General features: G+C 45.0%; 4 protein-coding genes across 8 annotated transcripts; 3 read left to right on the forward strand and 1 right to left on the reverse strand.

Moving 5' to 3' along the window:
• Positions 1-13,276: 13,276 nt before the first annotated feature.
• Positions 13,277-37,388, forward strand: SLC25A30 (solute carrier family 25 member 30). Its single transcript, XM_019971236.2, has 10 exons — positions 13,277-13,347; positions 23,406-23,520; positions 25,386-25,533; positions 27,639-27,733; positions 28,727-28,812; positions 30,608-30,703; positions 31,372-31,496; positions 33,529-33,667; positions 35,287-35,367; positions 36,346-37,388. The coding sequence occupies exons 2-10, from the start codon at positions 23,457-23,459 to the stop codon at positions 36,385-36,387; spliced, it is 876 nt and encodes a 291-aa protein (XP_019826795.1). The 5' UTR covers positions 13,277-13,347; positions 23,406-23,456; the 3' UTR covers positions 36,388-37,388.
• Positions 37,389-53,746: 16,358 nt separating this feature from the next.
• On the forward strand, positions 53,747-115,403 carry COG3 (component of oligomeric golgi complex 3). Its single transcript, XM_070800054.1, has 23 exons — positions 53,747-54,894; positions 64,147-64,293; positions 65,806-65,867; positions 66,835-67,000; positions 67,765-67,839; positions 68,892-68,984; positions 69,679-69,804; positions 72,561-72,641; positions 74,597-74,640; positions 75,108-75,234; positions 75,832-75,923; positions 77,041-77,180; positions 78,344-78,504; positions 82,574-82,685; positions 86,226-86,350; positions 91,049-91,138; positions 94,373-94,493; positions 96,912-97,000; positions 97,110-97,244; positions 103,207-103,282; positions 108,045-108,172; positions 109,119-109,217; positions 113,438-115,403. Exons 1-23 carry the CDS (start codon positions 54,718-54,720, stop codon positions 113,465-113,467), a joined length of 2,496 nt encoding a protein of 831 aa, XP_070656155.1. The 5' UTR covers positions 53,747-54,717; the 3' UTR covers positions 113,468-115,403.
• Positions 115,404-120,164: 4,761 nt separating this feature from the next.
• Positions 120,165-185,712, reverse strand: ERICH6B (glutamate rich 6B). Of its 3 annotated transcripts, XM_070800050.1 has the most exons (15): positions 185,660-185,712; positions 177,690-177,811; positions 173,231-173,608; positions 166,266-166,311; positions 162,363-162,481; positions 156,035-156,109; positions 155,355-155,393; positions 151,736-151,827; positions 144,206-144,342; positions 141,845-141,906; positions 136,822-137,000; positions 129,546-129,631; positions 129,239-129,391; positions 122,624-122,849; positions 120,165-121,880 (listed from the first exon to the last, which is right to left on the reverse strand). In XM_070800050.1, the coding sequence occupies exons 3-15, from the start codon at positions 173,559-173,561 to the stop codon at positions 121,566-121,568; spliced, it is 1,860 nt and encodes a 619-aa protein (XP_070656151.1). In that variant the 5' UTR covers positions 173,562-173,608; positions 177,690-177,811; positions 185,660-185,712; the 3' UTR covers positions 120,165-121,565. The 3 variants fall into 3 exon arrangements, with proteins under 3 accessions (XP_070656151.1, XP_070656150.1, XP_070656152.1); XM_070800049.1 differs by lacking the exons at positions 177,690-177,811; positions 185,660-185,712 and adding an exon at positions 174,399-175,390 and having other exon boundaries at positions 120,240-121,880; XM_070800051.1 differs by lacking the exons at positions 177,690-177,811; positions 185,660-185,712 and adding an exon at positions 174,399-175,389 and having other exon boundaries at positions 120,241-121,880; positions 162,363-162,478.
• A 54,856-nt stretch (positions 185,713-240,568) lies between these two features.
• On the forward strand, positions 240,569-254,372 carry CBY2 (chibby family member 2). Of its 3 annotated transcripts, XM_070800052.1 has the most exons (3): positions 240,569-240,734; positions 241,010-241,090; positions 252,967-254,372. In XM_070800052.1, exons 1-3 carry the CDS (start codon positions 240,660-240,662, stop codon positions 254,176-254,178), a joined length of 1,368 nt encoding a protein of 455 aa, XP_070656153.1. In that variant the 5' UTR covers positions 240,569-240,659; the 3' UTR covers positions 254,179-254,372. The 3 variants fall into 3 exon arrangements, with proteins under 3 accessions (XP_070656153.1, XP_070656154.1, XP_019827282.2); XM_070800053.1 differs by lacking the exon at positions 241,010-241,090; XM_019971723.2 differs by lacking the exons at positions 240,569-240,734; positions 241,010-241,090 and adding an exon at positions 241,562-242,003.
• Positions 254,373-288,358: the final 33,986 nt, after the last annotated feature.

Genomic DNA, 288,358 nt, shown 5'->3' on the forward strand with positions numbered 1-288,358 from the left:
GCAGAAACTGGAGGGGAAAAACCTCAACACATTCCTAAGTGTTTATGGGGAGACTGGGAGAATGAAGGTCATTTCCCAAGGAGCAGACCCCAGAGACCCAGGCATGGACCTGCCTGAGATCCAGACCTGTGAGGGAAGAACAGAGGGCTTACTGGGGAGAGAGATTAGATGCAAATCCAGTTGACAGGGCTGGAAGATAGGGTGGTCAGGGGAGTCAGCGAGCGTGGATGAGTGTCATATTGCTGCTATGACAAGTTACCACAAGCTTGGTACTATAAAACAATAAACAGTTATTATCTTTTGTTCTAGAGGTCAGAAGCCTGGAATGGAACTCAGAAGGCAAAAATCAATTGATTGTCAGGGCTGTATGCCTTCTGATGACTCCAGGGGAAAAATCTGTTTCCTTGACTTTTCCAGCTTCTAGAGGCTGCCCACATTCCTTGGTGTAGGACTCCCTTTCATCTTCAGAGCCAACAATGGCAGGTTGAGTTCTTCTCATCAGATCACTCCAGCCTACATCCACAGTTGTATTATGTCTCTGACTTCTCTGCTTCCCTCCTTCACTTAGAAGGATACATGTGATTATGCTGGACCCATTCATTATCTTGTGTAATCCAAGATAACCTCTCCACCAAAAAGTCAGCTGATTAACAACCTTAATTCTATCTGTAATCTTAATGCTCCTTTGCCCTGTACCTAACATAGTCACAGTTTCCAGGGATTAGGACATGGAGTTCTCTAGGGCTATTATGACTATCACAGTAGCCTCTTACATAAAAGCAACATTTGACCTGAAACTAAAAAAAAAAAATGAGTTAATGTCAGGTTGTGAAAACAGGGAACAGGGCAGGTAGTAGTCCAAGCAGAGGTGACAGTCTGCGCAGATGAAAAAGAACTTGGCGCCTTGGAAGAACCAGCATCATGCTGGCCTCCAAGGCCAGGGTAAAGACTTGGGGGGCTTGTGCTAAGGACGGTGGAGAGCTTTTAAAGGCTTTTGGGCAGCAGGAAGGCTTGATCCAGATCATTGTGCTCTATGGAGATAGATGAAGGAGGCAAGAGAGGACATGAGAGGCTAGTGATTATCAAATACCTTCCTTCCTGGAAGATCATTCTGTTAGGTACGTAGAATAGGGAAAAGGAGTCCAAAATGGCGGTGGCTAAAAGACAAGGAAGGTCAAAGGAAGGTCCGAGGACCAGAGTGAAGACTTCAGGCAGAACAAACAGCACTCCTGGCTAAGCCCAGTTTGCATAGGGCAGGCCCAGGTAGAGGAAAAAACATATAAAAAGAGGAGCCAAAGCGCTTTCTCATGGACTCTCTCTTTCCCTCGTGCGTGCGAGCGCTCTCTCTCTCTTTCCCTCCCTGCATACTCCTCCACTCTCTTCTCTTCGAGTCTTTGGGTTGACATGCCCTCACACTTCGAAGATAGATTCTCCTGCTATCTTCTAAATAAAATAGAGCTGTAACACTGATTTGCTTAAGAGCTATAACACGGTTTGTCCAAGACCCGAGAGCTGTGACGCGCCGAGGGCTTTAATGTCCGTCGCTCCAAATCTTTGTTGTGACGAGACAAAGAACCGAGGAACATACAGTCGTGTGACAATTCCACCAAATTTGGACAGAGATTCACCAGATATTCACCAAAATCCATTTTGCTTTCCTGTGCTAAGTTGCTTTAGTCATGTCGGACTCTATGTGACCCCATGAACTGTAGCTCACCAGGCTCCTCTGGCCATGGGATGCTCCCAGCAAGAATACTGGAGCAGGTTGCCATGTCCTTCTCCAGTTTGTTTTCCTAGAGGTACAGTTAAAGCACACTTCCCAGCATCTGGGTATTATTAGTGAGGCAATTCTTGCCCATAGACCGTGACCAGAGACAGTAAGAGCAGGTGGGCCCCCTCTCTCTTCCTTTTCTACAGAGATCGTGGATGCCATCTATGAAGAGGGTTGCTTTGGGAGAAGGGAGGATCCTGGGTTCCTGAATGACACTGTGGAGCACAGCCCCATTATTATTCTGACTGTTGTATGTGAGAAGAAGCAATACTGTTCACCCTGTTACAGCACTGAGATACGAAATTATCTTTTGCAGTAGTTAGCTAAGCCCAGCTAATAGACAACCCCTGCATGTTCAGTCACTCAGTCATGTCCACCTTTTTGGAACCCCATGGACTATGACCCACCTGCACCTCTGTCCATGGATTTTTCCAGCCAAGAATAATACTGGAGTGGGTTTCCATTTCCTCCTCCAGGGGATCTTCCTCACCCAGGGATCGAACCTGCATCTCCTGGCATTGGTAGGTGGATTCTTTACCACTGAGTAAGTGGTAGACTGCAAGTCCAGTAGACAACCAGACAGACAGACCAATAAATTAAGCAAAATAATTTTGAGTTTTAACAAGAGCTCTGAAGGAAATTAACGTGTGAAGTGATGGCGAATAATTAGGTGTTGCTCCCTCAGAAAGGATGATCATGAGAAGCATTTCTAACGAAGTGGCATTTGATCAGAGGCTTAGAAGATGAGAAACAGTGGCTTGGAGCAGAGGGAGTGGAGATCTTTGTGGACAAAGAAATTGATAAATGTGATGACCCTGAATGAGGAGACACCGGCTGTGTTGCTAGGAGGAAAAAGGTGGCTACTGTGGCTGGAAGTCAAAGCACGGTCAGAAGCTCCCTGGGAAAGGATCCACGAAAAAGCTCCAGCCTTGGTGCCCCTCCCACATGGGTCAGAGTGCTAGAAGCATGTCTCTGCTGGACCGTGTACTCACAGAGATAGTTCTCTCTTCCTAGCTATTGCCACCAGAGAAGGCAATGGCACCCCACTCCAGTATTCTTGCCTGGAGAATCCCAGGGACAGAGGAGCCTAGTGGGCTGCCGTCTATGGGGTCGCACAGAGTCGGACACGACTGAAGCGACTTAGCAGCAGCAGCAGCAGCAGCTATTGCCACTGGCTGGAGCATAAGTAAGTTTGGTCAGAGGGGAAGCAGGGAGACTAGTTAAAGCAGAAGTCTTGATAAGACATTTTGGTGACTTTGACTAGGTTGCTGGCAGTGCCGATGGGGAGAAGTGACTAGATTTGAGATACGTTTTCTCTCTTTTTTTAAGTTTTTTTCCTTGTGATGGAACTTTCTAAAAAATTAATTTCTCTTTGACTGCGCTGGTCCTTCGTTGCTGTGCTTGGGCTTTCTCTAGTTGCAGCGAGCGGGGTTCCTCTCTAGCTGTCGTACGTGGGTTCTCTTTGCAGTGGCTTCTCTTGCAGAGCACGGGCTCTAGAGTGGCAGGCGTCAGTAGTTACGGTTCGAGGGCTCAGTAGTCTCAGCTCTCGGGTTCTAGAGTGTAGGTTCAGTAGTTTTAGTGCATGGGCTTAGCTGCCCTGCGGCATGCGGAATCTTTCCAGACCAGGGATGGAACCCACATCCCCTGCACTGGCAGGCACAGATTCCTAACCACGGGACCACCAGGGAAGTCCGAGATGCATTTTAAAGACAGAGGTGACAGGAATTACAAAGTGGATGCTGCAGGTGAGAGCAAAGGAAAAATCGAGGATGACGTCTGGGTTTTCGGATAGATCTTGAATAGACAATGGTGACGTTTAATAAGAGAAAGACTAAAGAAGGGACAGGCTTCAGGGACAAAATTAAGAGAGCTCTTTGATTTTGTGATGGTTGATCATCTGCGTCAACTTGACTAGTCCTTGGGGTGCCAGATATTTGATTATTTATTGTGCTAGGTGTGTCTATGAGAGTGTTTCTGGATGCAGCTAACATTTGAAGCAGTCGACTGACTGAGTGAAGGGAATTGCCCTCCTCAATGTAGGTGGGTTTCACCTAATCAGCTAAAGATTTGAAAAGAACAAAAAGCCTGAGTGAGAGAGAACTCTTTCTGCTTAACTGCTGTGTTTCCTTTTCCTGTCTTTGAGCTCAGACTGAAACATCGGCCCTTCTTGGATCTGCTGCTGCTGCTAAGTCACTTCAGTAGTGTCCGACTCTGTGCGACCCCATAGACGGCAGCCCACTAGGCTCCTCAAGGCAAGAACACTGGAGTGGGTTGCCATTTCCTTCTCCAATGCAGGAAAGTAAAAAGTGAAAGTGAAGTCGCTCAGTTGTGTCTGACTCTTCACGACCCCATGGACTGCAGCCCACCAGGGTCCTCCGTCCATGGGATTTTCCAGGCAAGAGTACTGGAGTGGGGTGCCATTGCCTTCTCCCTTCTTGGATCTAGAGCTTGTTAACTGCAGATCTTGGGACTTAGTCTTCATTAACTGTGTGAGCCAATTCCTTATAACAGATTTCTTTAGCTATCAATATATCTGTTTTTGTATCTCTACCTCCTGGTGGTTCTTTTCTTTGGCGAACACTAATATAGATTTGATAGGTTTGAGGTGGCTATTTCCATCCGAGAGAAGGTATCCCATCGGTAGTTGGATATACGAGTCTGGAGTAGCAAATAAAGCAGGGCTAGAAATACAAACTTGGGATCATTGGTGGAATTTGGAGCCTCTGCTCAAGATGAGATCATTAGAGAGAGGGTTTGGTACGAGAAGAAAAGAGGCTCAGGATAGAGCCCAGATGCATTCTCATCCTTAGAGAGCTGGTAGAGAGAAGGAGCCAGTGAAGGAGATGGGGAATGGTTGGCCAATGAGGATGGATGAAACTTAGGAGTAGATTTCTTTCTTTTATTCAAAAGATTTTTTAATTTTTAAAATCAAAGTTGTACATTGTCATGGTTTTCAAAGCCAAGTTGTTTTACAAGAGTTGCCATGAAAAATAATAGTGAGCAGCCCCATTACTGACCCCTCTTTCCCAGAAGCAACTACTTTCAACTGTTTCTTCTGGCATTTACTGCCTTCATTTCTCACAAGCTGGTTTATCTGCCATTTCTTAATTTTTCTGCTTGGATATGTATAGACTTCCTTCTTCTAAAGATTTATTCTCTACGCCCACCCACACTCACCCTCACTCCCACTTACACACAGGTACTCACGTAGACACACAGGGTTCTTCACTATCCTCTAATTACAATTATATTGCTTGTTTTGGTTAAACCCATATATAGTGTTTTAATTATTCTGACTTTGTAAATGTTATTCGTAGCTGAGCCATGTAGTGTACTATGATTCAGTTCAGTTCGCTCAGTTGTGTCCAACTCTTTCGACCCCATGGACGGCAGCACGCCAGGCCTCCATGTACATCATCAACTCCTGGAGCTCACTCAAACTCATGTCCATTGAGTCGGTGATGCCATCCAACCATCTCATCCTCTGTCGTCCCTTTCTCCTCCTGCCTTCAATCTATCCCAGCATCAGGGTCTTTTCCAAAGAGTCAGTTCTTCGCATCAGGTGGCCAAAGTGCTGGAATTTCAGCTTCAGCATCAGTCCTTCCAATGAATATTCAGGAATCATTTCCTATGATTATGTTTCCTTTTTTAAATATGACCTCTGGTTTTCCCTGGGATTAGTAATTGTCTACATTTAAGGCCTTCCCTGGCAGTCTTGGGGTTAGGACCCTGCGCTTCCACTGCCGGGGACAAGGGTTCAATCCCTGGAATTAAGATCCCACATACTGCTTGGCACACCTACCCCCCACCCCACTTCCAGAAAAAGAGAAAAGAAATAATTGTCTTCATTTAAAAGGTTTGGGGGGACTTCTGACTATTTCTAATTCATCCCTAGACTCTCTGTTAGAAGTTAAAGCCTCCTATCAGTTTCACAAATGTCCAGTGACTGGCAGCCTCAGTTTTCCTCGGCAGCGTATTTCCAGGGTTTCCATGTATTCCTGCCCTAATCTAGGCTGGTTGCTGTTGTCCTGAGATTGATTTTCATGGTCATCTTAGGAAGCCCTTTCCCCACCTTCCTGTGTTAGAGCCCCTATTTCTTGGCCCCCATGTTTTCCTTTATTAAACGTTTATTCCTTAGTTTTGAGGAAATATATCCTCTCTTAACTTTTCTGAAGACACATACATGAGAGGCCAGTTCTTTGAGACCTTTTGTGTCTGTAGCTTTAAAAGTTTTTTTGTTAGATATGATGTTACAGTTTGGCAATAATTTTCCCTCAAATTTAAGGCCTTGCTCCGTTGTTTTCTAGTTTCCTGTACTGCTGTTGAGAAGTTACGATTATTCTCTTTAAATGTCACTTGCTTCTCTCTTTGTCTGTCTGTTTCTCTCTCTCTCCACCTAATCAGTCCCTAAAAGTTGAAATGGAGCACAAACAAATTGGGTTTGTTGGGGGACAGTGAGGAGGGATGAGGGTAGAGAAACTAAATTCCAAAAGAAAGACTTAGACTTGAAGTCCCTGCTACAAATCAGACACAGCTGCTCCATAAAAAGGGAACACGTAGCTGGAGTGTAGCTCACAGCACTTCAAGATAATATTATCAAGGTCCTGATTCTTTTCATTATGCCATTGCTCAGCTGACGTGAGCTAGTAAACCTGCTATTATTTGGGCACCTTATATGATTACATAACCCCAAGAAGGTTTAGAATTAAATATAGCGATGGTGAACTAAATCAAACCCATAGTACTAATATTTTTAGTACCAGCCTTAAAGTGTAAGACAATCTGCATGTGTCTGTTATTTATGCACCGTGTCCATAATAAAAATAGCAGCTATACTCTAGACAATCTGACAGATTACCTCGTGATTTCAATTTGACATGTGTAATTAATCTTATATTTATGATTTTAAAGTGACGGTGCAAGAGAATTTGCTCAAGTGTGTAAGCTGCATTGATTGTATTAAGAGAACTGTGGCTTAGGCCTGTCCTCTGAGGTGGCAGGGGTCTTTGTGAGGGTCTCATGATCGTTCCTTCTGCTGCCATCAGCTGTTATGGGCTGTGCTCCTGTCCCTTTACCAAATGAACCCCGACAGGCTAAGGGCACAATAGCCAAAGCACAGTGGAGAATTGTGGAGAATGAAATATTTAAACGCAAATGTGCTAAAGGCTGGAGTAGAGATCAATCAGCACACTTCTTCTGTGAAGAACCAGTTTATAAATATTTCACTCTTTGCAGTCCAGGAGGCAAAACTGAGGCTGCTGCTGCTAAGTCGCTTCAGTTGTGTCCAACTCTGTGTGACCCCATAGACAGCAGCCCACCAGGCCCTGCCATCGCTGGGATTCTCCAGGCAAGAACACTGGAGTGGGCTGCCATTTCCTCCTCCAATGCATGAAAGTGAAAAATGAAAGTGAAGTCACTCAGTCGTGTCCGACTCTTCGTGACCCCATGGACTGCAGCCTACCAGGCTCCTCCGTCCATGGGATTTTCCAGGCAAGAGTCCTGGAGTGGGGTGCCATTGCCTTCTCTGATTATTAGCTCTAGGACTGTATAAAAACAGGCAACTTTCTGGATTTGGCCTACAAACCATACTTTGGAAATTTCTGGGCATAAAAATTAAAAGGATAATAAAAAGGAAATAGCAAATAGTTAAATACCTGAGATTCCTGGTATAACTCACTGGAATTCATATGAGATTCCTTGACTGGAAGTATTTTTTCTACTGAATACTGAAACACAACTAGGGAAGCTTTGATCAAAGCCTACAACTGATACCAACTTGAGGAAGATGGGTGGACCATTTGAAAAAGGTTTTTATCTTTCAGCCAGATCCCAAATTATACAGACTCTTCAAATGTATGTATATTCACTACGTACCGTTTCATGTGCTGTGCTGAGTACTAGAAATACAGCAGTGAGCGAGACTGGGTCCCTGCTAGAAGGAGCTCTGCGTTCTGGTTGGGAGAACTGGGACAGGGGCACAAGCTATTGCTGCTGAAGTGCAGTAACTGTTGTGGTAGCAGGAGGCATGTGCATGGCGCATCTACTGTGTCTGGCATTTAGGGATCAGGAGAGACTTCCTGGTGGAGCTGATGCCCAAAACTGAAGCCTGAAGGATGAGAGCATAGGAGCAAGAGAGGGAACTTGGCAGGTGCAGCTTAGCAATGTTCGAGGCTCCAGAGGTGTGGGGAGCAACAGCACACTCAGGGAGCCGCAGCTCATTCATATAAACACACGGAGCCTTACGCAAAAGATGGGCTTTCCAAAGAGAACCTGTGGGACTTCTCCAGTGATCCAGTGGTTAAGACTCTGCACTCCCAACACAGCGGGTGCAGTTCAGCTGCTGGTTGGGGAACTAAGAGCCCACCTGCCACCCTGTATGACCACCCCCCACCAGTCAAAAAAAGAGCGCCTGTGACCAAGAAAAACATATGCCAAAAGCCACATTTCCAGGAACATAATTTCTCAAACCTCAGCACTATTGCCATTTTTGATAATTCTTTGTTGTGGGAGGCCTTTTCTGGGCATTGTATGGTGTTTAGCAGCATGGCTGCCCCCTACCCCATAGATGCCTGTAGTATCACTCAGTTGTGATAATCAAAAAACATCTCCAGACATTGCCTGTCTCCTGGGGGACAGATCTGCTGGTTAATAACCACTGCTGTGAGATATAAGGGTAAAGAATTTTACCAGCTCATTCCAAGCATACCAGTTGGGAACACTGCCCCATCCAGCTGTTGTTGTTAGGAGTAGGTATGACTCATTACTGCTCCACTTTGCCAGGGGGCAAGGTGACCAAATGTCTCTGATGCAACCTCTTCCTCCTCCTCCTCCCACCACCAATCACTGAAGTCCACCCTGAAAGTGGTCTGATTCAGGCCTTTCGTTCTGCGTGGCACCAAGCATCGAAAAAACCCAAAGAGACTCCTTCCTGACAAGATGTAGGGTACATGACAATGTATCAATATCGTTCCTGTAGTTTAAGGTAGTCTCACACACATTTATAAATTCTAGCTGATTCCAAAGCATTTGTTCTTCCTTGTTACTACAGCAGTACAAGTGCGACTGCCAAGGTGATGAAGAAAACCAAGATGTGAGTGAGGAATGGCCCTTGCTGCCCAGCTGTTCGTGGAGTCTGGCATAGCCCAAGTTACAGACCGTGAGGACTGTACTCTTCTCAACAGCGGCTAATAAAGGCCTGAATGGAAGTATGGCAAAGAGTCCAGCTACTTGAGATGGACAGGCTTTAGAATGCAGGGTTGAGAGGCAGGTGAAGAGGGGAGGACAGGGAACAGGATTCCTGTGACTGGAAGCTCTAAGGACGACCAGGGAAAGGGCTACTCTGTTAGGCTAAGAGGCTGTCCTTTATCCTGAAGTCCCAGGGGAGCCAAGGAAGAATCTTAAGCTCACAAGTGACAGAGCCAGATGAATGTATTTATTATTTTTATTTTTAAAGATTTATGTATTTTTGGCTGTGCTGAGTCTTCATTGCTGCAAGAGGACTTTCTCTAGTTGTGGCGAGTGGGGGCCACTCTTCGTTGGTGCGGTTGGGCTTCTCACTGCGGTGGCTTCTCTTGGGTGGAGCACCAGGTAGGCACGTGGGCTTCAGCAGTTGTGGCTCAAGGGCTTAGTTGCTCTGCGGTATGTGGCATCTTCCCAGACCAGGGGTCAAACTCGTGTCCCCTGCGTCGACAGGTGGATTCTCAGTCACTAGACCACTGGGGAGGCCCCGCCAGATGAATTTAGAAGATGTTTCTACATCATTTACATTTTACAGAGTACATTTTTGCATGTCACTTAAGATTCTGTAAGGTAGGTGTTGTTTGTATTTGGCAGCTGAGGACTTAAAGAAGTTGATTAATCAAGGTCAGAGAGCTAAAACAGTTGTGGCCAGGACTGAACAGAATTCAGGTCTCCACTTCCGCATTGCCATCTCGTATTTTGACTGTAGTCAGATAAAACACACACATGAAGGGCCGTTATAGGGCAAATGTGAAAGCAAAGAGTAGGTGAAAAACTAGTTGTGTTTAGCAGGGACTGGCACTGAGTAGTTAGTAGATTTGTTCCTAGATTTACCGTTTCATTTGTTATTCTTGTTTTTTTCTAAACTGGTTATGATGATGTCACCATGTTAGTAGTCTCTAGAGCAATAATTTCCAACACGGGGATCCAGACCCTTGGGGGAACCCAAGGTTATTCAGAGGGTCCTCAATTCAATGTGAATTTTCTTGATAGATGCTGAAAGTACTACCATTCATTTCATAGGGATTCCAGGCTTTTTTTAAAATTTAGTTTACATTACAAAAGGATCTTTATACTTGAGAGGGATCTTCATGCTAAATATAAACGATATTATGTGTGTATTACTAAAGATGATGTGCATATTAGCAGAGGCTGGTGGGGCACAGGGAGAGTGGAGTTTGGCTATCTAAAGAATCTATAGGAAAGGGTGTGTCACACAGTTGTGAGACTGGAAAGGACTTGGTGAGATGACAGTGGAGGTAGAAGTCTCAGGAGAATGTGGTCCAGCTGACACTTCAAGTTTGAACTTCTAGCCTCAGAACTGTGAGAGAGTAAACCCCTGTGTTTTTTTTTAAAACTATATTGTTTGTGGTAATTTATTAAGGCAGCTCCAAGAAACGAATTCACTGGCTCACAACCAGTGGGGACCAGAGATATGCCAACAGCCCTGTGAGGCAGCTTGAAAGAGGATATTCCTACAGCCAGTTGAGTTTGGAGGCAGATCTTCCCTCAGTCCAGTCTTGAGAGGACTGCAGTCCTTCCATAGTAAATACATTCTTGTGAGAAACCTGGAGCCAGACCTACCTACCTAAGCCCTTCTTGGATTTCTGATGCACAGAAACTGTGAAGTAATATATGTTTGTTGTTTAAAGCTGCAAAACGTAACCCTACAGCAATAGATAACAAATGAATGCATATTCTTAATTTTGGGGGGAGTGGGAGAATAAACGGGAAACTAAGGACAGTGGTTAGTGATAGGCGGTAGATGGGAACAGAGTACAGGGACAAGGAAGGGGGTGTTCCTCTTCTGAAAACATTTGAAAGATTTGATTTTGAACCAAGTGAACGCTTTATACATTCAAAAATGAAAGCTAGATAAGAAAGATGAAAAAGGCAAACTAAAATTATGCAAATAAAATAACAAACCTAACACTGTATCACGGAGAAGGCAATGGCACCCCATTCCAGTACTCTTGCCTGGAAAATCCCATGGATGGAGGAGCCTGGTAGCCTGCAGTCCATGGGGTCGCTAAGAGTTGGCACGACTGAGTGACTTCACTTTCACTTTTCACTTTCATGCATTGGAGAAGGAAATGGCAACCCACTCCAGTGTTCTTGCCTGGAGAATCCCAGGGACAGGGGAGCCTGGTGGGCTGCCGTCTATGGGGTCGCACAGAGTCGGACACGACTGAAGCGACTTAGCAGCAGCAGCAGCAACAACACTATGTCACAGTGTATCACACAGATAACACAACTATATTGCAAAGCAGATGAATTCAAGTAACTTTTGATCACCATCCTCTCACGGCACACCTTTGGAAAGAGATGTATTTACAAAGATAGAAAAAGTGCAAAGAAATCTTAAACTTAGGTTTGCTACTGGTGTTAGTATCGAAGTCACAGCTCTTTTGTCTCTATTGTAGGATAGAAGAAACCAGTAAATATATTGATGCTGACAAGAACCAGAGTTTTCCTGCATTTTTACATCTCCCCACCATGTTTACCGTTTTTGACATCATATTTTACATCTTTTTCTTAGTAACCAGGGTTTTTCACTGTGGGAGAAGAAAAATATAAAATGGAAAGAGGAAGGCTAGAATGAACCTCGAGATGCTGACTGTTTAATTGGAGGTATCAATATGAACTCATGATTTTAAAATATATCTGGGTAAAGAGTATACTGTTTAGTGTTTTATAGCTCTGTGAATATATATACACTTGGTCCACTGAAAGGGCCTAAAAGAAATAACATCTTAATAGCAATGAGCACCCTGGACACTAAGATCTAATTTTCCGAGTACCATTTCCTACTAAAAGGAACTAAAATTTCTCTGCATCAGGCAGAGAAAATGCAAGGAGAGCTAGGAGGTCCTATGTCAGAAAGCAAGATAGTGTTCAAAGATAGATCGATTGATAGGATGGGGACTTCACTGGTTTCCAGGGACTAAGACTTGGCTGATCCCAATGCAGGGGTCTGGGTTCTATTCCTGGTCAGGGAACTAGATCCCACAGGCTGCAACTGCAACCCAGCACAGCCAAATAAATAAATATTAAAAAAAAAGATGACAGGATATACATAAGGAGGGGCTTTCACAGGTCACAAAAGGGAAATTCAAACACCACAAATAATATTGGTAGTTGGTTATAATAACTGGATTAAATTGAATTTTAAAGAATGCCAGAGTTCATGCTGTTATTCAAAAGAAGAGGAGACTTGTGAAGGGGAAGAGAAGGGGGAGAAAACAAATTACAGGTATCATCTGTTGCAGAGGGAGAGAGGATCTTTGTGGAGGACTGCCAGACTGCCCTTGACCAAGTGATCAGGCTTGACATGGACACAGAAGGATACTGTGTCTCTGGATGGAAATAAGACAGCATCACCTCTGACTTCTCTTACTAAAAAGTTTGACTTGCATCTAATTATAAACAATTCAATAACCCCATACTCTTAGATTCTAATATTGGCCTGGACTTTTCAAATATGTCAAAGTAATGGAAGATTTTTTTCATAGTACTGGAATTCCCTGGTTGCCTAGTGGTTAGGACTGGGTGTTTTCACTGTCGGCCTGCCAGGTTTGGATCCAGGGTTGGAATAACAAAGAACTGGCAAGCCAGCTTTAAAAAAAAAAAAAGAATACTAGTACTAGGGTAATCCTGGGTACATCTTGAACTGAAAAATAAAAATATGTGTGTGTGTGTGTATGTTTGTGAGCTTTAGGGACAACAAAAGAAATTTAAATATTGACAGTATATTGGGTTTGACTGAAACGGCATTAAATTTCTTGCTTATCCTGATGGTGAAGTATTTAGGGGGTGAAGCAGTGTTGTTTGCAACATTCCAATAATTCAGGGTGAAAAAAAAAACCCTATACAGTGAAAGAGAACGCAAATATTGTGAAATGTTAGCATTAAATGCAGTGCAGAGTCTACTGTACAAGTCTTCGGTTGGTTTATAAATTTTACTTTAAAAAGCCGGGTTTTAAATAAAAAGGGAGCAAGTTTACTTCTCCATGCAGAGGGCTCTTCATGGCTCTTAAGTTTCTGTTTCCCTGCGGCGTCGACCTCGAGGCCGTAGGAGGCGTCACCGCGACCGGGGCAGATACGAGGCCCGGGGTCCAGTCTGTCTACAGCCTGGTGGCCCCCTGCTGCCTGGGACGCTGCCTGGGCGTGGCCTGTGCCGGGAGAGGCCAATAGGAGCCGAGCCGGCGGGCGGGGCCGCGCGCAGGCCTCTGGGCCGCCCCCGCCTCTCTGATGCCTCTTTTCCAGCTCCCGCGCGGCCGCCGGTTCCGTCTGCTGCAGACCCCAGGACGGAGAAGTCTCAGGGCCGCCGCCGCCCGGTAAGTGCCTGGCCTTCCGGCCGCGGCTGCGCCGGTCGCCCCTCCTCCGGCCCGCCCCCACCCACCGGCGCCGGACTCCCGGGCCCCTACGCGACGGCGCTGCCTGGTCGGCCGCGGCCAGGAGGCTGGGGATCGGGGCCGGGTCCTGGAGAACCCCGGCGCGGGTGGGGCCTTCCCGGGGCTGCCTCTGCTCTCCGGCGCGCGTGCTGGGCCCGGCTTAGTGGGGCGCGAGGTTCCGGGGTGCGCCCCCCTCCTGGTGCTGCCGATGCTGCAGGAGGGCCGGTTCCTGGCTCTCATCTCTCGGCGGCATGGGGGGTGATTTCTCTCCCAGTGTCACCGAGATCAAGTGTGACGCCCGTCTTGCATCCCGGCGTGTGCGCCCTTGCAGCCGCGGTGCGTTTCACCTGCCTCTGCATCGCTCACACCTGCGATTCATTCAGGAGCGTGCAACCGGGGCCGGGCGAGCTGCGTAGTCTGGGAAAGGGCCCTCTCCTTTGAGTTGCTCCTGGAACACGCCAAGTTGTTCACGTTTTCGTGGACTGGTGGAAATTAATTTCCTCGTAAAGTTAATGTAGCTAAGGGTTTTAGCATAATTCTAGGCGTGATTAATTTCAGGTACAGCGGTTGCAGTGACATTGTTCCTGCGCAAGAATTGCTAAACGTGTCGTAGCCCTGCGAAAGTCTAGCTTCGTGCTCCTCCTGTTGCGAGAAAAGTTGAAAGGCGTAAAATTTGTTCTTGATTTTGCTGCTGCCACGCTTTGTGACTCAGTTAATTCATATGAGATAAGATAGATTCCTAAGACTCTTAAAATCCCACGTTTCATGCGTCTGATGAGCCTGTTTTTCGTCCTGTACCTTTAAAAAGAATGGGAAATAGGAAAAAACCGTGGAAGACAGCCCTGCGGGGAACAAAGATTTGTGAGCGCACCGAAGTTTAGAGACTGGATTGCGGTTTAAGATTGGGAACTGAAAAGGGAGCACTGTAATACTGAAAAAACTTACCCAGAGTTAATTATATAAGGGAAACTTGGAAAGCTTTCAGAAGTTCCGGCAGCAATTGCTGTATTTAATTACCTCTCTTTGCGGCTGTATAGATGCTGTAAGGGGAAGATAAATGCTAAAGTTATAGAAAATGTAATAGGTTATGTAACCTATCTTAAGTGTAGAGAGAATGCTTTGAATTCTTAATTTATATAGACATTTCCGCTTAGGAAACACTTTTTTGTTTATTAATAGTTAAGAAATGTTTATATACCCTTAGGAAAATCATAAATTTATTTTGAATATGTTGATTTCCTACCCTCCCACCCCCACCCCCACTTTTTATTGTATTCTTATTATTTGCGCCAATGTTTTTTTTTTTAAACAGCCTTTGGAAAATAGTGTTTGGCTTTGTGGTACGTAGAGGAAGATCAGCTTTTCCCTCAGGGAGAGCTCAGTTTGAGTCCTTCATAGCTGTGTGACTTGGCAAAGTCACTTTCCCTCTCTGAGGCTGGCTGTCCTCAGTTGTGAAACGTGATGATGGTACCGATTGCATAAGGTCATGGAGATTAACCAAAACCTTTTATGTGGAAAACAGAGCAGTGCCTGACGTTAATACATGTCATGTATTAATAATGACGGCCATTGTTAGTACTGTGTTCACAGCTCAGAGAAGTGGTCTCTGGCTTTTAGTTTAGCTAGAAGGCGCCGACGGAAGAAGAGAGCAAAGAGATTAAGTGATTAACAGCCACTCCCCTTGCAGGACGCTAGAATTTTTGCAAGTTGTAAGTCCCTCCCTGAATCTCAGGCTGAACTACTGCTCAAACACTAGTGATTGCTAAGGGACACTTCAGTCTCCTTGACTGTGTTGGCCTTCAGTCTTGGCACTTGAGTAGAGTTGGGATTTCGCCAAAAATTGAACTAGCAAGTTAAGGAATGTGTGTGAGGAGAACCCCTCCAAAGAGAGCTCTAAAACAAAGAAATGGTTGAAATGCCAGAGGTTTCCAGCCCCAGATAACTGAAGCCCAGTTACAACTAGCCTTGGCCAGTACGCTTACTGGACCTACGGGCCCCTCTATTCCAACATTAACCAGAATCTCTTCTTGTTTGGATGCTTGCCCAATTACTGATGCTTTTGGTGGTTATTTAAGCCCAGTTATTCTTTCTTTGACTCTGCAAACAATAACCTGGGAAGGCACGGTAGTCTTAACTGCTTAGGCATGTAGTCCTAGCTTTGGGAAAGGAAAAGAGAAGAGCCCCAAAGTTATTTTTACCCTACTTTTAGTTAACTTTTGTGTGTGTGTGTGTGTGTAATAAAGTTTTATTAAAGTATAAAGGAGATAGAGAAAGCTTCTGACATAGGCATCAGAAGGGGGCAGAAAGAGTACCCTTAATTAACTTTTAAACATCTTATTAATAGTTGAATAGAAAGTACTTTCCTACAGTTTAACCAGGAATACCAGAGGGACTCTGGTTTGTGGAAGATAAGGTATTGTGAGGGTACATCTGAATGGGAACTCATGGGTGTGTGATCAAAACTGTGGGAGGCCACTCCACTGCAATGCGGCACCCTAGCTGAGTGTTTGCATATGCGTATAACCCAGAACCTCTGGGTTTTAACATTATAACTAAAAAATCTAATATTAAAGCCAACAGAAAAAAAAAAGAGCCAAATCTCATTAAACTAGCAAAACAAAAGTATTGACAGGAAACCAGAAGATTTAATGGGTGAGATGGCATGAAGTCATATACAATACAGTTTTTTAAAAGCATTTTTAATTAGAGATGAGAAGGTAAAATCCATTTCCCATACATTTTTGCTGACGTTTTAGAGGATATCTTTTGTACTTCTGTGTGTGTGTATATTTTGTATGTATGCATTTCTGCAAACACTGCTAAAAATCACTGCTAAATAAGATGAATCAGAAGAACTGTCTGTAGGGTCATCACTGCCTGATCAACTACATAAGTTATTTAAGTGATAAGTATTCCAAGGCATTATTTGCCATCACTGTTTGACTCACTGATGCATTGGGGATGCTCCTGAGGCCCGCATTCAGTGGGTGAGGCCCTAGTATCTGTACTTGTAAGAAGCTCCTTAGACAGATTCAGTTCAGTTCAGTCACTCAGTCGTGTCCGACTCTTTGCAACCCCATGAACCGCAGCACGACAGGCCTCCCTGTCCATCACCAACTCCCGGAGTCCACCCAAACCCATGTGCATCGAGCCGATGATGCCATCCAACCATCTCATCCTCTGTCGTCCCCTTCTCCTCCTGCCTTCGATCTTTCCCAGCATCAGGGTCTTTTCCAGTGAGTCAGTTCTTTGCATCAGGTGGCCAAACTATTGGAGTTTCAGCTTCAGCATCAGTTTTCCAATGAATATTCAGGACTGATCTCCTTTAAGATGGACTGGTTGGATCTCCTTGCAGTCCAAGGGACTCTCAAGAGTCTTCTCCAACACCACAGTTCAAAAGCATAATTTCTTTGGCGCTCAGCTTTCTTTATAGTCCAACTCTCACATCCATACATGACCACTGGAAAAACCATAACTTGACTAGACGGACCTTTGTTGACAAAGTAATGTCTCTGCTTTTTAATATGCTGTCTAGGTTGGTCAAACTTTGCTTCCAAGGAGTAAGCATCTTTTAATTTCATGACTGCAGTCACCATCTGCAGTGATTTTGGAGCCCAGAAAAATAAAGTCAGCCACTGTTTCCACTGTTTCCCCATCTTTCTGCCCTGCAGTGATGGGACCGGATGCCATGATCTTAGTTTTCTGAATGTTGAGCTTTAAGCCAACCTTTTCACTCTCCTCTCTCACTTTCATCAAGAGGCTCTGTAGTTTTTCACTTTCTGCCATAAGGATAGTGTCATCTGCATATCTGAGGTCATTGATATTTCTCCTGGCAATCTTGATTCCAGCTTGTGCTTTCTCCAGCCCAGCATTTCTCATGATGTACTCTGCATATAAGTTAAATAAGCAGGGTGACAATATAGAGCCTTGCTGTACTCCTTTTCCTATTTGGAACCAGTCTGTTGTTCCATGTCCAGTTCTAAGTGTTGCTTCCTGACCTGCATACAGGTTTCTCAAGAGGTAGGTCAGGTGATCTGGGATTCCTATGTCTTTCAGAATTTTCCACAGTTTGTTGTGATCCACACAATCAAAGGCTTTGGCATAGTCAATAAAGCAGAAATAGATGTTTTTCTGGAACTCTCATGCTTTTTCCATGATCCATCGGATGTTGGCAATTTGATCTCTGGTTCCTCTGCCTTTTCTAAAACCAGCTTGAACATCTGGAAGTTCACGGTGCACGTATTGCTGACCTCAGATAGGTTGCTGCTGCTGCTGCTAAGTCACTCAGTCATGTCCAACTCTGTGCAACCCCATAGACGGCAGCCCACCAGGTTCCCCCGTCCCCGGGATTCTCTAGGCAAGAACACTGGAGTGGGTTGCCATTTCCTTCTCCAGTGCATTAGGAGCTGCTAAAAAGGAGTCCTGTGTTCCACTTAGCACATATAGTGTCTCAGCCAAGAAAATAAGAATCATAGAGGCCATGAGAGGTGGGGAATGGTTAATGATTTCTTTTTGAAGTTGTTAGTTACAGCAGGCAGGTAGTTAGGTGTGAGTAGAGAAATGGAGGCAAGGGCCAGGTGGCAGGAAATCAAGCATCTTGTTAACAGCAAGGGTCCCTAGGCAGATAAAGGAAAACAGGAACCTTAAGACTGACAGGAAACGACACCATTTTGGGTGATAAGGGTCGGAAAAGCAGACAAAGAAAGGTGGGAAAGATGGGAATCACCTGCATCCAAATGTAATCCTTTGCTCTCTGTGCTCTCTTTACAATAGGGCTTCCCTGTGGCTCAGTAGTTAAGAATCCACCTGCCAGTGCAGGAGAGGCAGGTTCAATCCCAGGTGGGGAAGATCCCTTGGAGAAGGAAGTGGCACCCCACTCCAGTATTCCTGCCTGGAGAATTCCATGGACAGAGGAGCCTGGAGGGCTGCAGTCCATGGGGTCCCAAAGAGTCAGACACGACTGAGCAACTCAACAACAGCAAAGTCTTACAGATAAGAAGTACCCATCTTGCACTGATGCCATGACACTTCTGATCTGAGCTAAATCCCTAAGACAAAAATCCTTCTTCTCCTCAGGAAAATGGGGCTGGGATGAAAATCAGGGAATATGACCCCCAGGCTCGTCCTTCTCCAGTAAATATTGCACTCCTTTATTTGTATGCTCCTCGTGACCAGCTTGCCAAAGAAACTGTGGGTGGCAGCTCTTCGCCTGTAAGCCTACTCTCTCTCTTTGCTTAAATAAACTTTCACTTTACTTTCTTAATTTCTCTGCTTCATCTCCGAATTTTTTTGTTATGGAGAAAGAACCTCCAATTCACTGACCATGGGGTGATGGAATATTTTGGAACTAGATAGAGGCGCTGGTGGTGTGACTGTGAAGGTACTGAGTGCCACTGAGTTGTTTGCTCTGATGCTTTGTTTGTAGTAAGTGAATTTTGCCTCAGTAAAAAAAACTCTGGAAAAAATAATACCATTTGTATTGGAAAAATTAATTATCCCTATTCAGATGATCGGGAAATATCAATAACCTCAGATACACAGATGACACCACCCTTATGGCAGAAAGTGAAGAGGAACTGAAGAGCCTCTTGATGAAAGTGAAAGAGGAGAGTGAAAAAGCTTAAAGCTCAACATTCAGAAAACTAAGATCATGGCATCCAGTCCCATCACTTCATGGGAAATAGATGGGGAAACTGTGACAGACTTTATTTTCTTGGGCTCCAAAATCACTGCAGATGTTGACTGCAGCCATGAAATTAAAAGACGCTTGCTCCTTGGAAGAAAAGCTATGACCAACCTAGAGAGCATGTTAAAAAGCAGAGACATTACTTTGCTGACAGGTCTGTCTAGTCAAAGCTATGGTTTTTTCCAGTAGTCATGTATTGATGTGAGAGTTGGACCATAAAGAAAGCTGAGCGCCAAAGAATTGATGCTTTTGAACAGTGGTGTTGGAGAAGACTCTTGAGAGTTCCTTGGACTGCAAGGAAATCAAATCAGTCAATCCTAAAGGAAATCAGTCCTGAATATTCATTGGAAAACTGATGCTGAAGCTGAAACTCCAATACTTGTGTGGTCACCTGATGGAAAAAATTGACTCACTGGAAAAGACCCCGATGCTGGGAAAGATTGGGAGGATAAAGGCACGACAGAGGATGAGATGGTTGGATGGCATCACTGACTCGATGGACATGAGTTTGAGCAAGCTCCAGGAGTTGGTGATGGACAGGGAGGCCTGATGTGCTGCAGTCCATGGGGGTTGCAAAGAGTTGCACACGACTGAGTGACTGAACTGTTTCAAATTGACTACCTTCTGAGTGTTGTTAGGAGCTTCCCTGGTGGCTCAGATGGTAAAAGCGTCTGCTTGCAGTACAGGAGACCCAGGTTCAATCCCTGGGTCGGGAAGATCCTCTGGAGAAGGAAATAGCAACCCACTCCAGTACTCTTGCCTGGAAAATTCCGTGGATGGAGGAGCCTTGTAGGCTACAGTCCATGGGGTCTCAGAGTTCGACAAGTCTGTGCGACTTCACTTTCACTTGAGTATATATATTTCTAAGACTTTTCTCTTAAATTAAGCACATTTTTATTGTTTCTATGGTGTGTCTCATCAGTAGTATTCACAGCTGCTTAGTAGTATTTTCTCCTTAATTAAAACACCATCATTCCTTTTGATCATGTACAGCCTCAGGTAGTAGCAGAAAGAACATGAAACTTGGGATCAAGTTTGGGGGTTATAGGTTCATTTCTGCCCCCTTGGCCATGTGGCTTTGGACAAGGAAAGTTCCTAAAACTGGCTTTCCTGGTCTGTTTTTCTGTCCTATCCCAAACTTCTTGTGGGGGGATCCACTGAAATCATTTATATTGAGCACTTTTGTAATGGCAATCTGCAGTACTTCTGCATGTCACTGTTACATGGTTATTGTTTTGTTTTTTAACTTGAAGTCAGCAAAATTCAAGAATGGGTTGAGGACAGTACATGGATTATTGGATTTATTATTAATGTGTTTTACAGTGTGTAACTTACAGTGTTAATCATTATCTTACTTATGACTTCAGTAAGGTTAAGAATTAGTTAAGTACAAATATTAAACTTTAAGGATGTTAGATGAGTTTTTGGGAGCAGTGCTTGTTCTTTGGTACAAAAATACTTAAAACGTGTGTTGTTTTTTTTTTTAAACGTGATGATTCTTAAGTTCCATGCTTAGGGAGCCTTCTACTTTACTCATCTCTTCAGTTCAGTTCAGTTCAGTTGCTCAGTCGTGTCCGACTCTTTGCAACCCCATGAATCGCAGCACGCCAGGCCTCCCTGTCCATCACCAACTCCCGGAGTTCACTCAGACTCACATCCATCGAGTCAGTGATGCCATCCAGCCATCTCATCCTCTGTCGTCCCCTTCTCCTCCTGCCCCCAATCTCTCCCAGCATCAGAGTCTTTCCAATGAGTCAACTCTTCCCATGAGGTGACCAAAGTACTGGAGTTTCAGCTTTAGCATCATACCTTCCAAAGAAATCCCAGGGCTGATCTCCTTCAGAATGGACTGGTTGGATCTCCTTGCAGTCCAAGGGACTCTCAAGAGTCTTCTCCAACACCACAGTTCAAAAGCATCAATTCTTCGGCGCTCAGCCTTCTTCACAGTCCAACTCTCACATCCATACATGACCACAGGAAGAACCATAGCCTTGACTAGACAAACCTTTGTTGGTAAAGTAACGTCTCTGCTTTTGCATGTGCTATCTAGGTTGGTCATAACTTTCCTTACAAGGAGTAAGCATCTTTTAATTTCATGGCTGCAGTCACCATCTGCAGTGATTTTGGAGCCCCCCAAAATAAAGTCTGACACTGTTTCCACTGTTTCCCCATCTATTTCCCATGAAGTGATGGGACCAGATGCCATGATCTTCGTTTTCTGAATGTTGAGCTTTAAGCCAACTTTTTCACTCTCCTCTTTCACTTTCATCAAGAGGCTCTTTAGTTCCTCTTCACTTTCTGCCATAAGGGTGGTATCATCTGCATATCTGAGGTTATTGATATTTCTCCTGGCAATCTTGATTCCAGCTTGTGCTTCTTCCAGGCCAGCATTTCACATGATGTACTTTGCATATAAGTTAAATAAGCAGGGTGACAATATACAGCCTTGATGTACTCCTTTTCCTATTTGGAACCAGTTTGTTGTTCCATGTCCAGTTCTAAGTGTTGCTTCCTGACCTGCATACAGATTTCTCAAGAGGCAGGTCAGGTGGTCTGGTATTCCCATCTCTTTCAGAATTTTCCACAGTTTATTGTGATCCACACAGTCAAAGGCTTTGGCATAGTCAATAAAGCAGAAATAGATGTTTTTCTGGAACTCTCTTGCTTTTTCCATAATCCATCGGATGTTGGCAATTTGATCTCTGGTTCCTCTGCCTTTTGTAAAACCAGCTTGAATATCAGGAAGTTCACGGTTCACATATTGCTGAAGCCTGGCTTGGAGAATTTTGAGCATTACTTTACTAGCATGTGAGATGAGAGCTAATGTCCATAAATGAGGAATAGATATCAGTTTATCAGTCTGCCAGGGTCCCCTTTGAATTCCTGTGTTTTCTCTTGGTTTAAGCAAGCCGATTGGCCATCTTGTGAACTGACATTAGTAGTACTTGTGTTAGGTCTCCTGGGAAGTACAGACCTGGGGAAACTCCCTGGATCTACAAAGTAAAAACCTTGGGCATATTGCTTACCGATGACTATAGTAAATTACTGGCCAAAAAGGTCATTCCAGTTTTTCCATATCTTATGAGAAACGCCAATGAACTTTTTGGTCAACTGAATGCAATTTTACTTTAAACTGACAAGAATTAAAGTTGATAGCAGATACACAGAAGTGGGGTAGTTTCCTTGTGTCTCTCTTTACTGGGCGCAAGCCCAGATTTGCCAGCTGAAATCCCGTGAAGCTGCAGAACATATAATGAATGTGGGGGCCTGGCTGTGGCAGGTGCGTGCGTGTGTGTCACAGTGAGTGAGGGCACGTAGCCTCAAAGCAGGGTGGAAGGCAGCCTTTGTGAGTGTCTGTTTTGTGTTAGTTTTAAAAAATATACTTAATTTCCACAATAGGCCTAAAAGCTGGGCATTTTATTTTGCTTAGTGAATAAAGGTATGGGCTCTACCCCTGACTGGTTGCCTTGGATGTTTCGACGATGAAGAGGATGGAGAATTGAAAAACCTAGAGGTTAATACCTGGAGCTTTATGAATGAGGAAGGAAGTGATGGGGCTCTCACCCCATAGTTGGCCTCGTTTCTTCATCCCAGGCCTCCTCACAGCTAGTAGCATAGTATGGGTAAGAGAAGAGAGGTAACTTTATAAACTGGAAGTATACTGTGGCCATGCTAGGTCAATAATTATCATTTTAGCTTGTGACACTGGGTTGCAACATCTTGCTACTTCTGTGAATCTGAAGAACTTCATTTCCTCCCAGGAGGGACTCACTAAGACAGTGGAAAGCCAATAGCAAATATTTATTGAGTGTTGAAGAACAGGTTGAAGATAACACGGGCCACCCAGAAAATTGGCTTCATGTACCACACTATACACATACATGCGTTTCAAGGTATTATTTTATTGGATTATTTATGGCCTCGGTGAGAATTAAGGCCACTTATAAAGTGATTTGGGGTTCAGGCGATAGGGTGCTTTGCTTTATAAGGTGAGGATCACCTTGGGAATTGTGGGGGGTTTCCATGGTAGCGTCTGGTGGCACCCTCATCTGATTCTGTGACCCCATGGACTGTAACCCGCCAGTTTCCTCTGCCCATGGGATTCTCCAGGCAGGAATACTGGAGTGTGTTTCTGTGACCTCCTCCAGGGGCCCTTCCCAACCCAGGGGTTGAACCTGGGTCTCCTGCATTTCAGGCAGATTTTTTTTTTACCATCTGAGCTACCAGGAAAGCCCATCTCCAAGTGAAACAGAAGTTTAAAAAAGAAACTGCCTGTGTGAGAAGTTCCATTGAAACGTCTTACTTTTGTGTCCAGGAAAAACCCCGTTGGAGGCTATGGTTCTGTGAACAACAGTCAGTGGTGAGCATGTCGGCCCTTAACTGGAAGCCCTTCGTGTATGGAGGCCTGGCCTCCATCACAGCGGAGTGCGGTAAGTAAGGAGCCCAGGGCGGAGGCTGGCCAGCTGCCTGCTGCATACCACGAGGCTTAGACTTTTGGTCACGATAATTGGATATTGAAAGACTTTCGGTGTGAATGTAGTTCAAACACAGAATCTGAGATTTTGAAACACTTCGTATTAGAATTTAAAATTTCTTTCTCCTCTTGGGAATCTTGTAAGACAAAATAGAGACTTTCTGGGTGGTCCATTGGTTGAGAATCCACCTTCCAATGCAGGGACATCAGTATTAAGATTCTGTACGTATGCCATGGGGCAGCTAAGCTCGCTTGTCACAAGGAAAGATCCTGCATGACGCAACCGTCATAAGACCCGATGTAGCCAAATAAATAAATATTTAAAAAAAAAAAAGGTAAACAATGACTCTGACTGCTTATTAGCAGTTTAGGGTTCAAAGTTCAGTGGGGAGAAGGTTGAACCAGTTGCCCTAATGGAAGCCTCATGAATCACTGTTGACTGACATCTGTCCCCATTCTCCTTGTTGTCCTTCCCACTCTGTCCCTGTGAACACATTTGACTATAAAGAGGTTTAGGGAGCCCCACCATCTTCCCAAGCCAGAGGTGAGCGACCGTCATCGCGTCGTCGTGTTCCCATCATGCTCGTCCACGTCCTGCTGATGACTTCATCAGCTCCATCTCCCAGCACATCCCATTTGTTCCTTTGTTTATTCCTTGAATCATTCATTCAACACATGTTGGTGATTGGTGAGAATTCCCTGGCGGTCCAGTGGTTAGGACTTCCTGCTTTCACTGTCTGCGGGACCCGGGTTGATCCCTGGTCAGGGAACTAAGATTCCACAAGCCTCCTGCTGTGGCCTAAAGGAAAACAAAACAGAATGAAACCCACGTTGGCTGAGATGCTGCTGTGTGCCAGGTGCTAGGTGAGTCACTGCTGACCTGGGGTGACCGCAGGGACTGGAGCCGATGGGTTGGGACGCTGTAACCACTCACCCACCCACCCCTGCCTTCAGTTTCCTCTGTGGACTTATTGACACAGTGACTCACGGTTACTGTGTTCGGGGGTGTATATTTGGATGGACTCTCTCTTAGGTACCACATTAAACATTTTAGCCTATATTAAGAGTCACTTTTGGAGAAGGAAATGGCAACCCACTCCAGTCCTCTTGCCTGAAGAATCCCATGGACGGAGGGGCCTGGCGGGCCGTGGTCTGTGGGGTCACAGAGGGTCGGACACAAATGAAGTGACCAAGCAGCAGCAGCAAGAGTCACTTTTAGGCTGTAACACACAGTAAGAAACTCCTTTAGAAAAGGCATTTATCTCCATTCATATTGAATACAATATTAGCCTTCACATGTGTGAGAAATAGTAACTTTTATTTTATTTTTATCATTTTATTATAATTATTTTTTGGCCATGCTGCACAGCTCGCGGGATCTTAGTTCCCCGACAGGGGTCTGAACCTGGGACATAGCAGTGAAAGCACCGAGTCCTAACCACTGGACTGCCAGGGAATTCCCAGTAACTTAGATTTTAAAATGGATATCTTTTGTATATATGTTTATGTGTATATATGTATATATGTTTCTATAAAACATTCCAAGTACCTACTTTAGATAGCAGTGCAGCCTCTTCACATTCTATGTAGAAAAAGATGGGACATAAATACAAATATATGGAAAAGAAAATAGTTAATGTGTTTTTAAAAAAATCTTTTGATTCTTAATTTTTTTTAAAGTAAGTGGAAGACTGCAAAGTATCAAATTCTTAATTCTGCTTTTTAATCTGAATGTTTCCTCAGTAATAAGTCAGTGTTTATCCTTTATTTAGTGGAATTTCTTTCTCTTAAGTGAAATATTTCCTTCTGAAAAATTTTAAGGTACCTTTCCAATTGATTTAACCAAGACACGGCTCCAGATTCAAGGCCAGAAGAATGATGCAAACTTTAAAGAAATCAGGTATCGAGGAATGTTGCACGCATTAGTGAGGATAGGCAGAGAGGAAGGCCTGAAAGCTCTGTATTCGGGGTAAGTAGACGTTTCAAATGGACAGACTTCACACTGAGACTTCACAGAGAAAAAGTCCAGGTTCGGGGTGTATTTGAAAAGAGCAAGTAGCAATGGTTGATTGTTTTCATTTCAACTTTGCTTTCTACATGTTTTGTATAGTGAATGTTGTGGTAAAACTTTTTACTATAGTCAAATACAGATAATGGTACAAAAATTACATTTGTTTTGAAACGTTCTGTAGTTCATTTTTTTCCTCTTCCCCTTGGCTATTACCGAGCTTTTTACCATAACAAAAATGATGTTGTATTCTCCGTGGACAAGAATTGCAGTGAACAGCTTTGCTGTAGTCCAGCGTTTAGTGAACATTGTGTTGTAGGCGCTGGATAGGAAAGTGATTAAGAAGGGACCCTGCCTCTATCAGAGGCCCTGCAGGAGGTTATTCTTTCGGATGATTTAAACGAAGGGAGATTGGATGAAAGGGGCTTCCCTGGTGGCTCAGTGGTAGAGGATCTGCCTGCAATGAAGGAGATCTGGGTTTGATCCCTGAGTCGGGAAGATCTGGAGAAGGGATTGGTTACCCGGTGCTGTATTCTTGCCTGCAGAATCCCATGGACAGAGGAGCCTGGTGGGCTACAGTTCATGCGGTCACAAAGAGTTGGACACGACTGAGCGACTAACACTTTCACTTTAATAAAAGGGCTGCTTAAGGGTTAAGGGAACAATTGAAGGGTTACCTAGAAACTGGCAAAATGAGAAATTGTTACCGAGGCTGGGACCAAAGGAACAGGGAGAAAAGAACAGTGTTAGCAGAGCCTCCCAGGGCTGAAGCCTTGAAGGAGCCTGTAGGAGCAGTAGAGGGATGCTCTGCTAGTGCCTGGGGAGAGGAGGAAATCCTCTGCTTCTTCCTGTCCCTCCTGCCCTCTCTTCCACCTTCTACCTGCTGACTCCTCCTGGAATCGGCTAGCAAGGGAGAGGGGTGGTAGTCCAGCAGCAGCTCCTGCCCTGAAGGAACTGTGTAGGGCAGAGCATCCACATAGTGTGTGACCTCACCCATGGAGTGATGGGAAAGGAGGAGACGCGCTGATGTCTCTTCCGGTTCTGGCGAGTATGCAAACGGAGGTTCTGTTCCTTGATCTAGGACCCAGGAGAGGAGAGCGGGTCGTTCGGACGTGAGGGTAATTAGCTCAGCGTGAACTCTTGCTCTGGTGGTAGGTGTAGGGCGTGTGAGTTGAGAAATCTGGGAAGCAGGTGGAAATGCATCCTAGAATCAGGGTTGGAAACATGAGTTCAGGAGTCAGCAGTCTTTGGGCAGCTGAAGCCATGCAAGTAGATGAGCTCATCTGGTAAGTGTGTGGAGCCAGGAGAGAAGAGAGGAAGGACAGAATCCCCTGGCCCCTCAGAGGACAGAGGTAGGATGCGCAGAGAAAGGAGAGGAATGGAAGAGGCTTAGGGAGGAGATGATTGTAAGCAGGGCCAAGGGTGGACTGGAGCAGATACCACAAGGCGAAGGGGCTTCATAAGATGCTGATTGAAAACCATCATTTGATTTAGTAATTGAGATGTCCCCTGGGCTCATTTTGGTGGGACGGGGGGAGGGGGGCGGATATTGATGGAGAGGTTGGAGGGAAGCCCAATTGCAGCCTAAGAAGAAGTGGTAAGTGTGGCAGGAGAACCTGGGAGTGTGAATGCCAGGTGATTATGAGATTGGGGAGGGTCCCTGGAAGGAGAGGGAATAACTGGAATAGGGCCCCCAGGGAGGTGGGTGGTGAACTTCAGAGAAGCCCTGGAGGGTGCTGACAGAGGCCAGATTTCATAGGGACTCTGTCCCAAGAAAGGAAAGCCCTCCACGATCAGGGAAATGGAACTCTGTGTTCACGTGTTCGTGAACGTTTTCACTGAGGATAAATACAGTGTGCTGAGCTGTCACTTAGGGAGCTAATAACTTGCACACATTTGACTGAACCCCCCTGTGTTTTTGCTGGATTTCGAACTTTTAAGAGAAATCCATCTTTGTGTAGTTTGCGGAAGGCAGACTGCATGCTTGTGTCCCTTGTGTGCATCCTCTAGAAGATTTTCAGTGACTCTTAAGAATTCCTGTGTCCCTTTGTCCCTTGGTTTGGCAGGATCGCCCCGGCAATGTTACGCCAGGCTTCCTATGGCACCATCAAGATAGGCACCTACCAGAGCTTAAAGCGGTTATTTGTCGAGCGTCCAGAAGGTGAGTGGGGAATCCTTTTTCCACTTATGGACAGGAGGTGGGTTGTTTAGTCTTTTTACTCAAGTGGTTTACGAACAGAGGAGAACTTTGGGCATAAAGTCTAAACAAATTCTGCCTAAAGCATGTCAGCATTAGCTGAATTTAGGAGGGTAACAGTTAAAAAGAGCAATTTACAAGCTTCTTAATGAGTTACTTCCACAACATCCAGACTAGGGAGTATGTCATTATAGTTCTAGCCTACTTAAAATTCTCTAAAATCCTAGGACTTATCACCTATTTTTCAGGAAAGCAGGCTGTATTTCTTAGTGTTAAGAACTCTGATTTGATTTGATTTTATTGCTGGTTGATTCTTTGACTTTGCTTTAATCCATAGAAGTTTCTATCTGTTTCACAAAGGAATGAGCACCCGTCACTCTTGGGTGAGAGCTGTGAGCAGGAGCAAAGCTGCTTTAAAGTGCGTCAGTGTATTCCAAATAAGTATGGTGTGCTTGAAAGTTTTATCTCCACGTTATCTCATAGGGTATCTTCTGTTCTCTTACCATGGTGTACTACCTCATCTTATTTACAATAGTTATATTTACACACACGAGTGAATTGATGGGTGGTTACTTTTCCATGATAATTCACATTCCTTCTTAGGTTTCAAGAAATTTTGCTATGGGACTTCCCCTGGAGGTCCAGTAGTTATGACTTTCACTCATAGAACTTGGGTTCAGGCCCTAGTTGGACAAGTAGGATCCTGTAAGCCAAGTGGTGCAGCCAAAAAAAAAAAAAACAGAATAAAAAGAAGTAACTAAAAAAAAATGAAGTTTTTCCTGAGAAAAATCTCTTCTGCCAACAAAATCCCAAATTCTTTTAAAATCATTTACTTTGTTAAGCATATATTTCTTTATTTTCCTAAGTGAACAAATGGTATGTAAGTGAATCTCATTTGTATATGCATTACATGAAGAGTTCTGTATATGTGAAAAGTCAAATAATGTGTCTTTGCAGATGAAACCCTTTTGATAAATGTAGTCTGTGGGATTCTCTCTGGAGTCATATCCTCAAGCATTGCTAATCCAACGGATGTTTTGAAGGTAGGCAGCCCTATATTTTGGGCTTCCCTCATAGCTCAGTTGGTAAAGAATCTGCCTGTAATGCAGGAGACCTGGGTTCGATTCCTGGCTTGGGAAGATCCCCTGCAGAAGGAAATGGCCACCCACTCCAGTATTCTTGCCTGGAGAATTCCACGGACAGAGGAGCCTGGCAGGCTACAGCCCATAGGGTCCTAAGAGTCCAACACGACTTAGCGACTAAACCACCACCACAGCCCTATAACCTTCAGGCACACTCTGCTTTTTCTTAATGAGATCAACACTCAGATCATGAAAATTTGAGAATATAACACTGTGCATGTGCGAGTCTGTTTACAGTTTTAGTGCTGGGAAGCTTCTAACTTAGAAACCTGCATTAGGGGGTTTCCCACTGGTACAGGTGAGCTCACGAGTAGAGCCCCTTCTTGGAGACTGTGGTGATTTGGGAGGTTTTGGTGACTAACCAGAGAAAAACATTTAGGCTTGGATGCATTTCACTTGTCATTGAAAATCTCCTGTGTTTTATTGGTTCATGAAAATAGGTGGACTGCAAGTTTTACACCAGTCGAGGCTGCACATTGGTGACCCTTTCAGAAGGCATTACGTTATCCATTAATCTGACTCCAGGAAATAATAAAGAAAATATTTACTTAACCACAAGTAGACATACCTTATTAGATGACCTTGCCGACAGTACCAGGATACAGCCTTCTTAAATCCCTTGGGACTAATGAATTAAAATCAGTTAGGTGCACGTCCTTGTTTGAACCGTCTCAAGTTTTCCCTTTCCTTCCCTCCCTCTCCTTCTCCCCCATTATTGCAAGCAGCATTCATGATGCTCCTGCTTTGTGCCAGTTGGTGCCCTGTGTACTTAGAATCCAAGAATGACTAAGGCAAGGACCCCGCCTGCAGTCTTCAGTCTCATAGGAGATTCTGATAACATCAAAGCTGTGCACGGCAGGGACGCTGCAGTTACACAGGTGCAAAGAGAACTAGTAGGCTCTGAGTTTACCCCGTGCTGGGGCTAGATCGCTGGAGAAAAGTTTCCGCACTCATTCACCTCTTACATGTGTGGAGAGGCAGTTTCCTGCATTTTGTCTTATTTTCGCATGTTACCATGGCAGTAGCAATCACCTTTAGAGTTAGAGGTAAATGCGTGTGCTCCCTCAGACAAAATAAGGTACCAGTTTTTAGTGAAAAGTCCCTCTTTATTTTTAAAAACGTGGAGAGCTACATCAAACGTTATTTTTATGTTGGCATCTCGGTCATGTGAATTCCATGGCTGTGGTAAAGTTCACTTGTAAGTTCAGAGTGTGATGGCGTCACATGGCTGTCCTTTGGCCAGCACGTCCGCATACCTTTCGGTTTGGCTGGAGGGAAATAACAGTGGCTTGGAGTAACTAATTTAAGAAGAGTGCTTGCCCATGCTTGATGCTGCCAGGCACACTGGATACTCATTAATTATGTGAAGTCTTAAAAATTAACACTCAGAGTCTTTCTTTCCTGCTTAGTAACCTAGAGGAAAATATGCCATTTTCTTTCCATTTCAAAAGACTATTATTAATAATAATAATTTTGTTTTGACACTTAACTCTGGACTTTCCTCGATGCTTTTTGATGATTCCAAAGTACCTAAGAACCAATCCATATAAACTTAAGCTAGCTTTATAGTAATATATATGGTACAGTTTTTTTCTTTTAATGGTTATTAAACAGCAGGTTGATTTTTTTTTTTTTTTTCCCTGAATTTGGGGAGAAACATGCTAGTTTCTTTCTCACGTTAGTCTTTAATCTCTAGATACGGATGCAAGCTCAAAGCAGCACCCTTCAAGGAGGAATGATAGGCAACTTCATTAACATTTACCAGCAAGAGGGCACAAGAGGACTGTGGAAGGTGAGCTGACTTGGTTCTTTTTCTTTTAAAAAAAAAAAAAGGTTTTTTTTCCCTATTTCCATTATTTTATCTAATCCAAATGGCATAAGGCAGTAACTGAACAATGACGTCTGCCCTTGAAGGGATCTTCTTCCTTAATTTCCTTAATTTGTAAAATGAAAACTTGTCATGATTTTACATCAGGAATGTGCCATGATTTTACAGTAACTTTTGTGCAATTCACATGGAAGAAATGCTATGAAGGCTGAATTTTTGTTTTTTTCTGTTTTAAGTTCTTAGGGAGAAGGGCTTACAGTTATCTTGGGTTTTTTTCAGTGGTATGGTTTCATGGCTTCTCTGAAGACCGTTAATCAGGCGCTGGTATGGAATGCTATTTCCTAGTGTTCTAGGGACTGTCAGTTCATAGAATGGATCCAAAAGGCGATCCAGTCCCATTCTCTCCGTACATCTGAGGAAACCGGAGGCGCTGAGCCGTGACTTGTCTTGGTGAAGGTCGTACAGTTAGTACCAGAATCAGAATTAGACTTTGGAGCTTCTGACTTCTTACCCTCTACTCTGCATTTTTCTACTCTGTCACTCTGCATTTCTACCCACCAGCAGGCAGACATAAAAATTGGCCATCGTTTGGGAGAGATGTTTGAATCTTCATTATTCATGTTTTTACCCAGGGCGTGTCCCTTACTGCTCAGAGGGCTGCTATTGTGGTCGGCGTGGAGCTGCCAGTCTACGACCTCACCAAGAAGCATCTGATTCTCTCAGGCCTGATGGGAGACACCGTGTATACCCATTTCCTGTATGTTTATAGATTTTTTTTTTAATTAATGTTTTAGGTATGCATGACTTTAGAGTGGAAATTTGCTACAAATTTATAGACATTTTAAAGAAAGTTTATTATGAAAGTATCATATTCTCATATTTGAAAATTATGGTACAGAAGTAAAGCAGGAAAAGGTACAATAAGCCTTTATCCTTTTACCTAGGTAGCCATTGTTAACTGTTTGATATGTACCTTCAGGTTTTTCTATGCACGTGTAAGTACGTCTACAAAAATAGATTGCTGTGTTGTGCTCAGGCGTGTCGACTTTTTACGACCATGTAGACTGTAGCCCGCCAGGCTCCTCTATCCATGGGATTCTCCAGGCAAGAATACTGGAGTGGGTTGCCATGCCCTCCTCCAGGGGATCTTCCCAACCCAGGGATCTAACCTGAGTCTCCTGCGTTGGCAGGTGGATTCTTTAGCATTGAGCCACCAGGAAAGCCCCACAAAAGTATTATTATATGTGCTTTATTATGCATCTATGATCGTGTTTAGCATTCTTTTATTTTTATTTTTATATTTAAAAATTTTTTTCAACTTTATTGAGGTGTAACTAGCAAGTAAAATTGTAAGATATTTAAAGTGAACAATGTGATTTGATACATATGTGAATTGTGAAATGATTACCCCCATCCAGTTAATTAACACATCCATCATTTTGTGTGTGAGAACAAAATTATTCTACTCTCGTAGCAAATTTAAATTATATATAATACTGTTATCCACCATAACCACCATATTATATATTAGACCCTCAGACCTTATTCATTTATTATTATTTTTTTAAATTTTATTTTATTTTTAAACTTTACATAATTGTATTAGTTTTGCCAAATATCAAAATGAATCCGCCACAGGTATACATGTGTTCCCCATCCTGAACCCTCCTCCCTCCTCCCTCCCCATACCATCCCTCTGGGTCGTCCCAGTGCACTAGCCCCAAGCATCCAGTATGGTGCATCGAACCTGGACTGGCATCTCGTTTCATACATGATATTTTACATGTTTCAATGCCATTTCATTTATTATTTTTAAAATTAATTATTTTGGAGTATAGTTGCTTTATAGGGCTTCCCAGGTGACTCAATGGTAAAGAATCCACCTGCCAATGCGGGAAACTCAGGTTCGATCCCTGGGTCAGAAAAGTTCCCTAGAGAATGAAATGACAACTCACTCCAGTACTCTTGCCTGGGAAATCCCATGGACAAAGGAGCCTGGGGTAGCCAAAGAGTCAGACCAGAACTGAATGACTAAACAACAGCAAGTTGCTTTATGAGACCCTCTTCATCTTAAAACTGAAAGTCTGTGTGCCTTTCCCAACCTCTTCCCTGTTTCCCCCACCCCTAGCTCTCGCAGTCACTTTTCTGCTCTGTTTCTATGACATCTGGCAACTTTGGAGACTGTTGTGATTCTTAAGCCTCAGCTGGACAGGGAGTGCCAATGACATCTCCTGGGGAGAGGCTGGTGAACCGTGTATGTCTTACACTGCACAGGAAAGACCTTCACAACACAGAATTATCTGTTCAAAGTGTTAGTAGCTGCGAAGCTGTGAAACCGACTCTTGAGTTAGTTGATACCAGGACTGGTCTATGGTCCAGGTATCAGTTTAGTGCTACCATGGGCCCCCAGTGGGCATTATATTACAGTGAGGAAATCTTTTTCTCTGATCTCTTAGAACAGGGTAGTTATGATACAGCTAAAATTACTCTGATGTCTGTTTAGAGGTGAATAGATAGATACAATAGCTCATCCTTGGAAGATGTTCCTTGTATGTTTCTGTATTCCTTCCTGTTTCCATGACAGTCCAGAACCTCAAAGGTATTGTTAGCCGGGACTGGGATTTATAAACCAGGATAAACAGTGCTGGTGTTTGGAAGTCTGTGTAGCGCTTTAGATAGGGTCCTTATTCACGTGTATTCTGTCCAGTGTTACCTGTTACATGTTAACCTAATTGGGGGGAGGCCGTTTCCTGCCTTTGATATGCTTTTCTAATGGTCTCTTCTTACAGCTCAAGCTTCACCTGTGGGCTGGCGGGAGCCCTGGCCTCAAACCCTGTGGATGTGGTGAGAACGCGTATGATGAACCAGAGAGTCCTCCGAGATGGCAAATGCCCTGGCTACAAAGGTACCCTGGATTGCTTGTTACAGGTGAGTGGGGTTGTCCGTCCGTACCCTGTTGCGAGTTCTTTCTGTGGCTTCTTGGCTTCCATGTCATCCTCTGAAGAGTTTCTCTTCATGATTTAAATACACAAGGGTTTGGAGCCCGATGAACCTCTGGTTCTGTCACTGGTAATCCTGTGACTCTGGTCCATACAGACAGTGTGCACCTCAGCCTCCTCACAAGTGGCACAGTGGTACCACCCGTGTCACGGGATTATTATAAAAATCATTGTGCTAATACTGCCGAAATAGTTAGCGTGGTGCCTGGAGTAATGTTAGGTAGAAATATTATATATGTTTATAATAAGTATAAGCATAGTAATAAAGCCTTGTTCATAGAATATGATATATTAATATAAGGGACACTAGTGAAATAAGCACATTTACTTAGTCTTCAACATTCTGTGGATGGCTTCTGTCTGTGAATCTGCCCCCCAAATACGTGTATACATGTATGTATATTATTTTTTTTTAATATATTTTATTTTTTAACTTTAGTTAAAAAATTGGTTTTGCCATATATCAACATGAATCCGCCACAGGTATACACGTGTTCCCCATCCTGAACCCTCCTCCCTCTTCCCTCCCTGTACCATCCCTCTGGGTCGTCCCAGTACACCAGCCCCAAGCATCCAGTGTCGTGCATCGAACCTGGACTGGCGATTCGTTTCATATATGATATTATACATGTTTCAATGCCATTCTATATTATTTTTAAATTTATATTTATTTAATCAAAGAAGTATCTAAGTTTTGAGGGCTTAATATAACTAAGATGAGTGGTGCCCTAAAGCCTAGAGATGGTACAGAGTATTTGCCTAAAACGGGCTTTTATAAATACAAAATCTAAATTAATATTTAGAAATGAAAGTTCATTTTTCTTCTGTCTCTGCTCTGCTGTGAAGGGTGAGAAAATACTCATATTTTCTGTGATGGCAGTAGAACTGTGTCTGCTTCCAGAATATATCACCTTCCTGTTGAGTCAAACTGGAATGAATATCCTTCATTCAGACATCTCTGAAAGGAAACCATGAATCTTAACCTTAATTCTCGGTTTAAATAACTGGGCCTACTGTTGATGAGTAGATGAAAGTTTGCGACTGTCTCTGCTACCGGACTGCCAGCAGCCAAAGATGAGGGACCACTTCTGTGGTTGCTGTTTTCCATCATGATGCTGGCACACCCCTAGACTTCAAAATGAAGCAAAAATACTTAATGTTGCCTATCCAATCACATCAAGTAAAGGTCCCCTGAATTATATCTTTATCACTGTCGCCTCCCTTTCTAATTTATGACCTGTTGTGAGTCCACATGGCAAGGAGGCAGTAGACTCTAGTTTGGAGTTAAATCTCACTTCTTCTTCATCCAGCTCCTGTTTGCTCTGGGTGTGGGATGGTTTGGTACAGAGCCTGAGTCCTCACCTAGGCAGGAAGCTTTAAAGAACAAAGAAAGGCAGTGGGCAATGATTTTGTAGATAGTCCTTCCAACAGAATTTTATTTTTAAGAAAAACAGACCAGTTCAGTTCAGTCTGACTACTAATTAAGGCATATTTGACATAATTGGGAAGTTGGATGCTAACTTCTTTTTCCCCCCTCCCTTCTAACAGACATGGAAGAATGAAGGGTTTTTTGCTCTATATAAAGGGTTTTGGCCAAATTGGTTGAGACTTGGTCCTTGGAATATTATTGTATCCTTTTCTGTTGCAGTAGATCTGAACAAAGATATACCTAAAGAATGTTGTTTGCATAAACTGTCGGGTTATTAATTATAATTAAAAGATTTTTTTCTCTTTTGAATTCTTCTCATTCAAGAAGTTAACTATTCAGTTTCTTTATACACAGGTAGAAAGTCTCTCTGCCAGCCTCTGTGAAACTTGGTTTAATGATGGTGTTCTTGAAAGCCAATGATATCAGTGAAAACCTTTATTTAGACTCTGCTCTAGGAGCTGAGTTTGTTTTTTATTTCAGAGAGAGACAAGGACTTATTTATTTATTCTGTAAATCCCTGGCCACCCTTGGGCAGGATGTGGCTTGGCAGCTATGTTATAGAATGCTCGAGAGTGCCCAATGATGGGAATTAGCTTCTGAATTATTTGCCTGATTAGCAGTTTGTCCTCCATGCCAAAGTGAGAGGCAGGAAAGAAACGGCAGTTTATTAGGAATGAAAGGGCAGAATTATGAAGTAGGAGATGTTGGTTTCTACCAGTTTTGTTCTACTTAAAAAAAATTTGTTTATTTTTAACTGAAGGATAATTGCTTTACCACCCTTGTTCCTCATTATCTGTGCCTCCCTCGCATGGAAGCTTGCCTACCGGCCACCCTGGAGGAGAACTTCCCAGGGTTGCTGCCTTCTCTTACAGACTTCACTACTCTTATAGTCTTCCCCAACATTAGAAAACTAGCAGTGTGGATGTACTCCCAGAGGCTGTTGCAGCTGATGCAAGGGATTTGTGTGCCTCAACTGTGATCTGTCTCTTCCAGGCCGATCTTGGGAAGGCTCCTTGGGAGCTCTTTTGGGGTGGTTGAGGATGGAGCCCTCGTGTTTCATCATGCCCCCAGCACATGGTCTGCCCAGACACGTTTGTTAGGAGGCGTGTGCTATTTGTGGGTCGGTTTTGATACGTTAAGATGGCATAAAATGTCAGCCTTAACTAATACACCTGCAGTTCTTTGTGACCTATGAGCAGCTGAAGAAACTGGATTTGTGACAATCAAGCCTGCATGAGATATCCTCTGAAAACGCTCACTTCTGAAATAGCGAAGCCTCCTGTCTTTCCCACTGCTTCTCACTGCTTGGCCTGCCACAGATTAAGGTGTGAGCGAGCAACAGGTGAGGGCTGGGTTAGCTTGGATCGCTGTGCCCCGGCATCGGATACTCTGCACCAAATGTTAACGGCCTCGACTGTAACATCTAGACACTAGTCCTTACCATTCAAGTGCCCTTCGACGTCAAAGATAACAGGAAGTGCATGTTTCTTGCTAAAGAAAACTTGCATGAAGGTCAGGAACTGTGAACCATTTCCTTCAGGCGAAGAATAACTCCTGGAGCACCTCAGCTCATAGCCAAGACTCCCAGACTGTTCTGAAGAAGCTCTTTGGAACCGTGGGACGGAACGTCTCAGACGGTGTTACTGTTCCTGAGCTTTTGGGGGGCTTTGGCTTCGTGTCTGCTGAAGAAATTCACACATGGAGATGTGATGTACCCCAAGTATAAACAGGGCGGGTTAGAGATCGCTGGAACATTGCACTGCTTTGTAATTTCCTATTTTGGCAGGATCTTTCACTTATAATAAGTGACTTTTAAGCCTTTCACCACCCTTTGTGAGGAATTGTTACAAAGTATTACCATCTGAACTCATGATGGTGTGAGAGGTTGGCTTGGGAGGTAGCAAAGTCTGTGTTGTGGGAGGTGTGTTTAAGCAACTTGGGTTCTGTCCTAGCTAATGGTAGTACTGGGTTGGCCAGAACCTTTGCTCAGGTCGTAAGAGCGTGGGGAAAATCCGAACAAACTTTTTGGCCAAGTCAATAATTTGTGATATTAGCAAAGTTTCTGTGTCCCAGTCTGTACAATGGGGATAATAACATGTATTGATACTGAGTGTCAGGTGAAGAAAACAGTAGCTCCTACTACTGGCCTTGTAGCATAAGTGTCTTTACATCATGATGTCGTATAGCCATAATTCCAAAATAAATAGTTCCTGTGTGTGAAGAGAGTCGTTTTATCGTGAACTTCTCCCAAGGGAGGTCCTGTGATAAAACTCTTGTGAAAGAAAGAGGCTAACGTTCTGTTGTTTCCCTTAGTGAAATGTAGCAAGTTAATCGAAAAGTTGATTTTTTCAGATTTCCCAGGTTTTACTTTAGTTTTGGTCATGTTTGTTAAAATATTTCCTGTCTTGGATTTCCTTATCAGTTTGGATGGAAAATCCTTGCTTGAAATTTGAAAAGCAATATTTTTGTATACCTAGAGTCTGATAAGAGGTATATAATAGCTTCCTTCTTTTCTTCTAAAGACAGGATATCATTCTTCTTTCTCGTCTTTTATCTTACTCTTTTCAAAATAAAAAGTGACTCTGAGAGAGTCCCAGGACCTTTATACTTCTAGAAGACATCCCTAGAAAAGGAAATATATTCAGCATTCACTTGGGTAGCGTTGGTTCTACCCTTAGAGTGTGCTCAGTCATGTCCAACTCTTAACTACCCCATGGACTGTATCCTGCCAGGCTCCTCTGTCCGTGGGATTCTCCAGGCAAGAATACTGGAGTGGGTTGCCATTTCCTCCTCTAGGGGATCCCCCCGACCCAGGGGTCGAACCTGTGTCTCTTGTGTTGGCAGGCAGATTCTTGACTGCTGCGCCACCTGGGAAGCCCTGTGAGAGTACCAGTAAATACGTCCTCCCTGGGGCTCCAGGACAGTCACCTCTGCCATATATGCAGGTTCCCAGTCCGTCCAGCCCCTGGACTGCTTCCTCCTTCAAAGCAGAATAGAAGGCACGCAGATTTTTCTTGGGGATTGGGCAGTTTTTCCTCCCTGTCTCTCTCACCTTGCCTTCTATATTAATGCTGACTTTGAAAATAAGATTTTGTGAAGCAGGATTTCTGTTCCAAAAGGAAGAGCTAAGGCAAGAAAGGAGGCGGTCAGAGGGGCAGGTAGGTGTTGATTGCTTCAAGATTCAGATGGAAGTCTAGTTCTCGCTGACCAGCTCCAGATGTGATACTAGAGAGCTGAGCCCCTTCAGACCTCGTCCCTCGTACTAAACCATATCTTTAGAGAGGAGACTTCTCTTCTTACCAGAACATTCCATTGATGTAAGGGCTTTCTATAGAAAGGCTTTCACTTTTGGGCTCCTTGAGTTTAAAGGATGACTTTTTATGAGCCACTCTTTGTTTTTCTCCCTTAATGTAGAAAACATTGTAAGTATACATATAATTCCTAAAACAGTAGAAGCGAGTTCATTTTGAAGACCATGAACAGATTGAATGTCACGTAATATTTATTATATCAGTTTATTCAAATATGTACATGTTCATACCAGGATGAAAAGAAAACCAAACCCCTCTGTAAAAGGTAAGCACATTTTAAAGACATGTATTTCTTCAGTGCAGACTTATTATAAATACCTTATAGAACAGAGTCTTAACCTGTTTTGATTTTTTTTTTCCCTGTTCCCTGAAAGAGTTATGCAGTTACTGAAGCTTCTAACCAAGGAAGAACTTGAAGGACTGGGAGACTTGGTCCCCTTGTCTATGGGGCTATGAATATAAGTTCCCTCCCTCCACTCCCTTGGATATTGTTAAATGTAGCGAAGGGATTTTTAGCTTTTATAACCCAAATGAAGAAAGTGGATTTTTTTGTTTGTTTGTTTGCTTGTGGATTGGTGTAATCATTGATGGCTAAGTTTGGCTGATTGTGATATAAAGAACGGCTTCTGTTTTCTGTATTTATTCATGCACCAGAAATAGTGTATATTATTATATAAAGACTATAAATGTTTTCATAAGCCTTTATATTTTGAGCTCTTTATTTAAACATTGTTGGAAAATGTGGCATAAACCTTGTGTCATTATTTAATAAACTGTGGTAATATATAATAATAAAAATGATTTGTGGTTATTTCAGATGCATAGAAACATTTGAACAAAAACAAGCTCTGAAACGTCCAGGAAGCTGGAGTAGATCTGGCGTCCATGAAGCGGCTGCAGACATTTCTCTCTGCTTAGAGAAGTTGTCGAGATCATCTTACTAATTGCCTGGAGACATGTGTGGCCTCCCAGTCTGCAGCTCCGCAGAGGCCAGTGAATTTGGCTCATTGGGTTTGCTGGGCAAGGCAGCTTTGAGATAATGGAACACAGGTGGGATGCCATCAGGGCCTTGAAATTTCAGGACCCCTCAGTCCTTCTTCCAGTGCCTGGTGTTGGCAAGATCCTTGGTTAACTGTTGGCTAGGCAGACACCTCTAGTTGGGTATAAAACAACCAGGGGATGAAATGCAAACCTGGTTCATTATTTATTTTTTTTACTTGAAAATATTTTCTAGGTGCCTGTCTTAACATTTGAATTAAACACAGTGGTCTATTGAAAAAACAGAATTGGCAAAAAAAAAAAAAAGAGCCTTGTGGTCTCTGGTCCCCTAACCTAAGAGATCAGATGACCCACCTTTATGTGATCGAGTTCACGTGAAGGTCAGCGGGAAGAGCTGGCTGCTGGTGAACCTTAAATGCTTGGAGAGTTCACATCCCACTGGATCCGGGCACCTGTTAGACACGCTGGGCATGGAATCCAGGCTATCTATTTTTAAAGGCACAGCTGATGCCTTATATAGGAAAAAAGTTAAGGTGTAGACTTCTATAGGTATATCATGAACTCAACACTTAGAGGAAAAAGCATAAACTTACATCAGTAGGGAATGGTTGTAAAGGTTGTGGATTAGGCTTCTCCAGAGAATAGCGGACCAGTGGGATGAGTGTGTGCGCCCACGTGTGATTTATTTTAAGGAGTATGCTTATGTGATTGTGGGAGGCTGGCAAGTCTAAAACCTGTAGGGCAGTTGCGCAGGACAGAAGACTGGAAACTCAGGCAGGGTTTCTATTTGTCTTTTTTTTTCCTTTGGCCGTGCCATGCAGCTTGAGGCAGTGAATACACTGGACTGCCAGGGACCTCCCTCTGTTTTAGTCTTGAGTTTCTCTGGGAAACCAGTTTTTCCCTCCTAAGATCTCTAACTGATTGAATGGGGCCCACCCATATTATGGAGTGTAATTTTTTTTTACATGATTTTAAAAAATTTAATTTTTTGGCTCTGTTCCTGTACACAGGGTGTTTCTAGTCTCAATGAGGGGGAGCTTCTCGATGTGGTGGTTTCTCCTGTTGCGAAGCACAGGCTCCAGGGCTTACGGGCTTCAATATTGTGAGTCCTGGGCTGTGGAGCTTGGGCCCAGTAGATGTAGAATACAGACTGAGCTGCCCCTCGGAGCGTGAGATCTCTGAACAGGGATAGAATCGTGACCCCTGCATTGGCAGGCAGATTCCTAACCAGGGAAGGCCAATATGGAGTGTAATCTTAATGTCAACTGATTGTAGATGTTATCCACAGCTGCACATATCTTCATGGCAACATCTAGACTAGCACTTGCCATACACCTGGGCACTGTAGCAAGGTCAAATTGACACAAAATTTAATCATCACAGGGTAGAAAATTACTGATATTTTCTTTATGCATAATCGTATTGGTTGGTTTGAAAACTGATGTTTTGCCATTTAAAGAAAAATCTTAAAAAAAAGGACTAATTTGGAATACAAATGTTCAAAGTACATATATGTGAAGGGCATTGGGGGAAGTGAGAGTTGCAGTGTGTGTAGCAGACTATTTGCATTTTGACTATGTTTGTAAAGTATACCTAATGTTTGTCAAACATAAAATTGAGCTGAAAGGTTAAATGGGAAACTTGTTTATTTCAGTTTTAACTACTTCTTATTCCTCAGTAAACTTAGTACTTTTGTAATTTAAAAGTTTTTTAACTTTTTTTTTTTTTGGATAGTGGGGGAAACCTCTATAAGAGTGTATCATGTACATACTTAGTCTCTAAACACCAGAGTATGTTAATACAATTTTTAGACTCCCCCTGACATAATGATTTTCATATTATATGCAGTTTCATTGTATTATATGGTAGAGCGACCACTACATTTTCATTTAAGAGGTTTTGCTTCATCAATTATAATCTTGCAAATAGATTTCTAAAACACCCCACAATTCTCTGTGGAAGCAGAAACTGACAAAATGTAAGCTGTTACCTTTCTCCACTGAATGTATGCGTGAGAATCCCAGTGATTCTCGACCTAAAAGTAGTCTCATCTGACAGTTAATGCCAGGGTTATGAACAGCCAAGAACTGCTTCGTTTTGAATTGTGTGACTACTTTACCTCTTTTTTGGTGCAGGGGAGAGAGGGCTGTGTGACACGCAGGATCTTAGTTCCTGGACCAGGGATCAGACCCGTGCCACCTGCAATGGAAGTGTGGCATCCTAACCACTGGGCCACCAGGGAATTCCTGCATCATTATTTTATTTAAATACTTATTTGATTTTTTATTTATATGGCTGCACCGGGCCTTAGTTATGGCATGGAAGATCTTTAGTAGCAGCATGAATGCATGCTTAATCGCTAAGTCTGTCCGACTCTTTGCGACTCTGTGGACCGTAACCCACCAGGCTCCTCTGTCCAAGGGATTCTCCAGGCAAGAATACTGGAGTGGGTTGCTGTGCTCTCCTGCAGAGGATCTTCCCAACCCAGGGATCAATGCCATCTCTTGCGTCTCCTGCACTGTCAGAGGGGTTCTTTACCATGAGTGCCACCTGTCTTAACTGTGGCATGTGGAATCTAGTTCCCTGACCAAGGATGGAATCTGGCCCCCAGCATTGGGAGTGTGGGATCTCAGCCACTGGACGACCAGGGAAGTCCCCCTGCATCACTATTTTAATTTGCTCTACTACTTGGTGCTGTTTTACCACAATAATTTGCAGAGTGTTTGCGTGCCTGTGTGCTTAGTCATGTCCAACTCTGCGACCCCATGGACTGTAGCCCACCAGTCTCCTCTGTCCATGGAATTTTCCAGGCATGAATACTGGAGTGGCTTGCCATTTCCTACTCCAAATTTGCAGAGTAGATCATACCAAAAATACTTGCCATGTTAAATGGAAGCAACCTGCAGAGGTTTGTTCATCACTTCTGGGACCTTTATGTGATAAACATTATCTTAAGGTCGCCAAGGAGTCTGAGAATTGGGGTAAGAGCGTTGTGTGTGCTCTTTCTTACTGAGCTCTTTATTTACCCAGTTTCTCTTATGACACAGATTTGTTAGTGTTCAGTTCAATTGCGGTAAAATATGCATTTAAAAACTTGCCATTTTAATCATTTTTGAGTGTATAGTTCTGTGGCATTAAGTGCACCATCATCCATCCCCATAACTGTCCCATCTGAACTCTGTACCCACTAAATAAGTCCACATTTTCTCCCTTCCTCCCAAACCTGGGAACCCCTGTTCTATTTTCAGTCTCTAGGAGGTCTTCCATGTTTTTCAATTTTTCCTCCTTTTAAAGGCTGAGCAATAGTTTTGTTATGCACATATGCCACGGTTTGCTTATTCATTCATCCATCAATGAGCACTTGGGCTGTTTGCATGTTTGAGCTATTATAAATCATACTGCTATAAATATGAATGTAGTAATGTCTCTCTGAGACTCTGCTTTCAGTCCTTTTGATTATATACCCAGAAGTGGAATTGCTGGATCATATGGTAATTGTATTTTTAATTTTTTTAAGAACTCCATACTGTTTGCTACAAGGGCTGTACTATTTGACATTCTGACCAACAGTGCCAAAGGGTTCCACTTGATCCACATCCTTGCTAACACTTCTTGTTTTCTTTTCTTTTTTTTTAATGGTAACTATCCTAACAGATGTGAGGTGTTATCTCATTGTAGTTTTGATTTGCATTTCCCTAATAATTAGTGGCGGAGAAGGCAATGGCACCCCACTCCAGTACTCTTGCCTGGAAAATTCCATGGACGGAGGAACCTGCCAGTCCATGGGATCACTGAAAGTTGGACACGACTGAGTGACTTCACTTTCACTTTTCACTTTCACTTTCATGCATTGGAGAAGGAAATGGCAACCCACTCCAGTGTTCTTGCCTGGAGAATCCCAGGGACGGGGAAGCCTGGTGGGCTGCCGCCTATGGGGTCGCACAGAGTCGGACACGACTAAAGCGACTTAGCAACAGCAATAATTAGTGGTGTTGAGTATCTTTTTTTTGCTGTTCTTGTTGTCCATTTGTATATCTTTGGAGAAATGTCTATTCAAGTTCTTTACTTGTGTTTGAATTGGGTTGTTCGGTCTTTTTGTTGAGTTTTGGCAGTTCTCTATATGATTCTAGATATTAATCCCTTACGAGATATATGATATGCAAATCTTTTCTCCCATTCTGTGGGTTGCCTTTTTACTCTCTGATAGTGCCTTTTGCTAAACATTATAAAACTTAATGAAGTCCAGCTTGCTTCTAAGGGCTTTATTGCTTTATGGTCTTACATGTAGGTCCTTGGTCTATTTGGAGATAATTTTTGTGTATGGTGTTAGATAAGGGTCCAACCTCCTTTCTGTGTGTGTGGATACTCAGTTTCCCCATTACCATTGAAAAGACTGTCCTTTCTCCATTGAATAGTTTTGTCAAAAATCATTTCAATATATATGTGAGGATATATTTCTGTATCTTCATGGGTCTATCTATGCCAGTTCCACAGTTTTGATTACTGTGGGTTTGTATTCAGATTTGAAATCAGGAAATGTGAATCCTGCAGTTTTATTGTTCTTTTTTGAGATTGTTTTGGCTTATTTGGGTTCTTTGAGGCTCCATATGAATTTTAGGATGGGTTTTTCTGTTTTGCAAAAACCATCATTGGGATTTTGATAAGATTGCATTGAACCTGTAGATTTATTTGGGTAGTATTGATATTTTAATAATATTAAGACTTAAAAGCCATGAACATGGGATGTATTTCCATTTATTTGTGCTTTACTTTCATTTGTCTCTAAGTATTTCTCATTTCCCTTGTGACTTCTTTACTGATACCTTGTTTGAGAGTGTGTTGTTTAATTTCCACAATTTTGTGAGTTTTTCAGTTTTCCTTTAGTTACGAATTTCTCACTTTATCTCATTGTGACCAGAGACCCTTCACAGAGACTCAAGCAAGAAGCAACCTGAAGTTCTTCTCTAAGAGTGATGAAAGAGGACTTCCTTGGTCCAGTGGTTAAGAATCTGCCTGCCAATGCAGGCGGCACGGGTTTGATCCCCGGTCAGGGAAGATTCCACGTGCCACGGGGCAACTGAGCCTGTGTGCCACAACTCCTGTGCCTGAGCTCTAGAGCCCGCAAGCTGCAGCTCCTGAAGCCCTTGTGCCAAGAGCCTGTGCTCTGCAACTAAAGAAGCCGTTGCAGTGAGAAACCTGCCTGCCGCAACTAAAGAAAGCCCAGCTGAAGCAAGAAAGACCCAGCATAGCCAAAAATAATAAATACTTTTTTAAAAAGAGCGATAGAAGAGACTGTGGAGTTTGAATCAGGCCTGGAAAGGGTCCAGCAATTTGGTTATGACTACAAATGGCTGAGTGCTCCTCCGTTCTCAACCAGGGAGGTCTTTTCTGCATCCTGGGTGAGATCCAGCCTACCTTGTACTTCCCCTTGTTGAAGGATGATTTTCAGGAAAATGTAAAAGCATGATTCGTACAAATATAAATTAATGAAACGAAAGGAGTGAAACAGGGAAGAAGTCTCAAAAAATGTCCAAGCAAATTAAAAATATAGCCAGATTTTTAGAAAACTACAATATTTTGGAAATCTTTATGACTGAAGAACATCATTGGACTTAAATAGGTAGGCAGTTTGCCTTTAAATCCTGATGTGACTTCTTTCCCCCAAGGTTCCTAATTAAAGAAAAAAAATTTTAGCTAGTTTAAAAAAATTAATTCAATGAGAGGGAATTTGTTCAATACTGAGAGTTTGAAGCCTATGCTTGTATTGATTCATTTTTAAAGAGCAATAAAGTTTGTGTAAGATAAAAAATAGACAATTCTTTGAAGAGAGCAATAGTAAACTGTAAAATAGATCTTAAGAAATTTCTCTGTATACAGCTTGAGACAAGGAGATGGGAAATATGAAAGGTTAAGAAGATTGGGGGATAGAATGAAAAGGTTGTATTTGGACAAGTTCCCATCAAGAAGCAGACTTTATGTAAAGACTTGAATGAAGTTAAAGAGACTGACCATGGTTGTTAGAAAACCTGGATATGAGCAGTGGTGGGAAATCTTGAAGAAGCAAGGCTGGGAAATCAAGTTATTTTTTAGCACCATAATATAATAATGCTTTTTATTCCATTTCTTTAAATTTTATTGCTAGTAAACATGCAGTTCATAGCTTTTTGAGGTCGAAATCTTGGCAAGTAGTTATGTCTTTATTCAAAATATGCCTTGATTCTAAATTGGAAGCTGGGGGACCGTATGTCTGATCTAAGAAAGCAATTCTGTTGTGAAATAAAGCCTAACTTACTATTTAAGTAAATTGTCCAGATTTAAAGTGATTTATACAGATCACTGATGTGTGAATAAGAAACTGATACAGTGAGTAAGCAAAGAAATAATTTGAAAAGGCAAACAGATCTTCGAATACTTGTTGAAGCTATAAAAACCAACACTAAGAGAAGTGATTCTCATAATAAATTAAGGATCGTGTAGGAAGAAATTCAACAGTTTCAAATTACCATGCTCTGAAAAATGCAAGAGGGAGTTGCAGACAGGCGGGTGCCATAAGAATATTTTCTTTCAAATGATCTCATCTTGTTACTTCATTGTAAGCCATGGAGTGAACGCATAAATCTGAGAAGCCTGATGTTTAATCCATGCTCCTCACCGATGCTCTGATTTAATGTTTTGGCACTTAAAGCTCACCTACTGGGTAAAGTAAGGAGCAGGTGAGAGGAGCTTGATGCTACAGCGTCAGCTGTTTTTGCAATGTTACGTTATTGGCTGGGATCTTTGGCAGTGGTCAGATTTTAGTCACCGAGTGGGGCTGACCGAGGCGAGACCTTGAGGTAGACCAGAAGGAGGATTTGGGATCTGTATCTCCCATCTCCTCTGCGTTCTCCTCCCATCCTTGATCTGGAACACCCGTGACTCTTGTCCCATGGACAGTTTTCCATTTCCGGGGGCCTATTCTAAGACATTAACGGATGAAAAGTCTTAAGAAGCAAAGATGCAGCTTTAGAATGTTTAGTTACAGACATTTATAGTACGTAATAGGGACATTCACCATTATCTGTGCCTTTAGAGCAGCAGGATATAATGTGTGGCATTTTTTTTTTTTCTTCTTTTTTTTGCTACGATGCCTGGCAAGCAGGATTTTAGTTGTGTGATCAGGGATCGGACCCATGCCCCCTGCTATGAAAGTTGGAGTCTAAGACACTGGACCATCAGGGAAGTTGCTTTGTGGTGTTTCTTGAACCAAAGCCTTTGATCAGTGTTTTTAATGTGTTTTCATTTCATATACATATATGTATACTTTTTTTTATGAATCAAGAGCATGATTGTTTTAGGATTGCCACATGATTTCAGCTTCTACCCCACCTCCCTTGCTATTTTAATTAAGCTATAGAAGAACAGGGATTGATTTATATGCAAATGGTATGTACAAGCTAGATTTAGAAAAGGCAGAGGAACCAGAGTGAATTGCTAACATCCGTTGGATCATAGAAAAAGCTAGAGAATTCCAGAAAAACATCTGCTTCATTGACTATGCTAAAGCCTTTGGCTGTGTGGATCACAACAAACTGGAAAATTCTTAAAGAGATGGGAATACTGGACCACCTTACCTGCCTCCTGAGAAATCTGTATTTCTCAGGAGGTCAAGAAGCAACAGAACCGAACATGGAACAACAGGCTGGTTCCAAATTGGGAAAGGAGTACATTAAGGCTGTATATTGTCACTCTGTTTATTTAACTTATGTGCAGAGTACATCATGCGAAATGGCGGACTGGATGAACCACAAGCCAGAGGCTTATGAAACAAACCCTCCAAAGAGACCCCAGGCCAGGATGCTGATGCTCTCCAGTGGCCACCTGGGATCCAGCTTCTGTGGCAAGGACGGGAGTATCTCCAGGCAGCCTGGTACAGATACGTGGGGTCCTAGTCGCTATTCTGGCCAGAAAGGAGTGGGCCCTGCATGGCTGTCTCGGTATTAGGGCGAGCCGGCCACTGGCTCTGGAGCCCCCCGGCACCCGCCCACCTGCTGCGGCCACCCGGAGGTGCACGTGCAGACTTGGAGGAGGGGAAGGAAGGGAAGCCAGACCACAGAAACCACGGGCAGCCCTGGCTGGCCCTGGAGGCTCACCCACAGTTGTTCTTTAGCAAGCTCACAACCCAGTAAGGAAGTTGGGGCTGGGAGAGGTGAAGCAAAAGTGGCAAAAATTTTTTTCTCCTCCTCCTGTTTCAAGTTTACAGTTCAATTCAACAAAATGCCAGTCACATTTGATAAAAATCTGCAGATGAAAAATTTAAAATGCAGGATCTAGGTTATTTCAGGTGGATATCTGCCTGTTATGCCATGACATAATCATGAAGGTTATTTAATTTGAAAAAGAAGAGATGTGTTTTTGCTTTTTGATTGTTTTGTTTTTAATCATCAAAAACAAACAAAACATCCCTCATTTACCAACCAGGCTGTTTATTTTAAAACAGAAGGCTGGAGAGCATATTTCCACCCAGGAGAGTCCTCCAAAGGTGACCAGTACCCCCTCTCCCCCCATCTAGCCGAGAGAAGAAGGAAGGGATCTACTTTGGAGGTGGGGACAACCACTTTAGACCTGTGTCAGGGTTCGGTTATTTTAGATTTACTGCTAGGACATATTTACATGTTTTCCACCATAACCTACTGGTCCCTGGCAGGGAGTCACAAGCTGAATGAGCAACACATGGGGAATTAATACCAGCAGAGGCCAGTGGAGGTGGCTTCCAATTCTTGGTCAATCCCCTGAGGTCCAAGTCCTTTTAGCTTTCCTTTCTTTCCTCTACAGTTGGCCCAGCTGTTGCTCAATTTCCAGGCTGCTGTGGTGTTTATGCTCAGAGAAGGCAATGGCAACCCACTCCAGTGTTCTTGCCTGGAGAATCCCAGGGACGGGGGAGCCTGGTGGGCTATCGTCTATGGGGTCGCACAGAGTCTGACATGACTGAAGCAACTTAGCAGCAATAGCAGCAGTGGTGTTTATACTCATGTTCTTAATTTCAGAAAACAGTCACAAATCCCTTTCAGGAAACTTCCTTTCCTCTACCCTTTTCTGAAAGACTCCTCAAACCATTGCCTTATATATTTTGGCCACACTGTGCCATGTAGGAACCCCAAGGACTGAACTCGTGACCCCTGCAGTGGAAGCATGGAGTCTTAGCCAGTGAACATCAGGGAATTCCCTGCAATATATATATCCCACAACCTAACTCGTCTCTGCTTCTTTATGGCAGGTCCCCAAATAGTTGCACATGTGTGTAGAACTTTATGGGTTCTCAATGGAACACTAATTAGGGACTTCTCTGGTGGTCCAGTGATTAGGACTCCACAATCCTTGGTCAGGGAAGTAAGATCCTGCAGCACAACCAAAGCAAAAAACAAAAAACACTGCCCATTCTTAACTACTCCCATTAAGAAGGGGGTCAGACCCTCCCCTTGAATCTGGCCTGACTAAAGTGACTCGCTTGGCAGAGTGCAGCAGAAATGACCTTCTGTGACTTCTGATGCAAGGTCAGAAGCTGGAACAATCTCTTCAAGCCTTGAGTCACATCCAAATACTCTGAGGTCTTCACATATGAGTGGCCTAATGGAGAGACCCTGTGGCTCCGGACATGGTGAACAGAGAGGAGTCTTTTCTGATATGCCTTCTAGAAATTCCTGACCTGCAAGATTATGAAAGATAATGAAGCAGTGGTTCATGTGGGGCATGATTTTGGGGTTTGTTAGGTAGCAATAGGTAATAGGAACTAAACCATTCCCTCTGTTGAAAAATATTTAAGCTGTGTCCGTTTTTTTCCCACAAAATTATCCTATGTATGTACTTTTTTGTGTTTAATATGTAAAAATTTCTCAGGATAGATTTCTCATAAAATTGCTGGATCAAAGGGCTATCTTCTCTTTCCATTTCTCTGGCCTGTGCTTTGATAGGTGTTGGCAAGTTTCCCTCTAGAAAAGAGTGTATAAAAGTGGCCTTTTCCTTCAACTTCCCAAATATCTTTGAGGTCTCACCTCATCATCCTGTGTTTCATTTATTTACATTTAAATGGGAGAAAAACCTGCCTTACAGGGTTTCGATCAAGAGGTCAAAAGGGAAATTTGAATAACTTTATAAATGAAAATGTCATCTACGACGGTATGGGACCTTGGTCACTTGGGGATGAGACTCCTGTGATCTCATCTTTGTCATTTTCCCAAGATCAGTTCAGTTCAGTCACGACGGTATGGGACCTTGGTCACTTGGGGATGAGACTCCTGTGATCTCATCTTTGTCATTTTCCCAAGATCAGTTCAGTTCAGTCGTTGAGTCATGTCTGACTCTTTGCGACCCCATGGACTGCAGCATGCCAGGCTTCCCTCTCCATCACCAACTCCTGGAACTTGCTCAAACTCACGTCCATTGAGTCAGTTTACCATCCAACCATCTCATCCTCTGTTGTCTCCTTCTCTTCCTGCCTTAAATCTTTCTTAGCATCAGGATCTTTCCTAATGAGCCAGTTCCTTGCATCAGGTGGCCAAAGCATTGGAGCTTCAGCTTCAGCATCGGTCCTTCCAGTGAATATTCAGGACTGATTTCCTTTAGGATGGACTGGTTGGATCTCCTTGCAGTCCAAGGGACTTTCAAGAGTCTTTTCCGACACCAAGGTAGCCTTTGCAGCCCTGTCTTCTCATTTCTCTTTTTCATGCACACACATTGTGTGAATACATCGTGTGTGCATCTGTGTGTGCTCAGTCGCGTCTGACTGTTTACAACCCCATGAACTGTAGCCTGCCAGGGTCCTTTGTCAATGAGATTTCCCAGGCAAGAATGCTAGAGGCTGCCATTTCCTTCTCCATGTGAATACATATGTGTGCGTTATACATACATGCATATATATACATATATGGGATATGAGTGTTTATCAATTTGAGTGATTTTATGGGAACACTTATCAATACTTGAATCAAATAAATATATTGTTAAAAATTACAGTAGAGAGAGTTCCCTGGTGGTCTAGTGGCTAGGATTTGGAGCTTTCACCATTATGACTTGGGTTCAGTCCCTGGTTGGGCAACTGTGATCCTGCAAGCTGTGAGGTGAGGGCGCCACCCCCCCAAAAAAAAAAATTACGGTAGCAAAGCTTGTCATGGCATCTAGTGCATCTGGGAATAGGCTAATCAGCAGTAGGAAATAGGAAGAAATTTGACTTGTGATATAGAGTATAAAAGTGGATCCATTATAGGAAATTTGTACTTTTTCTGGAGGTGGGGGGGCCACTAGATAGTATTTGCTCATACAGAAAAGAACACTACAGTATGAAGCAGAATTCAGCATATTATATTCCACACTCTCCACTGAGTTTTGAGCAACTAGTGCATTGTTCCGGAGAAGGCAATGGCACCCCACTCTAGTACTCTTGCCTGGAAAATCCCATGGACGCAGGAGCCTGGTAGGCTGCAGTCCACGCGGTCGCAAAGAGTTGGACATGACTGAGCGACTTCCCTTTCACTTTTCACTTTCATGCATTGGAGAAGGAAATGGCAACCCACTCCAGTATTCTTGCCTGGAGAATCCCAGGGACGGGGGAGCCTGGTGGACTGCCATCTATGGGGTCGCACAGAGTTGGACATGACTGAAGCGACTTGGCAGCAGCAGCAGCATGATTATGGGGCTTCCCTGGTGGCTCAGCGGTAAAGAATCTACCTGCAGGGGGCTCGGGTTTGATCCTTGGGTTGGGAACGTCCCTTGGAGAAGGAAATTGCAACCCACTCCGGTATTCTTGCCTGGAGAATCCCATGGACAGAGGAGCCTGGTGGGCTACAGTCCACTGGGTCGCAGAGTCGGTCACAACTTAGTGACTAAACAACAACCACAATAACAAAGCATGATTATGGGTTTAGGAAAATCTGCAATATAAACACATTTGTGAGAGAAGATGCCTCTGAAGGAGGATTTGGCCTCTGAAGGATAATACTTGGTGAAGAATTATCATCGCAAAGCTCAACAGGATAAACTTCATTTCTGATATTTTTGTAATCAGTCAGGCCTGAAAAGGAGGAAGTGTGTTTTAGGTATACTAATTAAACAAACAAAAAACCCCTTAACTTAGATGTAAAACTCACTGGAAAAAAAAAAGGAAAAGAAAGTAATTATTAATAATTCTAACCATCTGTGAATATTTGGGGAGTGTTTCCTTTGGTCAACAGTATGATACACTATTTCATCCTCAGTTTTATCATTTCTCCAAAGAGATACACATTTGTTACAGCACAAGAATTTTAACTCTTTAAAATATTTATATATTTATTTGGCTGCAGTGGGTTTTAGCTGTGGCATGTAGGATGTGCTAAGTGTGGAATCTTAACTGCTAGACCACCAGGCAAGTTTTAACTCTTGACGATGATATAATTTTCAATTCAGTTCAGTCGCTCAGTCATGTCCGACTCTTTATGACCCCATGAACCGCAGCACGCCAGGCCTCCCTGTTCACCACCAACTCCCGGAGTCCACCCAAACCCATGTCCATTGTGTCGGTGATGCCATTTTACACTTTAGAAAACTGCAAAAGTGCTACAGAGTTCAGATGTGCCCTTCATCCAGCTTCACCTTGTGTTACCATCTTACATAACCACATTATGTATAACAATCAAAGCTGGGAAATTACTTTGGTACACTACTGTTATCTAAACCATAGGGCTTATTTTTTTCTATAGTTTTCCCCTTTTGTCCCAAGATCCAATACAGGCTCCCACATTGCATCTACTTGTCAAGTCTCTCTCATCCCCTAAATGTAACAATTCCTCAGTCTTCCTTCTCATTTATGACTTTGACTTTTTTTGTTGTGTTTTGATTTTGACACTTTTGAAGACTACTGATGAGCAGTTTTGTAGGATGTCTGTCAATTTGAGTTTGTTTGATGTTTTCTCATAATGAGAATGTGGTTTTGCATTTCCAGCAAGAATATCACAAAAGTGATACTATGTCCTTCTTCATCTATCACATTAGGAGTTTCATGGTGATGACGTTGACCTTGATCACTTGGTTAAGGGGCTGTCTTCCAGGTTTCTCCACTGTAGTTTTTACAGCCAGCCTTACCTCCCCCCATGAATAAATATCTTTGAGACATCCTTTGATACTATGCAAATTTCTATATCTCCTCAAACTTTGACCCACTAATTTTAGCATCCTTAGATTTTTCCCTGCTTTTTAATTATTGCTGTGATATCCTTAATGATTTTTCCCCTCGGTCTTTCTACGTTTATTTGTTGAATTCTTTAGTAAAGTGGAGTCTTTTCTCCCCTATTTATTTATATCAGTGTGAACTCATAGGTATTTATTTTATTCTATAGGTTACGGTCAAATACTATCATTTATTTTGTTGCTGAAAATAAATGGCAGAACAGCTTTCCAATTACACATCTGTGTCGTGAATTATTGATCCAGTTCTTCAATGCTGGACATTTGAGTGGTTATTTGATACTATTTATGATGTCCGATATGGAGATGACACCACCCTTATGGCAGAAAGTGAAGAGGAACTAAAAAGCCTCTTGGTGAGTTAAAAGAGGAGAGTGAAAAAGTTGGCTGAAAGCTCAACATTCAGAAAACGAAGATCATGGCATTTGGTCCCATCACTTCATGGGAAATAGATGGAGAAACAGTGGAAACAGTGTCAGACTTTATTTTTTGGGCTCCAAAATCACAGCAGGTGGTGATTGCAGCCATGAAATTAAAAGACGCTTACTCCTTGGAAGGAAAGTTATGACCAATCTAGATAGCATATTCAAAAGCAGAGACATTACTTTGCCAACAAAGGTTCGTCTAGTCAAGGCTATGGTTTTTCCTGTGGTCATGTATGGATGTGAGAGTTGGACTGTGAAGAGAGCTGAGTGCCAAAGAATTGATGCTTTTGAACTGTGGTGTTGGAGAAGACTCTTGAGAGTCCCTTGCACTGCAAGAAGATCCAACCAGTCCATTCTGAAGGAGATCAGCCCTGGGATTTCTTTGGAAGGAATGATGCTAAAGCTGAAACTCCAATACTTTGGCCACCTCATGAGAAGAGCTGACTCATTGGAAAAGACTCTGATGCTGGGAGGGATTGGGGGCAAGAGGAGAAGGGGACGACAGAGGATGAGATGGCTGGATACCATCACGGACTCGATGGACTTGAGTTTGAGTGAACTCCGGGAGTTGGTGTTGGACAGGGAGGCCTGGTGTGCTGCGATTCATGGGGTCGCAAAGAGTTGGACACGACTGAGCGACTGAACTGAACTGAACTGAACTGAATGATGTCTGATCGGAGAAGGCAATGGCAACCCACTCCAGTACTCTTGCCCGGAAAATCCCATGGACGGAGGAGCCTGGTAGGCTGCAGTCCATGTGGACGCTAAGAGTCGCATATGACTGAGCGACTTCACTTTCACGCATTGGAGAAGGAAATGGCAACCCACTCCAGTATTCTTGGCCTGGAGAATCCCAGGAGCCTGAGAGGCTGCCGTCTATGGGGTCACACAGAGTCAGACACGACTGAAGCGACTTAGCAGCAGCAGTAGCAGCATGATGTCTGATTTTGGAGGAGGACCCGGCAACCCACTCCAGTATTCTTGCCTGAAGAATCCCCATGGACAGAGGAGCCTGGCAGGCTACAGTCCATGGAGTTGCAAAGAGTCGGACACGACTGAAGCGACTTAGCGTGCATGATGTCTGATATACCTAAGCCTTTGAGTTTTTATGTTTTCATAAATTAGGTTTCTAACAGCGGAATTTTTAATGTGGAAAAGTTGTGGTAACTCAACACGCCAACACGGAAATCATAATCCACAGTTTAAGGTGCTGTGAGCTGAGAGAGGTAGCAGATCCTGGAGCTCAGTAAGGCCCCTGCCGGCAGGGTCACGGAACACAGTTGTCAATAACGACACGTAACAATAAAGTTATTGATGTTGAGATAGGGACTTCCTGTAGGGGCAAGTCTATTTCCGTTAGGGCCTACAGCCTTCGTTCTGTCGGTCTACATCCCAACCGGAAATACTTGTACCCCGTCGAAAGCCACGTCGGTCCTGGACTCAGTCCTGCCCACGCAGGGGAAGGAATCGCTTCCGGAGTCAGGGTGGTCTGGCTCGCCCCGCCCCGCCGCCGGTGCCGCGCTGGAAGCCTCAGCGCTCCCGGAAGTGGCCCGGGCCTCCCTGTGTCTCTCTCGGGGTCCCCACCTCCCCGCTGCTGCTGAGGGCCACTGGGGAGGCGGCGATGGCGGAGGCGGCTCTGCTGCTGTCTCTGCCAGAGGCAGCGGCGGAGCGGGACGCTCGGGAGAAGCTGGCTCTGTGGGATGGGAGAGCGGACACGACGGCGCCGCTGACCGACCGGCAGACGGACTCGGTGCTGGCGCTGAAGGCGGCTGCCGAGGCCCTGCCCGTGCCGGCCGAGGTGAGGCGACGGCGGGAGCCGGGCTGGGTCAGCTCCGTGGGCGCGTCCGCCGACGCCCGCCCTGCAGACCCCCGCCCGGGGTCTCTGCCCCCCTTCCCGGGCGCGGGGACGGCTCCAGTGGGCGAGGCCGCTCCCCTTCCAGGGCTGTCAGGCCTCTCGCTGCCCGGGACCGCCGGCGCTGCCCCGCGGCGCGGGCCGGTTGGCCGGGAGCTTTGCCCCGGGTGTCCCTGGGGTCACCGAGCCCGAGTCCTGCCGCCCACCCTCTCCCGGAAGGAGAGCGCGGCGAACCCGAAGTGCTTCGCTTTCAGGACTGCCTCCTGTTGGTGTTTGTTTGCCACCTTAATGAATAACCCGGCTTCCTTTTTCCCTAGGGACGCCTGGGGAAGACCAGAGTTAGTCCGGGGTGACAGTTTTCATTCATCGCACGTTGATCTGTTGAGCTCTCGAATCAAGTGCAGGTCGTGTTTATATTTGACTTACAGCAGAGCAATAAAAATGTTTTTCTTTGGAAGCTAGGTCAGTACATTCTTAGATAATGCTGGTTTTCGGTTTTAGTGTCCACGTTTCTCATTCTAACTACCAGTTTGGGGTCCTATGCATTTTACTTCCTGTGTGATTCAGTTCAATTAATTATAATAGCAAGAAGTACCTTTCATGAGTTGTCAGACGTTTGACAAACTTTTTCTGGCTTTGGGGGCCAGGTTCAGAAGGTCATTTTATTTGCACCCATAGTTACTTTTGATGTTGGAAGCCTTGTTTTCACACGTTGGTGTCCAAAGGCAGGTGGAGTTTAGCGATTTAAGCTTTTAGAGGGTAAGAACTTTGGTTTGAAAATTCTCACTTAAACTGTCTCATGCTTTGCAGTAAAATACAGGTGTTCTTTCTTGGGTTTTTCTGTCCACCTGTATAAGTCTGTGCTGAAAGTGGGTTTGAAATAAATAAAGAAGCAGGTAGAAATTTGCTTTGGCGTTGCCATCAAAGCCTATTATGCTCGGGGAATAGAAGTTTGCTCTGTAAATATTTCAGTCTGTTTATAATTGGATCTGGCCTGTTACCAAAGCAGTATGCTTGGACATCCCAGTACCTTTGGCAAACTGTGTTCCATAAGAAAAGTGACCCAACTTGTTTCTGTTGTCTTGGGTCACAAACTATTATTCCCATTAAGCATGAGGGAGAGGGGTTGGAGAGAAGTAAATGGAATCTCTTCATTTTCATCCTGTTATGTGATATTCTTGCAATATAATGCCTACTGTTAGTAGGCAGTCATTTAACATATATTATGTGCCTAACTGAGGGCCAGGAATTGAGGACTGAAAGATAAGAAAGACAAGATCCCTGCCTCATAGAGCTTACAGAATTATGGTGATTATGAATATGTGAAAAAAGAGCGAAGAAGGTAAGTTCAAGGGGTGGTCCAGGATATAGAGGAAATAAAACAGGATGGTATGACACCAAGGAAAGAGGTATGTATGCCCTTTCAGGTGAGATGCCTTCCATCTTATCTGAAACTAAGTAGAGAACTCATGTTGGAAAACAAGAAGTCAGCGTTGTAAAGACAAGAAAAGTAATCTAGCTGGAGGAAAAGGCAATGTAAAGTCCTGGGTAGGTAGAGTCTGACAAGATCAAAGGTTCAGTGAGGGTCTTCTGCTGTGTGCAGTCTCAGTGTTGGCTTCCTGTGAGAATCAGATACCACCCTGTCATTTACCCATCCTGAAACCTGTGAGGGGGATTTCTCATTGCTCGTCTGCTTTCAGCAGCCCTCTTTTCCCTTCATGTGTCGGACGGGAGACTTAGATGTGCCTGTGTGTGCTCAGTCTCATCTGACTCTTGGGGACCCCGTGACTGTAGCCCGCCAGGCTCCTCTGTCCATGGGATTCTCCAGGCAAGAACACTGGAGTGGGCTGCCATCTCCTCCTCCAGGGGATCTTCCTGACCCAGGGATTGAACCAGGTATATTCTTTACCACTGAACCGCCAGGGACTACTGAAATTGAATTTGTTAACCCTGTTGTCACTCTTTTAACATTGGCAGTGAGAAAGAATGCCTCAGTTTTTATTTTGTCCAACCAGGGTATCTGTAAAGGATTTTCTGTAGCATTTTCCAATTTTCAGAATATAAATTGTTTCCTGAACAGCAGGAACTGAGCAAGTTAGTTGACTAGTAAAAGACCAGCTGCTGCTGCTAAGTCGCTTCAGTCGTGTCCAACTCTTAGCGACCTCATGGACTATAGCCTACCAGGCTCCTCCATCCATAGTATTTTCCAGGCAAGAGTACTGGAGTGGGTTGCCATTGCCTTCTCCGAAGAGACCAGCTAACTTTCAATAAATATCATAAAGCTGTTAATAACTTTCTTTTCTATGAAAGTGAACTAGTCTTTTCTTGGAAAGGAGTTACACTTTTTAAGTTGGTGTTAAATAAGAAAATTTGTGGTAGAGTGTTAGGTAGACTGGTTTCTTGTAGCTAGAGCATATTTTTTAGTCATGAGAGCCTTTTTCTTTCTGCCGAGTTTAGTCATTCTGGATAAAATGCTGAGATGATTTACCCTATAAGTTACTGTAATTGACTGTTAGAGGTGTTTTCTTAAAGGTTTTGTGACCTTAGATTGATACTTCTCTGAAACTGTTTTCTTCTTTATAAAATGGGGATGATATGTGCCTCTCAGGGTATGTGAGAATTAAATCATGTATGTGCATACAGCGAACTACCTGTCAGTATTGTATTATATATGTGCTTTTCTCCCCAAATGATTTGTACCTTAAAAGAACAGGCTAGGATCTTATGATCTTGAGCTGATGTAGGTGTCACTCAGACCAGAGGTTAGAAAAGAAGGAGTTAGGTGCCTTGAGGAAGGTTCTGAGTCTCCATCTGTACCTCTTCAATGATTTGCTCCAAGCAGAGTTGATAATGTCAGGTTTCATTTAGGGAATAAATTCATTACATTGATTACAAAAGTGATTTTCTCTAACCCAAAACTGTGCAAGAAAAGTTTGGAGAGAAAGGCATATTTGCTTATTTTTTCCTGGCCCCGCTCAGCTGGTCAGGCAAGGCTTGATAATTTGTAATTAGTATTTGATATGTCAGTGTCCCCGTTCACATACAGTAGCTCTCCTCGGGGCTCGTTCCTCTCTGGTGGTGGATGTCTTCTCCATCCGGACACTGGGACGGTGCACGCGGACCAGAGGTGTCCAGTCGTCTGCTCTCCAGGAGTGAAAGAGCAGCCAGAACAGGAGAGTGGGTGACGCCAGCACACCCTTCTTGATTTCCCCTTCTGTTCCAGGTGCTTTGAGGAGAAAAGACAGCTGGGCAGATGTATCTAACGAGGACATCTTTTGAGAACTTTTCTAAAAACACATTTGTTCATTGTTTCTTTGGCTGCACCAGGTCTTATCTGTGGCACGTGGGATCTAACTCCTTGACCAGGGGTTGACCCCTGGTTCCCTCTGCTGGGAGTCAGGAGTCTTAGCCAAGGGACCACCAGCAAAGTCCCTCATAACCTCTTGGAAAGCAACTTGTTTTGTGATTCTAAAAACTTCTTAGAAGTGGTTGCAATGCGGCTTCTAGCTTGTTTGGTTTGAGAGAAAATGGTTTTGTATTAGAACGAGGCAACAGGACAGGAAGCCGCCTTCTGCTTCTGATATTTAAAAGTTCTTGTGGTTGGAAAGTAGTCATTTGTGCATGAAGTGATCGAGTAGAATGCTCCTTCATGATTCGGATTATCTCATTTACTCACAACGTCCAGATTACAGATTATATTTGGAGTAACTGTGTAGTACCTTCTCAAGTAGATAGAGTTTTCATATGATTTTATTTTCTAAAGTATATTAGAGGATGCATTCTTGTTCACAGTGGCAGCCAGAGCACACGTGTATGACGCCCCCAGGTCCTTTTGACACGACAGTGTTAGGGCGTGGCACACCCAGAAAAAGTGGTTTCAGTAAATCTGCATCTAAGACTTAATTACCTGACAATACAAATTGTGACAGTCTATAAAAGGGATGGTATATAGGTAACAGAATTTGAGAGTAAGTATAGAAGGAAATATTAAGGGTATTACGTTCACTTTACACCATGGGAGTCAGTAGATAAGACCTTAAATTGATGAATTCAAACACAGTTCTGTTAATCTGTGTTTTCGAGTTATGGAATAACCAACAAAAATACTGAAAACAGTGAACTTTTTAACTCTTCTGGTGATCTGGAATAAAAATATGAATAATTTTTATAAAAGAAAGTTGATACAAATTACAGATAATCTCTTTGGTTCCTTCTGCTTTTAAAAGTTCTCCATTTTACCCTCAAATTCCTTAGAAATATTTCTCAAATTATAAGCGTTATGTACCTCGGAGAAGAATTGAAAGGGCAGAGAAGGGAAGAGGGGGCAACTTGATTTTCAGGTAATCATTCTAAACTGCTGGACTTGTAAAATAATGCCCTTGTTATAATTTAATGAAAAGAGTTGTGAATTTGAAGTAAGAAAATAAATTCCATCTTTTTCTTACACTCTGTTGAAAATGCTGCATATCAAATGAAAAAGGCAAAGATGTATATATTATACTGCTATTTGGGTTTTTAAAAAAAGGTAAAACTTTTTTTAAAAAAAAAGTAAAACTTTTTTAAAAAGAAAGGTTTTAAAACTTCCTTTGTATATGCATAAACTGTCTTAGAAAAGCTTCATGAGAAACTAGTTAACATTAGTAGCTCCTGGGGAGGGAACTGGGTGGCTGGGGAACAGGTCCATGGGAAGAAGATGTTTCCTATCATTTTGAATTTTGTGTTTTCTTAACGTCCCCCCTCAACCCTCAGCTGTTGGTGTGCCTGGAGGTGCCCTTCTTTTTCTAGATTTTTAGCTGCTTGATGGCACTGGGACCTCAGCTCTCTGGTGGAATATAGTTCGTAGATTGTGTTTTTCTTACTATAAGAGTGCAGCTGCACTCTGTCTAGCCTTTTTATTTCAGCCTAGCCTCCATGTGCTTTCTTGCTTTCTGCTTTTTTTTTTTTTTTTTTCCAAATCTGTGCCTGATCCACATCTCCCTCCCTTTACCTTCTTGTGTGTGTGTTTGTTGCTCAGTCGTGTCTGACTCTTTGCAACCCCATGGACTATAGCCGCCAGGCTCCTCTGTCCATGGAATTCTCCAGGCAAGAGTACTGGAGTGGATTGCCATTTCCTTCTCCAGGGGATCTTCCCAACCCAGGGATCAAACCCAGGTCTCCTGCATTGCAGGCAGACACTTTACCAGTCTGAGCTTCTTAGATAACGTATAAACTGCTGAGAAAATTATGTGTTTGAATGTTGTCATGATCTGTTCATAAATAACTGATAAAGGTCATTTACAGACTATTCTGTTTCCAAGAAGCAGTTCAATTCTGATATATAAACGTACTTACTCCGTAAAGGGAACCCTTTTGCACTGTTGACGGGAATGCAAATTGGTGCAACCACTGTGGACGACAGTATGGGGGTTTCTTAAAAGACTAAAAATAGAACTACCATATGATCCAGCAATCCCACTCCTGGGTATACATCAGCAGAAAACTCTTAATTTGAAAAGATACATGCACTCCAGTATTCATAGCACCACTACTTAATAGCCAAGACACAGGAGCAACTTAAATGTCCGTCAGCAGATGAATGAACTAAAGAGATGTGGCATATATACAATGGACTAGTGTGTAGCCACAAAAAAGAATGAACTAATGCCATTTGCAGCGACATGGATGAAGTAGAGATTATCATACTAAGTCAGGTGAGTCAGACAAAAACAGATGTGGCATGTGGAGTCTAAAAAATGATACCGATACTTACTTACAAAACAAATTCACAAACGTAGAAAACAAACTGGTCACCAAAGGCGGAAGTGGGGGGATAACTAAGGAGTTTGGGATTAACAGGTATTTACTAGTGTATATAAAATAGATGAACAACAAGGTTCTCTGTATAGCACAGAGAACTGTATTCAGTACCTTGTAATAGCCTGTAGCAGGAAAGAATCTAAAGAAAAATTTGTGTTTGTATATAGCTGAACCACTTTGCTGTACATCAGAAGCTAACATAGCATTGTAAATCAACTGTACTTCAATACAAATTAATGTTTGTTTACTCTGTTTGTGCTCATCAGTAGCGGTGTTGATAATAATAATGTGATAATAGCAGCAGCTCCGATCGCTTGGTTCGCTGTCTGGCGGGCCTCGTGCCCCGTGCGTGGACTGCCGGCTCACACTCTGTGCAGCCGCTCCAGGGAGGCAGCAGTTGTGGTGACTGGAGCGGCTGCACAGAGCGTGAACAGGCGCTCTTAGCTCCCTCTGTCCTCAGAACCGCTCATGGCAGCAGACAGCTGCTGGCCACACTTTAAACTCAAGGTGGAGTCTCACCAGATTCCAGAAACTTAGTTCTTAGTCCTTTTATATGCAGAGATTGTGTCGCCATTCAGCATGAGTTTATATGAACAGGTGATGCCCTTAATACATATTTACATACATCCAAGACCCTCCTGGCTCTTGAGTCAGACTCATTTGTGGGGAGATTGAGGATCAGTCTCCTTCCTGAACTTTTTTTTTTTTCTCTGTGCAGCTTCCCAGGGATCTAAGAAGTCTGCTTTCTCACACTTGTGTTTTCTTGTTTTTGCAGTGGTCCCATACAGATAATTTAATTTCTATATTGAATGAATGAAAAATGCTCAGTTGTGTCTGACTCTTGGCAAGGACTATAGCCACCAGGAATTTGTCCATGGAATTTGCCAGGCAAGAATGCTGGAGTAGGTTGCCATTTCGTTCTCTAGGGGATCTTTCCGACCCAGGAATCGAATGTGTGTCTCCTGCACCTCCTTCATTCAGTTCAGTTCAGTTTAGTTGCTCAGTCGTGTCCAACTCTTTGCAACCCCATGAACCGCAGCACACCAGGCGTCCCTGTCCATCACCAACTCCCAGAGTACACCTAAACCCATGTCCATTGAGTCGGTGATGCCATCCAACCATCTCATCCTCTGTCATCCCATTCTCCTGTCCTCAGTCTTTCCCAGCATCAGGGTCTTTTCCAATGAGTCAGCTCTTCACATCAGGTGGCCAAAGTATTGGAGTTTCAGCTTCAGCATCAGTCCTTCCAATGAACACCCAGGACTGATCTCCTTTGGGATGGACTGGTTGGCTCTCCTTGCAGTCCAACAGACTCAAGAGTCTTCTCCAACACCACAGTTCAAAAGCATCAATTCTTCGGTGGTCAGCTTTCTTTATAGTCCAACTCTCACATCCGTACATGACCACTGAAAAAACCATAACCTTGACTAGACGGACCTTTGTTGGCAAAGTAATGTCTCTGCTTTTTAATATGCTGTCTAGGTTGGCCATAACTTTCCTTCCAAGGAGTAAGCGTCTTTAATTTCATGGCTATGGTCACCATCTGCAGTGATTTTGGAGTCCAGAAAAATAAAGTCAGCCACTGTTTCCCCATCTATCTGCCATGAAGTGATGGGACTGAATGCCATGATCTTAGTTTTCTGAATGTTGAGCTTTAAGCCAACTTTTTCACTTTCCTCTGACTTTCATCAAGAGGCTCTTTAGTTCTCTTTCTGCCATAAGGGTGGTGTCATCTGCATATCTGAGGTTATTGATAATTCTGGCAATCTTGATTCCAGCTTGTGCTTCCTCCAGCCGTGTTTCTCATGATGTACTCTGCATGTAAGTTAAATAAGCAGGGTGACAATATACAACCGTGACATACTCCTTTTCCTATTTGGAACCAGTCTGTTGTTCCATGTCCAGTTCTGCATTAGCAGGTGGATTTCTTGACCACTGTGCCACCTGGTGGTCTGTGGAAGTCCGTCATTAACTTAGAAATACTTAGATATTAACTAACTTGCCCACTGTAACACATCTCATAAGTGAGCAGGAGCAGGGAATTCCCTGGTGGTCCAGTTATTAGGACTTTGTGCTTTCACAGCTGAGGATGTGTGTTCGATCCCTGGTGGGGGACCTAGGCTCCCAAAAGCTGCATGGCTGGAAAAATAGGGAGCAGGAGCAGGGTTCAAGGCAGGCTGTGCTATAAAGTGCTTTATTTACCATGGCTGAGAGGACAGCTCCACGTGAACCCGGGTACAAAATCCCCTACATTTAAAGGGTCATATTTCTAAATTAATGATGGTGCATTTTGTATCTCCCTTATTTTATTTTAGCTTTGAAAAGAAAATACTGCCTTCAGATGAAATTTCTGTATCTAGAGAAATAGGAAGCAATTTCCTAAAACCTTGGATTAAGGTCTTTTATTGCTAGACTTCAGGTGTCATGCCCTAAGGGCTGAAAACTGGGGTTGAAAAGAAACAGTTGGGGCTTTTTTACCTTCCCCAGCAATCACACTCCGCCCCCTTCTCCCCCCGGCCCTTTTAGGTCTAAAAACAGCCTGCCTTTGTGACTCTAGGTAAATGAACACCCAGACTATCTTTAGTAATGGAGAACTAGACAGTATTCTGGGTCTGATGGCATCAAAGTGAGGCGCTCAGGACTCTGATGGGACACTCTGAAATTCTTTCTCTTCAGTTGTAATTTCAGAATCGGTCAGCCGGAAGATGTGGGTGAAGCCTGTCAGCTGTGTGGAGGTAGTGGCAGGAGGTGCAGCTGTGGCCCTTGATTTCTGGGTGTGCTTTGTCTTCTGCTGGTTGGGTTAAGGAGGTTAGTCTTCCGTGCTGATGCCTGAGAGGGCCTGCTGCTTTCGTTAGCACACAGGCTTTGCCTTTGGTGCTAGTTCACCAGAGGCTCCAGTAGGAGAATGTGTGCAAATTAGTACAGATTCACCACCAGTTTTCAAAAGGTAAGCCTAAAACTTTACTAGTGGGATATTGGTATCCTGTTGACATTTTGAGACTAGCGTTTAATATGTGTGTGTGTGTGCTCAGTTGCTCAGTCGTGTCTGGCTCTTGGCGACCCCAAGGACTGTAGCCTGCCAGGGTCCTCTGTCCATGGAATTTTCCAGGCAAGAATTCTGGAGTGGGTTGCCATTTCCTCCTGCAGAGGATCTTCCCAACCCAGAGACTGAACACACATCTTTTGTGTTTCCTGTGTTGGGAGGCAGATTCTTTATGGCTATGTCACCATAGAGAGACCCTAACTATAAGTGTTAGTATTATATGGCACTTACTAACCTTAGATGATTTAATGGAAAACATTTCTTCTCTTTCAGACATACTGAGATGGACTACCAGTCTTGAGTTAAGTTCAGAGAATTTTCAATTTATTTGAATCTCTTTGTGGCTCTCTTTTTTCAAGCTCCCTATTGAAGATTTATGCAGTTTACCCTCCCAGTCACTGCCCATTGCACAGACTTCAGTGGTGCCCGAATCTACAGAAGACATTCTCTTGAAGGGATTCACGTCCTTAGAAATGGAAGAAGAAAGAATCGAAACTGCACAGCAGGTGAATGGCAGCTTTTTCTTCTAAGAATATTTAGTGTTTTAAATGTTTCAAGAGAGGGCTAATAAAGGCCCTAATTAAAACTTTTGATCTTTTAAAATTGTAGTTAAAATCTTTCTAGAATTTTTGTGTGTGTGTGTGTGTGTGGGAGAAGGATGTATTATATACAGCAAGTAAGGAAAACACCAGGGATCTTTCCCAAAGCAGTATCTCTTTCTAGAACAGTCTTGATTTTGTGATTTTTGTGTTAGTGATGGCTATTTCTTAAGTGTCTTAAGTGAACCTGTTGCCCATTTGTATTTGCAGTACAGATAAAAATACGATATTCCAAGTTGATAGAGTTTTATTATATTTATTAAGGTTTTGATATTTTATGCCTTTTTGACCTCCTCCCAGTGTGTGTCTGTATTAATGTGTGCCCTCCCACCCCAGCATGCGTGTGTGCTCACATGGACATACACAGACCTGCCCCCACTTGTTGCTAGGTAATTTCTTTCTTAAAAACCTCAGTATTCTCTTTAGATGGAAGCTTATGGTTATTTTTCAGTAATTTAACATACGTAATCTGTTGTTTTTTTGCTTATTTTTACTTGTTCCCAACTATAAATTTAAATCAACTATAACTTCAGTTTAAAAAAAAAAACCAAAGCTGAGGCGGTTACCAGGTGAAACGTGGAGCGAACGTGCTGAGGTGCACACACACTTAGTCGGGAAAGGCAGTGCTGCAGAGTGGTGAAAAGCTCTCGCTCTTGAGTTGGGCCAACTTGGATCTGAAAGTCACCTCCATCTCTTATCATCAGGGTTCAGTGAACGAAAGCCAAGGTACTTGGCAAGTGTAATATCTTAGGAGAATAAAGCATACCTTTGACTTCAGATCCCACCTGAGAACTATAGAAGATCATCTTGCACCATGTCTGTGAATTTATTTGGAGTATTTGAGAAAAAAATCTGGATTAAATTTGCACTTGCATATCTCTCTTTAAATTAAAAAACTCTAATATATTGAGTTATAATTTACATATAATGAAAATGTACTCATTTTAAGTATACAACTTGATGGTGGGCCTAGAATTCAAATCCAGGTTTAGTTGATGCAAAAGCTATGTTTTTAAACCACTGCTTTATATTATTTCTGAGCTTATATTCTCACAATTATTATTAGATAACAATATTAATATTTAACCAAAGCCTTATGTTACCTACTCATATTAGGCAAATTAGCAGGTAGGCAATAACCTCTTGGGAAGAAATATTTATTCCTGTTAACACATATTGTCTTGTTAATACTCTTTATTATTTGACTCTGAACGTGGCCAGTGTTTTTAAGATACTTTGCTTTCCCTAGCATATACACACTGACCATGCAATAAATTACCATCACCTGGCTTAAAACTTTTAATGTCTGAGCCCCAAACAATACGACTTAGTGTCTGCCCTTCTGACTTGCTGTTTAGCATGTAGCCACTCTTTATTTTGTTGTAGTTTTATTGACAACATAATACTCTATTTTTCCAGTTTTTCTCATGGTTTGCAAAGCTACAAACTCAGATGGATCAGGACGAAGGAACTAAATATAGGTATGTGGCTCTCATTTGTTGGCTATCCTGATTTTTAGATCATCTGAAGTGTTTCTAATCTGTGTCTTTAGATAAAATTAAGGTACAAAGAAAACTTGAACAGTCACATGTTCTTTAAGGGTAGGTAGAGAAGATGTAGGTCATTACAACTGGTAGCGGGAGTTGCATGATTAAAAGAAAAGTCAGTTAGCAGGTTAGGAGGGAGACACTGATTTTTAGATAACTTGAAATGGAGTGGGAGTTGTCAGGAACCCTGCTGTCTTTTCTTTAGAGGGAGAGACCCAGGAGACTGGGGTGGCCGCTGGGCTGCGCGGGTGCTGTGTTGTTTGTGTGTATTGGCGGCATGGAGGAAGTGACTTATGATCTCTAGCTGATTTGCCAGCTCTGAGTTGAACATTAGCATTCATTTAACATTAAGTGACGACTGTTGCTAGGCACTGTATTAGGCTCTTTTATGTATGATTCCATTTAGTCTTCATAGCAGCATTATCCCCATTTTACAAATAACTGAACTCGGGCCTGGAAATATTGAATCCTTGCATAATGTTATGGAGACTTGGGCAGAGCTGGGACTTGGACTCACGTCTTCCAAGGCCAGAATTCTTCCCGTGGCTTAGTCCCTCAAAGGCAGACTTGACCTGAGGGATGGACCTGCTTGATGACTTTGGTGTCCCAGTCTTTGAGAGCTGAGCCCATGATTTATTGGCCTGCATGTGAAAAGCCAGTTTATGGCTGCAAGGCTGATGCCTTTTGTTGCTCATAGTTTCAGTCATTTTCCTCCTTAAGCATTGAAACAGTTTGTGACATAGTTTTTGCTACATTTCTGAATTAGTAAATGTTTGTGACTAGGTCAGACTTTCCTTCTGAAAGGCAAGCATTTGGGGGAAAAACAAGATTTTGTTGTTTATTGTCTATGCTTATTGGGGGAAAATATTATTGCCAATCCCCTTTTGGTTCTGTTTTCTAGACAGATGAGGGATTACTTGTCTGGGTTTCAGGAGCAGTGTGATGCTATATTGAATGATGTAAACAGTGCTCTTCAGCATCTGGAATCATTGCAGAAACAGTATCTTTTTGTGTCCAATAAGACAGGAACCCTACATGAAGCCTGTGAACAGCTCCTGAAAGAGCAGGTAATTTGGAAGAAGAGAGAATGTCAGTGACTGTATTTAATATTTTTAAATAGATGAATATAATTTAATTCTGATTTCCTTAATTTTGAACACTGCTCTGTAAGAGATTTGCATTTGTAAGCATACAAATGGTTACTTTGACAGCCTGCTTTTAAGCTTGTGGGAGCAGGGGCCCTGGCAAGCTCTCGTATGTTTTGAGCTGTTAGGTCTCAGTACAGTTTCAGAGTAAAGAGGATATATTTGTTTGCTCTCTCTGCTTTTTATTATTGACACTTTATTTTTGGCCACGCTGTGTGGCTTGCAAGATGTTCCCTGACCAGGGATTGAACCCCAGCCTTGGCAGTGAAAGCACTGAGTCCTAACCACTGGACCACCCGGGAATTCCCTGTTGACACTTCAAGCAAGAGTGTAGTAATGGTGGGGTTTATGGAATGATGGACAGATCTAGATCGCACTTAAACTTATGACTTAAAGATAGAATATTTAAGTTCCTATATTTATCTCAGATTTCTCTGTGTGTTTTGTATGATTTTTAAAAGGCAATGCTTTGTTATTTTGTAAAAAGGTCTTATATAATTTACTGTAAGAATCATTGCTTATTTTAGCCCATTATTGCAGAAATCTTTGGGCATTATTGTGAGACTGTATATATCTAATATAAACCTGTATGACTGATATAAACCTCTTCAATGTAATTTTGAAACTGGAGTGTTGATTCTTATATTCTTGTAGTAATTGATTTTTCTCTTTTAAAAAACTGCAAGTCGGAACTTGTTGATCTGGCTGAAAACATTCAACAAAAACTTTCCTATTTTAATGAATTGGAAACTATTAACACAGTAAGCATTGTTTTTTTATCTATTTTCCCCTCCTGAGTATAATCTTTAAACTTATAAATTGGCTTGAGTGATATTTTTAACTTAACCGTTTGCTTGTTGTTAAGGTATTCCTATTTGTGGCTGATAGACATACCATTACCAGTTCAGATTTTTTCCACATATGATTTAAATAATAGTTCTTTTTATATTGTATTATAGTTATTAAAATCTCTTTTTTGGTTAACTCTTAATAGTATCTTATTTGCAAGCTGTGATGTTTATAAGAAGAAATATTCCATTTTAAATGTTTCTGTGGTTGTGTTTCTATAATATTAATTAAAGCATTTCTTAAACTAATCTCATGTTTAGTTTGAGGAAAAGTATAGCCCTCTTAAAGCATTCTTGTATCCCAAAGAGATCGTCACAATAAGGACTGCTGTGTAAATTATATTTTTCTGTGCTCTGGCTCATAAATTAATTATAATAACTGCATATACATCATGTTATTAAAATTATTAAAAGTAATCTTAATTATTAAAGTTCTTTGAGAGAGAAGTAAAAACGGTAGCCAGTTAACAGTGGAATACATTGACAAACTATTTGTATATCAAGATTAGAAATAATTGATTTTATATTTTATATATATTATATAGCTTTATATATTTTAATATATATTGTTTATTACATTATTAAATATCATGTTTATATAATGTTATCTCTATTTATACTCATATTACTTGTATATGTTTACTTACATTTTACTTTCATAGTGTGACTGCTAAACATAATGTTTTAACTTTGAGAAAATCACCACTCTTTGAAATGTGAAAATTTATGTTTTAAAGTACTAGAAAATGAAAAATCTAGGTTCTTGATGTATTACTTTAATGTAACTGTACAATGGAGGATAAAATGTTTGCTAATTCATGAAGAGCTCCATTAAAGCTCATTAGGAATAAACTGAATTCAATCCATATAATTTTTAATTTGTCCTCTATTGTATTGTTACACATGGGCTGCATTTGAGGCTATTTTTTGACTCTTAAAATGTAAAATTTTTTTTTCCCTTAAAGAAATTGAATTCTCCCACGTTGTCTGTGAATAGTGAAGGATTTATACCTATGCTGGCCAAGTTAGATGATTGTATAACGTACATATCATCTCATGTAAGTCATGGTATTTCTGTATGTTTTAAAGAAATCTTGACATCTCTCTTACATCACTTCTTATGCAATAATTATTTCTTCCTAAGGGAAAATACATATCTGTAATATACTTGAAGAAAAATTGTGGTAAATTCTTACTCACTTTCAGTAGTGATGTAAAAAAGTGTTGTACTTTCAGCTGCTCTGGAAGCCCCTGAAGTAGAAAAAGGGTCTGGCTGACACAGCTTTATCCCATCTAAGAGGGCTAGTGATTTGTTTAGATTGTTGACTTCCTATTTTGCTAGGTACTTCAATGAAAACAAAAATTATTACTTGGCAGGGGAAATGAAAGGACAAGCCCTTTGATGTAATCACCATTTCTTTCTGTCCACTGAGGATTTATAACTTTATTTATTTCACCCAACTCCAATCCTTTTCCTAGTTGGGCCTCACATATTAGCCTTGAGGTCTGTGCGGTACTGAAAATATATTTTGCTAAAAATGGCTAATATTTATTGAGCCCTGCTTTATGTCAGGCATAGGGAATTTGGCTATGACCAAGACAGTCATAGTATTTGTCTTCAAGGAGTGTATGACCTACATAAGACCTGCCTTTAAACTTTCTGTATAGCTTTGCATAAAGGTTGGTTTTCATTAAATGTTTGCTTTGTTAATGTTTCTTTCATATTTATAAATCTTTCCATTTCCTTTACAGCCGAATTTTAAAGATTATCCTGTATATTTACTGAAGTTTAAGCAGTGTCTTTCTAAAGCTTTGCACCTCATGAAGACATACACTGTGAACACACTACAGAACCTCACAAATCAGTTATTAAAAAGGGTGAGTTAACTGGTGAGGTTGGGGGGGGGGGGGTTTGATTCGTTTATTTTCCATAACCTTAGTCTGAATACATAGAAGAACTATACAGAAAAGATCTTCATGACCCAGATAATCACAATGGTGATTAACCTGGAGTGCAAAGTCAAGTAGGCCTTAGGAAGCATCGCTATGAATAAAGCTAGTGGAGGTGATGGAATTTCAGGTGAGCTATTTCAAATCCTAAAAGATGATGCTGTGAAAGTGCTGCACTCAATATGCCAGCAAATTTGGAAAACTCAGCAGTGGCCACAGGACTGGAAAAGGTCAGTCTTCATTCCAATCCCAAAGAAAGGCAATGCCAAAGAATGCTCAAACTACTGCACAATTGCACTCATTGTATACGCTAGTAAAGTAATGCTCAAAATTCTTCAAGCCAGGCTTCAACAGTACGTGAACTGTGAACTTCCAGATGTTCAAGCTGGATTTAGGAAAGGCAGAGGAACCAGAGATCAAAGTGCCAACATCTGTTGAATCATTGAAAAAGCAAGAGAGTTCCAGGAAAACATCTACTTCTGCTTTATTGACTATACCAAACCTTTGACTGTGTGGATCACAACAAACTGTGGAAAATTCTGAAAGAGATGGGAATACCAGACCACCTGACCTGCCTCTTGAGACATCTGTATGCAGGTCAAGAAGCAACAGAATTGGACATGGAACAACAGACTGGTTCCAAATCAGGAAAGGAGTATGTCAAGGCTGTATATTGTCACCCTGCTTATTTAACTTATATGCAGAGTACATCATGAGAAATGCTGGGCTGGATAAGCACAAGCTGGGATCAAGATTGCTGGGAGAAATATCAGTAACCTCAGATATGCAAAAGAAACCACTCTTATGGCAGAAAGTGAAGAAGAACTAAAGAGCCTCTTGATGAAAGTGAAAGAGGAGAGTGAAAAAGTTGGCTTAAAGCTCAACATTCAGAAAACTAAGATCATGGCATCCGGTCCCATCACTTCATGGCAAATAGGTGGGGAAGCAGTGGAAATAGTGACAGACTTTATTTTTTGGGGCTCCACAGTCACTGTAGATGGTGACTGCAGCCTTGAAATTAAGACACTTGACCAACCTAGACAGCATATTAAAAAGCAGGGACTTTAGTTTGCCAGCAAAGGTCCGTCTAGTCAAAGCTATGGTCTGTCCAGTAGTCATGTATGGATGTGAGAGTTGGACTGTGAAGAAAGCTGAGCACCGAAGAATTGATGCTTTTGAACTGTGGTGTTGGAGAAGACTCTTGAGAGTCCCTTGGACTACAGGAGATCAGACTGGTCAATCCTAAAGGAAATCAGTCCTGAATATTCATTGGAAGGACTGATGCTGAAGCTGAAACTCCAGTACTTTGGCTACCTGATGGGAAAAACTGACTCATTGCAAAAGACCCTGATGCTGCCTGAAGGCAGGAAGAGAAGGGGACAACGGAGGATGAGATAGTTGGATGGCATCACTGACTTCATGAACATGAGTTTGAGCAGGCTTCAGGAGTTGGTGAAGGACAGGGAGGCCTGGCGTGCTGCAGTCCATGGGGTTGCCAAGAGTCATACATGACTGAGCGACTGAACTGAACTGACTGAGCTCTGTTTTTTAACCTATTGTTAAATAAGAATATACGTTGCAACTTCATTTATAATAAGAAAAATGGCCGTATATATTTGTCTGTCACAGTTTTATTTTCAAAGAATACATAAGAGTGTGAGAAATAATTCAGTACTATATGATAAATAATAAAAAAGATTCAGACTATTTCTCACTTAAACTTTTTCTTTTTAAAGAAAATACTAGGAAATACATCAAAACGATAAAAGTGGTTCTGAGTGGTGGAATTATAAATGATGGGTGATTTAAATATTTTTCTTTATAAATGATGGATTATTTAATTTTCTCTATTTAGGAACTTTATTATTGAATGCCTCCTAAATGCTTGGCATTGGACTGGGAACTGTACAGTAGTGAAAGGAGATAACAAGGTCCCTGCCCTTGTGGAGCTTATATTCAGGATAAATAATCAGTAAAGGAATAAATTAATCAATTAAAGATTGTGGTAGATGCTAGGTGGAAAATTAGCTGAGTGTTAGGTTAGAAAATAAGAGTGGAGCTAGATAGGATGGTCATTGAGCACATTTCTTTCCTAAAAAAAATAAAACCTTAAAGGTAATACATTTTATTTTTTAAGCTTACTTTATAAAAATATGGAATATTTTCTTGAGCTTTCAGTTCAGAGCTACTGATTTTTGTATTGCATTTCATCATTCACATTGCTCTTAGCTTACAGAACAGATTGTATGATTTTTCTATTTTGCAAAATTTTTAATTTTGAAAACTATGGTACTTACTATGTGTTAGTGCTTTATATCTGAGCTCTGTAAAACATTTGTGCATATGTTTTGTCTCCATTTAATGGATGCCCTGTATCTCAGAGAGGTTAAATAATTTGACCAATGTTCTACAGTCCGTAAATGACTGTGAATCTGAATTCAGTCTTTTTTACCGCCAAAATTCTTGACGCATAGGATAAATTTTAATTATGAAAAGGAGAGAGATGCAGCTCCACACAATTATTTTATATGTAGCAATAACAATATTTAGTCTTTCTCTCTGTAAGCTTTTGGTTGGTATATAGGCCAAGCAGGAGTCATATGACATGGTTTGTGTTATATTTTCTGAATAATTTTTTGTTTGCTAATTACCTGCCTTCTCTGTCTTCCGCCTTGTGTCTTTAGGATCCTTCATCTGTACCTAATGCAGACAATGCCTTTACACTATTTTATGTGAAATTTCGAGCTGCTGCCCCCAAAGTCAGAGTAAGTCTATTGACATAAAAAAGATACTGCTATGAAATTTATTTAGCCAGCCCTTTGGAAACGCTAATGTATGTTAGGTCCATTGCTTATACCAGAAAAATGAGCATGAATGAATGGTAGGCTTTGTCCTTCCACATTACAGCAGTATATGTTGAGGGGCTTTAAGCCCACAGAGCAGGAAACACCTAGCTCTTCTGTGATGCTCAAGGAAGGTTTCCAGATGAAGCTGATATTTGAGCTTAAAAAGCTTGAATTTAGAGAAGACTTGGGGGGATTGATAAGGTTGTTTTTTACAGAGAGAGCAACAGGTACAGGGAAGGTACTAGAAGCATAAAAGACATGTCTTTGGGGAGAACCTCATGTAATTTGTTGATGCTAGAACACAGACTTTAGTCGAGTGTGATGATAAGTGAGAATGGTGGCAGAGACCATCTCAGGAAGGGTGTTCCATGTCATGCTAGTTCAGGAAAAGCAGAGAACCAGTACAATATTTTAAACCAGTGTCATCCCAGATACAGCCGACTGGAGCTGGGATGTGTATCTTTTTTTTTATTGTTGTGAAGTTTCTAGAAAGAGTGGTCTGCTTTAGCTGACTTTGACCCCACTCTCTTCCTTGTATCCATCTTGAAAGTAAGTGGAAAGGAGTTTTTGTTTTTCAAAGCAGGAACTTGGTCTTGTTTAGAGAAGATACAGCAGCTAGTTGATAGTTTGAGGTTTAGATTGTGCCAGGTTGGTTGCCGGAGAAGGCAGTGGCACCCCACTCCAGTACTCTTGCCTGGAAAATCCCATGGACGGAGGAGCCTGGTAGGCTGCAGTCCATGAGGTCGCTAAGAATCGGACACAACTGAGCGACTTCACTTTGACTTTTCACTTTCATGCATTGGAGAAGGAAATGGCAACCCACTCCAGTGTTCTTGCCTGGAGAATCCAGGGACGGGGGAGCCTGGTGGGCTGCCATCTATGGGGTCGCACAGAGTCGGACACGACTGAAGCGACTTGGCGGCAGCAGCAGCAGCAGCAGCAGGTTGGTTGCTTGTTAGTCAATTAACAGTGATACAGTTTTGATTAGGAAAAATGGTGTAGGCATGAGGGCTCAGTAGTAAGTGGTATTTTTGGTCTGTTAGAAGTTGACAAAGTAAGGTGCAATAGTCAATGTTTTTCAGAATTTGGTGAGACAGGTGATACTGCTGATGGAATGTATTAATACTTAATTTCTTCCTCAAAAACATTTTAGCAGAATGGAACAAAAGTCTCTAAAAATATTTATCTTTTCTGACCCAGTGCTGGGAGTCCCCAGCTGGGACTTAGGTATTATTATTGTATCAGCTTTCCAAGGTCAGAAATGGAATCTCAGTGTCGTGGGCTTGTTCTCTGGACTCAGACAGCCACTGGGAGTCAGCACTTAAACCCTCTAGTTTCACTTCAAGACCCGGAGCTCTTAACCACTGGGCTGATATTCTTAGAAAACAACCTTGATGAGTAGCAATAGAAGAATGTCTGACTTAGAGTGCATCTACTCAGCAGGATATCAAATAGTCATGTAAAGTAATGTTTTAAATAGTATTTATAATGATGACTCACTGACTGTTTACTAAGTGCCAGGCAGTAGGCTAAGGCTTTTCAAACATTTTCATCTGATAACGGAAGTTATTTAATAAAAGGAAAGTGTTTTAAAATATTAGTTTTTCAAAAGCAGATTGTAAAGCTGAATATATAGTATAATTCCAGTGTTGTTCAAAAAGGAAAATAACTGTGTACATACAAACACTGAAAGAAAATATTCTAAAATACTGTGATTTTTTTTTTTTAATTTTTGCGTTTTAGGTGATTTTTATGTTTCAGCTTTTTTGTATTCCCAGATTTTCTAACATGAGCTTCTTTACTGTTACAATCAGAAAGTAATTAAAAGTATAACTAAGACAGATGAAGTTAGTGAGCTTTTCTTTATTCCACAGACTCTCATTGAACAGATAGAACAACGATCTGAAAAAATACCTGAGTGAGTACCCACAGGTTCTTCAGTTTCCAAATTACCTTCCTTGAAGTGCTGTTTTTCCAAGTTTGCTGTGTCCTTGATGTTTTCTTAGCAATTACCTGTGTGCTATACCAGCCTTTTCTTGTGGCACACAGCTCAATTTGGGGAGCAAGGTCATAGACCTGACTTCATGAGTTTACAAAGCATCTTTTTCCCATATACCTGGATTTTCTTCTCATTGAGGTAGATCTAGGACCACTACTCCTGGAAGATGAATCTTTCTTTAAAAGATAAAGGTTTTATTAGATCATTGTGGTTTGTTTGCTTTTTCTTTATATACATAAACATTTCTAGTTTTTAATGTGGGCAAGTGATCAGTAACCATATATAACCTTGGGGGCTTGGCACCCTATTTTGGGATTTAAGATCAGATTTAACGTATATACCTGGAATCAGAAGTTTATGCTCCAGTCTCATTTGCTTTTCATCAGATACCAACAACTGCTAACTGACATCCACCAGTGTTACCTGGATCAGCGGGAACTCCTTTTGGGCCCCAGTATTACTTGCACTGTAACAGAGTTGACCAGCCAGAATAACAGAGACCACTGCGCCTTGGTGAGTTTCTGCTTGTTGTGGTTTCATGTTAAACCTTCTCTGAAGCTGTTCTGACACCCTAGAGACTGCACGTGGGTAAATAAGTTTTAGTCCCCCCATCAACAAAGTGACAGAATCTTTCAGTTTTGACAAATCTCACTTAGTAATTAGCATTCATTTGGGCAAAATATTCTAATTTTGATCTATTTTTTGAGCATGTGATGATTTACAAATAAGTATTATTTTTTGAAAGATGAAGTTTCAGAGTTGGTGGATTTACGTAGACAGTTTAATCTTAGCTTTTGCTGCAGAAGTGCTTTTTTATTTAGTGTGATTTTAATTCAGACTGTAGGAAAGTACATATAGATTCTTTTTTTACATACCCCCCTTTGAACTGGAAGAGTACTTTTCATTGTCAAAAGTTTAGAAAACGTAAGAAAATAAAAGTCATCCATATCCCCATTATGCCGAAAACCGTTTTCTGTTATTTAGGAAGTTCTTTTATGAATTATATATGCATAGTCTCTTTGTAAATAAAATGTTTGCTTTACTTCATGAGTGCTGGCTGGAGTCGTCATGCGCCTTTAATTAGAGGTGGTGTGTGCTTGTTTCCCACAGATTCGCAGTGGCTGTGCCTTTATGGTTCATGTGTGCCAGGATGAGCACCAGCTTTACAATGAATTTTTCACAAAACCAACGTCAAAATTAGAGTACGTGGTACATGGACTCCAATTCTTGTTTTTAAGATTTAATTTGCTAATGGCTTATCATATTATAGTAGTACTCTAAGGCATGTTTTAATTTTTGTGGATATATGAACAGAGTATTGTTGGGTGAGACAGTGGCTATTTACTTTGAAATAAATTTGCAGCTTAAAGGCCAATATGCTTTCATATTTTTATAATTATGGAAACAGTAAGTTACAAGAGTAAGAATCCTGTATAGGCAGCTATTTTGGTATATGGAGCCGTTTATCTCCACTAAGTATAATAATTCTTTCTAGTTAAAAAAATTGTATGATTCTAACTCATGAGAGATACTTAAAAATGTAGATACTATTTAAAATCCTTTTTCTTATTTTTCTCAAAGTGTCTTTCAAACCCACTGTTAGTCACTTCTGGGTTCTTCATATTGGCAATTTTGACTCATAAGAATCCCAAGATTATGACTCTCATAATGGGGAAGAAACAAACACATCTCATGGTTTTGGTGAAAGACTACATATAGAAGAGTATGGTTGACAATGTAAAGACTATAGACAGCCTCACTTTTTTCTTTTCAAATGTTTAAAATTATCAAAATACTAGGCGCATGTCCAGAATACTTTGAGTTTTGTTTATCTAAATCTGTATGTATTCAAGAGTTTTGAACCAGTCTTTCCTGGGGAAAATGTCACCATTTGATTCATAGTGGTGTAGGTTATTTTATAGTGTAGGAAAATTAAAAAATAATCAAATTATTTTATAGTGTAGATTATTTATGGTGTAGGAAAATTAAGTCTACTGAAATATATTGTTTTTGAAAAGACATGCACAAGATTATTGCTAATGTAAGTAAAAATTATAATAAATTGACTTTCAGCTGGGGCCAGCTAATTTGTTGACTGTGAGAATTGCTTATTCTGAGCTTTTTTATTGATTCTACCAAAAACAGTTGAGAGAATTATTTTCAGCCTTTCACTTCTCATTATTTAATGTTCCCGCATATTATTTTCCAGTACATTTTCATTATTTTTATTGGCTGGAAGTAATTAAGGGTGACTTTTAAACTATTAGAAAATACTGAAAGGATTACTACTGGTAACCATGTTTCATTCTTTCATTTTAGTGAACTTTTGGAGAAACTGTGTGTGTCGTTGTATGATGTCTTCAGGCCATTGATCATTCATGTTATTCACTTAGAAACTCTCTCGGAACTTTGTGGGATTCTTAAAAATGAGGTGCTTGAAGATCATGTACAGAATAATGGTAAATGATAAGTAGAAATCATCATTTCAAAGATTATTTTAAAAAAATACTAATTTGGTTGCACTGGGTCATCTTTGTGGGGTGTGGGATCTAGTTCCCTGACCAGGGATCAAGCTCAGGCCCCCTGCATTGGGAGCACAGAGTCTTGGCCACTGGACCACCAAGGAAGTGTCCCGAAAGGTGGTTTTAAATTGTATCTGTGACTCAGTGAATTTGAAAAAGATTATCCATTCCCCACCCCCCCACATCCCTATACAAATTTAATATATTTAAAACTTAGGTTGATGCCTTGTCTCTTTTTGAACCACTTTATCCTGTGACTAAAATAATAATGGGGAAAGAATTTTAAAGTCTGTATAAAATTAGTAATAAAATAATTGCAGTTACTGTTCTTTCTGGCATCTGAAATCCAGAGAGAACCAACCATTAGTTTTGTTTGGGCATTTCTAGTTCACTGTTGGGGCTTCCCAGGTGGCTCAATGGTAAAGGATCTTCCTGCAGTGCAGCAGACCCTGGATCAGGAAGACCCCCTGGAGAAGGAAATGGCAACCCACTCCAGTATTCCTGCCTGGAAAATCCATGGACAGAGGAGCCTGGCAGGCTACAGTCCGCTCTGGGGTCACAAAGATTAGGACACGACTGAGCACACACGCCTGACTAGGGATTGAACCTGGACCCTTGGTAGGAGAGTGCAGAATCCTAACCACTGAGCCTCTGAGAAATTCCCTCATTTTATTTTTTTATTCATTTTTCCTTGTAAGAATGTTAGCAAGTCATTTAGTATCTGTGGAACTCAATTTATATGTAAAATGGGGATTAACTCAGTTAACAAGTTGCTTTAGCCATCTCTCAGGATTGGTATGAAGCTATATGAGATACCTTTTAAAAGTCACAGAGCACTTTAAAACTAAGATTTTATTATTCATATTAATAATAGAAGTTATTTCAGAGAGTCTCAGGAAGAAGATCTAAGGGCAAATTTATTTCCCAACTTTAAATCTGAGGAAATTGAAAGACAGTTATTTCAAAATAGAATATAACCACTCCCTGAAGCAAGACTGGTTTTTCCTGTTGTAGACAATTTTGTAATGTTTTTGCTTGTTTAAAGAAAGTATTTTCTAAATCTAAAGGAATGGGTGATTGCACTTTTGTTTTTAAATCAGCTGAACAGCTGGGGGCATTTGCAGCTGGCGTAAAGCAGATGCTAGAAGATGTACAGGAGCGGCTTGTCTACCGGACCCACATCTACATTCAGACGGACATCACGGGCTACAAACCAGCTCCTGGAGATCTAGCGTATCCTGATAAGTTAGTTATGATGGAGGTGGGTCTTCTTGTTGGATCTTTTACCCACCCCCACACATTTGGATATTTTATACCAAATGTGGTGAAGATAGGATATTTTTTTTTTTAATTCTCATTCAGGATGCAAAATCAAGGGAAACTTGATGTGAAATCTTAGGAAATAACATTTTAACAAAACTGAACAGAAATGATTTGTTAGAGTGTTCTTTTTTTGGTCCTTCCTTTAAGTTGTATTTAGAAACATTCTGTTCAGTTATCTCTTCTTTTCCATTATGCATTCTGTTTTTAAGTTGAATTTGTGTTTTCTTTTTTGTTTGTAAGTGGCATCAGTTCATTCACTCAGTTGTGTCCAGCTCTTTGCGACTCCATGGACTGCAGCACACCAGGCTTCCCTGTCAGTCACCAACTCCCGGAGCTTACCCAAACTCATGTCCATTGAGTCGGTGATGCCGTCCAACCATCTCATCCTGTCATCCCCTTCTCTTGCCTTCAGTCTTTCCCAGCATCAGGGTCTTTTCCAATGAGTCAGTTCTTCCCATCAGGTGGCCAAAGTATAGAAGCTTCAGCTTCAGCATCAGTCCTTCCAATGAATATTCAGGACTGATTTCCTTTAGGATGGACTGGTTGGAACTCCTTGCAGTCCAAGGGACTCTCAAGAGTCTTCTTCAACACCGCAGTTCAAAAGCATCTTCCTCGGCGCTCAGCTTTCTTTGTAGTCCAACTCTCACATCCATACATGACTACTGGAAAAACCATAACTTTGACTAGATGGACCTTTGTTGGTAATGTCTCTGCTTTTTAATATGCTGTCTAGGTTTGTCATAGCTTTTCTTTCAAGGAGCAAGTGTCTTTTAATTTCATGGCTGAAGTCATCTCTGCAGTGATTTTGGAGCCCCCCAAAATAGTCTGTCACTGTTTCCATTGTTTCCCCCTCTATTTGCCGTGAAGTGATGGGACTGGATGCCATGAACTTGGTTTTCTGCATGTTGAGTTTTAAGCCAACTTTTTTACTTTTCTCTTTCACTTTCATTAAGAGGCTCGTTAGTTCTTCTTCGCTTTCTGCCATAAGGGTCGTGTCATCTGCATATTTGAGGTTATTGATATTTCTCCTGGCAATCTTGATTTCATCCAGGCCAGCATTTCACATGATGTACTCTGCATATAAGTTTAAATAAGCAACATGACAATATACAACTTTGATGTACTCCTTTCCCTATTTGGAACCAGTCTGTTCCATGTCTGATTCTAACTGTTGCTTCTTGACCTGCATACAGATTTCTCAGGAGGCAGGTCAGGTGCTCTGGTGTTCCCTTCTCTTTAAGAAGTTTCCACAGTTGGCTCCTAAGCCCAGCCCGGTTGGTCAGGTCCCTGAACTCTTCCACCAGCTTTGGGCAGCTCGTGCTCCGCAGGGTCTGCACACTGCTCCCAGGTGTCCTGTAGCAGTTTTGTACCGAACTTCCTAGCTTTTCACCCTGGCCCTCCTGTGACAATGAGACTCTCTGCAGCTGCCAGCCAGGCCTGTTTCCAGACCCTCCTCGGGTCAGACCTCTGTGTTGACTGTGGCCTTGAAGGTGATTCCAGGTTAGCTACCCCACTGGATGCAGCGACGGGAGCTTCTGACCCTCCTAGAGGATGAGGAGCCCGTGTCCGGAGTGATGCACAATCAAGCAAAGTAGATAAAAGCAGGAAGGCAAGGAAGCAAGCTTGCTGGCCGAGACCTGCTCAGCCTGACCGTATTTCTCACCTTGTGCCTTTAGATCTGCCTGTTGTTTGTAAGTGACATAGAAGAGGATTAGTAACATATGAGCCACCAGAGTGGATGGTCACATAACCATGTGTCATGGTCTGTTAGTAAAAATGTGTCTACTCAAAACTACACAGTTGCTGCTGCTGCTGCTGCTAAGTCGCTTCAGTGGTGTCCGACTCTGTGCGACCCCATAGACGGCAGCCCAGCAGGCTCCCTCGTTCCTGGGATTCTCCAGGCAAGGACACTGGAGTGGGTTGCCATTTCCTTCTCCAATGCATGAAAGTGAAAAGTCAAAGTGAAGTCACTCAGTTGTGTCCGACTATTAGCAACCCCATGAACTGCAGCCTACCAGGCTCTTCTGTCCATGGGATTTTCCAGGCAAGAGTACTGGAGTGGGGTGCCATTGCCTTCTCCAAACTACACAGTACTCGTCTCCAGTTTGTGGTCTGAAGACTTAGATACATCTCACTAATCTTTCAGTTACAAATGTATTTTCATTTCCTTTGAGTGCTGGACAGAGTTTAAATAATGCCTAGGGTATTAGTGCTAAAACAGAATTAGAACTTGGAGCTTCTTATTTTTATTGATTCATTTTTTGGAATGACAAAGTCAAGTATACTGCTGCAGGTTACAGCAGTGGAGACAGGACATGGGAAGGGGCGGGGTGGGGGAGTTGGTGGTGTCACCAGCTGTTCCGGGAAGTTAGTGACGGCAACCCTGGGCCTTGGCCTGTGCTGAGCTCTCAGCACCCTGGGAAGTCAGCCAGTCAGTGCACCTTGGACCTGCTGGTCACCCCCTCACGGGCCAGGCCCACAGTAAAGCTGGAGGCACAGCCCAAAGCTCTAGGCAGCATGTCCCTCCTGCCCATGGGGTCACCGGCACAGGTCAGAGCACAGAGGAGGGCACCACGGAGATGACCTCTGCTGGGGCTCATAACCTCAGGAAGGTGTCTACCTGGTGAAGGAGCAGCCTGTGCCTTCTTGGTGGGGACCTTCAGCAGTGCCAGCTTCTTGGGCAGACTGGTGTTAGTGGGTCTGCTTCTAAGCCTGATGCAGGGACTTGTGCTCGCTTTCTCCTTCCTCCCTTTCTTCCCTTGTCTCCTTGTGAATATCAGTTTTGGTTTTCTAGATAGAGTACCTGTTTTAATAATTCTGTCTGATAGGATGTCAGGTGATTAAGTTTACTATGTACTCCCCATGTCCCCACCTTGGACTTCCCAGGTGGCACTAGTGGTAAAGAACCCTCCTGCCAATACAGGAGATGTAAGCGATGTGGGTTCGATCCCTGGGTCGGCAAGACCCCCTGGAAGAGCACGTAGCAATCCACTCCAGTATTCTTGCATGGAGAATCCCATGGACAGAGGAGCCTGGTGGGCTACAGTCCATGGGGTCACAAAGAGCTTGACATGACTGAAGCGGCTTAGCACACACGTATACCCCCTCCCAGTTTAATTTAGTGGTAGATTTGATACGTTTATTCCGTCATCACATGGCCAGTGTCTTGAGTCTTTTCTTGTGTAGACCTCTTGGTTTAAACCTCTTGGATACCGCTTTCAGTGAATCTACTTGTTTTCTTTTGGTGAGGGTCGAGGGTATAGCGTGGTCTGGCTGTGACATCTCTGTGCCCTTTGGGGATTAGCTGTATTTTCTGATTTGTGCATGCAGAATGAAAGGACAGGCCTGATTGATTTGGAGCCTGTCTCCTGAATAGTTATCTGGCCATTTCTTTTTTGTCAGTAGCTGAATGTCTTTCAGGCCTTCATTTCTGTGTATTTCTGCCTGTATAACCAGTGTAACTTGGTAGGATTTTCACTGCCCCCTTAGTAGTTAGTGATGTGTATATTTGATGATATTTTTTAAGCAGTGAAGAAGAGCCAGATAGTTTCCAGTCCATAAGATAATTTTTAAAAATCTGTTTAAAAAAAGACCAAACTGTAGCTGTTCTCACATAAAGAGAAAACCATGGTGTGAGTTAGCTAACACTTGATACAAGCATGTCTGACATCCACAATGTATCCAGTCTTAAATCTGAGTATTTTGTTTCTAAATATAAAGTTGAAAATTAAGCTTCTAATCTGAACCTTGTATATTTGACTCTTTAGCACATACCTTGTAATGGTTCTGAAATTAGTGGTTCAGGAAAGTCTGTGTTTGCTTTTATGAAAATAGAGACACTGCCAGTTTAACTCTTCATTTCTATGTGCTGTTTTGGCATGGTTCTCTTAAGTAGTCCATTTATTCATGAATTAGGATATATATTTTTTACTTTATAGAAACATTGTGTTCGTATTGCTAGACACAGCTCAAAACTACTTTTAATGTTCTCTGATTTCTTTATATAGCAAATTGCTCAGAGTTTAAAAGATGAACAGAAGAAGTTATCACCTTCAGAAGCTTCGTTTTCAGATGTTCGGTTAGAAGAAGCAGAGCCTCCTAATAGTCTAACAAAATCTGGTATGTTATGCTGTCTTTAACTTCCATTATTTAATTCATTCATTTAATAAACTTATATTGAGGACTTGCCGTGTCTCAGGCATGAAAAACTGTTTATGGCTTTGAGGAGCCCATACTTTAGTCGGGGGAGATTGGCATGCCACAGGCATTAAGCAAGAAGTTCCGGGGTGACAGGATAAAGATACGCACAGGACTCTGGGACCGTGGAAGGACCATGGAAGAATTGTGAAGGGGAATGAGCTTTGCGTGCAGAAAGGCAGGTTCAGTCAGAGCTGTCGAATCTGAAAGCTGTCGTGTGGATGAGTCTGAGAGCCAGGTGGAATAAGGTTGTTTAAGACAGAGCAGCGTGGAGGCCTGCAGACAGGAGTGGAACACCATAGGTGCTTGGAGAGCTCATGTGGTTTGGTGGGTTCGGCACCAGTTATTTATAGGGAAGGAGCAGCTGAGACGGGCCAGAGTGTGGTAGGTGTCAGGTGATACTCTCACGGACTTGGAAATTCCAGCTACTTGTACCATCAGTTTTGCATTTTGTAAATGTGCCTGGACTGGGGTGAAAAAGTGACAGAAATGTATGGGATAGCTTGAACTAGGGTGCATGTTATGCAAGGAGCAAAATTGTCTAGAGTCACCCTGGATAACTCGTGAGTTATCCGTGCCCCCTATGTTGGCAGGTGGATTCTTAAACACTGGACCACCAAGGAAGTCCAGGGTGGCGTTTTAATGTGTCACGTTTATGATTCACATAATGGTCCTCTTGGACTGCACTGCTCTAGAGCTATAAAGAGGAAGACTGGTTTAGAGATAAAGACTGAGGCGTCATTGACACTTTGGAATTGTATAAGATCACCCAGGACAGAGAGTAGCAGGATAGTGGCGGAAGTCTGGGGAGAGACTCGTAACAGGGGCTGACATTAGGAGCAGATGGAGGGAGTGGACCGGTACCAGGTTGGCAGGGAAAGAACAGCCAGAGGGGTGGGAAGTAGGAAGAGAGGGTGTGATGAAGTCAGAGAGGAGGGCTTGGCAGAGTGGTTTGAGTAAAGAGCTGAGAAATAAGAAATCTGAGGACATTGTGGCCAGAGAGTGGGATACCGAGTTTTAATAATTAAGAGGTAGAATAGTTCGGAGTAGTAAAGTCTGTAGAAATTAATAAGAAAGTAATTCTGAAAGAAAGTTAAACTATCTGGACTAGGGGTGCAGGAATGGAAGCAAAGGTCTTTGGAGTTGCGAAGGTCAGGGACAACCACGTGGGTCATCCATATGGTTACTGATGTTATTCAGAATGGAGGTGGAATTGGGAATGGAAACCGGGACTCTGAGTCTTGGCAAGGGGAGCAAAAGAAAAAGAGTAATCACTTTCCCTGGTCTTCTGGTGTGTCAGAAGTACATATGAGATGCCTCTAAAGTGAGGCCTTTAACTGATGTGATGTTCGTGTAGTAGGAGTAGTGAAGAAGTGAAAGTGTTAGTCGCTCAGTCGTGTCCGACTCTGTGAGCCCACAGACTGTAGCCCGCCAGGCTCCTCTGTCCATGGGATTCTCCGGGCAAGAACACTGGAGTGGCCTGCCTTTCCTTTCTCCAGGGGATCTTCCCCACCCAGGGATCCAACCCGGGTCTCCTGCATTGCGGGCAGATTCTTTACCATCTGAGCCACCAGGGAAGCGCAGTAGGAGTAGATGTCAGGGCAAATTGGCAAATTGGCGGAGGGTCCATCCTGTGAAGAGGCTGATTATCAGTATCTTTAATACGTGTAGCCCTTCATCGCCATGTCGAGCAAGTGAGGGCAACTGAGGCTCACGGAGGAGGAGGCGAGCAGGTGCGGGAGACGCCCTGCAGCCGGTTTGCGCTGCTCCTCAGAAGAGGCAGCCAGTAGGCCCTGGACTTGGCTGTATAAGGAACTTTCCCCATCCGCCGCTTCAACTATTAACTGTTCTCAGGAAAATGAAAAAAGGAACAAATAAATTGACTTCCGGCATTAAGCTACTTAAACACATTTATTTCACTAAACTTTAACTTGGGAGTACTTTTTGGGCTGTTTCATTTTGAAGGAGGAATCCTGCAGATAGCCTCATTCTCAGCAAAACTATGGATACTTAATCTCCTAAATATTCCATATATAATTTGTCTAGTTCATTCTTTCTCCTTAAGAGATTTTATATAAAGTAGATATCCTAGTTTAAAGTAAGGCAGAGCTTTTTAAAATTGTATAAGTATCATGTTTTTGAAAAAAAAAAAAAAAAAGCTTATAGAATGAAAGAGAAAGCACCCATCCTCAACGTTGCCCTCAGCCCTTTCCTGCATAAATCCACTCCACGGCTTCCAGGTCTCCTTTTGAGCATATGCGGATCTGGCTGTTTTAAAATGTTTTTTATTTTTTTGGCTGCACTGCATGGCTTGCGGGATCCTTAGTTCCCCATCCAGGGTTCAAACCCAGGCTCCCTGCAGTGGAAGCACAGAGTCCTAAGCACTGGACCGCCAGGGAATTCCCTATAGCTCTTTTTTTAAAAAATGAATTCTGTTTTGCTTGGCTATACTTTTACCTTTTTATTATTTAAAAAAATTCAAATACACAGAAACATGGACTGATACAATGAACACCTATGCCCGCCACCTGGATTTAAGACTTAACATTTTATCATGTTGTATCTATAGTTTTGCTAATTGTTTTAAAGTGAGTTATTGACATCATTGCAACTTTACCTTTGAGTATTTCAGCATCTCTCCCCCCACCCCCTAAAATGGGACATCTTTCATGTAACCATAAACCATTGTTGCAATGAAAATTTTGGTAATGTTTCCTGATGTGTTCTAATACGCAGCCCGCATTTCAGTCTGCCCTTCTTGTCTCAGAGTGTGGTCTCAGCTCCACTTTGATGGCTCATCCGAATTCTGGTCCCTCCACCCGGGTGACCGTGCTTCTCTCACAGAAGTGTTTCTGTGCAGCTGTGCAGCCACATTCCTCTCATTCCCCTCTTCACACTTGCTGGCAGCTCCCTTTTCTGACTTGGGGAGGCTGGGGTGGGGCGGGGGGCTGGACACACAGCTCTGGTCACTTGGGCACTGGATATACTGTGTGGGCCTGAAAGTGATACAGTTCTGCGCGTGGAAGGCTGTCAGGCAAATGAGCTTTGATTAATCTTCCTGTTTAAAGTGCTTTGTTTTCTTCTCACTCCCCTCCCACCCCGACTTGTGTCCACATGACTATGTTTAGATCGGTCTCCTTTTTATTGGGTGTGTGGTATTCTGTAATGTGTGTATACTGCTCATGTAGTTCCTAAAGATAATTGATTCCAGTGTGGAGAAGGCAACTTGGGCTGCGTGTGGGCGGCTGGAATGTACAAACGTGGGTATTCAAGTGTGTTCTCGGTCAGTGTGTTCAATCTCACTTGTCGCTATGGAGATTCCTTTGACATTCTCCATTAGAGACGAGGCTAGAGAAAATGGATACCTCCAGCCTTTGATAGGTAACAGAAGCTAACCGTGTATAATTGCTGTGCATGTAAGACAGACCTGTGAAATGTCTTCTTTTCCACTTGGGGTTTTAGGTTCATCTGAATCTCTCAATCCTAGACAGCAGACCACGATTTCTCCAGCAGATCTTCATGGAATGTGGTACCCTACAGTTCGACGAACTCTTGTCTGTCTCTCCAAATTGTACAGATGTATAGACGTATGTCTGTCAGTCAATCCTTGTATCTTTACTGTAAATTGCTTGCTCTGTGACTTAAAATATTTTTTAATTTAAATTTTAAGATCTTGATGCAATATATTTTGCTTGGTATTAGATGCAAATAATAAGATTTTTATATACAGAGGTAACTTTAAGATCAATCTAACTTAGAGATTCTTAACCTGAGTGTTTTGTAGGCCCTCAGAATCCTCTCATGGGCTTTGGGTAGTCTCTGAACACCTTGAAGTTGTGGGTAAAATTTCGTCTATATGTTTGTAGTTGTCTTTTTGAGAAAAAGACATATAACTTTTATTGTTTCTGAAAGCCTGTAGCTTTTATTGTTTCTCATGGCTACAAACACATTTAAAACTATTGATTAGTTCATCTGTCTTTAGTCTATAGATGAAGAAAAAGATGCAGGAAGGTTAATATGTCCAGTGTCACATACATATATTTCGTATAATACACATTTAGTACTGAATGCAACTACTTTTATACTCAGTTTATTTTTTTATTTTTTAAATTTTATTTTATTTTTAAACTTTACAATATTGTATTGGTTTTGCCAAATATCGAAATGAATCTGCCACAGGTATACATGTGTGTACTCAGTTTAAATCAACTTCTTGAACAAGGGTTCCTTGTTACACAGATTACATGTGTTACTAACCATGGACTAATTATTTGCTGAAATTAGCAGTACCCTTTTAGTTTTTTTAGCCTCAACTTATACTGCACATTTATTTTAGGTGACATTTATTTTAAGCATTTCAGTTTAACAGTTTATCAATCACTGAATGATCAGTTGTCTACATTTATTTACTGTTAGTGTTAAAACCCCAAAAAATGGTTTATAAAACTCAGTGACTTTAATTCACTTTTCAAAAATTAATTTGATCATTACAACTTAAATAGCATATGAAGAGAGAAGTGATCAAATACAGAAAGAAAAGAAAAGAAAGTGAAGTTGCTCAGTCATGTCTGACTCTTTGTGACCCCATGGACTGTAACCTACCAAGCTCCTCCGTCCATGGGATTTTCTAGGCAAGAGTACTGGAGTGGGGTGCCATTTCCTTCTCCAGGGGATCTTCCCAACCCAGGGATTGAACCCGGGTCTCCTGTGTTGCAGGCAGATGCTTTATCATCTGAGCCATCAGGGAAGATTACAATGATCATGTAATTAATTGCTCAGAAGCCACTGTCTTTTAAGAGTGTGGTTTAGAAGGGAACGTGTGTATCCCCTCCCACTCTGGAGATCCTCTGTGCTCACCGCCCTCTGGCCTGAGCGGGATTGCACAGTGGACTCATGGGTTCACTGGAGAGCTCACTACTTGGTATCTATGTTAAACTGCATCATTCCTGGAGTTTGTGCTCAGAGATTCTGGAATTGAACCAGAAAGCGCCTTTTACTCCATTCTGGGACTTTTAGGGGTGAGGCCAGGTCTCCTGTACAGAGTTGGATTCTCAGCCATTTTGCCCAGCTGCTGAGATCTCTCCCAGAGGGAAACTTGGATATTGGCAGCCCTTCTTCCCCAGGTCCTCCCAGTAGATGTATTGAATGATAGTGTTAGGCTGGGATTCAGAAACTTCCTACGGTGGAGCCAGGATCCCAGGGGAAATACCGGGGGGCCACATTCCACATAGAACCCATTGTCATCACAGACCCTGGGGAAGTCTCTTAGGTGCTTAGCGGGAATTTTAGGCAAACAGTAGGTAGGCCCACAAACGACACTGTGCCTGTTTTTATTTTATGCCCTAGGCCTGCCCATTACATTTTCACCTAGCCTACATTCAAATCTTATCCCTCTCCATCTGACCAATCGAAGGTAAAGACAGACATGAGTAGGAAGAAGAGAGGGTCTCAATCGAAGCTGTCTTCCTAAGGCAGGCAGGGTGAGTGACCTAGCAAATTCAGTTCAGTCACTCAGTCGCGTCTGACTCTTTGCGACCCTGTGGACTGCAGCACGCCAGGCTTCCCTGTCCATCACCAACTCCTGGAGTTTACTCAGACTCATGTCCATTGAGTCAGTGATGCCATCCAGCCATCTCATCCTCTGTCATCCCCTTCTCCTTCCGCCTTCAATCTTTCCCAATATCAGGGTCTTTTCAGATGAGTCAGTTCTTCACATCAGATGGCCAAAGTATTGGAGTTTCAGCTTCAGCATCACTTCTTCCAATGAATATTCAGGACCGATTTCCTTTAGGATGTACTGATTGGATCTCCTTGGAGTCCGAGGGACTCTAAAGAGTCTTCCTCAACACCACAGTTAAAAAGCATGAATTCTTCAGTGCTCAGCCTTCTTTATAGTCCAACTCTCACATCCAGACATGACTACTGGAAAAGCCATAGCTTTGACTAGATGTACCTTTGTTGGCAAAATAATGTCTGCTTTTTAGTATGCTGTCTAGGTTTATCATAACTTTTCTTCCAAGGAGCAAGTGTTTTTTAATTTCATGGCTGCAGTCGCCATCTACAGTGGTTTTGGAGCCCAGGAAAATAAAGTCTGTCACTGTTTCCATTGTTTCCCCATCTGTTTGCCATGAAGTGATGGGACCAGATGCCGTGATCTTAGGTTTTTGAATGTTGTTTTAAGCCAACTTTTTCACTCTCCTCTTTCACTTTCATCAAAAGGCTTTTTAGTTCTTCTTTGCTTCTGCCATAAGGGTGGTGTCATCTGCATATCTGAGGTTATTAATATTTCTCCGGGCAGTCTTGATTCCAGCTTGTGCTTCATCCAGGCCAGCATTTCTCATTATGTACTCTGCATATAAGTTAAATAAACATGGTAACAATATACAGCCTTTAGGTACTCCTTTTCCTATTTGGAACTAGTCTGTTGTTCCATGTCCAGTTCTAACTCTTGCTTCGTGACCTGCATACAGATTTTTCAAGAGGCAGGTCAGGTGGTCTGGTATTCCCATCTCTTTCAGAATTTTCCACAGTTTGTTGTGGTCCACACAGTCAAAGGCTTTGGCATAGTCAATAAAGCAGAAGTAGATGTTTTCCTGAAACTCTCTTGCATTTTCGATGATCCAGGGGATGTTGGCAATTTGATCTCTGATTCCTCTGCCTTTTCTAAATCCAGCTTGAACATCTGGAAGTTCACGGTTCACATACTGTTGAAACCTGGCTTGGAGAATTTTGAGCATTACTTTACTAGTGTGTGAGATGAGTGCAATTGTGTGGTAGTTTGAGCATTCTTTGGTGTTGCCTTTCTTTGGGATTGGAATGAAAACTGATCTTTTCCAGTCCTGTGGCCACTGTTGAGTTTTCCAAATTTGCTGGCATATTGAGTGCAGCACTTTCACAGCATCATCTTTCAGGATTTGAAATAGCTCAATTGGAATTCCATCAGCTCCCTAGCTTATGTTCGTAGCGATGCTTCCTAAGGCCCACTTGACTTTGCATTCCAGGATGTCTGGCTCTAGGTGAGTGATCACACCATCGTGATTATCTGGGTCATGAAGATCTTTTTTGTACAGTTCTTCTGTGTATTCTTGCCACCTCTTCTTAATATCTTCTGCTTCTGTTAGGTCCATACCATTTCTGTCCTCTATTGAGCCCATCTTTGCATGAAATGTTCCCTTGGTATCTCGAATTTTCTTGAAGAGATCTCTAGTCTTTCCCATTCTATTGTTTCCTCTATTTCTTTGCATTGATCACTGAGGAAAGCTTTCTTATCTCACCTTGCTATTCTTTGGAACTCTGCATTCAAATGGGTATATCTTGACCTAGCAAGAGAGAGCCTTAATCTTGTCTCACTGTGCAGTAGCCTCATGAGAAACAGAAGAGAAGGTAGCAGTACAAATAGAGAATAAATCATTACGCACGAGACAAGAGGCCAGGATGGTGGCCTAGTAATAAATATTTTGCTCATACACATCCTTATCAGTTCCGTTTCAGGTGGAGTAGAGGCAGAGAGAAAGCAGGGGGGCTGACAGGAATCTGTGCACACACCACACCTCTGGGAAGATACAGCAGTGGCAGAATTAAATTAATCCTACTTCACCTTCTGTTTTGTAACCTGATTTTGTTTTTAATTAATTATATTCTTGTACAAGAATTTTATCACTTCCTGTTCAGCATCCTTTGATTTCATGTACAATGTTCCATAATTTAGATTTACTAGTATTTTGTCAGCTGCTTATCATTGAACATTTATTTCCAGATTTATTTTTTTCTGCTTTAAATAGTATTATGAAAAGAGCCATAAGTATGAATCTTAGAATACAGTACTGATATTACTTGGGATACGTTTTTAGAAGTGGATTTACTGAGGCTTTGTTTTAAAGTTGGTTTTGTATGTTTAAAAAACAGCCTATATCATGAGATCGCACTGGAGTGAGAGCTTCCCAGGCTCAGGTCACATCTGCCTTGTGCACCTGCCACTGTGCTTCCAGGACCAGCACAGAGCCCGGCACGAAATAGGTGCTCAGGAAATAGTGTTGGATGGTCACGTGAGAGTTTCAAGAGGTGCAGATTAGGAAATTGTGCTGGTCTGGAAAGCTTGTGTGGCAATAGGAAAGTCTGGGAGGAGTATCTGTTCAGTTCAGTTGCTCAGTCGTGTCTGACTCTTTGCAATTGGTAGTAATAAATTAATTCATCAGATGAGGGCAAGCAAGCTGTACTCACAGCCTACAAATTTCTTTTGCTTTGTTTGAAGTGCTACAGGGGATGTTTCTCTTTTGTTTCACCAGAGGGCAGTGTTCCAAGGACTATCACAGGAAGCCTTGTCGGCCTGCATTCAGTCACTGCTTGGAGCATCAGAGTCCATCAGCAAAAACAAGGTTTGATGAAGTGTTAGATGAAATCTGATCATCTATAATACTATTGTGGAATGCAGCATTTATATACAGGCACAGAAATTTAAAGCCATTTTGGCAGTAGCATTTACTTTTTTAATGTGATTTAATTTTGAGGCCCTTTGAGAGGAGGTAGTACTTCATTTTAGTGCTAAAGACTACGCTATGTAAGAGAGTGCCAGCTTTGCTGAAGTACCAAAGGTGATACTTAGGTCATAAATTCTGTGGGATAAAGGTTTCTTGTTCTAGCCTTAGTAGCAGGAAGGTACTGAACTGCTCTTTCCCTGTAATACCGAAACTGTTTTCAAGAAATCGTAGCAATCTGTCATCGTCCCTACAATGACATTCCAAATAGTTGAATGGCCTCACTTGGAGGAATCAGTCAGTCAGTTTGGAAGATAAGAGTTGTGGCCCATGGATTATGTGACTAGAAGGAGTTGACATGACTTTGTAACTTACACTTTTTATTCAAGAAGAAGGGATCTGGTGCTGACGGCTGTTGGCATGTGCTTCTCCCACAACCCCTGAGATTTTTTTTTTTCCAGAAAGTATGGTTCGGGATGCTGCTCTGTTTAACTCTCCACCTAAAATACCTATTGCTTACCAACAGGGAGTAAGCTGTGGGACTGTTTCCAGCAGAAATTTCATAGCTCGTGGGAGTTTTCAGACTTTGTGAACCTTTCTAGACTTCCAGATTTATAAACTTGGTTTCTAACTTCAAGGTTTTAGATAAACTAAAAACAGAAACCTCCTCATGGAAGAATGTGGGATCCTAGACAAGCTGGAAAAAGCTCTGCCTTTGTGACCACTGTATGTTCCCATTCATGGGATTGAGAATTGAAGGGAAATTCTGACAAGGGAACTAGAAGAGAATGGAAAGTTAAGTTATAGACAGGCAGGTTGAAATTTAAAACATATTTCCCAGCCTGAGCTTTCATGTTCTTTTGTTATAGAGGGAATTAGGAAACACGTCTAACACTAGACACGTGTTTAAGTAAATTGTGGTATATTCCATACAGTGGAATACACAGATGTTATATTCCAGAAAAGGGAGTGATAAAATTTAACGTAAATATGTTAAGGTAAAAACAAGGCGCAGGATACGACGCAGATGATAACTATGTGATTAATACATTCACTGAAGAAAGTAGTGATGGAAGGTTGGAGTGACTGCAGATGACTCTTGTTTCTTCTCACACTTGTCTGTATTTTCCACAGTTTATGCAGTGAGCATGTATTTCTTAGATTATCAGAGGGAAAACAATGATGTAATTTAAAAAATTCATGTGCTTATATCCTCTTATATCTCTGTCCTCATTTTAAAGGGAAGAATGAAAACCCTTTTTTTTCATTATTCGGCCTTCTCCCCACACAACCTGTAAGGCCATCCTCACATAAGGCCATTGTCTAATGGCATAAGGCCATTCCTGCATATCGTAAGTGCTTAAATATATATGAGGAGACCTTCAATTTAGTAAGAATTAGCCGATTTATTTTCACAACTAAGTTAGTGTGCTTTTCATCTTTCAACTTTTGGAAAAGTGATCAATGAAAATGGCTTAATGTGTTGAGACTTTCTTAAGGAAAGAAATTTTCTTCCATACTTAAATTGAGCACCTAGTGTATCAGTACACTAACACGATACTATTTGCTGAATCACAGTAGCTTCAGCAAAGTAAATCCAATCTATATGGTACTGTTTTCTCCTTCGGAGCTGTTAGTTCTTTTGAAAACAGAGCAATTATTCAAAGTGGGTAGCATTTCCTACTTACCCAGAGTGCAGAGTGAGTTTCCATCAGGTAAATCATACACACTGATTTGTGTCTGTTCAGAAGGGTGGGAAGGAGAGAGAGAACAGAGAGCAGTCACTTTAATAACCTCCTTAAAGCTTATACAGTGCATCTTGTTTTACTGTGCTTTGCTTTATTTTGCTTCACAGATAACTGTGGGGTTTTGTTTCTGTGTTTTTTTACAAACTGAAGATTTGTGGCAACCCTGCGTCAAACACATCTGTTGGCACCATGTTCCCAACAGCATTTGCTCACTTAGTGTGTTTGTATCACATTTTGGCAGTTCAGTGTTTCAAACTTTTTCATTATTATATTTGTTGTGGTGATGGGTGATCAGGGATCTTTGTTATTACTATTGACTTGCTGTAGGCTCAAATGATGGTTATTTAAAAATACTTGATTGCTAAAGATGGTTAATATTTTTAGCAATAAGTATTTTAAAATTAAGGTATGTACTTTGTTTCTTTAAACATAATCCTGTTGGCCACATAATAGTTTGGTGTAAATGTAACCAAAAAATTTGTGTGACTCGCTTTGTTGCAATAATCACTTTATTGCAGTGGTCTGGAACCAAACCCGGTGTGTCTCCAAGGTATGCCTGTATTAGTTACTGAAAGACATTATTCTTTTCCTAATGCAGAATAAGTTTATTAAAAATATTTTCAAAGTAAGTCTGTCTTGGGTAGCAGCAAGAAGGAGCAAACATATCCTTGCTCTTCTTAATATACAGACTCTTCTGAAATGAGAGCTATGGTGATTCACTATTTTGGGAACTGGGTCAGAGCTTTGAGAACTGAGCTTGAATCACAAAACTCTTGAAGATGTGTCCTGAGAGGGTAAAAGGAAATGCGGGAGTGTCTGCACTTCCTGTGTGGGGTGTAGGTAGTCCGTTCTCCATTGCTGGCAGGGTAATCCAAAATGACCACCCCAAATCTTTTTACATTTGGAGGCTCCTTTGTACTTTTATATAAATACCAATATTTCTGATATTCTGAATATTGAAACTACTTTGACCAAACAGTGAAAGCTATGTTACTGAGAGAAACTAGGAAGCTGTGAGAGATGGAACTCTGCTTCCTGTGCTGTGCTGATCTTGGGCCATATCATCTTTTTTCTTTCTGCACCAGGTTAGAAGAGACTTGACTTTTGTTTCTAACTGTGTTGTTACGACCTTTTGTCTGGTTTACTTTCTTGGGTTTGCTAAGTAGAGTAGATGATAGTAAAAGTTTGAAGTAAGATTTTTCCAGATAGTTTCAACCTGAAAATATGGTTGAGTTCATCGCACAACAGAGGAGTATTGGTACCATGTAGTTATGCTAAAGGCAAGTGACCTAGATCGATTAATGTTGAATTAGTAGCAAACGTGTTATATGTATTTCTGTTTTTACTTAATCTGTGATAATATCCATTTTTCTGTCTTACAATTTAGACTCAGATTGATGGACAGCTTTTCTTAATAAAGCACCTTTTGATTCTTCGTGAACAAATCGCTCCATTTCACACTGAATTCACCATTAAGGAAATTTCCCTGGACCTCAAGAAAACTAGAGGTACTTCATTGCCCTGGCTGGCACAGTTGGGTGTGTTTGACCCATCCAAGTGTGGCAGCACAGGTTTATAGGTTTATTTTATGTTCATCTGCAATTTTTTATTTTGCATGCTGTGCTTGCTGAGCATGTTGCTTGTTCATACTAAGCTAAGCTGACAACATCCTAATTATATCTAATTTGCTGTGTTTTCTTTATGGAGAGAACTATATTTGAGCATTTCAACTTGCAGTGGAGTATAACTTCTCTTAGACTCTGCCACATATTACCATAACCAGTTAAAAAATGAAAGATCATTGTAATAACTACTTAAGAGTGTCAGCTAACTGGAATGATTTTAGACATTGAGTTGGGTTTGTCAATTCATAGAAACTCAGGAAGCCAGCTGGGTAAAATCAGAAGAGTGAGTCAGGTTCTGTTCCTGGTCCATCATTTCCTAGTTCTTGTGATTTTAAACGTGTGTTTTAGCTTCCGTACCTTGCGTAAAATGAGCAGAATTAACCCATCATGATGCTTTCACCAGATTATCAAGATCATTAAGAGTGAAAATGAATGAAAATATATATTAAAGTGTTTTTGTAAGTTTAAGGTGCTTAAATAAACTAAGTTGTATTATTAAATCAGCTGGTTAAGTAATCGCATCAATAGAATCTTGAATTGGTAATAGACATTGAATCATCTTGAGATAGGTGCTGCATCCATACTAATGATTTGTTTCTGACTGAATTAGCAAGTGATGATTTCTAAAAGATTACAGTAGTTATTTTTTAAGATGCTGATCTTGAACAGTTAAAGGATATACCATCAATTTCCATCTCCCTTACTTACAAATCTATCTAAACTTTATCTTTTCTTAACCATTTCCAAGAGAATTAAGCTCTAATGCCTTAAGCCATCCATTTATGAAATGAATGGATTTCTCCCTTGTGCATTGGGAGAATTGAGAAAATTCATAGCCATTCAGATTACTTTTTGTATTCCATGGTTTAGAGAGTCTCCAAATATAGGATTTCCAAGAGGAACAAGTTACTTTCCTAATGACTGCTTATAAAATAGTCGACTTGCTGTAACATCACTTGGAATCAAAGTGAGTCATATTAAAACAGCTTATTCTTTTTCTTTTCCTAATGCACTTTCCTTTTCACCACAGAGAATACCTTTTGGTTCTGGTGGAATCTGGATAGTAAGCCTGTATGTTATTCATCTGCTTTGTAAGGTTTTTTTTTTTTTTATAACAGCAGCCAGATTTCCTGACTTTGGCCTTTATAGAATGCATCATTTTTAAGTTGATTTCCTCCTTTCCTTTCAGTGTGACATGTGAGAATAGCACCCTAACCTTGAGGAATGCCAGGCACTGATTGTCCGTATTTTATTCAAAGGATGAGGTGAAGCAGGACTGATCTATTTTCTTTCATATTTTTTCTAATTCATAACCTGTTGCTGCTTCGTTCTACTATAGATCCACTGAGGTGTGAGAAAATGAAGTATTAATTTTGGCAAATTTTGGTTTAAAATATGTTTTCCCTACAACATAATGAAGGTTCTGTAATCCTGCTGTATGATCACCTACAGTTTTTCAGGTTTCCTGTAGAAAGGACAGAAGAAATGAAGAGTCATTTACTAAAGAATACTGAATTCAGAACACTGAATCTGATAGGGGATTTGTTTTCAGTTAAATCAGTTCACAGTCGAGGCAGGAAGTACAGTGTGGTGTGTGTATGTACTTTTAAATCCAGGCTAGAAGCACTTCGTGCTGTGCTTTCTCCAGCCTGGCAAGGCAAAGCAAAGTAATGGGCTTTTCTGACTATCACTTAATACTTGCTGTCTGTACTTTTAAGCCTGTTAACCTCTCACTACTAATGTTATATCTTATTGCATTTGAACATCGATGAGACCTGTTAGTACTTTGCACAGATTCTAGTTAGTCTGGAGGTTAAGGGGTAAATATGTCCTTTTGGTGTGTTTTTTTTTTTTTTTTTCTTTTTTTCTGGCTGACATATTAATTTATTCTCTCTGCTTTGAATGAATAAATTTCTATGCCAGCCAGATCTTAAACAAAAGAAGCTGGGTAAGTATATGAATTTTTTTTTTTTTTTAAAGAAAATCTTATTTAGCATCATTAAAGTAAAGCTGTGAAATTGTAAGGTGTTAATTACCATTTATCCTTTTTTCTTTGTTCCTAAAAATAAACAATTGTGGTTAATAGCCATTTTGCAATTCTGAGTTCTAGAAAATAATTATGCGTGAGTACTGTAGCCATCACGGGCACTGACCTCACCCGCTCATGGAGGTGACTTGGAAATGAAAGTGCTTTTGCTCTGTGGTAATAGAGAACAAGTGTATGTTTACACGCTAAAATAGTTACGTGACTTCTCTGTTGAAACTGTACATGTTCACTGGATGAGTAATTTTGTTCCACAGATGCAGCATTTAAAATCCTGAATCCTATGACTGTTCCAAGATTTTTTAGGCTGAATAGCAACAATGCCTTGATAGAGTTCTTGTTGGAGGTGAGAAGGAGTCTGTTTCCTTGGTGGTGGGAGAGAAATGACATTCTTTGCATGTCTGGTAATTTCTAGGCACATAAAAACAGGAGGAAATTGTCATCTTCTTTTTAAGGGTACTCCTGAGATAAGAGAACATTACCTCGACTCTAAAAAAGACGTAGACCGCCACCTGAAGTCAGCCTGTGAGCAGTTTATTCAGCAGCAGACCAGGCTGTTCATAGAGCCGCTGGAGGAGTTCCTGACAAAGGTACAGACCTTGCTGCATGCTTGGGAAAGTAACTTTGAATTCTTTCCTAGATTGCAGTTTGAATTGCCTTCTTGTGAAATCCTTGGCAGAAGGAAATAGTAAACTGAGGTCTTAACAATCCTAAGAAATCACCGTGTTTCCTCTTATGGAAGCTTTTTGGTTTGGACTTTTAGGTAGGCATGCAGAATTCTTCAGTGTTAAAAGAAGGTGTGAGTATTGGAAATCTAGTTAGAGCAGGCTCTGGTTAGCTCTGTTCTCCACAGTGTAGATGTCTGCATGTGCTCTGGGACTCTCGCTTAGATTAGGACCTTCATGGCAGTAGTCCCAGACCTATGTATGAGGGTTTCTCATTACCTAAATGAGTTATTTTCCTCTTGTTTTACATGCTGTTCCTACCTTTCATTTTGTATGGGTAATTAAGAATTGAAGATTCTAAATCATTGCATTGTTAATCACCAGATATATAGATTTACAATAATCTGTCTATCTGTCTCCCAGCTAAAATCCATAAACTGGCAAATGCCAGCAAAGAAAAAAACCAGATCATGGCGGTTTTGACTTTCTTTTTTCAATAATTGTTTTTTAAAAATCTAAGTTTTGTTGCTAAGGACTTAGCTTGTAAAGATGTTTAAAAAGTCTTGAAATTAATTTATTAATCTCTACTATCTGTCCAGACTTGAATTTGCGGACATTTAAAAAAAAAAATGACAGCCTTTCCTCTCAAATTTGCTTACCTAAGTCTTAAATGGGGAGACAAGGTATGTCTACGAAATGACAGGAGGCAGCTCAGGAGATTGTTCGTTGGTAACGTGTTGCTGGGTCCCGTGATAAAGACAGAAGATACTAGTTTTTAAAAATAAGAAATGATACCAAAAAAAGCAAATATAGAAATGGTAAACTATTTTTTTATGATTGGGGTATATTACTTGTTTGGTGGATTTTAGCCTGTTCAAGAATTTGGAATGTGTGCTTTTTTTTTCTCACTACATAAATTTAAAAGGAGTGTGGTGTAAATGTTTTCTACCAGCTTTTGATTTTTAAAAAATGGTGCTAGTATTGATATTTTGTAAGTTACAAATAAGTCATCATAGTTTTTACTAAAACTGCCCTCATGGACAACTAGTTTGTAGATTGTAGTATGTGTTTTGGGAGAGCACCCACATTAATACTGGTGGGAAATGCTAGAGATGAATATTTTACAGTAACAGAGCAGCAGAACGAATCTTCTGATGTAAGCAAGTTGGTTATAATGAAATCTTGGCTTAAAGGGTTTTTTCCTAGAAAAACAGAGTTTTCCTAGAAGTCAAAAGAGTGAAAATTTACTGATGGCAGTTGTCCAAGTTGACCTGAGTATAAGTTTGGTATGTTTAATATGTGCTAAGTCGCTTCAATTGTGTCCGACTCTCTGCGACCCTATGGACTGTAGCCCGCCAGGCTCCTCTGTCCATGGGATTCTCCAGGCAAGAATACTGGGGTGGGTTGCCATGCCCTCCTCCAGGGGGTCTTCCTGACCCAGGGATCGAACCCACAGCTGTTACATCTCCTACGTTGACAGGCTGGTTCTTTACCACTAGTGCCACCTGGGAATCTGGTTTAACTGTGCATTTTGGAAGATTCTGGACACTGAACATTCTTTAAAATTGAGACATTTAGGTAGAAAATATGTATCCAAGTCTGAATCATAGCATAGCTCTGCCTGGACATGCCACACACTGCAGCAGGGACCCCGTGCAGCTGGTCATGCAGCTCTGTTCATACTCCTCTCACTATGGGGCGGGGGAGGCAGAGGTCTCCCTCACTCCCGCCACCAGCTCAGTCTGTGTTGCCCTTCCTCGGTTCATTCGCAGTTGTCTCGATTTTCCTTTTACAACCCTGGTCCCTCAGTGCTCCTCACTGTTTAGTGAGGCTCTTTAGTAGATACTTCAACTCAGAGGACCCAGCATCCCTTCTACGTTATCTTATTCCAAATTGGAGAAGACTCTGATGCTGGTAAGATTGAGGACAGGAGGAGAAGGGGTGACAGAGGATGAGATGGTTGGATGGTATCATTGACTCAGTGGACATAAGACTGAGCAAACTCCGGGAGGTGGTGAAGGACTGGGAAGCCTGGCGAGCTGCAGTCTATGGGGTTGCAAAGCGTCTATGGGGTCGCAGAGAGTCAGACGTGTTCACATGTGACTGAACAACTAAAAAACAACAAATTCCAAATCTAGGTTTCTTCCCTTGTCCTCTTGGCATAGAGTGGGTCAAAGGCGAAGATACACACACACAGGCGACTCACATGCACTGTACACACTGGAGTTCATGCAGACGCTTGTGATCATTTAAGACATTGTTTCCTAGAATTTGTGGACCAAACATTTTTCACGTCTCAGCAAGTCAGCATTACTAGTACTCTGAATAGCAGAGACAGAGTAAATGCTTTTAAAACTTATAAGGATTTTCTTTGAAGGTAATTCTGCAGGTGCAGAATCTTACACCCCTTTTATTATAATTGCCATTGTAAAGCAGGCGGTTCTTGTGCCTTGATAAATGACTGCAAGAAAAACAGTAACTCGTCGATGTAGAAAGGAAACAGTATTTTACCTTTCATTTGGATGTATGCTTGTAGGTCTCAGTATTTACTATTTGGATGTAAGCCTCATTAGCAAAATGTCCTCAGCTTGTTTCTGAGTTTGGATTGATTTTAAAAATATATATGGATTTGCCATAAAACAAACTGTGAGAGTCTGTAGAAAACATTTTTAGGTTGTTAGAAGATTTTATTTTTTTGGACCTGAAGACTCCAGGTGTGATTCCGATCCCCTTCACCTGTTGTAAATTGGCTTTATTGTATACGTAGCTCTTTGCTTGAGCTCTCTTTGTTGAGATGCTTTGTTTTCATTAACTCTCCTTACATCCCCTCTACCTAGAGTAGGTAAATCATCTTCATTTCAGACTGAGAAACAACGTTAGCAGTGTGACCCATTACACATGAGATGAACATTTCTATGGTGTTTTTAATCTATCTGTTGTAAACATCCTTCCTGATTTTTGGGGGGTCACAATTAATAAAATTTTATTTTATAAAATAATGAAATTTCTTGAGAATGATAAAGTTCTAGAAGAACTTTGCCTTGTTTTCTGCTCCTTGAAACATAGCCTTTTCTCTCAGCATCATTTGAATGGTCCTGGGGAGTGCAGTGGGCTTCCCTGGAGGTCAGTCAGTAGAGAATCTGCCTGCAATGTAGGAGACTGCCTGCAATTCAGAAGACCTGGGTTTGATCCCTGGGTCGGAAAGATCCCCTGGAGAAGGAAATGGCAACCCACTCCAGTATTCTTGCCTGGGAAATCCCATGGATAGAGGATCCTAGTGGGCTACAGTCCATTGGGTCGCAGAGAGTCAGACATGAGTGAGCAACTGAGCATGCATGCAGGGAGTGTAAAACTGTTTTCCAAGTGTTGAGGGATAGAGGTTCATACAGAAACTTTTGGGTCAGATATTTTCCAAAACTAAAACACTGTCCATACTTTTTCATTGTTCTCAAATTTCATCATATTGAATATTGTTTGAAGCTGACTCCTAAGTAGGGCTTGGGGTAGTCATGAGAGCAGTCGAGAGAGCACAGCATTTCGAGGCGAGGATGCTGAGCTGCCAACCGCATTCTGCACCTCGTGACCGAGATGGGTGCATGTGCTCAGCTTCTCCAAGCCTTGTTTCTGATCCCTACAGAAGAGTGCTGTCGTATCCCTCCTTCTTACTTACAGTTGGTACAAGGACTCTGGTAGCTCAGATGATAAAAAATCTGCCTACAATGCTGGAGACCCGGGTTTGATCCCTGTGTCAGTTTGGGAAGGGAAAGGCTACCCCCTCCAGTATTCTTGCCTGGAGAATCGCATGGACAGAGGAGCCTGGCCAGGCTACAGTCCATGGGGCTGCAGAGTCAGACACGACTGAGCAACTTCCATTGTACTCTCTATACATCACTATATGTATCAGGACCAGAAGATCAAAGAGAGCAAAGTACTTTCTAAGTACTTGCAGAAATGTTAGTTTATGTGACAAATATGAAGTGAAGATTTTGCTTTTGCAAAAAAATCTGAATGAAAGTATTTTATAGGAAGTATAATTTCAAAGTTTATAGCTAAGCTAAAAAGTGTTTCCCATGGTAGGACCAGTTTATGCTAAAAACTCAGACTTATGTTAGCAGATTTCATTTCCTCTCAAGCAATTTGCTAAAGTATTGCAAGTTTACTCGTAATGTTCCCTCTTAAGTATTATTAATTTCCTCAGTAACAGTATAAATTAAATTTTTTTCTGACATAATGTTGTAATAGAATTTGACCTATAAGTTTCATTTCTGTTCTTAAGGTGTTATAACCTAATGGGAAATCAAGATGGATATGATGTAAACATGAAGATGTGTACAGCAGTGTCATTATGAGACAGTGGGCCTGTCTTCATCCTGTGGGGTTTTAAAAAAGATGCGGCTATTGGGGAAACTGAGGAAAATGCTCCTTGAGGTCTAACTTAAAGACAAGTATTGGGTTGGCCAAAAAGTTCATTCAGGTTTTTCCGTAAGATGTTAATGGGAAAACCGAGACGAACTTTATGGCCAACCTAATTAATTATCTAGATAGTAAATAGAGGTGAATATACCAGTCTGTATTTGCTTTTAATATAAAAATAGTTCTGTGTAGTGTATGTCGTTATGAAATTGGTTAAATTCTGGAACAGGCAGTGGACCAACAGGCAGGCGTTACTATTGAAGTGTAACAGTTGGATACAGAAGAATGTTCAGTCAGGACTTAGATTTAAGTGGGAAAAAACAGTTCAGAGCACTGTGTTCCTGCTTTTCTAAGTGTAGACGCATTAGTATGTTTCTGTTTACGTTGGGAAATACTGGGGATAATATACACTAAACATGAGCATGTTTTTCTTTTAGCATTGTCTGATCCCTAGACAGTGACTCACTTTTAAAAGCAGCGTTTCACAGTAAACATAAAGCCATATAGAGGAATTGAGTGACAGTGGAAAGGGGCGATTTTATACACGTGACAGCATGAGCAAGGACCTAGAAGTAGATTCAGGAATGTGAACTTGGTACGCCTTGGTACCAAGAGGGCTCGAGAGGCCTGGGTTAACGTTATATCCTGTCTGTGCTCATTCTCTGCCTGCATATTTATGTGGCCTTCTTTATGAGAAATCGAAAGAGCTGGTGTTGAAGTCTTTCTAATGAGACTGTCTATTGAGGCCAGGGTCATGGCCTGGACCTTTGGCACCTAGCAGTCCATTTCTAAAAAGATGTTTTATGAATTTCTGTCTTTCACACTCCCCAGCTCCACCTTAGCCCCACTGTGGTCTGCCATCTTAAGAACATTCTTGTCCAAAATGCATGGTTTTGCTTCTCTGCACTGGTGCTGAGGAATGAGGAGAGAAGTGACTAGAGGGTGGGCATCCACTTCCATCCCTCTCACACTGGTTGGAAAAGGGTGCTTTTTGATGCTATCTGAAAACTTTTTTTTTTTTTAAATAACATTCTCTCTGCCTGTAATGAAGGAAAGGAGCCTATAGATATATAAAGGGGATTTTGTCCGGCTCCTGTGACATTTTTCTGATAACATAGGAAAATAATTTAAAGTTAACCTAACAGTCCACTTAAAGAGAGATCTGTTTTGTGTTGATGTTTCTCTCAGTCTTCATTCTTGTCTTCCTGAAATGTTTCAGGCAGAATGCCTCAGGACATTGGTGTGGTTTTCTTTTTGCAAAACAGTGGTATGCCTTGAAATCACGAAAGAAGTTTTGCTAAAATATTTTATTGGTTGTAAAGGACTATGGGAAATGATTCATTTTCTCTTAGAGCTGTACATTTGGTTATTGTTATTTTCATAGGTTTGAATGGTGTCACATCTTTTGAGAGCAGTTCTAGTTTAATTTGTCATCAGTGAAATGAAACTTTTTTCCTTTTGTCTCCTCTACTAGGTTTCAGCATTAAAAACAATGGCCAGTCAGGGAGGACCTAAATATACGCTGTCTCAGCAGCCTTGGGCACAACCAGGTATCTCGCATTTTACTATTTGGGATTTCCCTGTTAGGATGTCGGTTAATTTGCATTTATATAGTCATGCTCTGACAGCTTGGAGTTGTTTTCCTACTCCTGCTGTGGTTTAGGTTAATGCAAGATCCAGTTTGGAGTTGACAGGTCTTAATTGAGCCAACACTACTTGTATTTGAACAAGCATTCCAAGTCAAAGGAAGAATTAAAAAAAATACACACACACATATTAAAATAAAAATACACACGCGCACACCCAGTTAAAAATAAAATATGGCTTAGATGAGAATGCTTTGAGTGCACTAGTTTTTGTTTACCTGCTTTTCACTGTCTTAGAACTCGGATGAAAATACAGTGCTTGATAGTATGAAATTAATGGAGAGTATGCTACTGTTTCCAAGTATTATATGAAGAAATATTGGACATTATTACATGTTATACAAGTTACATTCTTTTTAATGTTTTAGAGTGTTTGAAAAAACATTGTAAAAGTTGTTTGGGAGTTGTCAGGCAATGTCATTGATTGGCAGAAATGCTTGAGATGTTTTCCTGTCTTAACTCTTTCCTAAATGTAAATTTTTTTGTGCTAGAAGGTTTTTTTCCTTCTTTGGCATTAGATAGTAGACATTGAAAATCAAGACTAGTTTTTGTGGGTTATTTTTAGTCCATTTTGTGACAGTTTAAGTTGTCATTCAACCAGAATAAATCACTTTGTTAGATTATATATTTCTGGCCGTTCCTTGGCTCATGTTGTGATAGAGATCCTTTGAAAGAGAAGAGCACGATGGCGAAGCAGTGAGTGTTTTAATTATGGGTAAGCTGTGTGCAAGTTGGTAGGAAGCAATTTTCTTATAGTGAGAAAGCCGAAGGATCATTCCATCTTAGCAGTTGTAAAAGATTGACTGTCTATAGACACTTAAACTAGAATTAGGTCTTTAACACGATTGGCTTTCCATAGTGAAAGAATGTATGTCTGTCGGGTACTTATTTCTTTTGGGAAAAAGAATTGAGGCCATTCTGAAATTTTCAGTTATTCTTATTAGTGCCTCAGGTTAGTCTGAAGTTGAAGTAGAACAGAGAAGAGTGAAAGTAGCTCTGTGTCTCTTAGGAAGATTTGTGAAGCATAGAGAATTATCACTTGTATTTGAATGAAAGGCAGGATTTTATGCCAAAAATTTGTCATGGGAACTTTTATAGGTTTGCATTGATTTGTTTTATTTTGCAAATAAACTTTGTGACACACTTTAGTCCTTCATTCACTGCGGTAGAGACAGTGAGTGGTATACTGGATTTATTATTTTAGACCTTGTGTTGTATATGAGATTGAAGTCTTCGCCATCTTACGAAAGGACAGAGAACATCCTTCGTGTAGTAGTACATTCTGTCAAGAGACAGAAAACCAACCTTTTACAGACAATACTGGCAGTTCTAACTATAGTCAGCCTGGTGGCAACCACTTATTCTGACCCCTCAGGGTCAGCAGCAGACTTGTCAATCTGTAACTCAGCACCAGTTCTAGAAGGAATTCTGATTGTCTTTGGATTAACTGGGCTTTTGGCTCAAGGTTTCAGTTACTTGCAGAGCTTATTTAGAAATAGGAGCTGATTTTATTTTGAATGTTAATGTAGATGAAACTCTTGGGTGCAATAAATTTTTCTTAAAATAGGTAGAAACCAACAAATTGGCATAGGCATACTTAGTACAGCTAAGCCTAGGGGCTTGATGTATAATTAATGTATTTTCTTTCTGCTCTGAAAAGATTCTCTTTTGCTCAAAGTAGGGGCTGTCGTTTTTCAAGTGGAATCCTAGGAGAAGTCTCAGTGTTGAGTGTGTGGTGCTCTTCAGTAGCACTACCGTTGTCATTAGTAAAGCAGGAGTAGATGAAAGGAAAAGGAAGCCAACAGGAGGACTAGATGAAATCAGGCTTACTGTTTTTGTCATTTAATCACTTAGTTTCTTTCTGTGTGAGGAGATGCTGGCCAGTGTTAGCAGTGATACTTCAGTTTACCTAGTTGTATCTTCCACCCCCGTTGGCCACAGGGAGCTATGGAGTTGCTGTCTCTTGATCTGTAACAGGAGAAACCCACACTGAAATGTCAAAGATTTTTGAGCCTTTGGGGAGGGAGCACCAAGAACAGTCTAGGAACTTGTCGTGGACCCCTGGAACCCAGGGTTAATGTGGTACATGCAGACTTGATCACATTCTTGGGGTCAATTCATGATAAACTCATGAGATTGAGCTATAATTAGGATGCCAGTTTGTTATTTCACTCTGGGAGATATACCTTCTTAAGAACTAGGGTACTTTATTTACTGAGCTCCACATATAACTAGTTGTCCAGGCCTCCGAAAACTGACCAGTGACCCCTCAAGCGTGTTAGTGATGAGAGGGACAGAGCCTATGGAATTTACTGTCTTAAAGGAGTTTTCATCTGTTCATGAAAAACATGCAGTCCTTGGATTGTTGCTTCTTTCTTCTTGTGGGCACAGGCACTTTCTTGCCCTGCTCATCTATGACCCTCCTCAACTGAAAAAACCTTTAATGTGGTATGAAAGTGGAAATGTGGAGAAGTATAAAATTAGAAGTAGTTCTGTTCTCCACCTCCAAACTAGTTCTCGCGAAGGTAACCGCTGTTCACAGCTGCTTCCCGAACATGTGTGTTTTAGCACGTATGGACTTGAAATATGTTACACAAGTAAGATTATACTACTGTTACTTGAAAAACCTGGGTAACCACTTTTTAGGTAACAAGTTTTAGCTCAACACTCACCAGGTTTCCCTTTTGGTAAGTGTTGAGCTAAAAGACACCAAAAAGGCAAAGATCAGGAGAAGGAAGGAGGTATTACTTGCAGCAAGAAAGAGCACCAGGGATCTTGCCCAGAGCAGCATCTCCCCAGACAGCAAAATTGGGGAAGTTTTAAGCCAAGGGTACACGTATTCATGAAGGGGCTTGAGCAGAGGGGCTTCAGCATTGAACTGGGGTGGTGGTCTACAGAATCTAAGCTTTCATTGATTGAAGTCATGAGGGGCAGCAGCATCATTCCAGCCTCTACCTGGTATGGGTCTTACTTCCTGCAGAACTCAAAGACATGTATCAGATTGTTCTCTGTATCCCTTGAGGACAAAGCTAGTGTTTTGTCACTGAACCGTTGTTTTTTGACTGCTTCTCCTTTGTTCCTGCATCCCCTCACTTCCCCTAAGATCATCCATTACTGAGACCTGTTCAGGGACAAGCATTGTGGCTGGGCTTAGATCACAAAATGACTTAGGACAAAATGGCTTCCCTTATGTCAAGAAAACCATGCTTGGTTCTCTTTTTCCAGCGACCTCCTACCCAATCTGCTTACAAAATATCCCCTCCCTGCCCCTTTTTAAAAAAACAGTTACTCGGTACCTTAGAGCCCCTTCTATATCAGCGTATCCAGCTCTACCCATTTTAAGTAATGGACACGTATATCACCAGAGCACAATTTCTTTAATAATTCTGTTGATATTTAAATTACTTTTAGTTTTTCCTTACACTCTTTAATAAACACACATATCTTGGTGGTATTTTGTGAGCATGTCTATAAGGTAAATTTTCAGCAGTACAAACATTAAATATTAAAGAGTATGTGTATTTTCAGTTTTGCTAGACATTGCCCAGTATCCCATCCAAGAAGTTGAACCAATTCATACTGTACTCCCATCAACAGTGGATGAAGGGGAATTCCCTGGTGGTCCAGTAGTTAAAATGGGCTTTCCAGGTGGCTCAGTGGTAAAGAACCCACCTACCAATGCAAGAGACACAGATTTGATCCTGGGTTGGGAAGATCCACCCACTCCAGTGTTCTTGCCTAGAGAATCCCACGGACAGAGGCACCTGGTGGGCTACGTGGGGTCACAGAGTTGGACATGACTTAGCAACTAAAGCAGCAGCAGACAGCCGGCAGTTAGGTCTCCACGGTCAGTGCCACATGGCGTGGCCAAAAATAATGGTGCACAAAGGGGGCTGTTTCCCCACCTCTGCCAAACGTGCATGTGCACAATCTTAGTGATTGTAACCAGTCTGAAATATTCCAGTTGTTTTAATAGGCATTTCCTTAATTATGAGTGAGGTCAACCATCTTTGTAATGATTAATCAGTCTTTTCCTTTCTAGCTTTCTAGGTAATTTTCTCTTTTAAGTACTTCATACAGATTACTGCTATTCTTTTCCATTTGTACTTCTTTTGAGACACTACATCTGGGCTATTAACTATTTCAGTTACCATTTTCTGGAATTCTATTCCTTTTCTGATAATATAGTATAAGAACATAACAAATGGATTTTTATTTCCCATTAAATACGTGTGGGCATTTTCTGAATAATCTCATAAGACAGAGAGCATCTCTTACTGTGAGTCAGTAAGAGTCACAGTGAATAAGTCCATTCATTACGAAGTAATTCTTTCTAGTCTTTCTCTGCAGATGACTTCCAATTTTACCTTACCTCTGGTCTCCAAATTCCAAAGGCACCATACTACTGTCCCTGTGAATGTCCTGAGCCGTGCTGGGGGAATTCTTTTCTGTTTAGCCTTTGCAGTTAGAATTTTATATATCTAAATACTTAATGAATGTTTATGGGCTTGTGATTAAACTGATAAATAAACAAAAGTGAAAAAAAATTCTTTGAAGAAATAGTCGTCTTTTGCTGTTTTTCTCTCCTTTTATTATCTTCTGAATTAAAATGGAAGTAGTACTTCTGTTTTTATTTGTGATACTAAGGAGGCTAATTTCTTTCCAGCAAAGGTCAGTGACCTTGTGGCAAGTGCCTACAAGACGATAAAAGCAAAGCTGCCCCTGACATTGAGAAGTATGTCCTTGTACCTATCCAACAAGGATACGGAGTTCATCCTGTTTAAACCAGTCAGGGTAAGTTTCATGATGATCTGTTTGAATGTTGGCTGGTCTTTTCAAGTATTCTTGCTTCGTCTAGCATTTTCCTCTTCCTGTAAACATTTGGAAATGTTGATCTACTATTCTAGTGCAGTTGATTAAAAAAAACACTGGGATTCTTGAAAGACTTAACAAAGCTTGCATCTCTCTGATTCTGCCCCTCTTCCCCCCCAGCCCTCATTTTGTCTTAATTTTTTATGGTTACCTATGGCACAAAGGTAATTTCTGCCAAAAAGCAGAAATTAGTAAATGAGTGAATAAGTAATCAGACCTCTGTGTGAGATGTGGCCCAGCACTTGAGAGAATAGCATCTCAGGAACTATGCCCCATTTTACTGGTGAGTGGAGAAGGAAATGGCAACCCACTCCAGTATTCTTGCCTGGAGAATCCCAGGGACAGAGGAGCCTAGTGGGCTGCTGTCTATGGGGTCACACAGAGTCGGACACGACTGAAGCGACTTAGCAGCAGTAGCAGCAGCAGTGGAAATAAATGGCTTGCAGCGACCCCCAAGGGATTAAACGCCAGAGCAAATTTAGGTCACTGCTTCCAGCTCTGTGTTGAGCTCACATCTTTACCCAAGGCATTGGTTGATTTTTAAAGTACAATTTATGTGTCTGGGAACTTCATTATCTTTTGTGGAAGAAATTGCTGCCGAAGACTCTTATTATTCTCTGGAGGGAACAAAGCTGGCAAGAGTTTAGTTTTTTCCAGGAAATACTATCTGATAAGTCTTATTAGTTAGGTTGTGCTGGTATGTGAAATGTTAAGGACCAGTTACATGTCTTTGGTAATCCCCTGGAAGATACGTCTCCTCCACTTGTTTTGGCAAATAGTAGTATTAACTTCCTTGGTTCTTGATGTTTAAGGAGGCTGAATCTGTTTTCAGCGACTCGTAATACAATTGCCTTTTCTTCTTTCTAAGAATAATATTCAGCAAGTCTTCCAGAAGTTCCACGTCTTGTTAAAGGAAGAGTTTAGCCCTGAAGATGTTCAAATCATTGCTTGTCCTTCAATGGAACAGGTAGGTAATCCGTGTTACTTTTATAACCTTTTAGTTATCTTACTTGAGTAGATAGGATCTTTTGAGTTACCATATTTTGTTGTAATTTTTAAAATTACAACACATTTGGCAATGGTGTTCAAAGTTTCAGTTGCTTCTTTTTTGTTTTTTGGCCACACTTTGTGGCACATGGGGTCTTAGTTCCCCAACCAGGGATCAAACCTGGCCCCTTGCCATGGAAGCATGGAGTCTTAACCACTGGACCGCCAGGGAAGTCCCCTCAGTTGCTTTTTAATGCTTTCTGATAATTGAAAGTTGCTCTGTTTAAAATAAACTCTTTGTGGAAAACTCAAATAGTGGTATTTAGGTTGCTGCATAGTTTTGTTTGCAGTATGTATGATAAGAGGCCCATGTTTCAAAGATGTTAGAAAGAGGTCCTCTTTCTCTCTTCTTCCTAAATTAAAAAAACCTGAATAGAGAGCTCAGCCTGTGTTTACTGTCATCATTTATTCAGTTCTGTCGGCAAACTTTTATTGAGTAGAAGTAGACTGGCGCCACAGAGGGTATTTTGTTTATGGTTTTAAGAATCATTGAGGAGTTTAGTGTATGGTAAGGACTAGAGAGGAGAGCAGTAAGGTTGGTGAGCGTCTGATTGGTTTGCGTTGAATCTGCAGGGAGAGAGACTGGAGGCAGTGAGTGTGGTCAGTCTTTGAGGAGTTCTGCTGTGCAGAGAGAGAAGAGATGGGGTGGTAACTGGAGGAGAAGTGGGGTCATTTTTAAATTGAGGTATAATTCATATACCATAAAATTCATCTTTTTAATTCAGAGTTTTTGGTATATCCACTAAGTCCTGGAACCATCACCGCTGTCTAATTTCAGAGCATCTTCATCCCACCCCAGAGAAACCCCTGTCCTTTAGCAGATTCTTCATTCTCCCCTCTGCTGCTGCTGCTGCTGCTAAGTCGCTTCAGTTGTGTCCAACTCTGTGAGACCCCAAAGACGGCAGCCCACCAGGCTCCCCCGTCCCTGGGATTCTCCAGGCAAGAACACTGGAGTGGGTTGCCATTTCCTTCTCCAATGCATGAAAGTGAAAAGTGAAAGTGAAGTCGCTCAGTCATGTCCGACTCTTAGCGACCCCATGGACTGCAGCCTACCAGGCTCCTCCGTCCATGGGATTTTCCAGGCATGAGTACTGGAGTGGGGTGCCATTGCCTTCTCCGCTCCCCTCTTCTACTAATCCACTTTTGTCTCTATGATTCGCCTAGTCTGGGTAGTGCTTTAAATGGAATCATGCAATTCATGGCCTTTGAAGACTGGCTTCTTTCTCTTAGCATCATGTTTTCAAGGCTCATCTATGCTGGAGCTTGCATCAGAACTTCATTCTTAACGGCTGTATGAGTTTCTTATCTTTCAAAGATAAGGTGTCTCTGTAGTTCTAGGGTCGTGTACAATCAGGACACTTTTTTATACGTCATCTGAAGTAATTAGGGAGTGGCTGTAGTGGTGCTGTGGAACATGGCAGACGAGGAGCAGGAGGAGCTGAGGGAAAGAGAGGGAGAAGGTGGGAGGAACCCGGGCTATAGGTCCTGGTCGAGTCAGGATTGTGCAGTGGGCGGACAAGAGGGAAGACGAGCTGGAAGATGGTTGTGGGGTTGCAGTGTGAGCGGTGACAGTGGGGAGCAGCTGCAGTGAGGGGTTACATGGAGCTGGCAGGTGCCCGCGGCCTGAGGAGCTGATGAGGTTGGCAAAAGAGGAGGATGTTGGAGGAAAGGAGCGCAGAACTGAGAGGCCTCCACCCTGGAAGGTTAGCTGTCAGGGTGTTGAAATCACCAAGAATACTCGCAGGAGTAGTTTTAGAAAAAAATGATAGCGTTCTGAGACCTGCAAAAAGTGCCCGGCCAGGTGACAGCCGAGGAGTGGTTGGTGGAGGAGTGAAGCGTGGCCTGGTCTGAAAACCAGAGCTGGGGAGAGTGGCGGGAGAGGGAAGGAGAATGGTCCGGGAATGACATTGAGGGGCAGAGGGGACTCCGGTCCTGCCTCCAGGCCCGGTGATCGCGGGCAAGCGGAAGAGAAGCAGCCATCACCCGAGAAGGCTGCGAAGGAGGCCTGTCCTGGCGAGGGGAGGGCACCAGGCTGCCAGCCAGAGGGCTGGGCTGTGAGGTGGCAAAGAGCCCCCGAGGGGTGACTCGGGCCTCGGCTGCCTGTGGTGGGTAAAGGTGTGAGGGGAGGAGGGTCTGGCGAGAACACGCAGAGCTCCTGGGTTCCCGCCTGACTCCTGCCCGTGAGGTGCGTGCTTTAGTGTGTGTGCGTGTGTCTGTAAATTCCAGGTTTTACCGTGGTCACCCACACTGTGTGCAACTCAGTTGCTTTGCTCTTCTTCTCTCTTCTGTTGGTGAACCACTGAATTATTCTCACAACAATGAACCAATGGGTTGCAACCAGTAGTTTGAAAAACACTAAGAGAACCCATCCTCCTCACTGTTCCTTGATCCTCTTTCAGAACCGTTTCATTTTCTAGATAATAATAACAGCTGCTATTAGTGACTGCTGATGACCCTATGTGCAAGACAGCAAAAGAGACACAGATGTAAAAAGAGCAGACTTTTGGACTCTGGGAGAAGGAGAAGGTGGGAAGATTTGAGAGAACGGCATTGAAACATACATATTATTATATGTAAAATAGATGACCAGTGCAAGTTCGATGCATGAAATAGGGCTCTCAAAGCCGGGGCTCTGGGACCACCCAGAGGGATGGGGGTGTGGGGAGGGAGGTGGGAAGGGGGCTCAGGATGGGGGGACACGTGCACCCATGGGTGATTCATGTCAATGGCAAAAACCACCACAATATTGTAATTAGCCTCCAATTAAAATAAATTAATTTTTTTTAAAAAAAGGAAAGGACAGTTATAGTTGCCAGTAGATCTCATAAATGTGCAATATGCATACTTAATAGTAAATAAAATGCAAAAAAAAACCCAAAAAAACAAACCCCAAAAAACCCTTGCGTGTAGAAGGACGCACTGCCAGGCTCAGTCAGCCGCAGGTCTCTCTAGGGCCAGGGTGGCAGACCTGCAGAGCTCAGGCTGCGTCCCTGCCGGCGACAGTGGCGACTTCTCTGGTTTCCCGGGGCCGGCTCTGTGTCACGCCCTCCTTTACAGAGGGGGCAGGGGGCTCCCGAATCTGCCGGGCCTGTTCTTGTGCAATGAAGAATCACTTAAAGAATTCCTAGCATACAACTCTCTGCACAGCACACTCTGCATAGAGAAAGATGAAGTTGGTTATTTACAGGGGTCCCCAACCTTTGGGATCTAATGCCTGATGATCTGAGGTGGAAGTGATGTAATAATAATACAAATAAAGTGCACAATAAATATAATTCAAGTGAATCATCCCCAAACTGTCCCCACCCCCAGTCCATGGAAAAATTGTCTTCCACGAAATCAGTCCCTGGTGCCAAGAAGTTTGGGAACCTCTGAGAGCTATTTGCCAACAAAGGTCCGTCTAGTCAAGGCTATGGTTTTTCCTGTGGTCATGTATGGATGTGAGAGTTGGACTGTGAAGAAAGCTGAGCGCCGAAGAATTGATGCTTTTGAACTGTGGTGTTGGAGAAGACTCTTTCAAGTCCCTTGGACTGCAAGGAGATCCAACCAGTCCATCATAAAGGAGACCAGTCCTGGGATTTCTTTGAAAGGAATGATGCTAAAGCTGAAACTCCAGTACTTTGGCCACCTCATGCGAAGAGCTGACTCATTGGAAAAGACTCTGATGCTGGGAGGGATTGGGGGCAAGAGGAGAAGGGGACGACAGAGGATGAGATGGCTGGATGGACGTGAGTCTGAGTAAACTCCAGGAGTTGGTGATGGACAGGGAGGCCTGGCGTGCTGTGATTCATGGGATTGCAAAGAGTCGGACACTACTGAGCGACTGAACTGAACTGAGAGCTACTTCTGTTTTTGTCAGCATTGGTGTCTAGTTTTTTTCTGTCTTCCTCATCGGATTCTGAACGAGTTAAGGGTCCAGGTTTGGGCGTACCTCCTCACAGGACCCCACGATGCGCAGTGCCCCAGGGGCTGCTTCGGGAGTCAGACCATCACGGGTCCAGGTTCTACTTTACAGCTGGGTTTATTGGTCTCTTAAAAATTTTAGACTTGCCCTGTTGTTCTGGTTGTGAGAACCTGAACACCTTTTCTTGAGTACGGTATTGCACAGTGGAACTAACACAGCCTTTCTCTGCTTTTCAGCTGAACCTCCTACTGTCCGTTTCTAAATAACTTGGCCCATTGGGCTGTGCGTATGGATGGCCAGCTGGCAGGAACGGGCTGCCAGGTCCAGAGGCTGCAGGACACCGGGGAATTGGACGAGGGACGTCCCCAGAACCACACGGCCGCCGCTCAGGGCTGAGCACAGAACGAAATGGAAGCAAAGTGGCAATGATTTGTGTTTCCCTTTTAAAAACATCAAAATGCCAAAGATAAGCTATATAGTCTATGAGCGCTGATAACTGCCTCACTTAAATGGTCACAAGCAGTGTAAGTTTTTAAGGGGAGAAACTTGTGGCGGGCACACAGGGAAATGGTTCTTAAGAAAGATGCGGTGAAAATAGGTTACAGTAAATACCGCAAAGAGCTTTACGGAAATACAGCTAATTAGGAAACTTCTGAGAGTAAGGTTTGTTAGAGCAAGAAACACTGCAGTCCTTTTAACCACTGAGCATTCCACAGTACTATTTTTTTTTTTTTTTTTACTTCCAGAAATGTTATTTCTACACTCTATTTATAATGTTTCTCCTCTCGCTTTGAAGTTTAGTTTGGAGTAGATTGGCTGCTTCTGAGACGTCCTGCTTTCCAGGGGATTCAGGGTGTTCTCTTTCTGCGTGTTTGATGTGAGGTAGTTTCAAAATGCAAGGGCCTCGTGTAAGGTCCCAGAACCTGTACTGTGAATGGCTTTGGTACAGAGCATTCAGAGCAGGCCGGGGCTGCAGCCTCCTCGTGGTGGATACATGCGTATCTTTAATGAGAATCTTCATGGTACAGTGGGCAGTGTTTGTGAGGGGGAGGTACCAATTAGGGCATCTTTAGGCTGCCACACTGAGGCGGCCAGGAAGCCTGATGAATAGCAGGTTGCATGCACGATGCTTAGGGTTACCAGCTTTCTGCACATTGCCTTCCATTTCCGTAGTTCTTTGAAAAGCGAGCACTTTTTATGTCCCGAACATTCACAGCGGCTGTGCCGCGGGCCAGCCTTGTGGATCTGCAGCCTGCAACAGCAGAATACAGTTTACTTACAAACTGGTGAAGACCGCCCATGCCTTGAAATGGACTGCCTGATATCAGGGATCATCAGATTAATCACGCACATCTCTTGAGTTTGCCTACAAATACCTGTTTCCTGATTGAATTGGTTTTGCCTCTGATGTTACAGTAAATGTCACCTGCTTTTTGGTTCACAGTGAATTTTGAGTTACTCAGACACTAGTTTAGAGATAGAACGCTAACAAGGGCTCTGGAACATAGCCAGCAGACCGCACTCTGTGAGACTGTATTCTTCATCCACTTCAAGTAGACTCCCGCCACATGCGGACAGTTTACACACCCCGATGTCTGTCATTTTAAAGGGTCACTTGCTTTTCACCTCAGTGTAACTTGGTGATGGATGTTGCTTGATAGACCTTAGTACTCTGTATATTTTGGGAAGGTAGAAGGTAAAGAGGGGCCATATTCATTCTTTGATAGGAAATGAATGAATTAGGAAGATTCTACTCACTTCTACTTACTATTTTAAATATGTGTTTAATGAAATAAACTGTAAAATAGCCAGTTTTGTATATTATATGTACATTTGATTTTTAAATAGCCTTTCCAAAGAAATGAGGGCATGATTATTGTACAGTACTATGGCTGATTTCATTTGATGTACAGAGCAGAGGATGTTCTTCAGGATAAAAATATTTGATGGCACTCATTCTTGTGCTTTGAATCTTTTATTTCTGAAACACTCAAACACCTTACTGAGTAGGTAATAGCGATCCAACCTGTTTGCTAAATGACTGTTTGTTTAAATCTGTACAGTTTAAAGTGTTCACTTATACAAAGAGTGTACATACTTTCAAATAATTAATTTAAAATGCTTTATATTATTTGGCTAGAAATTGCTGTTTTTAATAAATGTGAATTTTTTCAGAAATAAAGATTTTTGCTTCCTACTTTGTCCTCATGAGTGTGTGTGTGGATCCTTTTAAAATAATTTTTTTAATTAAGATTTTTATTGTTGATTCACACACGGTTGTGAGAAATCATATAGACCGAGCCTGTGTACCTGGACTGGATTTCTCCCAGTGGTCCATCTTGCGGAACGGTAACACGTATCACAAGCCAATGGTGGTACTCTCCATCAGTGTTACTCCCATTTCCCCCATTTTACTGGTATTGTGTGGGTTCTTTTGGCAAGATGATTATTGTGGAAAGACATTTTTGAAACATTTAATGCCTCATTAATTGAAAGATAATTTTTCTTCATTTGCAAAACCGCCAATTTCCAGAGTACCATCAGCACATATAGTTGTGTTGAACTTTAGCATTATTGAAGTCAGAAGAAAAACAAGCCTTGTATTTTTACAACCCCCTATCTAAATTCTTCTCTGCTGTTAAGAAGGAACAAAGAGTAGTCAGCCTTAGTTTTTAAAAAGAGGCCGTTTGTCAGAGGAGCCTGCGGGTATTGGTGGTGGGAAGGCTGCTTCTCAGAAAGCAGGAGCTTCATTGCTTCCTCTCGGGAGCACTTTCTTCTAGTGGTGGTTCTTCCCCAGCTTGTCTGTCTGCTCCCCCTCAGCCCCCTGGAAAGGAGGCAGCTGCTGGACACGTGGTAAACGGGCATCTGTTACATAGTCATCCAATAAATACATTTGGGATTTTAAAAACCATTCCCAGTTAAAATATGTTCACTATTAGACATTTCTACAGTGTTTGAATTTTAACATAAAATGTGAGTTTGGTAAACGAAACTTGAAAGGTAAACTGCTGTTAAATGTTTGCATATTGCTTCCAGATTTTTTCTATGTATATTCTAAGTAATTTTTCTTACAATATTCGGTTCTTTTACACTTTTAATCAGGTGAGTTTTACTTTTTTATTTTGGTTGTGCTATGTGGCTTGCAGAATCTTAGTTCGCTGAACAAGGATTGAACCTGGGCCCTGGCAGTGAAAGTACCTAACAGCTGAACCACCAGGGAATTCCAGTCGGGTAAGGTTTAATTATCAGTTATTAGTGGTGTTTGTTACTGTTCATTCACTGACTCGGGTCCAACTCTTTGTGACTCCAGGAACTGCAGCACGCCAGGCTTCTCTGTCCACCATCTCCCGGAGCTTGCTCAAACTCACGTCCATTGAGTCAGTGATGCCATCCAACCACCTCATCCTCTGTCGTCCCCTTCGCCTCCTGCCCTCAGTGTTTACAGATAGGCATAGTCTCATCTCAGTTTACAGATAAGATCCCTGGGTTGGGAATATCCCCTGGAGAAGGGAAAGGCTACCCACTCCAGTATTCTGGCCTGGAGAATTCCATGGACTGTATAGTCCATGGGGTCAGGTCGCAAAGAGTCAGACATGATTGGGCGACTTTCACGTTCATTTGCTGAACTATTTGAAAGTAAGTTGCAGGCATCATGACATTTTACCCCTAAATACTTAAGCATCCATCTCCAAACAGTAGGCACAGTCTCCTACATAACCCTAATACCAGTATCACACTTCAAAAAATCAGTAGTATCTCCTATGTAGTCCATATTTCACTTTGCTCAATTGTTACCCAAAATGTTTCATAGCTTTTTCTTACCCAAGTGCTTATGTGTTACTTGGTGGTTACATGTCTTTAGTCTCTTTTAATGTAGAAATTCTTAAGGTTTCTGTTTGCTTGTTTTCATGGCATTGGCATTGACTTTTTTTTTTAATAAATCTATCTCAAGAGTTGGACACGACTTAGTGACTAAACCACCACCAGGTTAGTTATAGAATGGACCAGAGTCGATGTCCCTGCGTCTCCTCATTGCTTAATTCAGAATACTCAACTGTTGCAGAATACATTCTTCTCAAGTATATGGGACATTTGCCAAGACAGACATGTGCTGGGGCATCAAACAACAAAACAGAAAACCCAAACACGATCTACAACAGTAGTTCTCAATAAGATGACCCCTGCCCCTGCCACCAAGAACACATTAGGCAACATCGAAAGACGTTCTTGGTTGTCGTGACTGGTGTGTATGTGTGCACAGGGGTAGAGGTTTCATTGGTTTCTATTAGTAGCTGGAGAAGCAACTAGAATGGCCAAATATTTTATGATGCATAGGCCAGCGTCCTACAACGCACAGTTATCCAATGTGGAGAGTGGTGGAGTTGCAGAACCCTGGGATATACACAGCAACCCCCAATCTCCAGCACTTGCTGTTCCCTCACCTGTTTTCATACCAACAAATGGTGTCTTTTGCTAGTTTATTGTCTGTCTTCCGCACTGCAGGTTGTAAGCTGCTCTGTTGACAGCTTTGTACCTGGTGCCTAGAACAGATCCTGCAGTAGATGCTCAGTAAGTACGGGTTGAAAGAATCCCCGTGGACCCAAGTCACATAGCCTTCCCTTCCCCATCCCATTCCTACCGAGTCCTGCCTGTCCTCTACCCCTCCTTCCCCCCTCCTTTATTCCCTCCCCTCCTCTATTTACAGTGCCATTGCCCTGAGTCAAGACCCTCATTTTCAATATTCCTTGCTGGGAATATTGAGGTATTTTTACTACAAGAACCTAGGCTTACTAACGCTCTCCTTTCCCTTTGCGTACAACTCCTGACAGCACGCAGGCTGTTCAGACCCCTGCGCATCTATGTGTCCAGCCCCATCTCCTTACTGCTCATGCTCTGTATCCATCAGGGTCCTGGAGTGTAAGCATCAGAATGCATCATGTCTGACTGGAGCAGGAAAGGGCTATTGGAAGGAAATGCGGGTATGGGGGACAGACCAGAAGCCGGAGGACCAGAGGAATGAGAAGAGGAAGCTTTAGAGGTGCAGAGGTTTTGTCGTTGTTTCCAAAGCAGGAAGTGTTGGTGCACTGCCTTGGCAGTGTCCTGGCCTTGGCGTGATTGCAGCTGCTTCCGTCTTGGCCAAGCTGACTTTGTGTGTGTGTGTGTGATTCTCCATGCTTCATTAATGCTGGAGCAGGGAGAAGGAAGATCCTCTGTGTCAGTATCCATGGAGTGCCTCTCACCTCCAAATCCACCCCCTTTTGGCCCTGCTTTGAGATTCTGGAGCCGTGCCCAGAGAACATTTCTCCACCGCCAGCTGGTGCAGAGTGAGGCTCTGTAGCGTGCTGATGCTGTGCCGACAGGCACGGGGGAGGGGGTTTCTCCTCCTACACTGCCCCGGGCAGTGGTGTGGGGCGGGAGGTGTGGGGAGGTCAGGGGGCACTTGCTGTCTCGTGAGTTCTCCTGCTACCCAAGCAGCAAGTGTCTGTGAACCAGCTTGTTGTTGCAGATGTAGTTGGCTAAGACACTAAAGAGGCAGGTCCCTCATCCAGCATGACTGGTGGTCCTATAAAAAGGGGAAATTAAACAAACATTTACTTGGCTGTGACGACTCTTAGTTGCAGCTCGCGGGCTATCTAGTTGTAGCTCACAGGCTTACTAGTTGCTCCTTGGCATGTGGGATCTTAGTTCCCAGACCAGGAGTCGAACCCACATCCTGTGCGTTGCAAGGCCGATTCTTAACCAGTGGGCCATCAGGGAAGTCCCTGGAAAGGGGAAATTTGATCCAGAGGTGCGCACACAGGGAGAAGGCCATATGAAGACTGCCAGAGAAAGGAACTCCTAGAAGCTGGGAGGTGGGCCTGGGCTACATTCTTTCCACACCCTTGATCTTGGACTTCCGACTTCCAGACCTGAGACGATCAGTTTCTGTTGTGTAAGCCACCCAGCGTGTGGTCCTTTGCTACAGCAGCTCTAGCAAGCTAACACAGAGGGTGGGGGCTGGGTTTTTCTAGTTCCTGGTCACCTAGCTGCTTTCACTACATTCTTCATCGGTTAGGGGCCTCACTTTTCGTTATGAAGTAGTCCCTGGCTGCTGGGTTATTCTGTCTGGTCCATGATAACACTCACACAGAGCAACAGCTGCAAGAGAAGTTAGAAATGCAAAAAATCTCTGTGAAATATCGCATCTAAGTAAGTGCTGGCAACAAGATATTTTAATGGTTAAAGATTTTTTTTAATATTTATTATTCAATTATTTGGCTGTTCTGGGTCTTAGTTGCAGCATGTTTGACCCAGTTCCCAGACCAGGGACTGAACCCAGGAACCCCAGCGTTGGGAACTCGGAGTCCTAGCCACTGGACCACCCAGGGAAGTCCCTAAAGATTTTGAAGAGATATTTATCTGCTGGGCTGTGCTGGGTCTTAGTTGCGGCACACGGGATCGTTAGTAGCAGCATGTGGGATCTTGTTCTCTGACCAGAGATAGAACCCGGGACCCCTGCATCGGGAGTGCAAAGTCTTAGCCACTGGACCAGCAGGGAAGTCAGAATATTTTAAAACAGGGAGCCGACCAAACCCAAGGCCTCTTTGAGGCCACCTGTTGACAATCTCTGCATTATGGGGTGAGTCACGCTTTTGGGTTTCTTGGAAGGAGCAGGACCAGGGGAGGCACTGGCTGATGATCCTAAGCGCTCACAGCTGGGAAGCCCCACGCCGAGCACTTCCCCAACACCATCTGTTCTCATCCTCTAGCTGCGAGCTGTGTTCTGTGGTTGTCCTCCTGTTACAGAGGAGGGAATGGAGTCCCAGAGGGGCTCCCTGCGTTGGTTGAGGTCGCACAGCTGGCATGTGGCGGTGCCAAGACCCCCACCAGGACCATCGGCTTCCAGGGCACATGTTGGAGAAACGTCGGGGCTTTGAGATGTGGGCAGGCCTGGGGGATTTATTTGCTGCTGAGACTCGACCCCGGAGCTTCTGTCTCCAGCGCCTGGTAAGAGAAGGGGCCCCTGCCCACACCCAGCAAAGGTGTAAACCAATAAGCTCCGTAAATGTGGAGGTTGGCCCGTGATGCTTTGCTCCCCACAGTGGTCACTGGCAGCATTTGTGGCTCACCGCCTGGCAGCAAAGTAACTGTAGTAGTAGCTGGTGATGCTACGTGCCAATAAGATGTGAGAGTCAGAGGGGAAGTGGCCGGTAGGGCCCGCTGCTACCAGCCCGACCACCCCGGACCCACCCCAGGTGCACAGTTGTCTGGGTTTGGAGTGAGGATGGGACTTTGGTGAGGGTTTGGAGGCAGGAGAGCCCAGCTGCAAAAGTAGGGCTTGTGTGTCTGTTCACAGCAGGGATTGGCTAGTTGCTAGGCTGAGCAAGGAAGAAGGGGTTTCCCACACTCTTTTGGTTCAGGCTGCAGTTGGGGTCATTTTGGAAAGTCTGCAGTGTCTCAGGGATGTAGAAAAGGCATGCTGTACAGGACCCTCAGCTCCCAAACCCCCCTTTTCTAGAAACGACTGCCCCTCCCCATGCTTGACATCAACTAGGAGCTATGGTTAGAAGACATAACCCCGCCCTCCCTACCACACTGGATTGAACCAAGAGTGACCTAATCAAGCCAGGCCAATCGGAGACCACTGGAGTCTTTGAGAAAGATCAGGAGACAAAGCCACACAAACTGAGATGCCTAGAAAGCACGTCTTTGGAATAAGACGAGTGTCACTGAGCTGAGAATGATAGTCCTGGCTCTGGAGGCCTCCCACACACCAGTCCTTTCTGGACCGGAGACCCACTGCACCTTCCACCCAGATCACACGTTTCCCATTTTGCTTTACCTACTCGAGTTGGTAACTGTTACCAATGACCAAAAGGGGCCCAGAGATTGAAGAGGCTTTGATTGTGGGTCCTTTTGGGCTTCCCTCCCCCAGTTGAGGGACTGGCTGCAGGCTGGTGCTGCTTTACTGAGTGAGTGTCCCTCTGACTTGGCAGGGGCAGAAGAGGGGGTGTTTGTGAGGCTACTGTTTCTAGACCCATTTTACAGGTGAGGAAACCGAGGGAGGAAACTACATGCCCAAGGTCACACAGTCAACAATGGGTGGAGCTAGGCTTTGAGACAGTCTGTGTCTTGAGTCAACCCAAGGACTAGAAAGAACTTCTGCATTCAAATGACCAGTAGAAGCCAGCGGGACAGGTGTTGATATGTATTCTCTGAAACAATTTGCCTCTGATACCCTCAGGGCACATGCTTAAGTCTTCTGTGCCCAGCCACAGGTGCTGTCAGTCCTGTCTCTGCCCCCCACCCCCCAGAACTCTGCCCCACCAAACCAAGGAGCTGTGGTAGGTACCAAATTACAAACCAGCTCTCATGAGATACAGCTTAGGGCTTTGGGGGTTTCCTTGGGGCTTTTGACAACTCCACCTCCCCCAGACATCCAGCACCTGCCAAAGCCCCTCTGGGACAACTGGGTGATGGCTTGAGCTTGGCGGGAGCGAGCTCCTGCTCGGACCTGTGTCGCCTTGTTGGCAAGATCTTGACGCACCAAATGAAGTTTTCCAAGTCGGGGATGGTCAACAGCCTCAGGATCCTACTCATTTTCCCTAGAAGGATCTGGATCTTCTGAGCCGTGGGACTGACTTCCATCTCCAGAACTGATTTCTTTCTCATTTCGCTCAGCATCTCCAGGGTGATGTACTGGGGGAATTCACAGAAGGCTGGGTGAGGATTAATGTTGCCTGGATACCACGTGCCCCCCACAGCAGGACTGGGACCCTGTGGGCAGAGTCTTCTTGGACCCTTCCAGGACCGAGTCTCTCCAGGGCAAACCTGAGTGCCCAGTCCTGCCACCAGTGACATTTCTTCTGCTTCCCCAAGACACTTGACCTGTGCCTCTGGACACACAGGCTACAGTGATTGGGCTGAGGCCACATGCCAACCTGACCCCAAACCAAAGGCTGTGCCCTCCTGGGGGCATCTGGCTGCTCCCCACGGACTCCCTAGCGCAGCAGGAGACAGCCCTGCCACAGCCAGGGGGCCAATGTCTGCCCGTGAGCCCCACCTCCATCTGGGGCTCCCCTGGGGCCTGTCCAGGATGAGGATGTCAGTTTCCTCAACTCTGAATCTCAGGGTGTTCGGATGTTAGCTGATTGCCTCTTTGTTTACATACGTCGTGTTGGCTTCTGCCATACAACGTGAATTGGCTGTCAGTGTCCCCTCCCTCTTGAACTTCCCTCCCACCCTCCACATCCCACCCCTCTAGGAAATGACGGCCTTTGTACATGGTCACACGTTGGTCCCTGAAGCTGGTCTCATTTCCCTAGGGGCTGGGCTGAGGCAGAACATAGCCCGGAGGCCAGGGCGTGGACCACCCCCAACCCGCAGTGGCCAGGAGCAGGTGGTTCCCGCCTGGCAGGCAAGGTGGGGAGTTGGGGCCGAACCTTGTACTTGGTGCCCAGGTTTAAGCAAATGTGCTTCTTGTGGTGGGTGAAGTGGAAGATGATCTTGTCCTGGCTCCTGATCTGCACCTCGATGTACTGGTTGATTTTCAGGGAGATGGGCTGGATGGGGGGCGCGTGCACGTGGAGGCTGAGATCCCACCAGTTCCAGGCCTTCTGGTACTCATCTTTGGCGAAGTAGTAGCCCAGGTTTTGGCTCAGGCTCAACCTAGACCAAGAAGGCATCAGGCAGCCGCAATGCTGGGCCCGGGGTGGGAGGGGCTGGGGGGCGTGACCTCCCCCTTGCAATGCAGGCCTGCCCTTCCCCGGCTCCCGCCTGGCCCAGCCTCTGCCCCCAGGACCCAGACTAGGTGCAGCCCCTCAGCCAAGGCCTGCCCCTAGCCCCTCACACCCAGTCGCTCCTTTCAGTTCCGGGTCATGTGTGCTTTTGACCTCCTCAAGGCTTTGCCATGCTGTCCCCTCTCCCTGGAGAAAGTGTTCTTCCAGCCTGTGTGGTACAGTGGGTTCTAAGTCTTGGCTTAAATGTCACCTCCTCCGAGAAGCCCTCCTTGACCAGCCCCTCTGGGTCCCAGTATGACAATTCAGCCTTAGTTAGGTTTCTTCGTATAATTTACTAATACACGTTAATTCTCATTATTTGCTATAATTAGATTCCATAAAGTTGCCTCAAACACAGAGTTAGCAAATAGTAAACCATTGCTCCCCAGGGAAAGAGGTGTGTGTATATACATTATGGGGACTTCCCACGTGGCTCAGTGGTAAAGAACCTGCCTGCCAATGCAGGAGACGCAGCAGACGCAGGTTCGATCCCTGGGTCGGGAAGATCCCCTGGAGGAGGAAATGGCAACCCACGCCAGTATTCTTGCCTGGAGAATCCCATGGACAGAGGAGCCTGGCGGGCTAAATTCATGAGGTCGTAAAAGAGTCAGACATGACTGGGCAAGCACCGCAGCAGCACACACATGGATACGCTCACGTCCTAGAAACACCCCATCCTGGCTCCCACCAGCCCCAGGGCTGGACTTCCCAGCACCACCTGCCCTTCCCCTCCCTGCTCCATCCCCTGTTTCCCGTGTTAAGAGCTGCGTCAAGAAAGCAGAGCAGCTGGGAACGTGCGCACCAGGCAACTCAAATTCTGCCCCGTGCACGTTTGTGACTCGATGTAACGTGTATACAGGCATCCTTCCCCCGGAAGCAACGGTTCAGCGTTTGCTAGTTCATGTCCTTGAGACTTGACAGAACTGAACTATCTTGAATAATGAGAATCGGCCATCCTTGCTTATCATCCGTCCTTCCCACTAATATGGAAACATAATTGGAAGTCCAGAGTGCAGGGTCCCCATCCGTGTGGCTCCCGGGCGGATGCTGTCCCCGCACGGCGCCTGGTGCCCGCGTAACCAGCCGTGGGTGAGTGTGGACTGGTGGGTTCCTCCCTCTCCCAGCCCAAGCCCTGCTCTCCTGCGAGCATCCTCTCCTGGCATTTCAAGCCCATCATATATCCGTCTGCCCTGGCTTCTGCTTTTCTCATCCCACCGGTCTGTCCTGAGAACCGGTGCAGAAGGTTTTCTCGGGAACTGAACACAGAAGGGGAGAGAATCTGAGCCCTGGGCTAGTCAGGAGAAGGCGGGCTTTGGGGCAGTCTGGGTCACTCAGATCACCTGCCAGGCCTCATCCAAGCTGTCCAGGGGCCTTTAAGTTCGGCTCAGAGGGAGAGGCCGGCTCAGACCTGCTCAGGGCAGCCTCGGTCACCTTCTGGTCAGTCCCCAACACTAGGTCCTCCTGTTGCTTCCCACTCCTATTGAGCCAAGTGCAAACTATTAAGTCCCTTCACCGTTGAGCCCAGCCTGTCGACCACACCCCTCTTCACCTAGCCGAGAAGCTGTGATGCGTGTAATGAATTAGAAAAAAACCTAGACTTTTGTAAAGCAATTATCCTCCAATTAAAAAAACAAACAACAAAAAAAGACAAAACAACCCGGACTCTGGAGTCAGACTTTCTAGGTTCATAGCCTGACTTGGTCACTTGCAAGCTGTGTGACTCTGGGCCAGTTACTTAAACTCTCTGTACCTCAGCTTCAGTGGTAAAATGCAGATAATAACAGTATGTTGCTCATGGGGTATCTGTGAGGATGAAGCACCTGTACAGAGAAGGCCCCTCTCCAGCCCCGCCCCAGATGGGCAGAATCGGAATCTTGAGGTAGGGGGTAGGGAACAGCCTTTCCCCAGCTCTCAGCACCGCCCTTCCCCCTGGGTTTGGGTGTGCTGCCCTAAGATGTGCTTTCTCTTGCAAACTTTATTTGATCATTGAAAATACTGCTTTAGTTCAAGCCGAGTCAAAAATTCCATAAAACCTCTTTCCTGGGACTTTATGTATGACTCGGGGCAAACGACTCATCATTTTTTCTGCACCCAAGTTAAAAAAATAAAGTCAGCCACTGTTTCCACTGTTTCCCCATCTATTTGCCATGAAGTGATGGGACTGGATGCCATGATCTTAGTTTTCTGAATGTTGAGCTTTAAGCCAACTTTTTCACCCTCCTCTTTCACTTTCATCAAGAGGCTTTTTAGTTCCTCTTCACTTTCTGCATAAGGGTGGTGTCATCTGCATATCTGAGGTTATTGATATTTCTCCCGGCAATCTTGATTCCAGCTTGTGCTTCTTCCAGCCCAGCGTTTCTCATGATGTACTCTGCATAGAAGTTAAATAAGCAGGGTGACAATATACAGCCTTGACGGACTCCTTTTCCTATTTGGAACCAGTCTGTTGTTCCATGTTCAGTTCTAACTGTTGCTTCCTGATCTGCATAAAGGTTTCTCAAGAGGCAGGTCAGGTGGTCTGGTATTCATGGGAAATAGATGGGGAAACAGTGGAAACAGTGTCAGACTTTATTTTTTGGAGCTCCAAAATCACTACAGATGGTGATTGCAGCCATGAAATTAAAAGATGCTTACTCCTTGAAAGGAAAGTTATGACTGACCTAGACAGCACATTAAAAAGCAGAGATATTACTTTGCCAACAAAGGTCTGTCTAGTCAAGGCTATGGTTTTTCCAGTGGTCATGTGTGGATGTGAGAGTTGGACTGTGAAGAAAGCTGAGCGCCAAAGAATTGATGCTTTTGAACTGTGGTGCTGGAGAAGACTCTTGCGAGTCCCTTGGACTGCAAGGAGATCCAACCAGTCCATCCTAAAGGAGACCATCCTGGGTGTTCATTGGAAGGACTGATGCTAAGGCTGAAACTCCAGTACTTTGGCCACCTCAAGCGAAGAGTTGACTCATTGGAAAAGACTCTGATGCTGGGAGGGATTGGGGGCAGGAGGAGAAGGGGACGACAGAGGATGAGATGGCTGGATGGCATCACCAACTCAATGGGCATGAGTTTGGGTGAAATCCAGGAGTTGGTGATGGACAGGGAGGCCTGGTGTGCTGCGATTCATGGGGTTGCAAAGAGTCGGACATGACTGAGCGACTGAACTGAAGTTTCCTTATCAAGAAAATAAAAGCAGATTTTCCTCATGGTCTCTTATTTCCAATATTTAACGATATTTAGGAGAAGAGCCCCTACTGTGTGTAGCAGATACTGTTGGAGATAAAGTTTCTTGGCCCCATTCCTTGGTGCTTCTTGTATGCAGCGCTTTCTTCTCACTTTAAGACAGCAAAGTCTTTCTTTTAAAAACACTTTTCTTGTTGACATACCGTTGATTTAAAATATTTGTGTTACACTGAGGAAACCAGAATTGAAAGAGACACGTGTACCCCAATGTTCATTGCAACACTGTTTATGATAGCCAGGACATGGAAGCAACCTAGATGTCCATCAGCAGACGAATGGATAAGGAAGCTGTGGTACATATACACAATGGAGTATTACTCAGCCATTAAAAAGAATACATTTGAATCAGTTCTAATGAGGTGGATGAAACTGGAGCCTATTATACAGAGTGAAGTAAGTCAGAAAGAAAAACACCAATACAGTATATTAATGCATATATATGGAATTTACAAAGATGGTATTGATGACCCTATGTGTGAGACAGCAAAAGAGACACAGATGTGTAGAACAGTCTTTTGGACTCTGTGGGAGAAGGTGAGGGTGGGATGATTTGAGAGAATAGCATTGGAACATATATATTACCATATGTAAGACAGATCGCCAGTCCAGGTTCGATGCATGAGACGGTGCTTGGGGCTGATGCACTGGGATGACGCTGAGGGAGGGATGGGATGGGGAGGGAGGTGAGGGGGGTTCAGGATGGGGGACACATGGACACCCATGGCGGATTCATGTCAATGTATGGCAAAACCCACTATAATATTGTAAAGTAATTAGCCTCCAATTAAAATAAATTAAAAGAATATTGTGTTAGTTTCAGGTATATATGTAGCAAAGTGACTCAGTTTTATATACAGATTCTTTTCCATCACAGGTTATTACGAGATACTAGTTCCTTGTGCTGTACAGTACATCCTTGTTGTTTATTTTATCTAGAGCAGTGTGTATCTGTTAATACCATATTCTTAGTCTGTCCTCCTTCTACCCTTTCCCCTTTGGCAACCATAAGTTTGTTCTCTCTGTCTGTGAGTATGTTTCTGTTTTGTACATAAATTCACTTGTATTATTTTTTTAGAATTCACATATAAGTGATATATATTTGTCTTTCTCTGACTTAGTATGATAATCTCTAGGTCCATCCATGTTGCTGCAAATGGAATTATTTCATTCTCTTCTATGGTTGAGTAATAGTCCACTGTATATATATACATATATATATACACACATATACACACACACACACACACACTACATCTTTATCCATTCATCTGTTGATGGACTTCTTTTTGGATTAGGTTTTTCACCTTTTCTGGGCATATGACCAGGAGTGGGACTGCTGGATCATACGGTAGCTCTATTTTTCGTTTTTTAGGAACCTCCATACTGTTTTCCATCGTGGCTGCACCAGTTTATATCCCCACCGACAATGTAGGAGGTTCCCTTTTCTCCACACCCTCTCCAGCTTTTATTATTTGTAGACTTTTTAATGATGGCTATTCTGACTGATGTGAGGTGATATCTCACTGTACTTTTGATTTGCATTTCTCTAATAATAAGTGATGTTGAGCATCTTTTCATGTGCCTATTATCCTTCCGTAGATCTTCTTTGAAATGTCTGTTTAAGGCTTCTGCCCATTTTTTTTTTTTTTTTTTGTTAGGTTGGTTTTTTTTTTTTTTTATATTAAATTACATGAGCTGTTTGTATATTTTGGAAACTAAACTCTTGTTGGTTGCATCATTTGTAAATATTTTCTCCCAGTCCATGGATTGTCTTTTCATTTTGTTTATGTTTTCCTTTGCTGTGTAAAAGCTTTCAAGTTTTATTAGGCCCCATTTGTTAATTTTTGCTTTAATTTCTTTTGCCTTGGGAGACTGATCTAAGAAAATATTGTGATGATTTATGTCAGAGAAGATATTGCCTATATTCTCTTCCAGGAATTTTGTGGTGTCATGTCTTATATTTAGGTCTTTAAAACATTTTGAGTTTATCTTTGTATATGATGTGATGGGGTGTTCTAACTTCGTTGATTTATATGAGGCTGTCCAGCTTTTCCAACACCACTCGCTGAATAGACTGTCTTTTCTCCATTGTATAGTCTTGCCTCCCTTGTTGAAGATTAATTGTAGATGTGTGGGTTCATTTCTGGGCTCTCTGTTCAGTCCCAATGATCCATATGTCTGCTTTTGTGCCAGGACCACACCGTTTTAATTACTGTAGCTTTGTAATATTATAGACATCAATTTCTATACAAATGGCCCTCTAGGAAGAGCAGATACACCTGAGAAGAAAGTAGTCAACTAGCAAATGGTGTTGAAAACCTCATAACAGGGAAAATATTCCTAAAAACCAAGGCCTGGAGGGTGAAAATATTTCTTTGGAATTAAAATTTGGCCTTAACTATCAAGAAGTATAAAGTTGGCTCAAGAGACTAGGCATTCTCCACTTTGTGACCACTAGAACAGAAGGCAAGGGAGAAATCCTGAAAAGACAGAGTTCTTACACCAAAGAGATGGAGAGAAGTTCTAAAGTGACTGAATTACCTTGAATGGGTAAGATGAGGTTCCCTACCATTACCAGAAACGGGAACATAACAGCCAAGTTAGTTACAATGAAATTTTTAGAAGTTATGTTTTTAAAATACAATACATGTACCTCCAGTGCACTAACCATACCTTTCTCTCAGCGGCACCTGGAACAGAGGGGGCACTGGATCTTTCTAAGGTCATTCTTGTGAAGTTTGATTCTTAAGTGAGAGGAGACGAAACCCAAAGCTTACTCCAGCTTTTGAGTCTGTGACTGCTATGTCCTGGAGGGGAAGCAATGGTGCAAAAAGGCTGAGGCACCATCTGAGGTCAGGGGCCTGTCTTACAGGCTCATCACAACACCCAGCTCCCCACGTATGGGTTGGACGGATGAATTCTAAGTGAATGAGCGAGAGAAAGGCTTACCCAGAAAGAGGACGGCTGTGCAGACTGGGAATCAAAACCTTACTCACAGTGCTTCTCCGCAGGGAGGGGTGTTTGGGACTCATGCCCCAGGCTTACCAGATGTCTCCATTTTCATCATGGAAGGTGGCATGGCCAGAGTTGTTGATAAAGGCCCGGATGCATGTTTTTGCACTGTCTTCCAGAATGATGTACATGAACTTGCCTTCTTTTATACTGAGGATGAGCATAGCCAGGTGTCCCGATGGATAACTGGGAGATGGTTAAGGCACAAGTAGTCCCTTGGGGTTCCCTGCAGAAGGCAGAGAGCCCTGAAGAGCGATGCAGGCCCCAATAAAACCCATGCCCTGGCCCGGAAACACAAACTTTCCTGGCATCGTATTTGTCCCTGTGTTCCAGTGGATACTATATCTGGCCTGATCCATCAGGAAAGAGAATTTGGAAGATAATCTCATCGGGATAGAGAATTATTTTTCCATCACCTTGAAGTACCTAGGGAGAAAAGAGAAGCCTGTGTTGTCACCAGAAGGCTTGACATGGGTCTATTTACTCTCTGATTCCTGCATGCCACCCACCCATCACTCCCCCACCCATCAGCACCACCAACTTGCTGGGGATTCCAGAAGGGAACCTTCGCAGGGGCCTGGTTTACCTGTCTCGGTGTTTGAAATGGACCACTCTGTGTTTATGTGTGCAGGTTTTAAACTATCATTTCAATCTAATGGTTATCAGTTATATTAATTTCACAGGGCTACCACAGCAAAGTACTGGGCAATTTTAAATTGTAGAAATTTATTCTTTCACAGCCGTGGAGGCCAGAAGTCTAAAATCAAGGGGTCGGAAGGGTCAGTACTTTCTGGAGGCTCAGAGGAAGAATCTATTCCATGCTTTCTCCCAGCCTTGGTGACGACCTGCTGTCCTTACTCTTCTTGGTTTGTGTATGCAGGGTTCCGAAATCCGGCTCCATCTTCCCTGAGTCTCAGCCTTCACTGTCCTTCATAAGGACACCAGTCATACTGGGTTAGGGGCCCACCCCACTCCAGCATGACCTCATCTGAACTAATTACCAATTTTCCAAACAATGTCATAATCTGCGTCAGTGGGGTTTAGGATTTAAACATCTAGGGAGGCACAGTTTCACTGATAACATTAGTATATTCAGGTATTGTATCTCTGTTTGAATCAGTTTTAGTGAATTCTATTTTTCTGGGAAATTGTTTATTTTATGTAAATTTTCAAATTTTTTGTCATAAAATTTTGTGATATAATATTTTCAAAAACCCTCTACTGTCTCTAAGTTGGGCTTCCTAGGTGGCTCAGTGGTAAAGAATCTGTCTGCCAATGCAGGAGATGTAGGAGACGTGGGTTTGATCCCTGGGTAGGGAAGATCCCCCGGAGGAGGAATTGGCAACCCATTCCAGTATTCTCTCCTGGAGAATCTCATGGACAGAGGAGCCTGAAGGGCTACAGTCCAGAGTCAGACATGACTGAGCATGCACACATGCACGTCTCTTAGTCATGCCCTTGTCTTCACTCTTTATAGCATGTATATGTTTTCTTTTTTCTGGATCATTTGCCTGGAGATTTGCTTATTTCACTCATTTTTTTCAAAGGCCTAGCCTTTTGGTTTGCTCATTCTAATATTTTTTTGTTTTCCAGTGTATCAATTTTTGTTTCCAGCATTATTTTCTATATACGGCTGCTTTCTGTGGGTTTTCTATGTTAGACTATGTATTTTTCTTCTAATTCCTCGAATTGAACGTTGAGCTCATTGATTTCCATCTTGCTGCTTCTTCACGACCTTCTTCTCCTCTTCTTTAAGATAGGCATTTAAAGCTATAACATTTCTCTCAAAATTTTAGCTCTTTCCTCCAAGTGTAGATACTCACCTTTCATTTCATTCTGAGTATTTTAAATTGCCAATATGCTTTCCTCTTTGACACACAAGTTATTTACAGGTGTGTTTTTGAGTTTGCAAATGTACGAGTTGCTTTTGGCTACGTTGTTAATATTACCAATTAAAATCCATAGGGTTGGGCCTTCCCAGGTGGTCCAGTGGTTAAGAACCCACCTTCCAATGCAGGGGAGGCAGGTTTGATCCCTGGTCGAGGAACTAGGATTCCACGTGACTCAGGGCAATTAGGCCTGCAAACTGCAACTAAGACCCGACACAGCCAAAAATTTATACAGAAATACTAAAAAAAATCCCCAGGAATAAGAGAGCAGAGTACATATGGTATCAGCTTCCCATCCACACCTCCATCTTTGGCTGTGCTGGGTCTCACTTGTGGCAAGTTGGATCCAGTTCCCTGACCAGGGATTGAACCCTGGTCCCCTGCATTGGCAGTGAGGAGGAGTCTTAGCCACAGCACCACCAGGAAAGTCCTGGTATCAGCTCTTTAGTGTTTGCAAAGTGTTCTGTGGTTAAATGTGTCACCACTTTCTGTAGCTACTTCACTTGTGCCTGAGAAGGATACGTGTCCTCCAGGGACCTTGAGTCCCCGTCAGACATTAAAAGGCAAGCCTTTTCTCCTGCTTCCCACACCTCAGTCACTCTCACTATTCTCGTTTTCCAGTTTCTGTTTCCGGTATTACCTCCCTTACTTTCTCATATACCCTTCTATGTGTGTATGTGTGCTCAGTCGTGTCCGACTCTTTGCTACCCCATGGACTGCAGCCAGCCAGGCTCCTCTGTTTGCGAAATTTTCCAGGCAAGAATACTGGAGTGGATCGCCATTTCCTTCTCCAATACACTCTTATATACTGTAGATTTAAATACTGTACATATATACTTCTGCATTTAAATACTATACATTTAAAAGGACTTTTTTTCTTTTTACATTTTATTTGAATTTCCCAGGTGTTTGTAGCAGGATGCCTTTTCCGGTCATGTTTCATCCTGCATTACTCTAGCTAGGTGTGGCTCAGACAGTAAAAAGCCTGCTTACAATGCAGGAGACCTGGGTTTGATCTGTGGGTTGAGAAGATCCCCTGGAGAAGGAAATGGCAACCCATGCCAGTATTCTTGCCTGGAAAATCCCATGGATGGAGGAGCCTGGTAGGCTACAGTCCATGGGGTCGCAAAGAGTTGGACACGACTGAGCGACTTCAGAGGAGAGGAAGAGGAGGTGTTAGATCAGTGGTTTTCAAGCTCTTATTTTTAATGACTGAAGAATCCTTCACTCAAGAGAGCTCACTGCAAAGTGCCAAAATCTGAGACAATGAAAGAAAAAGGTGCAGCTGGTTGATGAGCTGCTGTGGACTCCGCAGGGCGTGGCCTTCAATGCCCAGGAACCGCTTCACCAGGTGATGATGAAGATCCTGTAACTGACTCTGTCCCCACATCCAGCGTTTGCACTCAGCATGTGACTTCTACAACACAGTGACCCTATAGGAGGCGCTATCATTTCCCCCATTTAAGAGAGGCGCCTCCACTAGATGGCGCTAGTGGTAAAGAATCGGCCAGCCAATGCAGGAGACACAGGAGACGCCGGCCTGATCCCTAGGATGGGGAAGATCCCCTGGAATAAGAAATGGCAACCCGCTCCAGTATTCTTGCCAGGAAAATCCCACGAACAGAGGAGCCTGGCGGGCTACAGTTCATGGGGTTGCAAAGAGTCAGACATGACTGAGTGACCTACACAAGGCTATCCAATGAAAGGGGAGCCAGACTCCCACAGTCTGTCCCTGCGGCCCCCCAGCCCGCAGGCTCATCCTTGGAAACGCACCACCTCCAGCCATTAAGCTCCCAGCCACCTTGCGCATTTACTCTACAAATCACTGCTCTCTCTCTCTTTTTACCCTAAAGAAAGCACTTTATAAGGACATCTATGGTTGGTTTCTTCCTTAGAACTGGTAAGAAGCTTCTAGATTTTGCTCACGGGGGAGGATTTTATATTTTAGGTCTTATTTTCATAAAGCCACCCGAAGCCAGAATTTCTCGATACACTTTCTTCTCTCATCAAATTCACTTGTCATGGAATGACATTTTCCTAAAAACAAGAAGCCACCGGCAAAGAAAAATCCCTGACACAGAGATAGAGTCATTCCATTTTCCCTCACTGGGAAATATACCACACAAAGCCAAATGGAGGAATCTAAGAATTTTGGCCCGAGCAACTGAGAAAAAGCTGTATTATCACTTAGTAAATTGGAGAACACATGAGAAACTAACATTGATGTAACATCATGCAGCTTTTAAAGCACCTCTGCATATAATGTAGACTTAGCCTTTTCCAACAATTTTGTGGGATAAGTATGGTCTTCTTATCTTCACTTTAAAATTCAAGAGAGTGAGACCCAGAAAAACATACATGATGGTCTTAAGCACAGAGGTTGTGTTATTAGTCAGGGCTACTTAAAAAATACGCCCAGTGAGACAGCTTCTCACCACCTCCTTCACCAGCCTAGTAGAGATGCATGTCGTCTCTCACCTGCATTAATACCTGGCTTCCAGCCGAACTTTCTGCCTTTCCTCTTGCCCCCTTAAGCCTGTTCTCCATAGAGCAGCCAGAAAGATTCTTCCAGAGCTTAAGCCAGATGATGTTCCTCCTGCTCTAGCCCCTCCAGTGGCTCCACAGCATCCTTTGGATAAAACCAGGACCCACAAGGCTCTACCTGACCTAAACACTGAGCTCATTTCCCATCCCTTTCTCACTTGCTCACCACCGTCCTTGAGGCTAGGGGACTCAGGGCCTTTGCATGTGTTAGCTCTGCCTAGGACACTCCTCCTCCAAGTCTCTAGTGGCTCACTCCCTCTTTTCGTGCCTGCCTAGGCTCAAATGGCACTTCTGCAATTGCACTAAAAGCATGACAGTTACTCCTTTCTCAGCCCAGCAACTCTAGAGCCTCTCATCCTGCTTGCCTTCCTGCGGCACCTAACAATACCTGCCTTGGCACTGAACAGAATTTTGTGCATTGACTGTTCAGTCACTCAGTTGTGTCTGACTCTCTGTGACCCCATGGACCGCAGCACGCCAGGCCTCCCTGTCCATCACCAATTCCTGGAGTTTACCCAAACTCATGTCCATTGAGTCGGTGATGCCATCCAGCCATCTCATCCTCCATCACGTTGACTGTGTGCTCAACTAAAACGTAAGTTCCCTGGCTCCCAAGGCTTTGTTTGTTCACCCTTGTGGCTCCAGCACCTAGAAGAGGGCCTGGGGCACTGCACGTTCTCAATATATATTTACAGAAAGCGGAGAGTCTATCACATCTTCCTACTTCCCCCTTGAGTGCCTTTTTTTTTTGAACTCCGGACCTTACTAGCTCATGTGACTAACTGAGACTAGTTTTCACTCATGGCTTTATAGTGTCCATCTTTATAAATATACCATGTGATTGGCTTTTACAGATAGGCTTTATTTTTTAGAGCAGGTCACAGCAAAATTGAGTAGAAAATACAGAGATTCCCCATAAATTCTCTGCACCCCCACACACATGCACAGCCTCCCCCCCACTATCAGCATCCCACACCGTGGTGTACATGTATACAAAGAATCTACACTGCATATCACCATTACCCAGAGTCCATAGTTTACACTGGGGTTCACTCCTGGTATTCTACATTCTGTGGGTTTATACAGATATATAATGACATATGGTCTTCCCTGGTGGCTCAGCTGTAAAGAATCCACCTGCAACGCAGGAGACACAGGTTCAATCCCTGGGTCGGGAAGATCCCCTGGAGAGGGAAATGGCAACCCACTCCAGTATTCTTGCCTGGAGAATCCCATGGACGGAGGAGCCTGGTGGGCTACAGTCCATGGGTCTCAAAGGCTCAGACACGGCTTAGTGACTAAAGAGCAGTACTAATGACATATATCTACCGTTACAATACAGAATGTATGCATGGCCCTGAAAGCCCGCTGTGCTCCTCCTGTTCATCCTTCTTCCCAGATACCTGCCAACCACTGGGTCTTTTTACTGCTGCCATGGTTTTGCCTTTCCCATAGTGTCGTTTAATTGGAATCATACAATATGTAGCCTTTTTGGATTGGCTTCCTAGACTTAGTGATACAAATTTAAGTTTCCTCCATGTCTTTTCATGGCTTGATAGTTCATTTCTTTTCAGCACTAATATTCCATTGTATGGATGTACCACAGTTCACATACGCATTCACCATGCAATTGCTTTTTGATATAGATTTTAAATTTGTTAAGGGAGGGACCTACATATTATAGATTTACTTTCCTCTACTCCCAATTCCAACCAGTTGGTTACTGTAGGCCCTGCAAAGAGAAGTGTTTCAATGACAATGATCCCAGTTAAAGTCCTGGCCAATCTGTGATAAACCACACACTCAGCTGTGCCTCGTGTATATGGGACATATTTGTCTCATTTGTGTTCACATTGTGTATTGGTCCTGACAGCTCTCTGAGGGTATGTGTATATGTCCCACCTGAACCACCCCCAGCCCCCCCACCCCCAGTTCAGTTCAGTTGCTCAGTCGTGTCTGACTCTTTGTGACCCCATGGACTGCAGTATGCCAGACTTCCGTGTCTATCACCACCTCCCGGAGCTTGCGCAAACTCATGTCCATTGAATCAGTGATGCCATCCAAACATCTCATTCTCTGTCATCCCCTTCTCTTCCTGCCTTCAATCTTTCCCAGCATCAGGGTCTTTTCCAATGAGTCATTTCTTCCCATTGGGTGGCCAAAGTATTGGAGTTTCAGCTTCAGCATCAGTCCTTCCAATGAATATTCAGGACTGATTTCCTTTAGGATGGACTGGTTGGATCTCCTTGCAGTCCAAGGGACTCTCAAGAGTCTTCTCCAACACCACAGTTCTAAAGCATCAATTCTTTGGCACTCAGCTTTCTTTATAGTCCAACTCTCACATCCATACATGACTACTGGAAAAACCATAGCTTTGACTAGATAGACCTTTCTCAGTAAAGTAATGTCTCTGCTTTTTAATATGCTATCTAGGTTGGTTATAACTTTTCTTCCAAGGAACAAGCATCTTTTAATTTCATGGCTGCAGTCACCATCTGTGCAGATTTTGGAGCCCAAGAAAATAAAGTCTGTCGCTGTTTCCACTGTTTTCCCATCTATTTGCCATGAAGTGATGGGACTGGATGCCATGATCTTAGTTTTCTGAATGTTGAGTTTTAAGCCAACTTTCTCACTCTCCTCTTTCACTTTCATCAAGAGGCTTTTTAGTTCCTCTTCACTTTCTGCCATAAGGGTGGTGTTATCTGCATATCTGAGGTTATTGATGTTTCTCCCAACAATCTTGATTCCAGCTTGTGCTTCCTCCAGCCCGGCATTTCTCATGATGTACTCTGCATATAAGTTAAATAAGCAGGGTGACAATATACATCCTTGACATACTCCTTTCCCAATTTGGAACCAGTCTGTTGTTCTGTGTCTGATTCTAACTGTTGCTTCTTGACCTGCATACAGATTTCTCAGGAGGCAGGTAAGGTGTTCTGGTATTCCCATCTCTTTCAGAATTTTCCACAGTTTATTGTGATCCACACAGTCAAAGCCTGTGGCATAGTCAATAAAGCAGAAGTAGATGTTTTTCTGGAACTCTTTTGCTGTTTTGATGATCCAATGGATGTTGGCAATTTGATCTTTGGTTCCTCTGCCTTTTCTAAATGCAGTAAACCCCCACCCCCAACGCCAAACAAACAAAAAAAAACCCTGGACAAAATGCAAACACCAGGGCATTACCTTAAGCTTGCTGTTGATCCAGTCCGTATCTAGTTCTAACGTCTTTGTACGGTGAACAACACGACGAGCTTTTTTGACTTCTTTCTCTGGCTCCACCTCCTCCTCCTCCTCGTCTTGTGGTGGTATATTACATAAGTGAAACGTGAACGTGCTCTCTGCAGTCCTTTGGCTAAATATGGCTTTGGTAGAAAAGAGAAAGAAAACTTAGATCTATTTCTCTCAAGGAACCCAAAGAGAGTTTGAGGAGTTGGGATATTGACCATATTTCCCCAAGCTCTCTCATTTTTTCCCATTCATTCTTTCATTCCACACACAATTATTAAGGGCCTGTGAGGTGCCAGCTCAGTGTCAGATGCCTGACACCATGGTGAATGCCACACAGTCCAGACCTGGGGATGCGAGGGGTGACACACCAGCCATGTGCCAGGAACAAGTGAGGCTGCTGAGTCTGGTAATTGAGAAAAACAGGCTAAAGTGGGAGTCATTAAAAAAAAAAGGAAACATGCCTTAAGCATGCTGCTACTGCTAAGTCGCTTCAGTCGTGTCTGACTCTGTGCAACCCCATAGACGGCAGCCCACCAGGCTCCCCCATCCCTGGGATTCTCCAGGCAAGAACACTGGAGTGGGTTGCCATTTCCTTCTCCAATGCATGAAAGTGAAAAGTGAAAGTGAAGTCGCTCAGTTGTGTCTGGCTCTTAGCGACCCCATGATCCGCAGCCTACCAGGCTCCTCTATCCATGGGATTTTCCAGGCAAGAGTACTGGAGTGGGGTGCCATTGCCTTAAGCATGCTATTTTAACTTAAAACACAAATGTATACTAACAATATTTTAAAATTTTATTTTGAATTGGAGGACATTGCTTTCCAATGTTTGTTAGTTTCTGCTGTACAACAAAGTGAATCAGCTGTATGTATACATATATTCCCTCCCTGTTGAGCCTCCCTCCCACACCCCCATCCCACCACTCTAGGTCATCACAGACCACTGAGCTGAGCTTGCTGTGCTGTATTAGCAGGCTCCCACTAGCTAGCTATTTTATACGTGGTAGCTAACACACCAATTTTAACTGCAGGACTCTGTGATCACATTTGCTCAAACCCCATTCATAATTTATCATTGGTCACTTTCAACTTTGGCAATTTCTACATAGTTTGAGTGCAGGATTGTAGACTTGAAAAAAAAATCTATATATCCCGCAGCCTTTTGTGTATGTTTGGTGCACGCCTAGTTCTAAGCAGTATTTGTAAAGCTACTTACTTTTTTTTTTCATAGCTACTTTCTTATTGAATCTTCTCAAAAGTATTCCACTTAGTTTTCACAGCAGCAGCAGGGTTTTTTTTAGTCTTCATTTCAGTCCATTTTTATAACTATTGAATTTTGGAGTAAGCTAGCAAGGACTACTTGCCTGGAAAATCCCATGGGTGGAGGAGCCTGGTGGGCTACAGTCCATGGGGTCGCTAAGAGTCAGACACGACTGAGCAACTTCACTTTCACTTTTCACTTTAATGCATTGGAGAAGGAAACGGCAACGCGCTCCAGTGTTCTTGCCTGGAGAATCCCAGGCGGAGCCTGGTGGGCTGCCGTCTGTGGGGTCGCACAGAGTTGGACACAACTGAAGTGACTTAGCAGCAGTTAAGAGAGCTTGGTTGTCCCACCATTGGGTCCAGCCCAGCATTGGAGGAGGTGTTGGAGAGGACGTGACAGCTTGTTGACCCAGGAGCTAGACGGGGCATGGAAGTCTCCCCACCCCCTTCCCGGTCCTTGGAATGTACGTTCTGACCACAGTTCCCACACTGGGAACCCTTTGCAAGGATGCAGCTTCGCGGGCACTGTGTTGTTGAGCCCACCTGGATGGATGCCTCCCTGAAGTCAGGTAAGGCCTCCATTTAAACTGTAAGAGTCTGGCCAGTGGAGGTGGAAATCCACAAGTCTTGTGCCGCCAGAGAAATGCACACGTCGGGTGTAAGTTCTCTTGCTTTTTAAACCTGCCACCTACAATTCGGAGGGGACCGCCTCTCAGGCCTTTCCTTGCCCTCTGCTTCTTGTCGTTCAGTTGCTCAGTCATGTCCAACTCCTTGCGACCTCATGGACTGCAGCACGCCCTGGCCTTCACTGTCTCCGGAGTTTACTCAGACTCGTGTCCCTGAAGTCAGTGATGCTATCTTACAGCGGCTGATTTAGAATTTCACCCCAGGGACTCTGAGGTTGCCAACACAGAGGGCAAGGTGCCATCGGAGCACACAGGGACCCTATCCAGGCCTGGAGGTTGTGCACAGAGTGGAAATTGTCTCTAGTTTGCCAGGTGGAATTCCTAGCATAAGTGCTGCGTGGTTGAAGGCTAGCGTGAGACCAGCTTAGTAATAACGGGTGACTCTGGAGAGAGAGGCAGGGCTAGGTCATTCCTTTATTCACTCACTCAGGAAATATCCATTGTGTTCACGTATGCCCAAAGCTGTCCTAGGTACCGGGGGTGGCACAGAGCCTGCTGCCCGTTCTAGTAGGGGCATTGGATGCTACACAAGTGAACAGGTGAAAACTTCACCTGCTGGTGGCTAGGCGTGCCCCTAAGAAACGGTAAGCAGATGAGAAGAATGGAAAATGATTGTGCGTGTGTGCACACTGGTTTGTAAAGGGTAGCCAAAGAAACAGTTTCTGAGAAGGTGACTTTTAAGCAGAGACCTGAATAAAGTGAGGGAGCAAGTCACAAGAATATTGGCGTGCAGAGTGCTCTAGCCAGAGGACCGCACATTCAAAGGCCCTGTGTCAGGGAGGGCTGCTCATGTGATGAATAACAGAAAAGCCAGTGTGTCTGGAATGGACAAGAGCGAGGGGCCTTTGAAGCCACGTGGGGAAAATGTGGAATTTTCCTGGAGGTAGTGGAGGGCCAGGGAAGTGTTTTGAAAAGATTTTGCTGGAAAGAATGTGAAGAAAGGACTGAGAAAGGAGAGGATGGGAGTCAGGGACACTGGGGCAATGAAGGTGTCTGAGGTGGTGTCGGTGATGTCGGAGAGGTGTGGAGTGGGACTTGGGGAGAGGAGAACACGGCTGTGTGCCCCTGAGGAACGGGAGGAAGCTGCTCCTTAGAGCTCAGAGAGGAGCTTGTCCTCAGGGAGATGAGGAGAGAGGTGGGTGGGGGCAGAGTCGATGAGAGCGCTTTGTGAGAGGTCTGGACGCGGGCCTCAGTCTCGCTCGGAGGAGCCCTTCTCGGTGCTTCCTTCTGGAGTGGAGGCGATTTGTGCAGGGGGAGGCGAATGTGAGCCCGGCTGCTCTTCCTGAGGGTCAGTCAGAAATGAACAGACAGCATTCCTGAAATGGTCACGGTAACAAGGGACACAGATATGCTCATTTTTTTCCCATCAGACGGCTAGAAGCACGGATTTTTTGGTTTGTGCTGTATAACCAGCTCTGTCTTTAATGGGGGAGGTGTTAGGCTGCCTGTCTGAGCCTCAGTTTCCTTAAAGTGGGGTCAGGCTGGCTGCAGAGACCTGTCAGGTTCCTCTGAAGTGATGTTGCTTGGAGGCTGCTGCCCAGAGACGGGCCGCAGGCCTGTGTCCTTCACACGGGGAGCTTTGGGGTCTGGTGGCTCAAGACACGAGCTGTGTAGTATCTCCCACTTCTTTTCACCCACGGGAGAGGCTATATAATTTCAAAATGCAGGTATCCTTGTTTTAAAATTATTCAAGATTTCGGGGACTTCCCTGGTGGTCCAGTGGTTAAGACGCTGCCCTCCCAGTGCAGGGTGCATGGGTTTGATCCCTGGTCAGGGAACTAGAACCCCGCATGTTAGGCAACCAAAATAAATTAATGAAGGATTTCAAGACAGTGGCAGCCGAGCATTAAAAGCAAGCGCAGGGCCCTAAGTGTGGGGGCCTGTGTACCTGCACAGCTCACATGCCTGCGAAGCCATCCTTGGCTTGGAAATAGGAGGGTTCAGAGACAAGGGGCTGCCCACAGCAGTCATTCTATAGGAGTTAGGTCAGGGCATATACTTACTGGTATGGGGATGGGAGCACTTCTTGAGAGGGAACCTGGGGTTTTGTCCTGGCTCAGCAAGAAAGAGCGCCGTGATGGAGGAGGTGTGTCAGCTCTGGCTGTCGTTGCCAATTCTATGTCAGTGGGATCTGGTCATCTGAAAGATGTTCCAGCTGGTGGTTTGGAGTTTCTGAATTAAGTAGCCTGGTAGCTTAGGCTCTTGGCTCAGAGTTTTTGATTAGACCCCCAAAGCTGGCAGAGTCCATGATTGGCAAGTCTTAACAGCTGGACCTCCAATGCCTTTCAGTCCAGTTCAGTTGCTCAGTTGTGTCCGACTCTTTGCGACCCCATGGACTGCAGCATGCCAGGCCTCCCTGTCCATCACCAACTCCCACAGTTTACTCAAACCCATGTCCATTGAGTCAGTGATGCCATCCAACCATCTCATCCTCTGTGGTTGCCTTCTCTTCTCGCCTTCAATCTTTCCCAGCATCCGGGTGTTTTCAGATGAGTCAGTTCTCGTCAGGTGGCCAAAGTATTGGAGTTTCAGCTTCAGCATCAGGTGGCCAAAGTATTGGAGTTTCAGCTTCAGCATCAGTCCTTCTAGTAAATATTCAGGACTGATTTCCTTTAGGATGCCTTTAGTATCTGGTAAGGGGCTATTTCTTTCTTAAACTTTGTGTTAATGACTCTTAGAACCTCCCCCAATAAAGGTTAGATGCCTTCTTGTGTGGTCCTATAGTATCCCCTTCCCACCAAAGCATTAACTATTTTATGTGCAAATTCCCTGCTTTCCTGTTTATCTTCGCCTCCTGCCCTCCCTGCCACCCTCATCACAATCAAAGGATAAGCCCCTTGAAGTCCCAGACTGTGTTTGGCTTGCTCCGTATTTTAGTCCCTGGCAGCTGAGACTTTACTGGCCCAATGGATGCTCAAGTGAGGGAACGAGCATTTCTGCCTCCTTGAGGGACAAGGGGGAAGGTGGGAGACGGCAAGAAGCACCCGGGGGAACCAGGTGATTGGATGGAAAATGGGGAGAGGAGCTCTTACTTTCACGTTTCCTCATAATCCAGAGGATCGTCTCCTTGTATTTTTCAAAATTTTTCTTCAACCTGGAAGGAAGGGGAATCGTCTTTAAAAGCTGAGACCGAATTCGTGTTTACATGTCATGCTACGCGACAGACAGAGCTGGGGCCGGCTCCATCGTTTCCTAGGTGGAGACTTGGCTGGATAGCTCTGCCTTTGCAGCCAGCTTTCTTCCAGTCTCTGCTCAGGAATAAAGGGCCAGCACTTGGTGCTGTGCGTCCCTCCTGGCCTTTAACTGGCCTTCAGCCTCGGCACCTGGGCTGACCCCAGATCCTTCCAAATGAATTCAGTGGGGTTCCTCTTGGGAATGAAGCCAGGGTCGGGAGATCCAAAGCCAGCCAAAGCTGACTCTATGAGTTCAGCTCGTGCAGGCTGTTTTTTTTCTGTGGCTTGAGCACATTTCAGTAAAGCCTTATTCGGAAATAGCTTAGAGAAACAGTATTATTTGTGAACCGGACACAGCCACCTGAAACTCCTTTACACTGAGTAGGAAATTTTCAAATAAACTCACTCAAAAATGACTCACCATGAAGGCCACATTAAGGCACAGCTCTTCAAAATGATCAAGCCTTCAACCCTCCTTTCATGTGAATATACAAAACGAGTCATCCTGGCATTTCAATGGCTGGGACTGTTTTCCTGCCAAATAAGGGTGGTCTCCGGAGACAGCAGCCTTTCCTGGTCCTCAGATCAGAGACCTTTTGAAAGGGAATCTGCCGGAAGGAGGGAGCTTCCAAGGCTTAATTGGATCTGAGCAGAGGGCCTTTGACACGGCAGATTTTAAGTTCTCGCTTCAGAGTCCTCGAAGAGAGTGTAATAATTTAACCCCGAGCAACCTCAGGAAGCAAATATCATCTGCTGAAAAGGGCTGGACTGTTTGCCTGGCGGAAAGGAGGTTTAGTGTCTGTACTTTAGAAGCTATTTGCAAGTTGAGAATGAGCTCCTCGTGGCCCATTTGTGCCAAGAGTTCCTTGTTTTATTTGCAAGCACTGTGAATGGAATTGAAGCAGTTACCTCGCCTACCATCACTTGTAAAAGAACAAGGAGGAAGAGGGTGGGGTGAAGCCTGTCCAGGCTGACAGCAGGATGCCAGGTGCATGCAAGAGTTAGATTCCAGTGGGGGGATCCCTCCAGAGGCACCCAGTGCCCTTTGGGGAAGGTTCTTTCCTTGGTTCTTTGCTCAGCTTGGCAAGCTAATGGAATCCTTACTAGCCTTGCTAGTAAGGGTACGCACTACTGTACAGACCAGCACACAGTAGGTGCGTTCCCTGGGTGCAGTTAGGTTAGAATGAGCCTCGGTTATGGGCTTAACGAGAAAGAAGGGGAGAAAATGTAACCTAGCATGTAGGATAACCTACAACGGTGTTATTTGGGATTTTTTTTTTCTTGTTTTATGAGGATCTGAAAACTTGGGTGTTCTTTGTATTTTGCATTGTGTATTTAGCCTTCCCTTTTCCTAGAGAAGCCTTAGGGGTCTCTGGCCCCAGGACTCTATTGAGCCCAAAGCAGAAGTTGCTGGCAGTCAGTGTCTCCCTGATTTTTTGGGAGTCTTCATTCAGCAAGGAGGTTATGCATGGCACCCCATCCCCCACAGCCTGTTCCTCGGAGCCCCTGCCAGAGAGTGCCTCAGATGCCTGACCATGTACCTTGTTCACCAAGGCTTCTGACAGCTGGATAAGTGAAAATCCAGGCTTCCTTGTACCACAGGCTGAATGTGCAGATGGGGTTCTGGAACATTTTGTGACTGGGGTCATGCCAACTAGAAACATTTGGTGCCAGCAGCCATCTGCAATAACTTTATCCCTCCCCAAGCCCCTGCCATGAATCCCAGGTCATTGATGCTTGGGGCTTATCCCCCTCAAGGAGCATGGAGATGCAATGGCTAGCCTAGGATGAAACTAAGGAATTTCTTGGAAGATGCCCATGATCCCCCCAATGTCCCTTCTCATCAAAGGCTCAGGGGTCTGAGCCTTGCCTCCCAGACTTCGGTATAAGTTCACAGTCCCTTCAAGACTTTTTCTTGCCTGGGATTTCCAGCCTGTGTCCCTGCTCACCTTTGATGCTATCTTGTACATCGCCTGTTCATAGATTTCTTTGCCTTTGAGTTTTGGCAGCCGGATCATCCTGTCCCCTGACCCCTAATCTTACTCTTGTCCTGTGTCTGGCTGTGCCAGCTCTTTGACACAAGGAAGCTTCTAGACCCTGGCCTTCCTTGTGCTCTCGTGGCCCAGTTAATACTTTTCTCTGCCGCTAGCTTTGGTCTACCTCCACCCAGTGACCAGCACCTTCCCAGTGACCACCAGTTCTATCCCTCTTGTCACTTACAGAATTCCCAGTTTCCTTCTGGTTTCACCCTCCAGATGACCAGTCAGGGGAATGGTAATATCCTCCTCCAGTTCGTCACGAACAGCCATTTCTTTGAGCACGGTCCTGAACACTGACTGATAGGAGGTGGTCGAAACCTGCAAAAGAGTTAATCTTTAATGTGTATAAATCTTCTTCATCTACCTCTGTTTAACTTTGCATATCTCTTCTTGCTTTCTTTTCCTCTCAAAATATTTGTTAGTTTTGTTTTCATTGCTTTATTCCCCACTTGGCACCTTGCTTTTGTTTTGTTTTCCAGTTTGTGCTTTAGTTAGTTTTGTTCTTAACTGGTAAATATAATTTTTGATTTCCTTTGTTTGCCGGGTCAATCTACTGTATTTTATTTTTGTTGGACTGCTTTAACTTTGCTCATGGGTGTATATATATGTGTGTATATTCCATTATTTTAATTATTATTTGCCTGATTTTGTGACTGCCATTTGTCTGGGGTTCATCTTTGGTTTCTTGGTTTTGGGTATTTGTTTTAATCTCACTTAATGCCATAAAAAAACATTTGTGGAATCCTCCTTCCTGACCAGAGATCAAGCCCTGGGCCTGAGTGGACTCCAAGACCCTAGACCACCAGAGAACTAACCCTAGAGAGTATCAAATAGCGAGAACTCACGCAAAGGAAACCACTTGAAAACAAGTCCCGACATCACCCAACCACCAGTAGCACCTGTGCACCCTCATCTAAACAACAAACAAAACAAAAATACAAACCCAGTCATCGGCAGACAGGATCACCACCTCACTCAGCCTTGCCCATCAGAGGAAAAACAAACAAAAAACTCAACACAAATTTCACCCTGTACGAAGCTTACACAACCACTGGACCAACCTTACAAAGGCAGAAACCAAAGAAAGAAAGAATTCAATCTTGAAGTCTGGGAAAAGGAGACCTTAAACACAATAAGTTAAAAAAAATAATGAAAAGGGTGAGAAATACTACGCAAATGAAGAAACAAATTAGAAACACAGAGGTCCAAATAAATGAAGAGGAAATAAGCAAACTACCTGAAAAAGAATTCAGAATAATGATAGTAAAGATGATCAAAAACCTTGAAAACAAAATGGAGAAAATGCAAGAATCAATTATCAAAGACCTAGAAGAGTTAAAAAATAAACATACAGAGACAAACCACACAATTACTGAAATTAAAAATACTTTGGAAGGAATCAGTAACAGAATATCTGAAGCAGAAGAACGACTCAGTGAGCTGGAAGATAAAGTGGTGGAAATAACTTCTGAAGAGCAGAATAAAGAAAAAAGAATGAAAAGAACTGAGGATAGTCTCAGAGACCTCTGGGACAATATCAAATGCACCAACATTCAAATTATAGGGGTCCCAGAAGAAGAAGGGAAAAAGAAAGGGTATGAGAAAATTTTTGAAGAGATTATAGTTGAAAATTTCCCCAACAGGAAAAGGAAATAGTCAAGTCCAAGAGGCACAAAGAGTCCCATACAGGATAAACCCAAGGAGAAACATGCCAAGACACATACTAAGTGAACTAACAAAGACTAAACACAAAGAAAGAATATTAAAAGCAGCAAGGGAAAAGCAACAAGTAACATACAAGGGAAACCCCATATGCTATCTTTCAGCAGAAACTGCAGGCCAGAAGGGAAAGGCAGGATATATTTAAAGTACTGAAAGGGAAACATCTACAACCAAGATTATTGTACCCAGCAAGGATCTCATTCAGAATTGATGGAGAAATAAAAAGCATTTCAGACAAGCAAAAGTTAAGAGAATTCAGTATCACTAAACCAGCTTTACAACAATTGTTAAAGGGACTTATATAGTCAAGAAATACAACAGAAGGAAAAAGATCTACAAAATCAGTTTAGTCGCTCAGTCATGTCCGACTCTTTGCGACCCCATGAACTACAGCATGCCAGGCCTCCCTGTCCATCACCAACTCCCAGAGTTTTCCCAAACCCATGTCCATTGAGTCAGTGATGCCATCCAACCATCTCATCCTCTGTCATGCCCTTCACATCCTGCCCTCAATCTTTCCCAGCATCAGAGTCTTTTCAAATGAGTCAGCTCTTCACATCAGGTGGCCAAAGTACTGGAGTTTCAGCTTCAATATCAGTTCTTCCAGTGAACACCCAGGACTGATCTCCTTTAGAATGGACTGGTTGGATCTTCTTGCAGTCCAAGGGACTCTCAAGAGTCTTCTCCAACACCACAGTTCAAAAGCATCAATTCTTCGTCTTTCAGCTTTCTTCACTGTCCAACTCTTACATTCATACATGACTACTGGAAAAACCATAGCCTTGACTAGACGAACCTTTGTTGGCAAAGTAATGTCTCTGTTTTTCAATATGCTGTCTGGGTTGGTCATAACTTTCCTTCCAAGGAGTAAGCGTCTTTTAATTTCATGGTTGCAATCACCATCTGCAGTGATTCTGGAGCCCCCCCAAATTAACCCCAAACAATTAAGAAAATGGCAATAGGAACATATAGATCAATAATTACTTTAAATGTAAATGGATTAAATGCTCCAACCAGAAGACACAGACTGGCTGCTGCTGCTGCTAAGTCACTTCAGTCGTGTCCGACTCTGTGCAACCCCATAGACGGCAGCCCACCAGGCTCCCCCCTCCCTGGGATTCTCCATGCAAGAACACTGGAGTGGGTTGCCATTTCCTTCTCCAATGCATGAAAGTGAAAACTGAAAGTGAAGTCGCTCAGTCGTGTCCGACTCTTTGAAACTCCATGGACTGCACCCTACCAGGCTCCTCTGCCCATGGGATTTTCCAGGTAAGAATACTGGAGTGGGTTGCCATTGCCTTCTCCGATAGACTGGCTGAATGGATACAAAAACAAGACCCATATATATGCTGTCTACAAGAAACCCACTTCAGACCTCAAGACACATATAGACTGAAAGTGAGAGGATGGAAAAATATATTCCATGCAAATGGGAAGCAGAAGAAAACTGGAGTAGCAACCCTTAGATCAAACAAAATATACCTTAAAATAAAGAAGATTACAAGAGATAAGGAAGGGCACTACATAATTATCAGGAGATCAATCCAAGAGGAAACCTGCAAAGGGACCGCAGAATGAAATAGCCCGAAATCTGATTCCCTAATGTGCCAGATGAGATTTCAACATGCTATTGGAAAAAGACAGTGGGAACAGTAGGGTGACTAGCAAGGTTTGTTCTGAAGATTGTCTCCATAATGGTCACACCCTCTTCTCATTCCTTAGTTCCCTTAAGAATATTTTTTTAATAGTAGCATACCAAGAAATCTTTTGAGAGCATAAAATTACCTCCTTCTTCCAAATGTAGAGAAGGCTCTAGAACCTAAAATTGCATCCATGGCTTGAGAGCATAAAGCTTTTTTAGTTCCTGGAACGACCAAGCTCTCAGTGGTTGGTTATTTATCGTATCATAAATAACCATGAAGGATACGAGTCTTCAGGAAACCAGGGTAGCGCATTCTTGTAGTGCATTATTCTGTCTTTAAAGATTCTTCCAAAGTAATGACACTGCAAGCTACCTTTTCATTTTGTAGATTTGTTCATTCTATCTCAAGTCTGTGAGGTTAACCAGGACTGACCCCTAGGTTGGTCTTCACAAGAGTTTCTTTTTTCAGCTCCGTTTTGGTAGAAGGTGAAGTGTGACTTGGTGTCCAGAAGAACTGCAGGTTGTCACATCGGCCTGCTCACTACAGGTTGAGGTTGTTATGGAGGTTGTTCTGCATCTGATAATGTACAGTCTGCCATTCACTTATAAGCCTCCTAAAGTAAGTAGTGGGGGCAGGGGGGCGGCTTCCCTGGTGGCTCAGTGGTAAAGAATCCACCTGCCAATGCAGGAGACGTGGGTTCAACCCCTGGGTTAGGAAGTTCCCCTGGAGAAGGAAGTGGCAACCCACTCCAACATTCTTGCCTGGAAAATTCCATGGACAGAGGACTGTGGTGGTTTACAGTTCATGGGGTTGCAAAAGAGGCAGACATGACTTAGCAACTAAACAACTACACCGAAAGGAAGAGGGCGACCCACATATCCAAAGTCGCAGTGACCTGGGGCAGATACAAGAATGGAGCTTGCGGTTGGCTGGTTTTTCCAGGTTGGGGAAAAACTGGGGTGTCTCATGACTGACTTGCTTGATTCTCAGCTGCATCTCTTCTCATTGCTGGTGTTCAATTAATTAAACACAGAGGCCATCAGACTGAGGATGCTCTGAGGCCATGGTGCCCCAAGTTAGCAAACAAAAACCTAAGCCTGTAAATGCCTCAAGCCTAAAAGATCAAAATCCAAGGACAACCACTCACAAGCAGCTTTAAGCTTTAAGCCAGTCAGTCAATAATTTCCTTGCTCTGCTTCTGCCTTTTCTGTCTCTCCTCAGCTCCTGTTGGCCGAGGGCTCTTAGCCACTTCCGGTCTGGTACTGCCTGATTCTAATCATGAAAGTGAAAGTGAACTCGCTCAGTCATGTCCGACTCTTTGCGACCCCATGGACTGTAGCCTACCAGGCTCCTCTGTCCATGGGATTTTCCAGGCAATAGTACTGGAGGGGATTGCCATTTCCTTCTCCAGGGGATCTTCCCGACCCAGGGACTGAACTTGGGTCTCCTGCATTGTAGACAGACTCTTTACCATCTGAGCCACATACAGGCTCAAATAAACTCTTCAGATTTTTAATAGGCCTCAGTTTATCTTTTCACACTGGAATGTATCAGTGCTTCAGGGCGGATTGAGGTGATGGCTTGTGGTCCCAAAATTTCTGCCTCTAAATTCTTTATTGTGGACCATTCCTCCCTTGAGTTGGAGCAATGACCCAATTGCCCAGGCCGGTCTTTCATGAGTCCTTTTTTCTTTTTTTTTTTTTTAATTTTATTTTTGGCTGTGCTGGGTCTTTGTTGCTGCCTGAGGGCTTTCTCTAGTTTCTGCGAGCAGGGGCTACTCCCTAGTTGCTGCGTGCAGGCTTCTCAGTGTGGTGGCTTTTCTTGTGGAGTGTGGGCTCAGTCATTGCAGCTTGGTAGTTGTGGCACTTGGGCTGGGTTGGCCCGAAGCATGTGAGATCTGTCAGATGCCACTGTCAGAATAACCACGGTCTAGGGTGATGGCGGCCTCCAAGTCAAAGGACCTCAGCGACATCTCTCCCGTGGGAACCTCAGTGGCTTCTGGTGCTCCCCTTCCCAAAGGCCTCGGAAGTCCACACAGACAAGTCTTTCAGCTGCAGGTATCCTGTGGCATTGACTCCATTCCTTCTGTTCTGCTCTGGCCCTGTTTGGGCACATCTGCCGCCCATGGGATGTGGAGAAATGGTGCTTTTCAGGGTATACTGTAGCTGGGCCACAAGTGCTGCCCCGTCATTCACCTAAGTGTCTGATCTTTGGAGGCCAGGTTGTATAGACAGCAGGGGGTCGTACCCCCCTCTCTGTGCCATACTTTGTCACCTGAGGCAAGTCCCTGAGATGGCAAGGCAAGGTGTTTGTGACTGGGGCTCATGTACACAGGCCGCGTGTCACCCAGAAGCCTCCCAGCATCCTCTCTCATCCAGAACCTCACACAGCTCCATGGCGGGTGTCCCCTTGGCTTACAGCTGCAGCCCCACCAGACACACAGAACCTCAGTTGACAGCTGCACTGAAGGTTTTTGAAAATTTTGTTTCTAGTTAAAACAATTCCTTTCGATTTCAATTCTTGCTAAAAAAATCTCTCTAAAATGCCTGAGTTTACTTTCCTGTCTTATTATATTCAGTGCCGTGAATCTAGGTTCACGTAATCCCTTCTCCACTGTCTGACATGGTAGTTCAGTATTTGAAAAACCAGTAGGTTTTTTTCTTATTAAAATGGGATTCTCTGGTGGCTCCGATGGTAAAGGATCTGCTGCAATGTAGGACACCTGGGTTCAGTCCCTGGGTGGGGAAGATCCCCTGGAGGAGGGCACGGCAGCCCACTCCAGTATTCTTGCCTGGAGAATCCCCATGGACAAGGAGCCTGGTGGGCTATAGTCCATGGGGTCGCAAAGAGTCGGGCATGGCTGAGCAAAAATACTTTTGCTTCTTATTAATATAAGTGTATAGAAGCATGTCTGGAAAGTAAGGAATTTAGGGTTAAATAAGAACTGAAATCAGAGAATTTTTTTCAATTTAAAGTAAGAGCAAAAACTAAATGCCTCGGTTATTCCTCGCTGTACCCCCCGCCCCCCGCCCCCGCCTTTTTAAGATCAGGAAAATGTATCTGCTTAATTTTGAGTTTCAGAGACACAAGCTCTCACTTTTGTGATTGTAGTTAGTACCTACAATCCTGAGAAAATTTCTCAGCTATAGTGGAAAGGATATATAACTTGAGTAAACAGGTGTTGGAAGCCTTGGAGGTAAGTTGACACAGGAAATTATAGCCACCAAGCTGCAGTAGCAGGTAAAACATTTGTGCAGTAAAGACAGTACAAAACTTTCTGTAGATGTAAGACTATTCAAGTTTTTGGAACTTCCCATGGTGTCTCTAGTTATTGGATACAGCTGGGAAAGGACCGCCATTAAACTTCCAGGGCTGGTTCTGTGCTGCTTTGAAAAGTGTGGGGGCAGGACTCAGATCTGTGGGCTATGTTCCGTTGCTGTTTGTTGCGGGGTTTGCACTGAGGACGCTGTTGTCTGAAGTTTCCGTCTTCTGGGCTGCTCCATGCCTGGTCCTTCAGTTGGAGATGGTAGGCTTTTTGGGGGGCTTTGGTCTGTGCTTGTTGGGGTTTCTGATTGTGGTCTTTTCAGGAGGATATGAAGCAAACAGAAAACTCAGAAACTCACCTCCATATTGTTCCTTGGATCTCACGGTCCCTTCTTTTCTGTCTTCTTTTCTCTGTCTTTTAAAAGCTGCTTGTGTTTGTTTTATATATAATGTCTAGAATTTTAAGTGGTGTGTATATGTGTGTTAGTCACTCAGTCGTGTCTGACTCTTTGCAATCTCATAGACTGTAGCCCACCAGGCTCCTTTGTCCATGGAATTCTCCAGGCAAGAACACTGGAGCAGGTTGCCATTCTCTTCTCCAGGGGATCTTCCCCACCCAGGGATCAAACCCAGATCTCCTGAATTGTGGGCAGATTCTTTACCGTCTGAGCCACCATTGCTTAGCAGGAAAATTACATCTAGTCCATGTTTCCAGGGTCTAACTTCATTTTTACACAAGGTTTCTACAAAGAGCGGTTTGCCCTGATCTATTAATAAGTATCTGGGTAGCTTGTGTGTTTTGTTTTTAACTTTGCTGCCTTCAAAAGCAATCTTGAGGGGGGTTTTATTCATGTTACTGAATGCAGGGCCTTGTGGTGTCATCCTTGGCTTTCTTTTGACCCTCTTTGGATTAACACATGTCATTTACACTTCAGCCTGTTTTAAGAGAAGCTCTCTTGGGCTGTGATAACAGTGGAGCAACGCTGTGACTCCCGGGGCTCAAGATGCAGTGTCCAGCTGGCCCCCGGGCCACCCTACCCCAACGTTCAGAGCCAGTGTTCCCAGTTTTTAACCCAACTTACTTCATCTTCGAAGACCTCATCACCTTCCAGTGTGCTAATGGGGTCTTTTAATACACGATCCCAAAAGTTCTCTTTGTAATCAAACTCCGTGGCTTTCAATGGTGGAAGGCACGGCCAAAGGAGAGGCATTTGGAAAAGGAGCCAAAATGACAAACAAACAAAAACAAAAAGAGAAACAGATTTACGGCATTTACACTTGACCTTTTAACTACAAATGCATAGGTCATCAATAAGACTTTAAATTCATCAAACCACTTAAAATTTGACTTGGAGACATTAGTAAAACAGGAATGAAAGGGTATCTCAGTGGCAGATTTAGGAAAGTGTGTGTTTCTGGTGGTCAGGGAAGGTGCATCTGACAAGGTGACATTTGAGTGAGTCCTGCACGAAGCAAGGGAGTGAGCAGGCAGATGGCTGGGGAAGACCATCCCTGGGAGGGGGCAGAGGAGGTGCAAAGGCCCTGAGGTGGGAGGGAGTGGGAGCATGTTGAGGCATCTGACAAACTGCAGGAGGCGCAGGATGTGTGGAGGGCAGTGAGAGTGAGGTGAGCTGGGAGGGCCAAGGCCAGCTCACGGAGGACCTAGTAGGCCCTGGCGAGGAATTTAGATCTTATTCCCAGAGAGATTTATTCGGAGTGTGATTTTCTCTTGGAAATCCTGAGAAATATTCCCATCTCCTGTCAGTTTTGTCAATTTTTGTCAATATTCCCATCTCCAGAATTGTAGATGGTTCGTAATTGCTAATTAAAGCATAAAAGAGAATCCCCAAGCCAGTGAGCTAAAAAAAAAAAAATAAAAAAGTGTCTGGGAGATAGCAGATGCCTTTGTTCTCAAGGTCAACCACAGCCTGGTGACGGTGGGCCAGGAGAGGGGCTGGAGACCTCCAGTGTGGACGGGGTGCAAATTGAATGGAGGAACGGATAATTACAACTTGGGCCTGGATTCCCTGCTCCAGGAAAGGTGTGGATCCTGAGGCAGAGCTGGGGGGACAGGGCTCGTACACGATGATTGGATCCCCAGGGAAGTTATGGTGGCCTCTGTCTTGGCTCCAGGATGACACCAGCCCCTGCTTGCTGGGCCATCCAGAAAGCCCTGAACATCTACCGGGAGTGGCACTGGGTTGACTGAGTCTGTCTGATGTATGTCCCTGTTGGGTCTCTGGGGGTGGAGGGGGCATTCTTTGTGATTTCCATACACGATATCTCTGCATTGCCTCTGGACTTTGGTTCAGTAATGGAAACGCTGACTCCTCTGGGCCCCTGGAGGGATGGTGAGCTCCACCCAGCTGGATCTGCCTGTCCTGACATCAGGCCAGGGGCCTCTCTGCCTGCAGACCTCCCACCCCAGCCTTGGCTTGTTCCTGGTGGAAACCTGCCTCATTGCAGGGGCCCCTGTGTGGCCAGAGTACCCCTTCACCCCCACGCTGGTAGTTCTTTCCCGCCAAGTCCTTCCAAGCACACACCCTCTCCACTGAGGGGCTCACAACTGGCAAAGGCAGGGGGGCCTTCCAGCTACATTCCAGAACACTGCGTCCCCAGACTGTCCACCTGGGCTGTGGCCTGGAGAAGTTTCTTCTTGTTGAGAAAACCTGACGAGAACCCACGGGGATTCAGGCAAGCCCTCAGGAGAAGTAGTGGAGGAGCTGATAGAACGCAAGTCTGGGCAGGCCGGGTGCAGAGCCCCCGAGCAAGGTTCTTTGAGGACGTGCCTGCCGGCCGGGGAGGAGAGGAGCCTGCCTCTGACCCTGCTAGCTCAGCAGCTCCCTGTGATTTGTCAGTGCTGTCTTTTAATAGGCTTTATTGAATAATAGACACTTAATTTGAGGGGGGGAGAGAAAGAAGTAAGTGTTTGTCCAGGGAAGAAGGGGACTTGGCAGGCCGGAATTGGGAGCAGCCGTGTTCAGAGCCATTTGTTTCCTCGAAATCATTAACCTTATTAATGCCGTTTATGGGGTCGCACAGAGTCGGACACGACTGAAGTGACTTAGCAGCAGCATCAACCGTCCCCGCCTACATGTCAAGACAAGCCCAGTCAATCCTCAGTAACGCAGCCTTAACTGGGGCAGGAGGAGAAGGAAGAGCTTTAGTCCTAATTAACTTTCCCTTTGGGGATTTCTGTCAACCTCTACCTTTGTTCTAGCGGGATTATCTTCCCTCGAAGTCTCTCCTATGGGAGGACTGGGGAGGCGGGGGAGGTGTCAGGCCAGGTTCCCGAGTGGTGGCCCTGTTACCCAGGGCCTTCCCAGCGGGTCACTCAGCCCTTTGCACCCTGGGCCCCTCGTCCATGTAGCGGACTTCAGGGCGGCTCAGGGGACCAGCACCAACACGACAAAGCCGGGCACACAGCGCTCCCTGGAGTGGGACCTCTCTCCCGGACTGATTACCAACAAGTCTTAACTCCTCTCCTCCCAGTCAATAGCTTGCCTCTAACAGCTGTTTTTTTCCTGACAGAAGGATGCCTCCAGAATTTGGGGTGGATATTGGAGTCCTGTGTGTTTGCTGGGCAGGGCAGATCCCCACATTCTAAACCAGGGCACGGAGGAGAGAAGCAGTAGGCGACTGCCCCCGGGCCGGCTCGGAGAAGTGGGCACAGGGTGAAACTCGGGCCTGTTGTCTGCTCCTCCACCCTGCCTGTAGGAGCTGCTGCCGGGAGCTTGTGAGAAACGCGGACCCTCAGGCCCCTGGACTCAGGGTCTCCGTTTTAACACACGGCCTGGGTGAATGCCTCTGCACATGAAGGTCTGAGCAGCACTAGCCTACCCTGGCTCTCTCCTCTCTGGAAATGGAATAAGATCCAGAAGATTCTAGAGTGAGAAAGAGTTTGTTTGATAAGCCTCCTGTGCAGGTAACCCTGCTCCTCCCTGCCCCCATCCCAGCAATTCACCATCCCTCCGTTGTTTCTATTCAATAAAAGGATGTGTGCATGTTAAGTCACTTCAGTCGTGTCCCACTCTTTGCGATCGCATGGACTGTAGCCCGCCAGGCTCCTCTGTCCATGGGATTCTCCAGGTTGGAATACCGGAGTGGGTTGCCATGCCTGCCTCCAAACCATAGACTAGGTCTGGTTAATTGTAGGACTTTGGTGGAGCGATGTGTACAAGTTAGGATTCTGCCACCAAAACCCAACCTGCTCCCCTGTCCTTCTCCCTTAGAGGATTCAGCTGTCCCCTCCTTTAATAAAAACGGAATTAGGCTCTAAGGGTACCATTTGAGGGCTCTAATTCATTCCCTGCCAAAGTGCCATGGAATGAGTCTGTCTGGAAGGACCCATGCATCCCAGTTAAGCCCTGCTGCCCAGACTTCAGAGAAGCTAGTAATTGACTGGCTGGCCCCTCTTGAAATGTGGGTGTCCCTATAGAGACCTTGGGTAGAGAGAGATGGACTTCTGGGCTGTTCCCAGGCCATTCTTTCTCACCTCCAAGACCCTCTTTCTATCTCCCCTTTTCAGTTAAGGGCAGGGAAGCACATCCAGGTTCGTGGACTGTGTGCCCAGCACTTCCCTCGATTTTCTCTAGGACTCAGCACTGGCCAGACCAGCAAGGCACCCACCCACCCGGGGGGCACCATTCCCAGACACTCTGCAGGGAGCAGGAATCTTTAGTTAGGTTCTGTGGGACTCACCATTTTCTGCCATTTGGGGTTCTTCACTGGGAACAAAGGCTGAAAACAAATAGGAAAAATGATTAATAGGAGGTGGAATGGTGAACTCTTCACCCTTAAATGTCTGGAGAGACCAGGGCGGAAACTGCATATTCTAGGATAAGAGGCTCCCGTGATTTTCAGCAGTTGGAGCGGTAGCTTATGCTCAGCACACGTCGAGTCCCCTCCACTGGTTCATGGTTCGTCTTTTCCACTAGAGTTTACGTTCTGAGAGGGTAGGATAGCTTTGTCCATACGAAGATGGACATACCACTGCCGAGTACACGGTAGGTACACAATAAATATAATTTCATACACAGAAGATGTCATGGAACAAATTGAGTATGGGTAATCCATTATCATCCTTTCTAACTCTAGTGGTAAATAGTATTCCCTCCCCTTTCAAAACTCAATTTTAACTCACGATTAAAAGCATTTTACCCTTTGGTGAACTTTCTTCCCTGAGCCTTGACATCAAGTTCTAGAAATAAGGCTTTGGCCCACTGACCTTAATGAAGGCTGCCCTAGTCTAAAATGATCACACGAGGACTCTCTTTGGCCTGCGGCGTGCTAATTCTGTGCTTCTCACCATCTCATAGATGGACCTGAAGCTTCCACGAGTCATTTAAAATCATCGTAAAATTATAAAGTTAAAATGATACCTTGTGACTCAGACTTGAAGGTGGCCAGCGTCATTGTTGATTCTTCCTCTCTTAGAGATCTTGATTTTGAAAGTACTGTTAAAAGACAGACGATGATGGCCATTGACAGTTTTAACCTTATTCTTTTCAGTGGGTTCATATTGGACAGTTAGGGTCTGAGGTTCTTTCTTGGCACCCAAAGTTGATCCACAGAGGAGAAAACTTGGGTTGGAGGCCCCTGCTGAGGTATACTGCATGCTTCCTCTGCCCAATTCCTCCTTTTAGCTTTGCTGACTTACTCTGGGGCTGCAGTAAACAGTGGCTGGGAAATGCAGGCCCTCTTCTTGTCTGGTCAGTTAGGGTCCCCAGGACAGAGGGGATGGCTGGGGAGACCTGAGGGATATTTCTCCTTCTATAGGAACCACAGAGCCAAGTGGCTTCCAGGCCGTGTAGGCTTATAACGGGGTGCACCTGTCGCTGCAGGAAGTATGTGTCTCTGGTGTTCTGTGGTCAAGAGCTCCCAGAGAGGAGCAGAATGAGGGCCAATGGGGAGGCCCTGGGGCCTGGTTAGTACAGATGAGTTATGTCACGAGAGGCTACTGTAGTTTTTGAGAACTTTCTTAAAGTTCTTGGTTGAAAGTGAAAGTGTTAGTTGCTTGGTCATATCTGACCGCAACCCCATGAACTGTAGCCTGCTAGGCTCCTCTGTCCATGGGATTTCCCAGGCAAGACTACTGGAGCGGATTGCCATTCCCTTCTCCAGGGGATCTTCCTGACTCAGGGATCAAACTCTGGTCTCCCGCATTGCAGGCGGATTCATTACCATTTGAGCCAATGTTTTCTAGAATTTTGTGATCCCTGCTCTCTCTCACACACATACCCACACACCCACACACCACACACACACACACACACACAACACACAAACACCACACACACCATTCCATTCCTAATAGCAGGGAGGAGCAGGCCCATGATACGAAAGCCGAGGCAAGCTGCACCCACCTCTGCTTCCCTGCTCATGGGAGCATTAGGATTTGAGCCCTTTCTGTGGACATGGATCTTGTCTATGGAGGCAAAGCCTCCCTGACGAGGGCAGGATCCATGCTGCCAGCCTGTCAGCTAAGACTGAGCCCTCCATAGACAGAGAGCTCTCTGACTACTGAAAAGTGAAAGTGAAATCGTTCAGTTGTGTCTAACTCTCTGTGACCCCGTGGACTGTAGCCCACCAGGCTCCTCCGTCCAGGGGATTCTCCAAGAGTACTGGAGTGGGTTGCCATTTCCTTTTCCAGAGGATCTTTCCGACCCAGGGATCGAACCCGGGTCTCCCGCATTGTAGGCAGACGCTTTACCGTCTGAGCCGCCAGGGAAGTAGTTCTCTGACTACTAAGAACATGCATTCTACCGCGCATGGCTCCGGCTGTCGGGACCCATTTCGTTTTCTTAACCAGTTTTCCTCAAGCTGCCTTGTTCTAGCCCTTCTGTGCAGGTGGGTAGGCCAGGTCTCGTTTTCTCGTTTTGTGTGGCAGCTCATCAGATATTCGAAGGCACTTATTCTGTCTCAGACTCACGTGTCTTCCAGACTTAACGGCCTCGTTTGCTTCAGCAGTTCTCTGTGGCGATGTTACCCCCAGGCCGGCCTCATACCAGCTTCTCCTCTGAGTCCCAGCCAGTCCACTTCTGGCCCCCATGGAGGGTGGAATGCTTCTAGTGAGCAGCGCCCTGGGCTGCTCTTGTGCAGGCTGGAGCAGGACTCATCTCCCTCTACATACCCTTGTAGTTGTTTCTGCTTATGTCAACCTTCTGGCCGTCACATCAGTCATCCTGCTGACTTCTGGAGCCTGTGGTTGAGTAAATCTAGAGCAGACAGGGCTCCCCCGCCTTGTCCTTCTCCTTCCTGTATTTGTGGGCCTACAAGCAGGGTCTAATCTAAAGGAGCATTCTATTTTATTTAGCCAGTCCTGAGCCAGTGTTTCTGGCTGTCAAGATCTTTCAGAATCTGATCACATGATCATCATGACTCAACCGCTTCCAGTCGTGTACAGATATCAGTATTCCTCCTATATCTGTATCTGAGTCTATGATAAAATATTGTGCTGGACGGAGCCCCGTGGCCCCCAACTGGAAAACGGATGGACTCGATCCTTAAACAGACTCTTTGGATGCTTATTCCACAGCGCTCATGCAGTTGTGATCATGATGCTCCCACCTCGTGTTTGTCTACTTTGCCTATAGGAACATCAGGAAGGCTCTGAAAATGAAACATGTTTTGGAACTCAGGCCTCCTGCTTTACCACAGCTCCTGATTTAATGACCTTGTCAAAAAGTGACGTAAGAGCCAGCATCACTCGATCTGTTCTTTTTTCTTAAAGTATTTGTTTATTTATGGCCGCACGGTGTCTTTGTTGCTACACGGGCTTTGCTCTAGTCTCGGCTGGTGTGGGCCGCACTTCGTGGCCGCATGTGGGCTGCTCATGGCGGTGGCTTCTCTTGTTGCAGAGCACAGGCTCTAGGCGGGCAGGCTTCAGTAGCTGTGGCTCATGGACTTCATTGCCCCTCAGCATGTTGGGTCTTCCCGGACCAGGGATGGAACCTGTGTCCCCTGCATTGGCAGGCAGATTATTAACCACTGGACCACCAGGGAAGTACTTGATTGGTCTTAACGATCCTGTGCTGGCTCCTCCTGGTCATTTTGCTCTCGATATTTGGCCCAGGTTGATCATAGCTGTTTTCCACGTGTACGAACGTCTGCATACAGCTCCTTGCCTACCAAGACCGTCTCTTGAGGGAAGGGTGCACCCTCTCATCATCATGATCGGGAGTCTGGTGAGGACTCAACAGCAGTTTCACAAGCATGTAACAAATATTTATAGGTGCTTATTGTGTGTGTGTGTACGGGGGGCACCAAGTTTTGAGGATTTCTACCAGCGGGGATATAATGCTCTGTGTTAGAATTTCTGGTATACTTTGTTTATGACCCTGCTCTGTGCTTGGTGGTGTAGACACCTGGGGCCATAAATAGTCGTTCTGGTCCTCCTCCAGCCTGCTTCATCACCCAAGCCATATTATTTAGCCAATAAAGCCAAATTTATTTATTTATTTATTTATTTATACCTCCATGTTTGTTTCAAAGTGCTGTTTATAGAGTCCATGTAAAATGCTGTCTCTGGTGTCTGGGGTTGAATTTGTTGTTCAGTCACTAAGTCCTGTCTGACTCTGTGACCCTGGGACTGTAGCATTGCCAGGCTCCTCTGCCCTCCACTATCTCCCAGAGGTTTCTCAGATTCATGTCCACTGAGTCAGTGATGCCATCCAACTGTCTCATCCTCTGCTGCCCCCTTCTCCTTTTTGAGTCTTTCCCAGCATCAAAGTTTTTTCCAATGAGTCAGCTCTTCTCATGAGTTGGCCAAAGGATTGGAGCTTCAGCTTCAGCATCAGTCCTTCCCATAAATATTCAGGGTTGGTTTCCTATAGGATTGACTGGTTTGATCTTCTTGCTGTCCAGGGGACTCTCAAGAGTCTTCTCCAGCACCACAATTTGAAAGTGTCAATTCTTCAGTGCTCAGCCTTCTTTATGGTCCAAATCTCACATCCGTACGTGACTACTGGAAAAACCATAGCTTTGACTATACAGACCTATGTTGGAAAAATGATGTCTCTGCTTTTTAATATGCTGTCTAGGTTTGTCACAGCTTTCCTTCCAAGGAGCAAGTGTCTTTTAATTTCAGGCTGTAGTCACTGTCTGCAGTGATTTTGGAGCCCAAGAAAATAAAGTCTGTCACTATTTCCATTGTCTCACCATCTATTTGCTATGAAGTGATGGGACTGGATGCCATGACCTTAGTTTTTTGAATGGTGAATTTCAACTCCATGGAGAGTATGGGGTGAATAGTCCCGTAATAAAAAGAGGCTTTAAAAGTGGGAATCTATCACCCATGAAATCCATTCTGCCTTAGAGCTTCGCTGGTTCTCCAGCACTCTTGTGCTGAGTATCCTCTGGGGATGTAGTTAAGGATGCAGGCAGGGATTGTTAGGAAAGCCTGGGAATCTGCATCTTTACAGGCAGCGGGTGCTGGGGATGCCCAGTCCTGGACCCTGAGCACCATCACCACCAACACTCACCTCCGCTCATCCCTGGGGATCCTCTGCCCCCGACAAAACCAGCACTTTGAGTTGCTTTAGCCTCAATTGTGTTTCTCCAACTAGTGGATGGGCGGCTTTTGCCCTGGGCCAATCAGTTTTTTTTTTGCATCTGCCATGCTCAGGAACCCTTAGTATCCTGTCCTCCAGCTGCAGGGGGACTGGCTTTTCTTCATGGCGGGGGTACGTCCCCATCACACACGGAGCATCTTCCCTGTGTCACTCTCCTCCACCTTCTCCTAACTAGATTTGACCTCCTGTTTGGAGCTCCATACTTCTGGGGTTCCCCTTGCACCCCACTCCCCATCGCTTCCTTTTCACTCTTCACTCTTTCAGAGAAGTCTCTTAATGAGCCTCTTTGCTCCATTCCCCTGGCCAGACACAATCATGTAGCTATTGCCAGTAAAATCTGTCCAGTTATTATTTTAACACCCTCCAAAAGATTGATTGTAAACCATGGGCAGAAGGGAAAAGAAAAACCTTCATAAATTTTAGGAAATTGCTGACTTTTCTTTGTGTTCCAATCTCGGCTGTAGCCACCACCCTTCATGTCTCTGTAGGAGCCTGGGGTGTGACCTTGACCCTGGCTTAGAGGCTCAACACTCCACACCGTCGGTCCAGGCCACCAGCATCACAGGATCTGATCAGTAGGTATTGCTGTGGGTGGCCAGACTTGTGCTAAACACTAAACACATGTTGGGGACTTCCTTGGTGGTCCAGTGGTTAAGATGCCACACTTCACTGCAGGGGGCACCCCAGTTCCATCCCTGGTTGGGGAAACTAAGATCCCACACGTCATGCGGTGTCATCACAAAGGAACTCAGTAGTGGAAAGAGACTTGGCTGGAAAACATGCCCCTACAGTCCAAATGCACAGAGCACTTAAAACCTAAATTAGATCCAGACATAACTGGCTCTATAATTAAGCCTGGAGACCAAAAGGATCGTGAATGAATATGGCAAATGAAACATTGATTTCCAGAGGGCCTCCCTCTGAAGGAAGGTGCCCCGTGGAGTGAACAGGCTCTGGTGCCCCCCCTCCCCCACCTCAGCCTCCCTCTGTCTCCTTTTCCTATCCCACCTCCTTTCAAGCTTAGCATTGGCACTTTACAGGCGATTACCCAGTAAATGACTTCCAGAATCCTGCTTATGAATATTTAGATAAGTGCTCAGATTTTTTTCCCAGCCATCACGCTTACTGACTCTGAAATGGTTCCAGTTTTCAGGGCTCCATCAGAGCGCAAACCCTGACACAAACCCCACATGCACCGACTTAGCCTGTAAAATCCTCCCCATCGTGTGCTGGCAGCCAGCACCCTGGAACTCCTGGCTCGTGTGGGCTTGCCTCCACTGCCCCTTCTCCCTCATAGGGTTTCTGGCTCCTAATTTCATTTAAGCCACATTTGAACTACAAAATCGAGCAGGCACGGATGGGGGCAGGGAAGTGAGGTGCCGGTCAGGAATCTAATTCACGGCTGCCATGACTACAGATGTGAAACTAATGTGTGAATCTGTGATGGATCAATCTCACTAAGGCTGGGTTTAAATTATTAATCATGGCGAGAGAAGATGCCATTCAGGGGTGCGTTCCCAGGATCCTAGGGCAAAAGGCCTTTGGGCTTAACTGGGCTGAGAATTAAGATCCTCAGTGCAATCTTGCCAAACTGTCTCTTGCTGCTGCTGCTAAGTCGCTTCAGTCGTGCTGTCTCTTGAGTGTCTCCTAATTGTGGCCACACAAATTCCTGCTATGGATAGTCTTGGCTCGTTCTGAACCAGGGCTGGCTTTGACCGCACGCTCGGATGGAGGTTCTGGGGTGGGTCCCAGTCCTCTCACCACGTGATTATTTAGAGATGGGCTCTGTCCCCGGGGAACCGGCCTGTAATCTGGGAAGGAAATGGCCTGTGTCCCCGCGGGAAATAGGGCCTGTGTTCATGTGGAACGAGAACAGGAAAACTAATGAAGAGAGGGAGATGGGAGAAGGTGTTTGTCTTAGCACTCTGCTGATGCTCTTTCTCTGAGGGGGGTCTAGGATGAAGGGAAGCAGGGGGTCACCGGGACAGGATGGCCCAGGAAGCAGTATGCATCATCAATCTGACGGGTGATGCTCCAGCCTCGATGTTCCACCTCCATGGGACACCCACGAGGCCACATCTCCCCAGCACCCCCGGAGCCTGGCCTCGAGGTGGATGTGGGGTGCGGGGTCCCTTACCCATCTTGCTTTCATAAATCCACTCCGTCTGTGTACTCTGGTCCTGGGAGGGCAGAAACTCTCCCTCGTGCTTCACAAATGATGTAGATGGCATCGTGTCCTCGAGAAGAGGCCTGCTGCTGGCAGATTCAGGGGATGGGAGAAGGGACAGTGAAGAAGGTGGTTACCTGAGGGATGCCAGCCACAGGCAGTCCACCTCCAGGCAGGGGCCGGGTTAGAAGCCCCACGGCTGCTGCCTGCGGGGAGGTTGGGGTGGCAATGGCTGCTCCCTGGCCTGTGCAGGGTTCCACCCATTCCAGGACCATCACAGGGGAATGGAAAATAGCCCTGTGGGCCATTCTGGGTGCCAGCTGCTGCTTCACTTAGAGTGAAAGGGTCTGCAGACGCCTTCAAAGGCCAGCAGGCCAGGCTTCTGTAATAGACAGTCCAACCTTCTAGAACATTCTCTGCCCCTGCAGGCTCACCACCCTGCTCATTCCAGTCGCCCTTCCCGCCTCACAGCTGCCTCATGCAGACCAGAGCAGTGCTTCAAGTCAAGCACTGGGGTGTGTGCCTGCCAGTCCACCCACTGCACACACCATTTTCAGGGAAGGTTTTGCAGGGCCCGAGGACAGGCCCTCGGGTGTGAGGCACAGACCCTGCTGCCGGGGAGCTCGGGATCGAAAAGGGGCCCCAGCACCCTGCCCTGCACCATACCCTTCCTCAGGAATCTCTGCTGAGTAGACAAGAAACCACGTCAGAGGGATGAGAGGGGCTTTTGACCCTGAAGTCATGTCATGTCAACTGGCCCCATTGGCAGAGACAGGCGTGAGGGAAATGCCCAGCTGATAAGGGGGGCAGTGACTATGGACGGTAGAAAGAAAGTAGACTTTGGGGTCGGCTGGTCTGAGTTGGCGTCTTGGCTCTTTTGAGTAGAGTGAAGTAACCTTGGGTAAGCCCCTTGACTTTTCCATGCCTTGGTTTCCACACCATTTTTTTTTTTTAATTGGAGGATAATTGCTTTACTATTCTGTGTTGGTTTCTGCCGTCCAACATCGTGACTCAGCCAGAAATATATATATATCGCCTCCCTCTTGAACTCCCCCCCACCCTACCCAACCCCTCCCGCTAGACAGTCACAGAGTGCCAGGCTGGGCTCCTTGTGTTACAGGGCAGCTTCCCACATGGTAACCAAATGGTGAAAGCCATAATTCAAAAAGACGCCCATACCCCAGTGTTCCACACCTTTTAGATAATCATACTTCCTCCCAACACCAGATCTCTATAGGTGAGGACAAAATGAGAGTGGGCAGCGTTGGCTCTTAGAGGCAGTGTTGTTTTTAGAGGCAAAGTAAGAAGTTCAGTGGCCCTTCATGAGATGAGCTGGTTCCCTGTGGGGCTCAGGGTGCCCGATGCAGGGAATTCCCCAAAGAACACCGTTCTCCCTTCAGCGTCTGTGGGCATTACAGGCAGATTTGTGCCACCTCCCTGGGCCCAAAGGGGTTTGTGGAGATTTTGGTCTCTCAGCAGCCTTGGGTGAGGAAAATCCAGGGCCTCTCTGAGCACCCCAGGCTCAGCCTTGGACCCTGGGGAGCCAAACTGAGCTGCCTGGGGGCAGACCCAGGGGAGGCCTGGGGCTCCCTGCTGGGCCTGGGAACAGGAGCACACTCAGCAGCAGTACAGCTGAAAGACTGGACAGGTGCTTGTGCTGGGAACAAAGCTGATCAGGAATCCTGCTCCTTGTTCTATACATGTTAAGTTTTCTACGTGGTGGCTCTTGGGGAGCAGAATGAAGGCTAACAGTGACCCTTACTGCACATACCCTGGGTGGTAACCACGGCTCCACTGCACCCCCATGAGTTCAGTTCAGTTCAGTCGCTCAGTCATGTCCAACTCTTTGTGACCCCATGAACTACAGCACGCCAGGCCTCCCTGTCCATTACCGACTCCTGGAGTCCCCCCAAACCCATGTCCATTGAGTTGTTGATGCCATCCAGCCATCTCATCCTCTGTCGTCCCCTTCTCCTCCTGCCCTCAATCTTTCCCAGCATCAGGGTCTTTTCCAATGAGTCAGCTCTTCGCATCAGGTGGCCAAAGTACTGGAATTTCAGCTTCAGAATCAGTCCTTCCAATGAATATTCAGGACTGATCTCCTTTAGGATGGACTGGTTGGATTTCTTGTCCAACATCACAGTTCAGAAGCATTAATTCTTTGGCAGTCAGCTTTCTTTATAGTCCAACTCTCACATCCATACATGACCACTGGAAAAACCATAGGCTTGACTAGACGGACCTTTGTTGGCAAAGTAATGTCTCTGCTTTTCAATATGCTATCTAGGTTGGTTATAACTTTCCTTCCAAGGAGTAAGCGTCCTTTAATTTCATGGCTGCAATCACCATCTGCAGTGATTTTGAGCCCAGAAGAATAAAGTCATCCACTGTTTCCCCATCTATTTGCCATGAAGTGATGGGACCGGATGTGATGATCTTAGTTTTCTGAATGTTGAAGTACTTGTTTAATCCTCACCACAGCCCCACCCCAGGTTGCACAATGGTAAAGAATCTGCCTGCCAATGCAGGTAGACCTAGGAGACTCAGGTTCCATCTCTGGGTCAGGAAGATCCCCTGGAGGAGGAAATGGCGATCCACTCCAGTATTCTTGCCTAGGAAATCCCTTGGACAGAGGATCCCTGGCATGCTGCATCTGTGAGGTCACAAAGATTCGGACACAACTGAGTGTGTGCGCACACACACAAATACACACAGCCCCGGGGAAGCAGAAACTCTTCCTGTCCCCATTTTACAGATGGGAACACCAAAGCAGAAGATGAAGCGGCTGCCCCGTAGCACACAGCTGGCTGGGTGGAGCAGCTGAGATCCACGCCCAGGCAGCCTGGCTCTGGGTCCCTGTTCTCCATCCCAGCCTGACCAGTCACTTCATCGTCAGGCCCCTTCAGCATCACGTTGCTTGCTTCTGTAAGTGTCAGTAACTGAAGTGGAGGGGATTCCGGAAAGCACTCCCTCTGTGGATTGGCGTAGTGGGGTGGTCCTGGCAGATGCTGAGCCTCTGAAAGCACGAAGCATGATACAGAGGGGCTGGTGGAGGGTGGGAGTGGGGAGCCGACCTCACCAGGTGGAGGGGGTGCCCCTGTACGGAGCCCCGGGTCCTCAAGTTGTAGCCTATGTCTTCCCTGCACAGTAGAGCAGGTTTCATTCCTGCTTCTCAGTGTAACCCAGCCAGCCTCGCGCTTTCTTTGTATCTAGTGTCCACCCACTTCCCCTCTGGAGGTCAGTGACCGCCTTCCCCTAGTCATCCTTTGGGGTGGATGTAGGGGATGAAGACTGTGAACCAGAGCTTGCGTGTCCCCTGCCCCACAGGGGTGTCTACAGAGTGGAGCACACAGAGGCTTCTGTCCACGGCTCTCGCAGTGACCATCTAGCGTGGGTCAAGCCCTGTGGCAGGAGTTCCACGAATACTCACTGCACGATCATTTGGAGCTTGGAATATGCCTGAGCAAGGAGGATAGCAACTTCCTTGTGGCGTTCACACACCTCTTCACTACGAACGATGCCCAGGGCCCTTGGCCGTCTTTCCCCACACTAACCTCCTTTCTAGACTCAGCTGGCCTCTGCTCTTTCCATAGTTCTGGGTGCCCAGGGCTCTGGATCCCGGGGCTCCTCTCTCAGCTTGTGAGTGGCTTGAATGGCAAAGGGGAATAATCTTGGGCGATCCTTTGTGTGTGACTTCTAGGAGACTGCCCCTGAACCCCTCCTTCTCGGAGGTCCTGCTCCCTGCACCCCTACCCACTCTCACCCCTGCTCCCAGTCTTTGGGACTGCAAAGGCTACGAAGCATCAGCCCTCAGCATGAATTTTCACCCTGATTTATCAGGAAAAAACCCCAAAAACACCAAAAAACTTTTACCTTGCTCTAAGACCAGGCAGGGTTTGTGAAGAATGAGCCTTGAAGTCTGTTGGAAAAAATAAAAGAAAGACAATGTTAGGGAAAAAAAGGAAACTTTCTTTCTGTTAAAAAACCTGTCATTAATTATGTGATGCTGGGTTTGAGGTGGAGAAGCCCTGATTTACAGAATTTTTCTATTTTTGCTTTTTTTTTTTAATGGTGTTCTCTTTCTTAATCGTTTCCTTTAGAAATTATGAGGTTAAAAATTTTATAAAATTAGAACTCAAGAAGGTAATTTTCATGAAATTGTGGATTTGGGACATTCAAGTTTGCTTTGTTAATCTTTCGGGTTATCATAGAGTCCCTCCTCTGTCACAGGATGAAGGATATTTTTTTCCATACAGGAAAGAGGGCTGAGGTTCAGAGGACATAAATATTTTAAAAAATGATATTTAATTTTACAAGTTCTATTTGTGTCATTTAATCACCTGACTAGTGGGTTTGAATGATATGACATCAAGAATTTCAGGTACAATTGGGATAAAATAGAGCATCAGTTCTAGCAATAGAGGATGGCCCAGTGGAAGTGTAAAGAAATCAGAATCAGAAAACTTGAATGAGAAACTTAAATGTTCAACACTTATCCATAGTTCACCCATGAGATAGACTATTACTGAGGAATATTACTTGGCTATTAAAATGATGTCTACAGGGACTTCCCTGGTGGGCCAGTGGTTAAGAGCCCCCCTTCTAGTGCAGGGGGTGTGAGTTTGATCCCTGGTCGGGGGGCTAAGATCCCATCCCGCCCGCATAACTAGAGAAGACTGCCTGCCACAGTGGAAGATCCTGCATGACACAATCGAGACCTGACACAGCCAAAATAAATAACAATAATAAATCCATACTAAAAAATAAAATGATGGCTACAAACACTAAGCAATACGGGCAGAGGTGAAGGTCACAGGACTAAGTAACAAAAGTAAAATACAAGCTTGTATATACAGCGTATTTGAAATGGTAAAATCAAGACAAAACAAGGACCACCACCACCAGCAAGCAAAAAATGAGAGCAGGAGGGACAGAATAAAAATTGCTGAAATGTGAATCAGCCTTATTTATATTCGGATGTTGGTAGGTTGGTGTCTTCCTACTTTTCACATTTCCCACGAGAAAAGGAACAGAAGTAGATTTTGCTTCATTTTATGTTACTCCTGTCGAGTTAAAATATGCATATAATTTATTAAAAAGCAGAAGCAAAGGACGAAAGGAGGGAAGGAAGGAGAAAAAGAGAAGCGATTAGAAGAGAAAGAGAAGGCCTGGGAGCGTCTCCTGACTCTTAGTTATTTCCCATGACCTTGAAGAAGTCACATACCCTCTCTCAGACGCCAGGATCCTCATTTGTAAAGGGAGGAGGGTGGTAAAGAGTGACTGAAGACCTGACGGAAACAGAGACTGAAATGAACACTATACACCCTATGTCGCTGGACTCTATTCCTAGCCTTCAGGACAAGACAGCTGTAGAAGATAATGCTGTTTGTATGGGAGCAGCGTGGAGGCTGGGGGAACTGGGGACCCAGCATCTCTCCCCAGTAGTGGCCGACTCAAGGCACCCTGATTGGGAAGCTCTGGCTTATTTGTGAACTTTGCTGCTTGACAAGTTGTCTGTCTCCCCTGTCTCTGCCTTATCAGTGTATCGCAAGCCTTTCTTTTTAAATACACAGAATTGCTAGGTTCCCCATTTAGATATGGTCCCTGGGATGCCAACTCTCACCTGGAAACAGCAACCAAATTATAGCTTTTAAGTCAAAGAGCATTCAGAGCCGCCAAAGAAGAGCTAGCAAGAGGCAAGAAAATCAAATCCTGTGGATTGTGTGTCTCAAAATGTCATTAAATAGAAACATTATGAATCAGTATACTGTGACATCTCTACAGCATCATTTGCCACAGAGCAGAGTTCATCTTTAGGAAGGTCTTCCCAGGTGGCGCTAGTGGTAAACAACCTGCCCGCCGACGCAGGAGATGTGAGAGACTCGGGGTCCATCCCAAGGTCGGGAAGATCCCCTGGAGGAGGGCATGGCAACCCACTCCAGTATTCTTGCCTGGAGAATCCCAGGGACAGAGGAGCATATCATAGGAAGGTCTTAGGTTCTAAATGAACAAAAGGGACCACGTTGTGCGGTGGTTTCCTGTTCTATGACAGCACGTCAGAAATGCAGATTGTATTTCTTCCTTCTAGAACCTTCCTGCACCTTGTGAGATCAGACATGCCTTTTTGCACTGGGCAATTGTGTGGTGTGGGAGTGCTTTCAAAGCATTTTCAGAATGAAAATGAAAGAACATTGCCACAGTCACAGGGTATTTCTTCACACGGCAAAAGTGAAACCTGGAACAGGTAATCCACATGCCCAAGGTCCAAGGCCCACCCTTGTGCTGGATCTTCTAACTCTGACACCCCTGGGTTCACACCCATGCTTCACAACAATGATTTGGAACCTCCCAGTTCAAATCCGGGGAGATCTGTCACACGTGACCATTGATTATTCAGTAACAGTTGATGCTGCATTGATATCATCCAATTTTATTGGATTTTCTCACAAACCATGGAGAAAATCATCCCTTTAAAGAAGAGAGGGGATGGGGGTCATTGGTCTGACACTACACTGATTGGTCCAGGGCAATCAAAGTCTGTGAAATTGACCTGCCTGCAGAGTAGTTGGGTGGGGGCATAGATCCCTCCCACACCCTAGTTCATTGCATCTTCTCTTGTCTTTCTGTTATGTCCATTTTACAAAAGAGAGCAATGTGGCCAGGGGATGTTACCTACCCATCACAAGTCAGTGGTAAAGGGGAATGATAATATATTATAATAATAATACCTAATACTTACATAGGTTATATGCTTAAAATGCTATATGCCTGGCATAGCTCATAATGCTTTACATAATTTAACCCCTTTAATCTTCACATAAGGTAGGTCTAGTGTTATCCCTACGGGCCTTCCTGGTAGCTCAGCTGGTAAAGAATCTTCCTGCAATGCAGGAGACCCTGGTTGAATCCCTGGGTCACGAAGATCCCCTGGAGAAGGGATAGGCTACCCACTGCAGTGTTCTTGGGCTTTCCTGGTAGCTCAGATGGTAAAGAATTCACCTACAGTGTGGTAGACCTGGGTTGGGAATATCCCCTGGAGAAGGGATAGGCTACCTACTCCAGTATTCTTGCCTGGAGAATTCCATGGACAGAGGAGCCTGGCGGGCTATAATCCTTGGGTTCACAAAGAGTTGGACATGACTGAGCAACTTTCAGTGTATACCTAATTTACAGCTAAGAAAACTAAGAGCAGTTAAGTGACTTGCCCCAACCCATGCAAGATAAATGGGAGAGAACTGGTGTTCACACCTATGCAGTCAAGCTCTTGAGAGAGGAAGGAAAAAGTGCTCTTTGTGACAGGTTCACATCTGCCACCAAATCAATACATGGCATCAGGCTCCTTCCTCCTCTCCTGATGCTGCAGCAGACATCACTAGTAGATCACGGCACTCTCTCCTTCTGAAGCTAGATGAGGTATCACAATCCATGTCATGACAGTGCTTCACCACTAACCTCTAATAATCCATCCATTAGCCTGTGATATGGAAGCCTATTTGTCATTGTGGGTTCATTTTATAGACACTGATTAATTCACAATACTGTTTTAAAAATAAATATGAGTGATTGGGATTGATGTATACAAACTACTATATATAAAATAGTTAATTAATAAGGACCTACTGGATAGCACAGTGAACTTAAAACTCTGTAATGGCCTATATGGAAAAGAATCTAAAAAAGAGTAGACATACGTGTATGTATAACTGATTCACTTTGCAGTATACCTGAAATTAACACAACATTGTAAATCAACTATACTCCACCATAAAAATTAAAAATCAAAATGAAAACAAAAAAAAACAAGGAAAAAATGTGTTTGTGTATGTGTGTGTCTATGTACACACCTGGCTTTGTGAAATGAATGAAATTGAACTTGATCCAATTTGCATTTACTGAACATCTGTTATGAGTCAGGAAAGCACTCTTGTTTTTGAACTGAGGTTCAAAAGAAAGGATAAACAGTTACATCTTTAAGGTATTGGGGAGAAATTCTACATAAAGAAATCTTGATGTAAAGTCTTTTGAAAATTAAAGATCCTCTTGTAAACCGTTTTAACTTAATCTGTTTTGTACAGTCTGGCTTGGTACCCTGAGTTTTCATAGACTAAGACATGCTTGCATGTGCCTTTAAAGGCATTTTAGTATTCTCCTACAGTTTTTTTTTTTTTTTTCAGTGCCTCGCCAATATTTGCTAGCAGGGCATTTATATATATATATATATATATATATATATATATATATATATATAAAGCTTTTGCTTTATACACAATTCCATTCATTTGACAGCATTCTATTTGTCCTACTCTGGTGGGTAATATATTTGCGAAGGTCCGACACATAGCAGGGACACGTGAAGAATGCTTGATTCATACTGTGCAAAAGAAATGGCTTGAATGTTTTTCAGTATTAGAATTACCCTTGGTACTTGAAGAACAGGGCTGTCAGGATCCTGAGAGGGAGCTCAGTGGTGCAGATACACAGAAGAGAGAATTTCCCAGCGAGAGGAACAACCTCTCCAAGGTACTAACTAAACTGCTGAGGGCAGTACGATGTACTGATAGGGTGAGACATCTGTCATGATTTGATGAATAGGATGTAAAGGTGAAACACCTGTGTGGCTGCCGAACCCACCCAGCTTTCAGGATGTGGGTTGTGCGCAGTCAGATTGGGATTTAAAGATTCAAGCTGCCTGAGATAGTTGCTTGTTCCAGAAAATAGTTCTATTTCTAGGTCAGCATTAAGGTGATGCAGATGACCTGGATGTTTAACTTTCTGTTTCTGGTTGGATATGGCCATGCAGTCATAACATCAAGGGAAGACACTGTGTGGCCTGTGAATAAATGCATGTTACCCACTTGGAGCAATAGCACAAGGAGACCACTGCCAAATGACAAAACCCAACTTAAGGAAAAGTTGCCAACTGCAGAAGCAGTATGGGAAAAATGTGAGCCTTAGGATAACAGAAATCACTCCAAAGTTAAATACCCACCAGCAGGGTAAGATGATGCCTTCCAGGGTCTGAAAGGGCACCCAGGGAACCATCCTAGTTTTTGTTGACTTGGTAACACATTATGGAAATGTGTTCTAGAAAATAAGTAGAGCTTATTAATAAAATTTAGCTATAAGGATATTTATCAACATGCTATTTTAAAAGGTAACTGAAAACAGAAGCAATAAATGATTAATAATAGGAAACCAATTAAAAATATTATGGTTTGGGGAAGTTCCTGGCAGTCCAGTGGTCAGGATTCGGTGCTTTCACTGCCAGGGGTGTGGGTTCAGCCCCTGGTCAGGGAACTAAGATCCTACAAGTCGTACAGTGGGGCCAAAAAAAATTACGGTTTAAAATATAATACAGTGTGATGTAGCCATTAAAACAATGTGTAGAAAATTGAAAGTGTGAAATGATACTCCTATAAATATGTAATATATATATGTAATTATGATACAGAAGGGGCTTCCCTGGTAGCTCAGCTGGTAAAGAATCCATTTGCAATGCAGGAGACCCCAGTTTGATTCCTAGGTCGGGAATCCCCTGGAGAAGGGATAGGCTACCCACTCCAGTATTCTTGGGCTTCCCTGGTGGCTCAGATGGTAAAGAATCTGCCTGCAATGCAGGAGACCTGGGTTCAATCCTGCAGCTGGGAAGATCCCCTGGAGGAGGGCATGGCAACCCACTCCAGTATTTTTGTCTGGAGAATCCCTGTGGACAGAGGAGCCTGGGGGGCTACATCCATAGGGTCACAAAGCGAACACGACTGAGCGATTAAGCACAGCACAGCACATGATATAGAAATAAATATGCCTTAAAGGCGGGTTACAAGCACTATACAGTGTCTGGGGAGGACATAATCAAGGTGCGAAAGTGATTATCGTCTCTGGATGGGAGTGAATTTTTCAGAAATTAAAAAAAATTTTTTTTTTTGCTACACAGTGTGTGGCCTCTTAGTTCTCCAACCAGGCATTGAACCCATGGCCCCTGCAGTGGAGGTGTGGAATCTTAGCCAGTGGACCACCGGAGAAGACCCTGAATAAGACTGATTTTTGCTTTTGCTTTTTTCTTTTTACTTGTATACAGTTTCTCAAATGTCCACCATGCACATGTATTACTTGTGCAACAAGGAAAGGAGAAGATACAAATTAGGGGGTGTGTTCTGTTTGGTTTTGTTTTTTATGAACAGAGGCTTCCCGTTGGATCATCAGGTCTCCCTGTCTGCTTGGTAGGCTCAGGGCTTGGGGGCACAGCTATTGAAGTCGTGAGTAGGTTGGTCAAAAATAGAAGGAAAAACACCAATACAGTATACTCACGCATATATATGGAATTTAGAAAGATGGTAACAATAACCCTGTGTACGAGACAGCAAAAGAGACACTGATGTATAGAACAGTCTTATGGACTCTGTGGGAGAGGGAGAGCGTGGGAAGATTTGGGAGAATGGCATTGAAACATGTAAAATATCATGTATGAAACGAGTTGCCAGTCCAGGTTCCATGCACGATACTGGATGCTTGGGGCTAGTGCACTGGGACGACCCAGAGGGATGGTATGGGGAGGGAGGAGGGTTCAGGATGGGGAACACATGTATACCTGTGGTGGATTCATTTTGATATTTGGCAAAACTAATACAATTATGTAAAGTTTAAAAATAAAATTAAAAAAAAAATAAAGTAACTATTGATAAGTAAAAAAAAAAAAAAAAAGATTCATGAGGCTGTCGGCATGGTGAGTAGGACTGATCATTTGCTCTTTGGCTGTAACTCAAGCCTGTTCTTTTTTTCCCCAGGCCTTGTGATGAGCTAGAACCACGATCTACGGGATGTCCTCCCCAGATACTCACCTGCTTCCAGAAACTTCTCATACAGAAACATTTTCCCTTCCAGGAGCTCTTTCTTCGGCAGATCCTTATGGCCCCGATAATCCTGTTCATACGGATAATCCTGATACTCATTTCCTTTCAGGTAATTTGTCTCCTCCTCCAGGTACTGTTCTTTCTCTGGAGTCTCATCCTCTTCAGGAAGTAAAAGTCCTTCCGTTAAACTCTGCTCATCTCCCTTAGTACCTTCTTCCTTCGAGGAGAAGGTCTGCGTGTCGTGGTGGAAAGTTGTGGAAGGGTGAGGAAGTGGTGTTCCTGATGGCTCAGGATTTTCGGCAGACATGCTGGGAGTCATTTAGCAGATGAAAGCCTTCTGCAGCAGGCAGTCACTACTGCATCATCCTGGCAACCGAGGAAGGAATAAAAACCCGTTAGTCAGTAATGACCTACTGCAGATCGTGCACTCATTTCATTCAATGGTCTCGGGATGGCCCTTGGAGAGTGTAGATCAGTACCTGGTGGCCCATGAAAAGGCACAGAGAGAGGAGACAGAGGGTTTACCCTCTGGGAGCTGGTTGGAGAGAGCCCACAGCTGAAGGCATCACCTTTGAAATGACATGAAGTCAACCAGGAGGGCTGCAAAGTGAGGGAGTGATTGGTGTTTAGTGGCGCCATCATTAGAAGACTTGCTTATTCATTAAGAAATACCATTGCTACAATAACCAGAACACAGACTTGTCTCCCAGGAGTTTCAAACTGGGGAGAAAAACAGACAGTTGGAAACAGATTTCCATACACAGAGTGACAAGCACAGGGGAAGAGGTGCAGGCAGGGCGGTCTGGATACCGTGAGCGGGGCCTTGGTCCGTGGCTGGACGTCTACCAGGCACGTTCCCCAGGCTGCAGCCTCTGCTGGAAGCACCACCCCCTTGGCAAAGTCAGTTTATTCAGCAAACACTTATTTTTCCTCCCCAGATTTAACATAACTGTGAGCACCTACCCGCCCAGGGGGTCTTCCATGTTCCACCTTAGGCTCCATCTATACCTTCTATAGTTCCATGAAAGTAATGATTTTGCTATATTAAACAGTTTCTACATCTGTCTTTCCACCAGAATGTAAACTTCTTGAGGGTAGGAAGGATTAATTCTCCTTTTTAAAAAGTATTTCTTTAAAAAAATAATTTTATTCTTACCTTTGGCTGTGCCACGTGGCATGTAGGATCTTCGTTTCCCGACCAGGGATCGAACCCCCAGCTTCTGCATTGGAAGCACGGGGTCTGAACCACTGGCCACCAGGGAAGCCCCAGGAAGGACTGATTCTTGTTTGCAAATCTATTTCGGATCCTTCCGCTCTCCTCCGACCCGCCGTGACTGCTCGCAGCTAACCGCGCCGTCTCTAGTCTGGGTTACTGCTGCATGCTCCTAACTGGCTTTCCTGTCACTGGTGCTGATGCCCTACAGTCATTCTCCACCAGGAGTGTTCTTGGGAAAATATAAACCACGTCAGGACATCCACAGCTTCACAGTCCCCCGATTGCTTTCTCTTGCACTGAGAATAAAACGCGAACCCCACTCCAGGGGGGCTTCCCTGGTGGCTCAGAGGGTAGAGCGTCTGCCTGCAATGTGGGAGACCCAGGTTCGATCCCTGAGTCGGGAAGATCCCCTGGAGAAGGCAATGGCAACCCTCTCCAGTATCCTTGCCTGGAGAATCCCATGGACGGAGGTAGACTACAGTCCACGGGGTCGCAAAGAGTCCGGCACGACTGAGCGATTTCACTTTCACTTTCCACTCCAGGGCTCCCAGGGCTGGCCAGTCTCTCTGACCTCTCTTACTGTTCCTTCTTGCCTCTCCCACCCTGTTATTCTCTCGTGGAGCACTTACCCTACTTCTGCTTTTGGTTCTGTTTCCATGTTTACTTGTTCAACCTTTCTTTTCCACTAGGCCCTAAGTGTTTCAATGACAGTGACCTTGTGTGGCCTGTTCCCCACTTTTTCTCCAATAGTTGGCTCAGTGCCTGATGAATAATAAAAGGTCCCCAAAGTAAATGATCAGTAACTGAATGAAGGACCAAGAATAGATGTCTCTAGAACAGGGCATCCCCCAATTTAAAAAATGTTAGTAAATACTCTGCACAATGGGATAAGCTGCAGGTAACAGACCCGAAATCTTCCTGTCTGCTCTAAGCACTTTAGAGAGAAATTTCTTTGCCTGTCTTTCCCAAGATACCTGATTGGGAAGCTCTCTTCTAGGGAACCAGCCAGTCGAGATCATGAGGCTAACTCTCTAGCATACGTGCAACATGATGCCTGAGATGAGGGGTGTGATGTGCAAAGACATTCCTAGTGAGACAGGCTGGACCTGGGGCCTTTTACTGCAGTGCTTGTACTTGGAAAAACATCTCCTCGAACAGCATACAAAGAAACCATAAGAGACTAGAAACCATAAGAGACTAAAAATAACTGTGAGCGTGTGCAGTTGGGGCAAGTGATGAACAGTGAGAGAACAGAAAGCTAAAACCTAACTTCTACTTCTGAGATGCCAGGGTAGGCAGACCAGGGGGGTAGGCAGACCATGCAAGTCACCCCTCCAACTAGTCCCACTGATCGGCTCTCACCCTCACCCCATTTAAGGGACCAACTTGCCCCTGTCTTAGGGGGCTGCAAGGGCACCTGTTACTTGCTTTGGCTCCCTAGTACTAGCCGCAGCACAAGTCCCTAAAGCCTTGCCTGAATTTCTCATCTGGCCTCATCAACTGCTATTGATTAAAGAATCCAGGACTTCCATGGTGGTCCAGTGGTTAAGGAATCGCCTGCCAATGCAGGGGGCATGGGTTCCCTCCCTGGTCTGGAAAGATTCCACATGCCGAGAGACAGCTAAGCCTGTGGGCTACAACTACTGAGCCTGTGCTCTAGAGCCCTGCTCCCCAACAGAAGGAACCACCGCATGGAGCAGCCCTCGCGCCATACCTGGAGAGTAACCCTCACTTGCCAAACCTATAGAAAGCCCACACGCAGCCACGGAGACCCAGGGCAACGAAATATAATAAATAATTTAAAAAATAAAAAATCCAAGAACCCGGGTTGATATCAATAATGGGCCATATCTGTGCACCCCCCAGGGTTGCTAGAGCCCGTGGATTACTAGATTCCCATAGGATTTGCCTGGGGGCGGGGTGAGGAACACATAGAGGTGCGCTGCCCAGACCTCTTTTCCAAGAAGGAATAGCTGCCCAGCTGTGGGGTAGTTGGTCAGCAGCCAGCCCCTCAGCTCCCAGCTCCTTTAAGGTCTGCCTCAGCTGCTGGGGGCCACCTTCCAGAAGCCACTCCCTTCTTGGGGCTGCCTGCATCTGGTGATGAAACAAGGCGGGGGTATAAAAGTCCAGGCGAGCCCAGGACACCACTGAGAGATCATAGGCCCCTCTGCCCCCAACCCCACTTCCTCCAGTTGGGTCAGGGTTGCCAAGCCTGCTCCACGGCACTGTCCCCCTTAGCCTATCCTAAGCTAGGTCCTAGGTCCTAGAAAGGACCTAGCCGGTTGGTCCCAAAGGCACATTTAGCATTTCAGCCCGGTTGCCTCTCAACAGTTTACATCTTACCCTCTATTTCTAGAGAACCCAGCTGTGACAGGCAGCTTCATAAAATGTAAATCTGGAAAAGAACTGACTGTGAGATCCGAGGAGAAGGGGAAAGGCCTGGTGGATCGCTTGATGGTGTAAAGGATGGTCAAGTGGGGAGTAACCGGACCTGCCTTGGCAGGGGTGACAAGGCAGGAAAAGTCAAGACAGCCAGGGTGGTGGACTTTAACACCCATATTGAGCATCTTGTGCTGGGTGGTGACCTGGAAGGCGGTGTGATTCTGGTGACTCTGGCGACTCTGGTGCAGGAGGGTTCTTGCGGCCACTCTCCAGAAAGTTAGAAAATAGAGCCTGGGAGCTCGCCCCGCAGTTGACTTGCTCTCTCTCCATCACTTACAGGCCTGTGTGCACGTTCTTTCACGTAGGCTATCTCAACTGCTTTTTGGAGGCCGCGACCGTGGAGGATGTTGCCTTTGCGGCAAAGGCTGAGCTGTGGGAAAGCTTTGGGGTTTATATCTCTGTCTCTGGGAGCCTCTTCTGTTTTAAAGGAGCCTCTCCAGCCTTATTTTGATGTGCAACCTAAATGCATCACCTGTTATGATGTAGAAGCTGAATTAAGGGTTAGCTGTCCCGGTTGAACTCCTGCTTGCTCCTGAGGCCTGTAAGCCACGGGGACAAGGAAGGGGTGGGAGGGCCGTGAGAGCCCATGGAGAGGGGGTTCTGTCCCAGCCGAGCCCTGGGAGCGGTGAAGCGCACACCCAGGCACCAGCCACTCCATCAAAGTCTTTCTTGCACTTCGGAGACCCTCCTGATGTTCATATTTTTTTAGCTGCTTAAGATAAAAGATCAACATCAGCCAGTCCCCTGGACAGCCCAGAAGGTGTTTATCAACAGCACGCTGTCACTCACGGTTAAGAGTCTTCTCTCTCTGTTTCCTCATCAGGCCTTGTAAAAAATGCTCCAGTCAGCTGCAATCTCATTCCAGAGGTCAGAAAAGAAACTGCATTCTCGACACTGTCCCTTTAATTCTCCTAGAAATTTATAAGAAAAGCTGTCGGGCAGAAATAGATGGCAACCAGACATCCAGTGTCTGAGACAGACATCTCGGTTTTGACTTGGGATTTAGATCTTGACTCATTTTGACCCTGGTTTCTGAGCGATTGCGGGTTAATTTCTGTGGTCACAACACAAAAGATCGGCTTTATAAGGGCTGCTTATAATCAGCCGATTATAGCTTGTTCTTCCTTAGATCAGCTCTACAAAAAGGTTGCCTCAATCAAAGGAGGCTGCCAGACTTATCTTATTCAAGTTAAATAATTTTTTTAAACAATTAGAGCAAATATTTAGAATTGGCAGAATTCACCAAAAGACAAGGGTTCTGGGTTGTCCTGGAAATAGGTGTCTCAGGGACCCTGGGCTGGCTTCCCCTTGCGGAGACAGTGATATGGAGTGGAGGCTGCCCTCTCTGAATGGGATGGGTCTCCCTTTCTGCTTCTGTCCATGTTGCTACCTTGTTTCCCAGGCAGGCTTATCATTGCATGTGTCCTGTTGTTTTCTGGTAAGAAAGCCTAGTTCTCTGTCTCTATCAGAAAATAGAGCCACGTCACCATCAAAAGCAGGAAAACAAAAGCTCCCGAGAGGTCTACTCTTTCTCACACTATCCTCCTTGGCTTGATCTTTCTGGCAGGTGGAGGGTGGGGCCTTCAACTGGAGGCTGTTTGGTGGCAGAGGGTACAGTGTTTGCACAGCTCATGGCTGCACGTCTGCCCCCAGCATGGCGTTTTGGGCACATGGTTGCTACTCAGTGATCCCTGCTGAATGAATGCACGGATGATCAAAGAAAAGCTGTAATAATGTGCTACATGCTTTGCCCAGTATCCTTACTGAGGAATGTGCTTATTTAGTGAAGAGGGGAACACTTGATGCCAGAGGTCAACATGGAACCATAGAAGTCTCGTAGATTTCTATCTGCGTGACCCCTTCCACATCGCGCTGTGAGTCAGAGGCCAACTGAATTCCCTATGGTGAGGTTTTCTTTGGATCTCATCTGTCATTCTGAGGGGCTAAGGCCAGGATTCCTGAAATATTCTTACTTGAAATAAAGAGGGAGACACGAGTAACTAAAACAAAGAGACAAGACAGAGCACTCTGTCTTTACAGGGCTGATTGGATGACTAGACTGAAAAGAGGAAGACGAGAGACCTAGGAAGGGCTCCACGTTCTGGTTGTGGGGTCAGCAAGGTCTCTCCTCTGGTTTCCATGGTTGGAGGAGGCTGCTGCTCCTGAGTTGTTCTTTGTCCCTCCCACTGGGGCTGTGGCCCAGCTGACATGCTGAAAGGCGTCATGCTTTGGAAACCAAGTGTGGCCAGAGGGCCGGCCTTGCAGTAGGGCAGGAAACCAGCTGTGCTGTAAGGACCGGGCTCTGCCCACCTCCTGAGGCCCTCTGTGACGCCCTGGGTGAAGATCAGGAAATCTAAGGTTCGGATTGAGGGCAAGAGGAGAAGCGGTTGACAGAGGATTAGATGGTTGGATGGCATCACTGACCCAATGGACAGTTTGGACAAACTCCGGGCCATGGTAAGGGACAGGGAAAACTGGTGTGCTGCCGTCCATGGGGTCGAAAGGAGTCGGACACAACTGAGCGAAGGAACAGCAGCAACAAGGTCCTGCTCTGACGGCTTGGCCAGCACAGCTGTCCTCCCCTCATGCCTCCTCCTGGCCCCTCCTCTGCCCTCCGGGAAAGCAGCCCAGGGACCTCATTTGACCCCTGGCTTCTCAGCACCAAAGGGCAGTCCTTTGTCACCACCATCGCCTGCTTTCACATCTCAAAGGGAAGGAAGGCTCCCCCTCCTTCCTGACACGCAGGGCACATGATGGCCCTGCCCCAGTGACCCTGAGTGCCCTCTGGCCCCTACTCAGGGTCTCACCAGGTGCCTGGGTTCCCTTGCTTAACCTCCCTCGCCCCACGTTCCATGCCCTCTGGGTCCCATCACCACCCCTCCCCTGGCTCCAGCAGTGGGGTGCAGCTCTGTGCCTTGGCCAAGTCCCTGGTCAATAATTCAACATTGCTTCTGAGGCACCTGCTCTAGACTGTCAGGAGAGGAGAGGTCTGTGTGAGAATGAAAGCGGAAGGCAAGCAAGATTGAAAACTCACCTTGAGAAAGAGAAGATTGGGATTGGGGCTCCGTTTCCTGGGGTTAAATCCCAGCTTGGCCACTTACAAGCTGTATGTTTTTGACTGAGGTTCTTACCTCTCCTGTGACTTAAGTTTCCTCATATTGGGAACAGTAATAGTACCAACTTCCTGTGAGGATTCAGTGAGGCAATATGTACATGTGTAAGTAGCGGCAGGCACAAACATGAGCTGTGTTGTTGCTTGTGCACGCATGCTCAGTCATGTCTGACTCTTTGTGACCCCATGGACTGTAGCCCACCAGGCTCCTCTGGTCATAGGATTCTCCAGGCAAGAATACTGGAGTGGGTTGCCATATCCTTCTCCAGGGGATCTTCCTGACCCAGGGTTTGAACCTTCATCTCTCGAGTCTCCTGAACTGGCAGGCAGATTCTTTACCCCTGCACCACCCAGGAAGCTCATGTTGTTACTATTGCACACTTATTCCTAACCAGCTCTGAGGGTGTGTGTGACTGGACATGTTTGTAAGTGTGTATACGTGTGAGTGTGTCTTGTGTGTCCTGCTAAGACTTTAAATAGTTCAAGGTACAAAGAGAGGAAAAAGACTGCTTCCTGGTACTGATGGAGGCCTAGGTGGTGGTGTTCAATCGCTCAGTCATGTCCGACTCTTTGTGACCCCACGGACTGCAGCAGGCCAGGCTTCCTTGTTCTTCACCATCTCCTGGAGCTTGCTCAAACTCATGTCCTTTGAATCGGTGATGCCATCCAACCATCTCATTCTCTGTTGTCACCTTCTCCTCCTGCCTTCAATGTTTCCCAGCATCAGGGTCTTTTCTAATGAGTCAGCTCTTCGTATCAGGTGGCCAAACTATTGGAGCTTCAATTTCAGCATCAGTCCCTCCAATGAATATTCAGGGTTGATTTCCGGAGGTTTAGATATTCAGGTCTGCCCATCCTTCAGTTCAGCTCCTAGTGGCTGGGCCCCAGGGAAGGTGATGGCCCACGGGGAGTGACCGCGGTGAGTGAGCGCCCTTATCCTTAGGAGATCAGACCCCTCTTTACAAAGCTGCTTGGTCCAAGGGAACTCTGTGGTGCTGTTTTATCTGTCGGTACAGAACCTCTCTCCCCATGGGTCAGTCTGTTTTCCAACTCTCAGCCCTGATTTCAGCCATTATTGTAAAACAGCCTGGATGAGGCCACTCATTCAGTCTCTGATAGCCAGGTTCAGAAGTCCTGGCGTTGAATCAGAGCCTTCTTCACTTTGACTCCCCCCACTCATCGGCTGTTTTCAGTCCTGGGGGAGCCTCAGTGAAGAGCTCTTACTCCTCCACTGCGCAGTTGCTCAAGGGTCTGAGGGAGCGACCAGACCTTCTCCCAGGACTCCAGGCTCAGCCCTCCAGCTGCATTTTCAGCACCTCCACTCGCCACCTAACAGACATCTGAGACTCTCGCGTCCAAACTGGGTTCCTGCTCTTCCTCCCCGGACCTCTTGACTGATGACAAAGGCTTTGGGGTCATGTGACACTTTTCTGTCTTTCCCACCCTACATCAGCCCACCGAAGGACCTCCCCACTTCTCACCCTCTCTGAGTCCTGTCACTTCCCCTCCCGGCCCAAGCCACCATCACATCTTGCTTGGGTTACTGAGGTGGCCTCTAGCATGTCTGTTCTTCACAGGGTAGCCAGTTTGCAAGACACAAATCACATCATCTCACTCCCCCCGATACATCCCTTCGAGAGCTCCCATCTCTTAGATTAAAAGCCAAGATCTGGGATTTCCTTGGCGGTCCAGTGGCTAAGTACAGGGGGCCTGGGTTCATTCCCTGGTCAGGGAACTAGATCCCACATGGCCACAACTAAAGATCCTATGCGCTACAACTAAGACCCCATGCAGCCAAATAAATAAATACATTAGAAAAAAAAAAAAAAAGCCAAGGCCTTTTCAGGGCCTGTGAGGTCCTTCCTGACTGGCCCTCCATGCCTCCCATCTCCTTCCCCCTCCCCTCTTCGCCCCTGCCACCCTGGTCTCAGTGCTGTCCCACCCAAGGCCTTTGCTCTCCTTGTCCCATGGGCCTGCTCCCCAGGTATCTGCCTGGCTCACAACCCCTCACCTCCTTCCCACCGCTGTCTCAGTGAGGCCTGTCCCCACCGTTCTGCTTACTGTCACCCGCCCCATCACGGCATTTCCCATCTCCCTTAAGCTTCTCCACTTTCCCTTTTTTCCAGAGCACGTATTGCTTCCCTAACATTTTGTTGTTCAGTCACTCAGTCGTGTCCGACTCTGCGACCCCATGGACTGCAGCACACCAGGCTTCCCTGTCCTTCACCATCTCCCAGAGTTCGCTCCCTAACATACTACATGCTTTATTCACTTGTTACCGGCGTTGTCTGTCTCCTCTCACTAGGATGTAAGCTCCCGTAGGGCAGGGATCTTTGTTTTCTTCACTGGTCAGCCCGCGCCTAGAACCATTACCATGGTAGGTAATGCTGAGTATTTACTGAATGGAAGAGTTCCTTCCAGAGCTCATAGCCGGTGTGGTTTCTAGGTCCTCCTCCACAGTCTTGGCTGTCCGCTGCCGTGCTGTTAGGGTGTCAAGAGCTCCGGCTTGAGTGTGAGGCCACCTCCCCGCACTGCGTGGGGGTCTGAGACCACTTAACCCTGGGGGCCCTGGAGCGCCATCTCCAAAAACGGGCAGGGCGTTCCTTTGCTTTCTAACTGGGGCCTCACATTTTCTCCAGCTCCTCCCAGTAAGTTTTTATTGGGCTGCCGGCCATTTCCTATTAACTGTGTCCTCTTCAAATCATGGACACAAATATTAAACCAGAGAGCGCTGAGGACGGGGCCCTGAGACCGCCCCCTCTGCTCTGTGACTCTCCCTCTTAGCTCCTTGAGACCCCTCCTTCTTGGCTCTCAGAAACCCTCCCCTTGACTCTTGAGGCCCCACCCCTTGACTCTTGAGGCCCCACCCCCTCAATTTTCTACTATTCCCCTGCTCTTTGGCTCCCTGAGACTTCCGCCCTCCTCAAGGTCTACCCTCTTTAAGGGGTGGGTGGAGCAGTCCTGCCCTCCATGACCTGCTCTTTCAGGAATCCACACAGCCTGTCAGTTCTCCCAGATGCTTCCCAACCATCACAGGACATGTCCTGGAATTCTGGCCAGCACCAGTATCAAAACCACCAGGGCTATAAGTTTTCACCTCTGCCTTCTCTCCTTTTACTTAAATCAGGAAAATGTTCTCCTCTTTTCACATTTGGGGTTCTACTCTGTCTTCTCTAGGCTTCACCGATTTGTAGAATACTTTGAGTTGTATTATATGTATTATGTATACATATATGTGTATTATATAATACATATGTATGTATTATATGTTTGTAACAAATGTGCCATATTGAATGTATTCATCATAGCCGTCTTGTGCAGTAAACGCTATTCTCTGCATTTACAGATGATATCACTGAGGCTCAGAGAAAGCAAAGGTCTTAGTTAAAGTCAGACAATTAATAAGTGGCCAAGCTCAGACTTGAACCCGTATCTCCCGTCCCCAAGTATGGTGTTCTTTTACAATACTGGCTGCTGTGTGGGCAGAAAGTCTCGCGTTGTTTGGAAGACGAGCACTCAGTGCACTAGTCTGTAAAGAATCTGCCTGCAAAGCAGGAGACCCAGGTTGGATCCCTGGGTCAGGAATCCCCTGGAGGAGGAAGTGGCAACCCACTCCAGTGTTCTTGCCTGGAGAATCCCATGGACAGAGAAGCCTGGCGGGCTGTAGTCTATGGGGTGGCGAAGAGTCAGACGCGACTGAGCTACTAACGCTTTCACTTTTCCTTCTCAAAGCCTTTTCCTCAGCTGTAGTTAAATATGCATGTTCTCCATGATCCAAGAAGGAGAGTGAGGAGAGGGAGGGAGGGGAAAGCTGGCTTTCTGTCATTTACTGAGCACTTACTATGTACCCAGAACAAAGTATTTTACTTTCATTTTTAAACTTAAAGATTCACCAAAATCTGTTAAAGTATTATTATCCTATTTTTCAACAAAGAAAACTAGACCTTGTAGAGATTGGTAACTGGCTTAGGCCATGGTTCCTAAGCACCAAATTTGGGATTCAGACTACATCCGCTCAGTTCCAAGTCTAAACCGCCCTGTACCAGAGGGGATTAGCAAGAGATGTCATCTTTCTAGTCTTTACAATTCAAGTTCTTAGCGGTTCCTTCAAATATTCCGAGAACAAAGAAACTATTTAAAAGAACAAAGAAATAATCTTTTAGAGTTTCTAATTGCTAAAAGGAAATTCATTCAGATGAAAAGACATCCTTAATTAAAAGCTTACTGGACTCATTTTCAAGAGTCATATAGAATGGCTTTGAATTAACCTCCCTCAGATTGTCAGTATGGTGTGAAACAAAGCAGGTAACTGTTATAACCGATGCTGTATTCTTTTCAGATGGTTCAACATAGCATCTCAGTAGAAGCATGTATTTTGAGTGTGCCCCAGCAGAGTGCTAAGACACCTGTGTTCTTAACATGTTTGAGCACATGTATTCAATTTCACTTTTCCCTTTCATGCATTGGAGAAGGAAATGGCAACCCACTCCAGCGTTCTTGCCTGGAGAATCCCAGGGACGGGGGAGGCTGGTGGGCTGCTGTCTATGGGGTCGTACAGAGTCAAGACACAACTGAAGCGACTTAGCAGCAGCATAGGCCATCTTTGCAGTGGTAAAGAATCCACCTGCAATGTAGGAGACCTGGGTTCAATCCCTGGGTCCGGAAGATCCCCTGGAGAAGGAAATGGCAATCCACTCCAGTATTCTTGCCTGGAAAACTTCATGGACAGAGGAGCCTGGTGGGCTACAGTCCACGGGGTCACAAAGAGTCGGACACGACTGAGTGACTAACATACACAAACATAGGCTGCTTTCTGGGGCAGCAGGTGGCAGGAGAAATAGTTCTGTCTTGGCTGAGGTCCAAACTGAATATGTGATTTTGAACACATTCCTGGCTCCTCCCACACATTTGTCTAGGCTTCTTTTCTCACTTCCCATGTTAATGGATTGACCTACAAGAGATCTAGGTTCCTTCCTGGCCTCTGTTTCTAAAGACTATCTCTTATTCAAAACCCCTGGGGCCAGTGTGTTGTGGAATTCAGATTTTTTTCTAATTTCAGCTGACCTCAGGGTGAATATATCACAGATGTATAACAACCTACTGTAGTGAATCTTAGTATTTCTGTAGCAAGACACATAATTGTTCACAATAAGTGGGATAAAAACAAACTTTAAGTAGTGCCACATCAGTTCAAGTTGGATTTTGCTTCCAGGATCAGGAAGATTCCCCTGGAGTAGGAAATGGCTTCAGTATTCTTGCCTGGAAAATTCCATGGGCAGAGGAACCTGGCAGGCTACAGTTCCTGGTGTCACAAAGTCAGACATGACTGAGTGGCTTTAGAACCTTCTGGATTATAGGTGTTGTGCATAGGGTTTATAATCCTATGTCTGTGTTTCTTCAGATGCCCCGTGGATGGTCACATCTAGGTTTTATGTAATGTTATGCCCTTGATGGGAAACAATATGTTTAAAATACAGTTCATTTCATGGAGATGCATTTTATCATCACTGTTTCTGGGATAACAGTATGGCCCACAGGGAGGATAGTAAGGATTATTTGCAGTCATGATTATGCAGCCTTCGAGACCTAGAAGATGCAGTTGCAGCAGTTATTAATACATCTAGATATGCTCATGGGCAATACTTACAATGTCAGGGAGTGAACTGAGTCCAAGCCAAGAGATTCTTCAACAGTAACAGCTGGGAAAAAAAAAAAAAAGTTTTCTGGTTAGCGCTTTCTTTAAAGAATATTTATTTATTGGCTGTGTCGGGTCTTAGTTGCTACATTCAAGCTCTTAGTTGCGGCATGTGGGATCTAGTTCCCTAGCCAAGGGTTAAACCTAGGTTCCCTGCCTTACAAGTGTGGCGTCTTAGCCGCTGGACCACCAGGGGAGTCCCTCTGGTTAGCTCTTAGTTATCCAGAAAAGTAGCCAGAGAACACCTTGTTTCTTAAGAATACTGGATAGTAGAGATTTTTCCTAGGCTAAGATGAAATGGAATTTGTTTTTGAAGTACATGTTTTTTGCTTAGTCTTTCTTGGTCAATAGCTCTTCCTGGGTGTTCCCCATGGAAATCCCTGAATTTCCCCCATGGAAATCGAACCGAGCAACCCTCACTTATGTATCTCCCCTGCCATTCCTCACCCATGTCCTGTCACTAAATGGTCTGACCAATCTGAGCATCAAAGCTCCCCAGGTACTGCAGAGAACTCACAGGGATGCTGCAGTGGATTTAAAAGTTTTGAGGAAAACAGCCATAGTCAGCATCTGGTGCATATTGTATGAACTAGTGCTTTAGATTTGGGCTTCCCTGTGGCTCAGATGGTAAAGAATCTGCCTGCAATGCAAGAGACCTTGGTTCGATCTCTGGGTTGGGAATATACCCTAGAGAAGGGAAAGGTTACCCACTCCGGTATTCTGGCCTGGAGAATTCCATGGGCTGTATAGTCCGTGGGGTCACAAGAGTCGGACACGACTGAGCGACTGAACTAAACTGAACTGACGTGCAACCTGACTCCAAGACTGGAGTCACGCAGTGCCTGATAGACACACACATTTCACTAGGAAGGCATCGTGGCTACTTAAGACTGAAGTAAAAGCATTATTTTTTTCTTTCAATTTTTGTGTATTAAGTTTCAACATAAATATATATTTACGTTTCAACATGTCAGAGAAGGCAATGGCACCCCACTCCAGTACTCTTGCCTGGAGAATCCCAGGGACAGGGGAGCCTGGTGGGCTGCCGTCTATGGGGTCGCACAGAGTTGGACACAACTGAAGCGACTTAGCGGCAGCAGCAGCAGCAGCACATTTCAACATAAATATACATTCATATGACAATAAAAATGTAACACAAGTGTTTATTAAATTCCTTGGAGATAAGTAATAAATGAAAACCATTGTAGGTTTCTTTTTGCTTAGGGGGCATTGTGAAAAATTCACTGAAATATTGAGAGTTGTGAACAGAAAGTTTGGGAACCTCTGGTATAATTCATGCAGTTGCTCAGATGTAGAAACATGGAATTACCCTTGATTCTTCCCTCTTTCATCCTCCTAAGACTGCTGATGAACCAGTAAGTCCTCTCCATGCCATCTTCCAAAAAATGTCCTGAATCCATTCTTCCTTCCATCACCATTGTGATCACTCCTGTCTAATACACCATCTTCTACAGTGGCCTCCCTGTTTTGGCTCTTGGTTTCCAAGAATTCATTCTTCAGAGGTGATTGTTTTTAACACATAAATTAGATCATGTCTTTTTTAAATTTTTGGTATTCCAATAAAACTTTATATACAAATGCAGGGCCATAGTTTGCCAATGCCTCAGCTGGGGAATTAGTCAATAAACTTATAGAGCTAATGAATGGTACATTATGTGCTCATTAAGATTTAGTAATGAATATATTGAAAAACATGAGAAAAGTTTTAGTAAAAAAAAAAAGCAAGATACAAAAGCATATAAACAGGTATGATCATGGCTGTAAATAACACATGAAGTATATAATACAAAGATGACAAAATAAATTACTAACTGTGGTTATGGGCTTCCCTGGTAGTTCAGCTGGTAAAGAATTGGCCTGCAATGCAGGAGACCCCAGTTCGATTCCTGGGTTGGGAAGATTCCCCTGGAGAAGAGTCAGGCTACCCACTCCAGTATTCTTGGGCTTCCCTGGTGGCTCAGACTGTAAAGAATCTGCCTCCAATGTGGGAGACCTGGGCTGGGAAGATCCCCTGGAGGAACGCATGGCAACCCACTCCAATATTCTTGCCTTGAAGATTCCCATGGACAGAGGAGCCTGGAGAGCTACAGCCTGTGGGGTCTCAGAGAGTCGGACACGGCTGAGTGACGAAGCACACAGCACACACACACAATTGTGATTATAATAGGATGGCAAGGCAGTAAATGGGTGACTTTGTTGGATCGTATCTTAATGACCTTGCTTGAAACCCACCAGTGGTTTCCACTTCATGTTGAAAGGCCTCCCAGGCCTGCCATATTGGCCCCTGCTTCTTTTCTGACCCTCCTGGAACCCTAGAACTGCTCCCCCCGAGCACCATTCCAAGCTCAGGGGTCTTCCATTAGTCCTTCTCATTGTCTGCGAGAGCTTCCCTCGTGGCTCCGATGGTAAAGAGTCTGCCTGCAATGTGGGAAATCTGGGTTTAGTCCCTGGGTCAGGAAGATCCCCTGGAGAAGGGAATGGCAACCCACTCCAGTATTCTTGCCTGGAAAATCCCATGGACAGAGGAGCCTGGAGGGCTGCAGCCCATGGGGTCACAGAGTTGAACATGACTGAGTGACTAACACATAATTGTCTGCAAAGTTCTTCATCCAGATCTGCAGCTGCCTGGCTCCTCCTCCTCGAGTGTCAGTTCAAATGTAACCTTCCCGTGATACCCTCCCTGAGCAACTGATCTAAAATAGCTCCTCACATCCCAGTCTCTGTGTATTTCATCATGTTGGTTTCTTTTCTGCACAACGTTTGTATCATGTTCATGGATCTGTATATCTGAGAATAGGAACTTGGCTCTCGTTTGCCATTGTATTCCTGCCACCTAGAATAATGCCTGGCACATAGTAGAAGATCAGAAGTATGCACTGAAAGTGATAAATGCATAATTATTTTATATGGTTGCATGTTTGGATCACTCACTGTTGTCTCCTAATAGAGAAGATCCAGAAGTCTGTTGGGAGGGAGGAAGTTGTAATTTCACTTGACTGATACAAATATATGTGTGTTAAGCCTCTTGATGAAAGTGAAAGTGGAGAGTGAAAAGGTTGGCTTAAAGCTCAACATTCAGAAGATGAAGATCATGGCATCTGGTCCCATCACTTCATGGGAAATAGATGGGGAAACAGTGGAAACAGTGTCAGACTTAATTTTTTTGGGCTCCAAAATCACTGCCGATGGGTGACTGCAGCCATGAAATTAAAAGACACTTACTCCTTGGAAGAAAAGTTATGAGCAACCTAGATAGCATATTGAAAAGCAGAGACATTACTTTGCCAACAAAAGTCCATCTAGTCAAGGCTATGGGTTTTCCAGTGGTCATGTATGGATATGAGAGTTGGATTGTGAAGAAGGCTGAGCGCCGAAGAATTGATGCTTTTGAACTGTGGTGTTGGAGAAGACTCTTGAGAGTCCCTTGGACTGCAAGGAGATCCAACCAGTCCATTCTGAAGGATATCAGCCCTGGGATTTCTTTGGAAGGAATGATGCTAAAGCTGAAACTCCAGTACTTTGGCCACTTCATGTGAAGAGTTGACTCATTGGAAAAGACTCTGATGCTGGGAGGGATTGGGGGCAGGAGGAGAAGGGGATGACAGGGGATGAGATGGCTGGATGGCATCACTGACTCGATGGGTGTGAGTCTGAGTGAACTCCGGGAGTTGGTGATAGACAGGGAGGCCTAGCGTGTTTCGGTTCATGGGGTGGCAAAGAGTCGGACACGACTGAGCGACTGAACTGAACTGAACTGAAACACACTGATATAGAAAATACATTGTACAACTAGGTATTGTAATCAGGGGTTTCCTGATTCTAGGTTGTGTATATTCCTATACTGTTCAGCCAGGAATTGTATTGCAGCCCTTGTTACCCAGGATATACAGAGACAACAGATAGTGACCTTATATGAACTCCTTTTTTCTTAGCAATATTAGCAGCACTGGTTTATCACATGTAATTATATTGAGTTGGTCTCAATGAGGCAACTCATTATTCCATTTGTTATTCTTCACAACAGGCAAGTCTTTCAACCCATTCCTTTTCTTTCATTAAGAAATCGACATAAACATATATAAAGGAACATTTCTACAACTACAGCATTAAACCCAAAGTGGGAATGCCATTGTCCAGCCTAGATTCACTGATGTGTTTTCTCAGACAACACTAAATCCGGGAAAGGCCCGTGGTAAAGCAGCAATAGATGTGGAATTATTCAGCATCTCCAGCAAACGGCAGTGGGGATTAAACAGAGCTTTCTTTAATAAGATTAATTCTGAAACACTAAGAGCGGTTTGGCATATCCCCAAAGATACAAGGCATTTGTATCTATATAAGATTAAGGGAGCTTTCACACAAAGCAATTTTATTTTTCAGCATCAAAGAGATGCTTCTGAGGGGTGGCTGGAAGGAGGCACACTGCAGCAAACGCAGGCAGTGCAAAAGCTTCTTTGTATGAAAGACAGTTTGCTCAGCCAGGAATTGTATCTGCAGCTTTGCTACCCAGGATGTACAGAGTATTGTTCTTCGAATCACAGGATTACAGGGAAGGCAGGGCTGCGGGTTAGGAATCTGGTTGACAAACTCCCCAGACAGGTGGCTACGCAGTGGTAACCTTGGATTTCCAGGGAGTGGAGTTCAGTGCTTCTTGAGGCAGACTGTTGGACAGCTCTTATAAATAATAAATCACGACAATGATGCTGGTAATAACAATGATAAGAAAGATCACCACAATAAGTGGTGGAATTATTCAGCCACCATTTCTACGTGCCAAGCACTGCATTTAGCACATAACAAATGACACAGACTTCTGCTGTGAAATCTTTCTCCCTTGGGCTTTCAACCAGCGCCCCTCCCCCGCCCCAGGTCTGTCATCTGATGATCCACAGTGGCTGCATATATTTGAAGATAGCTTTTATGTTCCTTTACCTTTTTTTTTTTTTTTGGTGCTAAACTTAGGTTTATTTTTGGAAGCTGATGCAGGCATTTATATGGATCAGTATTAAATTTCATCTTGCTGACTTTGCCTCCCGCTTCAAGGCTGCTCAAACATTTGTGAATCTGATTCTATCATCCCGTGCATTAACCAGACCTTATAACATTTGCTACTGAGAGGGATAAGCTTCCAAGGCTCCCTCCTATCCTTCTCCCTTTCTTCTTTGCTTCTTTCTTTCTGCAGACACTTACTGAGGACTTTCTATGTGCCAGGCACCGTTGGGCACGGTGGCTGCAGTGTTGCAGAGGGCACACCTTGAGGGAGACCTTGAGAAAGCTTTGTGCTTAAGCCGGGAGACAAAAAAACAAATTATATACAGTGTGATTATATTATGAATGAAAGAGGGGGAGGGGGATTTTAGCAGGAGTCGGAAGAGTAATTATCTGTCAGTGGGGAAACAGGGAGCTAGGAGGGTGCCAGGACCACCTCCGGCTTCTGGAGTGTGGGGTCCATCGGGGCCATGGGCCGTCCTGGTGCATTAATAACTCAACGCTAGCCAGAGCATATTTCAGGGCCGGGGACGGGGGACGGTTTTAGCTAACATAGGGAAGTGGAAAGAGAATTGAAAGAAATGGAAAGAGGATGGAGGCGGGGAGCACCTACTTCTGGAGTGTGTGCATGCTAAGTTGCTTCAGTCGTGGCTGACTCTTTGCGGCCGCACGGACAGTAGCCCACCAGGCTCCTCTGTCCATGGAATTCTCCAGGCAAGAATACTGGAGCAGGTTGCCGTGCCTTTCCCCAGGGGATCTTCTGGACCCAGCGATTGAAACTGCGTCTCCTGTATTGGCAGGCGGGACTTTTACCGCTGAGCCACCCTGGAAGCCTTACAGAGGGGGCTGGGCTCTTATGTCCAGTGTTACAGCCTTTGCTCTTCTCTGCTACTGCCTGCTCAGTGGGCTCCTCCCTCCTCTACTCCAGGCAGGCCTCCCCAAAGGATGAAGTTCAGCTGTCTTGGCTAGAGGGGCTAAGTTTCATATGGTGGACTAGAGAATCAGGGTGCATTTAAGTAATTGCTTTATTGATTTTAAACTTTTTATTTTATATTGGAGTATATAGTTGATTGGGGCTTCCCTGGTGGCTCAGACAGTAAAGAATCTACCTGCAATGCAGGTGACCCGGGTTCTATTCCTGGGTCGGGAAGATCCCCTGGGGAAGGAAATGGCAACCCACTCCAGTATTCTGCCTGGAGAATTCCATGGACTGAGGAGCCTGGTGGGCTACAGTCCGTGGGGTCGCAAAGAGTTGGACATGACTGGGTGACTAACACTTACTTAGTTGATTAACAATGTGTTAGTTTCAGCAAAGTGATTCAGTTCTACATATCCATGTATCTATTCGTTCTCAAATCCTTTTCTCATTTAGTTGTTACATAATATTGAGTGGAGCTCTTGGGGGCATTAATTTATCTGGGTGCTCCAGGTCTTAGTTGTGGCATGTGGGATCCAGTTCCCTGACCTGGAATCGAACCTGGGGCCTCCTGCATTGAGTGTGTGGATTCTTAGCCATAGGACTATCAAGGAAGTCCCCTTGGGGACATTTTAGATTTCAATGAGAAACTGGAGAGGGACAGAATGAGAGAGGAAGGTTGTCACATGTGACCTGAAAATGCCCAGTTAGTCGCTAGGAATGCTGATAAGACCAAGGGCAAAGGGAACCTTTTGTTAATGGCTGCTCGCAGGGTTTTTCCATGAGTAATTCTCTGGTCGTTTAGAGGCTAACCTCGATGTGAAGACTGGAACCTCAGGCGTCCAGGCAGAGGGGCTTGTCTGCGCATGTTGCAGACCCCGGGATGGTGCTGGGCGCCTGCAGGGTGCCGTGTTAGGAATTTTGTAAGACAGAGAGTAGCTGACCTTGGTAGACCCATCATCCCAGGTTGGACATGCGTCCTTGTTCAAAGAGGGATACCTCTGAGGCAGTGAGCTCCTCCAAGGGAAGAAACCTCTGTAGCCAAAAGGCGACAGGGTCCTGAGAACGAGTGGGTTCTGGATCTGTGCCAGCCGCCACCTGGGAGCTAGCTCTGCGCTCCTACCTGGGCCTCCTAGAATCCCCAAAGCCTGTAGAAAGCCTCTTGCACACACTGATTTGATTAGGGCTGCGGGACTCCACCTGTTGCTGAGGGTTCGGAAAATTATGACCTGGGTGAGGACTGTGGATGGTTATTTTCTTACATAGACTGACCATGAATGTGGTTGGAGTAGCCCCAGAGCCCTATGTGTGTGACCATAGCTGGGAACTAATGTAAAGCTGGGTGGCTTTACATTACCCTGGTGGCTCAGACAGTAAAGCATCTGCCTACAATGCAGGAGACCCAGATTCGATCCCTGGGTCAGGAGGATCCCCTGGAGAAGGGAATGGCTACCCACTCCAGTATTCTTGCCTGGAGAATTCCATGGACAGAGGAGCCTGGTGGGCTGAGTCCATGGGGTTGCAAAGAGTCGGACATAACTGAGCGATTAACACTTTCACTTTCAATGTAAAGCTAAAGTTGATCATACCCACTGGTGGAAGCAGGACTGGGGATCTTTGATGATTTGGAGCTGAGAGGCAGGCTCCGGACTTGGGGAGTGCTGCCTAAACACTCCTTTCTTCTGAAAGGCTAAGACATCAATCTAAGACGGCACAGTGGACTTCCCTGGTGGTCCAGTGGTTAAGAATCTGCCTGCCAATTCAGGATATGCGGGTTCAATCCCTGATCCAGGAAGATTCCACATGTCTCGGGACAACTAAACCCATGTGCTGCATCTCCTGAAGTCCGGGCGCCCTAGAGCCTGTGCTCCACAAGAGAAGCCACCGCAATGAGAAGCCTGTGCATTGCAATTAGAGAGTAGCCCCCACTTGCCGCAACTAGAGAAAGCCCACATGCAGCAACAATGATCCAGCAGAGCCAAAAATAAACACATAAATAAATAATTTGAAAAAGTAAATAGAAGAGCTCTGGTGCCTGGCTCCACATTTAGAGTTTTATTTAGAGTTTGGAGGGATTACATATTAAAAATGAATAAGCTCTGTTTTTAAACCAGCACCTGCTACTTTTGATGGGACAGGAAGAGCACAGGCAAACATTTCTAGAGTCAGAGATTGTGAGTCACATAAGGCTGAAGTCAAGAGGCCAGGTAAAGCCCTAAGGCAGGATGGGACCAGCCGGTCCTGGGTGGAAGACTAGTGGCTGAGATCATTGGCGGAGGACTGGAAGGGGTGAAGAACTAGCTGCGGAAGTCCTCCCTAGCAATAAAAATACATCAGCAAAGATGTGACGGCAGGGCTCCACTGTCTCATGGTTCAAGAAAAGCCTGGAGGTTCGATAGGAAATAGATGGTCTCCTTCCCAGAGGAGACTGCAGGGAAGTCTGGTTCTCCAACAGGCCTGTGTATTCATTCAGAACTCTACCTGGAGTGCTCATATCTTTCTTGTCAGTCCTTCAGGTGCCCAGAAGGAGGCCCTGTTAACATTTGCATTGCAGGCAGTCTTTAACCATCTGATCCACCAGGGAAGCCCGTATTATTTATCATTAGGGAGTCAGTTCAGGAAGAGGCCAGGCCATTGGGCTAGCCATGGAGCAGCTGGCCAGATGGGTGCTGCAGGCCTCTCTCAGAGCCCAGGCCACAGGGCCGTGTGCGGGGCAGCCCTCCTGCCTGCTTCCTCCCTGCTTCTGTGTCCCAGTCTTTTCTTGGTCTCCTGCTCACAGTCCTGCTTTATTTTCTGGAGAACACTGTATACACATTCAAGAACTCTTCACAGAGAGGGATTTCTCTGGGGGATTCTAGCCTTGCTTCTGGATTTTCTTATCACTGGAAAGGAAGTCTATTCATCCTTTAAAACTTAACTCAGAGTCGCCTCCTTGGTGAGGACGTGCAGAGTCTTCTGGAAACAAGTCTGTTCTCTTCCCCCCACAGCTCCCTCAGCCCTTCTTTTCTTGCTCTCTGCATGCTTGCTTGCATGTGGGCTTCCCAGGTGGCTCAGGAATAAAGAATCTGCCTGCCAACGCAGGAGACACAGGAGATGTGGGTTCAGTCCCTGGGTGGGGAAGGTCCCCTGGAGGAGGAAATGGCAACCCACTCCAGTATTCTTGCCTGGAAAATCCCATGGACAGAGGGGACAGAGGAGCCTGGCGGGTTACAGTTCATGGGGTCCCAAAGAGTAGGACCTGACTGAGTGACTGAGCAGTAGCTCAGTGCTTGCACGTGGCAGGATTTCAACTGGAGTCTGTGGACTGAATGGATGAGCCATATAAGAAGAAAGGTACACAGGAGACTGCTTATCAAGTTTCAGAATTTGGGGACTTCCCTGGTGGTCCAGTGGTTAAGAATCTGTCTTCCAATGCAGGGGCCTCCAGTTCGATCCCCGGTCATGAAACTAAGAACCCACGTGCCATGCGGCAACTAGACCTGAGGGCTGCAACTAAGATCTGATGAAGCCAAAACTAACTAACTATTTCTAATACAGTTTCTGATTTGGACTTTTCAGGTCCCCATCCACTTCGTTTTATTTCACGTCATGGAGAAAAAACCCAAGATGGGTTGTGGGTGGGCTCAGACTGCAAAGATGCAGCTGATGAAGAGGATGGGACCCTTGGGTGCAGCTTAGGGGTTGCCAACCAAGGCTTGGAAGCCTTTGTTGTTGTCGTTCAGTTGCTCAGTCGTGTCCGACTCTTTGCAACACCGTGGATTGCAGCACGCCAGGCCTCCCTGTCCTTCACCATCTCCCGGCGGTTGCTCAAACTCATGGCCATTGAGTCAGTGATGCCATCCAGCCATCTCATCCTCTGTCATCCCCTTCTCTTCCTGCCTTCAATCATTCCTAGCATCAGGGTCTTTTCTAATGAGTCAGCTCTTGTCATCATGTGGCCAAAGTATTGGAGTTTCAGCATCAGTCTTTCCCAGGAGTATTCAGGATTGATTTCCTTTAGAATTGACTGGTTTTATCTCCTTGCAATCCAAGGGACTCTCAAGAGTCTTTTCCAACACCACAGTTCAAAAGCATCGGTTCTTTGGTGCTCAGCCTTCTTTATGGTCCAACTCTCACATCCATACATGACTACTGAAAAAACCATAGCTTTGACTATATGGAGCTTTGTTGGCAAAGTAATGTCTCTGCTTTTGCTCATCTCTGCTTTTTGGAAGCCTCAGCCGGAGCTAGCTGGAGCACCAGGAGAAGTTTCATTTCTATAAAGAATCCAGGGTATTCTCTGGTGCTGTGCAAATACAAGGCTTTCTTGTTGCTATTGTTACCATCTTCCATAGCTGTTTATAACCTCTCTGACTAACTGGCAGGATTCTTGGCTGATAGTGAATTCCATGTGTCTGGGCTGACCGGGATCCACGTGAAAAAGTGCCAGGGGACAAACACTGAAGTCAAAAAGTGACAGTCACCCCCCCTTAGACTGATCAGTGCCATTTTCAGCAGTATAGACACCCAGTGCACTCATTATAACATAATTTCTTAAGGCCTTTTGTAAAGAAATAGAGTTTCCAGTGCATTCAGGTTTGAACTTTCAGAGAAGGTGACCTTGTGACGACAGGTAGAGGAGAGCCTGTGGAACACTAGCCCCAGCCACTCCGGGCCATCACTCTGGAAGGTTAGGGCTGCTGTTTCTGTCCTATTTTATTTTTTTAATTAATTTACTTTTTTATTGAAGGATAATTGCTTTACAGAATTTTGTTTTCTGTCAAACCTCACCATGAATCAGCCATAGGTGTCCTACTTTAGAGGAGGGGACACAGGGGTGGGGGAAGAAACACAGGGAAACGGAGTCATTTGCTTTGGGTCACAGGAGTTGATGTGTACTCAAGGCTGCAATTTGGGACATGGGGAATTCTTTTCCTGCTTAGTTGACTGGTCCATGAAGGCTGAAAACAGTATAACACACCCAGCACTTTCCCCTGAACTCAGGGCCAGGGCTGTGTGGAGTGGAAGGGACCCAGCCCTCCTTTATTGGCAGAAGTATCTGACCGCATAGAGGATGCGATGGTTGGGTGACGTCACCGATTCAGTGGCCATGAACTTGAACAAAGTCCAGGATAGAGTGAGGGACAAGGAAGCCTGGCCTGCTGCAGTCCAGCGACTTTGGGGGCGCAAGGAGTCGGATACAACTTAGCAAGGGAACAGCGACGACCGCACACCGCGGTTCACAAAGGGGAGAAGCGCAGCATAGCTGGGAGGAGAAAGGCCAAGGGAGGGAGAGCAGAGAAAGGAAAAGGCACAAAGCTGTCAGCGCGCTGTCGCTTCTTCGTCCCCCACCCCTGGACTCTGCTCTCCACTCCCTGGCGGGGCTGCACGGGGAGGAATCGGGTCTGTCTGAGCGCGCGGGACGGCGGATGCTCGCAGCTCTTACCCGAGCTGGGCGGCCGCGCGGCTCCTGCACAGAATCCCGGCGCAGGAGTTTGTTTGGTCCGGTTACCATGGTTACAGTGGCGCCGCCCCCCCCCCCCCCCCCCCCGCCGTCCTCCCGGCGCCCCTGGAAGCGGCGCTGGGGCGCAGGGAGTCCGGAACCTCTGGACGTGCTCTGGGCGTCTCTCTCCCACGCCTCCCCTGGCGAGGGAGATCTTGGGGCTCAACGGCAGGAGGTTTCCTTACTATCCGCGTCACGGTCACCTGCATCGGGTGTCCCCCGAAGTGGGAACTGGGGACGACAGGCTCCAGGACCTGGAGTCGCTGGCGCCTGCCAGGCCAGACTCCCGACCCACCCACCCAGGGCTCCCAGGCAGTGGAGGGGCGGCAAACACTGGGCAGAGTTTTATTTTGTTCTGTTATTTATTTAATGGTAGGTAATTTTTATAACCTCTGTGAAAACCCTGGAGCATCCTTTCCCGGATCCTGGGCCCGATGCTGAGCTTGTGGGTGGGTGGTAGCTAAGATGGAGAGAGGCAGGGTCTGAGGCTCCCGGAGCTGATACCCTTTAGCTGGTCAGGTGTGTGAGGCTGCAGGCTGGGCTGACAGGGTGGTGAGTGCACAAGGCATCCTGAGTGAACCCTCCAGGGCTGGCCCTCAGGACAGACACCCCTAGGCACGCTGGAGGGCCGCTCCTTTGCTCTCTCCGCGGCGGTACTGTTGGAGAGGGAGGGGGCAAAGGAGGAGACGGAGTCCTGGTGCCTGGACTTGGTCTGAGGTCAAGGGCACGAGTGTGACAAGGAAGCTCACCTTCTCTGGCCACTCTGAGTGGACTCTGGATGTGCATAGAGGCCCAAGAGGCCAGGTGGAAAGCCATTTATTTATTAAAATTTTATTCTCATTTAGAAAAAAAAATTACTTATTTAATTTTTTTGGCTGTGGTGGGTCTTTGTTGCTGCTCGCAGGCTTTCTCTAGGTCTGGCAATCCAGGCCTACTCCCCTATGCGGTGTGTGGGCTTCTCCTTGCCATGGCTTTTCTCTTGTTGCAGAGGATGAGCTCTAGAGCGTCAGCTCAGTAGTCGTGGCACACTGGGCTTACTTGCCCCCGTGGCATGTGGGATCTTCCCAGATCAGGGATCGAACTGGTGTCCCTTGTGTTGCAAGGTAGATTCTCAACCACTGGACTGCCTGGGAAGCCCTGAGATCTACTTCTGTGTAGGCATTTCTGGCCAGTTGTCCCAGAGTCAGGAGAAAAGAACCCAGATCTTTGAGGCCCCGGTAATTTTCTGTGAAATCTTTTCCCATTTGGAGTAAATATTCCCTTTGGCTCCTCAATTCATATTCAGAATCTTTCGTGCTTTTTCTCAAAGAGGGACCACCGGATTGTGTAAGCCCCATGTATCCACCAAGCCTGAAGACTCCCCAGTACCCCATGCATCTCAGGAGTGTTTCTTCATGTTGTCTCTTGGGGGCCCGTGCCAGGCTCTTGGGAAGGGGGTGGGAAAGATGGACAAAGGGGCTCCAGGGGAAGAGGCTTGGGACACAAAGAACTTGGTTGGTTCTTGGTGGTTTTTCCTCTGTTCAGTGGTCCCATGGGAAGTAAGCAAGTGGAAGATGACCAGATGGCAGTTTCTGCCTCCCCCCAACCCTGCCCCCAATGTGGATGGAGAAAGTTGAAGACAGGCAGAGAGAGGCCAAGCCCATACTAGTACCAGGGGGCAACAGCAGGATTCTCAGTGAGTTGGGGAGGAGTATAGGAAGGAAATAGAAAGACAGAGGATGCTACCAGCTCTCCAGGAAGCTTTTTGTGTGTGTGTGTGTGGCATATATTTGATTTACAGTATTGTGCCAAAGAACTCTTATATTTGGTTCCCAAGAATCTCTTGAAATACAAAGGAAAAATTTGAGGCTAGGTTATTAAAACAATTTTTGCTATGTGTGTTTGTGGGGAACTGCCAAAGTCTGTTTTTGAGATTTATATCTCTCAGTTATACTCTGGTAGTGTCAAGAGTTGGCTTGGGGGAACTACAGCTCCCCCTTTGTTTAGTCACTCAGTCGTGTCTGACACCTTTTGACCCCATGGACTGCAGCATGCCTCACGTCCCTGTCCTTCACTGTCTCCCAGAGTTTGCCCAAACTCATGTGCATTGATTCAGTGATGCCATCCAACTGTCTCATCCTCTGTTCCCCCTTCTCCTCCTGCCCTCAATCTTTCCCAGCATCAGGGTCTTTTCCAATGAGTTGACTTTGCATCAGGTGGCCATAGTATAGGAGCTTCAGCTTCAGCGTGTCCTTCCAATTAATATTGAGGATTGATTTCCTTTAGGATTAATTGGTTGGATCTCCTTGCAGTCCAGGGGACTCTCAAGAGTCTTCTCCAACACCACATTTCAAAAGCATCAATTCTTCGGTGCTCAGCTTTCTGTATAGTCCAATTCTCACATCCATACATGACTATTGGAAAAACCATAACTTTGACTATACAGACCTTTATTGGCAAAGTGATGTCTCTGCTTTTTAATAAGCTGTCTAGGTTTGTCATAACTTTTATTCCAAGGAACAAGTATCTTTTAATTTCAAGCCTGCAGTCACCATCTGTAGTGATTTTCTAGACCAAGAAAATAACGTCTGTCACTGTTTCCGTTTTTTTCCCCCTCTCCCTCTCTCCCCCCCAGTCCCAATAATCTCCACCAACCTCACCTGAATTTAAGTCAAAAGTGTACGTGGTTTGCAAACACAGCTTCAAAACACAGCTTCTAGCACAGCGTGCCTGACAGTCCATAGCCGCTAAAATCCATGTCGTACAGAAATTTCAGTGTCTGTTCCCCATCTGATGCCAGGAACCTTGGATGCATCCTGGTAAGGCTGTCCACCAGGTGGTGCTGATGGGTTTTGTTTTTACTTTTTTTTTTTTTTTTAATGCTGATTGATTCATTTCTTTGTTAGTATTGATATTTTACTGGATACCTGCTGCTGCTAAGTCGATTTTAGACGGCAGCCCACCAGGCTCCCCCGTCCCTGGGATTCTCCAGGCCAGAACACTGGAGTGGGTTGCCATTTCCTTCTCCAATGCATGAAAGGGAAAAGTGAAAGTGAAATTGCTCAGTCATGTCCGACTCTTCGCAACGCCATGGACTGCAGCCCACCAGGCTCCTCCGTCCATGGGATTTTCCAGACAAGAGTACTGGAGTAGGGTGCCATTGCCTTCTCCAGGATACCTGCTATGAGCTAGTATTGTGTTAGGAGGTACTGGGAATACAGACTGAACGAGACTAAGTCCCTGGTTCCAAGGAATTTTTAAAGGTTATGATTTTTATACTTTCAAAGACAAAACTCAACTGTGATGTAAGTTTCCCTTTTTATGTTGCAGGTATATACTCTTGATAGTTCTGCTACATTTCTGACATTCCCCGCCCTGGAGGAACTATAGACACTGTTATTATTTGGCTGGGGACAGGATTAACTTATATGTGTCTGTGTTTCCTGTCTGAGAGCCATCATTTTTCCAGGAGAACACTACATTTTAACTTGGAGGATTCTAAACACCAGCTTATCATTCCAAGACCTCAGCTTGTGATTCATTGGCCCATTTGAGTAAATTAAGAGCTCCTTTTTGGGAAAAAAAAAAAAATTATTCATTTGTTTGTTTTTGGCTGTGCTGCATCTTTGTTACTGCTTGGACTTTCCTCTAGTTGTGGCGAGGGGGGCTCCTCTCTAGTTTCGGGGTGCAGACTTCTCATTGCGGCGGCGTCTCTTGTTGCAGAGTGCGGGCTCTAAGCATGTGGGCTCCAGCAGCTGCAGCACGTGGCTCAGTCGTTGTGGCTCCTGGGCTCTGGCGCTCAGGCTCAGTGGTTATGGCACACGGGCTTTGTTGCACCTCGGCATGTGGGATCTTCCTGGACCAGGGAGGGAACCTGTGTCTCCTGCATTGGCAGGAGGATTATTCTTTACCACTAAGCCACCAGGGAAGCCCCACAGCTCCTTTCAAAGAAAAATTCTGGTAGGTTGTTCAGATATCCTGGTGGCCTGTCTCCATATAAAGTGAGGTGGGCCTTGATCTGGGTAGACTTGATCAGACACTTTTGCTTTTCACAGCAAAATGTCTGCTACTTGACCATCTGCCCCAGAGAATAAGAACAACCAAAGAGTTCACGCTTGCCAAAGGTACATCTGAAGTCATAGTTGAGAGAGAGACTGGCAGAGGTCCGTGGGAACTGCCCATTCCTTCAGCTTTGTAAGCTCCATCTTTGCTCAAAGTTAGATTCCCAAAGGCAGCATCTTTGAGGACGTTTACTGCACTAACTTGGCTGCTTCCACAAATGCCTTCACTTAGCTGTGATTGAAGATGTTGACTTTTATTGAGGACTGATATAAAAGCGGTCATAAAACAAATGTTTCTGCACTTTGGGCAGAAATAACTGTTACAGACCTCATTCGCTTTACCACACTATGTCCTTTACGTCAGAGCCCATGACAGCCCCAGACTCACCAGACCCTCTGCTTGTGTCGACCTTTCCACTTGTGTGTCCAGCAGGCGTATCCCGTTTCACAAGGTCAAGGCCAAACTCCCGTCCTCCCCCACGGTCTGCTCTTCCCTCAGTCTTTGTCGGCTCTGCAAATAGCAGCTCCACCACTCAGCCAAGCGTCTCAGAACCATCCTGGCCATTTACTTTCTGCCTCACCTCCCATGTAACCTGGTATGAAGTCCTGCCTTTGCCTTCAACACACATCCAGAGTCTGATCGTTTTTCACCACCTTCTGTTGTCTGGAAATTTCACAAAACTTCTCTTTGTAAAAATGAAGCTTGGGTCTTCATTGCTGCTCGTGGACTTTGTCTCGTTGCCTCAAGCCGGGGCTACTCTCTAGTTGCGGTGCGTGGGCTTCTCATTGCGGTGGCTTCTCTTGTGGTGGAGCACGGGCTCTAGGGCTCTCGGGCTTCAGTAGTTTCGGTGTGTGGGCTCAGCAGTTGCAGCTCCCAGGTTCTAGAGCACAGGCTCAATAGTTGTGGTGCACGGGCTTAGTTGCCCTGTGTCATGTGGAATCTTCCTGGACCAGGGATTGAACTCGTGTCCCCTGCATTGGCAGGTGGATTCTTAACCACTGGACCACCAGGGAAGTCCCACACACCTCCTAACTGGTCTGTCTACTTCTGTGTTTTGTTCCCCTCCATCTACACTCGACACAGCATCCAGAATGAGCCTTTAAAATATTAGGTCATGGCTCTTCTCTGCCCAAAATCTTCTCAGGACTTCCTGTCTTGTCAGAAGGGGAAAAAAATCCCCCAAGCTCTCCAATTTTAGTCCCTCCCTTCCCAGCTCTGAGTCGTGTCCTGACTTTCATCACGGGGCTCACCCTGGTTCCATGCGCTCCCATCGCAGGGTCTCTATCTGGAAGACTCTTCCCCAGAGAGCCATGAGACCCCTCCCTCTTCCCTTCCCTGTGTTTCCTCAAATGTCACCTCCTCAGTGAGAGGTTTCCTGACCGCCCTGTTAAAGCTGCGGGTCATTGTCTGAGCTCTCTGTCTCCTCTGTTCCAGTTTCATTTTTCTCCATAGCACTTATCACTGTCTGACACACTCTATATATATTATGTGTGTGTGTTTTAAGTTTTTGGCCATGCCTTGAAGCGTATGGGATTTTAGTTCCCTGACCAGGGATTGAACCCATGCCCTGTGATTGGGAGCTCAGAGTCTTAACCACTGGACTGTCACGGAAGTCCCTCTAATGTGATGTTTATTGTCTGTCTCATTCAGCTGGACGATAAGCTTCCTGAGGGCAGGAATTTATATCTGTTTGCTCTTCTTTGTACACTTCTGTATCCCACTCGGTGAACACTGCCTGGGATGTAGGACATACTCAATAAGTACTTACTGAATGAATGATGAGTTTCTAGTAGAATTAGTGTCAGAGAAAAAGTATCTTTTCCATTTCCTTAAACAATATGATTGCTGCTACTCATTGTACTTTACTTTTTGGTTTTGCTCCCAGATTCAAAGTCGAATGTAAAGGGAGTTACCATGACTGTCTCACCTCTGGTCTCTGACTCAGTCATCTTCCCCCTCTACATGGGGTTTCAACGCCTTCACTTTTAACTTTTATTCAAACAACTTTGTCCGTATCTGTATCTGTGAGTATTCAAGGAACTTTTTGGCTTCCAGTAAATATTTGTCAAGTGAATGCGTGGTGTGCATTAATTCTTTTTGAAAGTAAGTGGGCTATAAGTACTGAATTATTGATGATCTCTGTTATGACTAAAAAGTGATGGGCCAGAGAGAAGCAAGTGGTGGTCACGAGAGGACGGGCTGGTGAAGAAGGCATTGCAGGTGCCCCATGGCTGGGGTGCATGTAGGATTTATCCTTCTGACCAGGACAGTGAGAGGCAGGAGGGGACTCATTTTCCTAGGACAGCCGGCATAAACTGAGACTGTCCTGGCAGACTAGGGCAAATGATCACTTTAGCAATGGTTAATATTTATCGAAGCATAAATATTTAGTACAGGCTCATGTTCAGAGAAGTAAGCGTAAGTGAAATGGGTTCCTTTGGCAGGATCAACAAAAGCCGCCGTGAGGTACTACCAGCACGGAATCAGGCCAAGTTCCTCGGTGTCAGAAAAGAGTGCGATGAACAGGCTGATTTTTGTTGCTATTGTACTTCTCTCCTCAATACTGACTTTGGTGGAGCAGTTTTAAAACCTGGGAAAGAGGATGCATCAAACGCCACAGGATACAGGGAGATGAAACAGAGGGTACCAACCCGAGCCACTCCCTGGGCCCTGGCCAAGCCCAGCTCCACTCAGTCTGCGGCTCATCCACCCCGAAGCAGGACGGAGGTGAGCTGATGGCGAGACCCCTGCCTTCTGTCCCCCTTGGCTCCCCACACCCAGCTCCTGTCCTCTCCAGCCTCCCAGCCCCCAAGTCACTCATTCAGGGAATTCCTGAGGTTCCTGGTGTCAATAAGAGCACCCAGAGCCTAAGTGCAGATTTTGGCGATAACATTTTATTGCTTCCTGGCACCTGCCTGTCCCTCCGCGTGGAACCAAGAGAAATTCGGTTATCAGTTTGTTTTCCACAAAAATCAGACCAGGGACAGGTGATTGCAAGTGGATGCATGGAAAATCCATTTTAACACCTCTGTAGGTGTTACAGGGGGCTTCCCGGGGGCTCAGTGGTAAAGAATCCACCTGCCAATGCAAGAGACGGTTAGATCCCTGGGTTGGGAAGGTCCCCTGGGGAGAAAGAAATGGCAATCCACTCCAGTATTCTTGCCTGGAGAGTCCCATGGACAGAGCAGCTACAGTCCATGGGGTCACAAAAGAGCTGGACACAACTGAGTGACTAAACACCACCACACCACACACCAGGAGTTATGGTTCAAGGGAACACTCTCTAGTTGCCAAGGGCACCTATCCTTTGTCAAGCTAGACATCACCTTCTTCCTGTTTCAGAGAATCCAGGCCCTGGGGGCCTTAACAGTTGAGTAAGACCTCCACGGGTCCCATTTAGCACACCCTGTCTTGTGATAGCTAATAGTTCTTTTCTAATTTTTTTAAATTGAAGTGTTATTAACTTACCATGTTGTGTTAATTTCAAGTATACAGCAAAATGATTAAGTTATATGGATAACTTAATCCATATATAGGGGTTTCCTTGGTAGCTCAGACAATAAAGAATCCACCTGCAACACAGGAGTGAAAGTCACTCAGTCGTGTCCAACTCTTTGCGACCCCATGGACTATACAGTCCATGGAATTCTCCAGGCCAGAATACTGGAGTGGGTAGCTGTTCCCTTCTCCAGGGGATCTTCCCAACCCAGGGATTGAGCCCAGGTCTCCCTCATTGCAGGTGGATTCTTTACCAGCTGAGCCACATCCCTGGGTCAGGAAGATCCCCTGGAGGAGGGCATGACAACACCCACTCCAGCATTCTGGCCTGGAGAATTCCATGGACAGGGGAGCCTGATGGGCTATAGTCTGTGAGGTTGCAATGAGTCGGACACAACTGAGAGACTAACACACACACACACACACACACACGTTTAGATATAGATATTCTTTTCCAGACTCCTTTCCATTATAGTTTATTACAAGTTCTTGATTCTTGTGCTTATTTGGATTTCTACCTTCTACAATGGCAACTCATTTCCGCGCCCCCGTCCCCTGCCCCCCAGAAGACAACAGAGCTAAAAAAAAAGTTTTGAAAATTCTGCCTTTTTATATATGGACAATCAACTTTTCCTCTCCCGGAGCAAGGTTTCCCTTGTTCCTTCTCTAACTAGAGAATTGAAGAGTGTCCCCCACGTCAGACAGCTCTCATGTGCCTTTTGTATGCATTCTAGATATAGAGAGTTGCACCCCAGGGGAGCAGAGGTCAGGGAGAGAGCTCCAGGCTTAGATGTATACGAAGAACAGACACAGCAGCACATTGCTAACTTGACTCTGCCGTACAGAGCCCTTAACTACAGTTGGGGTGTCACAGGAAGGAAGTTACCACCAAAGAATAGCTTGTGTGCATGCTAAGTCGTCCAGTCATGTCTGACTCTGCGATTCCATGGACTGTAGCCCACCAGGTTCCTCTGTCTATGGAACTTTCCAGGTGAGAATACTGGAGTGGGTTGCTATTTCCTCCTCCAGGGGATCTTCCCCATCTAGGAATTGAACCCACATCTCTTGCGCCTCGTTCATTGGCAGGTGCATTCTTTACTACTGCGCCACCTGGGAAGCCAGTATGGGGACAGGGCCTTAGTCAAAGAACACTTTGTGGAGGGAGGGGACATATGTGTATTTATGACTGATTCATGATGTTTTATGGCAGAAACCAACATGACATTGTAAAGCAATTATCCTTCGATTAAAAATAAATTAAAAAAAAAAAAACACATTGCAAGAGTCATTGGCACAAAGTCCCTTGAATGGGATCAACAGATGTCAACTCTAAGAACACTGCTTCTCTGTAGACAGACTCATGGGATTCCTGGTCTGAAGCAAGCTTGGGCACTGTCCCAGCCTCCTGGCCCTCTGCTGCCACCCCAGATGGACCAAGTCCCTTTGAAGGCACGAGTGACACCATGATTGACAAGGAACACAGCCAGGCTGCCACACTGCTGGGTGGCAGCAGGCAGCAAACCTTCCACACGCTTCTTCCTCAGACTTTTGGGAAGATCTCCCTGGAAACTGCTAGAAGAAATCTCTTTTGGCCATACCTGTTTGCTGCAGGGCTCCTGGTTCTTCATAGTGATTTGGGTGGGGGTAGACATCACCAGGTAGCTCAAACAGTAAAGAATCTGCCTGCAGTGCAGGAGACCTGGGTTCAGTTCCTGGGTCGGGAAGATAGATTCCCCTGGAGAAGGAAATGGCAACCCACTCCGGTATTTTTGCCTGGAGAATCCCATGGACAGAGGAGTCTGGTGGGCTCCAGTCCACGGGGTCACAAAGAGTCAAGACACAACTGAGTGATTAACACTTACACTCTCAGATGTCACAGCATCTGTTTTATCAGCACAAATGGTTTAACTGCATCCAGGGATGGAGAGAAATTTGCACAGTTTTCCTCCCCTGGAAAAACTGAGAGAAGCAAATCTTGTCTCTTAGGAATCTAGAAATGTTTGTTCTTCAAAGTAAAGCTTTACTGTAATGAAGGGACAATGTGGGTTTCCTGTAAAAATTCTTACTTTTGATCCACAGTCAAGAGGATTCTTAGCTATAAGGACCATAGCTTTATTATCTTGCACCATCTTCAGACTTTGAAGAAGGACATGGCAATCCACTCCAGTATTCTTACCTGGAAAATTCCTTGGACCAAGGAGCCTGGCGGGCTACAGTCCATGTGATTACAAAGAGTTGGCCACGACTGAGCGACTGAGCACATCCTAAGCCTTAAGTTCTGTTAAATCTCTGTTAAGGGACTTCCATGGTGGTCCTATGGTTAAGAATCTACCTGCCAATGCAGGGGACACAGGTTCAATCCCTGGTCTGGGAACTAAGATTACACGTGCTGTGGGACAGCTAAGCCTATGTGCCACAACCTTGAGCCCACACCCTAGAACCCAGGCTCCACAACAAGACAAGCAACTGCAATGAGAAGCCCGCAAATTATTATTATTTAAAGAAAAGCCCTATTCAATTGAGGACAGTCTATGGCAGGGCTGAGCGTGGATCTGAGGGTGGTCTTCTCAAGGTGGGGGCAAATGGAAGGCCCTTGGAACCTGGTTGTTCTGTCTGTCTACTTGCTTGTTGGTCCACCTGGGTGAATAGTGAACCGCAGTGTAAAATAAAGAGCCTTTGAATTATTATCTCACAATGTGAACAGTTTTTATAGCCCATTCTAGGGGATGATGAACTCATCAAGGGAAGAAAGTTGCCTGGCTGTGAGAGAGCCGGGCTGTGATTGGGTGTCTGTTTCAATGATTTATAGTCCCTTTTAATGCAGTTGGGATTGGGAGCAAAGGTCAGAGTGGGTCTTTCAGGAGACACAGGAGAGTGGATTTTAGATATAAATTATGCAACCCTTAAAGTTCAACACAGATACAAACTGAGCGGCTCTTTCATGGTGTTTGGGGTTATGACTGATTTGTGGTCTGCTTATGAATGGAGATAGGTCACCTTCCAGTTCTGAAACTATTTTTTCACATTAGGACACCCATAATTAATTAGGAGTTCATGCAGTGAGGTCATGAATGGGATTGCTTGGTGCTTTGACCCACTAAATCTGTGTTCCTGCCCACAGGGCCCCAGTGATAGATCTCTTTCAGAGTTCACAGAGGAATTATGAAGGCTTGTCTCTGAGTCCAGCACGAAACACTTTTATGGCACCATTAAAACTGGAGCCTGTTCAAGTTGCAGCCAGGAAGCTTCTTTTGTCTAAGATAAATCATACGGCATATTTTATTTCAATCTGAGATTTAACTTTGAGACTCCTGGGTGAGGCTTTTGTTTTTCAAATATTTTGGATAGAATTGGTTTACTTTTCCATGAGAGGGTAAGAAGGAATTCTAAGCAGCTCAGCTTTCACCCAGTCGAGCTAATCAAATGAAGGAAGACTTAGATTCATTTGCTTCATCGCTGTGTGACAGCTGGAAATAATTCACCTCCTGGTTACTGATTTGCGCCCCTCTCTGATGATAGCATGGATACCGCAGAGCTTTAGCTTGAGATGTGTCTGAAATCTGGAGGAAGCCCCAGGAGCCAGGGTTGTTACTTTTACCTTGGTTTTGATGCTAAACATAAATACTCTGAGGGGCTGGGCTCTGGGAAAGCGGAGATTTTATTTTGAAGCCCCAGAGGCTGGCTTTCTACATCCCATTAGAGGGAAAGTCACCGCAGGGGACTCTGCCAACACTCGTTCCCTGCTCCAGGCCTGTGGGGTCGGTGCTGTCGCCTCGTAGAGAACCCTCGTTTCTAGTCTCTGAGTAGCAGTGCCTACACGTTCCGACCATTTGTTCCTGAAATGTGAGATTTCATACTAAAGTTTTCCAGAGCAGATTGGTGTACCCCAGGGCATAATCATCCTGTAATGCAGTGGACTTCTTGTGATTTTCAGAGTCTACCATTAGGATTTGCAGGTTCAGTGTGATCTAAAGGTTTTAAATCAAAATCCTCTCTTCGTGTGGTTGTCTTCCAGGAAATGCTGCAGGATTTTTTTTTCTCCTCAGCATCAAAGGAATTTCTTTGTCTCTTCTTATAACCCACCCGCACCCACCCCTTTCCTCTTCTTGTCCACTTGCTCCCCTTTCTTGCTTCATGACTCTCGTGAGCACTTTTTTCTCCTTCTTCTGTACAGGAGAAATGGACCAAGTCAGGGAGAGCTGGAGGGAAGGAGGGACGGGGAATAACAGCTCCTGTCTACTGGGTACTTCAAGCTGAGAGGCACTGCGGTGTCCTGTCACTAAAATTTGTTGAGCAGAAGTGACCGCCATCCCTGTGTTCAACAGGGAACTTGGACTCCTTTGAGGGTAAGGAAATGGAGAGTGAACTGGCTCAAGCTTGGCCAAGAGTGACCTTGGGTCAGCCTGGGGCACCCAGCCGTATCGCACCACGGCGCCCCCTAGTGGATGCAAGACTGACCTGAGCGGTAGGAAAGGAATGTCTGTTCCTTGAGAATCACCCTGCGCCTATAGCTTGCGTGCGCTCAGTCACTCAGTCGAGTCCGACTCTTGAACAGTATCCCACCAGGCTCCTTTGTCCATGGCATTCTCCAGACAAGAGTCCTGGAGTGGGTTGCCATTTCCTTCTTGGTGAGATGTTTTCACTTATGTGATCTCAGTCTTCACAGTATGTTCAAAGTGGGTAATATTTCTTCCATTTTACTCATGAGAAATTGGAAACTAAGGTAAAATAAGTTGCCAGTGGCTAAGCTATGGCTACATTTTAAAAAAAAAAAGTAAACTCTATGCTCTTTTTTTTTTTTTTAATTATTTTTACTGCTCCAGATCTTTGTTGCTTTCTCCAGTTGCAGTGAGTGGGGCGCCACTCTTTGTTGCAGAGCATGGACTTCAGTAGCTGTGGTGCACAGGCTGAGTTGCCCTGAGGCACGTGGAATGTTCCTGGACCAGGGATTGAACCTGTGTACCCTGCATTGGCAGGTGGATTCTTAACCACTGGACCCCTGAAAAGTCCCTGTGAACACATTTGAATTGAGGACACTGGTGCCTCTAAACCATGGTGACTGGTCCTCATTCTGGGTGAGTGAATTCTCTGAGAAGTTGGTACTTTTTGCTGGTTTTGGGAATTTCTGCTGTGGCGAGGTAGAGCATGTTTATACCAAAACCATTCCTAGGCATCAGCTCCTGATCCTGTTGTTTCGTATCATCTATTCTTATCCTGAAGTAGGTTCTCATAGACAGAAAATTAAGATACGTAAGTACTTCTTGTGGTTTGGGGTGATGGTTCCAATGGAGGCGTTGTAGTGATGGGCATGGATGGAATGGTATGTGTAACCTTAGCACTTTTTTATATTCCGCTCAGATGTTTGCCATCTTTTATAAAAGTAAAGAATTGGGGACTTTCCAGGAAGGTAGTGACTGCTCTCCATCTTCAGCTTGAGCTCTTCTTCCCTTTGTGATGGGGCAGGTCTTCAGCTCCATATGAGTGAGGCAAGTTGGGGCCCACAGTCTTCACAGCCCACTTATGACCTGGGGGAGCATCTCAGAACAAATCGTTAATGATCAGGAAGGAACATGAGTATTGGGATTCTTGTGAGTAGACGTGTACCATCTTCTGAAAAGATCAAGAAAATGCTGCATGAAAGCTTGTAGAATGGGATTTAGCAGCTTGGATGAAAATCCCAGATAACAATGGCACACTCTTTCAAGAACTTTCTGGATGCTAGAGGAAATAATATCAGGTGGGAAAATCTGGACATTGACAATTTTGAGTTGATAGGTAATTTGCTGCTGCTACTGCTGCTGCTAAGTCGCTTCAGTCGTGTCCAGCTGTGCGACCCCATAGACGGCAGCCTACCAGGCTCCGCCGTCCCTGGGATTCTCCAGGCAAGAACACTGGAGTGGGTTGCCATTTCCTTCTCCAATGCATGAAAGTGAAAAGTGAAAGTGAAGTCACTCAGTCGTATCTGACTCTAGCGACCCCATGGACTGCAGCCCACCAGGCTCCTCCATCCATGGGATTTTCCAGGCAAGAGTACTGGAGTGGGCTGCCATTGTCTTCTCCAAGATAGGTAGTTTAGGGTATATGAACTCTGCATGAGAAGAGAGGTTAGAAGTTTCTGCCCAATTTAACGTGCTTCATTGTACATGCTCACTCATATCTGATGACAGATACAAGTTGTCACAGCTCGTATCTGTTGTGACAACAGGGTCCTACTGTAGAGCACAAGGAACTATATTCAATATCCTGTGATAAACCATAATGGAAAAGAATACTAAAAAAATGTGTATATATATCAGGTCTCCTGCATTGCAGGCAGATTCTTTACCATCTGAGCCAGTGGAACCCAGCAATAAAAAAACAATTATGATCAAGTAGGGTTTAGCTAAAGAGAGCAAAGATAATGAAATATAAAGGAAATGAATCAGTGTAATTCATTACATTAATGAAGGTCATATTAATTAATGTTGAAAAGCCTTTCAATGAAATTCAGCATCCTTTCTAGACAAAAATGATGTGTAATTGGCTTAGAATATTTCACAAATTCTGAGGTTGGCTAGTCCTGACCTATTCCCAGTCTCCATTGTTGGGACTGGTTCCATTATTGAGGCTGGATTCATTAAATAACTATTTTCTTGCAGTTAGAAGTTGCCATATGACTTCATGTTACCTGAAGTCAGATGAAAGTTTTCTGATAAAGCTTTTGCTAATCTGAAATAAAGGGGTTTGTACAGTTGGTATTGTCCCTTCCCTGTTGTTTCAGCCTTGAACATGTCTGTGATGGCTGCAGCTAGGGCAGCCATTCTGCAACCATGAGGCAGCAAGCATGCAGGATAGGCCAGACTAGCTGCAAATATTTCATTCCCAACTTTCCTGAGCTGCTAAATGGACACCCATCATTGTCTGCCTCCACATATCATTATTGTATCTATGTCTACTGACTTGGAGTATGAAATAAATTGGCATAGGAATCATCCCCAGTGAATTAACCCTTCCTGGTTCTCCAACCATGTGTGATCCCTCTCACTTTGACACTGGACCAGTCATGTGACTCCCTTTGACCAATGGGACAAACAATGCAAGCAGTTGCTTACATCTGTGCATTGGGCTTACCCTCTTGGAATGCTGCCACCATGTGAAGAAATCTGCTGGACACAGTTGGTAAGCTGATAACCAGCACTAAATGCCAACAAGTGAGTGAGACCACTTGGCCTGTTCAGCTGCTTAATGACTGAATTCCTATGAGGGACTGTAGGTGAGACCAGCAGAAGAACTGTCCAGCTGAGCCTTGCCCAAGTAGCTGACCTGTGGAATCAGGGGGAAGTAAATGGTTGCTATTTTGAGGCAGAAGTGAGCAAACCTTTTCTTAAAGGGCCAGATGAAACATAGTTTAGGCTTGTGATCTCTGTCATAGCTACTCATTTCTCATGTTGTAAGACATGAGCAACTGTTGGCAGTATAGAAATGAATGGATGTGGCTGTGCTCCAATATGTTTATTTACAAAGGCAGGTGACTGGCTCAGAGCTGGAGTTCGGCAGGCCCATGCTGAGTTATTCAGCTGCAGAGCAATTGCTGTAGTCATGTACAGATGTGAGAGTTGGCCTGTAAAGAAGGCAGAGTGCCAAAGAATTGATGCTTTTGAACTGTGGTGTTGGAGAAGACTCCCTTGGACTAAAAGAAGATCAAACCAGTCAATCCTAAAGGAAATCACCCTGACTATTCATTGGAAAGACTGATGTTGAAGCTGAAACTCCAGGACTTTGGCCACCTGATGCTGACTCATTGGAAAAGACTCTGATGCTGGGAAGGATTGGGGGCAGGAGGAGAAGGGGACGACAGAGGATGAGATGGTTGGATGGCATCATCAACTCAATGGACATGAGTTTGAGCAAGCTCTGGGAGATGCTGAAGGACAGGGAGGCCTGGTGTGCTGCAGTCCATGGGGTCGAAAAGAGTGAGACACGACTGAGTGGCTGAGCAACGACGACAAACAACATAGCAATTGTTAACTGACCCCAAGGGATGTCCATACCACTGTCAAATGAAAGTCAAATTACGGAATGATGTATAGAGTATGAGTCTCTTTGGGCAAAAAAACTCCAAAAAAAAAACCCCAGAAAATTTTATATATATATATATATATAAACCCCCCTTCCAGAAAGGTGGGAAGCACCAGCTTCCGGGCTCTGGATTCCTCAGAGTGGTGATTGTTGGATATCTGCATGGAGAAGGAGGGGTATGCAGAGATGAATAAGTTTTCATACAGTTACGTTTCATGTATTACAATGAGCATGCTTGCATGCCTGCGCACTCAGTCACTTTAGTCGTGACTTTTAGTGGCCCCGCCAAGCTCTTCTGTCCATGGGATTCTCCAGGCGAGAATACTGGCATGGGTTGCCATGCCCTCCTCCGGGGGATCGTCCTGATCCAAGGATTGAACCCACATCTCCTGTACTACAGGTAGATTCTTTACCGCTGAGCCACTGGGAAGCCCACAAGGAGCATATGACTTGTGAATTTGGGGAAAAAATAAGGAAAAAATGCGAAATAATTAAACGTCTCAAAATTCCTCTTTGGTGTGATAGAGGACCACCCAGAGCTGAAGAGGCCATTCAAAGACACCTTTAGCTCTGTCCACAGCCATCACTAGAGGATGCTGGCATTCCCTGGGGCAGGAATGAAGCGGTTGGTGCTAGTAGGAAGCACGTACGTGCTAAAGAAGGTGGGTGAATTTTCTGCTTGAATCACTTTTCTAGACTTGGCTTTTCTGAAGGCAGAACAGAGGCCTAAAAGTCATGGTCAGCGCCTAGTGGCCCAGACACCTGAGAATTTATCAGAACCATCAGCCTGGATTCCTCTGACTGAACCACTTTGTGTCAAGCCTCAGCTCTTGGCCAGCTGTGGTCTTCAGGGCATTGCCTGCTGCTGCTGCTAAGTCACTTCAGTCCGACTCCGTGCGACCCCATAGACGGCAGCCCACCAGGCTCCCCCGTCCCTGGGATTCTCCAGGCAAGAACACTGGAGTGGGTTGCCATTTCCTTCTCCAATGCATGAAAGTGAAAAGTGAAAGTGAAATCGCTCAGTCGTGTCCGACTCTAGCGACCCCATGGACTGTAGCCCAACAGGCTCCTCCGTCCATGGGATTTTCCAGGCAAGAGTACTGGAGTGGGGTGCCATTGCCTTCTCCACAGGGCATTGCCACAACACCCCAAACAGCAAGGCCTTCTGATGAGCTCTTGCAACCTCTATCCGTGAGCTGTGGGATCCTCTGCTACAATTTGTGAAAACCAGTCCTCAGGAGAATGTGAAATTTCTCCTTTTCTCTACAGAAAACCTTTCTTGATCCATCATTCCAGCTGTTGTGAGCAGGAAATCATTTACAAGAAGGAATGCTAAACGGAAAAGCAATTTTAAGAAGAAGTGTTTAATAGCCTTCACCAGCAGTTCCCTGCCTGGCCAGTGAGTGAGGGCAGGGAATATGAGATGAGCCCTGTGGAATGTTCTGGTGAATCCTGTGACCTTGAACACTTAGCCATCCCCTCACATAAAAGCCAGCAGAGCCAATCTGAAAGAAGTTGCTGTCAGCCCCAGATGACTGAGAATTTGAACATATGTGGGAATCATGTACCAATGGGTGGAGGAGTTAAGTTTGACCAATTCTAATAGTATTTCACCTATATTATATATATCTCATAACACGTATGTGCACAGCTTATACTTAAACACAGTGTTTTAGCTTTTCTAAAGCAGTTTAATATCTAATTATATCATTAAAATCAGCACGAAGACTTACTGGTCACTGCTTAACTGAAACTTTGGTTTAGTTTTAGCTTGTAGGTGAAAAGAGTTTCATTGATTAATGACATCGTCATGCTGATGTAATAATGAGTAATAATGAGTTTTGAAGAACGGACAGTGGAGGCATATGTTCCCAGGCTCCAGGCCGTAGAGGTGCACCACGGGCACTGGTTTTGCAAATGCCAGCCTGGCCGCCACAGTGGTGGGGGAGAGGAACCCACGTCTTGCTGCTGCCCTCTGTGAACCAAAAGCAAGGATCAGGAATAAAACGCAGAGCGAGTTAGAACTATCAAACCCCGTCACCTTTAAAGGACATTTTGAGACTTATTTAGTTTTAGTGTTTTGTTTTAGGGGCTTCCCTTGTGGCTCAGCTGGTAGAGAATCCGCCTGCAATGCGGGAGACCCGGGTTTGACCCCTGGGTTGGGAAGATCCCCTGGAGAAGGGAAAGGCTACCCACTCCAGTATTCTGGCCTGGAGAATCCCATGGACTGTATAGTCTGTGGGGGTTGCAAAGAGTTGGACACGATGAAGTTTTGTTTTACTGTTTATTTTTAAAGAAAAAAAATACCACCACAAGTAAGTAGGACTTGATACACCAAAACCAAGTTTCAAGAGTTGGTTTGCAGGGATTTCCCTGGTGATCCAGCAGTTAAGACTTCGTTGTTCCATTGCAGTGCACCTTGGTTTGATTCCTGGTCAGGGAAATAGGATGCCACATGCCACATGGCCAAAATACAAACAACAAAAGCAAAACTAGAAGCACTGAAAATCTTAAGGAAAAAAAAAAGAGTTGACTGGAAACCATTCTCCCCCCACGTGGCAAGGAGTTTGGGAAGAAGTGCTCCTGAAGCCCCTCCCAGCCCTATTTCCATCATTTCTTTGACGGTGAAGACCACCATGTCAGCACACCCCAGGAGTCCCTGTTACCAAGTGGGATGGCCTGTATCACAGCTCAGCTGAGCCGTGTCTTGGCCGTAAGACTGGCTTATGCACTGCCTTGCAAAGCCAGGAGGACTTCAGTTCTGGAATTTTGGACACAGGAGGGACTCTGGAATTCATCTTGTCCCACCTGTGCTAGAGAAGAAAGAATACCACCGCAAGTAAATAGGATTGATACAACAAAGCCAAGTTTCAGGAGTTGGTTTGGAGAGACTTCCCTGGTGATCCACCTGCATTAGGGGGCGACAACCTTCTCCATGTTTTGCTAGGACAGGTGACAAAAACAGTAGCCAAAGTTGGAGAGATGCAGTCCTTGTTGTGGGTGCACGTATATGATCGTGTTGTAGAGGGGAAGGGAGGGAGAAGGGTGTCCCTCTGGGAGAAGATGGGTTTTTGAGGGGACTTGGCACCTGCTTTGGTCTTGACTTGCCTTTGCCAGCAGTGGGTGGGGGAGAGGCAGAGAGAGGGCAGAAGGCAGCTTTGGTAACAAGCCCATCGACCTCCCTAATGCACGCATCTCCTATAGAAAGCACCTCTGTGTGTCTGTCTGCCTTGACTTGCTGGCTTCAGGGAGTCAGTGCTGGGAGGGGAGGCCTCTATTCTCAGGCAGGAAGTGCAGGAAGTTCAGATGGGATCCGGAGGTGGGCTCTTACTGACTCTGGGCAAGGGACTTTCTGTTTTTCTTCTCTCATCCGTTAAAATGACAGTGACATGCTTCTAGGATCAGAGACGATTCAGTTGTATCTTCACATGAACCAGAGTATTACCAGCATCTCACAATCCAAGTATTTAATAAGCCACTTTGTACATTCATTGGTTCTCACCGAGTGTTTCCTGAGCTCTGTCTTGGGCATCGGCTTTCAGATCAGGGCCAGCTGCTACCCTGCAGAGTTTATGACCAGTGGTGTCGGTGTTTCCTCAAAGGAGATGGGAGAACATTCCCCGGAGACGTGCTCCTGGTTTAAGTGGTTGGATGAATTGTACTGAGCCTGATCATGTGGACAGCGAGGTGGCAGCCCCCAGGGACAGGCCAGGGGGCGGGTGTAACTAAGAGCAGCGTGTTGTTACTCACATGCTGTGTCTGGGGACCACCAACCCCTGGGCCAGTTATCCCCGTCAGTGAGGCTGTACTTCCCATGTGAAGCCGCCCTTCCTTCGTTAACGCTTATTCCACCGTCATCCAGTCACAGAGCACCGATGACAGTCATTCATTAGTCCCCTGAGAGGGCTCTTTGTCTCGAGCTGCGTTGCAGAGAACGGGACTCGAGCTGCCGACCGGGGACAGCAGACACATAACCACTCAGCTTGTATTAGCAGAGATCGGGGAATGTGACAAGTCTGCAGTTGCTGCTCTTACAGAGATGATGAGCTGTCTTGAAGCAGCGATTTGGCTACAAGAGAGCCCACAAGACTCCAAGCAAATTTGTCACTTTGTGTTCCCCTCCTTTTTTGCTAAGTGTTAATGCAAGTTTGCAGTTGAATTTCAGATATTCTGAAATGGTGTTTCTTTCTTGGCATTCATTGATGCCACACTGAAAGCAGAGTGCTAAGTAGAGTATGTTTTTCTTTTGCACCCAAAATGAGTCTTGGAACTACATCTTCGCGTTATCTTTCTTCAGTTATTCTCTTGCTTTGGCTTTCCAGTCCCCTGACCCAGACACCATCCCATCTCATTTAGTTCCTGAAGCTTCTGTTTAGCCAGTGCTATTGCTCCAACATGGCTTCCCAGGTGGCACAGTGGTAGAGAATCCACCTGCCAATGCAGGAGATGCAGGAGACGTGGGTTCGATCCCTGGGTCAGGAAGATTCCCTGGAGGAGAAAATGGCCACCCACTCCAGTATTCTTGCCTGGAGAATTCCACGGATAGAGAATCTCATGGACAGAGAGGCCTGGTGGGCAACTGTCCATGGGGTCGAAAAGAGTCAGACGTGACTGAGCACAGTGAAGCAACTGCTCCAACATGACCATGAGAACTGCACTTGGACTTTTAAAATAGGAGGCAGATGTGTTTTTTTTGGAGTCAAGTAAATCATGTCTGATTTTAGGATCTGTCCTGGCATTCCTTAGGGTCAGAAAAGACTTCAAAGAAAATATTCAAAAGAGGGGAACTTGAGAAGAAATCAGAAGATATCTATTAGAAATATGCTCTTAAAATGCCGCCGGCTGGAAAGGGTAGTTTTCAGATCACAGGAGGAATCGGAGCTGTCCGAAGGAAGAATCTGCCTGTGGAATTCTGACCGATCTCAAAATGATGTAGTGACAACCGTCAGATCGGAGAAGGGTGATCAGTCCCCACCAGGAGGCAGGTGACAAAGTTACGGAGCCCGATGTCTCCTTGAGATAGATAATGCGGGGTTCCAGACGATGTGGTCTTAAAAGGGTCATAAAAAGCCCTGAAAGCTTGATGGATGTGGACATCATATATGTATTTTTTCCAAAATAAAGAATGGGATCCTATAAAAGCATTTCCTAAGTAGGAAAAGATGATCTTTGCATGGATGGACTGAAGCCCTCTGGGCCCCGTGTCACTTGCTGCCGGCTGTCCCTACCATATGCGTGTTTTCTGGTTGTGCTCTCGGGTGTTTCTTTTTTTTTTCAGATTTATTTATTTTTTATTGTTTGGCTGTGGTGGGTCTTCACTGCTGCATGTGGGCTTTCTCTAGTTGTGGTGGTCGAGGGCTGCTCTTCATTACAGCGAGCAGGCTTCTCATGGTGGTGGCTCCTCTCGTTTCAGGGCACCGGCTGTAAGCCCAACGACATGGGCTCGGTAGTTGCAGCTCCTGGGCTCTAGAGCGCAAGCTCAGTAGTTGCAGTGCATGGACTTAGTTGCTCCTCGGCACGTGGGGACTTGCAGCACCAGGGATCGAACCCATGTCCTCTGCATCGGCAGGCGGATTCTTAATCACTGGACTACCAGGGAAGCCCCTATTAGATGTTTCAGGCTTCCTTTTAATGGCAATGGCAATGATGTATTGTTTTCAGCCTTTTGGGAATCTTTCTGCATTTTGAGAACTCTTTTTTTGTTTTTTAATCTCAATATTGGAGCTAGTGGTAAACATGTTCCCCCCGCACCACCCGCCCAACACAGAAGCCCAACTCACAAGCCCAGCTGCAGCTCCAGTCAAAGGTCAGGCAGGTGCCCAAGTCTCGAGTATTCCTCAAAAAGCCTCCAGCAGTTCCCCGCTGCTGTCAATAATGGTAATTATAATTATAGAGCCAGTCCCCTGAGGAGCTCAAAGCACTTTCTGGATGCTGCGGCATTGATCCTCATAACACGAGTGGAACAGGGGAAGGAGCAAGCGTTGTCATCACTTTATAGATGGAAAACGTCACCAAGGGAGGCAGAAATGATTGTCTGTTCACATGGAGCAGGTTACGATGTTGAGGTTTTATGGATTCAGTTGTGTGCGCTAATTGCTGGGTTAAAATGCAGCACCGCCCCACCCCCGCCCCAATCAGCCTTTGCCCAGAAGGATGTCAGCACAAGCCCATCACAAGGACTTTGCTCTATAAGTGTTAGTGATAGTAGCTCAGTCGAGTCTGACTCTTTGGGATCCCATGGACTGTAACCCACCAGGCTCTGTCCATGGATTTCTCCAGGCAAGAATACTGGAGTGGGTTGCCATTCCCTTCTCCAGGGGATCTTCCCGACCCAGGGATTGAATCCAGGTCTTCTGCATTGCAGGCAGATTCTTTACCATCTGAGCCACCAGGGAATTTGCTCCGCAATGCAAAGTCATTAAAAGATAAGTTAGTTCTTTTTCTTTTATTTGTATTTTTACCTAACAAGCTATAGGGCAGCTTGTTGTAAAAGTTATATCCAAGTAAAGATAAAAGAACAAAGGCCAAATATTATGTAATGGGCATGGGGGTGGGGGCAGCAATGGGATGGGGGTAAGAGAGTGGTGCTGGAAGGTATGTGTCAAAACCAGTTAGTGCCACTGAACTTAGCATTTAGCTGTGGGATTCCTGGCTGCTGCTGCTGCTGCTAAGTCGATTCAGTTGTGTCCGACTCTGTGTGACCCCATAGATGGCAGCCCACTAGGCTCCCCGGTCCCTGGGATTCTCCAGGCAAGAACACTGGAGTGGGTTGCCATTTCCTTCTCCAATGCATGAAAGTGAAAAGTCAAAGTGAAGTCATGCCCGACTCTTCGAGACCCCAAGGACTGCAGCCTACCAGGCTCCTCCGTCCATGGGATTTTCCAGGCAAGAGTACTGGAGTGGGGTGCCATTGGCTTCTCCTGGCAGCCAAGGCTAAAAAGGGAAGCTAAAGATGTATGAAGGTTGTGTGCGTGCTTGTGCTCAGTTGCCAAGTCGTGTCTCACTCTTTGTGACTTCATGGACTGTAGCCCGCTAGGCTCCTCCATCCATGGGATTTCCCAGGCAAGAACAGTGGAGTGGGTTGTCATTTCTTTCTCCAGGGGATCTTCCCCAACCATGGATCAATTCTTCACTGAAGGCGGATTCTTTACTGCTGAACCACTGGAGAAGCCCATGAAGGTCTCTGTATGTGATGAAATACACTGTGATGCGAGAAGAATTTAGGTGTGTGAGCTCAATCAGATAAGTTAGCCTAGGAACAAAGGTTTCGTTCTGCATCTTATGAGGGAGCACCTTGAGGCTAGATCACAAAGACTGGCTGCTCACACACCATGCACATGCACACACACGCCCACCCTCATGTTTCTGTACTTAAATGTTGAAGGTGAAATGTGGTTGAAATTCGCATCAAGGGCAAACTTGAAAGGGGCAATGGGATTAGAAGGCTGTAAAGTGGCCATTTGGTGGTTGACAGGTGAAGGCAGTGGCGGAAGTATTTTGCCAGCCTCCGTCTTTCTGCAATATTCCATGATGAACCATGGATTCTTCTTAACACTCATTCTTTCAGTTTCCTTCTCCCTGACCTGCATATCACTTGCTTGTATAGAATCTCCGAATGTGAATGACCCTGGGGGCAGTTGTATCAACATACACCCTCAGGGCAAGCTCTGACTTCCAAATAAGTACAAATGCCGAAAGGACTCCTTGCTCATCATTGCTGCAAAGTAACCAAGTCTCCAAACTCTGTGCAAATTGGAGGTTCTTTACACAGTGTTTGTAAAAGAGGCAGCTGGGTATTTCTGTCTTTTTTCCTTGTGTTCGTGTTAAACTGTCTGAGAATAACCGTGAGGGTTTCGCTTTTAGAGGGTTAGCTTTTTCAGTTCTAGAAAATGGATGAGGATGTATTGTCCAAACAAAACATTGGTGTTCCCAAAGTGTTCAGAGATCTCGAACATTCTTTCAAACATCATCTTCATGAGCAATGTCCCCTCCATTAAATCCTGCCCATGGGGGTGTGTATGTGTGTGTGTGAGAGAGAGAGAGAGAGAGGGAGAATGTGACAGCTAGAAACGGAGCAGAAAAGGAAAAGATTGGTTAATGTCACCTTAGATAATAGTGCCTCTGAAGCCACTTGCCGCCTTTTTAACCAGGGGTAAAAAACAACTTGATTTCAGTATTATTGATATTATTTCTGGCTCTTGAAGACCTATGAAATGAAAACTAAGCTTTAAAAGCTTTGCAGTTAATTGCTGCTGAGTTAAGCATTTTTTTTAAACACCTTTGTGCTGACGCATAATTTAGAAAATCGATCAGGAAGATGAGGAATAAAAATATGGGTCTAAAATATTCCTGGCTAATTACACACTGCTGTAATAAACTCTGAATGGCCCAGAGCACCATGGAGAGGGGCCGAGGCGCGTGTGGAGGGCGGCCAGAGAGCTGGCGTCACAAAGCGGGGAAAACACAGCAGAGCAAAGGGCCCCCGTCTGCCCTGATGAAGGGTTTCTTATTTGAAATTAGTCCTGGCATAACGTTTCCTTTAAGCGCTGAGCCTGCCAAAGTGTGGGGAGAGCCAGTGATTTTAGAATTGGAGGTGGTATTTATGCCTCTCATGAGTGAACAGGCACCGGTTGGTGAATAAGGCCAAGTCTCACGCCTGGCCCTGGACAACATTATAAAGGATGGGAATTGGCCCCCTGCTTCCGCCCCACCCCTTCCCTCCAGATTGGCCCCTTTGCATTTGGCTCTCAGTTTTCTCCATGCAACAGGACATGTCTTGATAGCAGACCATCACACCTTTCATGTTGCCGAAAGTGGGGTCCAGCTGCTCACAGCTCAGAAGTCAATAAAGACGCAAACATGGTGGGAAGGAAAGTTTGCTTTATTTCAGAGGCTGGCAACTGGGGCAGGGAAGGGCTGGCTCCTGTCCAAAGGCCGGCTCCTTCCCTGACAACCAGGGGCAAGAGCTTTCATAGACAGAGGGAGGGGGCTCCATGCAGAAACAGCACAGTCAGGTCTGACCGCCGTCTTGAAATTGGTCGTGAGGTGATCTGATCAGTGTCATCTATCTGATGGTTTTAGTTAGTCTTCAGTTCCAGGGTTGGTTTTTCCCCATTTCTTTGAGGCCAGTTCTCAAAACTGGGGCAGCTTATGTCATGGCTATAGTCTGGTCCTCATGTAGTTAACTTCATCCACCTGGTGGGGGTTTTAGTATCTGTAAGACAGCTCACAGGATGTGGCACAGAATATTATCTATAACCCTTGCTGCTGCTGCTGCTGCTGCTAAGTAGCTTCAGTCGTGTCCGACTCTGTGTGACCCCATAGACGGCAGCCCACCAGGCTCCCCTGTCCCTGGGATTCTCCAGGCAAGAACACTGGAGTGGGTTGCCATTTCCTTCTCCAATGCATGAAAGTGAAAAGTGAAAGTGAAGTCGTGTCCGACTCTTAGCAACCTCATGGACTGCAGCCTACCAGGCTCCTCTGTCCACGGGATTTTCCAGGCAAGAGTACTGGAGTGGGGTGCCATTGCTTTCTCTGCTATAACCCTTGAGAAGGAACTAAAGGTCCTTGATTTTGCCTCATTACTAAACTATTATTCTTTGGTCTTGTTTGACTATTTTTTGTTGTTTCTGCATTTTCTCACTTCCCTGATTAAACTTCTTTGCTTGGCTAAAGATTTTTGACAGACGGAAGGCTGGCTGAGGACACGGGGGACAAAGACCATAGCGTCCTGCTCTGTTTCACGTGGTGTAAATTTAAGCCTGTATTTTTCCTCCCAAAGAGGGCGATAACACTCCCAAGAACGCCAGAATTTGTTCTTGGGGGTAGGGGGGCAAAAAAAAAACCCCAAAAAAACCCTTGTACTTTTTATGTATAAAGCTCAGATAGATATACAATGCATGAACAGATTCATTGTATCTGTATATCTGTGGCATTAAAATTCTATAAATGAGGGGCAATTAGGAAAAAAAATGTTTAAGGCTCAGGAATGGGAGGAGGTGAGATCATGAAGATAAGCCGGGAAAACCCTTCCATCCATTGAAGAGCTTTGGCCTAAGTCAAAGGAAGCGGCCGTTTCCCAGATGGCCAGTTCTTTGGCAAGACTCTTTGCCAGTGAGTCCTTCTTTCGGGGGTCAGGAGGCTGAAGAAATTTATTGAGAACCATTGCGTTGTCTCAGACACCCGTGTGTGTGGGGGGGTGGGTAAAAAGTAGACTTCCTCATGCAAGGAGTCATTCCCACCCAGGAAATGAAAAATTTCAGAATCATCTGAGAGGCATTAGGAAGAAAAGCAGCAGGAGGAGAAAGCAGAGGAGGAGGAGACGAGGAGGAAGAAAAAGCCGCTGCAGAAGCGGCCGTGACTTAGAGGAATTTGCTTTCCCTTGAGGATCACGTCCTCTTCTTTCTTGGTTTTCTGTGATTGAACATATTTGGCTGATAAAGAAGACTGCTATCAGAACAGAAAGGTGGGAGGTAAATGCTTGCCACCGGTGGTCTCCCTTGCTGGAGTTTAAGCCCATCCCTTTCGCTGCCTGGCAAAATCCAGTTCTGGGATCCTTCAGAAAACAGCGCAAAGCTTCTTCCCTTCCCTGCCTTTGGCATCTTCTGTCTAGTTGGGTCCTTACTTTGTTCTCAGTCCTTTCTTTTGGCTGAACGAGCTTCTTGGTGCCCGATCTTGTGTCTGCCACCAGCCAGGGACAGTCAGTGAGTTTTGATAAGTCTTGCAGATGAGTAATCAGCTCTCTTATCACCATCAGGGCATCCAAGGAGCACAGCGTTCTTCTAAGGATTAATTTAGCGCCAAACTTTAAGAAGTGAAGGAAGAAATGTATAGGAAATGACTAACCCATAGCTCGAATTCCCTACCTGGTAAATTGCTGAAACAATCAATGGCACAGTATGGAGGCCTCCTTGGGAAGTGAAGGAGATAAATGTGTTGCAGTTCCGTAATGGAGGGGATGGGGTCTGCAGATGGAGGTCCTTCTCAAGGGGGACATGGAGGGGCTGCCATGGTAACCTTGGCAGTGTACTCCTTGGCTCTTGCAAGTAGGTCTGGAATGTATTGGGCTAATTGGTTGGAAAAAGCAAAGGGAAGGGGCCCCTGTGGATTGTCTAGGGGTTTTCTCCCGTGGGTCATATGAATAGAAATCCATACATGTTTGGGCTACATGAATTTTTTATTGATAACACTAGTGAGTTAGAAGAGTCCCTGCTGGCCAATGAGGATCAGACTCGATTCAAACATGAATCAGATGTGTTCAAGGCCTTAGTCATGTCTCCGTTTCGGCCATGAATCCTTTATAGTGTCCTAAGTTTATGTATGATTTTAGTAATACTGGACATTAAAGGCTTTAAGTTTGCATGATTAATTACACTGACCTTGGTTTATACTAACTAATTCATCTATGCCGGCTGGCGTGACACCTGGCAGTGGTCAGTCATACAAAGATAACGGTGGACAGATGGCCAGACACTATGGCCCATGCATCCATGTGGATCAGAGCTTGGAGAGAACTTGTTTTTCTTCTCAGATCTCATGTAGGATGTCTTAACCCAGGGATCGAACCCAGGTCTCCCAGATTGCAGGCAGATGCTTTACTGTCTGAGCCACCAGGTAAGCCGCTTTTAGAGATAGGTGGGTTCAATTAGGCATTCTCAGATCCTATGTTGGATAGGGTCTGGGTCTTTGAGGGTGACAGCTGAATGACAGTTATGGATCCCGACGGGCACACTGTCCCAAAGAGGAAGCTGCCACCATCACCGCCTTCAAAGCCAGAAAAGTGAAAAGTGGAAGTGTTAGTCACTCAGTGTCTGACTCTTTGAGACTCCTTGGACTGTAACCTGCCACACTCCTCTGTCCATAGAACCCAAACCTGGGTCTCCCACACTGCAGACAAACTCTTTACTGTCTGAGCCACCAGGGTAGCCCCAAAGCCAGAAAACCTGGCTTCAAATCTTAGAACTACCGCATTTTCTTTGAATGACCTTGGACAAGATGTTGCTTCTCATATCCTGAGTTTCCCCCTCCATTATTAAATGGAGATAATTCTACCGCTCTTAAGAATGAGATCTTGTATTTGCATGTTATCTCGGCATATCATATCACGTTATTTCTAAAGAGACACGGACTGCATCCTGGTTGAGGAATCAGCAACATTGGTTCTCAGGCAAGTAAGTGATGCTGAAAGTCTCATAGAAGAAGAGGTCTATGTTTCTTTTCTTGCACTGACTTCAGGAATCTCTGTGCTGAATGAGGCATCCTCTGGCATTCCTCATCTTTCTAGTGACCTGGCAGAGATGATCCTGAAGTAGTTTGTGTCATTTCTACCCGCAGAGCTGGACAGAGCTCAGTCACCTGGCCTCACTGTGGCTCAGGGGGCATGGGAAGTGCAGTCCCTGGCTGGGAAGTCACTTTCCAGAGACATCTACACTCCATGGTGGGCGAGAACACAGTTCTTTGGTGATCTGTAAGCTGTCCTTGATACAGGTAGTAAATGCAGAAGATCCTGGTATGTGGAGGAGAAGAGTCACAGGATAATAGGAATTAAGGGGAAAGAGGGAAAAAAGGGTTGGTGACCCTACCAAAAACATCTTGCTACACTAACAGAGCTGTCTGTCTGCAGAAACTGGCCTCTTAGCTACTCTCATAAATAAGGTCTTGCATTTATTTTATTTTTTGGCTGTGCCATGCAACATGTGGGATCTTAGTTCCCAGACCTGGGATCGAACCAACATGCTCCTTGGTGGAAGTGCAGAGTCTTAACCACTGGACTGCCAGGGAAGTCCCAATAACTACTTTTTTTTCTTTTTTTTTTTTTTGTTTATCTTAAAAAAAATTTTTTTAACACCAAAATACTTTGTATTTGGGTATAGCCAATTAACAATGTTATGGTAGTTTCAGGTGAACAGCAAAGGGACTCAGCCGTACATATACATGTATCCATTCTCCCCTGAAGCCCACTCCCATCTAGGCTGGCACATGACACTGAGCAGAGTTCCATGTGCTGTATAATAGGTCTTTGTAACCACTTTTAAAGTCAACTCTCCAGGAATAGTTAAAAACCACTTGGCAACCATTTGATTTCTCATTCATGGCGAGTGTTTCATTGCAGTTTGGGCTGTATCTACTGCGTGCTGCAGTCCATGGGGTTGCAGAGAGTCAGATGCGACTGGGCGACGGAGCGGCTGAACAGACACTAGGGCATATCTGTGAAAGTGTCAGTCACTCAGCCGTGTTCAATCCTGTGCGACCCCGTGACTCGCCCGGCTCCTCTGTCCATGAGATTCTCCAGGCAAGAATACTGGAGTGGGTTGCCATTTTCTTCTCCAGGGGATCTTCCCAACCCAGGGATCGAACCCAGGTCTCCTGCATGGTGGGCAGATTCTTTACTGTCTGAGCCACCAGGGAAGCCCTGAGGATATTCCAGTAGAAAAAGGAATTTTGACTCTGATAGGGTTTGTAAGGTAAGCAGATTTTTCTTCCTATCATCATTCGGGAAATTGGTAGAAGACATTTAAGAGCCTCGGTTCAAGGTTACGTGGCAAACTCACACACTGTCCGGGAGCTTGAGTCTAGCCATGTCAACCACAGCCCTGGGGACCGTTCACTATGTGGATAAACCTGGACTTTACTTTCCAACTCCAACATCTGCAGTCAAAGGAAGTCTTTTTTTAAAAAAATAATTCTTTTTTTAAAACTTATTTATTTGGCTGCATCGGATCTTAATTGCAGCACTCAGGATCTTTCACTGTGGCTCCCGGACTCTGTAGTTTGGCATGCAGGCTTAGTCGCCCCTTGGCATGTGGGAGTTTAGTTCCTTGACCAGGGATCGAACTGTGTCCCCTACATTGCAAGGCAGATTCTTAACCACTGGATCACCAGGGAAGTCCCAAAGGAAGTCCTTTTGTTACTCTGGCTGTGTTAGTAAAGAAATGCCTTCTGCTCCCCCTGCTGCTCTGCCTACACTTCTTTTAATATTGAGTTGTGTTACTTTTGTGGAAAACAATTTGCCATTTATCTGTGCAGTGTGATGGGAAATTCTGAGCTGCTTCGCCCATGTAAGTCCCTAGGAATATGTGGCTGGAGCCAGGACCTGCAGACAAACGTGTGGTCCAGGCTGGGTATACGCCTTCTGTTTTCCCTTCTCCTGGGCCCAGTGTTCATAAATAACATTCTATATTCCTGGACATAATACTTTTCTTCATGCCCTCCTCCCTTTTAAAGAGTTGAGTTAAAATAGAATTTTCCTTAATGATAGTAGGTAAAAGCAGTTTCACAGAATCAATTTCAATTTTAAGAGCACCTTGAGAATTACCAGGAATTGTGAGTTTTATTGTATTGAATTAATAGGCATTTCTGAAGCCAAGAGTCTAGAGTTCAGACTGTCAATTTTTCCCCCTTCTGGCTTCACTTCAAAAATCATAACAGAAAGCCTTATCTTAAAATGAAACTTCTGAACAACGTGCCTTGCCAATGGATGGTCCTTATGGAAATAAATTTAAATAAATAAATTTATCCATGAGAGCCTGCAATCATTTCAAGTTGAGGGTCTAGATTTGTATACAAAGTTTTCAAGGCATCAGGTCTTTTTGAGCTATTGCTTCTATTTTCTACTTAGCGGGTAAAGGGACAATCGAGTTCCAGTGCAAAAAACTTATCCTTAGACTCAGCTGTCCTAAGGATTAGCACTTGAGGATAGAAAGTGACACAGTTCTCTCTCTGACTGATAAGGGCTGCCCCAGACCCGACACTGTAATAGTGTAAAATGCAATCCCTTTACAGAAGATTCTTAGGGTGATTTGGCCTTGTGGGCTCGAATTTATGGTGAGACGGAATTTTGTGACCTACCTTTGCATTTTCAAGGTCATTTGTGTGTCTTATAAAGTCAGAGATTTCAAACTTGGCTGTGCATTGGAATCATATAAGGAATTTTAAAAAGCATCGGTTGTTTAAATTCCACCCCTCTATTTTGTTTAGCTGCTGAGTGGTGTCCGACTCTTTTGCGACCCCAGGGACCATAGCCCGCCAGGCTCCTCCGTCCACGGGATTTCCCAGGCAAGGATACTGAAGCGCGTTGCTGTTTCCTTCTCTACCACCCCTATATGCTAACTCTGAATTTCGGGGAAAGGGGGTTGTCTCTGCAGGATTCCCGTGTTTTATTTATTTATTTTTTATATTTGGCTGTGCTGATGCTTCACTGCTGCACTCGGGCTTTCTCTGTTTTCGGTGAGCAGGGCTGGGGGAGGCTGCTCTTCATCGCAGTGCACAGGCTTCTCGTTGCAGTGGCTTCTCTTGTTGCAGAGCGTGGGCTATAGGGTGTGTGGGTTTCAGTCGTTGCGGCCTGTGGGCTTGGTTGCCCCGAGTCTTGTGGCATCTTCCCAGACCAGGGATCGAACCCACGTCCTCTGCATTGGCAGGCAGTTCTTAACCACTGGACCGCCAGTGCTTAAGTCCTCACATATTTTTAAAATGTGCCTTGAGTAGACTCTGATGTAATTGGTTCCCTCCGTTTGGGAATCACGTGGGTTATCCTGTGTGTTCCTTAGGTCCAGGCGCTGCTCTTCTCTTTGCTCCAGGATGCCGACTCCATGAAGGAGCTCTCTTGCTGTCTGGATTTGATCAGTGGGACAGGAGACGGGAGGCAGGAAGGTGGTGCAGGCGGGCATCCTTTCTCCTGACTCCCCTGTGGCATCTCCTTGGGCTGGCTGTGGCCTGTGTTGAAGGTACTGCTCCTCTCCCAGTGGCAGTCTTCCACACTGTCTTCCATGTTCTCAGAGTCACTCCCTCCTCTCGCCTCCTTGGGCCTTGGGCTGGGAGCCTTGGCCTACGAGCAGCCCAAATGGACTGCGCGGTGTCCTGGGGTGTCCCTACACCCTGCCCACCATCTTGCAAACATTAGGTCATTCTGAAAAAGTGAAAGTTGCTCAGTCACGTCCAACTCTCTGTGACCCCATGGACTGTAGCCTGCCAGGCTCCTCTGTCCATGGAATTCTCCAGAGAAGAATACTGGAGTGGGTTGCCATTCCTATCTCCACGGGATCTTCCCAACCCAGGGATGGAACCCAGGTCTCCCACATCATAGGCAGATTCTTTACCACCTGAGCCACCAGGTAAGCCCTGAAGTCATTCTGAACTTACCTTAAATTTGGGGGGTCACCTGATTTCTGCTGGGACCCTGCGTGGTATAGGAATCACTAGAAAACTTGACTTTCCAAGTCAGCTCTCCTGTTCTGAAAGAGCTACTGCTTCTTTAAAGGTGCCTGAGAGAGCCAAGACTGGGCTGACAGTGGAAGGACCAGAGAGAAATCAAGTTCCCCCAGTCTAGTACAGGAGGCAGTGCTGCAATGACTGGGGAGGCATGAAGCCACCACTGCCTCTTAGGGGCTTGGAGATGGTTCCTTTACCCTTAGGGAGACTCGTCTCAGTGAATGGTATCTTTGCTTCTTGGAAAACATCCAGTGTCACATTCTCATCGGAGAAAGGAAGTGTCCTGAGAGAAAGCTGGACTTTCCCAAGCAGTTATGGGGTGATGGTGGTTGGTGGACGGCGGTTCTCGTGCATCAGGGAGAGTGGGTTTGAGGATGATGTGGTCTAGTCTCACGTAAATCACTCACCCGCAAATGAACACGTGGCTTAAGACGATATCTGCAGTGATCGTGGGTAGAAGGTAAGAATAAGTGCACAAGAAGTGGCAATGACAGTCCCACTTCTAGAACTAGATATCACTTTTAATTTGAATTATTTTCATTTTGGGTAGCAGTTTAAGAGTCAGTTTAACATTCTTTGGAAGGACTGATGCTGAAGCTGAAGCTCTAATACTTTGACCACCTGATGCAAGGAGTTATTTCATTAGAAAAGACCCTGATGCTGGGAAATATTGAGGGCAGGAGGAGAAGGGGGCGACAAAGGATGAGATCATTGGAGGGCATCACTGACTCAATGGACATGAGTTTGAGCAAGCTCTGGGAGATAGTGAAGAACAGGGAAGCCTGGCGTGCTGCAGTTCATGGGGTTGCAAAGAGTCAAACACAACTGAGCGACTGAGCAATGAAGACTCAGAGGAAAATTAGGCGGAAGGGACAAAGATTTCCCCTATGACCTTTGCCCTCACGTATGTCCAGCCCCACCCCTAGCAACGTCCCCCACTGGAGTGGTGTGTTTGTTAGAACTGATGAACCTATGTAGACCCATCATAATTACTCAAAGCCCGTAGTTTAAGGGTCATTCTTGATGTTGTACAATCTATGGGTTTGGACACATGTATAATGATGTATGCTTATCATTATTGTATCATGCAGAGTATTAATATTTTCATTGTTCTAAAAACCCTCTGTGCTCCATCTATTCAACTCCTGTACCTCGTGCCCACTGATAAGTACTGGTGTTTTTTGCTATCTACAAAGTTTTGCTTTTCCAGAATACCATATGCTTGGAATCATATGGTACATAGCCTTTTAAATTGGCGTCTTTCATTTAGTAATACGCATTTAAGCTTCCTCCGTATCTTTTCATGATTTGCTTGCTCATTTCTTTCTGGTGCGTGTACCCTCTGTAGTATCCTTGCATGGGAAATCCCGCGGACAGAGGAGCCTGGTGGGCTACAGTCCATGGGCTCACAGAGAGTCAGACACGACTGAGTGACTAGACAACAATATGCATTCAGCACTAAATAATATATAATACAAAGTATCTGGAAATATCATAGTTTGTTTATCCAACCACCTACTAAACGACACCATGGTGGCCTCAACTCTTTTAGTGAAGTTACTACGTAGTTGCACAAATACAAATTTATACCCACTATTACTAACGATGACCTTCACCTGAACTACGGTGTGTCTTGGAATACTATCTAATAAGGGTATAAAGCCAACAAGATAGGAAAAACAGACAGTAGAGATGTCTACCATCTTTTTTATATTGACTTAAAATAATGTCCTATTCAATGTAACATCTTAAAATTTTTTAATTAGTATAATGGAAAGTGCTTAAAAGCATCTTCTGAGGTTTCTTACTTGGTCGTGAAAAAAATAAAAGAGGCATACTGCTGGAGGAAATACTTGTTCTTCCCACGGCAATAAATACAGCTGAAATAATACATGGGAAAATACAGTGACAAGGCTTTTAATACCATTTACACACTGACAAGTTTCAAATTTATATTTCCATTCCAAATGCCTCTCTTGTAACTCCAGACTCTCCTTATAAGTGGCTGGTTTCTTGACACCTTCCCTTGAATGTAATCTTCCTCAACTTAGCATGTCTAAACTGAATTCTTAATCTCCGTGCCTTGCCCCACCCCCAGTCTTCTTCCCCCTTGTAAATTACCACCACATTTTCTGCAGTGCTTTGATTAAAAGCCCTAGCTCCTTTCTCCCTTGTCCTATATCCAAACCCATCAGCAGGTCTCTTTGATTCTTTATTTGGACTCTTACAATTTTCTTACCCTCTTATCATGACCTTTGAGACCATCTCTTGTTTGGACAATTGAAATTGGTCCCCTGTTCCTGCCTTGCCACATTGCAGTCTATACTCCATGGGCGGCCACAGAAATCTTTTAAAACTTAAGTCAGATCTCACCACACTGCTGAGCACCCTCCAGGGGCTTTCTATCCTGGTTGGGGAAAAAAATCCTCTGACCTCTGGTCCTCTTGTCTTCCTGCACTCACTGGCTTGAGGCACTCCGACCTTATGGTTCAGCCACACCAGTTAGGCTCCTACCCCAGCACCTTTGCCCCTGCTGCCCCTCTGCCAACTGCTCTTCTTCCAGATACTCCATGGATTACCCACAATGCCTTTGCTCAAATGTCACCTTCTTAAGGAAGTCTTCCTCATCACCTGAAAAGGCTCACTCTGCCACTTGCTATCCCAATATCCTGTTCAACTTTTCTTTGGAGTGCTTACCCTGACCTGTACTTGTTTGTTTGTTTGTTTGTTTGTTTTTGCTTACCATCTGTTTTCCTGCATAGACATACAGCTCCGTGAGAACTTAATTTTGTGCCTTACTTTTTCAGCACCTAGGACAGCGACTGACTCAGAGCACTTGCTCAATAAATCCTTTCTGAATGACTGAATGAAATGAATATTCATTCCTTAGCCAGCAAAACTGCTGATAGATGCAGAGAAAACTTTGAAGAAAGTAGTATTGAAACAAATCAAGTAGTGTTTGTTATACAGCTGAGGGAAGTACAGAACAGTTTCTCCTTCAATAATAAAGCATACAAAGAGCTATTCTTTTGTGAACCAATTATAGGATGACAAGTCAGAAAAGATGTCATCTCAGCTGTAAATAACTTTACTAGAAATATTGTTCTGATGGAACAATTGTTTAAAATAACATTTGATGGAGCATCTGCTTTAGAATATGAAGAGGATGAGGGGTGAGTGTACAGGGAGAGCATCACTCAGGCAATTTATTCACCGGGTGGTAATTCACAGTCAAAGTGTCACAGCAAAGCAATCAAACCCAAGACATGCACAATGAACTAGATGATATCATGGATGCAATTGATCTGATTTTTACAAGTGGGAGAGATGTACAAAATGCCAGGATCTTTGCAGTTATTTTGTAGCAAGATGGAGAGTGATGATAAAAATCACTTGTGTCTCAGAGATTTTGCAGTTGTCTCTTTCTACAGAAGAACAGTGTTCTAAATTTGCTAACCTTTTCTTGTGGTGACAAGTGGTTGTTAACTGTGTGATAGGAGCCATTTTTTAAAAGATTAAGAAACAGTTTTTGCCTTCGTGGAAGTGACAGTGTTTTAAGAATAAATAAGAGAGTTTAGAGTGTTTTTTTTTTTTTTTTTTAAGTAAAACCTCATTCAGTGAACATTTGGGATGCAAATTTTAGCAATAAACTTTGCATTATTTGGGGATATGACTGAATACTAAATATTGCTATTTAGAAATTGCTGTCAATTCTGTAAATATTTTTCCATTTGGATCAGCAGACCATTGTGAGGTACCCTTTTCATTGAGGACAGTCATTAAGTCCAAAAACAAAAGTAAACTGAACTTAGAATCTGACTTTTGGCTTACTACATTAAACCAAGATTTTAAGAAGGAATCACATTTAAAAAAATTCACACTGTGCTCAATAAAAGTATTACTCTCTATTTTTTTGTAAAAACAAAAATTATTTTGTGTTTTTAATGAATAAGATAAAATAGCATTCTTATAGAAGTTATTTTCTTTGTTTATCCTGTAAAATTTCAATTTTGAGTGTGTTTTATCACATGCATGCCTTAATAATATGTAAGAAAAAGCATCAAATTTATAAATTAAGAAATACACCTTTAGGGGTTTGCACTGGAAGTATATTTTTGGTAGGATTTACTATGAAAAGATTTTGTAGCCCACTGGCTATAGATTACCAATGTTCATATGTAATTCCCTGGTACAGTGTTCAAAATAGTCTGGGTCAAATTTGTGAGAAGATCTGAAGAATATTTAGTGTCCGGGGTTTGTCTTGGGGCAGTAGGGGCACTCAGGGCATTTAAGCTGATGGAAACGCTGGTTTATAAACAGTGATCATATGACTGAACTTTATTAATAGGCACATACTGCATGCCAGACCCTGCACAGGGCACTCATACCCACCTTATTTCATGATGACAGCAAACCATTCCTTCAGTTCAGTTCAGTCGCTCAGTCGTGTCTGACTGCGACCCCATGGACTGCAGCACATCAGACTTCCCTGTCCATCACCAACTCCTGGAGCTTGCTCAAACTCATGTCCATGAGTATATTAATAATGAGTAATAATTATTAATAATGATTTCATGTGAGATACTCTTCAGCTGATTCCTCTGGGGACAGAGGATGGAAGAGGGATGCTATTCTGATAGGGAAGGGAGAAGGTGAAGGAGGGCAGGGTGTATGTGAAGTTGAATGTTCACATCCTAAATTATCAGCATAAATCTGAAAGTCATTGAATTAGAAATGGACAGAGCAATATAGTCTGCCATTTGCTGAAGTAGAAGGTAAAAATCAAGAAATAAAATGCATTTTTTGTTCCAAAAAATGATTTCAGTTCACCTGAACTTTTTTGTGAATTATTTTATATTTTTTAATTGTGGTGAAATACACGTAACTTCAAATTTAGCATCTTAATAATTTTGAGTGTGCAGTTCATTGGCTTTGAGAGCTTCATACTGTTGTACAACCATCACCGCCATTCATTTTCAGAACGCTCTCCATCCTGCAAAACTGAAACTTTGTATCTGTTAAACCAAAGTTTTTCTTTACTCCCTCAGTATTATAACTTTTAAAAACTTTTATTTTCATTTATTTAATTTATTCTTGAAGTTCAGTTGGTTTACAATATTGTATTAGTTTCAGCCACCCAAACTTGTCAATCAATACAGTTACCTATCACTCTTGTGGGTGAAGCCTACCCACCACTGTTCTGAAGTCTTTCGTCTCCTACATTATCTAGTTTGGCCCTCCCCACAACCCCAAATTTTAAGGACTATCACACCTATTCTATTGCCAAAGAAACTGAGGCTTAGCAAAAGTAAGTGGCAGAGGTCACACCGCCAGCTCGGAGTGGAAAAGGGGTCTTAGGTAGGTGCTGACTTCACTGTTTCAATTCCAGTGAGAAGGCGAGTGTTTCTCTGACATGGTCACCTTTAGAGGTTGGTCTTCTGTATGGTGTTGCCAGCCCGATCTCAGATCCACGTTTCAGACGTCTGAACACGTTAAAACTCACTGAGGAAGCTGAGCAGATGGAGCCCTTGTTACTTCTTGAAGAGACACTATAATCAATTTATTTGGCACAATTTAGAGATCACATGCTATTAAACATTTTGTTATCATCAGGGAACAACTAACGGATACTTAGTTGAAGGGGTTACACATTTAACTAATTTGATGATTTCAAAATTTTGCTTACACTGAATGTACAGAATCACATAAATTACTTTTGAAAGTGAAAATGTTAGTCACTCAGTTGTGTCTGACTCTTTGCGACCCCAGTGACTAGCCTGCCAGGCTCCTCTGTCCATGGGATTCTCCAGGCAAGCATACTGGAGTAGGTAAGTCATTCCCTTCTCCAGGGGATCTCCCCGACCCAGGGACTGAACCCATGTTTCCTTTTTTTTTTAATATATTTATTTTAATTGGAGGCTAATTACTTTACAATGTTGTATTGGTTTTACCATACATTCACATGAATCTGCCATGGGTATACACATGTTCCCCATCCTGAACCCCCCTCACCTCCCTCCCTATCCCATCCCTCTGCGTCATCCCAGTGCACCAGCCCCGAGCACCCTGTCTCGTGCATTGAACCTGGACTGGCGATCTGTTTCACATATGATATTATACATGTTTCAATGCTATTCTCTCAAATCATCCCGCCCTTGCCTTCTCCCACAGAGTCCAAAAGACTCTTCTATATATCTGTGTCTCTTTTGCTGTCTCGCATACAGGGTCATCGTTGCCATCTTTCTAAATTCCATATATATGCATTAGTATACTGTATTGGTGTTTTTCTTTCTGGCTTACTTCACTCTGTATAATAGGCTCCAGTTTCATCCACCTCATTAGAACTGATTCAAATGTATTCTTTTTAATGGCTGAGTAATACTCCATTGTGTATATGTACCACCGCTTTCTTATCCATTCATCTGCTGATGGACATCTAGGTTGCTTCCATGTCCTGGCTATTATAAACAGTGCTGCAATGAACACTGGGGTACATGTGTCTCTTTCAATTCTGGTTTCCTTGGTGTATATGCCCAGCAGTGGGATTTCTGGGTCATAAGGCAGTTCTATTTCCATTTTTTTAAGGAATCTCCACATTGTTCTCCATAGTGGCTGTACTAGTTTGCATTCCCACCAACAGTGTTAAGAGGGTTCCCTTTTCTCCACACCCTCTCCAGCATTTATTGTTTGTAGACTTTTGGATAGCAGCCATTCTGACTGGCGTGAGATGGTACCTCATTGTGGTTTTGATTTGCATTTCTCTGATAATGAGTGATGTTGAGCATCTTTTCATGTGTTTGTTAGCCATCTGTATGTCTTCTTTGGAGAAATGTCTGTTTATGAACCTGTGTCTCCTGCACTGGCAGGCACATTCTTTACTGCTGAGCCACCAGGGAAGCCTACCCTCCTCAGCGAAAGTAACAGACCTTCCTCAGCACATCTTGCAGTTTGGAGAGGACAGGCGTCATGTAATTCACTTCACCCATGCAACGCCGCATCTCTTCCTCGACAAATGAGAAGGAGAGGAAGGTCAGCACACACCCCTGCGCGCTTCCGACTCCTGGGGCCGAGAGCTGCAATTTCTGTGGCTCTCTGGAGGAAGCACGGGGGCCCCATGCTCTCTATGGGCCCTCCTGCTTGTTGAATTTCCCCCTGCGATTCATCAGCAGGCAAGTTGCAGACGTGCGAAGCCCGTGTGCGTGCTTGCCCTTTGCTTTGTGTCTGCTCTACCTGTCTGCTTAGATTAGAAACCCACGAGGCATGTCTACCTCCGCGTTCTGGGCCGCGCCCACCGGTTGTGGATGCTCACGGCACGTGGATGATTGATGATGGTGTTAATCTGAGTAATAACAAGGCACGTGGAGCACAGTCTCAAGGAAGGTTTTCAGTGCTGGGTTATGGATGCGTGTCTCCTGCTGAGGAAGAAGGGACTCGTCACGGGCAACTGCAGATGCCAGTACCAGGATGCCCAGCTCGAAATGCTCTTCCCTTAAAAGCAAAAGGCAAATCAAGCAAGCAAAGAAACAAGCTGCCAGGCAAGCTGTAGTGTCGAGCAGGTTTTAACAGCAGCACCAGTTGAGTGTCAGCTGCTTCGAGATTATAAATCAAAGGGAGCAAGGTAATTTTCTATGAAGGCGCCAAAACAATGATTATTGAGAGCTTACTGTCAGCTTCTTTACATCGGTACTCTCAAATTAATTGTAATTTCCTCATTTTGGAGATGAGGAAACAGGGCTTCTGAGATGTGGGGTCACTTGCCCAGGTCACATAAGCGATACAGACTGAATATTTGCATCCCTCCAAAATTCATATTTTGAAGCCCTCATCCACAGTGTGATGGTTATTTCGAGGTTTGGCCTTTGGAAGGTAATTAGGTTTGGATGAAGTATTAAGGATGGGATTAGTGTGCTTATAAAAGAGAGAGACCAGAACACACATACACACACACACACACACACACACACACACTCTGTCTCTCTCTCTTTTTCTCTCTCTCCTCCATGTGATGACACAGCGAGAAGGTGGCCATCTGCAAACCTGGAAACGGGCCTTATCAGGAACTGAACCTGCCAGCACCTTAATTCTGAACTTCCCAGTCTCAAAAACTATATGAAATAATTGTCAGTCATTAGGTCATCCAGTCTGTGGATGTGATAGCAGACAGAGCTGACTAAGATCCGTAGTAAATAACTATTTCTGGGCCCCCAAATTTGTACCCAGGTCCGCAGTGGCCAGTGGCCAGTGGCCATGACCTTGCTATCTTGCAGCCTTCTTTATTCTTATCAGAACTTTTTGTTTGGGTTCAGTAAAAGAAGTTCTTTTCATGCTAATGTGGCAGGTCAGTCCATGTGCCTATTTGCTTTCCTTCCTTCCCTCAGCACTCCCCCTCCTAGGACTAGGTGGGAAGGGGCTTTGATCAGATAACAGTGGATAACGAGTCTCCCAGAATCTGGAGACAATGCGTGGTTGTTGTCTTAAGCCATTCGGTTCATGGTCCTTTGTTTGGGCGTCCCTAGGAGACGCATCCAGCTGCCTCTCTGTTTAGTCTTCCCAGCTCAGCCTCTAATGTGGATATGAAGGTGCTTCCGTGAGGTGTGTGTATAAGGGAAAACTGACTTGTGTTTTCAGGCGGTATGAAAGTTCATCACTTACAGAAACACTTGGGGCAACAGAAAAGAGCCAGTGTTGATGAGGGTGTGGACAATTGGGGAACCCTTCTGCACTGTAGCTCAGCTGGTAAAGAATCCACCTGCAATGCAGGAGATCTCGGTTCGATTCTTGGGTTGGGAAGATCTGCTGGCTACCCACTCCAGCATTCTTGGGCTTCCCTGGTGGCTCAGCTGATAAAGAATCCTCCTGCAATGAGGGAGACCTGGGTTCGATCCCTGGGTTGGGAAGATCCATGGGGTGGCAAAGAGTCGGACATGACCAAGTGACTTTCACTTCACTGCACTGCTGCGGGGAGTGATGGTATAGCTGCAATGGAAAACAGTATGGAAGTTCCTTAAAAAATTAAAATTAAATTATGTATGATCCAGCAATCCTACTTCTGGGCTTATATCCAGAAGAAATAAAAGCAGACTCTCAAAGAGATATTTACACCCTTGTGTTCACTGCAGCATTATTCACAATAGTCAAGAGGGAGGAAGTCCCAGATGTTCATCAGCTAATGAGCGGATAAAGGAAATGTGGTACGTGAACACAAAGACATATTATGTTGCTTAAAAAAGGGAGATCCTGTCACATGTTCCCAAACAGAGGTGTCTGGAAGGCGTCGTGCTAAATTAAATAAGCCAGTCACAAAAGGACAAATACTGTAAGATTCCAGTTATATAAGGTACCTAAAGTAATTGACGGAGAAGGCAATGGCACCCCACTCCAGTACTCTTGCCTGGAAAATCCCATGGACAGAGGAGCCTGGTAGGCTGCAGTCCATGAGGTTGCTAAGAGTCGGACACGACTGAGTGACTTCACTTTCACTTTTCACTTTCCTGCATTGGAGAAGGAAATGGCAACCCACTCCAGTGTTCTTGCCTGGAGAATCCCAGGGACGGGGGAGCCTGGTGGGCTGCTGTCTATGGGGTCGTACAGGGTCGGACACAACTGAAGCGACTTGGCAGCAAAGTAATTGAAAGCACAGTAATAGGGACTTCCCTAGCAGTTCAGTGTTTAGGACTCTTCACTTCCACTGCAGGGGCACGTGTTTAATCCTGGTTGGGGAACTAAGATCCTACATGTTGTCTGGTGTTCCCACCCGCTGCCTCACCACCCGCCCCCCGCTGACAAAATCATAGAAGTAGAACATAGAGATGGTTTCTAAGGGTTGAGGGGAGGCAGGAGTGGGAGGAAGTGTTTAATGGTCCTAGAAATTCAGTTTTGCAAGATGAAAAGATTCCATCGATCCATTGCACAGCAATGTGGATATTCTTGACACTCCCGGGCTGTACGCTTGAAAATATTTAAGATAGAAAATTTAATGTTATATGTTTGTTATTTGTATGTTTGTTATATATATGTTGTTATATGTGTGTGTTATATGTCTGTAACCACAAATAAAAAAATAAAATACAAGTTAAAAGAAGAAACCCTGGGAGAAATTCTCATTGAAAATAAGACATTCTTTGCTAATGGTAATGGGATTAACTACCCTCTTGGCTTTTGCATATGTATGTCTTTGATTTTCTTATACATTGGATTTTCTTAAAGCGAGGCTTGTGTGTGACTAAGGGGTGGGAGCTTTCGGTGGGTTGTTTTGGTGGCCCTGATCCATCATTCTCTTCACTGTGTGTGGTATAATAACATGGGTTTGGAGCTTTCTGCCTAACAGGAGACTTGAAATACATGAGTGTTCCCACTGACAGCCTCCAGGGACAAATGATTTGACAGAATGGAGGCCAGGAGACTAGACTGCTCGTTTCATGAAGCCCAGGTGTCAACAATTGCTACATGTGATCTAGTAAAAATATGTATTTGGTCTTGGCCCCCAGTTCCTGGCACAGAGTAACTAAAACTTTTGAGATTTCTTGAGTGACAGTATGTTTTATTATTCAATCTTCAAAGGCCAATGAAATAATCAATCATGACCATGTAATGAAACCTCCGTAAAAACCTCTAAATGACAGGGTTTGGAGAGCTTCCGCGTTGGGGAAACGCAGGGAGATGCCGGAAGTGTGGTTTGCCCTGATGAGTATGGAAGCTCCGCCTTCCTCTCCCCTCATATGTTGCCTTAAACATCTCTTGCGTTTGGCTTTTCCTGAGCTGTATCTTTTATTTTATTTTTTAAAAAGCCCTGTAATTGTAAGTAAAGTGTTTTCCTAAGTTCTTTGAGCTTTTCTAGCCAATGATCGAAATTAAGGATTGGGTTGTGGAAACCCCTGAGGTACAGCTGTTAGTTGAAGTACTGGTGGTCCAGTTTCTTGCAGAGAATTCCATGGACAGGTGCCTGGCAGGCTACAGTCCATGGGGTGGCAAAGAGTCGGACACGACTGAGCAACTAAGCATGAGTCTGAGTGAGAGCCCCCAAGGGGCTTCCCAGGTGGCGCTAGTGGTAAAGAACCCACCTGTCAATGCAGGAGACAGAAGAGATGCGGGTTCGATCCCTGAATCGGGAAGATCCCCAGAGGAGGGCATGGCAACCCACTCCAATATTCTTGCCTCAGGCAAGAGCTGGGATTTCCCCCAGGACAGAGGAGCCTGGCAGGCTTAGAGTCCATAGGGTCACACAGAGTCAGACATGACTGAAGTGACTCAGCATGCATGCATTAGTGGCCCAAGACTCCTGACTGGCATCTGAGGTGGGGGCAGTTCTGTGGGGACTGAGCCCTTTAACTTGGGGGATCCGGCATGAATGTCAGGTAGGGTGTGTCAGAATTGAATTGTAGGACCTCCAATGGGTGTCAGAGAATTGAAGAATGGGTTGGTGTCAGAAAACATCTCAGACTCCATTTGTTTTTCTCTTCGTCTGGGAAGAGTTCAATTTGGATTTCTTCCTTCTTGAGTAATCCAAGTAGAAAATGCCGCCTCTGGAGAGAGGAAAGGGGTCTCAGTCCAGCCTGGCAGTGGAGATGCAAATGTCAGCCAGGATGACCAAACAGGGGTCCAGTGTTTGGGCTATTGTGTGTCACACCGACCCTGACCGGCCACGTGGACACAACCAGATGCCTGGCCAGCAGACCCCTCATTCCCACCTGCGATGCTCAGAGAGAGACCATGAGCCTTGAGAAAGACCGTATTGTTTTGTGATGTCACCTCTGGAATGTTCTGAGTGTTTTGGTGACCAGCTTCTGCACAGGACCTATACCTGGCACCTAACATTGGTATGGCTTTTTCCTTGAGCTAGGAATAGTAATGAGAAAAGGCAGTAGCTAAAGACTTTCAGAAGGCTCTGTCATCAACTGTAAGACGTGTCTTAATTTCTGTTCAGAGATTGATGAAGCATCTTATCAGATACCATCTTCACATTCTCCTAACGTACATAATTAACAGGAGGGGAGAAGTGGATAGTAGGAAGTCCTGTGTTTCACAGTTGAGCAGCTGAGGCTCAGACAATGGGCTGGAAAACAGAAATCTGCCTATGTTCTCTTTTCCACAGCACTCGAGGCCAAATTTTACAAGAAAAAGAGATACCAGATCTGAAAGCCTAGAAATTCCCATCAATGTGGTTCTACCTCAGGTAGGGATGAACACAGAAGGCTGTAACCTCTCAGTTTTGGCCGGAATAACCCTCCTCTTTCCAAGCTCTAGTAAGATACTGCAGGACAACGGTAGCCAGGGCCTCAGATTCTAGCTGTAGGTCAGCTGCCAGCCAGCTGTGTGCCGGGGGCAGGCCACTTAGTCACTCGAGGTCTTGGGTTTCCCGTCAAATGAGGAGGTGGGTTCAGTGATCTGATAAGACCGTCCAGCCTGACCGCTAGAAGTTTCTGTGACAGTCTTTTCAAAATTAGATCGTTTGGAGCTTCTTTACCACCAGGGGGCGCTAGTGGTAAAGAATCCGCCTGCCAATGCGAGAGACGTGAGACGTGGATTCGATCCCTGGGTGGGGAAGATCCCCTGGAGGAGGAAATGGCAACCCACTCCAGTATTCTTGCCTGGAGAATCCCATGGACAGAGGAGCCTAACGGGCTACAGTCCAGAGGGTTGCAAAGAGTCGGACACGACTGAAGTGACTTAGCACACACGCACGTTGTGCAACTACTCTGGACTTATGGGGAGAGAATTAGAACTGGGACTTGGGATCAAGGGCATAGGACTGAACCTATGAACCCGGGCATGGACCAAGGGGTATGGGGTCCTGTGGAGGGGCCAGGAAAATTAGGGCCTGCCGTGTACCAGAGACAGAGCGTAAGGGGGATGAGCCTGAGGGGGTCAGAATGGAGGCCAGCGAACAGGTGACAGGCTGGACATTCTCAGTTCTCCTCCTGCTAAGCAGCCGTTTCCCGGGAGGGGTCCTCCTGATTGGATTGTTTCTACTGCTATGTCACAAAGGGGGCAGCCTTGCTTCTCCAGAGTCACCTAAGGCCCTGGTGGAGATCATGGCGGTGCAGCCAGAGGGGCTGAAATGTAGGGTGGAGGAATCCAACGCAGAGGTAACGATCTGAAAGATCTGTCCAGGGATGTGTGGGAAGAGGGTTGACTCCCCAGTGGGGTCTTGGAGGCATGAAATTAGAGGACAGCCTGCTGCCTGTGCCACACACAGGCAGATGAGCCTCAAGGGTACAACCGGAGGGGCACAAGTCCTGAGTCAGGCTCCAGACCCCTGCCAGGATGCGCTGGGCACACTCTGGGGGAAGTGTGCTCAGTCACTCAGTCATGTCCGACTCTTTGCGACCCCATGGACTGTAGCCCCACCAGGCTCCTCTGTCCACGGGATTCTCCAGGCAAGAGTACTGGAGTGGGTTGCCGTTTCCTTCTCTCTGGGGGTAAAGGGGCAACAGTGCATTTAGATGATCTGAGCAGGCTGTGAGAGGGATCAGTGTGCTGACTGGACCTCCCCAAAGGAGAGGCTTACGGCTGGTGGCAGGGGAAGGATTGATCTGAGTAACATGGGGAGGAAAGGAGACTGACTGAGTGCTGGTTTGGTCACGATGGGGCCCTGGGCCGTGCAGAGCGAGGGAGAGATTGTAAAGGACTGGGAACTGGGAACCGCAGCAAGGCCACTAGTAATGGCGGAGCTGGAGTTAGAGGCTTGAAGCCAGGTCAGTGCCCAAGTCCTCTGCCACAAGCTGGGCACATGCCGCCTGCTTCTTCCCTGGCTTTTAGGAGAGGGTGCCTCCCCGCCCCCCATCATAACTGCCAAGCCCCGGAGCTCCCTGCAAGAATCTGCCACATTCTGCTTCGTTCTGGTTCTGAGACTGAGTCCATTTGTTTCAAGAAGGAATTGCAGGAGCAGCTCTGTGTCTCCAGAAAGTGCCTCTGCCCTCCCCACCCCCCACCAGCTCCCAACCCTGCCTGAACGCTTCTCATTTGCATTGCAAATGTCTATGATTCTCTATTTGTTATCACCCTTAGGTCTTTTCGGGTCTTACTGATTTCCAGTTTTCCTTCCTCACAGTACATATTTGTGTTTTCTAATCTGTTTCTCTCCAGCGCATTAACTTGCCAGCCTTCCCAAGTTACTTCCTTCCCAAGTTCTCTGCACGCTGCCCCCCACCTCCCTTGCCCCTCGGTTCCTTTTGTACATAACGGTTCAGTTCTCCCCAGCATTCCCGTTTTCCCTGTGAGCGCTCTCTGTGAATCTCGAAGGCACTGTTTCCTGCGAGATTGTTAGTGAAGGCTCCTCCCCAGGTCAGAATGGGGTCCTATCGCCCCTCCAGGGCCCCGCCTTGTCCCTCCCTGTCGCCGTTTCTCAATCCCCTTTGTTTGGGTTTGTTCTTAAGAAGCTATGGAATCTATGGCTGACAATGCCTGTAGCTCTGCCAGTTTGAAAAAGTGTTAGGAGGAAGATTCAGAAGATTCTGTGTTAAACAATTAGCTAAAACCACCACGTATGACGAGAGAGGACATCTTTAGCCTCTTTGCTGTTAGTGTTAGGATTCTATCAAAATCAATTACACTGACCTGCGAGTTATCCTCTTATCTGTTAGCATTTATTAAAACCAACATTGACTTTCTCATGGCACTCAGGAGTGGAGTTGATTTAAGCATATGATCATGATACTCAGCCTTGTCACCTGATCTGAAAATTAGTGGCAGATTTGGAGAATCCCAGGGACGGGGGAGCCTGGTGGGCTGCCATCTATGGGGTCACACAGAGTCGGACACGACTGAAGCAACTTAGCAGCAGCAGCAGCAGCAGCAGCTGCCTTTCCTTCCAGCATATTCTGGGTCTCAGCTTCCCCAGGCTTGAAACGTAACCCCAGAGGCCTGAATGTTCTCTGACCATAACCCTCAGTAATGCTGGCAAAAGCAGGGCTTTAAAAAAAACCTGGTCAACAGACTTGGAGTCTGCTGAGGGCATTTGGACATCTCTTCTGGTCTGTGGTGACCATACTTCTCTGTAAGTGCAGAGAATCTCAATGCCTGGCAACTAAACTGGCGAGTAGTGTCCAGTTCTGTTCCCCAACTCTTCAGATGGGAGGCCAGCAACCTCGAAAGCTCCATCCCCGAAGGTCCTGTTCCTTAGACACCCCTTAGGTTCAGAAATACGCTTTGGTCTCATCACCTCCCCTCTGCCCTTAGCCCTACCCCCATTTCCAGCCGCCATCCCTCCTATGTGGTCTCCATTTGCCACACACGAGGCTGGTGATCTGACCGGAGCATGTAGTTGGTGATTTCATACATTTTCCTTCCAGGACCACATGTATTTTAAAAAGGGATGCTGGGGAGAAGGATAAAGAGTGAAAAATGAAAGTGTTAGTCGCTCAGTCATGTTTGCTACTCGGCAACCCCATGGACCTTCGGAGAAGGCAATGGCACCCCACTCCAATACTCTTGCCTGGAAAATCCCATGGACAGAGGAGCCTGGTAGGCTGCAGTCCATGGGGTTGCTAAGAGTCGGACACGACTCAGCGACTTCACTTTCACTTTTCACTTTCGTGCATTGGAGAAGGAAATGGCAATCCACTCCAGTGTTCTTGCCTGGAGAATCCCAGGGACAGAGGAGCCTGGTGGGCTGCCCGTCTATGGGGTCGCACAGAGTCAGACACGACTGAAGCGACTTAGTAGCAGCTGCAGCAGCAGCAACCCCATGGACCTTAGCACACCAGGCTCCTCTGTCTATGGGATTGTCCGGGCAAGACTACTGGAGTGGGTTGCCATTCCCTTCTCCAGGGGATCTTCCCGACCCAGGGATGGAACCCGGGTCTCCTGCATTGCGGCAGATTCTTTACCGTCTGAGCCACCAGGGAAGCCCAGGCCTGATGCTAAGGATGGAACTCAACCACAGGCGGGATTCAGGCATCTGAGCGGGAGCTCTCGGTACCCAGGGCCCTTCCTGCATCCTTAGCACTGATGCACCTTCCTTAGGTCACAGCCGGGAGCACTTTGCTCCAGAGGTCAGCGTCTGTGGGTCACCTTCCTAACAAAGGTGACCCGATGGAAGGTGTGATGAGCCCCACGGCCACTCGTCTCCCCTCCTGCTTCCTTCCTGTATCCCGTTCTTCCATGAAGAAGCCCCCCGCTTCTCCTCTCCCACCTATGAGGGCATGTCCTACATGTCAAGGAAGAAACTGTCCTTTCTTTCTTGAAAACTGGGCCAGGCTGTGCTGGGGGTTTGGGTCATGCTGCCGGAGACCCCACCTCCAAGGTTGAGGAGAACTTTGAGGGGTGTTCCAGGGGCTTTTAATTGTCCCAGACCTCTGGTTTAGGGCTCAGTGACCCCAAGGGCAGATTAGTTTGGCCCATGAAACCAAGCCTGTGATACCACTGGTTGAGGAGACCTACTGAGAAGGAGCTGGCTTCAGACGTCAGCTAAGGGGGTCTGGGATTTGGTACCTCAAGTATCTTGAGTGCTTGCTGACGCTCAGTTTTTGTCAAGTTCTTTCATAAAGAAAGATGGTTAGGATTTGCTCTAGTGTTTTAGGCCAGGAATGGTTAAGCTTTACCAGGAGAACTGGCCCTCTGTTTGGTCTTGATGACACCTTAGTAACCACTTTCTTGGCCTCTCACAGTAACCCCTGGCAGTAGACAGAGCAGCTACACTGAGGTGACTTTCAGAGAAGCTAAATGACTTTCACAGGAGCAGCCAAAGTGGGACTTTTAAGCCCAAAGCTATTGGGAATTTGAGGCCTCTACCCTCATTGGATTATAGGTTCAAGATGGTGACATGGACAGCCAGCAAGCTTGTGCGCAGAGGGCAGCTTCTTTTAAGGGCTATGTAGGTGGGCATGGGTGGAAGCCCTGTGATGCAACTGCTCTGCAATTTAAAATGTGAATTGAAATGTGGATATGGCTTTACCAAATAGACTAAAAATATTAAGGCAAACGAGATCACCACTTTGGAGGGCCCAAAATAGTATGATGTAACAGTGCTGTGTGCTGCTGCTAACTCGATTCAGTCGTGTCCGACTCTGTGCGACCCCATGGATGGCAGCCCACCAGGCTTCCCTGTCCCTGGGATTCTCCAGGCAAGAACACTGGAGTGGGTTGCCCTTTCCTTCTCCAATGCATGAAAGTGAAAGTGAAGTTGAGTCCGACTCTTCTCGACCCCATGGACTGCAGCCCACCAGGCTCCTCCATCCATGGGAGTTTCCAGGCGAGAGTACTGGAGTGGGGTGCCACTGCCTTCTCCGACAGTGTTGTGTAGTCAACCTAATATCTCCTCCTCACCCTTCAGTGAGTTTTGGTTGATGAGTGCATTGGCAAGGACTCATTATACCGCCACTGTGTGTGAAACGTGTTGGTCTGATTTCCAGAACTAGGGATGTCAAAAGAGTAAGGGGCAGGTGACTGTGCTAAGAGAATGACAGTTTATTCATCTGGGGATAAGATGGGACAGGACGTATGAAAGCCACTGCAAAGTAATGAAAACATAACACTTGCAGAATAAAATATCGGAGCGTTGTGAAGAGCTAGAGTGAGCATGCAGTTTGGAGTCAGATATCCTGGTTATAAATCTTTGCTGGCTGTGTGAGCTTCAGTAGACCCATGGTAGCTCTTTTCAGTAAGATGTTACGTATAAATATGGAAATCAGTTAGCATATCATCACATGGTAGTCATTCCGTGTTACTCCCTTTACCTTGTTCTATACAATTGAAGGAAATGCTAAGCATCTTCTCTTCTGAATGCACAGTCACCATTCTTGCATGTCTGAAGCTCCCTATAAACAAAGAAGATGTCACATATTCTACTTTTATTTTTGAGCTCAACAAAACCTCTGAAACAAACAGGGCAGATGTTAGTCAAATGGCTGTGGGTGGTTGCACAGGTTCTGCACTGCAACACCAGTTGTGACTGGCATCCTCTAGAGTTGGACATTGTACAGCTTGCACAAACATAGAGGGTGTCTCTGAATCACGCTAGTGCCCACATTTTCTAAATACGGAAACTGAGGCAGAGAAGTCAAGTGCTTTTGTAAAGGCCATGAACTTACAGCACAGAGCCAAGACTCTCTTTAGTTTCATGACGTCGAGTCCTCTGTGACCCGTACTTTACTATCAGAATTAAAGGTTTTACACCAAGAAATAGTTGGTGCTAATGCATTGATTTTCAAATTGACTGGAAGTTCCCTGAGGGCAGGTCTGAGAACAAATGCCCAATTAGTGTTAGTTGATTCAATGACATAAATGTGGAGGAAGATTTGGTGCAAGAATGTTTAAAGTAGGAATTGATTAGGGTGAGGAGTTTGCACCAGGCCAAGAAACAGCTTTCCTTTGCGGCCTAGGTCCAGTTAGGTCTGATTGGAATCAGGGAAATATGGGAATTGTCTTGGTTCAGCATCTTCCCAGAGTTTAAGCATGATTCTTGGTATATCTGAAATGCCTGTATATTTGTTGTTTTTCTTTACATCCTCTCATTTTCAGAAAGAGAAGAGGAGTTGCTCTATTTTGGCTCATCCTAATCCTATCCATAGGATTGTGGGTTTGATAAAAATAGGTATATTTTCCTAATACCCATTAAAATAAATGCATGACTATCACATTTTTAAAATAAGTGTTTTATCTAAGAAACTAGGCCATGAAACGATGCTAGACTTGGCCACCTTCTGGGTCCTGTGTGGGAGAAGAGGAAGAATAGAAAGACTTAGTCATAAGAGGAGGGTTTGTTCTCTTGGTTAAGAAGGTAAAGAAGAACTATTAGTCCATCAGTGTTTTCTGGATTAGGTTACCAGGCATGAAACAGACAGCACAGGGTCTGCTTGGGAAGTGTTGGTCACGTAAGGAAGGGGTCTCGATGTAAGCCAGGTTGATAAAAGAGGACTGCTGGGGTCACGGCAATGCCAGTTTACAAACTTAAATCCCTTGCACCAGAGAAAGTTAGACAAGAGGGTGTTTAGAGATAATGCCACTGACCTTTCCATCACACAGAAGTGAAGACCAAGGTCAGAGCGTGAGAGGATGTGACTGAGGCCATGCAATGGCGTGCATAAGGACAAGGGCCCAAATACCCAGACTGTCCACTACTAGGGATCTGCCACCCCTGTGTTAAGCTTTCTACTTAGTGCCTTTATGTTGAGGGGATAGTTGGAAATCCCTCAGCTATCCAGTTCAGGATGTAGATATAAAATGCAGGCAGCTGACTAAGTGGATAATTTTAAGGCCATAAAGGATACTGTGAATAGGTATAAAGCACCAGTGATTTCTCTTTGGTTGTTCAGTTGGATCAAAAAGAGTGTCTTTCTGATAAAAGTCAATTGTAAAAAAGAAATGAGACAGTTGGGAAAATTTGAATCAGTATTTGTTGACATTAAGGGATCACTGTTAAATTTTAAAGGGAAGATAATGGTATTTGGTTTTGTTTAAAAAATGCACATTGACTTATTTATGGATAAAACAACACCATGTCTATGCTTTGAAATAACCCAGTGGCAGAAGAGTGGTTCTGAAATTGGATGATGTTACAGATGAAACAAGTGTGGCCTTGAGTTGATAACTGCTGAAGCTGGGCGATGGATACATGGAGATGTACTAGATGTACTAGACTATCCTCTCTCTTTTTGTGTACATTTGAAATTTTCCATAATAAAAAGTCCCCAAGTACTGAAAGTCCTTTGCTAAATTCATGGAGATTTCCCATATGTGTGCTTCACATAAATAAGTTCAGGGAGCCAGAACTGGATTTGTGACTGAGTAAGTGGAACTTGTGCTGGTTATTTAACTTCTCTGAGTTTCAGTCTATCCATCTGTAAAACGGGAATAATAGTAACACCTTATTAAATCAGTGTTGTGAGGATTAAAGGAATTCAGTGGATGGATCACTCAGCCCAGGGTCTAGCACAAAACTTCCCTTTCCTTCTCATGATGGAAATATAAATCATTGACTAAAACTACATTTTCCATAATAACATCCTCGAGAGCAGGATGTTACTGCTGAGATGGAGCCCTCTATTGCCTCACCCTTTGAGGATGAAGATGACCTCTGACTCCTTATTCACTCTGGGATCAAGGCACCTTCAATTTACAAGAAATGGTCTGGGCTCTTCACAGTGGGATTCATGCAGATCACAGGTTCAGCCCCAAGAGCCAGGGTGCTTCTCCAGTTGAGAAAGATGAAAACTACTGAAGCTGGATTTATTAAAGTAAATAATGTGCTGATCATAGAATGTCCCTGCACCCTTGCTCTCTGGAAGATTAAGCACATCCTTACAAAGTTAATGACATGTGCTTATTGCAAAGTTAATAGCATAGAACTGTGCCTTCTATTTATCTAGCTCTTTAGGTCTTAAAGAATTTCATACAACTTTATACACTGTACAAATTATATATCTCTCTATATACTTATATATATATATATATATATCAATATATATAATGCAAATAACCTGACTTGTTTTCTATCTTATCTATTTGTAAAATTGTGAAAATAACCTAAGAAATGAGAAATTAATATTTGGAGAGCATTGCGATGTACTTGGATGAAATGCTTTTGGTGTATTTAGAAGCAGCTCCCGTGATCTTATTTTTATTTAAATTCATTGCTGCAATTGTTACCTCTTCTCCAGGAGGCATCCCTGTTCATTGCTTTATGAATCATCTCAGAATTCCCCATTAGTGAAATCTCCTTTTCTCGATAACAATACCTTACATTTCTATGGCACCTGGCAGTTTTAAAAACACTTTTGCATTCATTATCTCTTTTCAGTCCTCGTAACAGTGCTGTGAACTAAGCAGGGCACATGGTATTATTTCCATTTTACAGGTACCATTTGCTGACTTTCAATGTTGGAAGGTGCTTTTAAGATCACAGAGTCTGACTCTCTTTTGTACTAGTGAAAATCTGGGTCTCAGAGAAGGTGAACGAGTTCTCTAGTTTCATGCTATCAGCAAGAGAACTAGGATAAGCATCTGTGTGATCCCTGTCTTGACCTCTGGGCCTAGTTTAGCCCTGGTATAACCCTCAGAGAATTCCATGGACAGAGGAGCCTGGTGGGCTACAGTCTATGGGGTTGCAAAGAGTTGGCCTCAACTGAGTGATGAACACTGCAACCCTCAGAGCAGTTCTGACCACTGGAAGCCAGAATTGCCCAAGGGAGCTGGTTAGAAAACCAGATGGAATCAGTCTTGTAAGCAGAGGCTCCAAAATCTGCATTTAAAACACACTGAGATGACTCTGTATTGAAAGGTGCGACCGCTCCTGGCTTGTCGGAGGTAAGCTCTGTGACTCTGATCCTCTTTTTATGGGGTGGTTTCGAGGTGCACGGCCACCCTCATGAATTCCCCCTTAGGAATCCCTTGGCCTCCTTTGATGTCTTCACTACCACACGTTCAGCTCCCGTGGTTAGTGACACGACTGTGGCGGTGCCTTTCCTTTCCAAAATTATCAGCAGGACTCTGTTTTGAGCCTAGCACTGTGTGTGTCGGTATTTAAGGAGCTGCTATCAGGACAAACTCAGGGGTAGGGAAGAGTGAAGGATGAGCCCGAATAGGGCCAGGGAGAAGGTGGGACTTAGCAACGGCACTGCCGTCTTGGATAACTTGAGTGACTGTTAGGGTGATGCCAGTTGTGGGTCCACCTGGGGTAGCAGGAGGATGATGTTTATTCTTCTGCAGGATGACAGAAGTGTGTGAGAGCCCCAGCTTAGTGCTTTCATACATTATCTCTTAATTCTGAAGTATTTCTTTGCAGCAAGGCAGTAGGTGCAGTTGCTCCAGTTTGAAAGCATGGTAACTCACAGAACTTGTCCATATTCTTGTAACTGATCAGATAACCAGGTCAGGACTCAGAGGTGGTTGACTCCCAACATTAATGCCTTTAAAACCTCCATGCTATATTGTTGATTCTTCTTATTCACAGATTCCATGTTTGTGAATCTGCCTAAATTTTTTTCATTGAAATTAGTTTGCAACCTCCAAATCAACACTGTGGCACTTTTGTGGTTTACTATGGACACTCACAGAAGGGTGAATGATTTGAGTTACCTGATGCACACGTTTCCATTTTAGGCGTCTTCTTGTTTCAGCTCTGACTATAAAACAGTGTCCTTTCCACAGTTTGTTTCGTGTCACTGTTTTCACACTCTTGTACTCTTTGTTGGTGATCTCACTTTCTAAAATGGCCCTCAAGCATACTGCTGAAGTGCTGTCTTCAGTTCAGTTCAGTTCAGTCGCTCAGTCGTGTCTGACTCTTTGCAACCCCATGAATTGCAGCACGCCAGGCCTCCTTGTCCATCACCAACTCCCAGACTTCACCCAGACTCACATCCATCGAGTCAGTGATGCCATCCAGCCATCTCATCCTCTGTCATCCCCTTCTCCCCCTGCCCCCAATCCCTCCCAGCATCAGAGTCTTTTCCAATGAGTCAACTCTTTGCATGAGGTGGCCAAAGTACTGGAGTTCCAGCTTTAGTATCATTCCTTCCAAAGAAATCCCAGGGCTGATCTCCTTCAGAATGGACTGGTTGGATCTCCTTGCAGTCCAAGGGACTCTCAAGAGTCTTCTCCAACACCACAGTTCAAAAGCATCAATTCTTTGGCACTCAGCCTTCTTCACAGTCCAACTCTCACATCCATACATGACCACAGGAAAAACCATAGCTTTGACTAGATGAACCTTTGTTGGCAAAGTAATGTCTCTGCTTTTGAATATGCTATCTAGGTTGGACATAACTTTCCTTCAAGTGTCTTTTAATTTCATGGCTGCAGTCACCATCTGCAGTGATTGTGGAGCCCCCCAAAATAAAATCTGACACTGTTTCCACTGTTTCCCCATCTATTTCCCATGAAGTGGTGGGACCGGATGCCATGACCTTCGTTTTCTGAATGTTGAGCTTTAAGCCAACTTTTTCACTCTCCACTTTCACTTTCATCAAGAGGCTTTTGAGTTCCTCTTCACTTTCTGCCATAAAGGTGGTGTCATCTGCATATCTGAGGTTATTGATATTTCTCCCGGCAATCTTGATTCCAGCTTGTGTTTCTTCCAGTCCAGCGTTTCTCATGATGTACTCTGCATATAAGTTAAATAAGCAGGGTGACAATATACAGCCTTGACGTACTCCTTTTCCTATTTGGAAGCAGTCTGTTGTTCCATGTCCAGTTCTAACTGTTGCTTCCTGACCTGCATACAAATTTCTGAAGAGGCAGGTCAGGTGGTCTGGTATTTCCATCTCTTTCAGAATTTTCCAGTTTATTGTGATCCACACAGTCAAAGGCTTTGGCATAGTCAATAAAGCAGAAATAGATGTTTTTCTGGGACTCTCTTGCTTTTTTGATGATCCAGCGGATGTTGGCAATTTGATCTCTGGTTCCTCTGCCTTTTCTAAAACCAGCTTGAACATTAGGAAGTTCACGGTTCACGTATTGCTGAAACCTGGCTTGGAGAATTTTGAGCATTACTTTACTAGCATGTGAGATGAGTGCAATTGTGCGGTAGTTTAGCACGAGAAGGCAGTGGTATCCCTTATGGAGAAAACACCTGTGTTAGGTAAGCTTCCTTCCCGCATGAGTTACAGTGCTGTTGGCCCCAAGTTCAAGGTTAATGAATCAAAATGCATTTTAAATAAGGTGTCTTTCAACAGAATAAAAAGTTCCCTATTGATCAGTTGAGGAAAATGTGGCCCTCTGGAGGTTGGCAGGACCTAATGCTGTGTGTCTCCCCTGAGTCCTGGTTCAGTATTAGCTAATTCTGTATTTGCTGGGACATTATAGAATAGAAGCTGGAGAAGGGAATGGCAACCCACTCCAGTATTCTTGCCTGGAGAATCCCATGGACAGAGGAGCCTGGCAGGCTGTAGTCCACGGGGTCGCAAGAGTCAGACCCAACTGAGCGACTAAACCACCACCATAGAATAGAGCCTCCGCGAATAACGGGGCCAAGTGCAAAAGCACCCTCGGTGGCTGGTCCAGACTCCCAGACGGGGTTTCTTGTGGGGTCTCGGGCCTCTTACGTGGCCAGCCGGCCTCGGGTGCAGTCAGCCTCTCTTTGCTAACCCTGGGCTTCCCTGTTCTTTCCTGCAGAGGGGCACAGCCGAGCCCTTCCTGAGGCTCCACAACTTGTACCCCACCCCTCGCTGTGCCCGGCAGGCCGCCCTGCCCAGGCTGAGCCGTCGGGTGGTCAGCCAGCACTCCTACCCACTCAACCGCTTCTCGTCGGTGCCCCTGGACCCCATGGAGCGCCCCACGTCGCAGGCGGACCTGGAGCTGGATTACAACCCGCCGCGGGTGCAGCTCAGCGACGAGATGTTTGTCTTCCAGGACGGGCGCTGGGTCAGCGAGAACTGCCGGCTGCAGTCGCCCTACTTCTCCCCGTCCTCTTCCTTCCACCACAAGCTGCACCACAAGAGGCTGGCCAAGGAGTGCCTGCTGCAGGAGAACAAGACTCTGCGCGAGGAGAACAGGGCGCTGCGCGAGGAGAACCGCATGCTCCGCAAGGAGAACAAGATCCTGCAGGTCTTCTGGGAGGAGCACCAGGCCGCGCTGGGCCGCGACGACAGCCGGGCCTCTTCGCCGCTGCTGCACAAAGACAACGCCTCGTCCCTGGAGGCGATGAAGAAGGAGACGGCGCTGCAGGCGCACCGCGGCCGGGAGAACAGCACCCTGCAGCTCCTCCGCGAGGAGAACCGGGCCCTGCAGCAGCTGCTGGAGCAGAGGAAGGCCTACTGGGCCCAGCCCGACGAGAAGGCCGCCTCGACCGAGGAGATCAAGCCCATCTCCTCGCCCCACGAGGAACCCCACGGGCTGCTGCCGGACCCGGGCCCCGGTCTCCCCTCCCCCTTCGAGGAGCCCAAGGGCCTCCCGGCCCCGCCGGACGACTCCAAGACCCTCCGGGCCCTGCGGGAGATGGTGAGCACCCTGTCCGCGCAGCCCGGGGAGGAGGTGGGCAAGGGGGGCCCGGGCCTCCCCGACGGCAGCCAGTCCCTAGAGCTGCTGCGGGAGATGAACCAGGCGCTGCAGGCCCTGCGGGAGGAGAACCAGAGCCTGCAGGTCCTCCGCGATGAGAACCGGCTCCTGCAGGAGGAGAACCGGGCCCTGCATGCGCTGCGCGAGGAACACAGGCTCTTCCAGGAGGAGAACAAGGCGCTGTGGGAGAACAACAAGCTGAAGCTGCAGCAGAAGCTGGTCATCGACACGGTGACCGAGGTCACCGCCCGGATGGAGATGCTCATCGAGGAGCTGTACGCCTTCATGCCGGCCAAAAGCAAGGACCCCAAGAAGCCCAGCAGGGTCTGAGGCTCCCCCCTCCCCAGGCGCACAGAGGCACCGGGCTGGGGCGCCCCCACCACATAACGCCCACCTTCCCCATGGGCGCCTGGCCTGCCCCTACCAGCTGGTGCCCAGTGCAAGAGCAGAATGAGCGGCCTGGTCAATTCAGAGAAGTAATAAAGACCTGAGGAGGCTGGGGCCTAACCACATGGGCTGCTCTACATTCTTTTGTGGTTTTTATGTGTTTTTTTTTTTTTTTTTTTTTTTCCCCTGTTTTGAGCACTTGCAGGTTCCCTGGTAGCTCAGCTGGTAAAGAATCTGCCTGCAGTGCAGGAAACCCTGGTTCGTTCCCTGGGTCAGGAGGATCCCCTGGAGAAGGGAACAGCTACCCACTCTAGTATTCTTGCCTGCAGAATCCCATAGACAGAGGAGCCTGGTGGGCTGTAGTCCATGGGGTCACAAAGAGTTGGACCTGAGTGAGTGAGCACAGAACAGGGTCACAGCAAAATGAAGCACAAAGTACAGAGAATTCCCATACATCCCCTCCTGCACACCCGCCACAGCCTCCCAGACTATCACCCTCCCCTCCCCTCCCCCAGAGGGTACTCTGGTTACAATTGATAAAGCTCCATTGACCCATGCCTATCACCCAGAGCCATGGCTTACATTGGGGTTCACGCTGGGTGTCGTACATTCTATGGTTTGGGTAAAGCGTGTAATGACATGCATCCACCATGAATACACAGCATATTCACGGCCTTACAACTCCTTTGTGCTCTGCTCATTCATCTTTCCCTACCTCTCACCCCTGGCAACCACTGATCTTTTTACTGCTCCCCACGGTTTTGCTTTTCCAGAATGTCATATAGTTGGAATCGTACAGTAGGCAGGCTCTTCAGCAACAGGCGTTTAAGGCTCCTCCGTGTCTTTTCATGGCTTGATCGCTCATTTCTTTTTAATGCTGAATGCTGTTCTGTTGTCTGAATGTACCGCAGTATGTTCATCCATTCACCCACTGAAAGACTTCTTGGCTACCTCCAAGTTTTGGCAATTATGAATCTAGATGCTTTTTCTTTTTTTCTTCCTGTCTCCTCCTTCCTCAGCCTCCTTTATCATCTGTTTTTCTCCTCTGTTTCCTCCCTTTTTCCTTCTTTGTTTCCCTCCTCTTTCTCCTGTCTTTCTTGCTCTCTCATCACCTAGCATTGATGAGGCCATAGAGTAGGGGATGGGCTGTGGGGCTCAAGGCTAGGACTTTTCAGCTGGGATGCTGGCAACAGTGGGCTGGATAACTCCTTGTCTAGGGCTGCCCTGTGTATTATAGGGCATTTAGCAGCAGCCCTGGCCTTGACCCACTAGATGCCAGTAATAGCCACCTGACCCCCAGCTGTGACAACCATTTCCAGTCATTGTCAAATGTCCCCCAGGGCACAGAACCCCAGCCCTACGCCCAACATTGCTCTAGGTTCTCAGAGTATCTTCCTTGAAACAGCAGCTCTTGAAATGCTCTGAGAAAATGAAGGTTTCCGTGATCGGGGGAGACAGTCCTCTTGGGCAGACTCATAGTCACACGCCAACTGAAAGGGTCTGAGAGGTCCTGCAATGAAAACACCTGCTTATCTTCAGTGGACCCAGAACTGGCCAATTGTATCTGACATTGAGATCTCTCTGTGACCCTGCCAATCCGATCACCTAGTTTGGGAAGGGCTGCGCTGTGCTCACCTCCCTGCCCCCAGGTGCCCTCAGCTCACTTGCAGGTCCCGCCTCCCAGTTGGATGTAAGGCGAGGGGTCTGGTTAGCCGGCTGCCTGGAGGGAGGCACAGAGACTCAAGCTCGGTGTCCTGGACTCTGTCCTGACTCCCGTTGTGAAATTGGACAAACTTTAGAACCAAGAGGCTGAAAGGTGGCCTCCGGGGGACCACAGGGGAAGCCAGAAAGAGGTTCCCAAACTCTTCTGTATGGTAGTCTCACCTGGGGGCATTCTTTGAAAAAATACTGATGCCTCGACATCACCTGCAGACGTTCTATCTTAAGTGGTCTTGGGTAGGCCTGGACTTTGTGAGGGTTAAAAGCTCTCCAGGTGGATCCAGTATGCAGCGTGGTTGAGGAATCACCGTGGTAAGGTGGGCAACGCTGCCTGATTCTCGGTAGAATGCTCATTTCCTAGTCGTGGCTGTAGGTGAGCAGGCTTATGTGATGGAGAGGAGTTTACCCACTCTGCTGACGGAAAACCAATGACCGTCGTGAGCTCGAGACGGCAGCGTCCTAAATCCTGATCTTTCATTCACACTGGCTCAATTTCTGAGCTTTGAGCAGATTCCAGAAGGTGAGCCGGAGGTGGCAGCCCATTCCCGCAGAGCTCCTCGCCCATCACTTTTCACTTGCTGTGACCCCTGTATCCTTCGCGGCACCCGTAAGGTAGGTGTCGTGGTCCATACGCAGTTTGGAAAAGAATTTCCAGACATGAGGCAGAATGGGAGGAAAATGAAGTTTATTAGAGTGGGAGACACTGAACAGCAGGCCGGCTCAAGGGAGAGCTGAACCCTTTGCAAGCTAGTACCCAATTTTTATAGCCTCAAGACAGAGAATTTCCTACTGGAATGGTGGCATTAGGTGATTGGTTAGGATGCTATAGCATGGATAATGGGATGGGTATTTCTTTTACCTAATATGGGATCCGGAAACTGGCCAGTTTAGGTCTGGAGGCTCAGGGCAACCGTTGCTATGGGGCTTGGTCTGTCCTGTGACCTTGGTATAGGGCTCCACAATAGGCATTTATCGTTCTTCCTGCAGCTCTGAAACAAACACACTATGTGATTTGCCAGAGTTTAGCCAGGAAGAGCCAAACTAGGACTTCAACACAGACCTAAAGACAGTGGATCTCAAACTCCTGTTAGATCACATTGCTAAGTAAACCTGGTCTCCAAAAATGAAGTTGAAAAATGGTTTGGGTGCCTGTTTTCCAGATTTAGGGATTTGAGTCTTATCCAAAATAGCTTCATCAGAAATTCCAAATGAGGGAGAACAGAGTATTTTCTCTCTCCAGGTGGTGACAACATGTCCAACCCCTACACAAGGCTGGAGGGTGACTGCTGGGCACTCAGAGGCCGGGTCATTCATTCCCCTCTTGCCACCAAAATCTGATAAACAGGAAGTTGTTGCTGATGGGCCTCTGGGCCTTTGCAATTTTTTCCTCTTGAATTTGGTAAATGCATCATGCTGGGCGTCATAAAATACTGGACTTTAAGTCAGTGTTCTAACCCCAGGGCGTAGGGATTTTTTCATTTTTGTTTTTTGATGAAACCGAATTGATTTCTGCAATTCTAGACAACTGGATGACACACTCTCACCATGTTTGCGTTATAAACATTTAACTTGGATTCAGCTACCTAACGGCAGTCAGTAAGTAGCAAGCTGAGGGAGCTCAGAGGACGTAATACTATTTAACACTGTCAACTTTCTCTGTCATGCAGAATCTAAATGGGTGAAAAATTAGCAAGATGAACCATAAAATATCATTTTTATGGAGTGGGGGAGATTCACTTCAAAACCATGTTCCATTGTATAGCGCAATCTGTCACAGATTAACTAACATCCAGTGGCTGCTAAGCTCTTGGAGAACAGAGTGAAATTTCATTCTTCATGGAGAGCTTCCTTTAAGCATCTTTGCTCCTTTTTCAACTCTTCCTGTATCTGCCTTCTGGTCCAACTCGAAGCCCTTTCTCAAATAGCCAAGGCTGGTTTCTCTTTGAAGGTCAAGTGTTGGTTTCAACCCTCCCTGGTGGCTCAGATGGTAAAGCGTCTGTCTACAATTCAGGAGACACAGGTTCGATTCCTGGGTTGGAAAGATTCCCCTGGAGAAGGAATGGCAACCCACTCCAGGATGCTTGCCTGGAAAATCCCATGACGAAGGAGCCTGGTTGGCTACAGTCCATGGGGTCGCAAAGAGTCGGGCACGACTGAGCGACTTCGCTTTCACTTTCCGGGCTTGCCTTTAGAGAGCTAAGCATTCCAGCTTTCCTTGCATCTCCCATGTGGCCCCTGGCTTGGCTGGCTGGTACCCTTGGTGACTGGAATCACCTAGAATCCTCCTATAGAATTGCCTGAGTTCTGGCCATCAGCCTATTTCGTGCTTGTTAGTTGAAAGTCAGGTCAAACAGGGAACACTCATAACCTAAAACTATTAATTTAGTGGAAACTAAAGAATTAGAATGACTTTTTTTTTTCTTCCCCAGTAGGAAAATCTGTATGTAAGAATGAGTTTTGCAGTGTCGACAGTAGGAATCAGAATCTGCAATTCTGGAGAAAATCTGGTAGTCCTTTGTATGTGTAGATTTGGTTCTTAAACACTTCCCTTTTCTAAGGACTTGTCCTAAAATGGCGTGACTTCCACCTGCCTGTCAGGAATGCTTGCAGGAGGTAGGTTGGGCAGTCTGGGGAGCCCTGGGAGCTGGGTGCATTGGGACATGGTGTCGGATGGAGGAAGTTGGAGGCCCTTACTAATAACCATCCATGTATCGTCCTCTGAGTTGAATTTCTGGTTTATCAGATGGGAAATGGCTTCTACTGAGAAACCAGTCAGTTTTAGAATATACTAGATATGCCAAGAGCAGCTACTGGAAACTACATTCTTTCTGGTCATAATTTTGAGCCCCTGAGATGTTTGCAGCAGACAGAATGTGTGTGCTTGGAGCTGCCCACCGCCCTCTTCATTTTTTTTTAATTTTATTTATTTTTTTGGCCATGCTGCATGTGGGATCTCCATTCTCTCACCAGGAATTGGACCCACTCCCCACTAGGGAAGTCCCCTGCCCTCCTGATTCACATGCAAGTCCTCTCCAGCTTGACCTCTTACCAGTGTCTCTGCGTAAACAGTTCTTTCCAGATTCCTTACCCTCTTTGTTCACTCAAACAATGGCCTTTGTAACTGAGAACAAAGTTAGGAGCAGGTGACAAATTATTTTTGATGCTGTCAAGACAAGTGGCTGTTTAATTCTGACATTTTCTCTCTCTAAGTGCGTCTTTATTCTTTACAAATAGGGTGATTCAGAGCGCCCCCTCAGAAGTCCATGCACCATGGAAACACTGAGTCCTAGTCCCTTTTCAGAAATTGGTCAGTTGTCACTCAAGAACACTATGAGGGGAGTAGAAGTTCCTGGTTGCCAGTCACTTTTCATGGACCCGTGGTTGGGTCGTCCTCGGTTTTCCCCTTTCCGTCACTCATTCAGCTAGTCACCAGGCCCTATGAGTATTCTCTCCTATATAGCCCTTGAATCCTGCTTCTCTCTGTTCCCATGGGTGTAATCCCAGTCCTGGCCACGTCGCCCCCTGGGTGACTGCTCCAACTCTGAGTTTATCTCTCTATTGCCAAGGTTACTTTCAGTCCGTTCTTCCTGTTGCAACCAGACTGATTTTCTTATATATGAGAATGCTGTTTCCTCATTTAAAATTCATCGCTGGCTTCCCACAGTCTTTAGGATACAATAAAACTTCACTATGGGTCTCTGGCTTAAGTGTGGAAGCGAGTTTATATTCTTCTGAATATTCTGACTTCAGTTAACACATCACTGCTTCTCAGGGACCCCACTGGGCTCCTTCAGAATCCAACATAATTTAATCAAATGCCTGCCTCGTCTCTTGGCGGTTACATCCAGAGAGGAGAGGTTCCTTTTTCTGGGAAAGGCAGGCAGAGTTCTAGGAAGGTTGTACTCAAAGTAATAAGAGAAGGTGGAGATGCCTGTGTTGCCAGGTGTTTGTAATGAATCTTCCTGGGTCGCGAGGGGCCACGGGGAGTCAAAGCCCAGCAACCTCTCCCCTTCGTCTTTACTCTGAACAGCTGGGCACCAGCAGCATGGGCTTCAGAGTCAGACTGCTGGGTGTCTATCTCAGCTCCCCCACTTACAGTGTGACTTTGAGCAAGCCGCTTAACCTTTCTGTGTCATGGTTTCTTCTAGAGAAAATCATGACACCTGCTGTATCAGATAACTCTTGTTGTATCATAAACCCATTCCAAAATTTTGTAGCTGCTGAACCACTTCTTTGGTTAGGCTGGTTTCAGCCGGGCAGTTCTGGTTGTAGCTCAGCTCACCCACACACCTTGCTTGGCTGGCAGATTGTTAGGTGGCTCTGCTTCCAGGGATGATCTGTCAGTTCCAACCCTTTGTCTCTTCGGCACGTGGTCTCTCATCCGCCAGCAGACTACCCCAAGCATCGTCTCACAGCAGAGGCCCGACAGAGAGAAAGCAAGGCCTCTCGAAATCTAGGCTTGGAACTGGCCCACCCTTACTTCTACTGACCACGTTCTGTAGGTGGGAGCAAGTCACAAGACCAGCCCACATTCAAGGGATGGAAATGCATTTCCCCTCTTGATGGCAGGAGCTCTGACAGACGAGGAGGCAGGGGAGCATTTGGTTGGGACCCCAGTGCACTTTATCCACTAAACATCCACTATATACTTTATAGGTTGTTGTGCAAATCAGGTGAGACGGTACATGCAAAGTGCTTATTATAATAGAGACTATGTTGGAAGCACTCAATATGTTTTACCCATTATTATAATAATATTTTTGGTATATCTTTAAAAATACAGAAATTAGAGCAATTCATAGAAAACTACCTCAAATACTTCTGAGGATTTTTTTAGTTGGTTTAGCATGATTTTTGGTGGTCCTGGAAGAGCTGTCTCAATTCAGCATCTGAGCTCCTCTTTATGCTCTTAAACACAGATTTATTGCGAGGACTGGATAAGTTAATGTATACAAAATGGTGAACTTAGTGTCTGAAATGTAATAAACACTAAGTAATGGTATTTATGATTATTATATTATGGCAACAATGTTAATGATTTGGAAGAGAATCACCCAGCCCCACTTGCTTGCTAAAATAAATGCAAGTTGGCATAAACGTGATGCTGAGAAATCTAATAGGTGATCAATGCCTGAAGCAGAAGCAGAATAAAGTGGAAATTTTCTCACATACACATAGAGAACAAATACAGTAATTCCCTATACCTCCATTATGCATCTTCCGTAGATCAATGAGCCCATCTTCATTTACTGCCCTGATTTTTTTTTGGGAGGGGTAGAGTTTTTCAACACAAATCCTGGATGTCACAAAAGTGTTTCAGGATGTATCACTGAAACATTTTTAATATAATTCAGGCTTCCCTGGTGGCTCAACTGGTAAAGAATCCACCTGCAATGCGGGAGACCTGGGTTTGAGCCCTGGGTTGGGAATATCCCCTGAGAAGGGAAAGGCTGCCCACTCCAGTATTCTGGCCTGGAGAATTCCATGGACTGTAGTCTATGGGGTCACAAAAAGTCGGACACGACTGAGCGACTTTCACTTCACTTCACCATGTTATAATCACACCTATCCAAATTAACTATAATGCCTGAATATCATCTAATATCTGATTCATAATAAAATGGCTCCTATTACCTGTTTGATCCAAACAAGATCCATACATTACATTTGTTGTTACATAAGAAACACTGTGGCTCAGCTGGTAAAGAATCCGCCTGCAATGCGGGAGACCCGGGTTCCTTCCCGGGTCGGGAAGATCCCCTGGAGAAGGAATAGGCTACCCATTCCAGTATTCTTGCCTGGAGAATTCCATGAACTGTATAGTCCCTGGGGTCGCAAAGAACTGGACACAACTGAGCAATTTTCACTTTCACTTTCAAGAAACATAAGTTTGGTTTATAGGAGGAGAATTTGTTTTTGCAGTTCTTGGAGCATCCAGAATCGGCTAGTACTATTTGAGGTCTGTATTCCCAGGTGGTGCAGTGATGAAGAAGCTGCCTGCAATGCAGGAGACATAGGTTTGATCCCTGGGTCGGGAAGATCCCCTGGAGAAGGAAATGGCAACCCACTCCAGTATTCTTGCCTAGGAAATCCCATGGACAGAGAAGCCTGGTGGGTTATAGTCCATGGGGTTGCAGAAGAGTTGGACACGGTGACTAAAGAGCAAACAACATTCAAGGTCCAGCCTTCCAGGGACATGAAAAGGGCCTGTTGGATCTGGGGTAGATGTAGCAGTGTAGCTTTCTGAACTCTTTTGAGCATCTCCAAAAAACATTGATGTTGCCATTTGGTGTGTTTAAAGCCACCCTGATTTAGAAGTATTCAGAGATGTGCTCAGAGAAGGCAATGGCACCCACTCCAGTACTCTTGCCTGGAAAATCCCATGGATAGAGGAGCCTGGTGGGCTGCAGTCCATGGGGTTGCTAAGAGTCAGACACGACTGAGCAACTTCACTTTCACTTTTATGCATTGGAGAAGGAAATGGCAACCCACTCCAGTGTTCTCGCCTGGAGAATCCCAGGAACAGGGGAGCCTGGTGGGCTGCCGTTTATGGGGTCGCACAGAGTCGGACACGACTGAAGCAACTTAGCAGCAGCAGCAGCAGCAGCAGAGGTGTGCTCCCTAGAGCTATACAGTGTGATGAATCGACAATGCTTAAGTGGCTAGCTTTATTAATCTCAAGGTCATCTGGAAGATTTGAGACCCACACTGTTATCCTGAAACCTGAAGTCTTGGGAAGAATGGAAGCAAAGAAGCTGCTTATGCTGACGAAGGCCCCTTGCAGCATTCTAAGATCTGACAAATGGAGAGGTGGCCCCAAGCTAAAGAGAGTTTACTATCAGGCTGTCACACAGGAAGCCAAGTTTCTTAAAATTTTTTTTAAAATTCTCTTTCAGAGTATTGGCTGTGATAATCAGATAGGAATTGGGGAAGGAAGAGAGGATGCCAAAAGGCCTCAGTGTTTTCTTTGCTTGTCTGAAGTTAGAAGTCTTAAAAAAGCAAACAAGCAGGCCCTCTTTTTCTCTTTGTGTGATGTGATTAAAGGGGAAAGATCTTAATCTTCTGGACAAAGTAGATTTGTGCATTTACACGTTTGTTCAATATCCAGGCTAGAAACCAGAAAGCTAGACCAGTTTTCTCCCTTCTTCCCTGCATGTAGTAAATCACCGAATGAGGCCAGTTTTTCTTCCTTAGTGTTTCTTGAACTTGGCCCCTACTCTTTATCTGTGAGACCACTGACCCAGCTCCTGTCCTCATCAGACGATGCCTAATCTCTTGTGGTCGGATCCTCAGTAAATCCTTTCTGCACTGTAGCCAGAGTGTGTGCTCAGTTACTGAGTTGTGTCCAACTTTTTGTGACCCCGTGAACTGTAGCCCACCAGACTCCTTTGTCTATGGAATTCTCCAGGCAAGAACACTGGAGTGGGTTGCTATTTCCTCCTTCAAGGGATCTTCCCAACCCAGGGATCGAACCTGAGTCTCTTACGTCTCCTACATTGGCAGATGGATTCTTTACCACTAGCATCACCTAGGAAGCCCCTGTAGTCAGAATGAGCCATTTAAACTACAATCCTGGCTATTTCTTAAGCCTCCTTCAAAGCTTTTAGTGGGTCCTTATTTCTTGAAGTGGTTCCTACCACCAGTATGCTGGGTTGTATTACATGTGTGCAGAAATATTGATCTCTTTGGCTCCAAGGATGGCCTAGTCGTGAGCAGCCTCACTTATTTACCCCTATACAGCCCATGGAATTCTCCAGATCAGAAAACTGGAGTGGGTAGCCATTCCCTTGTCCAGGAGATCTTCCCAACCCAGGGATCAGACCCAGGTCTCCTGCATTGCAGGCAGATAGATTCTTTACCAGCTGAGCTACCAGAGAAGCCCTGTATTTCACACAGATGTCATTTACTGCACGTGTGTGCATGCTAAGTCCCTTCAGTCACGTCTGACTCTGTGACCCTATGGACTGTAACCCATACCATGATGCAAAAAACACTTATGAAATAAAATCCAAGCTCCCGTCTTCAGCTCCTGTCTTGGTATCATTCTTTGCCCACACAGTTCTCTGTACCTGAAACATTCTTTTGTATCTTGTATGCCTTTGTACCTTGCAATTCTCAATCACCCTCGAAGACTCAATTCAAGAATCATCTGTGTTAGGAAGCCTTCTTGGAAATTCAAGTTTAGGCCAATGACCATCTTTTGTATCCTCACTGAACCCTTGGCCATGAGGTTATTTTTGTTGTTGTTGTTTTTTCCTTAAATGTTTTGGCCAAGCTACACGGTTTGTGGGATTTTAGCTCCCTAATCTGGGCCCTAAGCAGTGAGAGCTTGGAGTCCTAACTAACTACTGGCCCACCAGGGAATTCCCCACGAATATCCCTTTATCAAATCATTCACCATGCTACCATGTAGTTTGGTTTTGTATCTGTCCCTCCTCCCAGCCTGAGAATTCCTTCAAGACAATTTTAATCATCTAAGAATTCCTCCTGCTTGGCTTGGTGTCTGGCACACAGTAGGTGCTCAGTAAATAAGCAACTCATGAGACAACTCAGAAGAGAAGTTCAGCACACATTCATCTGCTGACAGTGTAGCTAAAAACCAGAAGCTTTCCTGCCCTTTGCTAATGAGGTCTGATCTCAAGAATCCCCCAGCACTGGATTATGTCAAGTCCAAAATATCAGAATGCTGAAGTCAGTGGCATCAAAAGCTGATATTGTGGAACACTCTTCTCTGATCTCAGCAGTCTTATTGTGTTTAACAGCAGCAGATGAGAAACAAGCCATGCAAGGAGGAGGGCAGAGAAGTGAGAATTGCTACATCAGACAGAAAACCCCCCAACGCTGAGACACACGGGGGTCTCTGTCATCACCTCTGAGAGTTTCGTGTTATTTTAGTTGTTAAGGTTTGTAGACTATTAGTTGGCAGAAAATAATCACTTCCTAGATTACACATGTGTAAAGAGACTGGTATGGAGTCCAGATTAGAGAACGTTGCTGCTAGTTGGAGAGACAACGTATAAAAGTCTCACATCTTGTTTTTTTTTTTTTAAGCATTCTATTTATTTTTTTTGGCTGTGCTGGATCTTTGTTGCTGCACGCGGGCTTCCTCTAGCTGTGGTGAGCCGGGGCTGCTCTCTAGTTGCTGTGTGTGGGCTTCTCTTTCTGGTGGCTTCCCTTGTTGCAGAGCACAGGCTCTAGGGTCTGGTGGGCTTATTTGCCCCTCAGGATGCAGAATCCTCCTGGACCAGGGATCAAACCTGTATCCCCTGCATCGGCAGGCAGATTCTCAGCCACTTGACCACCAGGGCAGTCCCACGTCTTGATTTTGAACACACGCATACATATATACACACGTGAGTTTGGAGGACGTGCCCCCTTTAGAAATCTGACTTGTGAAGCCCAGCAGCTGCAGAAGTAGGGCTCTGTGTCCTGAGGTCTTCACGATGGAGATGTTCTCCATGGACAGCCTTACTAGTACAGCATGGTTGAGTCACAGTGGCCTCTTTATGTTCCTGATCTTTCTTAGTGGAGCAAAGGTCAACGAGGGAGGCAGTGATGCTCTGGGTATTTGAGTCACAAAGAGGACAGAGAAAGTACAGCTGTGAGTTTTGATGAAGGGGCCCTCTTGGTAGGGAGGAGTTAGCATACCTGGATGAGTGTCATATACTGCAGGATGGTATAACCAGAGAGCATGTCCATACACCATCTGCTCAGTTCAGCAAGGGAACATGTGATCATCACAGCCTAACTCATCTTCCTGATCTTGGGGGCTCCACTGTTGTTGATATTTAGTTGCTAAGTCATGTTTGACTCTTTGCGACCCCATGGACTCTAGCCTGCCAGGCTCCTCTGTCTATGGGATTTTCCAAGCAAGGATACTAGAGTGGATTGCCATTTCCTTCTCCAGGGGATCTTCCTGCCCCAGGGATCAAACCTGTGTCTCCTATATTGGCAACTAGACTCTTAACCACTGAGTCACCAAGGAACCAGGCTTTGCTAATGTTCAAACTTCCTTCTCCAGGGGATCTTCCTGCCCCAGGGATCAAACCTGTGTCTCCTATATTGGCAACTAGACTCTTAACCACTGAGTCACCAAGGAACCAGGCTTTGCTAATGTTCAAACTTCCTTCTCCAGGGGATCTTCCTGCCCCAGGGATCAAACCTGTGTCTCCTATATTGGCAACTAGACTCTTAACCACTGAGTCACCAAGGAACCAGGCTTTGCTAATGTTCAAACTAGGCATTCTCCAACTTAACAAACATTATTATCCAAGAATTGGTATACTGCATTTTACTGGAAAAAAGAAAAAAAGAGCAAGTGGCACTATGACAAAAAATATTATTATGGATATGATGGGGAAAATAACCAGAAATCTTACTCTAAGCTAAGTCTTATTCCAAGCTACTAACATTCTTCTTTCTGCGTGTCTGTGAATAAGATAGAGACTGCCCAGTGGCTGTGACTGACATCTCTCAATATGAAAACAGTTTTGGAGATCATGTGTATGTATAGCTGTGTAAAGTTTTTGTTCATCATAATGAGCTGGAGTACAGTGTACACATAAGGTATATACATATCTATACACATATTTTGGGTTTTTAAATTTATTTTTAATTGAAGGATAATTGCTTTGCAGTATTGCATTGGTTTCTACCAAACATCAGCATGAATCAGCCATAGGTTTATCCATGTCCGCTCCCACTTGAACCTCCCTCCCACCTCCCTCCCCATCCCACTCCTCTAGGTTGTTATCAGCCTTGGTTTGAATTCTCTGAGTCATACAGCAAATTCCCACTGGCTATCTACTTTACATATGGTAATGTAAGTTTCCATGTTACTCTCTCCATACCTCCCACCCTCTCCTTCTCCACCCCCACAAACATTTTATATGTGTGTGTGTATATATATATATTTCCAAGAAAAATGAAAAACATCTTAAAAATATCCAAAACAGAGAAGAGGAACTGATCAAAATATACATTGTGAGTGAGAAAGGCATATATGCGCTAGTGAGGCATATATCAATGAGCTTATATTTATTCAGTTATTCAATCATTCATCAAATATTTTCTAAACACCTAAGTCTGTTCCAGCTTTGTTATAAGGACTGGAGTTTCACTGAGGAGAAGGGTAGTCATGGAGCTTATATTCCAGTGGAGAAACAAACAAACAAGCAGTCATATAAAGCAGGGTGATCTTGTGTGTACTCAGTTAAGTTCAACTCTTTGCGATCCCATGGACTATAGCCTGCCAGGCTCCTCTATCCATGAAAATTTCCAGGAAAGAATACTCAAATGAGTTGCCATTTCCTACTCTAAGTGATCTTCAGTTCAGTTCAGTTAAGTTCAGTCGCTCAGTCGTGTCTGACTCTTTGCAACCCCATGAATCGCAGCACGCCAGGCCTCCCTGTCCATCACCATCTCCTGGAGTTCACTCAAACTCAAGTCCATTGAGTCAGTGATGCCATCCAGCCATCTCATCCTCTGTCGTCCCCTTTTCCTCCTGCCCCCAATCCCTCCCAGCATCAGAGTCTTTTCCAATGAGTCAGCTCTTCGCATGAAGTGGCCAAAGTATTGGAGTTTCAGCTTTAGCATCATTCCCTCCAATGAACACCCAGGGCTGATCTCCTTCAGAATGGACTACTTGGATCTCCTTGCAGTCCAAGGGACTCTCAAGAGTCTTCTCCAACACCACAGTTCAAAGCATCAATTCTTCGGTGCTCAGCTTTCTTCACAGTCCAACTCTCACATCCATACATGACTACTGGGAAAACCATAGCCTTGACTAGATGGACCTTTGTTGGCAAAGTAATGTCTCTGCTTTTGAATATGCTATCTAGGTTGGACAAAACTTTCCTTCCAAGGAGTAAGCATCTTTTAATTTCATGGCTGCAGTCACCATCTGCAGTGATTGTGGAGCCCCGAAAAATAAAGTCTGACACTGTTTTCACTGTTTCCCCGTCTATTTGCCATGAAGTGATGGGGCCAGATGCCATGATCTTTGTTTTCTAAATGTTGAGCTTTAAGCCAACTTTTTCACTCTCTCACTTTCATCAAGAGGCTTTTGAGTTCCTCTTCACTTTCTGCCATAAGGGTGATGTCATCTGCATATCTGAGGTTATTGATATTTCTCCCGGCAATCTTGATTCTAGTTTGTGCTTCCTCCACCCCAGCATTTCTCATGATGTACTCTGCATATAAATTAAATAAGCAGGGTGACCATACACAGCCTTGATGTACTCCTTTTCCTATTTGGAACCAGTCTGTTGTTCCATGTCCAATTCTGTTGCTTCCTGACCTGCATATAGGTTTCTCAAGACCTAGTGCTAAATGCTATGGAGTAAGAAATAGGAAATGAGCTAGTGGACTAGAAGATTGTGTATGGTTTGAGACAGTATTGTCAGGAAAGGCCTCTTTGAGACTTCTTAAATAAGGTGTGGGACGTGATGTTCTTTATCGTTATCCCCTGTTTATATACGATGTGTATACTGATGAGTTAGGAAGGTGTGATATTGATGTGATGTGATGTTTATATGATATGATATGTGGTGTGAACGGAGAAGGCAATGGCACCCCACTCCAGTACTCTTGCCTGGAAAATCCCATGGACGGAGGAGCCCAGTAGGCTGCAGTCCATGGGGTCTCGAAGAGTCGGATAAGACTGAGCGTCTTCACTTTTACTTTCATGCATTGGAGAAGGAAATGGCAACCCACTCCAGTGTTCTTGCCTGGAGAATCCCAGGGACAGGGGAGCCTCGTGGGCTGCCGTCTGTGGGGTTGCACAGAGTCGGACACGACTGAAGCGACTTAGCAGCAGTGGTGTGAAATTGATGTGATATGTGATGTGATGTTTATATGATGTGATGTGGTATGTGATGTGATGTTTATATGATGTGATGTGGTATGTGATGTGATGTTTATATGATGTGATGTGGTATGTGATGTGATGTTTATATGATGTGATATGTGATATGTTTATATGATGTGATGTGGTATGTGATGTGATGTTTATATGATGTGATGTGGTATGTGACGTGATGTTTATATGATGTGGTATGTGACGTGATGTTTATATGATGTGATGTGGTATGTGATATGTTTATATGATGTGGTATGTGACGTGATGTTTATATGATGTGATGTGGTATGTGACATGATGTTTATATGATGTGGTATGTGAGTGATGTTTATATGATGTGATGTGGTATGTGACGTGATGTTTACATGATGTGGTATGTAACGTGATGTTTATATGATGTGATGTGGTATGTGATGTGATGTTTACATGATGTGGTATGTGACGTGATGTTTATATGATGTGATGTGGTATGTGACGTGATGTTTATATGATGTGGTATGTGAGTGATGTTTATATGATGTGATGTGGTATGTGACGTGATGTTTACATGATGTGGTATGTGACGTGATGTTTATATGATGTGATGTGGTATGTGATGTGATGTTTATATGATGTGATGTGGTATGTGACGTGATGTTTATATGATGTGGTATGTGACGTGATGTTTATATGATGTGGTATGTGACGTGATGTTTATATGATGTGATGTGGTATGTGACGTGATGTTTATATGATGTGGTATGTGAATGATGTTTATATGATGTGATGTGGTATGTGATGTGATGTTTATATGATGTGGTATGTGACGTGATGTTTATATGATGTGATGTGGTATGTGATGTGATGTTTATATGATGTGATGTGGTATGTGATGTGATGTTTATATGATGTGGTATGTGACGTGATGTTTATATGATGTGGTATGTGACGTGATGTTTATATGATGTGATGTGGTATGTGACGTGATGTTTATATGATGTGGTATGTGAGTGATGTTTATATGATGTGATGTGGTATGTGACGTGATGTGCTATTGGCTGTGATACGTTTGCTGATGCCTTGTGAAGGTGTGGGGAGAGGAAGCACTCTATTACCCTAGTGTCAGCCTGTTGGCGATTCTGGGGTATGATCTTCACAAGTGCGTCTCGCCCCCCCACCCCTTTAGGTGGGACAGGATGGCTAGAGGGGGCTGCAGTTGAGTATTTCCCTTCCCCAAGGTAGGCTGGGCTCTGGTAAAACCCCAGCAGGTTAGGTGCTGGCAAAACAGTCCCTCCTGAGGGCAGACTGCCTTAAGAAGAACAGAATGTTCTAGTGTATTTCACAGTGGCTACCTCTCCCTTCTCCCTGCTGGAAGTGGGAGAGGATTTTTCTTTGATCTTCACCAGGAAAATCTGCAGGAGCTCCTGAAACTCAGGAAAGTGTGAGGGTTCCCCCAAGACTGGGTCCCTCTCAGAGTCATCCACTCAGATCCTCCAGCAACTCATCAGTTACGGCTCAGAGATTCCTCTCTCAGCACTGGTTCTCAGGGGCATTTCTGCTCCAGTAAGTTGTGGTTCTCTGTTATCCTCTCTCTGTCTTTGCAGTTCAGGGGCAGTGGTTTTCCCTGTGACCTCAGTTTTTGGCAGACACAGAACAGTTGTTGATTTTCAGATTGTAAAGTTTTTCCTTGTAAGGACGGACAACTTCCAAGGTCCTCATGTGCTGACTGGAAAGCAGACTGAAAGGCCACTTTGAGATGTCTGAGCTGAGATCAGAATGCAGAGGAGGAGCTGCAGAGTTAGAGATGGGCAAGGGCCACTTTTCCTGGCAGGGGAATAGCATATTCAGAGGCCCTGAGGCAGAACGCCAGTGTGGCTGAGCTGAGCATCCAGGCAGAAGGTGAGTGGAGGCGGGCTCAGAATGGAGGCAGGGGCTGGCAGGCAAACATGTGAGACAAGCAAGCAGAACGGAAGAGGACTCCTTGCTGATGGGAATTGCCCATTCCAGTAAAGGAGCTTGTGCACAGCATGGGTAAAATCTGATTTTGAGGAAGGCAAAGAACAGTCCCTGGCTCAGCCTCAGTGGGGAGGACAATCGGGACTGAATTCTGGGAGGATGGGGCGGGGAGGGGTCACTCCCCCTCCTGCCTCCTCCCACAGGGGAGCCCACTGTGGCCCAGGAGGTTGGTCAGATGACTCCACAGGGCTGGGATCCTCCAAGCAATGGTATCATGGCCCTCAGAATAACCCCTCCTGTTGTGTGGTTGATGGGGGTGGAGAAAGATGATGAGGCTGCGTGGGAGCCATGGGCCCTGCCCACAAACTCCCCTTGCCTGCATTTCACCTCTCAGAGCACCCTAGACAGAGACCTTTGGTTCCCAGAGCTCTTGGAATCTGTTGAAATTGTCTTTATGGTGATTTGATTGTCTTGCTGGCAGAGCATGTTTTCCTGACCTGGATGAGGTACTCCAGAGAAAGTTAGATGCATTTCAAAATCTGGGTTTATACAAAAAAGTAGGCAAGCAATTGCCAGGTAAATTCCATCCCCATGAAGATCAAATGCAGATTTTTTTTTCAGACGAGAAAACTGTTTTAGTCCCAAAGAGTGGTTTTCTTTTTCTTTCTGAATCATTTGAATAATGGCCTGGGTGATGCATCTCACATCTCCTATTTGTCTCCTGGAGACTGATTTAGCCTTAAATGTGCTGAGTGACAAGTCTTCCATCATCCACCTATAGAAATCCTTGCGCAGTCTAATTTTAGTTCTTACAGTCGTGACTTTGCCCAAGCATGCCTTTTCTCATTTTAATTCCATTATTTCTTGATCCCATTAATCACCTCTGTTATGTTAAACCTTTTCTCCAGTATCTTAGGAAATTGTGACTTTCTCTTCTAAGGCCCTGGTGCTATGGCACCCCACTCCAGTACTCTTGCCTGGAAAATCCCATGGACAGAGGAGCCTGGTAGGCTACAGTCCATGGGGTCGCTAGGAGTCGGACACAACTGAGTGACTTCACTTTCACTTTTCACTTTCATGCATTGGAGAAGGAAATGGCAACCCACTCCAGTGTTCTTGCTTGGAAAATCCCAGGGATAGGGGAGCCTGGTGGGCTGCCGTCTCTGGGGCCGCACAGAGTCAGACATGACTGAAGTGACTTAGCAGCAGCAGCAGCTAGATATTTTATTTCTCAGGATCCACCCTCCCAATCTGGGGTCGCAAGAATATTGGTATTTGCTCCCCACCTTCTTCCCACCATGGGCTTCCCTGGTTGCTCAGACGGTAAAGAATCTGCCTGCCGTGTGGGAGACCCAGGTTCGATCAGGAAGATCCCCTGGAGAAGGGAATGGCAACCCACTCCAGTATTCTTGCCTAGAGAATCCCCTGGACAGAGGAGCCCGGAGGGCTACAGTCTACAGGGTCACGAAGAGTCAGACAGAACCAAACGACTAACACACTTTCTTCCCACCATAGGCATGTGGGTTTGGTAGGGAAGCATGCCACAAAGAATACTGGGCTGCCGCCTGGGAGACAGCTGTCCAGGTGTGTGTCTAAAATCTGAAAGCTCAAGAGGGGAAAGTTCTTCCTGGTCTTTTCCAGGTTCTGGTGGCTCCAGGTGCTTCTTGGCTTGTGACTTCATCACCCCAGTCTCTGCCTCCGTCTTTTCATGGTGCTCTCCTCTATGCCTGTGTCTCCTCTTCCGTTTCTCATATTATTGTCAGTCCCTCGGTTGTGTCCGACTCTTTGCGACCCCATGGGCTGCAGCACGCCAGGCTCCCCTGTCCTTCACCATATTCCAGGGTTTGCTCAAACTCACGTGCATTGAGTAAATGATGCCATCCAACCATCTCGTCCTCTGTTAGTCCCTTCTCCTGCCTTCGATCTTTCCCAGCATCAGGGTCTTTTCTAAGGAGTCAGTTCTTCGCATCAAGTGGCCAAAGTATTGGAGCTTCAGCTTCAGCATCCATCCTTCCAGTGAATATTCATTGGGTTGATTCCCTTTAGGAATCTCTGGTTTGATCTTCTTGCTGTTCAAGGGACTCTCAAGAGTCTTCTCCAACACCACAGTTCTGAAGCATCAATTCTTCGGCCCTCAGCCTTCTATGTATTGTAAGGACTTGTTATTGTACGTAGGAGCCCTCTGGGTAATCCAGGAAGATTTTCTCCTGGGATCCTAACTTAATTATAAAGATTCCTTTTCGAAATAAGGTCACCTTCACAGTTTCTGGGGGTTAGAACACATACATATATTTTGGGGGGGCCACCATCCAATCTACTGCAGTGGTCATCTCTCTCTTTTTTTCTCATTCACTCAAGTTGCTGCCTTGGCCTGAAATCGACACCGTTAGAAACACAACTGAGATTTAAGAGCTGTATCTCTTGTTGTTGTTGTTTAGTCACTCAGTCATGTCCAATTCCTTTTCAACCCCATGGACTGTAGCCCACCAGGCTCCTCTGTCCATGGGATTCTCCAGGCAAGAATACTGGAGTGGGTTGCCGTTTACTTCTTCAGGGATCTTCCTGACCCAGGGATTGGACTCAGGTCTCCTGTAATGGCAGGTGGGTTCTTTACCACTGAGCCACCTGGGAAGCCCACGAGGGCTCCTAATGAAAAGTTAACTGTCTCTGCAAAAGGCCGCCTGAACTTTAGTGCCCACTAGCAGAGGATGGAGAGCAGGATCCTCAGGGAAGGGGACCGATGAGGCCAATTTTAGTAAAGCAGTAAGAGGCAGGAATGGTCTGACACGTGGAGCACTACAGGGTGAAGGACTGGAGCACGTTTAGCTGAAGACTGTGGGTCCCCCGCAGACGGACTCATGGAAGGGCACCCGAGTGAAAAGTCAGAGTCTGACCTTTCCTCAGTTTGTATCTTGTGCAGGGCTCACCTTCCTGGACACCCTGGGGAAACTGAGCATCTTCCTGCTCTCATCTGTTTGTTTCTGGGTCATCCTAGAGCAAGTGTGGAGTCCTCAGTGGAACTGAGTTAGGCTTTTAAGAGTGAACGGATGTCGATAGCCACTTATCCCATCCTGAAACACAGGTCCACATGGGTCTTATGCCTAGAGAGTGGAAGAATCTATAGAACCCCCACCCCCGCCAGCCACCACCCCACCAGGTGAGTATTTCTCCTCCCGCATTTGGTCGTCTCTAATAAGCTCAGTGAAGTTTAGGAATGTTTCCTACATACAGATCTTTCTGTTAGAACTGAAGTTTATTTAGGGAACCAGATGACATACAAAACCCCAAATTTGTAGAGATCCCAGTGGTGTATATTGCTTGTTCCCCAGGGGGTATGACTTTGACCTATTCTGTAATGAGTAAATGAATGAACGGATAAATAAATAATTTACATCAACCTTTCCTATAAGGATTTTTTGTTTGCCCAAGGTAAGAATCAAGGTTAGCAAATACAGCCCTGGGTAATAGAAGTTTCATTTTTAAGCCTCGTCTAATTTCTGTTCTGGGAACCTCAGGACTGCTAGGAGAACTCTCTGTGCTGTTTGCTCCAAGAGACTGTGCACAGCAGGGTAAGTGCCTTGTGTTCTGCAGACAGACAGACTGAGTTCACATTCTGGTTACTTGATTTAATGCACTAGGGGGTTGGGGGCTAATTACTTGCCTTTTCTAGGACTCGATTCTCTCATCTGTAAAGGATGGTAAGGGCCAGTGATAATTGCTCTCTCTTAAGGATTGAACCGGAGAAGGCAATGGCACCCCACTCCAGTACTCTTGCCTGGAAAATCCCATGGACGGAGGAGCCTGGTAGGCTGCAATCCATGGGGTCGCTAAGAGTCAGACACGACTGAGCAACTTCACTTTCACTTTTCACTTTCATGCATTGGAGAAGGAAATGGCAACCCACTCCAGTGTTCTTGCCTGGAGAATCCCAGGGACGACGGGGGAGCCTGGTAGGCTGCCGTCCATGGTGTTACACAGAGTCGGACACAACTGAAGTGACTTAGCAGCAGCAAGGATTGAACAAAGCACATCGAAAGAGCTTCAGTTTTCAGTAAGTGTTCATTGCTGTGACTTCTCTCAGGGGCAATGCCATCCACTAGGGAGCTGGTGCAGATCAGATGGGTTGGAAAGACAAGGAAGTATTTGGTCAGCGCACTGCCATTGGGCTGGGGTCAGGTAAGGAGATGACAGGTCCTTATTGAGGATTCAGTTCTCTCCCCTTGAGCATTTACTGCCTGTATCCCTCCAGGCTCTGAATCTGTCTTGCTATGATCAGCTCTCCCTGGAAACCAGCTTTCTATGCACAGGTATTACAATGAAATTCATCATTAGATTTGCTCCAGGCTCCCCAAGCACACAGTGTGGTTCATTGGTAATTATGTGTGATGTTTGGAGTGTGAGGCATTAAGAAATTGAAATGCCATAAACTTTACAGACCTGAAGGTGAGATTATCCATGACTGTAATGGTTTCCAAATGCAAATTGAATGTCTTTCTTTTGATGCCAAATGGTGGCAAGAAATGAACATGGATCTTTGATCCTTTGCCAGTGTCTAGAGAGATGATGAGGTCTCTGGGATGGGAGAATAGATCCTCATCAAGACTTCTGGCTTGAGGAAGCTGTTTAATCTCCATTCTCAGTGGCTGTGGCTTTGAGGCAGCTGTGACTGAAGGGTCCCAAGTGCTACTGAAAACAGCTCATCAGTTCAGAACAAAGCTGATTATGTAAATTGTGCATTAAGATGCAGCTCCAATTTAATTTTACTCTGTAAATAAATATCCCATTAACATCCATCTGTTGAAAGTCAGGTAAGACCGTTCTCTAAGACTGTATAGCTAGGACCTCAGCGAGTGCTCCATAAATACTGACGGGGAGGGATTAGGATGTCCAGATTCACTCTGTAGAACTTTATTATCATTATTTTTCTTTAAATGGCATGTCAGCTCTAAAATCAATTTAGAGCAAGTAGAAGCTCTAACTGGTTGAGAGAGACACTCCATCTATTTCTGGCCCTGCTCTTTCGAGGGTACACGAACGCTTTCTCTGATTGCTGTCACCGAGATCAATAATAATTATGGCTCACCAATTCTCTCCCAAAATAAAAACATTTCAGCTGATGAGAAGTGAGCACTAAATTAGCTCCGGCTCTTTTTGCTGCAGGGCAGTTTTCCCAGCCAGAAATGCCATTTGTGAGAGTTGTATTTATGGAATGGGTCCCACTTCCCGCTCAGAGTGGGCGGGGGAGGGGCGGGTGGCAGAAAACCCCATCAGACCTCTGGAACCGAACCAGAATTGGCAGTGGGGTAGCAGGAGTGAGACAGCCTGCCTCCAGAGAGCCGCCCTCTTCTCTCAGCCCCATCACTGCCCTTGGCCCTGGAGCTCCAGGAAAAGCTTTGCTACTTCCACGGTGGCCTCTTAGTATCAGGGACTTCCAATACTTCTTGGCCATTATCTGCTAAGATTTTGGTGGGAATGAATTGCTGCCATAAGGATCAGTAAGAACCTGTTGTGTTTCAGGATGTTGCTGGTGGTGGTGGTGGTGGTGATGTTTGTGGGAAAGAGGTAGGGATCAGGATGAGCATCGGGCTAGGAAATGTGCGGGGATGACCCACTGTGGGCTACACACTCTAACCCCAAGGCACTGTTTTCCAAATTGCTGGTCACTTTTACAGGAAAAGTGAGCATTACAGCTGCCTGGGGCACCTTGGAGGGTGTGAAGCAGAGGTCCTTCAATCAAGGCTCCTAGGTCCAAGTCTATCAGCATAAATAGTGCTTTTGTGTATATTACAAAAAAGACCCCTCTCAAGAGAAAAATTTCAGAAAGGTTCCCAGCTGATGAAGCCCTGAATCAAGGCCTGTGGATTTAGGAGAAGGTACCCACCCCTCTGAAATATGACCCTTCTTCCCCAGGTGTGAGGAATGGGCATCTGTTCCACATTTTGTACCACAGGGATGAAACTGAAGCTAGTTCCTACCCTTTTCTTCTTCCCATCTTGAAGGTAGATGTGATGCTGGAGCTAAAGCAGCCATCTTACAACCATGAGGCAGTGTGCCAACTTGCTTTGGAAGGTGAAAGGAGAGATGAGTGGAGGTCGGGTCCTTAATGCCATTGTTGAATCACTATATTAGCCCTGGACTCACTATCCCTGAGCCTCTTTCTATGTGAAAAAGAACTTTCCTATTTTGAAGCACTGTTAATTAAATATTCTGTTGTAGCTAAGACAGCTGTCATGGAAGCAGGGAATGAGGGCAGTAGCAGGTAGGTGAATGGTAAGGGAATCTAGACTTCTGACTCTTGGCAGGTTTGTCTTTGTACAACAGGACTTTGTGATCCCTCTTCTGCATGTTCACTGAAGACCAGAAGTTCACCCTGAGGTGGCATGGCGCCCTCCTCAGAATTCCCTTCAGTTGTTCATCTCAGGATCATGCTTCCCTGCACTATCACTGTGGGTCCTGAATGAACCAAGGATACAGGTTGAATGTGGCCTTCTGGTGATGGTCTGCCCTGGAAGTAAAATATCAGGGGTGGTTCCATGGGCAGGGAGGAGCTAAAAGCATGCCAGCACAGGTGGATGCTACACAGAGAAGCCAACAACCCAAATGTTAACAATCCCTACAGAAAAGTGAAACGGAAAGTTGCTCAGTTGAGTCTGACTCTGCGACTCCATGGGCTGCACATTCCATAATATTCTCTAGGCCAGATTACTAGAGTGGGTAGCCTTTCCCTTCTTCAGGGGATCTTCCCAACCCAGGGATCAAACCCAGGTCTCCTGCATTGCAGGTGGATTCTTTACCAGCTGAGCCACAAGGAAAGCCCAAGAATATTGGAGTGGGTAGCCTATCCCTTCTCCAGGGGATCTTCCTGACCCAGGAATCGAACTGGGGTCTCCTGCATTGCAGGCAGATTCTTTATCAACTGAGCTATCAGGGAAGCCCATATAAGATCCATGCAACTCGTCTGACACTGGTGGGTCTGAAGTGTCACTGGGCAAAACGAGTGTTTCATGTCCTAACTCCTCTTCTGTAGAAAATAATCAGGTGTGTGTGTGTGTGCACGTGCACATGTTTTTACACATGTGCAAAGATGAGTACAGTCAAGATGTGGCATGAGAAACATCTCCCCTGTGTCCCTTTCCTACGGCTTGTCCTAACCCCACCTCCACCCCGACTGACTCCCAGCATCTTCATCCTTCTTGTATCCGTCAGAACAGACTGGGTCATGCTGCAGTACTGAGCAAAGCCAATCTTAGTTGCTTAGACTAAAAAAAGGTTTATTTCTTGCTATGTTGCTTGTGCTTTGAGGGTAGCTGGAGGGCTCTCTCGCCATCATTGTCATTCCCACCTCAGGACCCTGGTCATCAGGAGTAACCTTATCTGGCAAAGTCCCAGTCACCATAGAAGAGGAGAGAAAAACTCTAAGGTGGTGCTGTCCAAGAGAAATATAATTCGAGCTAAGCTAAGTCGCTTCAGTTGTGTCCGACTCTGTGTGACCCCATAGACGGCAACCCACCAGGCTTCCCCGTCCCTGGGATTCTCCAGGCAAGAACACTGGAGTGGGTTGCCATTTCCTTCTCCAATGCAGGAAAGTGAAAAAGTGAAAGTGAAGTCGCTCAGTCGTGTCCGACTCTTTGTGACCCCATGGACTGCAGCCCACCAGGCTCCTCCGTCCATGGGAGTTTCCTGGCAAGAGTACTGGAGTAGGGTGCCATTGCCTTCTCCGTAATTTGAGCTGGATATATATATATATATATATTTAGAAGCCATATTAAAAAGGCAAAATGAAGGTGATTCAGATGAAATTAATTTTGATAATGTCTTTTATTTAGCCCCATGTTATAATTTCCCTGTAAGTATTTTATGCTTACAGCACATCTCAGTTGGGACCAGCCACATTTCCAGTGCTCAGTAAGCACACTTGGCTGGTGGCTGCCATATTGGGCAGTGCAGCTTCAGGGTTTCACTCTAGTGATTAGACTCTTGGTCTAGAAGTGACCAATGCACATTCTTCTGCTTCTAACCCATTGGGTAAAACTTGTCACATGGCTCCATGTGACACGCCTTCCCTACCCCTTAACACAAAGGAGTGGGAATACTTGACATAGCAGTTATAACCAGCAAGCCTACCTCGGCCACCACCATCCTTCATTGGGCCGTCCCACTGGGTGGTGCCTGCTCTGGTATGAATGTCTTCTGGGCCAGCACTCTGTTTTGGCTTGACTCCATTTCTTGCTTGGCCAAGGAATGGAAGGCAGATATGCCAAATCTTGCAGATGACCCAGAAGATATCACCAGGATCACAATTTTTTTTTTTTTTAATGTAAGAAATTCTTAGAAGCTTAGAACCCAGTGAAATCATCCCAACTAGCCAACCTTAACCTGCATACTAAAAATGGAGGTAATTGGGCGGGCCAGAGGCCAGAGTTTTATGAAGCAAGGGAAGGTATTCATGGACCAAAAGGATCTTTTCATCCTTTAAGTTTGCCAGTACTTTAACTTCCTTTTTGGCTACATTGTTGCTGTTGCCCCCAAGCATCCCACCCCCACCACAAGGAGGAGGCAGGAACAGGTTGACTGCCTGCTATATTCTACATAATATGGGGTGATATATGGATACCAATTTTTTTTTTTTTATACTAGAGGCTCTTAGAGGTCTGGACCATGACTTATTATTGAATCTCTAGTACTGCGTGGTACATTATAGATGCTCAATACATATCCGAATGAATGAATTTTATGTTAACTTTCACAAAACCATTTTCTGAGATATTTATATTTTTAATGGCACCATTAAATGAATGGGAGTGAATTAAGTGAATGGGAGTCAGAATTGGCCCTCCTGTCAGCCATGCAGGTGTTATTGAAGAACATGCAGGTAGTCATTGGCATGGCCTTTCCTTGAGAGTCTTTCAAGTAGGCAGATGAACATGTAAAATGTCTATAATATGTAGATGAATGTTGCTTTATTTAAAAAAACTTGTTTATTTTTAAATTGGAGTATAATTGCTTTGCAATGTTGTGTTTCTGCTGTATACCAGTGTGAATCAGCTCTACATATACATACGCCCCTTCCCTCCTAAGCCTCCCTCCGCCCGTATCCCACCCATCTAGGTCGTCACCGATCACGAGCTGAGCGCCCTGCGCAGTTCGGCAGCTTCCCGCCACACACAGGCAGCTTCCCGCTTACACACGGTCGTGTGTTTAGGTCAATTCTACTCTCTCAGTTTGTTCCACCCCCTTCTTCCCTGCCTGTGCCCACAAGTCTGTTCTCTACATCTGTGATTCTATTCCTGCTCTGTCAATAGGTTCATCAGAACCTATTTATATAGATGCTGTATATATACACGCATTAATAAGATGTATATTACTTTAATTGTAGATTTTCATTACTATTCAGGTATGGTGAGGCCAGCAGCTTGGGGGACAGTTACTAATGAAAAGATAGCTAATTACTCACAGTTCCCAGGAGGAGGGGGACCTGCTGTGCTATGCAGGGCGAGGGGGGAAACAGCAGAAGGAGTGAGGGGGTATGTGGGCAAGAGCCCTTACTGGGGTTTTTGCTGGAAATGCTGGCAGAGTAAGCAGGTTAGTGTTGGCTAGTTCAGATGATTTCATTGAGTCTGGCAGGCAAGTACTGTCTTTATTTGTCTGGTACCTGATCCCGGGGGGTTAAGGCTTAGTGTGTGACAGCCCAATAGAGATGGTGGGAGTGTGGGCTCTGGATTGGTTAGTTTGTTATTATGTGTGTGTTAGTCGCTCAGTCATGTCCGACTCTTTGTGATCCCATGGGCTGTAGCCCTCCAGGGTCCTCTGTCCATGGGATTCTGCAGGCAAGAATACTGGAGTGGGTTGCCATTCCCTTCTCCAGGGAATCTTCCCAACCTAGGGATTGAACCTGGGGCTCCTGCATTGAAGGCAGATTCTTCCCCACTGTTACTATTTTAACATTTATATTAAAATAGTTATTTGGCCACACCGGGTCTTAGTTGTGACTTGCGACATCTTCAATCTTTGTCGCAGCCCGCGGGATCTTTAGTTGTGGCTAACTTGTATTTATAGTTATGGCATGTAGGATCTAGTTCCTTGACCAGGGAGTGAACTCAGGACCCATGCATTGGGGAACATGGAGTCTTAGCCACTGGACTTAGCAGGGAAGTCCCTGGATTTGCTGGTTTGCATATAAAAGGCACACTTGCAAGCAAGTGTTTTTATTATCTCTGGGAACTGACTAGCCCTGGGATGGGTGGTCACTTTAGGGTCAGCAAGACCCCAGATGTCAAAGCATCAGAAATACAGAAAATAAAAAGACACGATGAATACATACATAAATGATTCGGCGGAGTTGAAAGTGCCATTTTAGTCTCTCAGGGTCTAATAGAAAACTGGAGCTTATATACCCTTTCCTTGTAAGTTTTCAAAAGTGGTTTTTATCACTCATCTGGGGGATTAAAGAGTGAGAATGCGAGTCTGGAGGTGAGAGACCTGAACTGTATTCGTGCATCTGAGCCACTGAAGTGAATTCCCTGGCATTCCCAGGAGGATCTTGGGAAGAATTTTCTGAATCTTTGGATTAAAAGCAACAGAGTTGTGTTCCCCTGAAGAGGGGAAATGTTATTGGATGTACGTGGATGTGTGCTAAGTCTCTGCGATCGTGTCCGACTCTTTGCGACCCTATGGATTGTAGCCCACCAGGCTCCTCTGTCCATGAGATTCTCCAAACTAGAATACTGGAGTGCATGGCCGTGCCCTCCTCCAGGGGATCTTCCTGACCCAGGGATTGAACCCACGTCTCTTACATCGCCTGCGGTGGCAAGCAGGTTCCTTACCACTAGCGCCACCTGGGAAGCCTTGTTGAATGTACATTTCACCTCAATCCCTCTGACTTAAAATAAGTAAGCAGAGTCCTCCAGACTTTCCAGGCACAAAATAAAGGTTAGTGTATTTTCTTCCTTTTTCAGTGTAACCTGTAGAGCAGATTCACATTTGGGCAAGAGGATTGGAGGAGTTGAGTGGAACCGAGGGTGCAGGCATGGTTGTCTGCCAAAGCTTCCTTGGCACAGTTCTGGCTGCCAGGCCTCCACATGCTCAGAGCCGAGTCATGGGTCCTTAGTCCCTCCGAGAGCAGCTGGAGGGCCAGCGAGAGAAGCTCAGTGTTCTCCCAGCGCTTATGTTGGTGAGCACACCAAGCTCTGGGAGTTCCTCCAAGCGTATTAGATGCTTTGGTGTTTGGTGACAGCTACTTGGAAAGTCAAGTGGGACTGAGCATTACCTGAAAAATGTCAGTGCACCATTTGCTTCTCTCTTGAGTTTCCTTCCCTACAACTCTTAAACCCATTATCATTCAACAAAATGGAGCCTTGAGTCCAATTAGAAGTTAAACATGCAGCCTCCATCTCAAAGGGTCTGAACTTTTCAATCTGTCCCAATATTCATGGGGGCCTGTGAATGCTAGGCAGCAAGGAGAACTCTTCAAATGATGGTCACTGGAGCCAAAAACAATAGCCTCTTGTGGCCAACAGCCCAATAGTGAACACCGACATTGTGAATCGTGGAAACCCCCAGGCTGGTACATGTGTATTGCTGATGGTTGCACAGTGCTTACAGGGAGGCCTGCCAAGGCCTTGCCACCTAAAGGATTATAGCGGAATGGCTAGCAAATTCTTAGGGACTGAGAAAAATATGTTTAAAATCTGTGTTTTCGCTTAAAAACGTGTTTTATAGTTGGGAAAAAGCCTTTATATGCTTCCTCAGATTTATCTTTCTCATAAAATATTCACTAATGGCAGGGAAAAATGGACTAATGATAATATTAACAAGAAGTTGATAATATATATATTATCTATCTGTATAATACACATATATTATCGATAGGTAGATACGGTACTTACTGTGTGCCAGTTATTCTTCCAAACCCTTCACTTCTACCGATTCATGAATTCCTTGCACCAATCCTATTAGTGGATAGTAGTATGATTTTCTCTTTGTGGATGAAAACTACTAAGATTACGCGATTTGCCCACGGCCTGTAAATGAGGTGGGGTTGGGCTCTGAACCCAAGCAGTTGATCCTGAGTGCGTTTTTGCGGCCCTGACCCTGTGTTAAAGTAGGGGGGCACAGAGGGAAGGGCAGGTCCACCTTTGACCCACAGTCTGAATTGATGTTTAATGAGTATCTCTGCAGAGAGCTGTTGTGTATATCATGTATTGAAAGTCATGCCTTCTAGAATCCTGAGAGGGTCTGTAAACTCAAATAGGCTTCAGCAAGGCTTTAAGATCATCATATTTCAGCATTCCATGAATAGAGGTTTATCTGGGGACACCAAAAGTCTTAGAGGTCCATAATTCCTTAAAGGCAATACCAGCAAAGCTTTCCTACCATCTCAAAGTTCCCAGTTCCCTTGCTTGTTCCTGACTCAAAAGCTTGGTTGCTGAGTTAATCAGAATAAGCTAGAGTATGCTGAGGTAACAAAACTTCCAAATCTCAGTGGCTTTAACCAATAAAGGTTTATTTTTCATGCATGACCTATGGGCATGGGCGTGTAGTTAGATACTCGAATGCCTAATGCAGGTTGCCAAGGGGTCTCTGCAGCTATTCAGGAACTCAGGATGTCAAGAGCAGTTGAAGTTGACAGTTGCCACACCGGAGGAATGCTTTCCTGGTGCCTCAGGCAGTAAAGAATCTGCCTGCAGTGCAGGAGACCTGGGTTCAATCCCCAGGAGAAGGAAATGGCAACCACTCCAGTGTTCTTGCCTGGAGAATCACATAGACAGAAGAGTCTGGTGGGCTACAGTCCATGAGGTTGCAGAGTCAGATACGACTGAGTGACCAACAGTTTCACTTTCACTTTTTCCACACCAGAGGAAAAGAATGCCCTGGAAGTTCTTGCATCTGCAATTACAGTTTCTGCCTGGAAGAAACATATTCATGGGCTGGAACTGGTCTCATGGCCCCACCAACCACAGGAGACCAGACAGTGCAATTCCTATATGTGCTGAAGGAGGGCGCAGAGAGCAAGCTATCATTGGCAAACAGCATTAATGACCTCCATGAGGCTCGGTCTCAACCACTGTGAGAAAGAGGATTTCAGAAAGCCACCCATACCCTAATCAGAATCTGCCTAGATCTTGGTAGCACAGTGAACAGGGATCGGTGCCAAGCTTTACTGAGTCTGACTTAAATACATTAGATTAGAAAGCATTCAATTTAGCCAGTTGTTTTCTTGACTTCCGTGACTGTTCCATCCATTTTTCTCTGCTTTCCTCCCCACCTCCTCCCCCATCCACCTGCCAGGTTCCAAGATTATACCAGTGATGCTGTCCAGTTGGCCCGAGGCAAGGCTTCAGGGCAGATTTAATTCATAGTGATTTAAAGGGTTGCATGAAACCATGATTGCAGAGGGTGAAGAATAAGGATATATTTGTAAACGCTGTCTGTGCCCTCCGTTGACTAAACGCTCACCAGAGGCAGCTCTGTGGGGCTCCCTCCCTTCCCCTCATGAGATAGAGTCATTTCATTTCTTCTGCACTATTTTTGGTGTGTGTAAGATAAGCATGCTTCCGCACATGGAAACTTGCCATCACATTTGATTCTGGATTGACCTGGAGCAGAGGAAGTGAGAGGCCTGTCATGGCTTCTCAGTTTGACTGATTGTGGGAGAAATACTGGTTGCAAAGGCGGTTGATCTGGGTGTGTTCTCCACAAGGAAAGAGAGGAGAGAGGGGATGGATTTTGGAGTCACACAAACCTGGGTTCAGATTTCAGTGGTTTCACTTATTAGTCTGTGATCTCGGGCAGATTTGCTTCTTCACCCTTAAAAAAACTCAGTGTCAACCAATCTCTTTAATCAGGCATGAAAGGATGAAGGCAGGAGGCTGCTATGACCTTGTCTCTGATTCTGACACTTTAGGGACTATAGGGTTGTGGCTCAGACGGTAAAGGATCCACCTGCAATGTGGGAGACCTGGGTTTGACCCCTGGATCAGGAAGATCCCCTGGAGAAGGAAATGGCAACCCACTCCAGTACTCTTGGCTGGAGAACTCCATGAACAGAGGAGCCTGAGGGTCTACAGTCCATGGGGTGGCAAAGAGTCAGACACAACTAAGCTACTTTGACTTTCAGGGACTGTAGGGTTGTTACAGTCATAGGGTTCTGCCTAGGTCCAGGAGACATAAGTTTACATGAAATTGTCACCCCATCCCTTCAAAGAACCATAGTTAACATATTTCAACATATGGTTCGTATTTAGGAGGTGAGAAAAAATAGAGCTCTCTAGTAAAAAGATCTTTCTAGGAGAGAGATGTGAAAGTCATCTGGGGTGGGGTGGGAACTGATTTTATCAGGTTATTAAGCATAAGCAGCCTGATTAAAAAACTTAGAGCATCTGAATGTATCAAAAGTAGGAAAGAAAAGAGTAGTGAAAGTGAAAGCCACTCAGTCGTGTCCGACTCTGTGACCCCATGGGCTGTACCGTTCATGGAATTCTCCAGGCCAGAATACTGAAGTGGGTAGCCGTTCCCTTCTCCAGGGGATCTTCCCAACCCAGGGATTGAACCCGGGTCTCCTGCATTGCAGGTGGATTCTTTACCAGCTGAGCCACAAGGGAAGCCCATCTGGGAAAAAGTAGGAAAAGTAGGAAAGTCCAACCAAATTGACTGCTTTTATTCCTTCATTATTGATGCAGTACTAGGTGAATATATTCTGTTGCATTTTCCAGAAAATGAATTTAAACCATGTTTGTTGTTTTCTGTTTCATTAGAGTGAAAAGTATAGCAATATGTGGTTGGAATAGAACTCATGAGTTCTGAGTAGATCACAAATCACTAGTATCATAAACGAATATCAAAGCAAAGGCTTTCTCTTAAATTCTGTTGACTGCTCTCCATGTCTAATCCTGGGGACCTGGTGGCTTCCCTGCTCATTCCCATCTGTGGCTACAGTGATGAGTTATTAGAGTCTGGAACTCCCTGACTAAAGATAACTCAATGAATCAAACTCCCTGGAAATGTGATCCGGGACTCTGAATTTTTATAAGTTCCCCAAGCACTGATGTTTGAAAACCATTGACATGGAGTCCACATAAGAAATCATTCCTAAACTCCATTTTCAGCAAAGAGAACCATGACACCTTTGAAGGCTTATGAAAACCAGAGGTGGAGTGTTCTAGAGCTTGACCATGAACAGAGAGCTTCCTGAAGTTCCAGCTGGTACCCACTTCCTCCTCATTTATGCTCAGAACTCCAATAAGCATCCTGAATAACAAGCCATTTGTTAAAGATTTTCTACCTTCAGGTTACATTAGTTCATTTACTTTTTGAGTGACTTTTCATAGATTTCTCCTTAAATTTTCATAGGCTTATGTCTTTACCCCTAATTGTGGAAGACTGATGCTCTTGGCTGTGCCTTGGCAGTTCTTGGTGTTTACTCCACTGCCCAGCACATAATCTGTACTCTGCGGAGATCTATGAATTCCTTGATTGGGGTTCAACTCGGGTGTCGGGTTGGCTAAGGTGTTAAGGATGCCTTGAAGGAAATATCCACATCTGAGTCTCCTGCTCCATCCATCCCGTGCCTGAAACAGAACTGCTGCATGGCAGGCGGCCATGCTGATGGATTGATGGATTGACTTTAGACCTGCTATCTTGTTTTGATCGGTACCTTCATATCTTTAGGAAAAGCTGCTCCTGCTGGCAGCCAGCTGTGAACATTCAGGCATTTAGGAATGGCTGTGTCCAAGGTGGTTCCTCTGAAAGTTAATGTTAACACCATCTGGCTGCCTACCTGCCACCTCCTCTTGGGTGTGCAGTGGGCATCTCTAACTCCACATGCCCCAAACAGAGCTCCTCATCTGCTCTCCATTCTGCTCCGTTCTTGTTCTCCCTGTCTTGGGTAATGAAAACCCCATGCTTCCAGAGGCTCCGGTCCAGAATTTAGGAGCCCTCTTCTATGCCACTCTTCTTGTATCTCATCCCCATCTGCAGTACATTCTGTTCATTCAACAAAATGCATCCAGAATCTGACCGCATCTCAGCCCCTGCCCAGAAAGCACTCTGGTCTTGGCCACTGTCTTGTCTCTGCAGTGGCCTCATGAATGGTTTCCTTGATTCCACCCTCACTCCCTCCAGTCCATTCTCCGTACTCCACTCTCGATACAGTGGCCAAGGTGACAGTATGACAACTGAAGTTAATTGTCTGACTCTGCTACTAAAACCCTACAATTCCTTGCTTTCCTATTTCACCCAGAATAAAAGCTAGAATCCCTAAGTGGGCCCTTTTATACCTCTGTGACCATTTTCAGTTCTTGCTCAATCTTCTCCCATGACGCTGGCCTCCTTGCTGTTCTACAGTCATGTCGGGCCCCTACCCTGGCCCCCCACCCCAGAGGTGGTGGTTCTCTCTGCCTGGAGTGCCTTTGTGCCCCATGGATCACTTCTTTGCTTCCTTCACATTCATCTTCACGGTGATTCCCTCCCTCACCCCTCAGGGTAACACTTTACCATCCCACCAGCACTTGCTTGCAATCTTAATTTTCCCATAGTGTTTACCTCATTTTAGCATTATCTATAAACTGTCTGGGCTGCCCTGGTGGCTCAGTGGTAAAGAACCTGCCTTGGTAAAGCCAGTGTGGGAGACTCAGGTTTGATCCCTGGGTCGGGAATATCCACTGGAAAAGGAAATGGCAACTCACCCCAGTATTCTTACCTGGAGAAGTCCACGGACAGAGGAGCCTGGCAGGCTACAGTCCATGGGTCTCAGAGAGTCAGACACAGCTGAGCGATTGTCACTTTCACTTTTTTTTTGGACTCGTGGGTCTTACCTTTTTCCACCATTAATGAAAGCTGGGCAGGGATTTTTGCCTGTTTCAGTCACTGACATAGTGCTTAGATTATCTAGTAAATTGTTGAGGAGGGAAGAGAGGAAGGAAGGAAGGAAAGAAGAACAGATTCCATTTTCTTAGAAGGCCTAAATATTAGATCAGGGTTGTTAAGCCGAAATCAATATAAGTCCACATTGCGTGGGGAGAAGCACCAAGTTATCGGTAAAGGAGGTATGTCTCGCACTCTGGTTGTTTCTGATTGAGCTCTGCATGAGCGGTCTGCAGCGACTGCTCAGATTGATTAAATGGCTTCCTGTCCAATCAGCTCCCCATCAGTTACCTGCTGTGTTCTCGCCTGTCCACCATAGTGAATGGTACGCCCCTCCCTCTGGCTGCTTGTCAGGCTTTCAGAGCCATGGGTCTGGGGACGTGGAGTTCCAGGGAGGATGGAAGACCGTATCCTATAGAAGTTGAGACAGTCTCCTTACTGGTGGCCAAGGGTCCCCACTGTAAGTGTCCCCTGGAAGCCAAGGACTTCTTACAGGTACTGAATGATGCTAACACGATGCAGAAGCTTTTAACCCATCATGCCTGACCTGGGAGTCACTGCTGCCTGTGGTGAGGAGACAGATTCAAGAAGATGTGGGTGGCTGGGAAGCTGTCACAGCTCATCAGCCACGTCCTGTATTAGCATTCAACAGCAGTGCTGGATGTTCATGGGAGAGAGTCTGTCATTACCAGGCCCGTGGTTTCCTATGAAAATGGTCCTTCAAGGTCTCTTACAGGGTGATTAAAGGTG

Source organism: Bos indicus, chromosome 12 (assembly GCF_029378745.1).
Source record: "Bos indicus isolate NIAB-ARS_2022 breed Sahiwal x Tharparkar chromosome 12, NIAB-ARS_B.indTharparkar_mat_pri_1.0, whole genome shotgun sequence".
NCBI classification, from domain to species: Eukaryota; Metazoa; Chordata; class Mammalia; order Artiodactyla; family Bovidae; genus Bos; species Bos indicus.

Excerpts from the sequence above, each read along its gene's own strand:
- COG3 (XM_070800054.1), top strand. The coding sequence starts at position 54,718 with ATGGCGGAGGCGGCTCTGCTGCTGTCTCTGCCAGAGGCAGCGGCGGAG. Across the intron at positions 75,235-75,831 it reads ACAGAGACCACTGCGCCTTG|ATTCGCAGTGGCTGTGCCTT; the intron begins GTGAGTTTCTGC and ends TGTTTCCCACAG. Across the intron at positions 97,001-97,109 it reads TGATAGAGTTCTTGTTGGAG|GGTACTCCTGAGATAAGAGA; the intron begins GTGAGAAGGAGT and ends CTTCTTTTTAAG.
- CBY2 (XM_019971723.2), top strand. The coding sequence starts at position 241,701 with ATGGGGTCCTGTGGAGGGGCCAGGAAAATTAGGGCCTGCCGTGTACCA. Across the intron at positions 242,004-252,966 it reads TGGAGGAATCCAACGCAGAG|AGGGGCACAGCCGAGCCCTT; the intron begins GTAACGATCTGA and ends TCTTTCCTGCAG.
- SLC25A30 (XM_019971236.2), top strand. The coding sequence starts at position 23,457 with ATGTCGGCCCTTAACTGGAAGCCCTTCGTGTATGGAGGCCTGGCCTCC. Across the intron at positions 30,704-31,371 it reads GCACAAGAGGACTGTGGAAG|GGCGTGTCCCTTACTGCTCA; the intron begins GTGAGCTGACTT and ends GTTTTTACCCAG. Across the intron at positions 33,668-35,286 it reads CCCTGGATTGCTTGTTACAG|ACATGGAAGAATGAAGGGTT; the intron begins GTGAGTGGGGTT and ends CCCTTCTAACAG.
- ERICH6B (XM_070800050.1), bottom strand. The coding sequence starts at position 173,561 with ATGACTCCCAGCATGTCTGCCGAAAATCCTGAGCCATCAGGAACACCA. Across the intron at positions 137,001-141,844 it reads GATTATGAGGAAACGTGAAA|CCATATTTAGCCAAAGGACT; the intron begins GTAAGAGCTCCT and ends TTTCTACCAAAG. Across the intron at positions 121,881-122,623 it reads ACCTGGGCACCAAGTACAAG|TACATCACCCTGGAGATGCT; the intron begins GTTCGGCCCCAA and ends GAATTCCCCCAG.